The 269,506-nt window shown below is 41.8% G+C and overlaps 1 protein-coding gene across 1 annotated transcript; it reads right to left on the bottom strand.

The window, feature by feature from the left end:
* Window positions 1-53,292: 53,292 nt before the first annotated feature.
* LOC124569463 lies at window positions 53,293-237,854 on the bottom strand. Its single transcript, XM_047131073.1, is given in 22 exon segments — window positions 53,293-54,412; window positions 72,022-72,133; window positions 72,228-72,351; window positions 79,118-79,239; window positions 85,613-85,738; window positions 93,492-93,711; window positions 115,164-115,363; window positions 115,618-115,762; window positions 129,788-129,972; window positions 142,932-143,094; window positions 143,204-143,481; window positions 143,483-144,067; window positions 145,190-145,249; window positions 166,206-166,372; window positions 175,289-175,410; window positions 175,510-175,664; window positions 179,928-180,126; window positions 183,323-183,555; window positions 223,375-223,600; window positions 224,765-224,854; window positions 235,541-237,734; window positions 237,850-237,854. Coding segments are annotated over 22 exon segments (5,886 nt in total). The 3' UTR covers window positions 53,293-54,237.
* Between the last annotated feature and the right edge of the window lie 31,652 nt (window positions 237,855-269,506).

The following is a 269,506-nucleotide window of genomic DNA, read 5'->3' as shown; positions in this document are numbered from 1 at the left end:
TGTGTTCAAACAGTGCTTCTAATGACAGTTGTGTGCACAATGTGAACATGCCCACTGCGCAGGCAGCCGCCCCACATGTTGGTAAACATTCCCCTCTCTCACGCGCCAACCACTTGATTCGGCGGCCATCGCCGTTCCCCATGCGACGCCAACGCCTCTCTCGCCCACACCGGTTACTCAAGGCAAAGCTAACAACAGACAGTCGGTGCACGCCCTGATTCGCTCCATGATGCGTGCGCAGCCAACCTCTCCAAAGAAGCGCACACCGCACTCACGTAATAGGCATGTGACTTTCGTGTTGCCATTTCCCACTCGCACTAACGGCTATGCCTCATCACGGCCCTCTCGTTCCAAAACTTCACATCAGGATATTACTCAGCCTCGTGTGCAGTTCTCAGTCTCTTCTGTCACTGCTGAAATGACACACAAGATAATTACCACTGCCGGCCCTCGTATTAGGCACAAGGTTAGACGCCTCAACCCCATTAAGTTGCGAGGACCAGCAGCAAATTAACGAACTTCTGGAGGCAGGTATTCTACAGCCATCGGACAGCAATTGGTCTTCACCGATTCACCTCATCACCTAACATGGCGGTTCTTTTCGAATGTGTGGTGGTTACAGACGCTTAAACGCTCGTACCATCATGGACAATTACCCAGTGCTGAACATAAACGATTTCACCCATATGTTATCGTGTGCCACATTCTTCAGTGTGATTGACTGTAAACGTGCCTATCACCAGATTCCTGTAACGCTAGAAGACATTCCAAAGATTGCTATCATCACACTGCTCGGTTTGTTCCAATACAGTTTCATGCCATTCAGTTTAAAGAATGCAGCACAAACGTGGCAACATTTCATTGACTCACTCTTATGACAGTTCGAGTTCTGCTTTGCATACCTGGATGACATCCTCATTTTCAGCAAGCTGACTGAGTACCACAAAAATCACTTATCCCAGGTCCTCCAGACCTTGAACTCCAGTGGTGTCGAGGTCAACAATGATAAATTCCAATTGTGCCAGACTTCTGGGACATTTTTGGGTTACACCATCTCCGCGGACGGAATACAGCCTCCCAAATCCTGCATGCAGGCTATCACGTCATCACCACCTCCAGCTACGTACAAAGAACTCCCACGTTTCCTGGGCATTATAAATTACTATCGCCGACATCTACCTTCTGCCACCGCCGTGCAGGCTCCTCTGACGGACTTGCTGTCCGGCAAACAGACTTCGGGCCTTAAGCCAGTCCGTTGGACTGAACCTATGCTAGAGGCCTTCAGGGCTCTAAAGACACCGTTAGCTCACGCCATCGTAGTCGCCCACCCCACTCCGTCTGCCGAATTGTTCATCACTAGAGACGCCAGCGACATCGCGGTCAGGGCAATATTATAGCAACGCAAAGGCGACATGGTTTCACCCCTTCATTTCTTTTCTAAAAAACTGTCTACAGCACAGAAGAAATATTCCACTTTTGATAGAGAACTTCTGCCGGTTTATGAAGCCTTCAAACACTTTCGCCCTGACATTGAGAGCCGTTCTTTCTTCATCTTTACCGACCACAAACCACTGGCGGACGCCTTCTGCAACCCTCCCAAGGACCCAACCCCTCGGCGTTTCCGCCACTTCGACCTGGTCTCTCAATTTACTACGGACGTACGCTACAGGAAAGGCACAGAAAACATTCCCGCTGATTTCTTTTCGCAGATCAATACTGTCTCAAGCAACGTCCGTTTATCCGACCTAACCGCCCTCCAGGCCTCTGACAAGGAATCTCAAGCTCTCCTCACGGATCGTCTGACAACGCTTGTTTTTACCAAAGCCAAGTTCCCCGGCGTTTCGGACTAGGTGTGATGCGACTCTTCTACCGGCACTCTGCGGTTGTTGCTCCCTCCCACGTTGCGCCGACAAGCCTTCGACTCCTTGCATAACCTTACCCACTCTGGCGTCCGCGCCACCATATGCCTCATCACTGAGCGTTTTATTTGGAAAAATGCTAAGCAGGACTGTCAAACCTGGGCACGCAGCTGCATTCTCTGCCAACGCAACAAAATCGGATGCCACACCTCTCCCCACCTTCGCAAGTTTGACATTGCTCAAGGACGTTTTCTTCATGTACATATCGACCTTATCGGCCCTCTGCCACCATCACAGGGCCACAGATATATCCTCTCCACCATCGACCGCATGTCTCTTTGGGTGGAAGCTGTTCCTTTACCCAGAATCACAGCAGAAACCATGGCCAAGGGATTCATCCCAGCCAGCTGGGGTGGCCGAGCGGTTCTAGGCGCTTCAGTCCGGAACCGAGCGACCGGTACAGTCGCAGGTTCGAATCCTGCCTCGGGCATGGATGTGTGTGATGTCCTGTAACTGCTCTGACAAGCCACCATGTTAATGTTCCAGTCAGCCTTTGTACCTTGTACAGTGTACACATGTATATTTCTTTGTGCTGAAATAGATGTATGTATAGACATTTATGGGAACAGTTTGTTGCGTATACAGTTATCCGTATTCCCGTTTCCCATAATGGTGTTTCCAATAGAGCACTGAAGATTTTTCCCATGTAATAAGCCCTGTCTTATCTGAAATATGTAATGCATCACTAACTCAATCCCTTTTTACAAAGAGACTGAAATATGCCGTTGTTAAACCACTCTGAGAAAGGTGGTAAGTGAGATGTCAATAACTACCAACCTGTTTCATTGCTGGCATCATTTTCCAAAATTTTTGAGAAGGTGATGTATCTAACGTTAGCAACAATAATATCCTCAAAAAATGACAGTTCGGGTTTCAGAAGGGTTGCTCAACTGAGAAAGCCATTTACATGTTCACTCCCCAGATTTTACTATCATTAAATAATAAAAGAGTGTCAGCTGGTGTTTTCTGCAACCTGTCTGTGTGAATCATACTATTCTCCTAATTAATTGAAGTTTTATGGAACTTATGGCACAGCAGACCAATGGATAATGTCATATCCAATCAAAAGAATGATGAAAGTTCCTCGCCTTCTGTTTCAGTTGCCTGAAAATAGTGAAGAAAGGCTTCTTGTAGCACAAAGATTTGAAAATGCTTGTCGATTCCCACATTGTTTAGGGGGTTTAGATGGCAAACATGTTAAAATAGAGGCTCCTATCAATAGTGGAGCAGAGTTTCTTAATTATAAAAGTTGTTTCAGTATAATACTACTAGGTATAGCTGTTGGAGACCATAACTTTCTACTTGCAGATATTGGTACCTATCGCTAGGTTAGTGATGAAGGAGTTTTCTGAGACAGCTTAAGTTATTGCAAGCTTCAGGACACTCGTATCTGCGAGTTCTTTATGTTTCCTTGCAAAGGCTGCCTTTGCATTATCAGAAGAATTATGAATCCCATCCAGGAATACCATCCACCGATAGTGAACAAGGAATATTCAGTCAAATGGTTCAAATGGCTCTGAGCACTACGGGACTTAACTTCTGAGGTCATCAGTCCCCTAGAGCTTAGAACTACTTAAACCTAACTAACCTAGGGACATCACACACATCCATGCCCGAGGCAGGATTCGAACCTGCGACCGTAGCGATGGCGTGGTTCCAGACTGTAGCGCCTAGAACCGCTCGGCCACTCCGGCCGGCTGAATATTCAGTCAGCCAGAGTTGTAATTGAATGTACATTTAGTATAATGATTCCTGTTTTTAGAGTGTTTCAAAAACCATTGTTGTTTGTACAACAAAAAGCAACACTTGCAACACTCGCTGATGCAATATTGCACAACTTTTTAAAGAAAAGCAGAATTTCACAAACTTTATACATGCCTTAAAGTGCAATACAACATACCTTATAGGAAAATCAAACTTCAATACTACCACTAATACACCTAGGTGGCCAACACAAAATCCTGATGTTAAATATGATAACATATACAAGAACTTTCATGATAATAAAAAGAATATAAAACAGCTTTGTTTCAATTTACCTATCTCTTTATTTATTGTGTATCATCCTTGCTATAATCTTGCCCAAGAAAACCGTCCATGTACTTTTGTACACTTCATCAGGGGTCCCATATCACTCCACACCCCACACCATTACAGAGCCTCCACAAACTTGAAGAGTCCTCTGCTGATACGCAGGGTCCATGGATTCATGAGGTTGTTTTCGTACCCGTACACGTCCATTCACTCAATACAATTTGAAACGAGACTCGTCCGTCCAGGCAACATGTTTCCACTCATCAACAATCCAATATCAGTGTTGACAGGCCCAGGTGAGGAGTAAAGCTTTGTGCCACGCAGTCATCAAGGGTACACGAGTGGATCTTCGGCTCCGAAAGTCCATATGGATGATGTTTCGTTGAATGGTTCGCACAAGACACTTGTTGATGGACCAGCATTGAAATCTGCGGTGATTTGCGGAAGGGTTGCACTTCTGTCAAGATGAACGATTCTTTTCAGTCGTCGTCGGTCCCATTCTTGCAGGATCTTTGTCCGGCCGCAGCGATGTCGGAGATTTGATGTTTTACCGGATTCCTGATATTCGCGGTACACTCGTGAAATGGTCGCACGGAAAAATCCCCACTTCATCGCTACCTTGGCGATGCTTGTCCCATTGCTCGCGCGCGGACTATAGCACCACGTTCAAGCTCGCTTACATCTTGATAACAAGTCATTGTAGCAGCAGCAACCGATCTGACAACTGCTGCAGACACTTGTCTTAATAGGCGTTGCCGACCGCAGCGCCGTATTCTGCCTGTTTGCATGGCTCTGTGTTTGAATACGCTTGCCTACATCTGTTTCTTTGGCCGTTCAGTGTATGTTGTTACGTATGAAATTCTGGTAACATACTGAATTTTTCGTTGCACTTGGGTAGAGAAAACTGATCTGCCATAGCACACACATTTCCGATAGCGCCACACCAGCGATAAAGTCAATGTGAAATATCCATAACATTCTTCATATTTCATAAACGGTTTTGGATATCGAAATGAGATTTTTGTAAATGATAGCACAGAAAGAGGTGAGTATGTTGCCATACCGTTGTTATGTAAAACTTCGTTATCTATCATGTTATTCCACGAAAAACAGACTTTTTCGATGAAAGAATGTAATTTATAAGGGCGATAGATAGCTGGTGAAATGCTATGGGTTTTCAAACATCATAAGTGAAGATATTACTCTTTTTTTTGTACCAAGGATTTTCTTTTTCGCAAGCTGCTGACCTTACTTTTCCTCAGCACCTTACTTAACAAACTTAATAAACCATTGTTTCAGAATTCTCTCGTAATTGTGTCTGCACAAAATGTTAGTGAGGCGAACTGTCTAAACTCTGCTGTGTTTTGGCAAAAGAAGCAAATTTTAACATGAAAGCCAGAGAAATGTGTAAGTTTTACTCAAAATTCACCACTCATGACGCTTCTCTGAAGGTTACAAATGGTTAACAAGCCAGGCGAAAATAAATCGCTGTATTTTTGGCGGAATTCTTTTTAGATACTAACCAAAGCAGATGCGACAGTAGATCTTTTTGAATGGTCACCGTGCAAATGTGCGCATGGAGGGGCCCCACTTAATATTTACAAAAAATGTGAGTGTAGTCTTCAGTTTAGAATAGCACTTCCCCTCCAGCGCTCGGCATTTCCCCTACAATGCATGCCCATAACCCCTGCCACTACCACTCTCCCCACGCATGTCCTGCCGTCTACACATCTACTGCCCACAGCATTCTGTGTGGACTATAACAGACAGGGGGCTGGAATGAGGGCGTACATATGCTCTGATTTATCACCTACTGTGCAACACACATCCAACAATGAGCAAGTAGAATATATGTTCACAGAGTTCAAATCCTTTAACAGAAAGTGACTAATATGTGTCCTCTGCAAACCAATCAAAGCAGGTGGGCTTGCCTGCTTTGGAGCTGGTCTCTCAAGTCTTGAATCAATGTATGAGCATGTAATTATAGCTGGAGAAACTAAAATAAATTTTTTATACAGTAGTCCTACTAATATGAAATTTAAGTGGATGCTTTGTTCTTCAGATGTGATGCTACTTCAACTCGTCCCCACCTATCACACGACCAATAGTCACACTCTCATAGATATATTCGGAACGAAATCCCCAGGCAGAGTAATTCGTACCTCTCAAATATATGCACCTGGAATGCCAGCCCATGACATGATTTTCATAATTTACTCATTGCAATGTCCCAGAAAGAAACCACAACTGACAACACACCAAGACTTGAAATGCATTAATTTATCTGACCTTACAACTGAGGCACAAGAAATAACTGGGGGGACGGCTCCTGTTCTCTTCTCGGACATAAAAAAAATCTCGAAGGATTCACTAACAAATTTACTCAACCTTATGACAAATATGCTCCTCTAAAGACCGCAAAATTGAGGAAAACCTGTACCTAGGTTAACTGAAGAACTGAAACAGCTCATGAAACTCAGATACAGTGCACATCAGGCGTATACCGAGTGAGGTGGCGGAGTTGTTAGCTTGCTGAACTCGCAGTCGGGAGGACGACTGTTCAAACACATGTCCAGCCCTCCTGATTTAGGTTTTCCATGATTTCTGTAAATCGCTTCAGGCAAATGCTGGGATGCTTTCTTTGAAGGCTCACGGCCGACTTCCTTCTCCATCCTTCCCTAATCCAATGGGACTGATGGCCTCACTGTTTGGTCCCCTCCGCCCAAATCAACAACCAACCTACATCGAGCATACAAACTATGACCTAACCTGAAAATCGTATTACTTGCAAGCAGATGCGGAACAGTCAGTGAAGCCATGAGAAATGCTAAACTCAGACATGCTAGTATATTAAATGACAACAAACATAGACGAGATGTCCCATGGAGAAACCTGTGTAATCTTCAGACAGGTAAAGTAAAAGTTGCAGCTGATCCCATGTCTCAGCCGAATAACTGATCAGATACTTTACATTACTTACAACCACAACCAAACCGAAAACGAAAGAGAGATTTATTGATTACCTTATGGGGATAGTTGACTGCAACCACATAAAATTCTAACTACAGCATATTACTTGCATTACTGTCAAATAAGCCATAATGGGTATTAGATCAGCAACTACTGGAAATGATGGCATCACAGCCCAAATGATGAAGTTTATTACTGATTCACTATAACAGATATCTTCAACCAATCCTTAAATGACGTCGAGACACTACCTCCAAAAGCAATCCATGTACATGTGTGTGTTTTAGCGTTGGATTTGGAACTTAGTATTGTCATTTGGAGGAACAAATATATACCCTGTCTGGGTTGGGACTTCGTATCAATGTATGATGGCACAAAAAAAAGCAAGCCCCATCTGGTCGTTTAGGCGGTAAGAGCGTATTTATACTTATATGCTTACATATGGAAAAAATCGATAAATATCGAAAATGTTGGAAATGTCAAAAAATTCGATAAAAATTACGATATAGTCACACAGGATATCTTCATTTATACTTAGAGTGTAATTGGAACATGACATAAACTCTAGGTCAAATCGTCTGGGGAAGAGCTCTTGGATGCTTTCGTAGTAAGCTATGAGGATGAGTGATCTGTTAGTATCATTGAGCAATATGCCACCTAACTGACTGACATCTGTGCTAAAGGTTGAGACCGCAAGCTCGTCGTAGATGTCATGGAGTATGGATTTTGAGTACTTAGAAAAAATCCGATTTTTCGTACATATAACATGTTTTGAACTATTCTCTCCGGTGATATCATTTGTGCGGCGTTACTGCTTTCGACACATATACAATATAGTGTTTTGGAGAAGAAGCGACGATCGCTGGAGAGTTAAGAGAACTCCTGGGATGTTGTCAGTCGCGATTGCACGCCTACGCGCGGGTACGATCTGTACAGTAGGTCATATTAATCACACAGCTGAATTAACACTGTCGACAAGACAGCCTGCAGTCTTCTGTAGCAATTTGCTGTTATGTGTTTAACCGTCATATGGTATTATAATTTAAATGAACAACTACTCTCTTGCTATAAGGTGCCTGGGTGTCTTCAAAGTGAATTTCATCCAATAATATGCCGTTTGGCATATAAAAAATAAAATCGCATCCATCATTCCCGATGGCCCTGGAGTATGCGTATAAAAGAGTAATTACAACCGCACTTACAAGGTATGACTGAAAGGATTTTATGCCTTTACCCAGATGTTTTATACGATTTATCTACTAACTGTGTTTGTCTATCTCTCTATAATTTTTAATTATTTAAAGTGGATGTAGATTACTCAGTATCGTGCTGCTGGTGTGTGCTCTTACAAAAGAAAGCGTATTCTGAGCTGTTTACTAATACTACAGCTGGCGCATAGGATTATGCGTATGATTTTATCAAAACACAAGTCTTAGTTCTACTTAAAATGATATCAAAGCCATCCATATTTTATAACGATAGGTGGGTAGCATTATCATGTTCTTACATATTGTTGTCGGTCTTGGGAACTGTATCCCTCATTTTTATAGACATCTGGGCTGATACTTTAATTAAAATACACCACCAAATATGCGTTTTCGGTGCGCTGAGTAGCAATGTTCATGCAGATCGTAGTTGCTGGCCCCGACCTCATGACTCTAGAGAATCCAAGTCATGGCGCACAAGATATAGTGTTAGTTCTATCACATTTAGAAGATCATGTGAATGGAAGTGTCGTCGATAACGATAGCTACCCAGTAGTTTTTTACTACTACAGAGAATAAACAGCGTCAGTAAAAAGCATTTCCCGTTGGTGGTTATGTTGCCATGCTATGATGCAATCCAGTGTCTGTCCTACATTTTTATGGACACTATTGCAGACCGACAGGGCGATACATACTCTGCAATGTGCTGGCCACAAGTTTGGTAAGAAATTATTGTGGTAAAGCGGAGGAGGAGGAGGGAGATTAGTGTTTAACGCCCTGCCGACAATGAGGTCATTAGAGATGGAGCACAAGCTCGGATAATGGAAGGATGGAGAAGGAAACGGCTGTGCCATTTGCGTAAGTGATTTGGGAAAATCACGGAAAACCTAAATCAGGATGACCAGACATGGGTTTCAACTGTTGTCCTCCCGAATGCGAGTCTATTATACTAACCATTGCGCTATCCCACTCGGTTTGTGGTAAGGCGTTCCATTCCTCTAACGCCACTGTTGACAACTGTTGGATGGTTGCTGGTGCATATGGAAGTGCTGCTGTGTGTCATCCCAACACATAATATATATGCTCGATGGGATTTAAGTTGGGCAAGTGGGCAATCCAGTCATTTCCCCAAATATCTCGTTCCAAGAGCTCCTCCACCTCTGCTGTTCGGCGCAGTTGCGCATTGTAATCCATAAAACTTAAGTTAGGCCTGAAAGCACCTCTGAAAAAGACACACATTGCAAAGGGGTACTATGTCATAACAATGTTCAGCCGCGCGGGGTAGCCACACGGTCTGGGGCGCCTTGTCATGGTCCGTGCGGCTCCCTCCGTCGGAGGTTCGAGTCCTCCCTTGGGCATGGGTGTGTGAGTTGTCCTCAGCGTAAGTTAGTTTAAGTTAGATTAAGTAGCGTGTAAGCTTAGGGACCGATGACCTCAGCAGTGTGGTCCCATAAAACCTTACCACAAATTTCAATTTTTTTCAATGTTAATTGGTGAATGTACCGTGCTCAAAGATTTGGCTGTCAGGACAACTATGCAATGTTAAGGATCACCAGAGCGTAACACATGGACCACCAAAATGATCAACGATCATGTTCGATAATATTGCTGGGTGCATTAAGTGTTCCAACATCTCGCTGTATGATAATACAACCAGAATCACTAATCATGCTGGATCCACTCTCATTTGAGAAGAGCATGGAGCAACCCCTCTCCCCATTGGTGCTGTCCCTATACTCTCGACACCATTTCAAACAATGACTCTAATGTGTGAACGTCAATGGAATACAGCATACTAATGATCAGGCAAAGAGACCAACCCCACTACATAGTCGCCCTACGACTGTGGAACGTAAGACTGGAGCCCTTGGAGGCCAGCCAGCTGTGTCCACTGTTTTACTAAAACTATAAACTAAACTCTGCCTGAACAGGCCACGAAGGCCCAACGATACCAACAAGCCACCATGTCACCCTCAGCTCACAGGCGTATGTCAGTTTACGAGACCGGAGCTGCTACTTCTCAATCAAGTAGCTCCTCAGCTTGCCCCACAAAGGCTGAGTACACCCCACTTGCCAACAGAGCTCGGCAGACTGGATGGTCACCCAGCCTAGTGCTAACCCAGCCCGATAGTGCTTAATTTCTGTGATCTGACAGGGACCGGCGTTACCTCTGTGGCAAGGCTGTTGGCCCACTGTTCGACACACACTGTCTTTTCCCATTCCTTCAACTTCCTGGTGTTGTGGAGCCAGCTCCATTTGGTGCTATAGGCACGCTGACCCACATATGATGTGCCGCTTTCTGTGCACGGTTGTAAGACCTCAGGCAACATGCCTCCCCACTTCCATTCATTTCCAAAGAGTGGTTAACACGTGATCCAGTCACAATAATGTGATACTCCCTATGTTCGATGTCAGTGTGCAGTAAGTACTTCCAGACAGCGTCTTTAGCTGGATGTGTACATGTTGTGGAAGACTGTATTTTTAATGGCTTATTCCATAGTGATAGGATGAAACACCTCGATACTCTACTTAAAACATGACAATCAGGACCTATAATGGTTTATAAAAAAAGTGCTGTATGCCTATAGTTTTAATGTGAAAATCAGTCACACAAAACGGCTATACTGGCAGCTGAACTAACAGCGGGATTCGGAGCTACTCTGCTGGATGACTGGAAGTAATTTAGTCTTGCACATAACATCCTACAGAATCAAGAATGTGAAACGAGCTCTCTTATGCTCTTGCAGCTCTGGGTGATAGAAGCGCCGTCTTTCCACACGTCACGGTTTCACTACACAGTGACAATGTCAGTATGGTGGTAGCTACGACTGGTCTCTGAATCAATAATTTATCACTTAGATAACATGTTTAGGATTATCGTGGTGTGTTACAACAAAATACGAAATTTCAGCAATAGTCTGAGACTCTTACCAGGTTCGACTAATGGCTACAGGCTACAATTATCGCGAGATCTACCTCCATAGAAGTCTATTTTTTACTGACAATCCAGTGCTTACATACGTATAATTCTGAACAAATATTAGAAATAGATGTGATCCGCTTAGTAAGGAGTGCCTTACAGCTACAAGAGTTACTGCTATAACACTGGTCAGAAACCTTATAAAACACATTGGCTCATCAGACCCCTTTTCTTCTTCTTTGTAGGAAACAGTGTGTGAGACTGGCTTGTCATACATCGATCGTAATTTAATACTACATACGTTGTCAGAACGCATCGTCAAAGTTACCCATCATGGCATATTTGTCTCAGAAGATTTTTTCCCAGCTCATTCGATTTAGTAAAATACCACTGTGCAGGTAGACTCTGTAACCATTCCTCTCAGAAGTATTAGGCTCCGATATTACCCAATTTATGCGTCATCATGGACAACAGTGTCTTTTCGGAGCTCTAATGATATGTGAGAGACGTATTCGTGGTAGAATATTAACGTCCAACATCTGCTGATATTATTGTAACCAGTAGAAGTACGGGTTGTTTTTGCTATTAAACGATGCTTTTTTTGTTAATAAGGTTATACACAGCAGCGCACAGACGTGTAATATAATTTAATTTTACAACATTATTATTCTGACAGTCTCTGCTGTCTACTTCGCGTTCGACAAGCGATACGCTGGTAGCTTTACCAAGCAGGTCTCTGGAGATTAGCGACAGCGCGTGGGTGATCCTCGGCTCAACTGCTGCATTGTGACCAAGGTGGCGCTAGTTACAGACAGAAGCTGTTGGAAAATAATTCTGGTCCATTACTCCTAGTCGGGCACAGGTTGGTGATTCCCCTCCATTTATCAGCTTTGTGCGGACTGCTTCCACGTTCTCCATCAACCAATATCTGCATTCGGGAGGAGCGAGAGAGGTGTTGAATGCCGCCGTATTCCCAGGGCTGCCTGCAGGTTCGCACTGGCAATGATGGTGCTCACAATTCCTTGATCTGATTGCACTCTTATCAGGTATCTACATCTACATTTATACTCCGCAAGCCACCCAACGGTGTGTGGCGGAGGGCACTTTACGTGCCACTGTCATTACCTCCCTTTCCTGTTCCAGTCGCGTATGGTTCGCGGGAAGAGCGACTGCCGGAAAGCCTCCGTGCGCGCTCGAATCTCTCTAATTTTACATTCGTGATCTCCTCGTGAGGTATAAGTAGGGGGAAGCAATATATTCGATACCTCATCCAGAAACGCACCCTCTCGAAACCTGGACAGCAAGCTACACCGCGATGCAGAGCGCCTCTCTTGCAGAGTCTGCCACTTGAGTTTGCTAAACATCTCCGTAACGCTATCACGCTTACCAAATAACCCTGTGACGAAACGCGCCGCTCTTCTTTCGATCTTCTCTATCTCCTCTGTCAACCCAACCTGGTACGGATCCCACACTGATGAGCAGTACTCAAGTATAGGTCGAACGAGTGTTTTGTAAGCCATCTCCTTTATTGATGGACTACATTTTCTAAGGACTCTCCCGATGAATCTTAACCTGGCACCCGCCTTACCAACAATTAATTTTATATGATCATTCCACTTCAGATCGAAGTAACTGCTACCAGTGTTTGTTCCGCTATCATATAATCATACAATAAAGGATCCTTCTTCCTATGTATTCGCAATACATTACATTTGTCTATGTTAAGGGTCAGTTGCCACTCCCTGCACCAAGAGCCTATCCGCTGCAGATCTTCCTGCATTTCGTTGCAATTTTCTATTGATGCAACTTCTCTGCATACTACAGCATCATCTGCAAAAAGCCGCATGGAACTTCCGACGTGTAACTCTCCTTTCCAGCAATCATTGTGCTTGTGTTGTTCACGTTTTTTAATCGTCTTGGTAACTGGTCTTTGGAGGATACGCTTATCGGTATATGGTGCCGGATCCCTAAGGCCGCATTTTATAGTATCGTGACCTGTGTGAGTCTATGACTTCGAATGTTGGAAGAGTTAATTTTTTCTGCTGCACTCTGACCATTTCTGTGTCTCGTTTACGTGTGGCAGTGTCGTATATGATTATTTCGGCATCTATTTGTGAATCCTCTAGTGATGCCACGCTGTACTACTACGATAGTCACATGTGTGGCAGATGTAGCCAACCATCGACGTGGTCCTAATCTAGATTACATACCATACTCGGATATTCCCGTGCTTAGTAATGTCGCACATACTTGCAGGGTTTATTTTGTTACGAGTCTTCATTCCACCTGGGAGACCACCTAGCTGAAAATGGAGTCACTCACGTCAGTTTGCCGCGCGGGTTAGCCGTGCGGTCTTAGGTGTCTTGCACGGTTCGCGCGGCTCCTCCCCGTCGGAGGTTCGAGTCCTCCCTCGGGTATGGGTGTGTGCGCGTTGTCCTTAGCGTAAGTTAGTTTAAGTTAGATTAAGTAGTGCGCAAGCCTAGGACTGATGACCTCAGCAGTTTGGTCCCATAGTCCTTACCACAAATTTCCAGTTTTCCACGTCAGTTTCAAAAGCATGACGGCTGGAGGGAGGAGAAGGGGAACATGTTTGTGGTTGGTCCAGAAAGAAAGGGTGGTGGGGAGAGAGGTGCCTGGCGCTTAAACTGTTAGCAGCAGTTATCCGCAAATGAGTCCACGATTTCCTCTGGTGAGTGTTTAGGTGTCTACGAGTTAAGACTCTTTTGCCTGAGTATTCCATATAGACATTATAGAGCAGTAGGAAGAGGGAGTGCGTGGCGCTTAAACTGTAAGTAGTAATTATCTTCAAAGCCGTCGACGAGTTACAACATATTTGGTTGTGGCTGGATGCCCCCTCCCTGGATTCAGCATCAATTGTGCCAGATACTACGTCAGGGTTAAACATCCATTGAGCAAATTTCTGTACCATGCCTAGGGACGTGGTGCTACGTTTGGTTTGATTATACTATGTAATTATTTCTGGGAGGATATGTGTCCATTTGTATGAACTGCGAAGATTAAAATACAACCACATTTGACCTTTTAATGTTCTATTGAGACATTCCACAATACTCGCCTTCCGGTTGGTGAATGTTGAGCAGTGATGTACTCCATACCGCTTCATCACGTCTTGAAATACCCATTGTAAAACTCTCCACCATGATTGGTTTGGAGGTCATCCAGGCATTGATTCATACCTGTCTGCAATAAACGTTCAAACACAACCATGGAATTTCTCCCCATTTTTGTTTAAACAGGTAATGCCCAGGCAGATTTGGTATCAGTAACCATTAAAATATATTTGAATCCATTATTCTCATGCGAATATTCTCCCATATTTACAAGATCAGCCTGCAATAAGTCATCCAAACCTTTAACCATAACATGCCTACAAGGGTATGTTTTGCATGCGTATTTGTGCAATTCTCAAACTACTGTCTTCATACTCATTTGATTATACCTATCTCCGTAAGCTCTGAAATCATTGAGACACCTTCATTGAAATGAACGATGTTGCCCACAGCAGTTGATACCATGAGCAGTTGTAGTCGATCTATCATCTCATTGGGGTCGTTGTAGTATACAGGGTGTTACAAAAAGGTACGGCCAAACTTTCAGGAAACATTCCTCACACACAAAGAAAGAAAATATGCTATGTGAACATGTGTCCAGAAACGCTTACTTTCCATGTTATAGCTCATTTTATTACTTCTCTTCAAATCACATTAATCATGGAATGGAAACACACAGCAACAGAACGTACCAGCGTGACCTCAAACACTTCGTTAAAGGAAATGTTCAAAATGTCCTGCGTTAGCGAGGATACATGCATCCACCCTCCGTCGCACGGAATCCCTGATGCGCTGGTGCAGCCCTGGAGAATGGCGTATTGTATCACAGCCGGCCACAATACGAACACGAAGAGTCTCTACATTTGGTACCGGGGTTGCGTAGACAAGAGCTTTCAAATGCCCCCATAAATGAAAGTCAAGAGGGTTGAGGTCAGGAGAGCGTGGAGGCCATGGAATTGGTCCGCCTCTACCAATCCATCGGTCACCGAATCTGTTGTTGAGAAGCGTACGAACACTTCGACTGAAATGTGCAGGAGCTCCATCGTGCATGAACCACATGTTGTGTCGTAATTGTAAAGGCACATGTTTTAGCAGCACAGGTAGAGTATCCCGTATGAAATCATGGCGGTGAATCGAGGAAGTAGAGTACATACTGACGAAACTAAAATGAGCTCTAACATGGAAATTAAGCGTTTCCGGACACATATCCACATAACATCTTTTCTTTATTTGTGTGTGAGGACTGTTTCCTGAAAGTTTGGCCGTACCTTTTTGTAACACCCTGTATGTACTGAGGAGGCTGATTGCTGACCCTTTCATATGCTGAATGTCAATACCATCACCACTGCTATACCGACCGTCTAAAAATAATGATTTTATAATGTCTCTGTATTTCGTACTGCATTGGTTTCCTGTATTCCTGTATACACCAGTCAATTGTAGTATTTCACCACGCATCTCCAGACCTTTGGGTGACAATGTTACTACTTTTGAGGGTTTTAAGAAAATGAAATTTAGTAGACATTGAGTGCTTTGAAATTCAATATCCCCTAACTGCATTGTTTTTCCATTTTAAGTTATAGGCTGCATGCCCAGCATGTATGGTTTTTCACCACTGACACCGAATGTTTTGTCTGGCCTAGATCACTGTTACAGTTAATGAAACTGGCAATAGCATCATCATCATCGTCGTGTAATTTTTCTGATAGTTAATTGAGAGATTCTGTAACATTTAAACGTTTCTCGCAGTGTCTGCTCTCGATACAAATGTCCTAATATTAGCAACTGTAATTTCTCTCGAATGGCCTTTAATGCAGCGATGACCTTACATTTAGTCGACATCTTGCTACATACTAAGCGAGCTGCTTCGCAGGCTACACCTTATATACATTTTGCTCAACTTTTACAGTCAAGTCATGCACTTTCTTTTCAATTCCATCGACTCTTACAGCTGAGTCATCTCCTTTCTTTCTCAGAATAATGCGGGTGTACATCCGTAATTCCTTAACCCTAGCATCTACTCCGTTGATCAGTCTCAGAAGGATCTGTACATACATCTCTAGCTCCTTAACTTTACGTTTGAGAGACTGAAAATTTCCATCTATGTACAGACTCATTCTCTGTCTAAGCACACCTACCCTCTCGGGCTGATTGCCTAACATACGTGCAAACTTGCCCATGATGTGATTTATACCAACATACTAATCACTTTTTTCTTCTGGAGGTTCCATCTATACCTACTATCATTCAGTTTTCTTGACTTTTCACAAACAAGAAACCCACACTATGTGTGATTCCAGCAATCTGCACACATCTTTACAAAACCACTGAATGACATGTTGGTTTCTACATGTGCCTGGTAAATATGTTTTAGATTCAGATTGTTTTGTCTGAAAGCTGGTAATGAGATTTTCATTATCTCTCACCAACTGTTTTGGGCTTCTGGAATATGCCTGACTCGAATAAACTATTTCAATAGCCATATGATGATCAAAACGGAAATACTATAGAATCTGATCTTGGTTTTCCACAGCAACATTGTCAAATATGAAGACTATGTTTGGCTTTTCTTTTTCTGGTGGAAGAATTTGCCTGCTTTGACTGAATGAATCATCAACACCTTGCAGTATCTTTTGCAGTAGCTGGTATTTGGGCTGAAACAGCGTTTTTGAAAATACACAAACATACTCTAAACAGAGATCCACCCGAGTGCGTTTGTAATGAAATGAGAGCATATGTCTTGGCACAGTTGAATGGATCTACAGTTATCACTTTTATGTTATCGGGTAGGAGTACCCCATTCTTTTGCCTCTTCTTGTTCCGGTCTCCTTCTGCACTGTCACAGGGCCAGCCACTTACAACAAAGTCCTGACACTTCACCCACTTGCCCATGTGTGCAATGGGCTTTTATAGAAAAATAAATGTTTGTAATAATAATAATAATATATGGAGCCACTATAGCGCAATCATCTTACCGACTAAACTAAAATGGCTACACCTTAAATTATGTTATGATATGGTGGTTAAATAAGAAAAACAAAACAGATTTGCTATCTTATACATATAATTTACATGCCATCAATGATATATAGGCTGCAATACGTCAACAACCGAACTGATCCATTTTTTACAGTATTTCCTGAATAACTGTTTCTTGTATGCACTAAATTCCATATGTATTTCTCTCAAACTCATGGGTGTACCTTTAGCTCACAAGGTGGCTTGCGCGTAGGCGTGCAGTGGCCTGGCTGGTGCAGCTCCTGGAAGATTTGTCTTGCAGTCAGTGCAAAGACACGATTGGAAGATTACGTTCAGTGAGTTATGTTGGCATTGATTTCGTGGTGGTATTCCTCTCACGATCGGAAGAAAAGGGATCTATTTCATTCCTTTATCTCTGTATATGGGGGTTGGAACTTTAATAGTGACAACTATTTATTTAGAGCTCGTACAAAATAGATACGTGTTTCAAAGTTTTACTGAGCTTCAAAGTAGTCACCAGCATTGTATATAACACGTTGCCAGCCATGTGGAAGTCGGAGGATACTCTTAGCAGTGCCAGTTGTTTTGACAGTTTGAGCGGCGCGGTCTATTGCCTGACGAATTTGTAGCAGTTCTGAAGTGAATACCGTGGAGTGTTTCCTTCAGTTTAGAAATCGAGTTGAACTTACGAAGGCTTAAGTCAGGGGAGTGCAGTAGGTGGTATAGCACTTAGTAGCCCCACCAGTCAAACAAATCAGTAACAGCTTGCACTGTATGTGTTTGAGCATTGTCCTGCAAAATGATGGTCAGGTGTTGCTGAAAGTGTCATCTCTCCTGCCTTCAGGCTGGTTGTAGGTTGTTCCAAAAATGAACAGCACGTGATCTTGGTGAAATGTAAGCCCAGGGTGGCTTGCCATGAAGGGCAATAAAAGGGGGCATAGAATATTGCTAATGTAAGGCTGTGCTGTAAGAGTGCTGTGGATGACAACCACAGGGATCCAATTATGAAAAGAAATGGTACCCCACACCATCACTCCTGGTTGTTGGGCCTTATGGCGAGTGACAATGAGGTTGGTATGCCACCGCTGTCTGGGATGTCTTGAGACACGTTATCACCATTCATTGGGGCCTGAAATCTCATTGCCTGGAGTAGAATTCCCTTCAGTGATGAGTCTCACTTTTAACTGAGAACGTTTGGAGCATTATGGACTGGGCCCTCCATCCAGCTCGGGATTTAGCCGCTCTAAAGCATCAGTTGGACAGAATTTGGTACAATATCCATCACTAGGACACCCAACAGCAGTATCAATCAGTGCCAACCTGAATAACTGCTAACATAAGAACCAGAGATGGATCATCGTGTTATTGACTTGCTTAATTTGTGAAACTCTTTCTCTTGAACATATCATGCAATTTTTCTGAAATTGCAATCGTTTGTTTGCCTGTATGTTCAGATCACATCTACCGATTCCCTTCCCGAATCCAATTACCCAACAGGTAGCACCAGCCAGCAGCAGCAGTTTTGTGTTTGTACACAGCATTTCGCTCAGTGCTTTTCTCACAGTCGATCATCTGTCAAGAAAGGGAATATTATGTGTGTGCTTATCTGCACTGATTAGTACTTATTTACATTATCTAAGAATCTGGTATTTCATTCGTGCATTAACTTTCGTGTGAGCTGATTTTTCATTGAAAAGTAACTGTTCGTATATCTGCTTTAAGTATTGTTAACTTACTTTTGTTGTAAATGCTTCCAGATATTGCTACCTTAGTGTGTACTAAAAACTTTGCAGAGCAGATTTTAGTGGTTCTTTATTCTTCTTGTTTATATTCTGTGTGCAATCCAACTTTAGTAGCGCCACAGTTGGGGAATTTTAGGTTTTTCTGAGGTCTCTTTGTTCTTTCTCAATTAGTCCTGATTGCTTCGTTTGTATTTGTTTTAGATTTTATTCTGTTTTTTACATAGTACGTTATGGATAGAACTATGCTTTTTGTGTGCAGACAGAAAGAGAATTGGCTGCAATCGGGAAAGAATAGGAAGCTCTGTTGGCTATTGCTCAAAGCTGCATCAAGATCTAAGCACCCGTGACGCAGCCCGCAATTCCTTTGGTGGTTTTGGAAAGCCCTGGTAACCTTGATGCCACTGCATCTTCCAGAACACATCATATGACCAATCTGTCTTCACTTAAGGGCGAGTGGAGAAGATTGGTGGGTTTGCATATTTCTGGGTGGACGGCAAGATTGGAAACTGGGCACATAGCTCGCTCTTCACATCTTACCAGCAGGTACGAGGTGCTACCCAGAAATGCTAAAACATCTAAGCCAGCGTGGGATGCCTCTCTCGTTGGGCTAGTGGCTGATTTTTCTGCCCAGTCTGAACAAGTGTAGAGTTATTGAGAGCTCCGACATTAGAAGGGTAGTGGAGCCCCTCAAGTAAATAGCAAGCAAATCAGGAAAGAATGCTGGTGTGCACTCAGTATGCCTCCTCGGAGGACTCACCCAAGACATAGAGGAGGCTCAGTCAGTGGCCATCAAAAGCACTGGGTGCAGCCAGCTGCAAACTGTGGCTCACGTCAGTACGAATGACAATTGCCACATGGGTTATGAGGCCATTCTTTGTTCCTTGCAGCGGTTGGGTAATCTAACAGCAGCTAGCATTGCATGGAGGCAGCAGGTTAAGCTGACAACATGTAGATAGTTCCCAGAGCTGATTCCAGTCCTCTCATTTGAAGCAGAGTGGAAGGTTTGACCCAATGCACTGAAAATTCCGCAATGATACTGGATGCTAATTTCTCGACCCCCACTACAGTAGGTCAGGTGTGCACTACACAAGGAGGCAGCTACTGTGATGGTAGAGAACATTTGGCATGCACTCCTCTCCTGTCCCCTCCCCACCCCTCTCCTCCCAACCCCTCCCATTCTCTCGGGCTGCACTTGGGATAAGTGATGAATTGCCTGCCAAAATCAATAAAATTCATTCAAATTCATTCATATGAATGCATCACCAACTTCTTCCTCTGAAATTAAGAAAATTATGCATTCTCTAAAAAAATAAAAGCTCATGCGGTTGGGATGGTATTTCCATTAGACTACCAAAGATTTTTTCCAATATAATAAGCCCAGTCCTATGTCAAGTATGTAATGCATCACTGACATAAGGCATTTTTTCAGACAGACTAAAATATGCTAGTTTCAAACCCCTCTTTCGGAAAGGTGAAATGGGAGATGTTAATAACTACCAAAATGTTTCACTGCTGACATCATTTTCCAAACCTTTCGAGGATTTGGTGCATTCCAGAATATCATCTCACCTTATAACAATAATAACCTCAGCATATCACAGAAGGGTTGCTCTAATTAGAATGCCATTTACATTCCCCAGATTTTACAATCTTTAAATAACAAAATAGCACCAGTCGGTATTTCCTGTAAGATATGCTAAAGTATTTGTCTGTGTAAATCACAGTATTCTCCAAGATAAATTCAAGTTTTATAGGATTCAGCCAAACAATGGCTAATGTCATCTTTAACTTAAAGAATGCAGAAAGTTGTACTTAGCAGTTCAACCAAAATAGGCTAGAGGCGTGATAGTGACAGGGAAGCAGTCACATATATGTGGTTCCCCTAGGCTCATTCTTAATTCCAATACTGCTCCTCATATTTATGTAAACGATCTTCCTTTTAATATACAACAAACAGAATAGTTAGTTTGTAGATGACGAAAGTATTATAATCAATCCAAGAATACATACAGAAACAGAAGAAATGGTAAACAAAATTCTTAAAAGTATCATCGAGTGTTTTTATTTTCAAATGACCTCAGTTTTAAAAAGACACTACATATTCAATTCTGCATATCTAGGGGTACTACACCAATAATAAGTGTAATACTTGGCAAGGAAATAATAAATAGGGTGGAAACTTCAAAATTCTTAGGTGTCCGACCATATTGATGAAATTTTAAACTGGAAAAAGCACATTTTGGAACTCCTAAAACAACTTACTGAGCTACATTTCCACTTCAAATCATTACAAATGTTGGAGAGAGACAAATCAGTAAGTATATGTAAACGTAGGCTGTTGTCACAGTCAATAAAATTCTTCTAGTTTGAGGCCGCACTGTCAATTATAAAATTCCGACGTTTCGGCGACTGTTGCAAGTTGCCTTCCTCAGGGTGTATTGCTGATCCTGAGGAAGACCCCTTGCAACAGTCGCCGAAAGGTTGGAATTTTATGGTTGACAATGCGGCCTCAAACCCAGAAAAGTTTTATTAAATCAGTAAGTATTTTCATTTAACAATGTCATACAGTATAATGTTCTAGGGTAACTCATCTTTAAGAAAGAAAGTCTTTATGCTACAAAAATGTGCTGTAAGAATAATATGTGGTGCTCACTCATAATCATTCAGTAGAAATGTATTTAAGGAGCTGGGCATTCTGATTACTACTTCACAGTGTATTTATTCCCTCATGAAGTTTGTTGTAAATAATTCACTGAAGTTAAAAAGGAACAATGATGTACATAATTACAATACCAGAAGGAAAAATGACGTTCACTGCTCCATATTAAGGTTGTCTTTAGCACAAAAAGGGGTCCACAATTCTGCACAGAAATTTTTGATTACTTACCAAGTGATATAAAATGTCTGACAAACAGCAAAGTAAAATTTGAAAAAAAAGCGAAAAAGTTTCTCATTGATTGTTCCTTCTGTTCCATAGAAGAATTTCTGTATGATGAGTAAAAGTGGTGGGTAGGAGCTACTAACTCACATCCGTATATTTAAAAAAAAAACTTTTAAATGTTCAGCATGTAGCCATGTTTGCAGATTAATTTGTGATGTGAATGTAATATGACTCACTCCGCATCATTAGGATTCATCATACAAACTAACTTCATTTTTAAATGTCCTCTCAAGGGATGTCACTGACAGTCCCTGAAGTCTGCAAAGCAATATGTGAGACTTTGAATGACTTTGTTAAGGTAATGTCTCCTTTCAAAATTACATTCAGTAATAAAAAGCACCATTACATTTGAAAAGCCTTGTTTAAATATTAACTCAGGTGATGTCATTGATAGTGTATGAAGTTTGCAAATCCAATATTTCTAATACCATAAAATTCCATCACAGAGTTTAAGGTCATTTTATTACAAAATAAAATTTTAGAATACAAAATAAGACTTAGTCACTATCTTCAGACATTAAAAACGCCCTTTATATTAAGACTGTCAGCACAGGCATAACCTGTTTCTTGTTGTGTCATTTGCTTTGTGGCTGTTGCATGTATTGTAAATACTGGTTGACAGCTGAACTTGGATGGAGTGTTACATAGTGTTTTTCGCCGTTTTTCGCCGTTTTTCGTACAAAAAACTGTCTACAGTGTGCATTATTTGCTCTCTATTTTCCTTCATCAATTTTTTTTTTTTTTTGCCAACAGTTGGCAATACAATTCTACAGAACTGGGCTCTGCTTCCTCCATTTCCGATAATGTTTTTAAAATAGATATTGCCTGATCCATTTGTCTCTTTCTGTTTTCTGGTTCTGGCAGTCTGCAAGTTTGTATTTGATAGGCATGTCTGTAAACTCATGTCCCACAGATTTAGCATGTACGTTTTCACTCTCATTTTTATTGAAAAAGTCTGAATGAAACATACGATGTCAGTTAATGGAAACTGTACCCTATAATTAATGCGTACCACAGTCATTTTATACTGTTTTAATGAAAGTAACAACTTGTTTCTGTTTTTTTTCTGTTTCAGTTGCCTGCAAGTAGTGTAGAATGGCTTCTTGTAGCACAAAGATTTGAAAACACTTGGCAATTCCAACATTGTCTGGAGGCTTTGGATGGAAAATATGTCAAAATACATGCTCCTATCGATAATGGATCAGTTTTTTAATTATAAAAATAGTTTCTGCATAATGCTACTAGCTCTAGCTCTCGTTGACTAAAACCTTCTATTTGCGGATATTGGTACCCATGGCTGGATGAGTGATGGAGTTTACCGTGAAAGCCTGATTCACTGCAAACTTCTGGACAGTGGTATCTGCCAGTTCTTTATGTCTTTCTGGCAGGTGCTGCCTTTGCATTATCGGACAGAATTATGAAGCCCTATCCATAAGTACCATCCACTGATAATCAACAGAGAAAATTCAGTTTGCAGTTATCACTTGCCATCATTGTACTTGAATGTACATCTACTGCAATGACTTCTGTCTCTAGAATGTTCCAAACACCATTATTGTTGGCACCACTTGTAACACTCACGTGTGTAGTATTGCACAACTATTCTAAAAGGGAGCAGAACTTCACATAGTATGTACATGCCTGGAAAGTACAATACAAAGTATCTTACAGGAAAATCGAACTTCGCTACTCTTACTAATACACCAAGGTGGCAACACAAAATGCGAGGGACATACTTGAAGAATTGCAGGTAACTTTTATTCAGTCCAATCTTAAATATGAAAGTATGTATAAGAGCTTACATGATAATAAAGAAGAATATAAAGTAGCTTCGTTTCAATTCACTTACCTCTGTATTTAGTGTGTTAGTTCCATTCTAGCTACAAACTTATCCAAGGAAACTGTTCATTAATTCGTAAGTAAACAATGTGCTTTTATACACTTCATCTGCCAATGTCACTGAACTGTCAGAATGTTTAGTGGAGGGAGGGAGGGAGGGAGGGAGATTATAGTTTACCGTCCCATCCATAGTGAGGTCATTAGAGATGGAGCAGAAGCTCAGATTATGGAAGAATGGGGAAGGAAATCAGACCTGCCCTTTTCAAAGGAACTGTCCTGGCATTTACTTGAAATAATTTAGGGAAGTCATCGAATACCTAACCCTGGATGGCTGGATGTGTAACCGAACCGTCGTCCTCACGAATGTGAGTCCAGTGTGTTAACCACTGTGCTATGTCACTCTGTGATTGTTTCGTCTCGTTTTGGTAGCGACCATAAACCAAACATTACCCATTCTTTTTTCCTTTCCAAATCGTAATGGAGCAATTCATGCTGATTTTTTTTTTTAATGTGTTGCCATGCATCAGTATTGGTATTTCGATTTGAATGGTTTCTTGAAGCTGCATTCCACAAATGAATCTGTTGATTCAGTTTCAGTAACTCAAGTACCTGAGCATTGTTCCTCTGTTCAATTTGAGCCATTTCGAAAAAAAAATGGATGAAATATGACAAAGACAAGCGAGCAAATAAACTCAGTTACCAACGAAGAACGAGCGAACACCCAAACTCAGACGACAAAGACAGAAAACAAGCAGCGCTGGTGCCAGTGTGTGGCAGCGTATCGATACTGGCCCAATGTCCTTTGATGTTTGGTTGAAATACCGACAAGCAACTGAGTCGAATCAACATCGGCACCACTGCTGGTTCCAATGCTATTTCATCGATCCACACGTTTGACGAACATTATTGGCACCCACGTTGGCCCCAATGTGTGGAACTGGCCTTTATACACTCCTGGAAATGGAAAAAAGAACACATTGACACCGGTGTGTCAGACCCACCATACTTGCTCCGGACACTGCGAGAGGGCTGTACAAGCAATGATCACACGCACGGCACAGCGGACACACCAGGAACCGCGGTGTTGGCCGTCGAATGGCGCTAGCTGCGCAGCATTTGTGCACCGCCGCCGTCAGTGTCAGCCAGTTTGCCGTGGCATACGGAGCTCCATCGCAGTCTTTAACACTGGTAGCATGCCGCGACAGCGTGGACGTGAACCGTATGTGCAGTTGACGGACTTTGAGCGAGTGTGTATAGTGGGCATGCGGGAAGCCGGGTGGACGTACCGCCGAATTGCTCAACACGTGGGGCGTGAGGTCTCCACAGTACATCGATGTTGTCGCCAGTGGTCGGCGGAAGGTGCACGTGCCCGTCGACCTGGGACCGGACTGCAGCGACGCACGGATGCACGCCAAGACCGTAGGATCCTGCACAGTGCCGTAGGGGACCGCACCGCCACTTCCCAGCAAATTAGGGACACTGTTGCTCCTGGGGTATCGGCGAGGACCATTCGCAACCGTCTCCATGAAGCTGGGCTACGGTCCCGCACACCGTTAGGCCGTCTTCCGCTCACGCCCCAACATCGTGCAGCCCGCCTCCAGTGGTGTCGCGACAGGCGTGAATGGAGGGACGAATGGAGACGTGTCGTCTTCAGCGATGAGAGTCGCTTCTGCCTTGGTGCCAATGGTGGTCGTATGCGTGTTTGGCGCCGTGCAGGTGAGCGCCACAATCAGGACTGCATACGACCAAGGCACACAGGGCCAACACCCGGCATCATGGTGTGGGGAGCGATCTCCTACACTGGCCGTACACCACTGGTGATCGTCGAGGGGACACTGAATAGTGCACGGTACATCCAAACCATCATCGAACCCATCGTTCTACCATTCCTAGACCGGCAAGGGAACTTGCTGTTCCAACAGGACAATGCACGTCCGCATGTATCCCGTGCCACCCAACGTGCTCTAGAAGGTGTAAGTCAACTAACCTGGCCAGCAAGATCTCCGGATCTGTCCCCCATTGAGCATGTTTGGGACTGGATGAAGCGTCGTCTCACGCGGTCTGCACGTCCAGCACGAACGCTGGTCCAACTGAGGCGCCAGGTGGAAATGGCATGGCAAGCCGTTCCACAGGACTACATCCAGCATCTCTACGATCGTCTCCATGGGAGAATAGCAGCCTGCATTGCTGCGAAAGGTGGATATACACTGTACTAGTGCCGACATTGTGCATGCTCTGTTGCCTGTGTCTATGTGCCTGTGGTTCTGTCAGTGTGATCATGTGGTGTATCTGACCCCAGGAATGTGTCAATAAAGTTTCCCCTTCCTGGGACAATGAATTCACGGTGTTCTTATTTCAATTTCCAGGAGTGTATATTGTTCCCTCACCAGCATTGGCCCACAGTCGGAAGTATCCTTGAACATTCTACACCCGAACACACCACGCTCCACACTGCACACGCAAATGTCCAACCTCTGTCTGCTCATGTAGACAAGTTCTGTAATATACAGGGTGTTACAAAAAGGTACGGCCAAACTTTCAGGAAACATTCCTCACACACTAAGAAAGAAAATATGTTATGTGGACATGTGTCCGGAAACACTTACTTTCCATGTTAGAGCTCATTTTATTACTTCTCTTAAAATCACATTAATCATGGAATGGAAACATACAGCAACAAAACGTACCAGCGTGACTTCAAACACTTTGTTACAGGAAATGTTCAAGATGTCCTCCGTTAGCGAGGATACATGCATCCACCCTCCGTCGCATGGAATCCCTGATGCGCTGATGCAGCCCTGGAGAATGGCGTATTGTATCACAGCCGGCCACAATACGAGCACGAAGAGTCTCTACATTTGGTACCGGGGTTGCGTAAACAAGAGCTTTCAAATGCCCCCATAAATGAAAGTCAAGAGGGTTGAGGTCAGGGGAGCGTGGAGGCCATGGAATTGGTCCGTCTCTACCAATCCATCGGGCACCGAATCTGTTGTTGAGAAGCGTATGAACACTTCGACTGAAATGTGCAGGAGCTCCATCGTGCATGAACCACATGTTGTGTCGCACTTGTAAAGGCACATGTTCTAGCAGCACAGGTAGAGTATCCCGTATGAAATCATGATAACGTGCTCCATTGAGCGTAGGTGGAAGAACATGGGGCCCAATCAAGACATCACCAACAATGCCTGCCCAAACGTTCACAGAAAATCTGTGTTGATGACGTGACTGCACAATTGCGTGCGGATTCTCGTCAGCCCACACATGTTGATTGTGAAAATTTGCGATTTGATCACGTTGAATGAAGCCTTATCCGTAAAGAGGACATTTGCACTGAAATGAGGATTGACACATCGTTGGATGAACCATTCGCAGAAGTGTACCCGTGGAGGCCAATCAGCTGCTGATAGTGCCTGCACACGCTGTACATGCTACGGAAACAACCGGTTCTCCCGTAGCACTCTCCATACAGTGACGTGGTCAACGTTACCTCGTTACTTTGTACAGCAGCAACTTCTCTGACGCTGACATTAGGGTTATCGTCAACTGCACGAAGAATTGCCTCGTCCATTGCAGGTGTCCTCGTCGTTCTAGGTCTTCCCCAGTCGCAAGTCATAGGCTGGAATGTTCCGTGCTCCCTAAGACGCCGATCAATTGCTTCGAACGTCTTCCTGTCGGGACACCTTCGTTCTGAAAATCTGTCTCGATACAAACGTACCGCGCCACGGCTATTGCCCCGTGCTAATCCATACATCAAATGGGCATCTGCCAACTCCGCATTTGTTAACATTGCACTGACTGCAAAACCACGTTCGTGATGAACTCTAACCTGGTGATGCTACTTACTGATGCGCTTGATGCTAGTACTGTAGAGCAATGAGTCGCATGTCAACACAAGCACCGAAGTCAACATTACTTTCCTTCAATTGGGCCAACTGGCGGTGAATCGAGGAAGTACAGTACATACTGACGAAACTAAAATGAGCTCTAACATGGAAATTAAGTGTATCCGGACACATGTCCACATAACATCTTTTCTTTATTTGTGTGTGAGGAATGTTTTCTGAAAGTTTGGCCGTACCTTTTTGTAACACCCTGTATTTCAGGACATGTACGTCCACGTAATAGGCCTACTTCAGTTGGAGACCTGGCTCAAACCAAGTATTTCCACAAGGTCGGTAAATCTAGATGCTACGTATTTCTAAGACAAGACGGGTGTAACAGACGAGGAGATGGAGTAGGGGCACATATATGCGCTGATTTATCACCCACTGTGCTACACACATCCAACAATAATGAAGATAATCAAGTGTAATATATGTTCACAGAGTTCAAATCCCTTAACAGAAAGCGACTAATATGCATCCTCTACAATCCTCCTGAAGTGGGCGGTTTTGTCTGCTTTAAAACTGCTCTCTCAAGTCTTGAATCAACATAGAAGCATGTACTTATAGCTGGAGATCCTAACATAAATTTTCTACCCAGTAATCCTTATAGTGTGAAATTTAATTGCGTGCTTTCTTCTTCAAATGGTACGCTACTTCAACTCGTGCCTACCCATCACATGACCAGTTGTCACAGTCTCATAGATATATTCAGAGCGAAATTCCCTCACATTGTAATTCGTGCCTCTAAAACATCTACGGCTGGCATGTCGGACATGACATAATTTTCATGATTTATTCACTAGAATGTCCCAGAAAAGAAACCACAACTGACAACATACTGGGACTTCAAATGCATTAATTTATGTGATCTTGCAACTGAGGTGCGGACACTGGGCATGCAAACTACACCCTACACCTGAAAATCGTATCGCACACAAGCAGACACAGAACAGAATTAGTGAAGTCATGAGAAATGCTAAACTCACGCATGACGATACATTAACTGACAACAGACATAGACCAAATGTCCTATGCATAACCCAGTATCGGTAAAGTATAAACTGGTATAGGTAAAGTATAAACTGCAGCAGATACCAATATCCCAATCTAAGAACCAAACTGGTAGTTTGCATTACGGGCACTACCGCAATTGAACTGCAAATGAAACAGAGACTCATTGAATACTTCATGGAGATAGATGACTGTAGCCACGAAAAAATCTGTCTAAAGCATATTACTTGCAATAATGTCCAAAAAAAGCCGGTTGCACAATCGAGGGATAAATCCAGAGATAGCCACTTGCGGAATAGACTAACTTAGAGTGCAGATTAAGATGGAATGCGCGTTGTACGACGCCATTGTATTCTGTGGTTAGTGGTTAGTTATTCCTGGAATAGCATTCATGTTCAGTTTTGTAGGAAATGACTGAAAAGCACTTTGGGTATTTGCTCGTACGTCATTTCGTACATACGTAGTCGTTGTCTGCAGAAATAGCATGTGAAAAATGAGTGATTAGCATTCCATACCGCAAAACTGTTTGCTTGAGGATACTTCGAGGCTACTAGATATTGTAAATGAGGTCAAGAATGTTAATATTGATTATCCAGCTTGAGCTGACTGTAAATAATTACGTCAGACGTATTTCGCTTTTATTTATAAAACATCTTCCGTGGTTTTAGTGTTTCTGTTACTGTGCGGAATGAGAAACAGTTTACAAAACTGAACTGTAAATAATGCAGCGCGAGCAATACTGCAGAATGGCAAAAACTGCCAAGTGCAAATGTGAATCGAAGTCTTTCAACGTAAACTGCTGCTAGCAAGGAGGGGTGGAGCAGAATATGCAAAGAAACACCAACAGCATGGAAGAGGCTTTATAACTAAAAGCGAAACGCGACTGGTGTAATTCTTTTTAATTAAACTGTAGTCAGCTCAAGTCGGATAACCAATATTAACATATTTTAACAGTTGCTGAGGAAGACGTCCACGCAAACAAACGTATTACGCGTTCAAGAGCCTTGGATCTAGCCCACCCGTCGCTTATAGGGTGCCTAAAGGATGCTGTGTTCTTCTGAATGCTATACAACAATTCAGACAAATAACATTAGTAGTTTTATTTCTATAAATCAGTTGACAACACTTAACTTTGGAGTTACATCTTTGTCGCAAGTAACATGCAAACAGTAATAGTCCTCGCAATATACGAAGTCCAGACTAGTAACTGATACGGATCACAACTAGTTGTTCTTGTAACATGCTCCACAAATACATTCCTCTACTGTCAGTACACTGAGCCGATCTGAGCGCTGAGGCTGGCAGGAGCGGCGCTTATATTCACTTCTTGCAGGGGGCGACGTTTCCTCACCGCCTTCTCTGGTCAGGCATTCCGCATCTTCGTTCCAGTGCTTGTGGTTACGCCAGAACAAAGAGTGTAGCAGAAAACAAGAAAACTGCTGCAGTCTAACTCAATGAAAATATTAGTGCAAAACATCTAACTAAATTGGTAGGATATTTATATGTATAACAATATAATGATAAGTCATAAAATTAGTTAAAGGAGCAGGTATTTGTTATTTGATCAGTAAGAGGCTTTTCTAGACTTCCAAGTACAGTACGAAGGAAAAAAAAAAAAAAAAAAAAAAGGCGTCAGTTTCCACTCACAAACGACATCACGTGGAGCAACAGAACAGCTACAACACATGTACGATTTTTTTAAAGAAGCAAACACGTAAATATTTTGCCCAGAAAAGGAAGCAGAGGCTACATATTGGTGGCGCCTCATACATGTAATGTAAGTTGGAAATTGTATACAATGAAATACGCGGGTTGATGAAGTTGTCAGCGGAAGGACGCCACAGTCAGTTCGATTCAGATGCAACATTGCTACCCACAATACTATTCCATAAAATGTAGCTACATGGTAAATTGTAAGTAGGAGCATAATATAGAAGGAGCGCTGATGACCACGCAGTTGAGCGCCCGACAAACCAAACAAACATAATATAGAAGGAACTGTGAAATCCGGTCTGCTTTGTGAAATACTGTTACAACACAGACAACATGATGGAGATTGATTTGAATGAAAATTGTGAGAGATGTTACTGACTAGCTTGTAGTGTGTCTTAGAATGAATAATTCATTATAGCAGTGATGGGTGTTCTACAGAAAATATCCTTGCTGAATTATTGAACACTATTTGTGCATCCACTTTTTTATTCTTGGACATACATTAATCCTGTTTCTATGATGTAATTATTAATTATGTTGAGGGTATGGATGAAGAATAAAATGCCAACATGAACAATAAGTGAGCACATATTAAACTGAAGGCTGTTGTTATCGTATTTCACCCTAAATTATTGGGGAACTGCAACTATTTCATAACTAATTTTGTCCTGTGCAATCATCTCTAGCAATTATATGTAATATGGAAGGGAAGGGGAAGTAACTAAAGGCATGACAACTTCACTGTTTATTCCTTCTTTTCTACAGTCATCACAGATTAGAACTTCCAGTTTTGTTTTCAGGATAAAACTACCTGTTATCAAATGTACAGGAATTAACAGAGTTGTAGCTGGTGGTATTTCAAAAGTAGCTTGAAAAGAACCAAAGAATGGAGGAAGAACTGTACTGGTTAAAAAAAATACAAAGCTCAAAATTAGGATCAGAAAATAAAAATTTAAACAAATGATTTCAGAATAAGACTACGTTAATCCATATACATCTGTTTATTTGATTTTCATTTCATTATGTCATAAAATTGAAATAATTTAAAAAAAACTGTCTCTTGTGCATGTTGTCCAGTGTCATATACGTCCTTTTCGTAATCTCGCTAGCTATTTCATTACCAATACCAATGAAATATTGTCAGTAGTAGCTGGTTCATTCGTGGAACAGAGTTATCCCTGAAAGAAAGATAGAAAAGAATGACATGAGACAATTCAAAAGCAATTTAAAAACATAACTTGCCAGCCACTCCTTCCACTGTTATTATGTAAATTCAACAACTAAAGATTCCTATTAGCTGAATAATAAGTACCTATGTTCTTATAATCTAAGAATAACATTTACTTTCTGATAAATATGGACGTGGTTATGTGGATAATACTAATAACTCAGAAATACAACAGCTATCTGCTATAGCTTTCCCAAAAAAATTAAAAAAAGACTTTCCCATTGATTTTAGTGTGTTAAACTTAGCCTGAGTAAGCACAAATAGTTCACAAGCTTCAGTGAATAATGATATCTGGGAGACAATGTTGTTGCTCTGAAGCATTAAGGCCAAATCACTCTGACCATCATGACACTGTCATGTCAAGGTGTATTCACACTGCCCGTCATGGCAAGTCACGACAATTCAACTCACGCTATCCCAACACGCAGTGCTCCCCTCAACTGTTCTTATTGTGGGAATTGCGATCTCCGCAAGGTGATTTTCAGCTGTTGTTATGCGCAAAGTGCACATACACAGCGCTGTAGCTTATGTACATGGATGCTGGAGCCCACATTTGTATAAAAATGACATTTACTGGACTCAAATGGTTTGCAGCTTGCAGAAATAGCTTGTGTATTAGAGAAGGGAGGCAGGAATGCAAAGCAACACAAAGAAAGTTCGTGGGTCCGAAAAAATGTCATTACGTGGTACCGAAGTGGAATTTCACACACTACACAGAGATCGTGAGGAAGTGCAATCTGCATCTTATATTTCAGAGAGTCGAAGTATCAGTTTTTTTTCATTTGTTACATCAAACTACACACAGAATTACTAAAAGGAATGCAGTGTGACGAGCTGCCATCACATCCCGTGAAAATTTGCTTTCTTTTGAAGCTAACTTTAGTTGCTAGTCCAGCCCAAATTTTTGTGCAACAGTCATGTCTGCCTCAATACCCCTCCCTTCAAGATATATACGTTTTCTTTACACGGTGTATTTGGCTTTCAATAGTTAAAGTACCTCATTTGTACTGGGGTTAGCCAGTGAAATCCCATAGATATGACCATTGATGCTTACAAAACTGTTTCACACACAATTCAGAGAGCTACTTAACAATAAATAGGCCTGACACAAACAACTTGCAGTTTCTAAAGGTTTCTTTGTGTAGCATACAAATGCCTGGCAAAATGCAAATAAATTCACCAATGATTCAATCTGACTCTACCCACAGTACTTTATTTCATTTCAGATTGCAGCCATATTGCTATCTGTTTCATTGTAAAATATTAAATGCGGTACCAGTATCTATAAAAACCCACTTTATAAATGTTGTAGACGACAAGTAATTTAGTATGCTTATGTCGTACAGTTCAGATTGCTGTCTCATTGCTTCAATTAATCTGTCATCATTTATTACAAATTTTAACAAAGGAAATAACGAAATGAAACGACTTATAAGGAAACAACTGATATCACCCACGAAAACCACGATGAAATAAAATATAGACATCAGCGCATGGCCATTATGTGGAGGACAGAGCTTGTAAGTCACGTGAGCAGCAACGAACGGATGACGTCAGATGCCAAAACTTTATTCCAGAGAAACCTCGACGATGCCATGACGGAACAGCCAGTCTGGATGTCGCCATTTGAAATACATTTCAGAATGTTTCGACGGACGAGACGTGAGGTGATGTGATATGACGGCCAGTGTCAATTGGCCTTAAGTGGGACTATGATCCTCATATTTTCACCAATGGAATGACATTTTCTGCTATTGATGTAAAGTGGCTGAGCGAAATTGGGAACTACTGTTTTACCAAAACGTTTTGCAACACGAAAAATCGATGTTTCGTCTAACAGTACACGTAACTGGTGTGGTTTTTCGATCTGGTTAAGTCTATTATGGCACTGCCTGCTAAATAAAACGAAACAGCCATTTCCACTACTGCAGTAATTGTAACACACACCAGAGAAACGAGACTCTTTTTGCACGAATCATCATTTTGATGTGTCTCATTTACATAAATAACACGACAGAATTCACGAAGTACTGAAATGAAATGTATATTACTACAAACAAACAAACAGTACTATTTAAGAAAACAGAAGAATAGTCTCACCTGTCCGTCTCATGCTCCACTTTCTCACGTACAAAATTGAAAAGAAAGTAGAACTTCCTTTGATAAGTGAAATGTGGATATAAATTCGGAATCAGCGTCATTTCACTTTCTTCTCTTCCCTCATTGTCATGAACAAGTCAATTAAAATCTCATAATCGCTCTGCCACTGTTCCTGCCATTTTGAAAACTTATTCCCCAGTTAAGCTCGCTAACCAGCTAGAAATCGCCGGTTAAGTTAACCCTAGTTTAATTTCCAATTAGGCGGTATTATGGGTTCGCACAACATGTTTCTCGCGCTATTCTGAGAATAGAGCTTAATCGGCTACTAACCAGAGATTGCACAACTGGCCCGATGCATATTAGATCGGGGTCTACTGGACATGACTACCTCACAACCCAAACGATGAAGTTTATTACAATTTCGTTAAGTTCCTGATCATGCTACTGTAACAGGGGGAAACTGTAATTTGTCAGCTATAGAATGAAAGGGTCATGTGATCAAACCTGGTGCCAGAAAGAGAATTTGTATAACATTACTCTGAATGTCTTGTCCGAAAACTACTTTGAGTAGATAAGAGAACCAACTCGTGACGGTAACATCGTAGACCTCCTAACAACAAACAGATGTCATTTATTTGAATCCGTTAACATGACTACAGGTATTGCAGGGGCTGTTAAGAAAGGAAGGAAAATGTTTTTGCTTAGCTAGAGTGGCAGGAATCCAATTGCAGAGTATATGAGTTTTTTTTGTCATCTATCTTCTGACTGGTTTGATGCAGCCTGCCACGAAAGCCTCTCCTGTGGCAGCCCCTTCGTATATGACTCTTGAACAGCAAATATGCAGTGCTGTGGACGAAAAATGAAACATAAATGGGTAAAATTCAAACGCATCATTCGGTACACCTTAGACAAATATGTTTTAAGCAAAGTTTTAAGGGATGGAAAAGACACACTGTTGTTTAATATCTGTGTTCATAGTCTAATATAGCAGTCGCGACACTCACTGCTGTAAATGTTGTTCCCGCTTGACAGTTGGCTCCAAGTGGCGAGAAAGTGGAACGTCAAATGAGTCTTCCGCATAATGTTTGTTTCGCATCCCTTTCCTACGTAATTTATGAAATATTTGAATTACTGTTTTGCCTCCAAGCTTTGTGTAATATCAGAAGACAGATGTTCCTAAAAATGATTCTAAAATAAGCACAAGTAGGGATAAAAATCATGAATCCAATGGCAAGCTACAACACATTCGTGAAGAAAAACTTGTAACGTTGGAACCAACTGCAGCTTACCACGTTGATATCATGGGAGAAATATGCTGTGCATCTCCTCAAAGCCAATAACAACGTCAGAAGTGCTGTCATATGTTAAATGTGCCATTAGTGTTTTTTTTTATCCAATGACATATTCTTTAGGTTATCAGTATCGGAGAAGTGCTGAACCTTCTGCTTCTGCAATATGTTGTCACTTACCACGCATATTATTTGTATGCCTACCACATGCTTCTGTAATGTACGCACTAACAGAAACATAAAACATTTTGACAAAACCTGTATGTCTGAATGCTGTAATATAATAAATTAGGAGCGAACAGCTTATTTTCGTCTTTCCATCTTGCAGCACGTTTCTCCTTCAGTGGCATGCTGATCTGGCTTAACAACAAGTCAAGAGCATTTAAAAAAAATTGGCTTATAGTCTTCAAAATTTGTTTGTTCTTCTTCACTTGATCCTTCTGATACAGTTTCTGTTGTTGTCGGTACTTAAAATAATAGCCAGTTTCCTTGTCCCGCAATAGTTTTGCACGAAGTCTAGCAATCTGCTCATTCTGACACACGCTTTTGCAAGACGGACAACTGCACTGAGGCTCACCCCTTCATTGTCAAAGCAGGTCTCTGTTGACGATTCAGATGAACCTGGGACTGACATATGGAGAGTTGAACCGGCTGCTTCTGTGCCACAGAAGTGTTTTAGCTTTAGATGGATTGCCGAACCTTTGTGGTAGTTTCCTCTTCATCGTCAGTTGAGGTAGCTTATTAAAGATGTCAAACTGTCTGAGTACTATATTCCACACGAGTTTATTACTGTCTGCATTAGTGAACTGGTTTTGTTCGAAGTGTAGCGAACAAAACATAACATTATAATAAAGGTAAACAGGATCCTTTTTCATAAGACCTTCTTGTCTGCTATTCACTAGTCATTTTCTGCTCCTAAAAGGAATCATTAATCATTAATACACATGTAATTTGCAAGCGAATCCTGACGATACACTTAAGTAACATGACGGTGTATACCTCTCATGGTCCTTAGGTAACCTAACAAAAAGGCAGATGTGGTATCTTAGTGTTGTTGTTGTTGTTTGCGTTTCAGACGGTGATATTTGTCAAAAACCATTGTACAAACCAAAATAAATAACTACTATTCACTTTCTCTTTCACGATCGCACCGAACCCAACAGATTTACTTACTGACCACAACAAATTCGAGGCGAACTGTCGCGACTGTTGAACTGTGGCTGTGTTAGTAAGGTGCTACACAAGCAAAGATATTTAAGAGATGTTACAACATAGATGACATACAAATGCTGAACGACGTGAAAATGAACGTACGGAGAGCAATGAAAGAATCTTGAACTTGGAAAGTAAAATTCAAAGGTTAACTAGGGACTGAAAAAAATGCAGGTCATTCCCGTTTTCAAGATGGTTCGTAGGAAATATGCATATTAAATATAGGCCTCCTTTGTAAATCATCTATTCAATCTCTCAGTGATTATACTGGCATAGAAACGGAAGACGACAGATAAGGGCGAAATACTAAATGTGATCTTCTGAAACTGTTTCACCGAAGATCATATATGGTCCCTCCTTTCAATCATTGCACGAATGCTGAAATTGCAGATATCGAGACACGTGACTGCGGAATAGAAAAGCAATTATAATCGCCTAGTAGTGGAAAGTCATCTGGATCAGATACTATATCTGTAAGATTGTACAGAGATTACAGAAAAAGACTTGTTGCCCTTCGAACAGCAGTTCATTGTAGGTCACTGGAGCAACAAAGGGTAACTATGGGATGGAAAAAAAAATTGCAGGTTATTCCCAATTTCAAGATGGGTTGTAGGAAATATGCATATAAATATAAACCTCTTTGTATAAATCAACATGGGTTCCGGAAAGAGACATCCTGTGACACTCGGTCCACTCTATTTGTCCACGATATCCAGAGTGCTATAGAAATTGGCTCTTATGTTGACGACATGTTCCCTGTCTTCAGGATGCCATCTGATGTGATTGCGCACAGTTATTTTGTGGAAGAAGTACGAACTTACCGAGTATCGGGCCAGATTTGTAACTGGATTCAAAACGTCACTCTCAACATAAGAAAATCGACTGATGTAAAGGTAATTTCAGGGGTACCCCAAGTGTGACAGCACTGTTACTGTTTGCATCATACAGGGAAGCAGATGCCAGACTAAGATCCATAGGAAGAAACTTAAGGAAATGTAATTCATCCACGAAAGAAATGGTTTTTGGAACTCTTATTCAACCGATGCTTGAGTATTGCTCATCAACTTGGGACCCTTGCAAGGCTGAAATGGTAGAAGATGTAAACAATATTCAACAAAGAGCAGTGAGTTCGGTCACAGGATTGTTTAGTCAGCATGAGAGTGTAAGGATAAATTTCGTCATAGGATAGTTTAGTTGGCACAACAGAATTACGGATATGCTCAACAAACTCTAGTGACAGACGCTACAAGAGAGGCGTTGTACACCATCGAGAGGTTTTCAACTGAAATTCCGATGGTGTACGTTTCACGAAGAGTCTGACAACATATTACTTCCCCCTACATACATCTCGAAAAATGATCACTATGAGAAAATCGAGAAGTTAGAGCTAATACAGAGATATACTGACAATAATTCTTCCCTCACATCATTCAAGAATGAAACAAGGAAAGGGGGGATCACATAGTGGTACCAGACTGGCACATACCATTAGGTAGGTTGTGAAGAATAGATGTAGATGTGGTTCCACAGCATTATTTTGGACTCTTGAGGATAAACAAAGTGACCCGAAGAATAGTTTTTTCTAACGAACCAAAGAATGAAGCAGTGAATAACAGATGAAAGTAGGCTGCTTTCAAAATTGTGAAGGACCATTGCACCAACAAATAATCTAACAATGAGCAAATGTTGGTACATGAGGTAAATGGACAATGGTAGTCATGAAGAAGTGACACAGGTTTGTGTACATTGCCTTAAGTTCATAAAATTGTATCCCTTGCCAGATAGTGCAATCTAAAGCACACAAATAAATGAGCTACCAGGAAAATGCAAAAATTGTAGCAAGTGATTCACATAATGGAAACATTTTGAGATAACTCTCATTGAGAATAAAGGGCTGATTGACTTATAATGTCACAAAGAGATCGAGGGCACAAGGGACAATTGGCACTACACCTTAAAAACTGTCATTTGCTGCATAAAATGCCTGTCATGAAAAGTCTGGCTTTGTGGAGACACAGAGACCAGTTCCAGGAAGACAATATTACCTCCAATACAGGTGTGATTTAGACTTTGTCACGAAAGACAAATCTCATCCACATGGAAAATCAACCAGTATAACATCTCAATTGTTCTCGCATGTTAAAATTGAGCTTATTCACCTGATGGCATCCACCATTCACCATTATCTACTCAGCAGCATATGTAAACCAAATATTATGGGCTTTTTTCCTACTTGACATTTATACAGAACTTGTTGGAGTATAATTTTCTTTAAACTACTCAATTTTGTCTTTTCTTTTGGTTAACATAAATACATCTTTAATGTATTAATATTAATTTATTATTATAAATTTTATTTAGTTGCCGGCCGAAGTAGCCGTGCGGTTAAAGGCGCTGCAGTCTGGAACCGCAAGACCGCTACGGTTGCAGGTTCGAATCCTGCCTCGGGCATGGATGTTTGTGATGTCCTTAGGTTAGTTAGGTTTAACTAGTTCTAAGTTCTAGGGGACTGATGACCACAGCAGTTAAGTCCCATAGTGCTCAGAGCCATTTGAACCATTTTTTTTTATTTAGTTAATATTAGTGGATTATTTTAATCCATACATTTATCAAATGAATTACAGGGTCCTATCATTGATAGAGAATAATACTGTCACTTAATTAACATAATTATTTAAAAAATAATCAACTAGATTAATTATGACAATGTAATTATGTATATTGATTTAATTTATTAACTTAATTAAACTTATTGTAGAGTATAAATATTTACTCGTAAATTATTATGTATTACATCAATTGTTTTAACTTAACCCTTTGACTACCATTGGGACGTGTATGTCACACAGTATGTTATCGTAGAACTGCTGCATCTTTTAGCTGTGTATCAATGTCCCACAGATAAATGGAGGCCTCCTAATGATTAGCAGAAGCCTTATCATTATAGATTACATCTGTAGGTTGTGCTGCTGTCAAATTTCATTGTCAACCCTCATGTCTATATAGTCACATCAAATTAGTTTGGATCTGCAGATAAGCAACTCAATTACCATATTTGCTAAGTGGGCTGCCTACATGCTTTTCCTCCAACCCCGTTTGAAAACAAAATGGTGGAAAACATTCTTTTAATATCGGAACTTCTGACTAAAATAGTAATTAAACAAACCATATATAAATGTTTTTGATAGGTAGTCAAAGGTTTAAGTACCTTATATATTACGTAATATCATCAGTTTTCTGATTGGTTTACTGCAGCCCATCATGAATTCCTCTCCAATGCCAACCATGTCATCTCCGAGTAGCACTTGCAACCTACGTCCTCAATTATTTGCTGAATGTATTCCAATTTCTATCTTCCTCTACAGTCTCTACCCTCCACAGTTCCCTCTGGTACCACGGAAGATATTCCCTGATGTCTTACCAGATGTCCTGCCACCCTATCCCTTCTTCTTGTCAGTGTTTCTCATACATTCCTTTCCTCACCGATTCTGCAGAGAACATCCTCATTCTTTACCATACCAGTTCCCTTTATTTTCAACAGTCTCTTTAACTATCTTCTCTGTTGATAGTGAGCGAACTGAATTCACAATTTTTTGTGACAGTACTCATAATATGTGCAATTTTCAAAATATGTCCACAGAGTGCTTCCTGATGCACGATACAATTGATCATAAACAAAGGCGCAGAAGTGTCATCATTTGACACAAGGCAACAAATTGTTTGTGTTTGCCTAGCATGCAAGGTGCACCATCTGTGGAAATGGATGCAAGTTTCTGAAATGGCAGATCATATTCATGTAGTGTCTCTCAATGTCAAAATTGTAAGCAAGTCATCTTTTACACTGAAATCCAAAAATATCAATCTTGCAAAAATCATAAATTAATGTGAATCGATTTAATCTACTGATTCATCTAACACCAAAGAGAAACACAAGCAGGATTGAAAAACTGTTGACTTTTTGTATTTGCCACCATTAATTCCACGTTTCTGTTTTCAGTCAGTCTTCACAGAGTCATGTCTCTGATGGCTGATATTATCTCTGACATGTTTTTAAATGTGGAAAATAAAGACTCTTTAGGTGCCGGAAAGCACTAGTTAGCACAATACACTTTCCAAAATGCAGAGGAAGTTATGGAATAAATTAGCAGGTATTTGGTGATACAGTGACCAGCCTAAACTTCCACTACAACTATCAGCTACCATTCCATTTGTTGTGAATATTTCAAAAACACAATGAAACTTTGGCCACCCAGAAATAAATACAATGATCTAAAGTTTTCTTAAGTGCTTTATTAAAACCCATAAACAAATAAATTTAGTATGGTACATAAATCAAACAGTATGACTCAATAACAAAATTATGAAAATAATGAAAGGTATTGGGATGAAATACAACACATACAGCTCCTAATTTAGCTGAGCATAATACCTCCAATTTCGTCCATCTCAGACCCAAATCGGTGGTCTGTTTTGAGAGAATCATGTAACAAACACGATATAGATGAAAATACACATCAATTTGCAGTAAAATGACATTGATGGATTTTGTGCAACCAGATTCTAACACACTTTTTTTGTATACAATTATAAGTCACAACAGGTTGACCAACTGTTGCACAAGAAAACTTGACACTACATGGTGCCATTTAGCACATATAGACGGAACTTTACTACCAAGCAGTATATACTAAACCCCCACCTGAGAGCTGGCAGTGAGCTGTAAAACTTTTGGAACATGATAGGCCAAAGTAACCACAGCAGTCAAAGTATGCACGGTTCACAGTATGGCTAAAGTAGCATTACATATTGAACATCTTTATGCACTTTAATAACAAACTGTTCTTTCCACTCACCATGGAAATTGTATGTTTTGCTGTGTCTAGCTGCACTCATTTTTTACAAACACGTAACTAATTGATAACTATAACATGGTGCATGTACTCCAGTACTCAGTAGCAGTCAGGAGGCTTCACACCGCAGTGGTTTGGAGATGTTCGTTGCCACTTGTACAGCATACTATTCACTGGTATTGACTGCATTGTTGCTGAGCTGTGCTGTCACTGTTGTGAATACTGTTGTGCTATTTTAACTAAGACTGTTTTGAAAATGAGTGGTGAGACAGTTATTTGACATGTCAATCAATACAAACAGCAATCTCAGTTTCAATAATACAAAGTATTTAACTGATCAATACTTCTGTTGTGCACATAGTTGTTTCCTGGAAGTTTGAAAACAGATATTTGTGACAAATTCGCCACATTTGCTTTTAAAAGACTGTTTCTTGTATTAATCTCAATGCTGACATATGATTATTGAAAATGTTGTTCCATGAAAGGGAGGACACCAGTGTGTTATGCAAAATGTACTGTACATTTACCACACCATAACAAGTTGGCACTTGGTAAGTGGAAGCTTAACAGTGTAAAGACAGAGACTGAGGAGTCCTAAACACTCGCATCACTAGAATAATTTCCTCTTGAGGTACTGCATTTAATATTTCATGTATGGTGGGCAGGGAATTTCTAAACAACACATCAACAACAAAGGTGCCAAAGACAAGGTCTGTAAAAATGGCCTAAACTTAATTGCCCAGTTCCTTATGACCAGTCGGTAAAAATTTAATTTTTTTTCTGGATGTTTGAAAGAACAGACACTGTTTACAATCCACAGCTGTACACAATACTTCAAAATTAATTCACTGACTGTGAATTTGTTGATCTCAGCTGTATTAGGTATACAGGGTTTGTATAAAATGTATCCAGAAAACGTTTGGAAAAATAGATTTCTTTGACATATTGCTACAATGGCTCAAAATTCTTTTAAGTGCAGCCCTTGAGTGTCAATACACTTTCGCCAGCAGCTTTTCCACTACTCAAAGCCTGGCTGGCATGTGGAGTCCGGAATGACCTTAAGTGTAGACGAGCAAGCTTCTTTCACAGCACTTAGGGTTCCATGATGGTGTCCTTTGTGGAAGGAATTCACTTTCGGGAATAGGAAAAAGTCTGCTGGTGCCATGCGGGTACAGTAAGGGGGTTGGGGAATTGTCGCAATGCCATTTGTCATCAGGTAGTCAGTGACCTTAAGCAGGTATGGCTGGGTCATTGTTGTGGAGCTATTTCCAATTTCCAGTGATGGCTGGTCTCACCCGGTTGACCCTTCTCTTCAGTCTTTTTAGCACTTCTACGTGAAAAGCACCATTCACTGTCAGCACAAATTTGTAGTGGACCGTCCCCTTGGCGCCGAAGAAAACAATGAGCATGGCTTTTACCCTGGTTTTGCTCATTCAAGCCTTTTCCAAATGAGGTTATGCTGCAGTGTGCCACTCGGAACTTTGCTGCTTTGTTTCTGGGTCATATTTGAATATCCAAGCTTTGTCTTATGTGTTTACATTGTCCAAAAAGTTTGTGTCTTCTTCAATGTGTTCCAGAAGATCTTTGCAAGCAGACACTCACCTCTGATTTTGCTAATCCACCAAGACCTTCGATATGAGTTTAGTGCAGATCTTCCACATCACCAAATCTTCAGTGACAATGGTGTGCACTGTCATCTTAGTATTAATGCCAATTGCATCTGTGACCATACATACACGTCTCACCTGAACAAATGCTCAATGGCAACTGGCACTTGATTCCTGTTAAGGTCACATCCCCTATCATCGAGTAAGCACAGTGCAAGTGCACTGTGACGTACAATCCTGTCAGTAAAAAGAAAAGAAAGTTTCCGACACTTCACACGGACTCTGTACATTTACTACCCAATAGCGACATATGAAAATCTGTGCCAGACTGGGACTCGAACTTGGGTTTCTCACTTATCCTGAATGGTCACTTCAACCTTTTCAGCTAGCCATGCATGCTCTCCACACCGACTCAAACTTCCACATGTCACACTGTCTGCATCCTTGTATCATAGTCCACTAAATCCATCACGTAATGCTCGCAATATTGCACGATAAGCAGGAAACCCGAGTTGGAGTTCTGGTCTGGCATAAATTTTCATGTCACTTTTGGGTGGTCGATCTGTATCAAATACAACTGACATCAAAAAATTCACAGTCAGCTAATTAAGTTTGAAACATTTAAAAATGTTGAGAGAATTGCCATCAACTGCCACCAGAGTTGGTAGCAGAACTCTGGTGGAAAATGAGGACCAGAAATTTCACCATTCTGCTCCTTGAAAAATTATCAATTAGAAAAAAAAATGGTTGAAAATTACAAACAAATATATTAGCCGAGAGCTTAAAACCTGGGGAAACTGAATTTTGTGTTCCTCTTCAACTCTGTAGGTTTGGAACCTGGTTGGTAGTGAAGGTATACCCTGATAGTGACATTATGGCTGATGTTTCAATGAGTATATAGGGGCCAGCACACAGCCAACTGTAGTTCTTTCTCAGTTGCCATATACTCATTGTGTTGCCTGGTTTGTAGATACATGTGACTGGCTGCAAGGGACAGATAGGGGTGAGCCACATACTGAGGCCTTTGTGTATACTGCATCCACCTAAAAGAAATATTCAAAGAAATACTGGTAATATACATTACTGACTAATTTTTTTGTGGAAATTTCCTTTCTGAATCTAAAAAAAAAAATCAGAAACCACTGTTAATTTGGAGACTTTGCAGGAAGAAAGGAAAAGATTGCGGGGAACTCTGTTGAGCTTTATGTTGCGTGTTTCTTACATATCAAAATTGTTTTTAAAGCGGAAATAAGAGACATACCTCACTCTAATGTGGAGTAAAAATATTGTATATAATGGCAGAAATGCAACACTGAAACTGACCATTCTGTGCCATACAAAATTCATGTATGTGTTTTGTGTTGTGTGACTTGATAAACTGTTTACAATGATGAAAGTCATAATACATGTATACAATGAATTAACAATTGCTTTTTCAGTTTCTTTTGGAGTCAATTACAGACAGGTTATTACAGATCCAGTGGTCTATTTATGTACAGCACAAGTCACTTAATTTATAATACCCATAATATTTTGTAATTTGTTGGAGATACCAAAACAAGATTGTTGGAAAACAATAGTATGCCATAGGTTAATATGTACAAATTTTAACTAACTATGACTTAGATACAGAAACACCTACACTACTTTCTTTTCTATAGAACAAAACTCATGTGAAGAAATCAATATATAAAATAAAACTTCATACCGACTGGACAGAAGGATGAGGGAGATGGAGAAGAGTGTGGTTTGGAGAGAGGCTTGTAGCTGACATCATCTCACTGCCTACTGGATTGACTGGTCATTGGTTGGTCGGTTTGAGTTAAGGAACTAAACAGTGAGATCAACAGTCCTTTGCCCACGAGATAGTTCATCTGGAGTTAATGATGTGTGCCAGAAATTTGACCAAATTGTTAAAGTATGTAAGTGTGGTAAAATTGAGGCACTGAAAGTGATATTGATGCCAGAGCTGAGAATTGATTCAAGGAGAAGTAAAAATATATGGGTTCAGCTGGCACATAGATCAGAGCAGATGAAGGGTTGCCAGGGCTCATTTGTGGTGGGATAAGACCCATCTGCATCTGACATCCCACTACCCTAATTAATGATGAAGACAGTTAAGAAGTAAAGAATGCCTTTTAGTTGGGAGATTTATAATGATAAAAGTGATCAGGCTAAAAACAACAGACAACAGTTGGACCAATAATAATTAATTAAGGTGAGAGGAACTATCATGTCAGTATGTGAATAGGACCAGGTGAGTGTTCCCCAGGGCCCTGCATGTGAACGGGGAAGGGGTCTGGTGCCCTCCAACAGTCTACCCATCCACAATCCGTTATAGTCAAGATGCGAACACCACACACTATCTCAGGGGAAGCACAAAAACCTGTTCAACTGTTCATATGACATCAGCCAGCATCGAGGGTACGGTATCCTTAACGTCTTACCTTCAAGTGCTACCCTTAAAAAAGGTGTGACAGAAAAAGGACTAATGACATTTAAAAGCATTTAGAACAGAGAAAATGAGAAGTGACTGAGGCAGGTGACATAGGACAGGACGCAGACAGTCTCCTTGTCGAAGTGGGATCTTCCCTCTTCAATTCTGATGGCACAAATTCGTGCTCACTTATGCAGTCACCATCTGACAATTTCCTAATCATCCAACTTATTGAATTCTTTTTCCATATGAGGGTATTGATCCTCTGAAACCTACCCTTGGGTGGGCTTAACAGTTGGAATGCACCTTGAGGCTCTCTGCCATGATATCCTTGCCTAGGCTCCTTAGAATGTGCTCCATGCGTTTTCCCTCACAATCCTCATTGGTTACGACTCTGACCACAAAATAGGACCAATCTGTTTCATAGATCTACAGTTTGTCACTGCCATGAGCTTTCAGCATAATTTCCTCTTAGTTGTTCTGTAGTATAAGGGTACTATTGTCATCTGCACTGATGACCATGGATAGGTTGGGATTTGCTGTTACATCTCCAACCTTACACATATGAAAAGAAACAAATGTGGATAAAATAGCTAAAAAGGTTATAACATTGTGAGGAGTAAACCTACGAAATGACACTCGCTCACTTCCACCTCATTCGTGTTAACCCATACAATCACTATGTCACGTACTGCAAAAGATCTATAGAGAAATGTGACTAGCTGACCACTTACAAAAAAACATTGGTAAACCAGTCACCATATTAACACATTAAGAACATCCCACTAAAATTTTAGCAAACAAGTTCGATGTGTCACAAAACCTTAAAACTTTCACCACATTTATTTGACCATCACTTAAAATAGATGGCAGATCTGTCAGCAAATCTGCCACTGCCCTCTGGTCTCCCTTGATTGAGTTTTAATTTGTAGTGACTTGATGAGCAGTCTCCAGGCTACTGACAGACATTACTGTTGTCACTCTGTGGTTCCTGCTGTCCATGACTTTCCCTTTGACCTTAGTCATACTGCCCATTCAACTGTCTTTCTCTTGGTCCCAAGTCATGTCAGTAACCGAAGGAATGAAATGGCCATCTGTTAGGCTAGAGAAACTATCACTCACTTAACATTGCTTTGATGGTCACAGGTGTTGATTTGTGGTGCATATAAGACCTCTGGTCACTCAGAAATGGAACATTCGGTGGGCTACTGTCCCTCTAATAAACTCCACACGATCAAGGGGACTACTGTGCAGGCTACTACATCCATTCATCATTGAAGATACTCCCACATGGTGGTTTTGGAGCTTCACAGACTGTAGCTCACATCCTCATGGAATGCCCCCTCCTCCTAGCTCCACATACTAAGCATTGTCTTCCAGATTCTATGCCTCTAATATTGGTGGAAGACTCAATGGAAGTTGAACTAGTTCTCTGCTTTCTCCATGAAAGTGGTTTTCATTCTCAAATATAACATTTAAAACTACTTTCGGGGTGGGCATGGGGTGACTGGCGTTGGGGCAGTTGGGGTTGGAGCATCTCCCACTGCTTACAACATTTCACATTCAAGAGATCATTCATTCAGGAGAATCATACAAATACTGTCATCTGACCATGAGACAGGCTCCTGTATGGAAGACATAGTAATACGCATCTCTGGTGTAGAGAAACAACTGAAAGATTTGAAAAAAAAAATTAGTCACCATGTCCGGAAGGAGTCCCAATTCGGTTTTATAAAGAGTACTCTATGGCATTGGCCCCTTATTTAGCTTGCATTTATCATGAATCTTTTGCCTAATGCAAAGTCCAAGTGACTGAAAAAAAGTGCAAGTGGCCCCTCTATATAACCAGGGTAAAAGAACAGACTCGCAAAATTGCAGACCAACACCCTTAACATTGCTCTGCTGATGAATTCTTGAAGATATTCTAAAATGGAATACAATAAACTTCCTTGAGACAAAGAAGCTTATGTCCATGAATCAAAACGGTTCTAGAAAGCATCAATCTTGTGAAACTCAGCTTTCCCTTTTCTCGCGTGATATATTGCGAACTATGAATCAATGACAACAGGCACATTCCATATTTCTAGATTTCCGGAAAGCATTTGACATGGTGACCCACTGCAGGCTGTCCGAATGTATGAGCATATGGAATAAGTTCACAAATATACGAGTGGCTCGAAGACTTCTTAAGCAATAGAACACAGAATGTTGTCCTTGACGGCGAGCGTTCATCAGAGACAGGGGTATCGTCAGGAGTGCCCCAGGGAAATGTGATGGGACTGCTGTTGTTCTCTATTTACATAAATGATTTCGTGCACAGGGTGTGCAGCAATCTGTGGTTGTTTTCTAATGATGCTGTGGTGTATGATAAGGTGTTGAGGTTGAGTGACTGTAGGAAGATACAAGACGATTTTGACAAAACTTCTAGTTGGTGTGATGAAGGGTAGCTAGCTCTAAATATGGGAAAAATTAAGTTAATGTGGATGAATAGGAAAAACAAACCTGTAATGTTCAGATACAGTATTAGTAGTGTAGTGTTTGACACAGTCATTTCGTTTAAATATCTGGATGTAACATTGCAAAGCAATATGACATGGAATGAGCATGTGAGGACTGTGATAGGAAGGTGAATGGTTGACTTCAGTTTATTGGGAGAATTTTGAGAAAATGTGGTTCATCTGTATAGGAGGTTGCATATGGGCACTAATGTGACCTAGTCCTAAATACTGCTTGAGTTTTGGGGTCAGATTGAAGGAGGATATTGAAGCAATTCAAAGGCATGCTGCTAGGTTTGTTACCAGTAGGTTCAAACAACATGTAAATGTTATTGAGATTCTTTGATAACTCAACTGAGAATCCCTGGAAGGAGGGCAACATTTTTCGAAGAATAGTATTGAGAAAGTTTAGAGAACTGGCATTTGAAGCTGAGTGCCGAATGATTCTACTGCCACCAACATACATTGCGTGTAAGGACCACAAAGATAGGATATAGACAGTTGTTTTTTCCTCACTCTGTTTGTGAGTGGAACAGGAAAGAAAATGACTAGTAGTGGCGTAGCGTACCCTCCATCACGCACTGTATGGTAGCTTGCAGAGTATCTATGTAGATGTAGATGTAGGTGGAACTGACTTTAGAACAGGGCAGACTTAAAGCACTCTGAGGTAACGCCATCTAATTTCAACGCCTAAGCCTCGTTACAAAACTAAACAGGCTCAGTGACCCAGAGTCATTACTGAAATTACCACAGCAATGCAAGGACTGCTGATAGATCCGATAAATGGGGACAAACATGCCCCTACAACCAGAGCCACTATGTTATAAGATGCAGGCTCGACCCATTAAATACACAGACTTTTTGAACCTGAAAACACATTCTGTTGAGCTACCATTCTGTACGTGCCACTAGAACCAAAGAGTATGACGGTTTATTAAGTTTCAGCGAAACCACAAAACACTGATCGATGATGGTCAGCCTACTACTTGCTTGCTGACTTCAACACTGAGAGGAAGCCATCCTGATGCATACCACAGCCATGGTCTGCCACTGCTGCCTACTGAGTCAGCACATATGCGGTGACTGGTGAGCAGCCAGCCCTCCTTAACTACTTGGTCATTGCAGATGTTGTGCAAGGTGCCATCTTTGAGCTAACCAGGCGAGGACATCCACACTGTCCCCTGGCCGACTCACGAGCATCTGCTGCAGTCTTGAGTGATCCCTGGTGGGTGACTGGGCTCTAGTCTTCACGACAACTGGCATCCTGGACCACAGTCGGCAGTCTCCACCTGAGCATATGATGGGGTGTCTTCGAGCTTGCCCTGCTACCATCACCAGCACAGCACTGACCTCTGAAGACAGTTATACCCTTGTAAACTCTGTTCCACCAGTAAATGTTTCTACAGGTAATGCTATATCACTGACTGGTAACACATGATTTTGACCTTTTCTGGAAGTGAATCTTCCTTTAAAATGAGAGTGAATGTGTCAGTGTCTACATTGATGTCAGGCAGACCTTGACATACACAATGAAAATGCACATTAGGGATCAGTGAAAAATTAATCCCTATACTATGTTGAGGTTTGTACAGGGTGTGATGGTGACAGATAAATCATGAAGTTGTTCACAAGAAAGTAATGTCTGGGACTGTGTACAATTTTCCTTCTTAGTTAAAATAGAACCAATCTGTAATTTGCTGAGACGAGAGGGTTCACCAAATACATTTTCACTCTTTTCCTCAAAAAAACATTGCCTACTGGAATAGGTTGTTCTTTATGCAGGTATGTCAGTGACACTGATAGGTACGTTGATGAGCTGACGCATTATGGCCTCCAGCTTAATAGCATGTTAGTCTAATTTCGGAATGCAGTACATCAGTGACTCTGGGAGGCATGGGGTACCAGATGTCTATGCACAAGTCGCACAATTCCTGGAAATTATGGGCTATTTGTTTTGTGCGCGAAGCTGGCACACAAACCACAGGTGAATTTGGTGTCCAGCACATCAACATCAGTTCACTACCCTACTCCTTACACCACTGTAGCAAAATTATGGCCTCACGACATCGACATTTATCCAGCTACAAGACTCCATCATCATCGTTGTTGGGGAAGACATCGAGAATGAAGGGATGCGGGTGATATGCAAAATGTTCACATATTTCACAGCTATCATGGTGCCTTCGATTACAACCAGAAGTACCTTGGAAGTCCAGGTAAATTTCCTGCACAGCATAATAACGACTCCCCCCCCCCCCCCCTCTCCTGCATCTGTGGCACAGTGTGTGTTTCTTCCAGTTGTTTGGATGTATGATGACGTATCTGGACACAACAGTTGGCCTGGTGCAACAAGTAATGTGATTCATCTGACCAGGTAACATGTTTCTACTTATCCATAGTTCAATCTGAATGATACCATTCATACTGCAATTGTAGCCAATGATGTTGCTGAGTCAATATAGAACCATTAGGGGTCATCTGTTACAGAGTCTTATGTTCAACAATGTGAGCTGAATGCTTTTCTCTCAAACATGTCTGCTGCTAGCATTGTTCCCTGTCATCAAATCTACCACTGGTTGCGCCTGTCCTGCTGTAATGACTGGACAAGTCTCGAATTTTCATGTTCTGTGACAAGGCATCAATGTTCAATGCCTTACCACCTACTAGTGGTTTTGCTATCCTTCAATCACTTTCCACAGATATGACAGTAGAATGCAAACAACTGACCAGCTTCACCATTTCCGAGATGCTCATTCCCAGGTACTGGATCATTTACAATCTGCCCCTCTTCAAACTTGTGAATTTCCCCATTTATCTCTGCTCTGCTTTCTTTCTTAGCCTGTCATGTGCCCATAAAGCCACCTTGATGGCATTAAGTCTCAGATTGGGCAATGGCAATAGTGTTTTAGATTATAGTCTAATTGTGTGAATACATCAGATAATATGACTTTGTGATTGACTTTTCAGCAAGTCAACTGGAAGGAGCCAGCCAATCATTGTTCTCTCTCAACTGACACATTGCACATTGTTGCCCATTTGGTGAGTAAACGCAGTTCTTATCAAGTGTTGCTGGCTGCCAACAGGCAACACTTCCTCTGCCACTGCTATCTGTCAGCCACGAAGTTATTTTATTTTAGTTATAGTTCATATGAAGGAAACCACCAACTACCAAGACGAAGTGAATAGAAACATGTTTAAGTGGGGGTCTGAAGACAAGCAGTTGAAAACTTAAACTAACCAACCTTTCATAACTGTAAAGGACAACGATCTCATATGATTCAATAATTGTTGATGAATTATATAGAATTACCTCCAAAATAGACTTCATTATTGATCAGTTGAAATGAAAAACATTCCTCTACAAGCGAACTGCGTAAACAGCAAATTATTGGATTTTGTGGCATGGACTAAACTACACAGAATATTTATGCTGTAGATCAGGCATGGGAAACCTTTGGGGACCAGTGGGCCTGATTCACATACTTCTTTAAGCTCATGGGCTGGCTTATCACATGACACAACAGCAGTGCTCCTAGCGCACAAATTCAGAACCATAGTGCCTATGATGTTAATGTTTATGGGGTAATACACTGATATGAATGGCACTCCTTTTCTGATATACCACACCAGCCCGTGGGCCACCGGTTGTTCCCCTGTGTTGTAGATCAACAGGTTAAAAGAAACATAAGAATAGTGGTTTGAGAGTGACACTTCATCATTGTCATTATAATTGAATAAAGCTTATACGAGCTCAAATTAGGAGCTGTGCAGCAAAGAATAAAAATAATTTAAAAAAATGTTTCTAGAAGAAGTAGAACAGTTGGAAAGAGACTTATTAAACCAAGCTTCTTTTCCAAGGCAGGTACAATGTTGTGAACACAAAAACAAAGTAGTAATGGAAATGCGGAAATATAAACAAGTAGCACAAAGAGCACTGAGTGACATATTATGTTGTTAAATTCTGACAGCAGCTCTACTGAACAGGAAAACAACAATGAAGGGTGATTCACAACACAACTAGCATGCATTTGTTAGGGGTTATAGCCTGTTGTGCTAAAAATTCTGTTGTATTCACAGTGAACAAAAAATATATAAGGGGATTTGTTGCTTTGTAACATTTGCTGTGAGAGACAGCAACTCTTCTTATAACAGTTATTTGCTTTTAAATGTGTAATTACAATACTGATGTCTGCATTGCTGCTGTTTTGACTGCAACCCCTACTGCCACCTCCACTACTAGCCTCTTCACTACCAACTACCAAGGGGGAGGGGAGAGGACGAAGGCAGAAGAAACAGTTTTATTCAATTTTTAATCCATATGCACCTGTGTGTCGCATTAGCTTGTGGTGTACTTCACAGAACTGGCAACACAGCCCCCAATCATTGTCGTCTGTTAAGCACAAAGTTATTTCATTCAAATTTTAATTCTATCAAAATGCTTCAGCATGACTCCTGGGATAGTTTGCATATAACTACTGCACATTACTGCAGTTGAACAGCACCTTTCATCTCCCCCTTATATCAGTCTCATTTTCTCCCATACAACTCAAGAAATGGTGAAACTATTTGTGGTGCTCAATATCAATGGCTACTATCTCATCAACTGTCATTCTCTTGAATAATTCACCAACATCACCACCTAATGACAGAGTCTTACCTCAGTTATGCCTTTTGGTATTGCATGCCACGCCCTGATCACAGACCACCCCTCTTTGTTCCAATGTTTTTTTAAAAATATTTATCTTAAAAGACTGTGGCATGGTACATCCTGTTCAAGATACAATACTACAGTTTATCAACAGCTGTATCATTGTGACTTCACATGCAAACATCAAATTCTGCTGCTTAGATTATGAAGCTAGTACAAAATAACATTTTCTCTACTTACACATGGTGGAGGAATCATAATCATTCAAGAGATAATATATTTATCATATTATAGGTATTCACACATATCAGAATACTAATAATATTGTGAAGTTATTACTTTATACAATCCAGAATACATGACAAATTTAGAAAGGGGTAATACTGATGTTTTGTCGCCTTTTTGCTTACTATATTATATTCACTTGCGTAAACAATTTCAGTTTTTCATTACAAATAATAAAGATTTTGCAAAAGTAAAAGAAGCAGCTCCACTCCCATTCTTTTCACTCTTCCAGTACATGAAGTGGTATATTAAATGGACATTAGAGCTGTGATCTACAGGGTAGTCAGAAAGAGTCTGAAAAACTTTTAAGGGCATTGCAGGAGAGATTTTGCTGACAAAGAATTGTTAAGAGAAAAATTTGATACATTGTGCCATTTCTCAATTTTTTAGCAATGAAGTTAGCCAATCAGGTTGCTGCGCAAGCAAGTTCGAGCACTTGCTTGTGCTATGATGATGTAGTGCACACAGGTCTGTGGGTCTCCATTACAAGCTTTTCAGACTTTTTCTCACCACTCTGTATCAGTAAATGAAAGAACAACATTTGCTATACTAAGTTCTAACAGTAAAACACACATGAACATACTTTTAAATTACACTCTCTCTCTCTCTCTCTCTCTCTCTCTCTCTCTCTCTCTCTCTCTCTCTAAAGGACTATGTTCATGAGCTGAGATAATTTTTGCAGTTGTCCCTTCTACATGGCTATCTGGCACTTAACACTTCCTTTTTTGATTACTGATCCATCCCTATACATAAGTGACATTATAATTTTGTGCAATTTGTTTTGCTGAGATGTGTGAATGTTCAACTCCTGATATTGTTTTCCTTTAATGATGAGCTTCAAACACATCTAGCAGCTACCTGCAAATATACTGAGTACAAGGCAGACCTAAAATGTTAACATTAGAACAAAATATTACTTTTGCGGAAATTTATTAAATTTTTTGATAGACAAAGTCGACAACAGAGAAAAATGCTACACTAAATTGCAATCCTTACACAATACGATTCTGTGTGGAGCAATTCTGACTATTTATAGTTTGAAATAGAGGTACCAAATTAATAAAAAACCAAGAATCAGTTTTAAAAATTACTAAACTGCTTTTCTGTGTAATTTACAATTATTATACACAATATACACAAACCAGCACAGTTTAAACTAGGGAATGCTGGCACACACAAACACTGAGCAGTGCCATTTGCACACAGATTTTCATATTCATTTTCTCTCTTTCTCCTCATACACAATGTAAAAATGTCTGTTACATTAGTAAAAATAAATTATTTCAAAATCTTAATATCATTTTGTTGCTCAAGAAAGAAATTTCTGAAAAGGTAAGTTACTGTCAAAATAGGGGAGGGGTGGAAGAAACAGAAACAGGATTGGCAGTTTTGATCACAGTTTCATTTCAGCAAATGTTCATTGCTGAGTACCCACTGTTCATTTACAAAAACAAAAATGTACAATTATCACATTTTTAAATATTCATCGCTCCACAAAAAATATAAAACGAATTCTTGCACTGCAGCATTAGCTTTACATTTTATTGCGCTAAGATCAACCTCTGAATAGATAGGTCTTTCACTTTATTACTACTACTCCATTCATTTCATTTCATTAAGTCTGTAAGATAGCAGTTTTATATCATTTTACAATGAAGTTCTGAGCTTGTACACAGGTCACTGACACAAAGTAATGGAATATGACAACAGATGTGCATGTGCACTCTCTCTCTCTCTCTCTCTCTCTCTCTCTCTCTCACACACACACACACACACACACACACACACACACACACACACACGTGTGCGCATGCGCCCACACACACATGTACAAATGTGTGTGCATTATGATTGGTCCCTAAGAGCAATATATTGCTTCATTGATTTCTTTCACTATTTTCAACCTGTTGAGCATTTTTGCAAGGAGATCTTTTCCCAAAGGTGATGCTGTATACCACACAGGACTGTCTGGTACACAGGACCTCTCAGGCTGTAGGTAGAACACATCACTGCGTGTCTTCACACTGTCAGGGCTAAAAGGGCAATTCCATTTCAGTGAATTGAAACAATTATTTACACAAACCTATTTAAAATGTAAACACAAAAAAGATACAAGTAAACAAATAAAATGTGTAAAACTTATGATAGGATTCATATATGTGAAAGAAATATACATCACCTGTCTGTTTTAATTTTAAACTATGCTAAATGAATGAACTGCATACCACAAATGGAAAGTAACTCAATTTTCAGGTCAGAAAAACTGATGTTGGAGAATGATGTAAGTGACACACATCCTCATCCATGGTGACAAACCATGATACAACATGCATTCAATCTCACATATATCTCAGTTTTAAGGAGCAACTGTTTAATTTCTGTACTATATTATCTCCTAATCTGTTGAACACATTCTATTCCTTACCTCAAGTTCATCTACTAATTAGTGTTTTCTGCTTTTTCTTTTGGAATACTAATACTTGAATACTCAAGTTTAATTTGAAAGTAAATATATGAAGATCCGAAGGATTGCTTAAACATGTAATGTTAAATATTTTAAAAATAAAGACAAATAAAGGAACATTACTTTTGTAACAACCCAGCAACCAACCTGCTATGAAATAAACAAAATTAATCATTTATTCTAAAAATATTTTAGACTGCACTTGACATGTGCGATGCAACGTGTATACTACCAGAAGTGGGTTACATGTCTATAAAATGTCTTGGAATTCTGCAGGCCTCGGTCAACCATGATACATTATGAATTCAAAAATTTCTGACAGATCAGTTTATGATACCTAAAGTTATTCTATATACTGGTTTACAGGTCTTCCTGGTATGTGTGTTGTGATTTTTGTGTGTTTCCATTGTCCTATAATTGTTCATAGTTTAGGTGTAGTGTTGAAGATATTCAGGAGCTATAAACACATTACAACACATGGTACCTTGCTTATTTCCATTAATTTCTGTCAATTTCTTTAGACTGATAATGTTGCACTCTTCCCTGTATCATTTTTAAAATGTGTGTATAAGTTTATGATTATTATTATTATTCTATTATTACAAAGCATACTGCAAAACATTCAAGATAACCTAGTAAAGACCACATGGGATATAGTGAAAGAGGAGACTGGTAGAACCAGAGATGAGGAGAGACAGATAGCTTTCATGTTGCAACACTTAAGCAAGCATTTAATAACTATTACTGAAAAGGCAGGGTTACCAGGTTCAGTAGATGTTATGGAACATTTCATGCAAGACCATTACAAGTTGCACACCACCCACATCCTCACCAGTTACTGGAGCATGCAGCATTGTCTGATATCAGTGATGCCAGAGTGTGTGTGCTCACTGTTCCCAAGTATTCTTTTGACGTTTGGTATGCTGCTTCCATTATATTTAACATTACACTATGCATTTCATAAATGTGCCTAGGAGAGCAGGCATTTTGAAATTATAGCTACTGTATTAGCACAAGTGTACTTGTATTGTAACAGTTCTGTTTTTATTATTTTCTTTTGCTGATGGTGACCATGCACTACTGGTAATTTGTGTTTGTTTACATGGAGTTTTGTTATGATTTATGATATTTTATATATTATTTTAGCATGATTATTATGTTGTTCTATGATGACTGTTACCTGTTTTACCACATCTCTTACGTAAGTACTACTTCTATCCAATATTGTTATGCATTAATGTATTGCTCCCAATGATAATTATACAAATTCTTTTTGTCTTTTCTAAACATATCTGATGATGATCACGTAGACTGAAACTGATTATAAAATAAAATAACCTGTGTTATCAAAGGCTATGTTAAATTACACACAACTAACTTCAGTAATATGAATATGACCCTCACGACAGCAAGTAGTAAAATCTACCATAAGATCTTTAAAATACAAGAAAAAATGCTAAAAGTCGAGATAAATTATCAACAAAATTGGTTGAAGAGTGTTCTCCTCAGTTTAGTAATATATCGAGTTATTTGTGTACCCAGCCGTTTATCACTGGAACATTTCCCAAACAAAGGAGTCAAACAAATACCATCTAATTCCAACCAATTTCCGTTTTGTCAGCATTCTCAAAAATTTTAGAAAAGGTAACACACAAGTGGCTTCTCAATCAACTACAAATAATACATCGTCAAAATCTCCATTTGGATTCCTAGGGGGTTTCGATATTGATTTGCTATTAACACGCAGTGAGACTGTACTCACATGCAACTTTGTAATGTGGGCAGACACAGCTGTTGAACTTCATAATAAATAAATCGGGAGTTCAGGGTGAATAGTGCAATGGTGCACTTGTGGTGGTTGTAAGGGTACCCCTGTAACCACTACAGATGCGCCACTGCACTATTAGCCCTGAAAGTCTGTTTTTTTTTCTCTCTCTTCATCGGTTTGATTTTTGACTATGAACTTTAGGGGCATCTTGGTGCACTAATGTGACACAGGATGTTGTTTAATGCAGCAGCAAAATCACCAATTACAGATGCCTTGTGGTTAATATTACTTCCATTCATTATATAGAATGTACATAATTCATTAGACAGTAACTTTCATGCTACTGTTATGTTCTGTAATATATCAAAGGCATTTGACTGTGTAAACCTTTAAGTAAATCAGAATGTTATAGTGTAACAAGCAATGTTGCGAAATGGTTCACATTGTATCTCTGTGACAAGGAACTAAGGATGTCAATAGGAAAAAGCCCTGTGTTACGCCATCGATCATCCATCTGGGAACATATTGCATGTGATGGTCCACAAGATTCCACCTTAGGGCCCTTACTCTTTCTTGCACATATTATATCCTTTAAGTACTATGGACAGTCTCTCAGACCACTACGTTTTTTGTTCTATGATATTTCACAACAATCATAAAGTGTACCTTCCTTTTGGGTTGCTAGGTACACATGCCAGAACTCTTGTTGCATGTTTTTGCACTTCTGTTTCCTATTTTTGGATCTTGAGAGGTCTCTCAGATGTATCAGAGTGTTTGTGCATTGTGCTTTTGTTGAATGTGAGTGTTTCTCCGTGGCATGGAAAGTTGGGCCCTCTATGCAACATGTTGTATATGAGATTGATTTGGGTGTCCAATAATGACTAAGTGAATTTGAGATTTTTAGTGATAACAAAACTAATTCAGAACAGGAAACACAGTGATTAACAATGTTACATCTGACGACAATGGAGAAGCTTTTTCTTTGGTATGAATAGATGTTATCAATGCACACAACTGAACTACTGTAAGATCAAGCTAACACAACAGTGTTTTGCAGCTGCCTGGACAGAGAGAGAACGAGAACTCTATGGGAAAATCCTTCTGTTTTGAAGGTATGGAATCTGCTATTTATGCAAGATATTCTACACAAAATCATTCTATGGACAACAATGACAATATTAACACTGAATGATCATTTTTTTATCTTCAAGATGTTGATGTCATTGAACTGAAGACACGATTAGTGCTATCAGCCATTTTAAAATAAGGCTAAAAAAATCGGTTCCCAACCTATTTGCAACTAACAGAACAAGCAAGAGATGTTTTCAGATACACTGATAGCAAATGAACATTTTTGTTTTCACTATCTGCAACACTATTTGATAACCCAGGTGTTCATGAAAGAGAGTTCATGAGGAAAGAAAGAAAGAAGTAGACTAGTCAGCAGCAATTTCACAGATGTTTCTGCATTTCACTGAAAATAATCAGCTTAGCTACTCTGTAGGTGCAATATAATGTATCAATGCAATGTTTGTACCATTATGTGGAAAGTGTAGTCTAGAATGTTCATACTAAAGAAACTGGCAAAATATGGCTTGAAAATTCAGAGCTTAATTGACTAATGTACAAATTACTTGTATGATGCATACAGTTATCCTGAGAAAGGCATAAATGGCCACATCCTTTTAAAGCATGAGAAAGGTCATATTTTGTCCACAAAGACTGTTCTTCTGTTGGTGGAACCCACTGAAAACAAGCGGAGAAACATTACAGACAACAATTGTTACGCATTGGTAGAGCTAATCAATGAACTTTCAAAGATGGTCTCTCATACATAAGTACACTGAAAAGGAACAATAAGGAGATTCCATGGCAATTTCCACTGAATAAGAATCAAAATATGACAAAAACTGTTTACAGTTTTATGGAAGACATGACACTGGTTTCCTTTGTGCTCAAAAAGTCCACAGCTGAAATTCTAAGCATAAATCAGTAAACAATGATCCTGGCTAAGGAAAACCCACAATTTTTAATCATCTTTTATAGCATGAAAAAAAGATGGTGTGAAATTGTCTCAAATAAATGTGTGCAACTTACACACAAATTTGTTGAACACGAATATGGCCTGTGGCCATTTTCTACACAGTAGTGGATGTTGCTTACACTGAGAATTCTTGTAAGCTTTCTCACGACAGAAGTAATGATGAGACTGGTCTTCATGAAGACTGTGACAAAAGACCTCATTGGAACCTCAGATGAAACCCAGACTTTTTATTGGATGTTGGTCACAGCAGTTTAGTGACACTGTCAGAACAATACTACAAATACAAGATAAGCCTTAAACACACAAAAAATGATGTAAAAATGGAAAACAAATGTATTTTTCCATTCTTGTTTCAAGAGTAAAACAAGAGACCCACGTCACATTTTGGGGTGTTCTAGGAACATCTGCATGAAATGCATGCAGGCTGAAAGTGATGGAAATATAAATTAGGGCTTCAAAAGAATAGGGAGACTTACTTTCTACTTCATATTGTAAAATTAAAATGTGGCAAAGTTTCTTCGTTCATAACATTATGGAGTGCAATATTTACACTATGTTGATTTCACATGCAATTTATCGAAACTGAAAGGTGTAATGAGAAATTGATGATAATCTACGACTCCTACAGAGAGAACTATCTACAGTTATTTTAGTAACACATAATATAAAGATATACTGAAAATTTTGCTGTGTTTTAGTTTCCAAGTATTTTAAATCTTGCACTGTTAAAAATATTCAAATTTCCATAACGTCTGCTTTCAAGAAGTATAATTAATAACAGGACGTCACAAAAATATACATTCGCCAAACAATTGTTTTATTTATAAACAAGAACAAGGAGGTCTGACAGACTTCTTTATAGTAATCATGTTAATGACCTTTCATCAGTAAAATTACTCAGTGCCCAGTTTCTTTTATTTGTAGATGGTACAAACATTGCCATAAATAGCAAATCAAGCATAGTTTTAGAAAAACTGGTTAAGAAAATTTTCGTGTACCTTAATAAATGTTTCCTAGCCACCTCTTTGTTTTTGAACTTTGAGAAGACACTATGTGCAGTTCAGAACTTTTTAAGAGGTATATGTCTAAAATATATGACAAAGAGTTAGAAGAGGATGACAGTGATAAATTCATAGATTATGATTTGATAACAAATTCAGTTCTAAGGAGCATACCACAGAACTGCCATTTATTTGCAAAGGGTATGTTGTCAGACATAGGTGACATAAAAAAAAAAAAAAAAGAAATTAGCATAATTCACTTACTTCCATTCAATAATGCATTATGAGACCTTTTTTGGGTATTTCATGAAGCCAAGCTAAAGTTTTCAGAGTCCAAAGTGGGCAATACAAATTATATGTGGTGTTAACTTAAGAATGTACTGCAGGAGCCAGTTAAAAGAACTCAGGATAATAACTACTGCTTCCCAATACACACTGACAAGCCGAAAGATTATGACCATCTGCTTAACCACTTGTTGGGTCATCTTTGTGATGCAATATATCGCTGTTCTGCTTATCATCAATTCTACTCTTCGTTGGTAGATTTGTGGAGCTATGTTACAAAAGGTGTCTACACACAAGTCATTTTTTTCTCAGAAACAACCGACTGCTGATTTGTGTGTGTGGTGATGGTGCTCGATAGCGACACAGATGGGAACCACCGGATTCACATCATGCGAATTTGGAGGCCAAAACATTAACGTGATTTTAATATCGTGCTCCTCAAACCACTGTAGCACAATTCTGGCATGGAGACATGGACAATAATACTGCTGAAAGATGACATCATCATCATGGCCTCTTCGATTACTCCCACAAGTTCCTTACAAGTGTAGGAGAATGCATAGCACAATACTGCTCACACCAGCTTGCATCCATGGCACAGTGCACGTTACGAGGAGCCATTCACCTGGATAATAGTGTTTGTGGAGATGACCATCAACCCGATATAGCAAAGACATTATTCATCTGACAAGCTGACACGTTTCCAGCGATACATGGTCCAATCTCGATGATCCAGAGCCCACTACACCACTGACAATGTTGTTGGACCAACATGTGCACACACCGGAGCCATCTGCTGCAGGGCTCCTTGTTCAACAATGTGCACTGAATTGTGTGGTATGAAATACATGTGCATCCACTGACATTGTGCTCTTTCACAAGAGATGTCTTAAGTCACTATGTATCGAACTTTATAGAGCAGACAAGCCTCCAAACCCCACATTCAGTGAAGAGTCATGGATGTCCAGCCACTTAGCGCCTGGTGGTACTTTCACTGCCATTCTACCACTTTCCGTAGTTGCTCACAACAGTAGCACATGAACATTTGACCAACTTTGTCGTTTTCAAGATATTCATTCACGGGCTCTGCACAATACGAGGTGCATTCAAGTTCTAAGGCCTCCGATTTTTTTTCTCCGGACTGGAAATAGATAGAAACATGCGCATTGTTTTAAAATGAGGCCGCGTTCATTGTCAATACGTCCCAGAGATGGCAGCACCGTTCAGCAGATGAAATTTTACCGCCAGCAGCGAGAATGAGAACTGTTTTAAATACTTAAAATGGCGACGTTTTCCTTACTTGAACAGCGTGCAATCATTCGTTTTCTGAATTTGCGTGGTGTGAAACCAATTGAAATTCATCGACAGTTGAAGGAGACATGTGGTGACGGAGTTATGGATGTGTCTAAAGTGTGTTCGTGGGTGCGACAGTTTAATGAAGGCAGAACATCGTGTGACAACAAACCGAAACAACCTCGGGCTCGCATAAGCCGGTCTGACGACATGGTTGAGAAAGTGGAGAGAATTATTTTGGGGGATCGCCGAATGACTGTCGAACAGATCGCCTCCAAAGTTGGCATTTCTGTGGGTTCTGTGCACACAATCCTGTATGACGACCTGAAAATGCGAAAAGCGTCATCCAATTGGGTGCCACGAATGCTGACGGACAACCACATGGCTGCCCGTGTGGTATGTTGCCAAGCAATGTTGACGCGCAATGACAGCATGAATGGGACTTTCTTTTCATCGGTTGTGTCAATGGATGAGACGTGGATGCCATTTTTCAATCCAGAAACAAAGCGCCAGTCAGCTCAATGGAAGCACACAGATTCACCGCCACCAAAAAAATTTCGCGTAACCGCCAGTGCTGAAAAAATGATGGTGTTCATGTTCTGGGACAGCGAGGGTGTAATCCTTACCCATTGCATTCCAAAGGGCACTATGGTAACAGGTGCATCCTACGAAAATGTTTTGAAGAACAAATTCCTTCCTGCACTGCAACAAAAACGTCTGGGAAGGGCTGTGCGTGTGCTGTTTCACCAAGACAACGCACCCGCACATCGAGCTAATGTTACGCAACAGTTTCTTCGCGATAACAACTTTGAAGTGATTCCTCATGCTCCCTACTCACCTGACCTGGCTCCTAGTGACTTTTGGCTTCTTCCAACAATGAAAGACACTCTCCGTGGCCGCACATTCACCAGCTGTGCTGCTATTGCCTCAGCGATTTTCCAGTGGTCAAAACAGACTCCTAAAGAAGCCTTCGCCGCTGCCATGGAATCATGGTGTCAGCATTGTGAAAAATGTGTACGTCTGCAGGGCGATTACGTCGAGAAGTAACGCCAGTTTCATCAATTTCGGGTGAGTAGTTAATTAGAAAAAAAATCGGAGGCCTTAGAACTTGAATGCACCTTGTAATACTCTGCCCTTTGCAAAGTCACTAATATCAGTGCATTTCTCCATTTGCAGTGCATATCTTCGCTAGAGTAGTCCCCCATCTTTCTTTGCTTGGCTTACATACTTTTCTTACTGCATCAAGTGCCTGCAACGCTACCAGGAGGCATCCAACCCTGCAGTGGGCAGTGGTCATAATTTTTTGGGTGATCTGTGTATTTATTGCTTAATTAAAGTTGTCTTGAATAACATATCTTTTTCAGATAGCTACATCAGTTCACTGAATCACTACTGCAAATAATTTTCAGTAACTTGCCAGCAGCCGTAAAAAGCTTAGCTGCTTATGAAGTTCAGTTTAAGAGGAGCCCAAAAAATTTATTGCAGGTCAACTCTTTTTCCACTAAAAAAATTATTAGTAGAGATACGCATGATTGCTAATAATTTCAAATACTCTGAGTGTAATACAAAATCTGGATGAGAATTATCACATGCATCTCAGTGCATTGCACACTGATATATTTTCTGGCAAATAATTTTAATGACACTTAAATGAAAATACAAGGTCTGTGCAAAAAATCCTAGAACTTTATCCACAAATTATTTTTAGACTTGCCTTTTATTTATTGTGCATGGTCTCCTTCAAAATACTCTCCTCCACAATTGATACACCGTTCACTGTCTGCGAATTTTCTTTTCTCTTGTCTCTTGTCTATCATTGCAAATCTTCATCCTTTCAACAGGGTTTTCAAATTTGGAGATAAAAATGTCCACAGCGGCCAGGTCTGGAGAGTACAGAGAAAGAGGCAGCACAGTGATTGCATTTTTTGTGCAATAGATTCACACCAACAGGGATGAATGTGCGGGTGCATTATCATGATGCATGAGCCATGAATTGTCTCGTCACATTTCAGGCTGTAACCTTCTCACATTTTCTCGCAGGTGCTGCAACATGTCCCGATACTACCACTGATGAACAGTTTGTCCCAGTGGCACAAATTCACAATGAACTAATCCTTCAAAGTTGACAAAAACTATCACCATGGCTTTGACATTTGACCTGACATGAGGAGACATTTCTGGTCTTGGAGAACCTTTTCTGATCCACTGTGAAGACTAAACCTTGGTCTCAACACCTTAACTGTAGACTCACATATCATCACAAGTTATGGTTCTCTTAAGGAACATCTCTTTCTCATTTGCAAGATCCAAAAGCTCTTCACAGATTGCGAGGCAAAGGCCTTTCTGGTCTTGACTCTTAAGCTGTGGGACGAACTTGGTGGCAACATGATGCATTCCAAGATGCTGTGTCAGGATTTCATGACATGATCCAGCTCAAATGTTACATTCTTCTACAATCTCTTGGACTGTCAGTCTTCTACTGGCATGCACAATTTTATTGGCGTTCCTGACACATGCACTGTCGTTAGACGTTGAGAGGCGTCAAGAATGAGGGTCATCTTTATCTTCTGTCTGGCCATTTTTAAACCATGTGAACCATTCATAACACCGAGTAAGGCTTCATCACCATAGGCTTCCTGCATCATTTGGTGTGTCTTCTTGAGCTTCACACAGAATTTAATGCAAACACATTGCTCCTCTAACTCGGCCAAAATTCGTAAACTATGTGACAATGTCCTACTCGGTACACCACTGAACAATAACTAACAGACATACAATGAAACTTCTGGCAGTTATAAATTAAACACAGGCATGTGCAGGGATGCCAACTGCATTTTGCTCCAATACACCACTGGTGCAAAGTTATGAATGTTCAGAATTTTTTGAACAGACCTTATATGTTTAAGATTTCTGGACTTATTCCAGATCCATGAGTACAATTTAACTTACAATGTGTGGAAAAGACATTAGGATTTTCTCTCTCTAAGTATGTATTGTGCAACCTTATTCCACGACATGCCCTATGCTCTACATCATTGAGGATCTCCTCCCACTGGATCTATGGAACATGAAGTATATCTAATGTAAGCTAATCTGGTAACACTGCTTGTCATGAATAAATGAACCTTTCAATGAGAGTAAATAAAACTAATGATGATATTAAATTTTAATGAATTTGATTTTCTAAATAACTGAATGCACATTAACAATACATAATTTTGTAATGAAAAACAGAAATCAAATAACATTCTTAAGAGAAATGAATATTTTATGAAACTTATCTTCACAGAGTCGAATATTTCGGTTTAACACACAATTATTGACAGTGTACTTTTACGAGATCGAGCACAAATGTACGAGAATGGAGAAGAAAACCAGAAATTGCCTATTTCAAGGAACTAGCATGGACTTCACCTAATTTGATTTAGTGAAACCACAGAAAACCTAAATGGCTTGCCATGTCAGTGCAATCAGGGCGCAAAATCTGCAGCAAAAAAAGGTGTGTCTGCTTAGTAAGTGGAATCTTATGAAGATATTCAGGCTGGTGTGAATTTTGACCTACAATCAAGTGCTCTTCCTTCATCTCGATGCCAGTTTACTTGTAAACCACATTTTTTCTCGGTTTGTTTCAGATTTGTGTTTGACAGTAAAGTGTATTTATAATGGCTATACAGAAACTTATCACAGCAGTGGACTGTTTTCTTTTTTCTTATTATATAAATTAACTTCCTACTGACTTTTTATCCTAGCTCTATTTTGATAATGTGATGACCTTTAGAACTGGAACAGGTGTAGACCTTTAGAACTAGAAGAGGTGTATTTCTCCTAAGTTGTCCATGTTTGTGATATCTTTGCAGAAATAGATTGGGATGGGAAATATAGCATTGTCACAATTGTCAAAACCTGTTTCATTTGTAATTTTCTGATGACATTATCTTCTTTTTCCGATAGCTTAACGGAGTTTCAAACAAGTTTTGATACCATGTCTGAATGGACTAACCAAACAGAACTTTTTTTATTAATCATACCAAGATAGATATTGTGTCCAATTGCCTTACGGAAGGCATAAGAATTAATGGAAAAACTATAGATATACCCAAGGTGAACCCCATCTAGAACAGACAAATCCTGTCTAGATAAGACAAAGACTTTCCAAAACAGACAGAACAAATTAATCAACAGAAGAACAGCGAACATACTAAAAACCAAATTTATCTTTCAGTTTTCTTTTAAAAAACTGCAACACTCTTATCAAGAGGGGGAGGGGGAGAGAGAGAGAGAGAGAGAGAGAGAGAGAGAGAGAGTCTATCAGTTCTCATCTGTGCTATGTAGAAATGACCACTAACCAAAATGAAAACAAAACTGTGTCATCATTCCAGCGCTCAAATCCGGTCAAAACCCTCTTGATGTGGATAGCTACCTGACCATCAGCCTCACCAACATTCTTTGTAAGCTGCTGGAACAAATAGTGTGTCGGCGGTTGAAGATGACGAGGAGATGGCACTTGTAGTCAGACGAGAGATGTTTAATCATCTGACAGTGGATCAGGTACGGCCCACGAGCTGTGTCGGGGCAATGTGCAGGGGTGCTGAGGAGCTCCCACTCTGTAAATGGGACATTATAGGGCATCTGCCGTTTCAGGGTCTGAAAGGCTGGGGGGTAGTTCTCTGACACAGAGGCTCGAGCATAGTACTCAGCAAAGTGCTCGGCAATTGCGTATGCGTTGGAAGATAACACGCCATTGATGTTAATGCCAGGGACACCCGTTGGGGTCTCGTACCCAAAAAGACGTCTGCTCTTCATCAAGACTTGGGAAGGTGATGTCTGACACCCAATGGTCGACACATACCTCTCCCAACACTCCTGTTTCCATCATTTTGTAAGCTGGTGAACACAGACTCTGAGCCACTTAAAGGCTATTAGGTGCTCTAGGGGAGGGTGCTGCTTACGTTGGTGTAGAGTTTGCCGATGGTCTTTAATTGCCTCAGCAACTTCTGGAAACCACCAAGGGACTGTCTTTCGCTGGGGGCACCCTAAGAACGAGGGATCGCGTTTTCTGCCACAGAAACAATCGTTGTAGTGACCTGCTCAATGACAACATCGATGGCACCATTTGGGGGAGACTCAACGGTGACAACAAAGGTGAAGGCTTCCCAGTCTGCTTTGTTTAAAGCCCATCTGGGTAGGCATCCATGGGCATGATGCTGGGGGAGTGACAGGAAGATGGAGAAGAGGTCACTATCACACAGGTCATCATGTGCTCTCCAGTGGATAGGTGGGAGAGGGCCAGGACTGCAAACCGAGAGATCAATGGCTGAATATGTGCCATGTGTCACATTGATGTATGTGGGGACACCTGTATTTAACTGGTAGAGGTCGAGTTGTGAAAGTAAATTTTTGACCTCCCTACCTTGGCCAGTAAGCATGGCGCCACCTCACAAGGGGTTATGCGCGTTAAAATCTCCCAGAAATAGGAAAGGTTTAGGGAGCTGATCAACCAGTGCAGCCAATACGTTCAGGGATACTGCACCATTTGGAGAAAGATATAAATTGTAGACAGTTATTTCCTGCGTTGTCATTCTGACAGCCACAGCTTCAAGAGGGGTTTGAAGGGGCACAGGTTCACTACGTACTGAGTTCAGGACATAAACGCAAACTCCACCTGACACACTATTATAGTCTCTATGGTCCTGTAATATCCCTTATAGCCATGGAGGGCAGGGGATTGCCAGGAACCAGGTTTCCTGGAGGGCCATGCAGAAAGCAGGTGTAAAGTTCAACGGTTGCCATAGCTCAGCCAGGTGGTGGAAGAAACCGCCGCAATTCCACTGGAGGATTACGTGATCGTGAGACTGGGAAGGCATGAAATTCTCAATGAGGCAGTCTACGCCTCAGGGTCACCTGCTGCCGCCAGATGAGTACCTATGCAATTGACATCCATTGTGTCTGAGGGCCCAGTGCGATCTAGGTCCTCAGGGGACGCCAGAATCTCCACCTTATCCTCGGACACAGAGCTTGCAGGTAGTGGTGGTGTGGGTGCCACCACAGTGCCTTGGTTCTTGGGGGTCTTTTTCTTTTTAGGTTTCTCTCACTGATCCTTAGGTTTGTCTGGCTGGGAGGTCTTCACTGATTCAGTCTCAGGGACTAAGGAAGACCGTGAAGTCCTACGACTAGTTACCTGTGGTTGCTTCAGCCACTGGCAGGTGTCAGCTTTGCCACTGGTAGGAACCTGGGAAGGGAGTGACCCAAGGGATCCTTTCCTGGCGAGAGGAGCCAAAGAAGACTTATGCTTCTCTGACTGAGAAGCGGGGACTAATGTCCCCGATGGTTGGGGGGGGGGGGGGGGGTTGCTCCTGAAGTAGGTTGTGCAGGAGCAACAGGGAGGTAAGTGCCCCCCACCATCAAGAGGCAGGTGGAGTCTGAAGGGCCTGAGAGCCAACTGTAGGCAGCAGAACAGAAGATGGTGGAACTGTTGTCATAGTAGCAGTGTAGGTTGACATCATATCAGCGTAGGTCAATCGGTCCAGGGTCTTGTATTCCATTATTTTTCTTTCTTTCTGGAGAATCCTGCAGTGTGGCGAGCAAGGTGAATGGTGCTCTCTGCAGTTGCACAGATGAGAGGCGGAGAACATGGAGTATTGGCATGTGATGGACGTCCACAATCTCAACACGTGATGCTGGAAGTACGGCAGGAAGACATATGGCCGAACTTCCAACACTTAAAGCACCGCATCGGGGGAGGGATATATGGCTTTATGTCACAGTGGTAGACCATCACCTTGTCTTTCTTGGATAATGCGTCACCCTCAAAGGCCAGGATGAAGGCACCAGTGGCAACCTGATCATCCCTCGTAACCTGGTGGACACGCTGGACGAAATGGACACCTCACTGCTCTAAATTGGTGCGCAGCTCATTGTCACACTGCAAAAGAAGGTCCCTGTGATATATGATAGCCCGAAACATATTAAAGCTCTTATGGGGCGTGAAGAACACAGAAACATCCCCAAGCTTGACACAGGCGAGTAGTGCCTGTGACTGGGCAGAGGATGCTGTTTTGATGAAGACCGACCCTGATCGCATTTTGGACAAGCCCTGTACCTCCCCAAACTTGTCCTCTAAATGCTCCACAAAAAACTGAGGTTTCAAGAAAGATTCCCCATCAACTCTTGTACATATGAGGTACCAGGGTGACTGAGCTTCACTGCCATCCTTAGCCTGGCATTCCTCCCATGGTGTGGCCATGAGTGTGGGGGGGGGGGGGGGGGGGGGGGAGAATGATTTGGGGTCCTATTTCTTAGCATTGAAGTTAGACCTTGATCGCTTAGAGACTGCTGGTGTTTGACCGCCAGCAAGAGATGATGTACTATGTTTCGTGGCGTGTCATCCGCCCTGATGCCACCCATTCCGACCAGGATCCCTCCCCGTGGGTACCACCCAGCCGCAGCAAAGGCCACCTGGCAGCATGGCCATTGCCAGGAGTCCCGATGCCCCAGGGTGACAGGCATCTACTCCTTAGCATGTGTGGGGAGTTAACAGCACAGGCAGCAGCAGAGCGATCCCTGTGGGGTCAGGGGGCTACAGCCAACAGGGTACATGGCGGCCCCACCACAACGGACAGGCTACTATGCTCGATATCAGGGGCAAACGAGCTAAGAAGTCCATTATCATAAACAGCTGGAGAATGAGGGGAAATGTAGATCCGTGCCGACAAAGGATGCCAGAGGTCTCGGCGCACGATGGACACTATACACCATGTAAGGCACCCTTCCCCAATTGGCTCGCTCTTCGGGTAAATTTTGAAAAATGGTGGTCAAACTCTACAGGGGACCATCACATAAAGGCCTAAATGTACGAAACTCCTTTCAGTCGCCTCTTACGACAGGCAGGAATACCTTGGGCCTATTCCAGCCCCCGGACCTGCAGGGGATAGGAGTATTTTGGCTCTACATTTATAAAACTGAGAAGGTGAAATGAGTTCCACTTGAAAAGTATTTGGGGGTAAATGGCAAATTATGAAAAAATGGAACATTTCCTGTTTTATTGTTAGTTTTTGAAATTTGTATCACAAAACAGTCATAGATAAGCAGTAGCAAGTTGAAAAATGTATTTATTCACAGTGCTTTTGCTGCCTCCATAATGAGCAGTTATCATTTCAAAGCACTCCTAATAAAGCTTCATCTTTGCAACAGGGATAATTAACAATCAGAAACTGACCCTCTCCTCAAAATATGCACATTTGTTGACCACTTAACTTCTGTTGTTCCTACTTCCTATGCTGTAATACTGATTAAGATAATTGGGGATTTAGAGAAATCATAAAATTTCATGTCTAATTCAAGAAAAAACCTCAGAAATACAGCATACAGTTGCTTCTTATTTTTGGAGTGTGTCTTATGTGCAACACATGGTACTGCATGCTGGGAAGAGGAAACAGACATTATTGCACTTCTCAAGAGACTTCAGCAGAAGTCCTTTGACAAAAACTCACTGTGTGTATCACTATTGTAGTTCACTTACTTTTGATTGAATGTGGGATCAGATCATGAAATAACTGGGCATGTGTATGTTGAACAGAATGGAACTTCCAAAAAATACTGTTTTCAAATGTCAAATTGAGAAAGGAGAAATACTTTTTGCTAAGAGGGAACATTTGTTGTGCCTGTGCTGAAGAAATAAAGTGGGGAGACACTAGTGACATTTTGATGTTGTTGACATGCCATACAGCATATACACTATGTGATCAAAAGTATCCAGACACACGGCTGAAAATTACTTACAAGATCGTGGTGCCCTCCATCGGTAATGCGGGAACTTAATAGCCTTGAACTTAATAGCCTTGATGAAAGCTTCCGCTCTCACAGGCATATGTTCAATTAGGTGCTGGAAGGTTTTTGGGGAATGGCAGCCCATTGTTCACAGAGTGCTGCACTGAGGAGAGGTATCGATGTTGGTCGGTGAGGCCTGGCATGAACTTGGCATTCCGAAACATCCCAAAGGTGCTCTATAGGATTCAGGTCAGCACTCCGTGCAGGCCAGTTCTTTACAAGCATGTTATTGTCTTTTAACCACCCCACCACAGACCGTGCATTATGAACAGGTGCTCAAATGTGTTGAAAGATGCAATCGCCATTCTCGAATTGCTCTTCAGCAGTGGGAAGCAACAAGGTGCCTAAAACATCAATGTAGGCCATGCAAAACAACAAGGAGTGCAAGCCCCCTCCATGAAAAACACAACCACACCATAACACCACTGCCTATGAATTTTACTGTTGGCACTACACACACTATGACATTCACTATACCCACACCCTGCTGTCAGATTGCAACATTGTGTATTGCAATTCGTCACTCCACACAACATTTTTCCATTGTTCAATCATCCAATGTTTACACTCCTTACACCAAGCAAGGCATCGTTTGGCATTTACTGGTGTGATGAGTGGCTTGTGAGCAGCTGCGCGACCATGAAATCCAAGTTTTCTCACCTCCCACCTAACTGTCATAGTACTTGCAGTGGATCCTGATGCAGTTTGGAATTCCTGTGTGATGGTCTGGATAGATGTCTGCCTATTACACATTACGAACCTCTTCAACTGTTGGCGGTCTCTGTCAGTGAACAGACAAGGTTGGCCTGTACACCTTAGTGCTGTACGTGTCCCTTCACATTTCCACTTCACTATCACATCAGAAACAGTGGATCTAGGGATGTTTAGGAGTGTGGAAATCTCACGTACAGATGTGTGACACAAGTGACACCCAATCAACTAACCACGTTCGAAGTCCATGAGTTCTGTGGAGTGCTGCATTCTGCTCTTGCACAATGTCTAATGACTACTGAGGTTGCTGATATGGAGTACCTGGCAGTAGGTGGCAGCACAATGCATGTAACATGAAAAACGTATGTTTTTGGAGGTGTCTGGATGCTTTTGATCACAGTGTAAATCTGACATCACTGTGCACTTATCAGCAGGTCCTGTCACCAACACAAACCCATTCAAAAGAAAACAACATGCTTAGTGGAAGAAGTTATTTTTCCATCTTTTAATTTGTGTGTCTCAAATGCTTACATTTTATACCAGGAAACAAGAAGGTCAAATGAAAGAAAAAATGCAGGCTAATAGATGGCAAACAACTTTGTTCTACACGGAGGCAAACATACAGAAACAAATAACTCCCTAGGACTAAAACAAGCAAACAGTGTAAAAGGCGTTTTCCACACAAATTACAATGAACAGAAAAAATCAAATCCGAGTCAAGTTTGTAAAGCCCATGCACACACCATCAAGAAAGAAACTGGCAAAATTTCAAGAAAGATAACTTGTTGGGGCACCCTGATTGAGGTGTTGCTCCATATATACCTGACTGTTTCAAAATCTATCATAATGGGGCAAACTGTATGACTAAAGCATGTACAAATTTTTCATCAAATTAAAAAAAAAAAATCATAAAATTAAAAATTTGTCTATGGTGTTCTATTTAGGTAAATGTATCTAACACTACTGTATTTCAATTTATTATTGATCTCACACTAAGCTTGTTATCATTTAATTACTGATTTTTAGAAAACTTTTTTCTTACTGAAAAATTACTAGAACTGACTCAGTGCCACATTGGGAGCGTAATATCAAAAGTGTTAAGTAAGAGCTGTATTCTGTGGTAAGTATGTTATCATATTTATCTCCTGTGGATTATACTAAGTATATACACTACTTTACCACAGACAAAAATTATACATATTATACAGTAGAGTGATGATATTTGGAAAGTAAGTCAATAAACAACATACCATTTTGATAAGTAAAATTCATATAACTTCACTGGACACCTTAGTGGATTTTCTTCATTTTCTTGCTGCTCATACTTTCTCTTTTTCTTCGTCTTTGTTCTTCCATCTTCAGCTGATGAAATTTTGGTTAAATCATGAGATTATTGCTGAACAGTAACAAAAAAAGCAAGAAAGATTGAAAGAAGATGGCATATCATAATTCATACCCCTCATTGATGGTGGAGGATAAAACCGTAGAAGAGCAGACGATGTGCCTCCACTTGCTTGGCCTGGTCTTTTCCAATGTTTCATTATATGAGCAAAGGACAGTTGCATATGGTCACTGACAGTCTATTGGGGAAGAAAAGAAACATTTATACTACAAGTAAATAAATGACTTATACAGGGAACTATGTAAAATATGTTCTTAAACAACTATTTTTCAATCCACAAGCAAAATTTCACGTAGTGTGCTACACAAAAGTAATTCATAGGTTGTGTAGCAACTGTATATTCACTGTCTTAAAAGCTCAATTGCTGCTGGGGATTTGCTGTAGTCAATGCCACAGAACCATTACAAATACAGGGTCAGTGATTCACTGATTGGAACTATATCAAATCCCCCGTCTGATAATCCAGATTATTCTAATTCAACTAAGGTAAATTCCATGATCATTCCTTCAAAAATGCGATGACCGATTATATTTTACATCCTTTTCCAATATAAGCTTGTTCTCTGTCTGCATTTTTTCACTGTTGATGAGCTGCAAAACACAAATCTTTGTTTTCGAGGATTCTGTCATGGGAATGTGGGAACATTACTATAATGAACAATGCACAATAGTGCACAAATATTTTAATAACCAACAATAGACGGGCAGCACGTGTTTAATTGAACAAAATTTGTCAGATAATCATATACTGAAAATTCACTACTGTTGAGCTATGCCATAAAATGATAGACCATCAGCAACGAGCAAACGTAAGTTCTTCTGGTAAGCAGACAAGGTGGAATATACAGAATGCATTCTCACATTGGAATGAAGTGTGCCCTGATATGAACTTAGAGCACCTGCCCACGAAAGGTAAAGGTCCTGGGTTCAAGTCCCGGTCCGGCACACAATTTTAGTCTGCCTGGAAGTGGCTTTGTCATTTTGTCTAACAAGGCTGCTGCTGCATTACACCACATTACACCAATGATGCCACTCTGTATTCACTGAAATCGCGATGAACAATGCAAGTCGATAGTATTTACATTTTTCTTAATTCTCTTCACTTCAATACAATGATGAAATGTCCTGGTTGAATGTAAATCATTTAAGGAGTAAAGCTAACAACTTGGGGGGGGGGGGGGGGGGGGTGATTTCATCTAGTAGGAGCTTCTGAAGCAGGTGCATCATAAAAGTGTCTTGGGCACAATTAAGAATTTTCTAAGTGTCCGGACCGTATAGGACCTGAGCTACGACAGAGACATTACAATCAGCTGTGCTAGATCTCTTATCTTGAGTTCTTAGTCAGATATTTGCATATGTGGCATGAAGTCCACGTGAAATTGTGAAGCCAAAATGAAAGTTATGTAAAAGCACAGAAGTTTCCTATCTAAAGGGCAAATGTTGCTAAATGTCATACTGAAGGTATAAAATGTGCCACAGGAATGTGAGTTCCAGTTTTCCTAGTATTAATAAAAGAATGAAAAGTGACAAACTTTCTAAACTTTATGGGTTACCTACCCATCACCTCACTTCATTACATTACTGATGTGTCAAAACATAAACTTACTGGACTTGTAACATGCAAGCAGATACAATTCTTGGATATCAGAATCAGTCATGCAGCACGGAGTTAAGTTTGAATAAAGAAGACACCTGGGAGCAGCAATGAGGACACTTTAGCGGCACATGGTCAATGAGAATACACCTAATATAATGTCCCAAGCAGAAGCAACATAGTTAGTGCTCACTCCTGTTTTAGGTGCACCACCACTGTATTAGGATACATTTATGCTGCAGACTCACTGCTGGTGCATTGCCTCTCACTGCTCACCAGGAGCCTTGTTACATTTATGCTGCAACATTGCTGGTTGTGCAGGTTTCTCCTTTCTCGCCAGGAATTTTTACCCCACGGCTGTTTACACTGCTAGTTGAAAGGACTACTTGCAGTGCGTGACGCCAAAATAATATTCGTGCATCATCTGACAGCTATAATTGTGATTCATTCACAAGAAAAATTTTGTTATTGACAATATGAAAGAAGAATAGGTGTGAAGGCACACTCTGAATGTAAATGTACTGCAGATATTTGTGCCAACTCTAAAAACAGTTCAAAAATTATCCCGAGCACTTTTTCAGAAAGTTATGACTGTTGTAACAAATTTTCCAATTTTAAGTATTACTGAACCAGTATAGCGTAAGATGTGAAGATTCAACCCAAAATTATACAATAATTTCTGATGAGTAATTCATGGGCCTCCTCACTCTGAAGTAACACTTCATCAATTTTTATCCACATCTACTTCATATACTGCAACTGCCACATGTAGATTTTTATGCAGTTATTCTAATGAAAGAAAAGAAAACAATACATTACCTGAAACATAGGAACTAATTTCCAAAAATTATTACACCTAGTATTATCCCTCATGAGGTGGTCACAATTATCTCTCTGTCCCTTGTCCCTGATAACTTTGCGTCCAAAAATGGCTGAAATAAGTGCATGCTTAAAAATCATCACTTCTAGTCCTCACAACATTACAGTCTGTGTATGGTGGTATCATTGGTAGGATATTGGGAAAATGAAGTCAATCTACACAGGAGATTGCTTACAAAACGCTCATGTGACCCATCCTAGAACATAGCTCAAGTGTGTGGGATCCATGACAAATAAGACTATCTGCAGACATTGAAAGCCTAGAAAGAAGGGCAGCACCAGTGTCCACACATTTAGTTGAGCATGAGAGACTGTCACAGAAATGCAGGAAAAGCCTGAGCTGGAAGATGCTCACAGCTGGATACAAAACTATCTCTCAAAAAAGTACTTACAACATTGCAAGTACCAGTATTAAGTGACGAATCTAGGAATATATTATAGCTCCATAATGATCAGTCTTGCAGTGATCACAAAAATAAAGTTACATGAAGATAAGGGTAACCTAATGACAGGTGGGACAGTGATTTTTCGGAAGCCACTTTTCTCGTGCTATATACCTTAATAAATGGTACACTGGGAAATATCTTCTCCCATGCACTTCACAGTAGTTTTCAGAGTGTGTATGTAGATACTGATGAAGTAGATGTACACTGTGTGAGAAACTATGCAACTAGGAACAGCCAACCACGAGGCTGCTAGAGTGATCCTGAAGCAGCCAATCATGGGTCAAGTTTCAGGACATGCATCGATGGTTGCAGAGGAGCACTAACCAACTTTATACCAATACTTGGCAACGATTGTAGTGAACAGTGATGGTGCAGAATAAGTGAACTGGTATGACAAAGTGGACTTCATCATCACCAGGCCACAGCAGCAAGCAGAAAGGTGGCGGCATGAGTGCATCCTTAGTGTATGGTAACATTAGTACGAAGTGAGCTAGCATTCCAGAGGAACCGAATGTAGACTGTGGGCTATGGATGGTGGATAAAGAAGGTATGTGCTAGGCATTAGAATTTCAAGAGTCAGGATTTGTAGACCTCTATTATCCAGTGTGCTTATTACTTGCAAGTGTAACATACAAATGGTATTTATGAAATGCTTAAGGTTCTTACAGAGAACAATACATCAAGAAGGGAAGGAAACTGAAATGAGAAATAGAGAAAGTCCATATATTTTTTAAGCAATCAATAGCTGGTTACAGAAGAAAACTTACATGGAAAGACAGATGAACAGAATCAGCAGAATGATGTAGGAGAGAGATAGATGTACATTTGATTGACACCAGTTCATTTCTATGAAGAGACTTGTTCATACTTATCAAACATATACCTCTGTTCATGTCTACATTGCTGCTTTATTTAATTCATCATCCACTTTCTGTTTATAATTCCTTCCTTATCTTTTACTATTAACATATCAGTTTATTCAGCTACCCCATCTACATTAGGGATACACTATTTTCACTTTTCTTTAGTCAAATTATTTCTCCAATGTAGCTTTTCTGGGTGGAGGAAATAGTACATTCACAGTTTATCTCTGATCGTGCATTCATATTTTCTTTTAATCAGTAATAAACATCCATCATCATTCTGTTCATGCCTTAAAAAGTAAAGTTCTCATCAATCCAAAGATCGATTTGAACACCACAGTGCTTTACAAGGCATGATCCTGTTGCATTTGGTATGCTGTTGCCTTCCCCTTCCTTTACAATTCTAAAATCAAGGACATTTAATGGACAAAAAAGTACATTATAAATGCTATGTCAACAACATGCTGTTGCTTGTAGATGGAACTCGGGACGACACTGATACAACTCAGTATAACCCCACTTTTACATTCCTGGAATTAATGTTTTCCTGCCGTTTATGACTTTTTTTATCACTCCCGTCAAATTTCCTAGTCCACAATGTTAATTCGCACCCAATTTTCCAACAACATATTTGTAATTTTCCCACAATTTACAATTTATGAAAAAATGTTGGTGGAGAAAAAACTGATGTAAAATGACACTGCCATGGCGTTGGCCATCAAGTAGTGTTTAGCAACATTAAGTGGTTAAGTTTCTTGACACTTTCTCTACTCAGCAGATCTGAACCAGTAAATGGGTAAAAGTTGGAACTATCTGTGCCTTATGTCCTGCTGCAAGGGGGATTCAAATAATGATGATATGACCAACCACCAACTTTAATAAACCATCTCCATAGCACATGTGCAGTTTTGTGATTGTTAAGATCACCGTGACACCTTCATCAAAGCAGATTTAGCATATTTTGTCACTTGGCCACTTGTAGTGCTAGTGGACACTTTCACTCACTCTACATTGTTCAAATGTTTTTGGTTTAAATACAGTGCCCATTACATATTTTTTCATGCTGAGCAAAATATGTTTCAAGAATTTATTCTGGTTGTCAACAGCAGTATTTGTGTATGGATTCTTTTTGACGTTATACAAACAAGCTACGTGAATGATAGTTTGTACACATGTGGTTTTTTACACAACTGAGGAGGCACAGTATCAGATAAACTCAAAAAGATGACAACAGTCCAAGAGATGCAGAACCACACACATGCAAACATCACTCAAAATACTTATCTAAATATTTGCACTTGACAATGAGGAAAAAATCTCGAAATTCATCATGTTCAGCATGAAAAAATACTTAACTGGTGCAGTGTTTCAGTATTTAAATAACAAATGAGAGCTGCAGGCTTTCGAAAAACATCTATAATGATGCATGAAATAGAGTCAAACGTTTCTACTTCCCAGGCAGTCATCACTTCCAGTAACATCAGTGGTTTTTATTAGATAATAAAATTTTACTAGATAATAAACAAGTCCCTGACAAGTAGTTTGATGCTTATTGTGCACATATATCACACAAAGTGCAAAAATGCATACGTAGCTTTTACAGCATAAAACGTTATTTCCTACATTTTACATTTTCCTGTATTTTTCTGAAGTCCCTTGAAAATTGTTAAAGTGGGGTTTCTCTGTGGTTGGAAAAATGTAAAGCATTCAACAACAGAAATTGACTTCACTGTAGAGCTCCAAAGTAGCAATCTTATTCCAATTTTTAGATCTTGTGGTAACGAGGCAAGGCAAATCGCACACCTCCAACATCTTTAGAAAGCCAACACCAACAGGTGTTGTGATTCCTAACCAAACGTCGCATTTAGAAGCTTAGTGCACAGAGTCATTTATATCTGGGTCCAGGAAAAGTGAATTAGCAAAGGCAGTGGTTAATAAAATGCAGTGTCCATCATGGGGCATGAAATATATAGGACAGATGGGGAGAAAATTTTCGACAAGGTATAGAGAGCATGCAGACATTTCTGCACTGGGCAGTTAACACAAATCAGTGGTTGCTGAACATATATGTGAAACTGGTCACCTGCTAAATAGCATAGAAAAGGATTTAGAGGTGATGCATGTAAAAAAGAAAGGAGAGAAGCTTGACCTACATGAAGGACTTGTAATAGCAATGCACCGAGATACAGTCGATAACGTACTTCATGTACAAACAGGTGAGAGTGGTAATGCTTTCTTCAATGGTTCTTTGGAGCCTTTTTTTAAAGGTTAGCATTAACACAGTATATGTAGGTATGTTGTATAAATAACCACTGATATATTCTCTCTTCACGTCCCCTGTAACATCTCTGGAAAGCTATGGAACAGCTGATGGCTCAATGCAAACTGTTGAAGCCGTACATGTGTTTACCGAACTAGCCAGTGCATGAGATGGACTTTCAGCTGATGTGACTGGTGTTACTACTATTAACTGAACTGGCAGTAATTGGGATAAGGAGCACAAAGAATCTAGTGTTACCGTTTGTAAAAGTAACACAAGGACTTATTATGTCTGAATAACTTCGTGTGTTTTCATTTTGTGACTGTGTGTGCTACTATGTAAGAGTTAATGCAGACAGCCAGATGATGGAAGCTCTACTCCCAAAACACATTGTTGAGTGGTTGGTTGATTTGGGGAGGGGGACCAAACAACAAGGTCATAGGTTCCATCGGATTAGGGAAGGAAGTCGGCCGTGCCCTTACAAAGGAACCATTCTGGCATTTGCCTGAAGTGGTTTAGGGAAGTCAAGGAAAACCTAAATCAGGATGGCTGGATGCAGGTTTGAACTGTTGTCTCCTGAATGTGGTACATAGCTGAGGATTACATTCCCGACATTAGTGGCTGTATGATAAATTTATTATAAGAAATAACTACAACATATATGTCATATGAATGCAGGTAACACAGACGATAATAATAATGAAGCTTTGTAAGTTAAAATCCAAAAGGCATTATGGTTCATATGCTCAACGTGCTTGGCACTACACATAAGAGATAATGTCAGAAGTATTTAGTTATAATTTTTTTCAAGATGAGAAATCCAAATTTTTATTTGAAACTCTCCACTTTCCATATGGTAAAGGACAACAATCATATTCTGACACAGATTTGTTCCAACTTACCACAAGATTGAAATATTTAGTATTGAAAAACATGAGGGTGGTAAGTAGAACATCAGGTGAATGGGCACCTAGTTGCTTGCTTTCCCACAGATGTTCCTCCATCACCCGGGTGGCAATTTCATCTGCAATTAATTACAATGGCATAAATTCACTGTTCATTTAATTAACAAATATAAAAAGTTATTGCTCCCATAAATGAGAATGACATTCATCATTAAATGAACAATGATAGGTTAAAATAGTTTTTGTTGGTTGTGTTCCACAGTTGGACACTCTCCAAACATCTACCTTTGCATACGTGCTACATTTTGACAACTGTTTTATGAGATATACCTGACACCTGTTACTAACAAAAACTGCACTGGAAAATTATCTCTGAGTGAAAATGGTGATACAACTAAAAATAGATTACTTAGCAGCTCCACGTGTTACAATATGTCATTTACACTGATAGGTCAAGTCTACATTTTGCACTAAAAAGAATTGTTAACTACTACTTTGTGGTCATGTTATATCATATGTAAAGTATTCCATGACTATTCATTTCAATATATTTCTACATCAGCTTTAACACATCAGTAATACAGATGTATTTCACATTTACAAAGTGTCTCAGATCTTAAGTGTCATATTTAAACCAACAGTTGAGAATCTTAAAATGAGTATCTGAAGGTAACTGAAGGACAGAAATTAATGTTGCAAGCAGTATAAGGCCTTGAATGAAGAATGTGTGCTTATATATCATAACTTAGTAAGTAATTTCCTTAGTGATATACGTGGTGCATCACTGGCACAGGGAATTTTTCCAGACAGGTTAAAATTAGCAGCAGTTAAACCATTTCATATGAAAGGTGGAAATATGGACTTAAACAATTATCATCTGATTTCCTTACTAGCATTTTTTCCAAAATATTCAAAGTAGGAATGTACTCAACCCCCCATGAACCATGGACCTTGCCTTTGGTGGGGAGGCTTGCATGCCTCAGCGATACAGATGGCCGTACTGTAGGCGCAACCACAACGGAGGGGTATCTGTTGAAAGGCCAGACAAACGTGTGGTTCCTGAAGAGGGGCAGCAGCCTTTTCAGTAGTTGCAGGGGCAACAGTCTGGATGATTGACTGATCTGGCCTTGCAACACTAACCAAAACAGCCTTGCTGTGCTGGTACTGCGATCACGGCTGAAAGCAAGGGGAAACTACAGCCGTAATTTTTCCTGAGGGCATGCAGCTCTACTGTACGGTTAATGATGATGGCATCCTCTTGGGTGAAATATTCCAGAGGTAAAATAGTCCCCCATTTGGATCTCCGGGCAGGGACTACTCAGGAGGACGTCATTATCAGGAGAAAGAAAACTGGTGTTCTACGGATAGGAGCATGGAATGTCAGATCCCTTAATCGGGCAGGTAGGTTAGAAAATTTAAAAAGGGAAATGGATAGGTTAAAGTCAGATATAGTGGGAATTAGTGAAGTTCGGTGGCAGGAGGAACAAGACTTTTGGTCAGGTGAAGACAGGGTTATAAATACAAAATCAAATAGGGGTAATGCAGGAGTAGGTTTAATAATGAATAAAAAAAATAGGAGTGCAGGTAAGCTACAACAACTTCAGGTGAACTAACACAGTTAGACTAATCTTTCATGTCGGAGAAGAGTTCACGAGAACAGTGTCCCGTGCTCTCTGACGACCGCTGATCAGGCACTATCAGACGCAAACTGCGTATAGCCCCCAGCTAACCGCCAGTAAGCGGAAATCTCAGTTCAGAATGTGAGCCTTCTTTGACATCAATCTTCCATTGTATTTTCCAAAGGATCTCTGACTGCTGAAGTCTTATTTAACTGTACGACATGTCCCAGGACACTGTGATATACCCACGTATAGATGGCGTTTTAAGTAACTAGCTGGGCCTTATGAGGCCAGCACCTCGGAGTTGTAGAGACGGAAAGTTTAGTCGCAAATGGTGAGAGGATGAAGATGGCGAATTAGGTCACACAGTAAGGAGTTTTTTAATTAATTAATTTATTTATTTATGTGAGAGATGTCGAGTTTTAAGAAGAAGTATGTAGCACCTATCTTGGAATTGCAGCTTTGTCCTATACACGGTTAAGTAAGCGATACCGTCGTCAACAATGCACTGTGCACTATACCTTCATAAAGGAAAAGTCCTTCAGAAATTATGCTCAATTTAGTCATTTCTAATTCAATTCCTTGCACTTTCTGTTCCCACTGTGGAAGTCTCTAGGCTCTCGTCGAGTTTTGTTTTTCTCCTCTAGTTATCAACAGCATTGAATTCCTCCAGGACCGTGTACCTTACACATAGCGGTTAGCGTCCACAGAGTGCCCAGCTGATCAGTTTATTCTTTCAGTTTTCGGTTTCATAAACCGATCGCCTACCTATCTCTTTCATCTGTGCATCATTGCCTCCCTCCAGGGGCCAATACGACTACTACAGTCGAAGTTCCTCTATTGTCACAGTGTTCAGCCTTCTGACCTCTCTCGCAGCATTCATCCTCATGATACTATTTCAATGCTGATGTGAAGCTTGCTCTTATATCTCTACACAGTTATTATAATCAGAATTTCTCTCTTGTCGTCTTCCCTAGTCGCCAGGGGACCATTCATATTCAGCCTTCCGAGCCTCTCTAGCAGTGTTCATCCTGCATCCGGCCTACCCTTAGGCTATTCCTCTATTGTACACAGAGGTTTAATGAGTATCACTTGACTGTACCATCTAGTTACAAATGGTAATCGTACAACTGCTGTAAAACTGTTCCCCCCCCCCCCCCCGCATTTTTCCCAGGCATCGGAGTTACGCATAGTTGTTTTTCACTCACCAACACAAACACACATTCACACACTAGTAACCCCAGATATCTGACACTGTCCTTCCACAATAACACTTTCTACTGTCGAGGCTATGCGACTTTACATAGTCCTGGGCAACAAGATGCCCCACCTGCACCGAACTGGTGTCATTTTCACATATGACTTTATGGTGTTTAGCAAATATAATGATGCATGAGAAACTTCTTCTCATAATGTGAACATTATCATACTTGGATGGTTAGCCCAAAGAGACATTTAACTTTGTTTACTTATTGATATGGAATATGTAGTAAATTTAATATGATACTTGTGTACCTCATTTCTATATTTTCATTTTTATGTAACAGTTATATTTGGGTTAAAATGGATTCCCAAGGAACTTTGATATTGGACGTAACTAACACAATGTTAAAAATTTCAATTACTTCGTCTTGCAGAATGGTAATTGGTTATCCTTCATTGATCAGCTAATAGGGAGTGTTGGGGTTCATTTTTGGGGACAGGGAAGGTGAAGCTGTGGTGAGTCCGTTCTGCAGGGAATGCCAAACACACTTCTTCCTCCAGCGCCACAGTGAAGTACTGGAACAGTGGGGGATTCAGGGTAGGGGATTGGTGGGGGGTCCCTGTCTTTGGGGTCTGTCATCTTTTCCTTCTTCGACTCCAACGCTCTGAATCTTCTATTTCATTTCTTACTTCTCATCAGAGTACCAAGCTATCGTTCTCTCTGTCCACATGCATACGTTTCTCTTGCTGAGACCCTTCTCATTTACCATGTCATCTTTGTTAAGTGACTAAAGCCTATTGTATAGGAGGCTCCGGGTAACAAGCCACCATTTCTGCACTATTGAGGATATTGAATTTACTTGAATATGTTTTACATTTAAAACCTAACTACATAATTGTTGTGACGTATCTGTCACTTATGAACCAATTTACTAATGCATAATGTAATTTTAAGCAGAACCCGCTGTAACAATGCATCTAGCGTGATGTCACACTTAATCCCACTTTTGACGGGCGCCGCTCTGACGTAGTGTAGCCTTGAAGTCACCTGTCACATGCCACACGCCACTCTGACGTAGCCACCACGCTGACTCCCGCCCACATTACTAGTGCTACCATGATATTAATGCTTCATTGCTATGAACACAACTTCCAGTCACAGACATATGAAATAGAAATCTCAAACAGTGGATTTCTAGCAAATCGTTCTTATTGTGATGCTATCATGCCACTAATAACCTTTATAGCCACTATGACTTACTCACTTAGTATTTGCGCTCATTTACCTACATTTTTTCTGCCTGAAAGTTCATTTGTGGTACCTCTGTTAACTGATTTGCCTGCTTTATCTAATATATCAAATGATCACCTCTTAACGTCAATTGATGACCTTTTAAAACATGAACAAGGACAAATTTTTTACAGTCACCTGTTAGCACACCTAAATGAATGGCAACTAAACTACATACAACCATTATACCCATCGCCACAGTAACCCCAGTCACTGCTATTCTTATTATTGTACTGATATGGATCTTGTACAAAAAGGGATTTTGCAAACGGTTAAGACTGTGCCCTCCAATGGTTCCAGAACCCCAGCCTCAGGGCGAATATCGCCCAGGACTAGAAGAAAGGACCTATCAAGCATGTGCCTTCCCTTAGTTTTAAGAGTGCAATTGTGTTATCTACAAATGTGAAAACTTGTGCTGTATAGTGAAGTGCTCCCCTAGTGTTGACTCCCTTTTTAAATGTGTTTGAAACGTGTGAACCTCCCCTCATACCCCACTGCGCTGAGCTCCAGTGCACAGGTTTGGCCACAGCCATGCCCCCTTCCCACCGGCAGCCTGTACACTGCTCACTGAGAACACCACCACACGCCGCCTCACACCACCCAGTCCTGCGTGCAACTTCAATGGTGATATGTATATTCATTTTTTTAAAAAATGGAGACACTTGGTGTATATGCCTAATCCAAACTATTTTCATATTTTACTTATGCTTGTTAACTAATGTAATTTTGTTCTGATGTTTTGTAATGTTTATTCTTGTATGCACATAATACTGTTGACATGTGTAAATCCCTTTGTGACCCCCAGGAGGTCTTTAAAGTCTCTATTCCCTCCCATAAGTTAAGGCCCCTGCCAACCTCTGTGGGAGCCTAAATTGATCATCAGACAGAGCGAAATCACATTCGTTCTCCACTCCCACGGAAGAGGGAGGAGTGTAAGGATGAGCCAGATAGTAGCTCGATAGTAGGGGATTTTATTTTACTTTTTATTCACTTTCAAAAGTCACTTTCTTCTCAAGCCTTAGCCAGCAGAGTCGGCTGCCTGTAATTTTTCCATCCCATAGTTTGGCAACAGCAAGTTAGCAAGTATCTCGATCATGCGCCTCCCTCGTGTGCTGATGAGGTAACAACACCCCGGCATCAATGCTGATCAGGCCACGCTCTGGAAATTTCCATGCCGCCCCGCGGGATTCTCAGTTTCTGACCAAACAGGGCTGAGGAAGCTGCGTTGCCGTGCTGGATGTATCTGGCTGCCTGCCACCTGGCTCACTCTCTCGATTGCGTGCCCTGTAGGAGTCAACACCTCCTGCCCATCCCGGTGCTGTGGCACCGTGCACTTTGTCTTTCCAGACACCGCTTTCCCTTAACTATGCGAACTACGGTTCATCCCTGACTATGCTCTGGCTCACTCCCGCCTCCCCAGACCTGACTATGTGACCCTTTAGGAGGCAAAAGTGACCAATAAGACTTATTACTTAAAACCTTCCTAATGGTTCTTTCACACCCACCACCTTCCAATCCGGCTGTCCTGAACATCCATATGGTTCTCCAGGTTGGGTTATATGGTACTGAATTGCAAACACCACACATATCAGAAATAAATTTACAATATGTGTGCTGCCCACAATTCAACAACATCCACACTGAACTGGAAAACCATACGTATTAAATTTAAAATATGTATGCTGTTTGCAATTCAACAGCCTATACATCGAGCTGGAAAACCATAAGAAATCACAACAAAACAAATTGCCATCTACTTGAACTTATGTCAGTGAGTACGGCCAATTCACATTGTACCTAAATAAACGCAAGCAATATAGTGTGTTTCGGTTAATGAAGTAACTTATAACATGGCACTTAATATTCAAATAGTCTTGTGCAGTGCAGTAGCAGACAACAGGCTGTTCAGCAAAACGTCCACCTAACTGAAAATAATTTGCCATCTAAGATTGTCACTGCATATCATTTCTATGTGTTTTAGATGGCTAAAGATCAGTAGAGAGACAAATAAAGGGGAAGATCAAAATAGTACTTGTTGGTAAACATTTACTGAACTTGGAACAGAATCTTTTGGATCAAACAAACATTCCATCTGAAAACAAATGGTAGCCTGTCACAATAACTTTTTGTTCAAGTAATGGAAGCATGAACAAAAGAGACACTACAGTATAAACACTTAAATGTCTGTAGTATGCAAAGTCCTTAACAAGGAACACCATAAATCTGAATTTTTGTTGACACATGCAAAATATAGAAGATGAAATTGAATCCTAATTATTCACATGCACTGAAGATATCTTTATGCTTTTGATTTAAATGACTGTATGGATCAAAAAATATGGACTGAAACTTGTATTTACTAAAATACTCAATACTTGCCTGATGCCATCTGTTTAGCCATGAAACTTTGCACAATTTTGTCCAGACAGTCTGTAAATTTTATGTAATATGGATCAGTGAAAATGTTATCCACTCTTCCACATTCATATAGATAATACTGGATGCCTGCAAACAGGAGTAACAAAAGTGAAGTTCAAATAACATGTTTATACTGCACTTGCAATCTCATGATTTCTGAAAGAAGCATGAGAATAACTTCTTGTAATTATTTCTTCAATTAAAACCACAAAATGAAAATGCCAAAAAAAACTGATGGCACAAGTTTTGTTTGTAACTGAGAGAAATGTTGATTTGAGGCACTATTTTTTGGTGATATTGTGAGAAACATTGTCTCCTGCAAAAAATTTGACAATCAAACATAGCTTTACAGAAACTCATTGAAGTTATTTTGTTTACATTTATTTAATTTTCTTTAAAGCACTGCTAATTATACTGCCACATACAAACAACATGAACACTTGTTGTCTGTACAGTAATATACAAACTTGAGTCCTTAGAATATATCATTTATCCCACAAGTTTGTCTATTATAACGAAATACAACCTCATATCTGATGAGTGCAGGCATAATCTGTTGGCAGAACAGTGTCAGTTATAAATTAAAATTATAGAGCAGGCACATGTCACATGTAACTTGCCTTTACGACACACTGCTCTCGACAGACAAGCATATTCAGAGCTATAGACATAAAATGTGGTACACCACCACAAAATGGAACAAAAACACAGATTCAACTTACATAATGATAATTTACATTAAATATCCAGGATCACATGTTAAATACAGGGGTTGAACAAAAATATAACACCACAAGAAATCCCTGCTTGAACATATTTGCAGATGGTAGCAAGCTTGCAGATTGCGCTGTTGTATATGGGAATGAACAGCAAATATGCAATGTCCTCAATATGTTGCAAGTGTCAGTCATGGTCAGAACAGTGTTGTGTGTATCTGTGAGTGTGTTATGTTGGAGCTATGTGAATTTGAATGTGGAAATGTGTTAGGTGCTTCCATAAGCAAGGAAACAGAAGTCTTTGTGTTTCAAGAGGCACCGATGGAAGATTTATATTGCATGCAGGGAAAGTGGAAATACATCATCCACTAAGTCACCATTTGGACAAAGTGTGATCATGACGGATGGTCACTGAAGAGGATTATGACAAAAAACAAGTGAATGACAGCTGCAAAAACTACTGCAGAACTAGATGTTGCACCTGTGAACCCTGTCAGCACGAAAACAACACAAAGGGAGCTCCAAAAGCAGGGAATTGCAGGGCAAGTTGGAATTCCAAAACCACTCCTCAGTGATACACATGCCTGCACCATGTGTATCATTTCTTGTTGAGTGAGTCACAGCTCTATAGATACAAGCTTTGGTGGAACCTACTCCATTTAGTCAATGTCATACAAAAAACAGCAATACCATTAAACTGTGGCAAATATCCACCACTTCCATAGGTGTTAACAGACACAAGTTTAAATGTCATAACTCGTTATTAAAATAAATTTAAAATGACATAGTAGAATTACAACTACTGATTTTACGATCGTTAATATACACATGCAATGGTTATTAATAGCATTAAAATGGCAGTCTGGCTTCAGCTGCCAGAGACTGTGGTCTTGTGTGTGTGTGTGTGTGTGTGTGTGTGTGTGTGTGTGTGTGTGTCAACTGTCCTTTTCATAATATTGATATCTTCCATCCTGCATTTTCCACTGTTTCATTAAAATTAACCTATATTGTAACTAAGCATGGATTAAATGTACCTGGAATCAGTGTATGGGAACAGTTATACAATTCAGACTGAAACTTCTTAGAAACTCACAATGACAACAAAACGTACCACAGAGTCAGCACGTACTAAGGCACCCACCATATACAGTAGGTTGTGGATATATATTCTGACACTCTCAGTACGTAATCTTTACCTTTGTGGATATAGACATATATCAGATTAAGATCATATACATCAAACATGTTTATGGTTAGAACAGCAAGTAGTTAAAAGTTATTCATGGTGGATTGATGGGTAACATTAATTCCTGTGGACATTGTGTAACAATTTCAAGTATGACCCAATAATACATTGGTCAGAAACAGCCTTTCTGCAATACATCATCAAACAACTGGGTGAATTCATTCAAATTAGATTTGTTCATTTAACAAAACATATTGGTTTCTCCTCTTTTCTATGAAGATATCTAATCCTTCCGATGCATTCAACCTTTGGTCTTTATCTGTGGTGTGAATAACTCTCACACTATCCTGAATCTCATGGGAAGTATGGTTATTTGCCTTCAAGCACTCATCCAGTGCTGTATGGTTGGAATGCAGACTACAATGTTTTTTTCCTGTTTTTCTTCTTTTTTTTTTATATATATATATATATATATATATATACACACACACACTCCTGGAAATTGAAATAAGAACACCGTGAATTCATTGTCCCAGGAAGGGGAAACTTTATTGACACATTCCTGGGGTCAGATACATCACATGATCACACTGACAGAACCACAGGCACATAGACACAGGCAACAGAGCATGCACAATGTCGGCACTAGTACAGTGTATATCCACCTTTCGCAGCAATGCAGGCTGCTATTCTCCCATGGAGACGATCGTAGAGATGCTGGATGTAGTCCTGTGGAACGGCTTGCCATGCCATTTCCACCTGGCGCCTCAGTTGGACCAGCGTTCGTGCTGGACGTGCAGACCGCGTGAGACGACGCTTCATCCAGTCCCAAACATGCTCAATGGGGGACAGATCCGGAGATCGTGCTGGCCAGGGTAGTTGACTTACACCTTCTAGAGCATGTTGGGTGGCACGGGATACATGCGGACGTGCATTGTCCTGTTGGAACAGCAAGTTCCCTTGCCGGTCTAGGAATGGTAGAACGATGGGTTCGATGACGGTTTGGATGTACCGTGCACTATTCAGTGTCCCCTCGACGATCACCAGTGGTGTACGGCCAGTGTAGGAGATCGCTCCCCACACCATGATGCCGGGTGTTGGCCCTGTGTGCCTCGGTCGTATGCAGTCCTGATTGTGGCGCTCACCTGCACGGCGCCAAACACGCATACGACCATCATTGGCACCAAGGCAGAAGCGACTCTCATCGCTGAAGACGACACGTCTCCATTCGTCCCTCCATTCACGCCTGTCGCGACACCACTGGAGGCGGGCTGCACGATGTTGGGGCGTGAGCGGAAGACGGCCTAACGGTGTGCGGGACCGTAGCCCAGCTTCATGGAGACGGTTGCGAATGGTCCTCGCCGATACCCCAGGAGCAACAGTGTCCCTAATTTGCTGGGAAGTGGCAGTGCGGTCCCCTACGGCACTGCGTAGGATCCTACGGTCTTGGCGTGCATCCGTGCGTCGCTGCGGTCCGGTCCCAGGTCGACGGGCACGTGCACCTTCCGCCGACCACTGGCGACAACATCGATGTACTGTGGAGACCTCACGCCCCACGTGTTGAGCAATTCGGCGGTACGTCCACCCGGCCTCCCGCATGCCCACTATACGCCCTCGCTCAAAGTCCGTCAACTGCACATACGGTTCACGTCCACGCTGTCGCGGCATGCTACCAGTGTTAAAGACTGCGATGGAGCTCCGTATGCCACGGCAAACAGGCTGACACTGACGGCGGCGGTGCACAAATGCTGCGCAGCTAGCGCCATTCGACGGCCAACACCGCGGTTCCTGGTGTGTCCGCTGTGCCGTGCGTGTGATCATTGCTTGTACAGCCCTCTCGCAGTGTCCGGAGCAAGTATGGTGGGTCTGACACACCGGTGTCAATGTGTTCTTTTTTCCATTTCCAGGAGTGTATATATATATATATATATATATATATATATATATATTTTCTGAAACTGTATTCCAGTCTGGCCAACATACATAACTTGACAATTTTTTATACTCCTGACCTACTGTATTTGTCCTTAGCCACATTCTTCTTGTGTTTCCAAGCACATCCAAGGGTGTTATTTTTCTGAAATATGATATTAACTTTTCACTTAGGGACAAATCTCACAATGTGGTCCACTATAGAACCTTTATCATTTCATGTAGATATCATGTAATGTTTACATTCACCTCAATTGTCTGAATTACTATGTTTCACTCACCTAACATTTTTATTACTGTGTGGTGTGACTTCATCACATCACATGTTTCCTAATGATCTTAATGAGCTGTTTCAAGTCTGTCACATGTAAGTTAACACCTGTAACAACAGCAATCAAAATTTTAATTTGGTTTGGTTTTTTACTATGTAATTTAGCAGTATTTTATAATCAATTGTGAATTTTTGTATGTGTGTATAAATGCAGTGATTCTTTACCACATTTATGATATCAATAGTGCCAACATAATCAGTATTAGTATTTGTTGGCTTGCTTAAAAATGAAGGTTTCAAGGAATTTGAAATTTATTACATCTATGTGTACATGAAAATATGTATATTTAATATTGTACTCTTATGAAACATAGACATAAGAGGAATCATGTCACCATGTCTGTCTGGTTGATTTACTCCACTGCTTATTTACAATAGAGGTTAATTTTAATGTCACTGATAACCTTTTGTGTACATGGCATACATATATTAATGCTTGTAAGAGCAATAGTTATAATTTCAATTTGTAATTTTACTTTGTCAAATTCATAACCAGTTAAGAAATTGAACTTGTGCCTGTTAACACCCATAAGAAAGGTGAATATTTGTCACAGTTTAATGATAATATTATTTTCTTTATTACACTAGGCTTAATCAGGTAGTTTCCACCAAACTGTGAATCTATAGGACTCCGACACACTCAGCAAGAAATGATATGCCTTGCTATTTGATCTCAGAATGTAACTGAGCAGAGAGCTTATGTTAACTGCACACAACCAAATTACTGCATTTTATGTATGACAGTGGCACTATACATAGCCACATATATTTAACACGCGACCCTTGGCTACTTAATGGAAATTAACACATACGGTGGATCTGTGTTTTTTCTTTATTATATGGTGGTGTAATACATATTATTTCCACAGTTCTGAAGACACCTACGTCTGTAGAGTGAAACGTGCCATAAAGGAAAGTCACATGGGACTTGTGGCTACTCTTCAGTTTGGACCTCTTACCTGTTTTGTTGTATTCTTTTGCTGCAAGGAATGAACTTCCATTTTCTTAGAAAGGGAATAATTAAGATAAATAACATATCTCCTATATAAAAGTGTCTCAATATGTAGCCGATTGTACATGAACATTTCTGGAAACTTCAACATCGAAGATATGTGGCTGAATTAACATTTGCATGACAATTGATATATGATAATATGCAAATGGTAAGGAGTACACAACTGCATATGATGTCGATTATGAGAATTTAGTAAGTGTGAAGCCCCCACTTGTTGCAATCATACATTTTGACATGGAATCCAAAAAAAACTTCAGTATGTTCCTGCAGTCTTGTTTAGATGGTTTGTATGCAAGTCCATCAAGCATCAATGCTGGTTGCTGAAAGGTAGTGACAATCAAGATATCAACCAACTATTTTCAAGACACACTAGATAGGACTGACAGAAGACATTGAAAAAGTTCAAAGACAGGCAGCTCATTTTGTATTGTAGCAAAATACAGAATAGTGTGTCATGAATACAATATGTACATTGGGCAACAATCATTAAAACAAAGGTGTTTTTCATTGCGGCACGATCTATTCACGAAATTTCAATCATCAACTTTCCCCTGAATGAAAAATTTTTTCTTGACACGACCCTGCATATGGAGAAATGAGCATTGTAATAAAATAAGACAAATCAGAGCTTGCATGGAAAAATTTAAGTGTTTGTCTTTCCCATGCTCTTTTGACAGTGGAACAATAGAGAAATAGTCCGAGATGGTTTGATGAACCATCTGCCAGGCACTTAAGTATGAACTTCAGAGTAGTCATGTAGATGTAGATGTTAATTAACAACCTTGTAATTTGGTACTATCAGTTTTTTTTTAAATCTTTTTATGGATATTATCTTGCATGTATCCATTTTTGAAGAGGGCTGACACTCATTACATCAAACAGAAATTCTGCTCAAGTCTTTCTGTAATTCCTCATGGCTATCCAACAACATTACTCTCCTACAGCATTGTCGCTGAACAAGCTCACAGTGCTGCTGAACTTGTACATGTGTACTGAGGACATTAGAGGTCCTAATAATGTTCCTTGGGGTGCACCTAATGTTACATTTCTGCTGCACATTCCATACTCAGTGTAACATACTGGTTTCTATTAGTAAAAAAATTGTCAATCCTGTTCCATACCTGTGAATAGACACTATCACTATCAAACTCATTTCATTTTACTACTTACTCTCCCCACACCTAGCCCCCTCAATTTCCCCACCAGCTACCCTATAACCCACTCAAAAACATTATATGCCCAATAAGGTAAGAGAATTTATAGATTACAGTGCATGCTCATGTGAGACCAAGAGAGCAAGAGCACTATGAAGGATGACATTAAAAGCTATGGATTCCCCCCCCCCCCCCCCCCCCCCCGATGCCAACCAGTTGCTTAGGGCCTTGTGTAGTGGTGGGCAGTGGTCTATTCCCATAATAAATATTATCTTCCATCCTGGATTTTCCACAAGTGTACATTTCTATCTATAAAACTAAGTAGTACATCACTGAACACTGACACAGACCTTCCACTTTGTTGAGAAGTATTTACTACGTACTTTTTACAAAAAGAAAATGCTTTTACTGCTGTTATTTTTGTGTCTTCTCCAGTACAAGTGGGAATACACGACTAAAAGAAATAAGCAGAGACTCCTGAGGAAAGCTAGCCCACGTGTGTAGTAATGAGGACTCCACAATAAATGCACCAAGGAAGGCAATAATGTGCTGCTGAAACTAGTTGTGCAAGACAATAAAGAAATTCTGAGATCAGCTGTGGAGGTACCTTTTCTCTCTCATATATCGTCAGCTGTAGTCCCTCATCCATGCAATAGGATGGACATCCATAAAAAGAAATGAGCATGCCTAAGTACAAACTGGTGAAGTTGCAAAGGAAGGAGAGAGAAGTGGACTGAATAGGATGTTGTGCACCTGAACAATTTTACTAATTTCTATAACATCTATGTGATTCAAAACATCAAGTGTGGGATGAACAGTTATGCTGGTAATCCAATGTGACAGTAAAAATTAAAGGCAATCAAAAGAGGAACTTTATATGGCATAACTAAAGTGCAGTTAAGTAACCTGGTATTTAACAATGTTTTGAATATTATTTTGCATGTGCGTGACCTCCTGGAAACAAGATCAATACAACCTGAATCTTTAAATTTTGTTCAGGTAGAAAAGGGGATGAGGGGGGTGGGAGAGGAAAGGAGAGTAGGCGGTGGTGCTACTACTGCAAAGTTTGCCTGTCCCTCCCTCCATACTCCTGTCAATACCACACTACAATTAATTATATAAAATATTCTCAATTGCAGGTACATAGTTTTAAATATTCCTGTATGTTTTAGTGAATTCAGACAAAATACTACTACAGAGAGAGAGAGAGAGAGAGAGAGAGAGAGAGAGAGAGAGAGGAGGAGGAGGAGGAGGAGAAGATGATTCTGACTGATAACCTACTTTTTTAAACAACAAAAGACTGAAGCATGGTGCCTGAAAGTCATTGTTATACGTGAAATGGATGCTAATGATGTTACTGTTTATTGCATGCTACAGTTACAGTTTCACATACCAATGTAGAGTAAAATGCAGGCAGATTATTACTTAAACAACTAAGTTCATCATTAAAAATTGAAACAAATAACAGAAGTTATACATCAACAGAATGTAACTTCATGTACTCACCCAAACAGAAATAGAACACAACATCTGGGGGATAATCAATTCCATTAGGCTTCTTCGCTTCTGTGACAAAGAGGCAAAGAGCATAATTCAGCTCTTCTGCTGTAAGTTCTAGAATATCAGGCTTGATAAATCGTGGTTTGTAATTGGCTCCAGCAGCAATCTCCAAGTCTTTATTCTTATCCTTCACCCAAAAATGCCAAGCCTTTAAGCACAAAGTGTACTGTTGGGGAAAATATACTTTAATTGATTATATTTTCACATATAAGAACATTATTAAGTTAATGCACTTTTTAATTCTTGTTCAGAACACTTACTGCAATACACAATAAGAATTTTGTTCATTTTACCTTCAGTGAATAGACCAAAAAATCAAATTAACATCATTTTAAATACATAATAGTTTTTCTAACAGTTTCATTGTAACAATACCTACAAGAAGCTATCCATTTTTAGTAAAACCATTTATTTCACCAGAACTCAGTTTAGGGGCTCCATCTGCTTTCAGATAGCCATAAATGAACATTTTATTACTAAAAGTTTTTGAGATATGTTGAGAAAGAATTGTTTTCACAGGGAAGAAAGAAAGAAGGATAACCAAAGATTAAGTTGCTGTAAATGAGGTGGTCATCTGAGATGAAGCACATGAGCTGAATGGATAAAATGGCTCTGAGCACTATGGGACTTAACGTCTATGGTCATCAGTCCCCTAGAACTTAGAACTACTTAAACCTAACTAACCTAAGGACATCACACACATCCAAGCCTGAGGCAGGATTCGAACCTGCGACCGTAGCAGTCGCGCGGCTCCGGACTGAGCGCCTAGAACCGCTAGACCACTGCGGCCGGCCTGAATGGATAAAAATGGGGAAAGATATTGGTCATGTCCCTTCAAAAGGGATCGTCATGGCCTTAACCTTAAGTAATTCATGGAATCGTGTAAAACCTACATCTGAATGGCCAGATATGTGTGTGTGTGTGTGTGTGTGTGTGTGTGTGTGTGTGTGTGTGTGTGTTTCATAGTCTTTACACTGTATTCATTTTAACAGTAAAATAACACTTTCTCTGAATGATAAATCCTGAGAAATTAGGTTAGCATAATTTATACCAAGTTACCATATAAAAGATATTTTTTTTCCTCCTGATTAAGACTGTTTAAAGATGCTTGTGAACAGTTGTGCAGCGTGCAGCAACTGAATGAATTGCTGAACTTTTGATTTGATACAAGTTTGTCTGTAACAAATAGTAGCAATGAAATATCCAATTTGATTTTTGCATTTACAAACTGGTTTTGTACCACCCTCATGAGTTGTGTGCTTTTTTGACAGGAAATCTCTTTCTCAGTACTGTTCTGGTAACAGAAAATTACTATATCCACTCATCTATCCACCTACGTAATTCTGCATTCTCAGTGCAATTCAATAGTGTGTACTGTTTCTTCCACCATGAACATGGGGCTTACATTCATTTTTCAGTCTGTCCACATTCCTCAAGAGGTCATATCAAGTTTAAGACCATGAGCGTGTTATTATTTTAATATAAGAAGAGTTGTTATTAAATGAAGTTGTCTGTCTAAGTGGCATAAACAACAATGACCTACAAATTTTCATCCAGAATCATGTGTTTTCATGTGTCATAGACCACAGAAGATATTCCTTGTAGTGGTCACCTATAGTCAACAATTGTAGCTGATGAATATACAGTTTCAAATAGGGTGTCTTATTGTAGTTATTATTTAGTTTTTATTTCACAGGAAAGTTATTTCTTTAGTTCCACAAGTTTTATTATTTCTTTCCCCATTCCCTCGAGTCCAAGACAACACACAGTCACAGATAGGCAGGTGATGCAAAATTCTTTCTTAGCAGATTGTTTTAATTTATCTTACACTAATGCCTATTAAATGGAATTCTGCAGTGTGATTTACTTATTAATCACTAAAAGGAGTATGACAATGTATGATAAAAATATGAGGGGTCACCTAGGATCCTGTGAATAAAACTGATTCATTAATGACATAGTGCAAACTAAATCCTATGTGGAGGGCACTTGAGCAGATTATATTGAAGCTAATGTTGTGGAACTCTTTCTAGTGTACTTTATAAGCATTCCTTAAGCCACTGAACACACATCATACACAACAAAGTAATGGCTGCAGCACTTGCATCTCTCCTTGCAGTGGCACAGAAATGAGAATTTCTGTTCTGATAGAAGCAGGACGTAATCTGAACATTTGACACTTAACTTTTACTATGGAAGATGAACCCACAAACTGCACACTTAGCTCCATTAACAATTTTTTAAAGAATTGTTAAATATTATCAAGATCATTAGACATGGAAGACTAGGACAAATTGGGGGGGGGGGGGGGGGGGGGGTTAAAGAATGGCTATGGCCTGTTTAAAGACTTATCTCAGCATTAGTCTCAAGTGATTTAATGAACCCAGGATTGCCAGATGGGGATTTAAGCTTAGTACTCCTGAATCTGAGTCACTGCATCACCTTATTTGGTTCCCATAAGAAAGGAATATATAGAAGAAGTAACAGTATCTGTTCAAAAGCATTTAGATACACATTCATGGATATTAATATTGGATGTGTCCACCCTTCACCTTGATTATGGCCTAAACTCTGCTGGGGGCCCTTTCAATTATGCATGTGAATATCTGTGGACGAACAGCAGCCTGTTGTTCTTCTAGATCTGAAACCAAAGGAGTCAATGATGTTTGGATGCTGGGGTCTGGAGCAAAGTCAACATTCAAACTCATCCTGAAGGTGTGTCACTGGGTTCAGGTCAGGACTCTAGGCAGGCCAGTCCTTATGCTGATTTCAAGTGATCAAGTGATTCTTTACAACCCCTAGCCCCCTCCCTCCCACTCCTCCTCCTCGCAAACGCAAACACACACACACACACACACACACACACACACACACACACACACACACACACGCAGACAAGTGCATACAATGCCCAGCAGTACATGAGGTCTTGTCTTTATTTTAGCTGTGCTTCTTCCTTCCCACTTCCATTTCTCAGCCACATGACCAACAATCAGCTTGGGCAGCTTTAGAAGGGTTGATGGATATGTTAGTGAGGTGACATCCAGTAACTGCTCTGCATTCAAATTCACTGAGCTCTCCTGAGCAACGCAGCCTGCTCTAACTGCTTCTCTACTGCCAACACAATACTCTCCACCTCCCCTAATACTGGTGAGTCCACATCTCTTGACATCTAGCAGTTAATACCATATTATGTAGGGGCTTTATGATATTTTTGATCAGATGGTGTACACAGAAGAACCAGACTCAAATTTTAGATTCTGAACTGAAAGTATTCTCTTATGATCCACTATTCCTATACTTTCCTACATTATTCTGAAACAAGTTATGTTCATTACTTTGTTTCTAAGGTACCAGTAATTACAGTTCTAATTGCATATATAAAAATGTGAACTTCTACATTTCATTTGGCAAGCAAATTTTCATTACTTCTTTATTCTGAACTAGTAATGTCATTACACTCTACAGATGAACAGTGCACGATCTGATGGCCCTGCCATTTTTCTTGGTTTCTGATGTTTACCTCTGCATCCATCATCCTAAGGTGATAGTGGAAGTCTACAACTTGGGCTGCAATGATACTTTCAGCTCAATTTCAGAAGTAAGTTTTGTACTACAAACAGTTGTATTCATTGTAGGCTACCAAGTTAAACCTATACGATTTTAAGAGAGCAGACTACTTCAGTTAGTCTTCCAAGTAGATACAGATTACCATCAACATTAATACTCCACGAACTGCTGTGTGCAGTTGAAGGTAATTCATGCCATTATCCGCTTTTCCCTTTGCCATTTTTTTTTTTTTTTTTTTTTTTTTTTTTTGTGGTTTTCGGGCGCACAACTTCAATGGTCATTAGCGCCCTGACTACTCTAAGAATGCACCGCGAGGCACAAGTTGACAACAACAACTAAAAGGGAAAACACAATAAAAGACAGACTGACAGGCATAGGATTAAAAAACATCATCAAATGTCCTTAGCGAGGTGTGTCAAATTGATAAAACAAAGAACACGAGCAGCTGCTCGTGGGTCATCCGCTAAAATGGCATCGAAAGTATTAGGCAGGTTAAGATCGAGGCGCAGTGTGTTAAGATCAGGACAGGACATTAAAATGTGTCTAACCGTCAGCAAGTGCCCACATGGGCAGAACGGCGCCGGCGCAGCCGTCAGCAGATGGCGATGGCTGAACCGGCAGTGTCCAATTCTTAACCTTGCTAAAACGACCTCCTCCCGCCGAGAAGGGCGTGAGGAGGACGTCCAAGCCACGGGAAGAGGTTTTAAGGCCCGAAGCTTGTTGTCGGTAAGTGCAGCCCAATCGGCATGCCACAGCGACACAACGCGCCGACAAATGACCCTGCTAAAATCGGACGAAGGGACACAACAAGAAGCTGTCCGAGGCTGGAGGACCGCAGCCTTGGCCGCGGCATCTGCAGCTTCGTTCCCAGGGATACCGACATGGCCAGGAACCCACATAAAGCTAACCGGCGTACCGACGTCCACCAGCTGCTGAAGAGAGCGTTGGATCCGGTGTACGAAAGGGTGAACCGGGTACGGATCACTGAGGCTCTGGATGGCACTCAGGGAATCTGAGCAGATGACATAAGCAGAATGTCGGTGGCGGCAGATGTAAAGAACAGCCTGGTAGAGGGCAAAGAGCTCAGCTGTGAAGACCGAACAATGGCCATGGAGCCGGTATTGGAAACTTTGTGCCCCGACAATAAAGGAACACCCGACCCCGTCATTGGTCTTAGAGCCATCTGTATAAATGAAAGTCATGTTGTTGAACTTCGAACGAAGTTCCAAAAAATGGGAGTGGTAGACCGAACCGGGGGTGACCTCTTTTGGGAGCGAGCTGAGGTCGAGGTGAACGCGGACCTGAGCCTGGAGCCAAGGTGGCGTGCGGCTCTCGCCCACTCGAAAGGTTGCAGGGAGTGAAAAATGAAGGTGTTGAAGGAGGCGACGAAAGCGAACTCCAGGGGGTAGCAAGGCAGAGACATACAACCCGTATTGAAGGTCAAGAGAGTCGTCAAAAAAGGAACGATAAGACGGATGGTCGGGCATTGACAGTAGCCGACAGGCATACCGACAAAGCAGTATATCGCGCCGGTAGGTGAGTGGCAATTCGCCAGCATCAGCATGAAGACTCTCTACGGGACTGGTATAAAATGCTCCGATCGCAAGTCGTAAACCCCGATGTTGTATGGAGTTGAGGCGGCGTAAGATGGATGGCCGTGCAGAGGAGTATACGAAGCTCCCATAATCCAGCTTGGAGCGGACGATCGACCGATATAGACGAAGTAGGACGGTTCGATCCGCTCCCCACGACATACCACTGAGAACACGGAGGACATTTAAAGAACGGGTACAACGGGCGGCCAAATATGACACATGTGGAGACCAGCTAAGTTTCCTGTCAAAGGTAAGGCCTAAAAATTTGATTGTCTCCACGAGTGGGAGAGCAACGGGACCGAGTCGTAAGGACGGTGGGAGAAACTCTTTGTAGCGCCAGAAGTTAATACAGACCGTCTTCTCGGCAGAAAAACGGAAGCCATTGGCGACACTCCAGGAGTAAAGACGGTCAAGAGAACGCTGAAGACAGCGCTCCAGGACACGTGCACACTGCGCGCTGCAATAGATGGTAAAATCGTCCACGAAAAGGGAGCCTGATACATCAGCTGGGAGGCAATCCATTATTGGATTGATCGCGATGGCGAAGAGAGCGACGCTCAAAACTGAGCCCTGTGGCACCCCATTCTCCTGGCGAAAGGTGTCGGACAGGACAGAACCCACACGTACCCGAAACTGTCGATCCATTAAAAAGGAATGAATAAAAAGAGGGAGGCGACCGCGAAAGCCCCATGTATGCATGGTGCGGAGAATGCCCGCCCTCCAACAGGTGTCGTAAGCCTTCTCCAAATCAAAGAACACAGCCGCGGTCGGGCGCTTCCGCAAGAAGTTATTCATAATGAAGGTCGACAAGGTAACCAGATGGTCAACAGCAGAGCGGAGCCTTCGAAATCCACATTGTACATTGGTAAGTAGGCGTCGAGACTCGAGCAGCCAAACCAATCGAGAGTTAACCATTCGCTCCATCACTTTACAGACACAGCTGGTAAGCGAGATAGGTCGATAACTGGAAGGCAAGTGCTTGTCCTTCCCCGGCTTAGGAATCGGGACAACAATAGACTCGCGCCAGCATGCGGGAACATGTCCCTCAATCCAGATGCGATTGTATGTACGAAGAAGAAAACCTTTACCCGCAGGAGAAAGGTTCTTCAGCATCTGAATATGAATAGAATCAGGCCCTGGAGCGGAGGACCGTGATCGGCCAAGTGCGGTTTCGAGTTCCCGCATGGTGAATGGGGCATTATAACTTTCACAATTCGAGGAGCGGAAGTCAGGTGGCCTAGCCTCCTCTGCCTGTTTGCGGGGGAGGAAGGCAGGGTGGTAATGAGCGGAGCTCGAAACCTCGGCGAAAAAGCGGCCGAAGGCATTGGAGACAGCCCCAGGGGCCACAAGGACTTCATTCGCGACCTTCAAGCCAGAAACTGGGGAGTGGACCTTAGTGCCAGATAGCCGGCGCAGGCTACCCCAGACAACAGAAGAAGGGGTAGAACTGTTGAAGGTGCTTGTGAAAGCAGCCCAGCTGGCTTTCTTGCTTTCTTTAATAATACGACGACACTGAGCACGTAATCGTTTATAATTAATACAATTCGCCACTGTAGGGTGGCGCTTAAAGGTGCGTAAAGCACGTCGACGAGCACGTAAAGCATCTCTACATGCTGCGGTCCACCAGGGGACCGGTACGCGACGTGGAGAAGAAGTAGGGTGAGGGATGGAATATTCAGCAGCAGCGAGAATGACTTCCGTGAGGTGTGCGACCTGACGATCGCAGCTTGTGAAGGTTTGATCCTGAAAGGTAGCCCTGGAAGAGAAGAGCTCCCAGTCTGCCTTGGAGATGGTCCAACGAGAGGAGCACGGAGAGGGAGTATGCTGCAGGAGATGGATAACACACGGGAAATGGTCGCTCGAATATGTATCAGAAAGTGCATACCACTCAAACCGGCGTGCAAGTTGGGGAGTACATATAGAGAGGTCTAAATGGGAATAGGTGTGAGATGTGTCCGAAAGAAAAGTAGGGGCGCCAGTATTGAGGCAGACAAGATCGAGCTGGTTGAAAAGGTCTGCTAACAAGGAGCCCCTCGGGCAGGATGCTGGAGAGCCCCAAAGGGGATGGTGGGCATTGAAGTCTCCAGTTAACAAAAATGGTGCAGGTAGCTGAGCAATAAGTTGCATCACGTCTGCCCTGGTAACGGCAGATGACGATGGAGTGTAAACGGTACAAAAGGAAAACGTAAAAGTGGGGAGAGTAATGCGGATGGCAACTGCCTGCAGGCCGGTGTGCAACGTGATGGGACGTAGTAAATATCATCCCGGACCAGCAACATAACCCCTCCATGAGCTGGGATACCTACCACAGGGGGTAGGTCAAAACGCACAGAGGTGTAGTGTGCCAAGGCAATTTGATCGCATGGGCGTAGCTTCGTTTCCTGGAGGGCTACGACAAGCGGACGGTGCAAGCGGAGCAGCAACTTCAAGTCCTCTCGGTTGGAGCGAATGCTGCGAATATTCCAGTGAATAAGTGCCATCGTAAGAAAAGAAAGATGAGAGAAGTGGTCACCTCGAAGGCCGCTTAGGGCCTGGCTTCGAGCGAGCACTGCCGCCGCTATCAGTAGGCGGACAGTCATCGTCCATTGGGTCTATAGGGTCATCGGCCATCTCGGGAGGATGGCCGGGAGGGGGAGCTTCCTCCGCCAGTGAACGGCCAGATGTACGGCGACCAGCGGTGCGGCCAGGCGAAACGGATGACGGCCTGGGGCGGCAGCCGCTGGGTGGCGCAAGAGAAGAAATGCGCCGTGGCGGGGAAGGAGAACTGTGCTTCCTATGCGCCTTTTTGGAAGGACGTGTAGTGGAAGTACCGGTCGAAGGCTGTGAGGTCGAGGTACGGAGGAAGTCTGCACGGGATGGTTCCTTCTTGAAGGCCCGTGCATCTGACTTCGGTGTCTTCGTTTTAGCAGAAGCTGAAGAAGGTGCTCGTGTCTGTGGGGTGATGGGAGGAAGAGGAGACGTCGACCGCGCGATCTTAGCACTGGCCGAACGGACGACCGTGGTGCTGAAGGTCAGATCGCATGTCTGGGTTGCTACCTCCCGGGTAGTCCGAGGAGAGGCGAGGACAGTACTGTATTTCCCCGCTGGGAGCAGCGTGGGCTTCCTACTAGCCAATAGCTTGCGAGCAGCCGAGGTGGACACTTTCTCTTTGACCCGAATTTCCTGGATACAGCGTTCTTCCTTATAGACAGGACAGTCGCGGGAGGATGCTGCATGGTCACCCTGACAGTTCACACAACGAGGAGACGGAGGTGGACAGTCACCCTCATGGGCATCCCTGCCACAGGTGACACATTTAGCCGCATTGGAACAAGACTGTCGAGTGTGATTGAAACGCTGACACTGGTAGCAGCGCGTAGGTGTCGGGATATAGGGGCGAACAGAAATAACCTCGTAGCCCGCCTTGATGCGCGATGGCAGCTTAACACTATCGAAGGTCAAGAAAATTGTCCGGGTCGGTACAAGGTCATTGTTGACCTTTTTCATGACCCTATGGACAGCCGTCACGCCCTGCTCAGCGAGGAATGATTGAAGCTCCTCGTCAGTCAATCCGTCGAGGGAGTCAGTATAGACCACACCACGAGACGAATTCAAAGTTCGGTGGGCCTCCACCCGGACAGGGAACGTGTACAGGAGGGTGGCCCGAAGCAGTTTTTGTGGCTGAAAGGCATTCTCAGTTTCCAGTAATAAGGTGCCGTTACGCAACCTGGTACAGGATTTGACAGATCCGGCTATGGCATCTACGCCCTTCTGAATAACGAAAGGGTTGACAGAGGAAAAATCCTTTCCGTCCTCAGTTCGAGAAACTACGAGGAACTGTGGGGCAGGCGGTAGTACTTTTGTCACTGTTGGCTGGTCACGTTTCCGTTTTTGGGTCGAAGTCGAAAGAGATGGAGTAGAATCCATTGCGGAGGAATCCCCCATGATTGCCAGCGTCTCCGATGGCGCGCTCCTTCCTTGTGGGGACCCTCTCAGAGGGCACTCCCGCCTTAGGTGAATGTTTACACCTCAGGTCACACCTCCCGAGAAACAGACGGAGGGACCAATCGGCATGGTCAGAAGGTATCAGCTCAGGCAATCACCCCTCCCCGGGCCTGGCCTTTACCAGGGGGTACGCGCGTGCCTTACATGTCTACCCAGGGCGGGGACTTACGCGTTACCCCGTCACCGGCTACGCGTGCGAACGCGTGGGTCGGCCTTCAGACACGCACAGGGAGGAAGGAAGAAGAGGAAAAAGAAGAGAGAGAGGGAGAAAGAGGACAGACTGTCTCAAACGCCGAGGCGGAGACCAGAGAAGGCAAGGAGAAGAAGGCAATGAGAAAGCAAGGGGAAGAAGGCAATAAGAAGGCAAGGAGAAGAAGGCAATGAGAAGGCAAGGAGAAAAAGGCAATGAGAAGGCAAGGAGAAAAAGGCAATGAGAAGGCAAGGAGAAAAAGGCAATGAGAAGGCAAGGAGAAGGCAAGGAGAAGGCAAGGAGAAGGCAAGGGAAAGAGTAAGGAAGACAGTGAGGTGGAGAAGAGCAAAGAAAGGAACCAACAAAAGGAAGGAAGAAACGAGAAGTGAAAAAACCAAAAGGACCACAATGATAGGTCGTGGAACCGTCCGTCTCCGGACGCAGGCGCGAACTACCCCCGTGAGGGGGATGGACTCCTTTTAGTCGCCTCTTACGACAGGCAGGAATACCGCGGGCCTATTCTAATCCCCGGACCCGCAGGGGGGGCCCTTTGCCATTCTGGCTATCAATAAAATGTGGGAAAAATTACTCTTAGAATAAGCACTAAGACCCTGCAACACGAGAACAATAAGTATATTAGCCTTTAAGTTTACTGTATCTGTATTTTCCTTTTATCATTAATGAAAACCTACATTATGCACATAACACAGAAGTTACCCATAGTTTAGTTAAGTTGCTTGTTCCATGGATCATAACTAACAGGCCCTTCTCTCTCTCTCTCTCTCTCTCTCTCTCTCTCTCTCTCTCTCTCTCTCTCTCTCTTTTAGTCTTATGATTGGTTTGATGCGGACTGCCACAGATTCCTCTCCTGTGCCATAATTTCCATCTCAAGAGTTGCAATTGCAACCCACATCCTCAATTATTTGCTGGATATATTTGAATCTCTGTTTTCCTCTACAGTTTTTATCCTCTACAACACCCTCTAGTACCATGGAAGTTATTCCCTAAGGTCTTAACAGATATCCTATCATCCTGTACCTTCTTCTTGTCAGTGTTTTCCATATATTGTTTCCTTAGCAATTCTGCGGAGAACTGCTTCATCCCTCACCTTATAAGCACCCCTAATTTTTAACGATCAACTGTAGCACCATATCTCAAATGCTTTGCTTCTCTTCTGTTCTGGTTTTCACACAGTCCATATTCTACTACCAAACAATGCTGTGCTTGAAAACATACATTCTCAAAAATTTCCTCCACAAATTAAGATCTGCTTTTGATACTAGTAGACTTCTGGCCAGGGAAAGCACTGCTTGCCAGTGCTAGTCTGCTTTTTGTGTCCTGCTTGCTGTGTCCACCACGGGTTACTTTACTGCCAAGGCAGCAGAATTCCTGAACTTTGTTTGCTTCATGATCCTCAATTCTGATGTTATGTTTCTCACTGTTCTCATTTTTTGCTGCTTCTTATTACGTTCATCTTTCTTCAGGGTACTCTCAGTCCATAGAGACAGACATGCATTAGACCATTCATTCCATTCACAGATCATAAGTTTTCTTCATTTTCACTGAGGATAGGAATGTTATCAGTGAATCTTGTCAGTGATATCCATTCACCTTGAATTTTAATCCCACTCTTGAACCTTTCTTTTTATTTCTATCATTGCTTCTTTGATGTATAAGAAGAACAGTAGCGGTGAAATGAGAAACTATATCCCTGTCTTATACTCTTTTTAATCCAAGTACTTCTTTCTTGGTCTTCCAGTCTTATTGTTCCCTCATGATTCTTGTACATATTGTATATTAACCATCTTTTCTTTTCACTTATCCCTATTTTTCTCAGAATTTTGAACAGGTTGCACCATTTGAAACTGTTGAATTTTTTTTCCACATTGACAAATTTTATGAAATGTCTTGATCTTTCTTGTGTTTCTTCCATTAATTGCAATGTCAGAACTGCCTCTCTGGTGTCTCTTACCTTTCCTAAAGCCAAACTGATCATCTTCTAACATATCCTCTATGTTGTTTTACATTCTTCTGTATATTATTCCAGTCAGCAACTTGGATGCATGAACTGTTAAGCTGATTGTGCGACAATCCCACAACTGTCAGATCTTGCTATCTTCAAAACTGTGTGGATCAAGTGAAGAACAAGATGGCCGCGAGTGTAGAAGTGTGTGATTCTAACTTGAGAAATAGTTATAGTTATGCTGTTAAAAAGGGAGTTTGTAAGAATTGTAACACTGAAATAACAACGCTAATAGAACGAATTGCTAGCTTACAAATCATAGTCAGTTCCTTAAAAAGCGATATTGACTCACTCAAGAAAGAAAAATCGGTATCTACGATTGAAGCCAACACTAAGTGAAGTGATGCAAGACAAAAGTAATATATCGTCCGAGTGGGTAAAAGTGTCACACAAAAATAGTGTTCCAACTACAAAAAGAACAACAAAGTCTGCTAAAGCTGTCACATTTTCGGAAAAAAACAAATATCATGTTTTGCAAACAAGTGACTGTGATAGCAATTCTCCAAATGATCGTGAACTTGAAAAAGTCAGTGAACTGAAAATGAATAGTGTTTTTTCAAATAATGTCAACAACAAACACAGATCATCAGGGAAAAAGAGTAATGTACTATTACTAACAGACAGTCATGGCAGAAATCTATCCAGCATGCTCTGTGAGAAAAATCGCGACATAGCAGTGACTAGTGTAGTGAAACCGGGAGCGGGATGTAAAAATGTTGTAGACATTAACTCTCAGACGAAATTAATGCAAGAAAATGACTTTATCGTCTGTATAATGGGTTCAAACGATGTGGCAAAAAATGAAGCAGAGGACTGCGAGAAAACGCTGCAGAATTTTTTACAAGCTAATAAATGCAGAAACACAGTAGTTGCCACACTTCCTCATAGGCATGATCTGATTTACAGTTCGTGTGTAAACAAAGAAATTCGGAAAACAAACATTAAAATAAGGAAACTGTGTTCTCAATACACTAAGTGCGATGTACTAGATATAAGCAAGCTGCATCGAAATCTGCACACGAAGCATGGGATGCATTTGAACTATTAAGGGAAAAGGTTTGTTTGTGATTGTGTTAGTGAAATAATTAAAGAAAGACTTGCAAGGGATAGAACAATCTATCAGCTTTCGGAACATCCTTCCAACAACAGCGAGGACAACAAAATAAACAAGAAAGAAAAACGAAAATATAACACTGCTGACGTTCCTAATTTAAACTAGAGGTATGTGATGCTGTAAATATGATTCCCAATTACCAAATCGTGAATACGCCCGAACCAAAAATTTATCACCATAATGTGCAATCCTTGCATAATAAGATCGATGAAATTAACGTACTATTAACACATGAACTTAATGATATCTCAGTGTTCTGCATTTCTGAGCACTGGATTAACCCAGAATTAATCCAGAATACGAAAATAAACAAATTTGTCTTGGCTGCTTACTACTGCAGGAAAAACATCAAGCAGGGTGGGGTAGCAATTTGCACAAAGGATAATGTAGATTTTATTACACTACCTGACTTAACTAGGGCAAATGTCAAAAAGGATCATGAAATTGCAGCTATAAAAATTACTCAGTTCAACTTGGTTATTGCTACAGTTTACCGATCACCATCCGGTAATTTTGAACTTTTCTTAAACAAAATGGAGTCATTGCTAAATAAAGTAAATAAAATGGATTGTGAATTGATAATCTGTGGTGACTTCAATATTGACTTCCTCACTAATAGTGGGAATAGGGAGAGCATTTTGAACCTTGCAACGTCCTACAATTTAAAGGCTGAAGTAAAAGCAGCTACTCGAGTATCAGAAACTTGCCAAACAGCTCTTGATCAGTTTCTAGTCAAGAAGAGTTTACACAACACCTCACTAAAAATCTTCAATGCAGGTTTTAGTGATCATCTTGCTCAAATATTAAGCATAAAAGTACAAGGCAGTATTGTTAACAACATGTCTTTCAGAACAGCACATCGAAGTTATAATCAGCATAATGTAAACTACTTCAACAACTTATTACAGAAAGAAAAATGGCTAGGAGTGTACAAAATGAACGATATAAATGAAAAATTCAACACTTTCATTGATACATTAACCCATTTCTTTGAACTTGCATTCCCACTGAAAACATTAACCATACAGGGGAACTCTAGAACAAACAGCTGGATCACAAAGGGAATAAGGGTTTCATGCCAGAAGAAAAGACTACTTCATGAAATATGTAACTCAAAAAACTCCTCGCCTGTAGTACGCGCATACTATAAAAAATACTCCAAAATATTAAGAAAAGTAATAAAAGCAGCAAAAATAATGCATAATGATGAAATCATTTATAATTCAGCTAATAAATGAAATGCTATGTGGAGTGTTATAAAAAAAGAATGTGGACAATACAGACAACCTTGCAAAAATATAACACTATCACATAAAAATAAAAAGGTAACAAACCCCTTAGAAGTAGCCAACACATTTAACAACTTTTTCACAGGTGTTGCTGATAATATGTTACAATCAAACGTAAAGAGCACCCAGGCAAATGAATATAAAATAAGTGCATGTAGAGGATCAATGTACATCAGTTCTGTTTCACAAGAGGAAGTAGCTAAAGCAATAAAAGGACTAAAAAATTCCAAATCGGCAGTTATTGATGGTATACCTGCAAAAATGTTAAAGAAGAGTGCATCAAACCTAATTCAAGTACTCACACACTTATGCGACTGCTCACTTCAGACAGGCACTTTCCCTGATGTGTTGAAAACATCAAAAGTTATTCCTGTATATAAAAAAGGGGATAAAGACAATGTAAATAACTACAGACCCGTCACAATTTCCTCCTGCATCTCTAAAGTACTGGAAAAAGTTATGTATGAGAAACTTATGAAATTTATAAATAAAAACAGCATCGTATGTAATGAACAACATGGATTCAGAAATAAGAGGTCAACGACAACTGCTGTCTATGAGTGCATAAATTCCATCCTAAACCTGATGGACAAAAAACAGGAAACAATAGGAGTCTTTATTGACTTGTCAAAAGCTTTTGACATGGTGGACCATAAAATTCTGCTATCAAAGCTAGAAAGATATGGTATTCGAGGTCTGTCCAACAAGTGGATCAGTTCCTTCCTGACTAATCGTATGCAGGCAGCGTGCATCAAGCACACAAATATTGAACTAAAAACTGTATCAAATCACTTATCTGACTATAAACAAATTAAATGTGGTGTACCCCAAGGATCAGTATTGGGACCCCTTCTGTTTCTTCTGTACATAAATGATTTAAGCTTAAATGTTGATGCACAGAGACGACGATGAACAGTTACAGCAGACAGTAATCATGGTCACAAAACAACTTAGCAGCTGGGCACAGAGTAATCAGCTTGTAATAAACAGTAAGAAAACCATTGCTCTAAAATTCCAAAATGTTCTTAACAAGGACATGTTTATCCCATCAGTCTCTATCAATGACGAACCAGTTGGTAACAATACTGAAACCAAATTCTTAGGACTTTGGCTGCAGAGAAACATCAGATGGAATACGCATATTGAATATCTCAATGCAGAAATGAGCAAAACATGTTTTCTTCTTTGTTCATTAAAATCATGCTGTAGTGAGAAACAGTTTTGAATGCGTATCATGCGTACTTTCATTCTCGTTTTAGATATGGTGTCACCTTCTGGGGAAACTCTAAAACAGCTAAATGCACTTTTAAACTACAAAAAAGGGCCATTAGAATCTTGTTTGGGTGCAAGCCTAGAGACTCTTGTAAACCCCTGTTTAAGAAATCTGCTATTCCTCCATTACCATGTGTATACATTATGGTAACTCTTTTGTTCTTTAAATTAAATGTAATAGGCAAGGACCGGAGATTGCAAAAAAAACTGTGATATACATGAGCAGTTTACCAGGCAAAACAGAAACTTACATGTGACTCAAATCAGCACAGCACTGTGCCAAAAAGGTACTTTTCACATGGGAGTTAAGCTTTATAACAAACTTCCTGAAAACATAAAAGCTATCACTGAGGTCAATACATTTGGAAAATCTCTAAAGTCATATTTACAGCATCACTGTTTTTACTCCATTGAAGAATATTTAAATTTATGAAATGTGTTATATAAATACTTACGTGTAAAGTGTATTATTGTAACCTTAAATATGTATGCCTTGAAATGACTTCCAGCCTGTATATTTATATCTTGACTTGTCCAATGTCTTATGCATAAGCTGCTATGTAGACAACAGGACCAATAAAAAATACAATACAATATAATACGATGATGTTTTCCCAAAAGTCTGACTGTATGTCACCAGTCTCTCAGATTCTAAACAGCAATGTGAATAGTCATTTGGTTGCCACTTCCCCCAATGATTTTAGAAATTGTAATGGAATGTTATCTATACCTTCTGCCTTATTTGATCTTAAATCGTCCAAAGCACTTATAAATTCTGCTTCCGATACTGGATCCCATCTCTCTTCCCTGTCAAGTCCCATTTCCTTTCCCATCACACCATCAGTCAAGTCCTCTTCCTCCCAGAGGCCTTCAATACACACTGTCCATCTACCTGATCTCTCTCCTCTGCATTTAACAGTGGAATTTCCATTGTACTCTTAACGTTACAGCCATTGCTTCTAATTTCACCAAAGGTTGTTTTGACTTCTCTGCAAGCTGAATCAGTCCTCCTGACAATCATTTCTTTTTCAAGTTCTTCACATTTTTCATGTAGCCATTTTGCCTTAGCTTCCCTGCACTTCCCATTGATTTCATTCCTAAGTGACTTGCATTTCTGTATTCCTGATTTTCCCTTGCCTGTGGTTTTCTCTCCAACTTCTGCAACTGCCCTTTTTAGAAACATCCATTTCTCTTCAGCTGAACTATTGATTGACCTATTAATTATTGCAGTATCTGTAGCCTCAGAGAACTTCAAGTGTATCTTTTCATTCCTTAGAACTTCTGTGTCTCACACTTCTTTGCACACTGATCCTTCCTGCCAAGTCTCTTTAACATCAGCCTACTCTTCATCATTACTAAATTGTGATCTGAGTCTGTATCTGCTCTTGGGTATGCCTTACAATCAAATATCTGATTTTGGAATATATGCCCGACCACGATGTAATCTTACTAGAATTTTCCCATATTTTTGGCCTTTCTAAGTATACACCTTCCTCTATTCGTTCTTCAGAGTATTCGCTATAACTATCTGAAATTTATTGCAAAACTCAATTATTCTTGCTCCTCTCTCATTCCTACTACCAAGTCCATATTCTCCCATAACTCTTTCTTCTACTCCTCCCCTACAACCACATTCCAATCCCACATGACTATTAGATTTTTATATCCCTTTATGTGCTGAATTATCCATTCACTGTCCTCATACTTCCCCTCTCTCTCCATCTTTTGCTTGTGCTGTTAGCAAGTGTACCTGAACTATTGTTGCCAGTACTGGTTTGCTGTCAATTCTGATAAGAACAACCCAATCATTGAACTATTCACAGTAACTCACTCTCTGCCCATTCTTCCTACTCCTAATGAATCTCGCTGCTGTATCTATCATCCTACACTTGTCTGCCCAGAAATCCTTGTGTTTTTTCCCTTTCACTTCACTGACCCCAATTATATCTAGACTGAGCCTTAGCATTTCCCTCTTCAAATTTTCTTGCTTCCGTATCATATTCATATTTCTGAGATTCCATACCTAGATTTGTAGAACATTACCCTTTTGTTGATTATTTAATGTTTTTCTCATGGTCACCTCCTCATTGGCAGTTCCCTCCTGGAGATCTGAACGGGTCTAGCACAAAATCTTTTGCTACATGTCCGATGGATGCATTACCTTCTGCATCCTCATGCCGTTGATCATTGCTGATTCTTCTACCTTTCAGTGCCAGTTTCCCACCTCAAGGGCTAGGGAGTGTTGTGAACCTCTGTCCACTCCTCCACTCTCTTTGACAAAGCCATTGGCTGAACGAGTGTGACTTCTTATACTGGAAGTCTTTGGCTGTCATTGCTGACGATTTTTAATCAAAATTTAAGTAGTGGTGAGGTTCGAACCTCGGACTCAGGACATTTTGATTATTCGTCAAAGATGCTACCCTAAACCACAGGTCTACCTCCCAGTTTCTGCCCACAGTCCAATCAAAGATAGCCCATGGTATGTTTTATGTTAATCATAGTTGCTGTGACACGAAGCTAGTAGTCAAAAATTTCTTATAGGATATCCTAACCGTTGAAGCAAATCTTGTCCCAAGTGTGAAAATTTATAGTTTGGTCATATCAGTGATTTAATTACAGTCTATGAATTGTTTTCCTGAGTCTGGGATAGTTGACAACTTTGAGGATGATTGAGGCAACTGCTGCAGGAAAACAGGAATTGGTTCTAATATTAAGTTTTTCTTAATTTGATGTAATTCTGCCAGTACATGCTAGAGGTCTTAACTTTTGTATTATCTAATTCTACTAGAAAGTACCCTGTACACATTTGAACAGATGTGAAATACTGTACTGTAGCAAGGAAAGCTGAGTAAGCACGCACACGCACACAAGTGTGCTTGCGTGCGCGCGCGCACCCGCACAAAAGTGTGCTTGCGTGCGCGCGCGCACCCCCACAAAAGTGTGCTTGCGTGCGCGCGCGCACCCGCACAAAAGTGTGCTTGCGTGCGCGCGCGCACCCGCACAAAAGTGTGCTTGCGTGCGCGCGCGCACCCGCACAAAAGTGTGCTTGCGTGCGCGCGCGCACCCGCACAAAAGTGTGCTTGCGTGCGCGCGCGCACCCGCACAAAAGTGTGCTTGCGTGCGCGCGCGCACCCGCACAAAAGTGTGCTTGCGTGCGCGCGCGCACCCGCACAAAAGTGTGCTTGCGTGCGCGCGCGCACCCGCACAAAAGTGTGCTTGCGTGCGCGCGCGCACCCGCACAAAAGTGTGCTTGCGTGCGCGCGCGCACCCGCACAAAAGTGTGCTTGCGTGCGCGCGCGCACCCGCACAAAAGTGTGCTTGCGTGCGCGCGCACACGCACAAAAGTGTGCTTGCGTGCGCGCGCACACGCACAAAAGTGTGCGTGCACGCGCACACGCACACATACATTTTTACTGGTACCAGTGTCGAGATTTAGAGAATTTATGGAAATGTTACCACTCTCCTTGGCGACCGGATAATTATTGTTGATTGAGAGTTCAGGTGGTCAAAGAATGTGCTGAGCTGTCTGAAAATGGCTTCTGCATTCACAGTTCCTTTTTTATATCTAAACCAGTATTTAGCATTTGTTCTAAGAGGTTTTCAAATCATACACTACCACATGATGTAACAAATTTAACTATGTTTTATTCCCCAACCATTTACCTCCCTGAAAGGTCCATTATTAATCTTTCCAATATTTTATACTTAAATCTTCTTAAATTTTTTTTATGTTCTTCATACTCAAAACTTAGTAGAAAATGATTATTAAATGGCAATTTCTTTGCCTCTTCATCAACATGCTTTATGAATGAATCCCTCATGTTCATTTGTGAAGGTTGTTTTTTTTTTCCTCACTTCCCTATACTATACAGATGTCAAGTATACTATATCTATGTCAAGAAGGGTACACTATAGTAATAGCTGCAGAGGTTATATGATCTATCACAGCTGTCTCACACTGAATGACAACAATGGTAGCCTTTTTTATTTACATCTTTGCACAATAGTTCATAGTTGGCCTTAATAATAAAATTGCTGCAGGAAAACTTCAGATCATACATATGATTATAGATGGTAAAATAACAGCTATACACACTCTGAACATGATGTCAAGGGGGTGCAACTTAAAAAAAAACCACACGTAAGCTACCCTGATGATGCTTTTCCACACTGTTTTATTCCTAGTTGGCCTTATCCTATGTAAGGGTATGTTTGGTGTAACATACAGAATTGCCTGGCAAGTTTCACAGATGACATTAATGGTCCCATATAGACAACTATCGTATGTAATCGGTGCAGTGCACAAAAACAACTGGTAAGTTTGGCACTTCAGGTTCAAACGTTATCTGTAACCCAAATAAATGTAAAATGAGGCTTTAAGAGGAAAAAGAGTGCTCATCTGGAAAAACAAAGCAAACCGTTTGTAAGAAATGAGACAGTTAAAGAGGATTTACAAAAATAGCCAGAACACTTAAGAGAAAAGTTTGTGACTCACTGTGTGAATTTTGGCTTGTGAATATGCCCACTGCTAGCTTTTTAGTTTTCTGAGGACCTTTTGGTCGAAAGAACATCAAAACCAAGCTTGTTACACAGGTATTATATTGTTTATACACTCCTGGAAATGGAAAAAAGAACACATTGACACCGGTGTGTCAGACCCACCATACTTGCTCCGGACACTGCGAGAGGGCTGTACAAGCAATGATCACACGCACGGCACAGCGGACACACCAGGAACCGCGGTGTTGGCCGTCGAATGGCGCTAGCTGCGCAGCATTTGTGCACCGCCGCCGTCAGTGTCAGCCAGTTTGCCGTGGCATACGGAGCTCCATCGCAGTCTTTAACACTGGTAGCATGCCGCGACAGCGTGGACGTGAACCGTATGTGCAGTTGACGGACTTTGAGCGAGGGCGTATAGTGGGCACGTGGGAGGCCGGGTGGACGTACCGCCGAATTGCTCAACACATGGGGCGTGAGGTCTCCACAGTACATCGATGTTGTCGCCAGTGGTCGGCGGAAGGTGCACGTGCCCATCGACCTGGGACCGGACCGCAGCGATGCACGGATGCACGCCAAGACCGTAGGATCCTACGCAGTGCCATAGCGGACCGCACCGCCACTTCCCAGCAAATTAGGGACACTGTTGCTCCTGGGGTATCGGCGAGGACCATTCGCAACCGTCTCCATGAAGCTGGGCTATGGTCCCGCTCACCGTTAGGCCGTCTTCCGCTCACGCCCCAACATCGTGCAGCCCGCCTCCAGTGGTGTCGCGACAGGCGTGAATGGAGGGACGAATGGAGACGTGTCGTCTTCAGCGATGAGAGTGGCTTCTGCCTTGGTGCCAATGATGGTAGTATGCATGTTTGGCGCCGTGCAGGTGAGCGCCACAATCAGGACTGCATACGACCGAGGCACACAGGGCCAACACCCGGCATCATGGTGTGGGGAGCGATCTCCTACACTGGCCGTACACCACTGGTGATCGTCGAGGGGACACTGAATAGTGCACGGTACATCCAAACCGTCATCGAACCCATCGTTCTACCATTCCTAGACCGGCAAGGGAACTTGCTGTTCCAACAGGACAATGCACGTCCGCATGTATCCCGTGCCGCCCAACGTGCTCTAGAAGGTGTAAGTCAACTACCCTGGCCAGCAAGATCTCCGGATCTGTCCCCCATTGAGCATGTTTGGGACTGGATGAAGCGTCGTCTCACGCGGTCTGCACGTCCAGCACGAACGCTGGTCCAACTGAGGCGCCAGGTGGAAATGGCATGGCAAGCCGTTCCACAGGACTACATCCAGCATCTCTACAATCGTCTCCATGGGAGAATAGCAGCCTGCATTGCTGCGAAAGGTGGATATACACTGTACTAGTGCCGACATTGTGCATGCTCTGTTGCCTGTGTCCATGTACCTGTGGTTCTCTCAGTGTGATCATGTGATGTATCTGACCCCAGGAATGTGTCAATAAAGTTTCCCTTTCCTGGGACAATGAATTCACGGTGTTCTTATTTCAATTTCCAGGAGTGTATTTGACTTTACTTTTCTTTCTTAAGGATGTTTCATCCACTGTGGTTTTTATTTGTCCTGGTGTGGTTGCACTGCTGCTTTTCTTTGTTGTTCTTGTTGTTGTCTCTATCTCGTTCTACTTGTCCTCTTCCTGATAATTATTGTTGCTGTGTTTTTCTTTCTGTTCATAATTTTTCTGGTTGGTCTTCTTTTTTGTTCTTAAACCTTTCCTTTTCCACTTGCACCTTATTCTACAGTGTTCCTTTTTACCCGAGTTCCTGAGTGGTTTTCCTACTCAGTCCCTAGTTAGTCTCACTTTCTCTGAAGAAAAGAATCTCTGGTACCATTTATAGACCTTTGTGCTTGTTTCTACTGTGGTATTACAAATATTTTCTACATGGAGTTAAATATAGTTTATTTATGGAGATAAATTTTCCATTGTTAACTTATTACATTTTCTGCTTCTGCTAATTAGTTACTATGTTATTGTTTATTTCTGTAATTTGGTTCCCAATACTCTTAATTTCAGCAGTGAACAATGAAGAATGAAGCAAAGAGCAGTGAGTTACCTTTAGCATCAGATGGGCATCAGGTTTCCCTCGAACCCCTGATTTCACTGGCAAGGGTGCTAAAAATTCACCAGGCTCAGGTACTGTTACTGATGATTTACGAGTCCGTTTTTGGGTGATTTGTTTTTTTTCTGACCCTTCACCTTCTTTTTCTGCTACTTGATTAGATTCCTCCGTTGGAACAGCAGCTGTCTCATCTCCTAAAATTTCACATTTTTAATCATAATATAACCAAAAAGAACTTATTTTTCAGAATTATGTATCTGACTGCAAGAAAATTTTGTTATTACTGTAAAATGGATCCACAGGCAGAAATAAATGAACAAAAGTTTCTGGAATTTATGCCATGCATGCATGATTTATTGGATTAAGGCTACAGCTTGACATGAAAAACCAAGCATGCTAATAGCAGTACACTCTAGAACAGCACACATAAAGAGAATGTTTTGCCTACCTTTTGCAATTTCAGTAACATCATCATCACTGTGGCCTTTACCACCTGGTTCTGGTTGGCCTTCTGTTTCTTCATTGGCAACCATTTCAGCCATTGTCAGTAATTCAGCTTCAGCAGGATTTTCTGGTAGCTTTTCTCTGATATTCTGAATTAAAAGATAAAAAAACAAACAATCAGTTATTTTTGTGGGTATTCTTGGTCAAATTGTAGACATTAAAGCATGACCTGTGATATAAAAGTATCTACACTTATCATAAAACAAATTCTGACGAATATATTTGTTATCAGTACAACTCCTATGATAGATTCCTAACTTTCTTAACTAACAATAAATAGCTTATCATTTTTTCGAATTAATAACATACTTGACAGTGGGCTTATTACAATCCTCCTTGTAATATGAAAAGAAATGGTGCCAGAAAAGTAATAGGGAACATTGGGGCTTTCCCTCGTGAAAGTTAAGTTTTTACTTCTGACAGAGGACTAAGTCTGAAGCTGAACTTTTCTAGTGTTGTGTTTCATTGTCTTCTGCAACTCAACACCTCCTTTATGAGTTGAGTAGCAATCTATCATCTCATATTGTTGTTATTCCATCCTGGTCTTTCCAAAAAATGTGTGTCAGTTTTGGCAGGTTACAACTAACCTGGCAATGGGTATTTTGGAACCCAGTAGCACTGTTACCTGATTTTCACTGGAGTTCAGTTAATTTCATTATATAATAAAACAGGCCCTCCTGAAACTTGAGATTAATGTGACTACTACAACAGCAAATGTTACAACAGTTTGTGTGTGTGTGTGTGTGTGTGTGTGTGTGTGTCTTTAATTTATACTGCAATGTGAACTGTTGCCCTATTCCCATGTTCAGCTCTTTTTACATTCATGGTATTTAACAATGATCAAGAGGACTAAAATGACTTTGCCACAGGTATATTACCATCTCTCAGCACCTAAAACCATGGGTACAAACTGTTGCAAAGATTACTTTTGACTTGATAAACTTCAGAAGTCCTTCACTTGCCAAAAAAGATTTTTTTCACAGCTGGAGACTGAGATTGTACTATGATCGGCAGATTAAGGTAGTGCATGTGAATTATCTTTATTTAATTGCAAGAAACAACCATGTCATATTACACAGGTTGAGACATTGAGCTCCAACACTTATGTCATTATTCCCATTCAGTTTGCTTCACTTCAGGATGTACTCACCTGCATGTAGACAGCCGTAATTCATATTGTCTTACACAATCATTCTTTAAAATATTTTTCCATAATTAATTTCATAGTGCCTTATTCTGTTTCATTATCTTAAAATAAGTTCTGTTAAGGTTATGACAAATGTGTTACCAACAGATTTCCAACTAAATAAAAATTAACTAAAATAAATAAAAACTGGATGTAACATACACAGAGTGCACAATGGGAGTATCCACAGAAGGTGGCTGTGGCTCAGTCTCACTACTGAGAAACAGTAAGTCATTTATCAACATGACACTGAAGCAACGGGTCACTCATTTCAGCAGTGAGTAACTAGCAGTTACTGCAAAATTTAGTCGACTGAAGACGACATCGCAGCGAGAAACTGTTATTCGACGCCCTGTTATTAATATGACAGGTAGAGATTTGGACGATGCTACGATGATGGTTTTGAGTAAGGGACTGAATTTTGCACCCACGCCACAGGTTCCGCCATTGCCTTCGTTTATCAGCGCCATTGAAGAAGCTGTTCGACCACTTCCCTCTGATTCAGCTGACGAAATAAGACGTGAAACATGCCGTGCAATTATGAAGGCTCGCCCACAAAGGAGCAATATATCTGTGGCAGAGAGGGCTGCTCTACGCAAGCTTTGCCTGGATACTCAGACGGTGGTACTCCCAGCAGGTAAAGGTAATGTTACTGTTTTATTGTCTCAGGACGAATACCATGATAAAATGTACAATTTATTGAGTGATAGCATGTACCGGAAGATCAGCAGGGATCCCACTAATCGAGTGGCGAAGAAAACTGTTTCACTTCTGAATGATTCTCCCTTTCCACCAGAAGTCGTTCGGAGATTGAAACCAAGTGGTCCGGTGCCTCCTAGACTTTATGGTCTACCAAAGGTCCACAACAAAGATGTTCCTCTACGCCCCATAGTGAGTAACATAGGCTCTCCGACCTATGACGTTGCCAAACATCTGGCATCATTGTTGAGGCCTCTTGTGGGAAAATGTACTCACCACATAAGAAACTCTGCTGACTTCATTAGTAAACTGAAATCATTGAAAATGAACCCATCTGATATATTAAGTTAGTTTTGATGTGGTGGCTTTATTTACAAAGGTTCCCCTTAAAGAATCTCCACAACTTATTGAAAGAAGTTTTGACAAAGAGATTTCAGCTTTATTTAAACATGTTCTGACCTCCACATATTTCTTATTTAACAACGAATTTTTTGAACAGACGGATGGAGTCGCCATGGGTAGTCCCTTATCCCCTCTGGTGGCCAATTTATTTATGGAGGACTTCGAGGAGAAGGCGCTTGAATCTGCTGACTTGAAATCCACGGTATTCTGGAGGTATGTTGTTGATACCTTTGTAGTTTGGCCCCATGGTGAAGACAACTTGCAAGACTTCTTAAGACATCTGAACTTCCTCCACGATCAAGTAAAGTTCACAATGGAAATTGAAAAGGAGCGATGCCTTCCATTCTTGGATGTTTTGGTTCGGCGCAGAGAGGATGGCACTTTGGGACATGAAGTGTATAGGAAGCCGACACACACCGATCTGTATTTACGTGCAAATAGCTGCCACCATCCAGCCCAGACAATGAGTGTTCTCCGAACTTTGACTCACAGAGCGCATATTATTTCTGACGAAAGCAGTCTGCAAGATGAACTTTTCCACTTACAAAGAGTTTTTGAAGACAATGGGTACTCTCCACAACAAATACAGAGGGCACTGAAAATGAAACCGAAAGAGGCCACAAAGAAAGCAGAAGAAGATGAAGAAACCTTTAAATCGGTGGCCTTCCTGCCATATGTGGGTAGACTCTCATAAAAAATAGGATGCATTCTTGGCAGACACAAAGTAAAAGTGATTTCTCATCCTCCACCTAAGACAGCTGCACTCGTGGGCTCTGTCAAAGATGATTTGCTGCTCCGAAAATCTGGAGTTTACAAAATTCCATGTGAATGTGGCCTTTCTTACATCAGACAAACAACTCGTACTGTCCAAGAAAGATGTACAGAACACCAGAGGTACACACGACTTTTACAACCTAACAAGTCGGCAGTGGCAGAGCACTGTATTGATAATGGTCACAGTACGTTGTATGACAACATTGAAATTTTGGCAACTACATCATCCTTTTGGGACTCGATAGTAAAGGAGGCAATTGAAATTCGCTTGATGATGAACTTAATTAATAGAGACAGTGGTTTCAATCTTGATTAATCCTGGAATCCGGCACTTGCTGTAATAAACTCACAAAGACGTCGTCACAGTGCAGCTCACAATGATATATCGATATGCCAACAAAGATCAACTGCGAAGTCATAGATATGCACGTCTCTGCCGCCGACCAACATCTCTGGCACATTTGCATCTGTGGCCGCATGCGCAGTCGCGCGGTACAACAGTATAAAGGGACGAAGCGAGCACTGGAGCGGCAGTCTTGCGGCTCACTCTGAAGATGGCTGAACATTATACAGCCGAAATATTAGAAGAAGAAGGAGATTTCTTGCGGTTGCACACCCGAAACTTAATGGAACAACTAGCAGTTAGTTTCATCAAATCCTCCACTGTACTGATCGAATTCTGACCTTAATCATCTGGCACATGGCCGCTACATACTTGTTGCTGCAGCTAATGGTAATCACTATAGGTGACCCACATTTCTTTGGACTGGATTAATTTAAAACTGATGGGCTTTCAGAAGTTGATTTGGTAACGGTCCCAGCAGGCAATGAACCGAGAAACATATATGTGAAATTTCCTCGTCCATTCCAGGCAGGCCTCAAATGTACATTCGTTCGGGATGGAAGGGGTGGGGAAACCAAAGCACATATATCCCTTTTAGCAGACACCTCCCACATTTTTCAGGGGCACACTATGACGTTTACAGGCACACTGGTTATTTCTTATCTGGTTTTTTAATGCTAATACTATTGGTAGAATATGAGTAATGTACGATTCTATCAAATGGTTGAGAATAAGATGGAATAATGCCATAAACACCTGATAGTTCCCACTGCAGCCATAACTTTTTCAGAAACTTTGCAGATACACTTCTCCAAAACATTTAAACATTTTTGGCTAAAGAGCATGGTTGCTAAAAATTATATTCATGTATGTTACGTCTGAAATTAACAGGAACGTATTTACCCTAATATTTAACAGTTTAGTGTAATTTCATACCTTTAAATATAGCATGTTTTATCATAGGCTCTTTGTATGTGAACTGTCACCTTGGATTTGTTGCCATGTGGTGTTCACATAGTGTAGCATCCATAACTGTTGAGATTTTTCTAAGTTACATTAAATCATTTCTGTGTTTGTGGAGGGTGGTGGTGGTGGTGGTGGTGGTGGTGATGATTGGTTTGTGGGGTGCTCAACTGCGTGGTCATCAGTGCCCGTACAAAGTCCCAATCTTTACACAGACCAATCTAGCCACTTTCACGAATCATGATGAAATGATGAGGACAACACAAACACTCAGACCCTAGGCAGAGAAAAATCCTCAATCTGGCCAGGAACCAAACCCGAGACCCCGTGATCCAGAGGCAGCAACGCTATCCACTAGACCATGAGCTGCAGATGTGTGTGTTTTTGGAGGGGTCTTAAATTGCTACAATGATAGAATTTCTTCTACACCTATCAAAAAAATACTTTTATTTATAATATTCTTCATGCACATTCTATGTAACAAAACATAAAAAGATGCATGCAAAGATTGTAGCTGACAAATCACATGAAATACAGGATCCAAAATGTCATAGAGCTATAATTTAAATAATGTTAGTATGTGTGCAAGGGATAATTTACCCATACATTCGTTTGAAAGGAATATTGTTAACTCATCAAATCTTAAAGCTAACACTATTTATGCAAACAATGCATCTTTTTAAAAGTTACAGGGAACACGTTTGGAAAAACGGCACCTGTAAATACACTGTAATACGTAGACAATTTCCACAAAATGAGCATCAGTGACAATAACAGGAAATGCTGTGGAATTTCCTACATGTATGCAAAGAATTACACAGTGGCCTCTATCTAGACCAGTGGTAGTCAACCTGGTCCTTATGTCCCACTAGTGGGCATTCCAGCTTTCATGATGGGCAGTAGGCAGCAAGGGTTTCAAAACCATTTTCATTGGGTTTTCACAAAATTCCCAATAATAATGTAAATTTCACGAAAAGTACTGTGTGTATCACTCATGGCACTTTAGTGTGACCGAGGGTGAGGGGGGAAGCATTATCTCAGAATAGCAGAATAGCTCATGCATCTCTCCCAAAGTACCCAGTTGTAAAAGAAAATCCAGCACTATATAAGGCACAGTATGAAGTTAGATTTGTGAGAGTGAACATGTGCCTGCAGTTTCAAATAAAATACTGTGAAGTATAATGAGCCCATGTCTCAAAAAAAAAAAGGAATACATTTGCAGCTATTGAGGTGGATTTCAGAGAGACTGTTTTAAATAATGAGTTTATTGTACAATGAAACATTATCCAGTGAGGCAATGAAACCCAGCTGCTTGCGAGAACATCTTTCTACAAAGTGTTCAAATGATAAGGACAAGCCCACTGAATATTTTCAGGAAATGTATAAAAAATTTCAACATCATTCAACAATTATTGCATCATTTAAGAAACAACAATGGATTAATTGTGGCTCATTGCATTTCTCAATTAATTTAAAAAAGTAGTAAAAGTTATAATATTAGAAAAACTGTAATAATACTGATGTAACTCTTCAGGCTTTCCCGGCGATCTAATGACATCTTGGGTTGTCGGGTGTTCTGCCGGATATCAGCGTCGTACTTGCATGATATTTCGGTCACGTAGCTCGAGACCTTCATCAGGTGCGACCTGAGACTGCTCCTCGAGTGGACCTGGTCCAGTATTTACGCCTATGGCCTTCCCCCTCCACCAACGGCTGCAGGCGCTTCCTCTGTGGTTCGCGCCCATTCCCTGTGACCTGCTGGAGCGTTGCTGTTCTGTTTTCCGTCCGCTGTGGTTCTAGGTGTTCCCTCTGCGGTCCGCGCCCACCAAACCCGCTCCTGGGGGTTTCATCTACGGTCTGGGGTACCAGGCGTTCCCCCTGCGGTCCGCGCCCGCTCACCCCGACCTGTTGGAGCGTGAGCGTGTAGGTTTTCGGCACACACTGATTTATACCTGCAGGCCAGCAGTTGTCACCACCCTGCACAGAAGAATGGGGTTCTGAAAACTTTGGTCCACAGAGCACATGCCCTATCAGACCAAGAGAATCTACCCATAGAGATAGAACGTCTCAAAACAGTTTTCTCCAAGAATGGATACATGGACAGACAAATTGAGAGGGCACTCCGACCAGCCACTATACCACAGGTTCCTGAAGAAGACCAAGATGAAGCAAGGAAGGTGGCATATCTGCCCTATGCTGGCTGTATTTCTGCCAGAATCAGTAGGATCCTGCGTAAACACAATATCAAGTGTGTTTTCTGTCCATCCAACAAGATCGGGGGACTGCTGGGGAGTGTCAAAGACGACCTGGGGTTACGAAAACCAGGGATTTACAATATACCTTGTCAATGTGGCATGTCCTACATTGGCCAGACGACAAGAACTGTGGAGATCAGGTGCAAAGAACATCAGAGGCACACTAGATTAAGACAGGTGACTAAGTCAGCCATTGCTGAACACTGTCTAGAACTAGATCATGCCATGAAGTATGAGGATACCAAGATTCTACCACAAACACCCAGATTTTGGGACAGTGTTATAAGAGAATCGATTGAGATTAAAATGGCTGACGATCTTATGAATCGTGACACAGGGTACCAGCTAAGCAGAGCCTGGGATCCAGCTCTGGAATTGTTAAAGGAGCAACGGGGCCAGCTGCAACACTACACAAACAGAAGAACCAGAGACATGGAGATGGTAAACGAGCCCCTGACGGACTGCCAGGAGCACCAGACCGAAGATGGAACACCCAGAAGTGGGACTGGTGGGTGCGGACCGCAGAGGGAACATCCAGAGCCGCAGCAGATGAAAAACGGAGCGGCAACGCTCCAACAGGTCGGGGGGAGCGGGCGCGGACCGCAGGGGGAACGCCTGGTACCCCAGACCGTAGATGAAACCCCCAGGAGCGGGTTTGGTGGGCGCGGACCGCAGAGGGAACACCTAGAAGCGCAGCGGACGGAAAATGGAGCAGCAACGCTCCAGCAGGTCACAGGGAATGGGCGCGGACCACAGAGGAAGTGCCTGCAGCCGTTGGTGGAGGGGGAAGGCCATAGGCATAAATACTGGACCAGGTCCACTCGAGGAGCAGTCTCAGGTCACACCTGATGAAGGTCTCGAGCTACGTGACCGAAATATCGTGCAAGTACGACGCTGATATCCGGCAGAACACCCGACAACCCAAGATGTCATGTAATAATACTCTCTCTAAAAGAACTTGTCTTGACAGTGATGCATCAGTATCACTGATGAGCCACATCATCGCCTGATTAATAGCTTGTCTGTCCATCTTTGGAACAAAACATGTCACCGATTTTGCATCCAACAGTTTGTGAGTAGGTTTGTCTCAGAGGCATGTGGCATTAGATGTCTACGCACAGGTCACGTAATTCGTGTAAATAACGGGTCACTGATTTGTGTACACAGTGATGGCAGCCGACAGTGACCAGATAGGTTTCACAGGATTTAAATTAGGCATATTCGCTCACAGAGACATCAATGTGCATTCACTATAATGCTCCTGAAACCACTTTACATGGTTCTGGCTCCGAGACACAGAAAATTATACTACTGAAAGATGACATTTCCATCAGGGAAGACATCAAGCATGAAGGGATGCAGGTGTTTCACAGCTGTGAGTGTGTCTTCAATTACTACCACAGGTGCCATGTCAGTGCAGGAGAATGTCTCCTATAGCATAACACTGCTTCCACCAGCCTGCATCCGTGTTGTGCTGCATGTTTCAAGCCGGTGTTTACATTGATGATGGTGTTTGTGGAGGTGACCATTGACCTACCATAGCAAAAAATGGGATTCACTCAAAGAGGCAACACATTTCCATTGATTGATGGTCAAATCTCAATGGTCTCTGCTCACTGCAATCTTAACTGATGATGATTTTGGGTCAACATGTGAACACAGAGGGGTGGTCTTCTGCGGAGCCTCGTGTTCAACAATGTATGATGAACAATGTGCTCCAAAACACTTGTGTGCGCACCAGCATTGTGTTCTTTCAGCAGAGATGCCACAGATCATCATCTATCCTACTTTACAGACAGAGCAGACACACCTCCAAACCACATGTTTTGTGAAGAGTCCTGGATGTCCAACCATTTATCACGTAGTGGTGGTTTCACTGTACATCTACCTCTTTCTGTACATGCACATGACAGCAGTAAGTGAACATTCAACAAGCTTAACCATTTTTGAGATCTTGTTCACAGGCTCTGAGTAATAACAACATGCTGTCTGACGAAGTTGCATATCTCAATGGATTTCACCACTTGCAGACATGTTCGCTAAGGTGAGCTCCCGTCTGTGCATACTCCATTTACATACTCACTCCCCCCCCCCCCCCCCCCCCAATATCATGTGCCCTCAATGCCACCAGGTGGCAGCTAACATCACAGTGAGCAATGGTCATAATGTTTTGGCTGATCAGTGAACACTTAAAATTTTAAAAATGTTGCCCACAAGAAATAGCAATGGCAGCTAATGTTGGGGAAAAATAACTTTTAAGTATTCTTCAGAACTCTTAATTTTCCATGCAGATGTATGACTCTACCACTGCAGATAATAATGCTTTATTGATGGCATATGTACATTATTTTGATGAAAAGAATGCACTATGAGAAGTAATATTATCCATAATATATCTCATTACAAAAACAAAATGATTGTCGACTTCTAATGCTGTGGAATCATATGATATAAAGAACAATATTCCTTTGAGTAATATAAAGACATGCTACTGGTGGAGCACCATCAATGGTACATCGCTATCATGTATTTATTGTTTATTTGAAGGAAGTAGTATCAAATAATTTATTCACTCGTTGCATAGTGCACAGACCTTGGAGGAAAACATCTAACAGCAAGTTACCATTCATTGTGAAATATAACAACTCAGCTGTAAAAGGATTAAATACAATTCGAAATATGATAGAACGTTTAGACAGCTTTAACAAGACAGCACTGAATATTTTATTAGATTACTTTTGCACACAGAAGTTCGATGGCTGTCAAACGGAACATTTTTGAATCATTTTGTAACATTATATGACAGTGTCAACAATTTTTGAGTGGAATAATGAAACCAATCTGCATCAACATTTGAAAACAATAAAGAATGATGCATTTTATTAGGCAGATATTTTCAAGACATTTAACAGTGTCAATTTGCAGCTTCTTGGAGCCAATAAATCTCTTACAGGAAACCAAAATAGTGCACGTATTGACAAACTTCATTATCATCTATTGAAGAGAGAGTTCTATCAATTTCCTAAATTATCATCTATAGAAAATGATACACCTCCAAAGGATATTGATATATTTAGTAGCCACCTCAATGCAGTTAAACAGGACACAGAAAAAAAATTTGAACATATTTTAAAACTGAAGGTGCAAGACTGGATGGAAAATCCTTTTACCACAAACACTGATGAAGAGGCTGATACAACTTGTTAAGAAGACGACCTAGAAATTAGATACGATGAAGAAAGTAAACATCAATTCTATTGTGGTAAATATGAAAACCTTTGGAAAAATAAAAAAAATGCCTGCCTCATTGTTGTGGAATCTGGCTCTGGTGCTATTAGCCACATTATGACCAAAGAAGGAAACTGCCTGAATATTTCTGAAAGAGGAGATGTTTGTTCAAACCTTTTAAAAAACTGAGCCAATAGCCGGTATTTAGTTTTCCAGCACCAGCCTCAGGTATCTCTTTAATAATTTAATTACCTAAATTCAAATTCATCAGATTTCATGCTTCTATGTAAGCAAAGTACAAATAAAGAGAGAGATTTAACAACAGTAAGTTGTTTTCTGAAGATTTATCCTGCCAGAGTTCTTGAATATAGGACAAAGTATTTGTTAAGTAATTATTATTACAGCATGAAAACCCTGAGTCTTTAAAGAACCAAACTCCCACGTATAAATTTTTTTTTAAACATATGCTTACTTTACAAATGAGTTAATGTGTTAAATATCTGACATTAAGCATGTACAAAAATGATGATGAAGTTTAGGACAGGTTTGAAATTATGCTTAAAGTACGTTGGAAGTCACTAAGTGCTCCATTGTGAAAAACAGGATGAATATGGTCTGGGTAATTCGTACTCCATTTTAAGCATAAACAAGTTTCTTACTCATCTCAAACTTCATGAAGTCATATTTCCTGAAATGTGCATCATACAATGACATAATTTTGCAAATACATTCAGTGTTATATGTGGGTAACGTCTGTAAACAGTGTTGTGAATAGAATCAGCAGTGAAGAAGTAATATATTAGAATGTTGTGTCTGATGCTGAAGTGTTACCACATGTCAGTGAAAAAGTAGTAAGCTATAAACTTTTATCCTTTCATAATTCTGTGGAAGTGTCAGTGAGCAAAAGTTTGATTAAGATTTTAAATTGTGTGTAAATTTTGTTGGCAGTTGCTAAATGTTCTCATTCACAAACATTGGATGAATTAAGTCCAGGTATTTGCACACCGCCAGTTATGTTACCTCAAGACAAACACAGTTTTAACTGTAATATTTCTCTTATTGTATTAAAACAAAATACCACTTAATGAAGAGATTATGAAAGCATTTTAAAGATTTAAATTTGTTCAATAATGAAGGAAAAAATTTGAAAATCAATTTTTTTTGCCCCTAGAAACTGTTAGATAGGCAGCCAGCAACTAGTTTCAGGTTCTGGGATATTTGTTTGGTAATACAAATGCTCTTGCTTCAACTCTGTTTTATAAATTTTATGAAATAATGTTATTTCCCTTGTTTATAAATCACCATTACTGTGGAACTGGTGGGCAGTTAGATAATTTTGCTACTAACGCTAACTAGGTATAAGAAAGATGACTACCACTTATCTAGATTAACTTTATGGCATACAGATACTGGTATGGATAGCTACACACCATCTAGAGAAAGCTCTGGGCATTACACTGCACTGCACACAGACATGAAGCTGAATATGTACTGTACACAGCATGGGTGTTTTATCTTTTCTCACACAATTGCTGCTATTCCAACCAGAATTTTCCACTGAACGTAACTTTATTGTCAAGCCGCAAAAAACTTGCTTTGCTTTGCCATCACTGAAAGAGACTTCTGCATTGGTTTGTAAATATGATGCATAACAATTTATAATGCTCTAGGACATTTATCATCCTTCCACACTTAGCTACCAAACAATTCACAAATTTCCAACTCTACAGATTTATACATACATACATTATTTACAGTGAAATGTTAATTCTCCCTTTTAGATGTTGAATAAATAATATCTCAGTTTTAATGGTGTAGCAATGTCATAAGAAAAGGATATGTGTCTGTATGTGCAGTATCTTGAGGTTTTTTCAGTTACAGCAATTTTGGGAAATCCTACAAAAGATCAATCAGCATAATAGATAAGGATTTGAGTCCTCATCACTGTGAATGGTGCAGTGTATTATCAATGATGTATCTTACACAACAGAGCCAGCTGTTACAATTGTGCAGTCAGACTTTTGTAAGAAGGAATCAGACAACTCTTCTTTCCCCTTCTGTTATTAGGGGTAATATGTACACAGCCTCACAATTCTGTTTATGGAAACAATCCTCCCCAGTAATATTTTAATTTCTTCACGCATCTGATGAACTATCAGTAACAAAAATCACTTGCTTCAACTATTAAACTTTTTGAGAGTATCATGACACCACTGAATGCAAGCAGACAACTTTCCAATAATTATAGTTTTCAGTATCAAAGTATATGGTACCATGGAAATGTTGACTGAGGGCAGTGAATACTTGACACCAAAAATCCTTCACGCCTGCAGCTGTCCAAATGTGTTCCACATTAAAGTCAGTCCTCATACACTCCTGGAAATGGAAAAAAGAACACATTGACACCGGTGTGTCAGACCCACCATACTTGCTCCGGACACTGCGAGAGGGCTGTACAAGCAATGATCACACGCACGGCACAGCGGACACACCAGGAACCGCGGTGTTGGCCGTCGAATGGTGCTAGCTGCGCAGCATTTGTGCACCGCCGCCGTCAGTGTCAGCCAGTTTGCCGTGGCATACGGAGCTCCATCGCAGTCTTTAACACTGGTAGAATGCCGCGACAGCGTGGACGTGAACCGTATGTGCAGTTGACGGACTTTGAGCGAGGACGTATAGTGGGCATGCGGGAGGCCGGGTGGGCGTACCGCCGAATTGCTCAACACGTGGGGCGTGAGGTCTCCACGGTACATCGATGTAGTCGTCAGTGGTCGGCGGAAGGTGCACGTGCCCGTCGACCAGGAACCGGACCGCAGCGACGCACGGATGCACGCCAAGACCGTAGGATCCTACGCAGTGCCATAGGGGACCGCACCGCCACTTCCCAGCAAATTAGGGACACTGTTGCTCCTGGGGTATCGGCGAGGACCATTCGTAACCGTCTCCATGAAGCTGGGCTATGGTCCCGCACACCGTTAGGCCGTCTTCCGCTCACGCCCCAACATCGTGCAGCCCGCCTCCAGTGGTGTCGCGACAGGCGTGAATGGAGGGACGAATGGAGACGTGTCGTCTTCAGCGATGAGAGTGGCTTCTGCCTTGGTGCCAATGATGGTCGTATGCGTGTTTGGCGCCGTGCAGGTGAGCGCCACAATCAGGACTGCATACGACCGAGGCACACAGGGCCAACACCCGGCATCATGGTGTGGGGAGCGATCTCCTACACTGGCCGTACACCACTGGTGATCGTCGAGGGGACACTGAATAGTGCACGGTACATCCAAACCGTCATAGAACCCATCGTTCTACCATTCCTAGACCAGCAAGGGAACTTGCTGTTCCAACAGGACAATGCACGTCCGCATGTATCCTGTACCACCCAACGTGCTCTAGAAGGTGTAAGTCAACTACCCTGGCCAGCAAGATCTCCGGATCTGTCCCCCATTGAGCATGTTTGGGACTGGATGAAGCGTCGTCTCACACGGTCTGCACGTCCAGCACGAACGCTGGTCCAACTGAGGCGCCAGGTGGAAATGGCATGGCAAGCCGTTCCACAGGACTACATCCAGCATCTCTACGATCGTCTCCATGGGAGAATAGCAGCCTGCATTGCTGCGAGAGGTGGATATACACTGTACTAGTGCCGACATTGTGCATGCCCTGTTGCCTGTGTCTATGTGCCTGTGGTTCTGTCAGTGTGATCATGTGATGTATCTGACCCCAGGAATGTGTCAATAAAGTTTCCCCTTCCTGGGACAATGAATTCACGGTGTTCTTATTTCAATTTCCAGGAGTGTATTTTCACAAACTTTTTTTTCCATCTGTTGTCTCAGAAGGTGGGGAGTTATGAAAAATGCTGATCACTGACTGCAATCCCCCCACATGGCTACCATAGTTAGATACAGCTTTCAAGTATTACTATACAAAAACAATAATGTGCAAGTGTCAATTCAGGTATCTGATAGTTTCAAGTAACATTTCCACGAAACCATCATTCATCACACCACTGATGATCCAAAGATTAAACTAATCTACATGAAAATAATGCCAAAGCTGCCGTATTAACAGCTTCATAATCGTCAAAAATTTCCTCAGTGAGCCCATTTCTTATATGACATCTGTAAAATGTTAGTACGGTTTGAGGTATACTAAATGTTGCTCTAAGTAATGTTCTACTGTAAGGGACATACTATGAACAACTTAAATTAACACAGTTAATAATTACCATTACTAATATTCACAACACACAGTACATATTTGAGCTTACCTTTATCTCAGTTATTAATTCCTCCAATGTGTTTTTTGTAGTGGGTATTATGGTTGGAACTGGAATAGGAAGTGGGAATGGCATAGGTACTGGAAAAAGTGAAGTAAACATATGCATTGGGCATGGGACATATATTGGAACTGGTACTGGTATAGGTACAAAAGGCAGTTTCGTCAGCGTCAGATCTGGAAAAAAAAAAAAAAATAATAATAATAATAAATAAATAAATATAGATTAATACGCTTAGAAAATTTAAACCAAATAAAATAAAAATGTATTGCTATAGAAAGGTGGCAGAAGTAACTCTCATAACTGCAGTGGGTAGTGTGGTGGGATATGCATCTGCTTACCTGTGGTATTGTCATTATCATTTTCAATTAACACCATGGGCTGGTCAGGTGAGCCATCTCAGTTTTGTTGTCTATACTTTCAACAAATGAGATAATTGTGTGTTCCTTGTTTAAACTTATTTTATTGCTTTTAAAAATGTAGGAGCTTATTTCTGCCACACCTGCATTAAGTGCTGCCAAGGATGGATTAAAAGAGGGTGGGGGGGGGGGGGGGTAGTGGTGGTGGTGGTGGTGGAGGAGAGGGTGATCGCCTCCTCTGTGAGTTGAAACTACATTAAAATCAAACAACAATTTTTGTAATCCGCGCCAAAGTTAACCACATGAACGCAGAGTCGTGGTCAGTGGATTTAGTTAATTCAGTATTTCTCAAGCCATCTTACTTTGTGTGCCTGAGAGAATGTACTGCCTGTCCCAGTGACTTTGTGCCCCCCTTCTGTTTGAATTGTGAGTGCCAAATATTAACAGGGCTTTCAAATCTGCCACAGCAGCATGCTTTACAATTATAATTTTCAAAAGATAAATATATACATTTTTTAACAAAACTGGTAAAAATATAACTGTCAACAAATTAAGAACTACAGTTTGAAAAGTATTTTATTATAATTTCAGTTTATTTGCTTTTCATTTGCTTATCAACTTTGTGTTAACAAAAGGCTTATGAGCTTGTTGCTGTGTGTTAAAAATTATATGAAAGAGGTTACTCAGAAAAAGGTTGCAAATACTATACATTTGAAGAAAATTAAAACTTTTTGTCTAAAATAAAACACATTTTTGCAATTGTTTGGTATTTTAAAGCATCAAAACAGCTTAAAGCGGTAGTTTTTGAAGTCTACTTTCCTCAACTTTCAAGGAGAGGCCCCTGGGTCTTCTTTCTATTCTAGACCACTGCCCCCTCCCACAAAACTTCATTAATCTGCCCCTGAGTGCTGCTCACTAAAATTCCAACTATTTTCAAAACCATAAATAACTGTTGTGTTCCTGTGACTACATTTATTTTGACAGTTCTACTTTTTCTTACTCTAAATTACAGCATTAAAAATTAAATATCTAACTGTAATTACTAGTTCTCAGGCTTAAAAACTTGTGTATGTCTATAAGAAACACAGTACTGAACACAAATATTGCACATCATTTTATTACTACAAACAATGCAAGTGATCAGAGAGGTCACATGCACAATCCTACCCATTGATACTACCCTTTTTCACTAAAGGCCAACGTTTATTTACTATTCACAACAGAGTATGTATTCCATTCATATGGATTCTAAAATCTGTTCCATAACACCTCATTTAAAGCACCACGGGCAGAGACAGACAGACAGACTAACATTCTTAAATATATACTCATAAGTTTTCTTTCACTGCCACAACAAATTCAACCCATTTTTCTTTAGTCATAAATATCTGCTGGAGCTGACATGAGACCCTCAAGGATGACTGTCCTTAATATGGTTGTAGTCTGGTCTCAGCTAGGTTGGATAGTAAAGAAAACTGAAGCTTTTGCATTACAAGTTTGTTAATCAAAATACCCATACAAACAGAAAAGATAACACACTGCCTTTCTTGGTCTTCTTATTTGTGAAAAACTAGTTTTATTTTCTTACTACAAACAAAATGCTTCTTTTAAAAGTGGAATTCCATGTGTGCTTTTCCTTGGGTAAAAAACAGTGAAAAAACAGACAAATGAGTTGCAATAGTACAGGAGTTATCAAAAACTCCTTGATCTACATATAGACATCCCTAAAAACATCATCTTTAGAAGGATCAATGATTAATGGTGGTTACACAATGTTGAAGAGGTACACAATATAAAGCACAAAAGAAGATAAAATTCACTTCTATAACAACAAAACCACAAAATATCACACTGACTGTCATGAGAAAGTGCTTCACAAATGCAACTTGTGAATGTTTTTTTAAGATACTGAAACCTAGGTGAAGTAGTTTTCATAAACCTTGTACTACTGCAAATGATTTGGCTGGTTTTCTTTTTCACATTTTCCTACACAAAGAGTACATTACAGTTGCTGCCTCCAGCCATATTCAAGATTTTAATGTGTGCATTTGGTAGACTATTCCAAAATTAGACTTTGCAGAAAATCCTAAGAAATTTTGGTCTTATGTCAAAGCGGTAGGTGGGTCAAAACAAAATGTCCAGACACTCTGTCACCAAAATGGTACTGAAAAAGAGGATGACAGACTAAAGGCCAAAATACCAAATGTCTTTTTCCAAAGCTGTTTCATAGAGGAAGACTGCACTGTAGTTCTTTATCTAGATACTCACAAAAGTAAAGTGAAAAATAATGTTAGTATATTTCATCAAAATATTGGGGGATTGAAGAATAAAATTGATGAGCTTCTGCTTTGTTTAGAAGATTGTCACTGATATGCAAAAGGTTAGCATCAATGGGTACAAATTAGCTGCACATGTAAGTAGAGATAATATGATGAGAGGAGGAGTTGCCATATATGTCAAAAGCTTCCACAGTGTAAAAAATTTGTAAACTAAAAAATTTTTGTGTAGAGCAACATATGGAAGCATGTGCCACTGAACTTAAACTAAATGATGGCACTTTCATAATTGTAACAGTGTATAGGTCCCCCTCAGGGAATTTCCAGCTATTTCTAGAAAACGTGGATGTTTGTTGTGCTATCTGTCAGACAGGGGAAGCAAATTGTCATTTGTAGGGGTTTCAATGTTGATTCCCTGAAAGAGTGTAATAGAAAGAATGACCTTGTAGTATTACTCAGTTTTTTCAATTTGAGCTCTGTCATTGATTTTCCTACTCGGATAACAAAGAACAGCAGTACATTGATAGATAACTTTTTTATAGACCAAGATAAGTTTAAGGACGTAAATGCTTATCTTGTTGAGAATGGTCTTTCAGATCATGGTGCACAGCTAGTTACAGTACATGACATAGCTCCATGCAGTATATCAAATCAGACTTTCAAAGCAGTGCATTCAATTAACAATATAAATATTGTAAACTTTAGGGAAAGCCTAAAGCAGCTAGACTGGGATGAAGTGTATAAGGAACCCAATGCAAACTTGAAATATAACTAATTCACGATACATTTTTAAGGGTATTTGAAAATTGTTTTCACAAGAAAATAGTTAAACATAATTCCAAGAAAACATATAAAAAAATCTTGGCTAACTAAAGGAATAAGAATATCTTGCAACCGTAAAAGAGAACTGTATCTAACAGCAAGAGGGAGTACTGACCCCGAAATTGTTCAATATTATAAAAACTATTGTGTGGTACTAAGAAAAGTTATTAAAAAGTCCAGAAGCATGTGTTTCATGTCCGAGATCAGTAACTCTGATAATAAAATTAAAGCAATTTGGAATATTATTGAAAGGGAAACAGGGCAACCAAGAGCACAGGAAGACTTTACTGCCATAAAACTGAATGACAAGTGTACTAACGAACAACCAGAAATTGAAAATATTTTCAATAATCATTTTTTAAATGTTGTGGAGAAAATAGGATCTAGATCTTCACTAGAAGAGGCAAGGCTACTAATAGAAGAGGCCATACCTGTGCAGTTTGAAACAACTGTAATTCCACCAATCTCTCCCTCTGAAATCAGTAAAATAATAAACTCACTGCAAAGTAAAAGCTCTTACGGAATTGATGGCATTTCCAGCAAGGTACTTAATGCTTGTTCCCCACCGGTAAGTGGGATTCTCAGCCACGTATGTAATAGCTCTTTGGAGCAGGGTATTTTCCCCGATAGACTGAAATATGCCATTGTAAAACCATTGCATAAAAAGGGGGATATGTCGGATGTCAACAATTACCGCCCAATCTCTCTTCTGACAACTCTATCAAAAATTTTTGAGAAAGTAATGTATTCAAGAGTAGCCTCCAATATTTGTAAAAATAAAGTACTAACAAAATGTCAGTTTGGTTTTCAGAAAGGCTTTTCAACAAAAATGCTATATACGCTTTCACTGATCAAATATTAAATGCCCTGAATAACAGGACATCGCCCATTGGTATTTTTTGTGATCTCTCAAAGGTGTTTGATTGTGTAAATCATGGAATTCTTTTAGATAACCTAAATCATTATGGTTTGAGGGGGGCAGTGTTCAAATGGTTTAATTCATACTTAACTGGAAGAATGCAGAAAGGTGAAATAAGTGGTTCATGTAATGTTAAAACAACAGCTGATTCCTCAAACTGGGGGGCTATCAAGTACAGGGTCCCACAGGGTTTGGTCTTAGGTCCTTTACTGTTCTTGATATACATTAATGACTTACCATTCCACATTGATGAAGATGCAAAATTAGTTCTTTTTGCTGATGATACAAGTATAGTAATAACATCCAAAAACCAAGAACTAAGTGATGTAATTGTAAATGATGTCTTTCACAAAATTATTAAGTGGTTCTCAGCAAACAGACACTCTTTAAATTTTGATAAAACACAGTATATTCAGTTCCGTACAGTAAATGACACAACTCCAGTAATAAATATAGACTTTGAACATAAGTCTGTAGCTAAGGTAGAATTTTCAAAAATTTTAGGTGTGTCCATAGATGAGAGGTTAAACTGGAATCAACACATTGATGGTCTGCTGAAACGTCTGACCTCAGCTACGTATGCTATTAGGGTTATTACAAATTTTGGTGATAAGAATCTCAGTAAATTAGCTTACTATGCCTACTTTCATCCACTGCTTTCGTGTGGCATCATATTCTGGGGTAATTCATCGTTGAGTAGAAAAGTATTCATTTCTCAAAAACGTGTAATCAGAATAATTGCTGGAGCCCACCCACGGTCATCCTGCAGACATCTATTTAAGGATCTAGGGATCCTCACAGTATATAAATTCACTTATGAAATTTGTTGTTAATAATCCAACCCAGTTCAAAAGTAATAGCAGTGTGCATAGCTATAACACCAGGAGAAAGGATGATCTTCACTATGCAGGGTTAAATCTGACTTTGGCACAGAAACGGGTAAATTATGCTGCCACAAAAGTCTTTGGTCACCTACCAAACAGCATCAAAAGCCTGACAGACAGCCAACTAACATTTAAAAATAAATTAAAAGAATTTCTTCTACTCATCGGCAGAATTTTTAGATATAAATTAAGGGAAAAAAAACTTAAACATTAGTGTCATGCAATATTTTGTGTAATGTAATATCTTGTACAGACATCTTTTATTAACCTGACACGTTCCACATCATTACGAAGTGTCGTATTCATGATCTATGGAACAAGTATTAATCTAATCTAATCTGATTGTTGCACGGATGACAAAATGGTAGATATCGAAATAGATGACATAGGGATAGGAGAACAATTAAAATCTCTCGAAAGAGGAAAGGCCGCAGGAACTGATGGGATACCAGTTCGATTTTACACAGAGTACGAGAAGGAACTTGGCCCCCCTTCTTGCAGCGGTGTACCGTAGGTCTCTAGAAGAGCGTAGCATTCCAAAGGATTGGAAAAGGGCACTCATCACCTCTGTTTTCAAGAAGGGACGTCGAACAGATGTGCAGAACTATAGACCTATATCTCTAACGTTGATCAGTTGTAGAATTTTGGAACACATATTATGTTCGAGTATAATGACTTTTCTGGAGAATAGAAATCTACTCTGTAGGAATCACCACGGGTTTCGAAAAAGACGATTGTATGAAATCCAGCTCGCACTATTGACTTCCGCAAGGCGTTTGATACAGTTCCCCACAGTTGTTTAATGAACAAAGTAAGAGCATATGAACTATCAGACCAATTGTGTGATTGAATTGAAGAGTTCCTGGATAACAGAACGCAGCATGTCATTCTCAATGGAGAGAAGTCTTCTGCAGTAAGAGTGATTTCATGTGTGCCACAAAGGAGTGTTGCATGACTGTTGCTATTCACAATATTCATAAATGACCTTATGGATAACATCGGAAGTCCACTGAGGCTTTTTGTGGATGATGCTGTAGTATATCGGGAGGTTGTAACAATGGAAAATTGTACGGAAATGCAGGAGGATCTGCAACGAATTGACACATGTTGCAGGGAATGGCAATTGAATCTCAATATAGACAAGTGTAATGGGCTGTGAATACATGGAAAGATTCCTTATCATTTATCTACAATATAGCAGGTCAGCAACTGGAAGCAGTTAATTCCATAAATTATCTGGGAGTAGGCCTTAGGAGTGATTTAAAATGGAATGATCATATAAAGTTGATCGTCGGTAAAGCAGATGCTAGACTGAGATTCATTGGAAGAATCCTAAGGAAATGCAATCCGAAAGCAAAGGAAGTAGGTTACAGTACACTTGTTCGCCCACTGCTTGAATATTGCTCACCAGTGTGGGATCCGTACTAGATAGAGTTGATAGAAGAGATAGAGAAGATCCCTCGGAGAGCAGCGCGCTTCGTCACAGGATCATTTAGTAACTGCGAAAGCATTACGGAGATGATAGATGAACTCCAGTGGAAGACTCTGCAGGAGAGATGCTCAGTAGCTCAGTATGGGCTTTTGTTGAAGTTTCGAGAACATACCTTCACCCAGAAGTCAAGCAGTATATTGCTCCCTCCTACGTATATCTCACGAAGAGACCATGAGGATAAAATCAGAGAGATTAGAGCCCATGCAGAGGAATACCGACAATCTTTCTTTCCACGAACAATACAAGACTGGAATAGAAGGGAGGACCGATAGAGGTACTAAAAGTACCATCCGCCACACACTGGCGGGTGGCTGGCGGAGTATGGATGTAGATGTAGATTTTATATAATGGTTTGTATCAACAGGCACAGTGAAAACATAAAAACTAACCAGTACACAAACAGCAACTGGGTATTGCTGTTGTGTGGCACAGTACTTGTCATATTTTCTATTTTGCTGTACCTCTTAATGTGTATCTTTAAGCTGAATCTCACTTTAGACAAACTTCCAAGAACTTTAACTTTATTGGAATTACACGTTAAACACCAAGTGAGGTGTTGCAGTGGCTAACACACTGGACTTGCATATGGGAGGATGACAGTTCAATCCCGTGCCTGGCCACCCTGATTTAGGTTTTCCGTAAATTCCCTAAATCGCTCCAGGCAAATGCCAGGATGGTTCCTTTGAAAGGGCACGGCCAACTTCCCTCCCTGTCCTTCTATAATCCGATGACCTCGCTGTCTGGTCTCCTCCCCCAAACAACCTAACTCACACTCAGATCCCCCTCTCACTCTCTGCCTCACCTCCCCCTCCTCCTCTCCCTCTCCACCTCACATCCCTCTCCCTCTCCGCCACAACCCCTAACCCCTCTCCCTCTCTGCCTCAATCCACTCCCCCTGCACCACAACCTGCACCCACCCTCTGCCGCAACCCCCCAGCCCCTCTCCCTCTCCACCACAACCTCCTCCCCCTCTCCGCCTCAACCCTCCTCCACCACTCGCTCTCCACATCCCCCCCTCCCGGGATAGATGGCGTGGGATTGAACCACCGTATTTCCGAATGCGAGTCTAGTGTTCTAGCCACTAGCAACTGCACCCCTCGCTCGTTGTAGGAGCGGTGGATTGGGGGGGGGGGAGGGGGAGCGAGATAAAGAGGAGAAAAGACTAGAGGAGGTAGAGGGGGGGGTAGAGGGGGGCGGTGGCCGGAGGGGGGAAGGGGGGCAAGTGGGGACCTGAAACAGGGAATGGTGGGTGGAAAGGGTGGGAGAGGGGAGGTGGGAGAGGGGAGGTGGGAGAGGGGAGGGGGAGAGGAGAAGGGAGGGAGAGGAGAAGGGGGGGAGGAGAAGGGAGGGAGAGGAGAAGGGAGGAGAGGAGAAGGGGGGAGAGGAGAAGGGGGGAGAGGAGAAGGGGGGAGAGGAGAAGGGGTGAGAGCGAGAGAGGGAGAGGGGGAGGTGAGGGAAACAGAGGGAGAGGGGGGAGGTGAGGGAAGGAGAGGGTGAGGAGAGGGAGAGGGGGCAGGAGAGGGAAAAAGAGGGAGAGAGGGGGAGGATAGGGAAAGAGAGGGAGAGAGGGGGAGGATAGGGAAAGAGAGGGAGAGAGAGGGAAAGAGAGGGGGAGGAGAGGGAAAGAGAGTGAAGGGGAAAGAAAGGGAGGGGGAAAGGGGGCGAAAGAGAGGGAGGGGGAAAGGGGGCGAAAGAGAGGGAGGGGGAAAGGGGGCGAAAGAGAGGGAGGGGGAAAGGGGGCGAAAGAGAGGGAGGGGGAAAGGGGGCGAAAGAGAGGGAGGGGGAAAGGGGGCGAAAGAGAGGGAGGGGGAAAGGGGGCGAAAGAGAGGGAGGGGGAAAGGGGGCGAAAGAGAGGGAGGGGGGAAAGGGGAAGTGAGGGAAAGAGAAAGGGGGAAAGAGGGGGGGAGAGAAAGGGGGAAAGAGAAAGGGGGGAGAGAAAGGGGAAAGAGAAAGGGGGGAAAGAGAAAGGGGGGAGAGAAAGGGGGAAAGAGAAAGGGGGAAAGAGAAAGGGGGAAAGAGAAAGGGGGAAAGAGAGGGAGCGAGAAAGGGGGAAAGAGGGAGAAAGAGGGGAAGAGAGAAAGGGGAAAAGAGGTGGAAAGAGAGGGGGAAAGAGGGGGAGAAAGAAAGGGGGAAAGAGGGGGAGAAAGAAAGGGGGAAAGAGGGGGAGAAAGAAAGGGGGAAAGAGGGGGAGAAAGAAAGGGGGAAAGAGGGGGAGAAAGAAAGGGGGAAAGAGGGTTAAAGAGAGGGAGAAGGAAAGGGGGAAAGAGAGGGAGAAGGAAAGGGGGAAAGAGAGGGAGAAGGAAAGGGGGAAAGAGAGAGAGAAGGAAAGGGGGAAAGAGAGGGAGAAGGAAAGGGGGAAAGAGAGGGAGAAACCAAGTTGGAAACAGAGGGAGAAAGAAAGTGGGAAAGAGGGGAAAAGAGAGGGAGAAAGAAAGCGGGAAAGAGGGGAAAAGAGAGGGAGAAGGAAAGGGGGAAAGAGGGGAAAAGAGAGAGAGAAAGAATGGGGGAAATAGGGGAAAAGAGAGGGAGAAAGAATGGGGGAAATAGGGGAAAAGAGAGGGAGAAAGAATGGGGGAAATAGGGGAAAAGAGAGGGAGAAAGAATGGGGGAAATAGGGGAAAAGAGAGGGAGACAGAATGGGGGAAATAGGGGAAAAGAGAGGGAGACAGAATGGGGGAAACAGGGGAAAAGAGAGGGAGAAAGAAAGGGGAAAAGATAGTTGTATCATATTGTCATTTTCAGTTTTTTAATAAGAATTTCAACATGTCTCTTGCAAGTGGGTATGTGGATGCATTTCTGTAATTCACAATTTGCACTGACGTTGCAGTTTTCCTTGTCTATGTTTGGTAGGCATTGGAGGGTAAATGCACTGGGCTTTGTCTATACCAGTTTTTTTCCCTTGTCTTCAAGTGTATGTTAAATGTCTTTCTGAGTGTTGCTCAACTTCACTTGAAATGTGTTAGTTAGATCCGATTTTAGTTTTGTGTTTGTTTTTACTGATGGCCTTGCATCTGACTAATGTATTGCTTTTTATCCATGAGATCCACTGCATTTTCTTAATCTGCTCATGTGATGATGGTGTTGTGTTCCTGAAGTTTCTTTTAAAGTTTTCTCAGTGGTATGGAATCTGCATTGTTTTGGTTTACTGTGTTTTCTTTCACTTGTGTTATTGTTATTGATTTCATTATCAACTAGCTCTCTCTTCAGGCCCAACTTCACCTAACTTGTGTGTGTGAGAGCGTGTGTGTGTGTGTGTGTGTGTGTGTGTGTGTGTGTGTGTGTGTGTGTGTGTGTGTGAGTGAGTGAGTGAGAGAGAGAGAGAGAGAGAGAGAGAGAGAGAGAGAGAGAGAGAGAGAGAGAGAGAGAGAGCAAGCCTTCAGACTCAGTTATAAGGTTTCCCATGTATTTGTCATTTATTTGCGTGCTGGTGATGTGTTTCAGATGTTGTTCAATCAGCTTTATTGCTTTTCTATGCAAAACAGTGTCAGTGAGGTTGATTAGCCTCGGACAGAAGTGATTTTATCGTTAGACTGGATGTAATTTATGGCTGTGTTAGGTGTTTGTTTAGTTTTTAAATTTGCAAACTTTCTTCAGTGAGTTCTTTTTTTTAATTTTTTTCTATATATGTACAATTTTCAACTTGCTGTCAGAATAGAAGGAAACAGTAGTATTATTCCAAACTTTCATAGCATTATGATGTGCTTTATGTACTTCCTCATTTATTGCTTGCGTTTTGGCATAAATAGACTTGATTTCATTGTTTAGCCAAATTTCTTTTTCTATTTATTTCATCTTTTGTGCGCTGGCTAAATTGTTTTTAACCTGTACATAAATATATTAAGGTATAACATTAATTGATCTGTAAATGATGTTAACTTTGTAAGCTGGTCAGTTTTATGTAGGTTGAGATGATATATCCTTTTAAACTTTATGTACAGGCCATTTGGAAATGCCTGACAAGGCATCCATAATTTGTTTGTTTGCATGATCGTCTGTCACAGCTGTTAAAATTAGAATCAAGTAGCTCAAAAAATTCGGCTAAACAATATAATCAAGTCTCATGACACAATAAAAGTGCAGTTAAAAAGTTTAAAACGTGGTCCACAGTGAATCCAAATATGTCAGACCAATGTCAAAGGTGATCAGTGTATTTTGTTCACAGGATGCTATTGGCTACAAAAATACCACAAACGGAAGTTGTATTACTGATTGCTTTCATCCCTCACATGCAACAAAAAAGTATGATCAGCAGTGACCAGAAAGTAACTGACAATGTCTGATCCAGAAACATACTCTCAACTAACATCAAATTTGTTTACTTCTTTATTTTTTAGAGCAAAGAATACATGTAGTAGAGTAGGTGTTACCAACTTGTAGTTATAAGTACTGTAAGCAACACGTCACTTTGAGTATGAGTTACTGAAATCACATCAGAAACTATTTAATGAAAAGCCATCTGTAAACCTCTCCAGATTCATAACAACTGTTAATTTTCAGACAACTCTCAAAGGCAAAAATAATTTTTACACCTACAATAATGTTTGTCTAAGGTGACAAATTCTAGAGTGACAGAAGAAATACACAGCACAGGCTGAGACAGGTTGCATTGGTAGCCCCAGCCCAAGTAGGTGTCCAAACACAGGCTACTCAGCAGAGGTACACACATTAGGTGACAGTGATGCAGTGCTCAGCTCAACACATAGCAAACAAGTCTGCAACAGCCAAAGGGTTAATCTGACTTTGTGGAGATCCCAAACCCTCCTAGTACTCAATATTGCGTTGTACAAGTATTCTGCATGTGATCTCCTTTATAGATTATGTACACTTACCTACAAATATGCCAATAAGCTGATATCACCCATTTGCTTCACCACAACTGACCTTACATGCTCACTCCATTTGATGCATTACACCTAGGTACTGAATAGATGTGACTGCGTCAAACAGCACACCACTTATTCTGTACTCTAACACCACAAAACTGTTTTCGTTACATATTTGCATTAACTTATGTATGGCCAGAAGTGGCTCCAATAATTTTTTGCAGAATTTAAATTATCAGGAAGCACCTCAAATATTTTGACATGGATTTGACTAATGACAGTCAAGATTTTAGAGCTGTCAACACAGAGTGACATTTTTGAAACACATGTGAGACACAAGGTTGTGCCTTTAAATGCCAATTAGCTCCATGCAGTACAGATCTGGAGGTGTCACTTCTACAGATTACAGCTCTTATGGGTTTCTGCAAGCCTCAACAAGCTGAGCTAAAGAGAAATCATAGCAGTCTCAATGCGATTTCAATGTCCCACTTCATGTAACGAAAGGGACTCAACAGAGTCACTGAACCCTTACTGTCAAGACTCTGTATCTCCCTTATTATGATCTGATGTATCATTATTCAGTGTTTAACATCTCATAGTATTACAGGTAGTACTGTGTTTCTGGCATTGGTGATTTTTTTCCATTGTAGTAACACAATGCTAAGTTTGTTAATGTCTCACTAGAGTGCACTTGAATGCGTCACCACATAGCACAAGTTTCATGAATGATTAGATGAAATAAGGACACATTTGTGTCATTACTTTCAGCTAGTAACAAGTTCCTTGCTTGCTAAAGGTATTTTTTTTGATAAAGCGTGTTATTTGCAAGTCTCTTTTCGTTTCTTGAGGTCAATTTTGACAATTTTCTCAATGTGTGTGTTAGAACTTCCAAAACCGTGTATTTTGTGATACAATTGACGGGGGACAACAGAATCACTAGGACTCACCAGCACTCAATTATTTGACCACACTGGTAACAGTTATACAGCTTTCCTCGGTGTGAACCCTAGTTTAGGAGCTACACAATCTCCATATTCTTGTTGCAAGACTGTTGTTCAAGTGGAGGGCTTCTGCCTATCTTTTGAAAGCTTGGGGGCAGAGCTTCCACTTGGTAAATTACTCTATGTCATCAGTGGGAATGTGTAGATCCCAAGAATACATAATGAGTCACTGTAAGTCTTCCTCATCTGTTTCCATAATTGCATGGTTTCAATCAAAAGGGAGGAAAATTAATATTTAAATGTACTAACAAGAATATACTTAATTTTTAAAGCACAACAATGATATTTCAATCTGAATATCACACTTACTCAATTTATATACCTGTATGAGAGAATAGTGAGCAATAACTCTATACCTGATCGAACTTGGGGTACTGAGTCTGTGATGAAGTATTATTTGTATTTAAATAAAGATCAATTATAAAATGATTGTGCAATAACACCAAGCATTTTGTAATAAAATCACATACACTCTTGTACACTTTACTAATGCAAGCTGGGCCTCTCTAGTTGAATACTCATATTAAAGATGAGTAGTGTATGAAACTACATAACTTGCCTGTCTGTGTTAACCGAGACTGCAGATGTGGACGACAAGATATTCCTTTACTGTGTAAAATTGGTTTAGTTAAAACACTGGCGTTTTTCATTTCTGGTGGCTCCTCTGGTTCAATACAAACAACCTCCTTCACTAGTACCCTCATTACTGTAGCATCTGATTCCTGCAATGTTTTATTCCATGAAACTTTCATCACATTAACTCTCAAAAATAATTTATTTAAAAAATGGCATTTGACAAACAAAAAGAAAAGGGTTCATTTTAGCTATTACCATATGCGACACTGGTTTCCCACATCCTCCAGGAGTTGTGGTTCCCGTTCCTGAACTAGTCATACCAGCCAATGCTGGTGACGAATTCTCTGGTAATTCTTCCGGTATCACCCTCCATGACTGAGAAGATGATTGTTGTGAGGCAGCTTTTTTACTAGAATCTGTTGGTACACCAGTTGCAAGGGCTAAAGCAGTCTCTACAGAAAAGATTTCACCTACTGTTGAAGGTTTCGCTAAAAACTTTTCTGGAACCATTGAAATGGGCTGATTTTTTTTGTGCATCCACTGAAACATCTGGTCCATCTCCACTATCAGGTAACACAGCATCCACAGTTGAAGTTCCAACGAATGCATTCGATACAAGTGCTACCGAAGGTGCCATCGAATTAGTTGTAGCTGTCCCAACTGCAGCAGTTACAGGCAACACACCAGACGGTAAGTTTTCTGAAAATGTATCTAATACCACAGGTAAACCATGTGGACTCGAGGTAGCTCGTTTTGTTGTTTCAATTTTATTTATTTCTGTGTCTATGAATTCACTCACAGGCACTGGTGCACTAATTGGCACAGGTTGTTTTGTTGCCAGGTCATTCAGAGCAGCTTGAACTCTTGATGAAATGGCAAGAGTTGAAGTCAATGATCCACTGGACATTGGTGTTACCACTTGTGGTTTTGTGACCGACTGTGCACCAAGGTTCATAGATACACCTGCAGATTCCTCTGACGCGACAGGAACTGTATCTGTAGGTACACACCCACCAGCCTCCCCATCACTCCCAATAGGCAGACCAGTGCTAGCATTTTGATGAGAGCGTGATAATGATGTTACTGCTGAAATTACTGGCGCTTTACCCTTCTTTTGTGCTGAAAAAAGAAAATCATTATTTTACAAAATGTGCAAGCAATAAATAAAACATTATAGTGCAAAATAGAGATGAATTTCAGTACTAATAGCAGTACAAATAAATGGTTACTGCCTGACAAGTTGCAAATAATTCCCCCAGTGAACACTTTTCTCTAGAATCAGTGGTTACTTTCCCTTATAATTTTTTGTATCACCATCCAGAATGGGGAATAAATGTGTAGGGTATGTCCTTTTTGAGAATTCCAAATTATGAGGCTGTCAATCTTCTGTTAGTATCTAACTTATTTTACAATTCCATTTATAAAAGAGAACCTAAACTGTGCTACTTAAAACAAGAAGCAAATGCACATGTCATGACGACATAATGAAAATTTGTTGAGATCAGGACTCATATCCAGTTTTCCTGCTTTACATGAGCAGACATCTTAACCATTTGGCTTCTTCATTGTCATAAGTTTCGTTCCTGTTACTTTTGAACAAATAATGATAGTTCTCCATTCTGGACATTATTTCATGTTATTGCACCTTCACCGATTTCCTGCGTATTACCTCCACTCATTTTATACGAGTGAAACGAATGCAGTTGTTATATCCCTTGTTGCATGGGAAGCCACAGTTCATCATATCCATTCCTCTTTAGATCCTATTACAGGTTCTGTGTGCACGCATGCACGAGAGAGAGAGAGAGAGAGAGAGAGAGAGAGAGAGAGAGAGAGAGAGAGAGAGAGAGATATTTTGTTCGTGTGCATATCAACTGCCTCCTACCTGAAACTGTTGATTGGTTGGAGGCTTTCACAGCAGTGTACTGAATGATTTACTATTTCTTTTTCCTAGTTAAGTGGCCCCTTCTTCTCCTTTGTACTGTGTTTATTTTGTGTAACTGTGAAAGAGCATTGTTGTACATCTTCTCAGCTTTCTGAATTGTTCTATAAAGTGTGATTTTGAAGAGTTCATCGGTTATCACTCATCAAATAATTCACACAGGTTCAACATTTGATTTTTAACATCCCTTTCCATATAAAACAATGTTTCACACACACACATATTATGAAACAGTTCACTGCTGTATGTTTACTGTTAATATTTTTACGGCACTGAATTAAATAGATAGATTTACATACCAAGATCATTTGCAGGAGCTGAAGTAGAATTTTTATGGCTACCTGCTTTCTTTGGACCACCTATAAGAAAACAAACATTTTTGTGAGAATGTAATGCACGCTGGAACAGTGTTTTTAAAGTGAAATAGTCTTACTGAAGTCAATCTTAATTGTTAAAGAATATTTCACAACAAATTACATACAGCATCCCTGGACCAAGTCAGTTTCTAAATTTCCATCACAGAGAAGACTGACACCTATGCCATTATAAATTTATAGCACAACATAGTAATACAAGCTACTTGAATGTATAGTCTGTAGATGGATGAGAAAGAGTAGGTAGGTCAGTCAAGAAGAGAGACTGGGTGGGCCAAATGGGACAATTTTGTGAGTATTTTGTTATAAGGAACCTGTGGTCTTTGACGGTTTGTTTGGTGCACTTTCATTTTGTTTCATTAATTACTCCCAGTCATCTCTTTATCTTTATTGCATGGCAGATATTTACACGACAATGAAAATGTCAATGGCATGTGCTTTGAGTTTTGTTGGGAAACAAACCTGTTTCATTCACTCACAGTCCTTGCACTCAGTAGTACTCAGTTCTGTCTTTGGTTTGTTTCTCCTGGCAGTGCTAGTTGTATGCTGAGAGAGCGGTATGATGACTAGGGGGTGCAGGTGCAAGGAGGGGGCAGAGGGCATGAGAGGAAGGGGTGGGGTGGAGGGAGGCCAGAGGAAAAGGTAGGGTGGAGGGAGGCAAGAGAAAGGGCCGGAGTAGGGGGCGAGAGGAAGGGGTCGGTGGAGAGAGGCAAGAGGAAGGGGTCGGTGGAGAGAGGCAAGAGGAAGGGGTCGGTGGAGGGAGGCGAGAGGAAGGGCCAAGATGTGGGTGGCAAGAGGAAAGATCATGGTGGGGAGTGGTGGGGGGAGGGAGGTAGGGGCGTGGTAGGGGGGGGGGCGAGAGGAATGGGTTGCTAGGAGGGGGCGAGAGGAATGGGCGTGGGGGGGTGGGGGTGAGAGGAATGGGTGTGTGTGTGTGTGTGTGTGTGTGTGTGTGTGTGTGTGTGGCGGGGGGGGGGGAGAGGAATGGGTGAGTATGTGTGGTTGGCCGAGAGGAATGGGTGTATGTGTGGAGGGGGGGGGCGAGAGGAATGGGTGTGTGTGTGGGGGGGAGGGGGGGAGAGGAATGGGCGTGGAGGGGGCAAGAGGAATGGGTGCGGGGGGGTGGGAGAGGAATGTGTGTGTGTGTGGAGGGGTGGGGGGCGAGAGGAAATTTTTTTGTTTGTTTGTTTTGGTTTTAGGGCGCAAAACTGCTATGGTCATTAGCACCCGGTCCGTGACTTAGGAAACAGTAAAAAACCGAAATTGAAAACCAGCAGCAATGGGAACAAAAGTCATAAAATTGGAGAAACTAAAAGCAGAAGGAAGGCTTAAAAATCCACAACACAAAGGGGTTGGTTGTCCCCAAAAAAAGCTTCAAATGACTGACGTCATTTCACTGGCACTAATAAACTTGAGAACGCAGTCGGCTGAGCGCGTGCCATCTGCTAAAATCGACGATATATCAGGCGACAGCTGAAGACTGGAGCGTAATGGATTAAAATAGGGGCACTCAATTAACAGGTGTCTTACCGTCCACAGCTGAGAGCAGTGGGGACAGAGTGGGGGAGGATCGCCGCTTAAGAGATGTCGATGGGTAAAAAGACAGTGCCCTATCTGGAGTCTAGTTAAAATTACCTCCTCCCGACGACGCGTTCGGGAGGAAGAGGTCCAAGCACAAGGAAGAGCTTTCACGTCCCGCAATTTATTATGGGGAAGTGTCGACCAATGCGTGTGCCATAAATGAACAACACGTCGACATAAAATGCTCCGTAGATCGGCGAAGGGAATCGATTGAATAGCTGGCCGAGGAAGAGAGACTGCAGCCTTGGCTGCAATATCAGCCGCCTCATTTCCACAGATACCAACGTGTCCCGGGAGCCAGAGGAACGCCACCGAGACGCCCCCCAGGTGGAGCAAGCGCAGACAGTCCTGAATCCGGTGGACCAGAGGGTGCACAGGATAAAGAGCTTGGAGACTGAGGAGAGAGCTGAGAGAATCTGAGCAGATAACATACTGTATCCGCTGATGGCGGCGGATGTAGTGGACAGCCTGGAGAACAGCGTAAAGCTCCGCAGTATAAACCGAACACTGGTCGGGAAGCCGAAAGTGATTTCAGGTGTCGCCAACAATATAGGCACTCCCTACACCTAACGATGTTTTCGAGCCGTCGGTGTAAATAAATGTAGCGTCCGTCATTTGTGCACATAGAGCAGCAAATGCCCGATGATAAACAAGTGAAGGGGTACCATCCTTGGGAAATCGACAAAGGTCACGGAGCAGGCAGATCCGGGGACGGAGCCAAGGCGGTGCTGTACCCCAAGTTGTCAAGAAGGTTTTAGGAAAGCGGAAGGAAAGAGAATGGAGCAGTTGACGGAAGCGGACTCCCGGTGGTAGTAGGGAGGAGGGACGACCTGCATACCCTACATCAAAGGAGGCGTCGCAAGAAAGGTCATGGGCTGGATTAGCAGGCATGGAAGACAGATGGCTAGCATAACGACTCAGAAGGACTGCTCGCCGACTGGACAGCGGAGGTTCAGCAGTCTCAGCATAAAGGCTTTCCACAGGGCTGGTGTAAAAAGCTCCAGACACTAAACGTAATCCACGGTGGTGGATAGAGTCGAGACACCGAAGAATAGATGGCCAAGCAGAGGAGTAGACTATGCTTCCATAGTCCAATTTCAAGTGCACTAAGGCCCGATAGAGGCGGAGAAGGACCACTCGGTCCGCTCCCCAGGAGGTACCATTCAGGACACGGAGGGTGTTGAGGGATCGCAGACAGCGTGGGAGGACCAGCACAGTTTTCTGTCAAACATAAGACCCAAGAATTTAGCGACGTTGGAAAACGGAAGGTTGACAGGACCTAGATGTAAGGAGGGCGGAAGAAACTCCTGACGTCGCCAAAAATTAACACAAACGGTCTTACTGGGAGAAAAACGGAAGCCGGTTTCGATGCTCCAAGAGTGGAGGCGATCGAGACATCCTTGAAGACGTTGCTCAAAAAGGCTGGTCCGTTGAGAGCTGTAGTAGATCGCAAAATCGTCCACAAAGAGGGAGCCCGAGACATCAGGAAGGAGACAATCCATAATTGGATTGATGGCAATGGCAAACAGTACAACACTCAGCACGGAGCCCTGGGGTACCCCGTTTTCTTGGGAGAAAGTACGGGAGAGAGTAGTGTTCACCCGCACCCTAAATGTGAGCTCTGCCATAAATTCGCGAAGAAAAAGGGGCAGCCGACCTCGAAAGCCCCAAGAGGACAGTGTGTGGAGGATGCCCGTCCTCCAACAGGTATCGTATGCTCTCTCCAGATCAAAAAATATTGCTACCGTTTGGCGTTTCCGGAGAAAATTGTTCATGATATAAGTGGAGAGAGCAACAAGATGGTCAACTGCAGAACGATGCTTTCGGAATCCGCATTGGGCAGGTGTTAAAAGACTTCAGGAGTCCAGCCACCAAGCTAAACGGTAATTCACCATACGCTCCAAAACCTTACAGACACTACTCGTGAGAGAAATGGGGCGATAGCTAGAGGGGAGATGTTTGTCCTTTCCAGGTTTCGGAACAGGAACGACTATAGCTTCCCGCCATCGTCTGGGAAAAGTACTGTCAGTCCAAATTCGATTATAAAGGCGAAGGAGGTAACGCAGACTATGGGTTGATAAAGGCAACATTTGGACGTGGATACCATCCGGTCCTGGGGCGGAGGAGCAAGAAGAAGAGAGTGCATGTTGGAGTTCCCGCATGGAGAAAACAGTATTGTAGCTTTCGCGATTTTGAGAGGAGAAAGCAAGAGGGCGCACTTCCGCTGCACGTCTCTTCAGGAGAAACGCTGGCGGGTAATTTGAAGAGCTCGAAATCTCAGCAAAGTGCTGACTCAATGAGTTAGAAATTGCGACGGGGTCCACTAATGTGTCATGTGCGACAGTGAGCCCAGAGACCGGGGAGAAACTAGGCGCGCCTGAGAACCGTCGAAGCCGACTCCAAACTTCCGAGGAGGGAGTGAAGGTGTTAAATGAGCTAATAAAGAATTTCCAGCTTACCTTCTTGCTATCGCGGATGACACGATGGCATCGCGCTCGGAACTGCTTATAGCGGATACAGTTGGCCAAAGTAGGATCGTGGCGGAAAACGCGGAGAGCACGTCGCCGCTCACGTATTGCATCATGGCATGCCTCGTTCCACCAAAGAACTGGGGGGCGCCGGGGCAATTCAGAGGCGCGTGGTATTGAATGTTTCGCAGCTGTAAGAGTAACGTCGGTAATATGTGTGACCTCATCGTCAACGCTGGGAAAGTGACGGTCATCGAATGTCACTAGAGACGAAAAAAGTGTCCAATCAGCTTGGGCAAACTTCCAGCGTCGCGGGCGCATGTAGGGCAGTTGAGGCTGCAGTCTAAGGACACATGGAAAGTGGTCACTCGAGTGTGTATCATCAAGGGCGAACCATTCGATGCGCTGAACTAGCGGAACAGTACCGACCGCAAGGTCCAAATGAGATAAACTTGTCGTGGAGGCAGACAAAAATGTAGGGACCCCAGTGTTGAGGCGAACTAGATCCGCTTGGTGGAAGACGTCTAGCAATAGTGAGCCATGTGGACAAGGATGTGGAGATCTCCAAAGCGGGTGGTGGGCATTGAAGTCCACAACCAGCAAATATGAGGGTGGAAGCTGACCAAGAAGATGAAGGAGATCAGCTCGTGCCATTGGTGCGGACGATGGGATGTATACAGTACAAAGAGAGAACGTGTATCCGGAAAGGGAAAGACGGACGGCGACAGCTTGGAAGGAAGTGTTTAAATGGATTGGGTGATAATGGAGAGTTTCATGGAGAAGAATCATGAGTCCTCCATGTGCTGGAGTGCCTTCAACAGAGGGGAGATCATATCGGATGGACTGAAAATGAGGGAGAACAAAGCGGTCATGGGGATGCAGCTTTGTTTCCTGAAGACAGAAGATGACCGGCGAGTAGGATCATAAGAGGATCGACAATTCATCCCGACTGGCTCGAATACTGCGGATATTCCAGTGGATAATGGACATAGGATGAACGGAAAATGGGGGAATGTGACCAAGGTCGCTGTCAACTCAACGACTGCTCAGAGCTTGCGACCGACAGCATGGAATGGCATTCAGCCGAAGGCAGAAGATCCTGATCAATAGGTTGGTTAGGAGCAGCTCCTGCCACCAGCGATTGGCCGGTTGATCGGCCGCCAGCAGTGCGCCTCGGCGACACAGAAGACGGCAAGGACAGTGCTGTATTTTCCCGTCTGAGGCACGGTGGGCCGTCGACTGGCGAATAATTTTCGAGCAGCAAAGGTCGACACCTTTTCCTTTACTCTAATTTCCTGGATGAGCTTTTCATCTTTAAAAACGGGTCAATCTCGAGAGGAAGCAGCGTGGTCACCCATACAGTTGATGCAGCGAGGGGATGGAGGTGGACAAGCACCCTCATGGGCATCCTTACCACACGTAACACATTTGGCCGGATTGGAACAGGACTGGCTGGTGTGATTGAACCGCTGACACCGATAGCAACGCGTAGGGTTTGGGGCGTAAGGGCGAACGGAAATTATCTCATAGCCTGCTTTGATTTTCGATGGGAGTTGAACTTTGTCAAATGTCAAGAAGACAGTGTGGGTTGGAATGATGTTCGTGTCAACCCTTTTCATAACCATATGAACAGCCGTTACGTCCTGGTCAGACAGGTAGTGCTGAATTTCTTCGTCAGACAATCCATAGAGGGAGCATGTATATACGACTCCACGCGAGGAATTTAAAGTACGGTGCAGTTCCACCCGGACAGGGAAGGTGTGTAGTAGTGAAGTACGCAGCAATTTTTGTGCCTGGAGGGCACTGACTGTTTCTAGCAACAGGGTGCCATTCCGTAATCTGGAACAAGACTTTACAGGACCTGCAATTGCGTCGACACCTTTCTGAATAATGAAAGGGTTGACCGTGGAGAAGTCGTGACCTTTGTCAGACCGAGAAACAACAAGGAACTGTGGCAACGATGGAAGAACTGTCTGTGGCTGAGACTCAGTGAACTTACGCTTGTGAGCAGACATAGTGGAAGGTGAGGAAACCATTGCGGAAGAATCCCCCATGATTACCGGCGTCTCCGATGGCGCGCTCCTCCCTTGTGGGGGCACTCCCGCCTTAGGTGATTGTTCACACCTCAGGTCACACCTCCCGACAAACGGACGGAGGGACCAATTGGCACTTTCGGAAGGTATCAGCTCGGGTTATCACCCCTCCCTGGTCCTGGCCGTTACCAGGGGGTACGTACGTGTCCTACCTGTCTACCCGGAGCGGGGAATTACGCGTTACCCCGTCACCGGCTACGCATGGAAGTGTGTGGGTCGGCCTTCAGACACGTACAGGGAGGAAAAAAAGAGAAAGGGAAAGGAAAGAAGAGGGGTCTCAAACACCGCAGCGGAGAAAAGGGCAAAGAGAAGAGGGAAGGAAAAGAGAAGGACAGAGGAAGGACGAAGACTTGCAAGTGTAGAAAGCAAGGAATTTGTAAAAGTTTCGAGCGTCCGTCTCCGGACGTAGGCACAGGGTGATGGGTGAGGGGGCGAGTGCGGGGTGAGGTAGGGCGAGGTGAGGTGAGGTGAGATAGTATGGGGCTGGGCCGTGTGGGGTGAGGGGGGCGAGTGCGGGGTGGGGTGAGAGAGTATGAGGAAGGGCTTTTTTTTCTTTTTATTTTTATTTTTTTCCCCTTCCTTTGGGGGGGGGGGGGGGCGCAAAACATCATTGGTCCTAAGCGCTCAATATGGAACCATAGAATGCTGGGACCACGAGGGTAAAAAACCATTTCACGGTCCAATACAGAAAGGAAGAAACAACAAATTTAAAACATTGACAAGTAACCGGAGTCATGAGGTAGAAATCAAATCTCTTTTATCATATTACTGGTTTAAAAAAAATTAAAACTCGAGCCACAGCTTGCATGTCATCCGCTAAAATGTCCAGCAAAGCGGGCGGCAGTCCGACCCTGAGATGTAAGTGGGTAAAGCAGGGGCACAAGATCAGGCTGGCTGGCTTCAGAAAGGACAGTTGGGTGCAGGGTCGCCACTCAACAAGTGGCGGTGATCGCAACAGAGCTAACATTACTTTCTCATGGCGAGACAGGCGGACGAAAGTCGACCAGGCTGTTGGGAGAGGATTCACTTGTCCGAGTTTGTTCCCATGAAGGGAGCACCAATGGTCATGCCAAAGTGACCTGATACCCTGATAGAGAAAAGTATGGATATCTTGCAAGGGAACAGAGTAAGAGGTGGGCTGACTGAGATGGACTGCAGCCTTGGCTGCAGCGTCAGCAGCAACATTCCCAGGCACACCAACATGGCCAGGAACCCACATGAACTTCACTTGGGCTCCCCCATCTAGGAACAAATGGAGGCAGTCCTGGATCCGTTGACCAATGTCGTGGACTCGATCTGGATCATCCAGACTCTGAAGGGCAGTGAGGGAGTCAGAGCAGATCACACAGTGAGTGAGCTGGTGCCTCCAGATGTAGTGAACACCCTGATAGGGGGAAAAAAGCTCTACAGTAAAAATTGTGCACTAGTCTAGAAGCCGGTATTGAAACTTATCATCCCTGATGACAAAAGCACAGCCGACACTGTGGGTGGACTTGGAACCATCAGTGTACAAAAATATGCTATTGGCAAGTTGTGAACGAAGTTCGAGAAATTTGCAGTGATAGGGAAACTCAGGAGTCGAATCCTTTGAGAACAAGTTGAGGTCAAAAGGAACACAAACCTGTGCCTGAAGCCAAAGTGGCGAAGGGCTCTCACGCATTCGGAAAGTGGCAGGAAGTGTAAACTGCAGCTGCTGAAGCAGGTGACGAAAGCAGACGCCGGGAGGCTGCAGAGAAGAGACTTACATCTCATATTGGTGGTCAAGAATGTCATCAAAAAAAGGGTCAAAGATTGGGTGGCCTGAAATGGAAGATGGCCGACATGCATACATACTGAGTAGGATGTCGCGCTGGTATGACAGTGGTAGTTCACCGGCTTCTGTGTAGAGACTCTCAACTGGGCTAGTATGGAAGGCACCAATGGCAAGACAGATCCCCAAATGGTGTATTCTATGTAGACGGCATAAGATAGACGGCCCTGCAGAGGAGTAGACAATGCATCCATAATCCAACTTGGAGTGGACAATAGATTGATAGCGGTGGAGAAGGACAGTCCGGTCAGGTCCCCAAGAGGTACCACTCAATACATGAAGGACATTGAGGGACCAGGTGCAGCATGCAACCAGGTAGGACACGTGGGGAGACCAACTAAGTTTCCTACTGAACGTAAGCCCTAAGAACTTCATTGCACCCACGAACGGCAGAGCATTTTGGCCCAATCAGAAGGACGGTGGAAGAAACGCCTTGTACCACCAGAAGTTGACGAAAACAGATTAGGTAGTAGAAAAGCGGAAACCATTTGTGACACTCCAGAAACAGAGATGGTCCAGACAACGCAGAAGACAGTGTTGCAGGAGATATTTCCGCGGGGAGCTGCAATAAATAGCAAAGTCGTCAACGAAAAGAGAGCCGGAAATGCCAGCTGGAAGGTTGATGGCTATAACGAAGAGGACGACACTCAGTACAGAGCTCTGAGGCACCCCATTCTCCTATGATAAGGTGTGGGATAAGGGGGAACCCACACGTACCCAGAAATCTCAGTCTGTTAAAAATTCCCGGATTAAAGTGGGAAGCTGACCGCAAAGGCCCCACGTGTGCATAGTACGTAGAATGCCTGTCCGCCAACAAGTATCATAGGCTTTCTCCAAATCAAAGAATACGGCCACTGTTTGTTGCTTCTGCAGAAAATTATTCATGGTGAACATCGACAGGGTGACTAGATGATCAAACGCTGAGTGGCGCTTTCAGAACCCAAACTGAGCATTAGTGAGAAGATAGCGTGACTCCAGCCACCACACTAATCGACCATTGATCATGCGCTCCATCACCTTACAAGTGCTGCTGGTAAGGGAAATTTGATGATAGCTGGAAGGAAGAGATTTATCTTAACCAGGCTTAGGTAAGGGAACAATAATAGCTTCACGCCAAAGCATGGGAAATACACCGTCAGTCCAAATACAGTTGTAGGGATCGAGGAAAACGCGTTTTCCCATAGGAGGAATATTCTGCAGAATGAGGACATGGATTTTATCAGGCCCAGGAGCAGAAGATCTGGATGAGGAGAGAGCACGCTCGAGCTCCCTCACAGTAAAATGACTATTGTAGCATTCTCAATTCAAAGGGAGAAAAGAGATTGCACAAGCCTCCTCCACCTGTTACCAAGGAAGGAAGGCAAGATGGTAGTTGGTGGAGCTTCAAACCTTCACAAAGTACTGGCCCGAAGTGTTAGAAACATCGACAGGGTTGACTATAACGTTTCCCGCCACAGTCACACCAGGAATCCGGGAGTGGGCGGTAGTCCCAGAAAGCCTGTGCAGGCCACTCCTAACGAGAGTGGATGGAGTAAAACTGTTGAACGAGCTAGTGAAGGAAACCCAGCATGCTTTCTTGCTTTCCTTAATAGCACGGCGGCACTGTGCACGTAGCCACTTGTAGAGGATGTAGTTCATTAATGTAGGATGACGGTGAAAGACACGTAGCGCACGTCGTCGGGCACAAATCGCATTGCCGCACTCCACAGTCCACCAAGGGATCACGACATGATGGGGAGAAGTAGCAGTACAAGGGATAGAGGATTCGGCAGCTGAGAGAGTAACGTCCATGAGGTGCTTGACCTGATCATCACAGCTGGGAAACGGCCGTTCATCAAAGACTGCCAAGGAGGAATATAGCCTCCAGTCAGCAAGAGACAATTTCCAATGAGTGGTGGGCCACTGTAGCGGGGTATTACTGTACAAGTGAGTCACACAAGGGAAGTGGTCACTCGAGTAAGTACGAGGTGCATTCAAGTTCTAAGGCCTCCGATTTTTTTTCTCCGGACTGGAAATAGATAGAAACATGCACATTGTTTTAAAATGAGGCCGTGTTCATTGTCAATACATCCCAGAGATGGCAGCACCGTTCGGCGACGCTTTCCTTACTTGAACAGCGTGCAATCATTCGTTTTCTGAATTTGCGTGGTGTGAAACCAATTGAAATTCATCGACAGTTGAAGGAGACATGTGGTGATGGAGTTATGGATGTGTCTAAAGTGCGTTCGTGGGTGCGACAGTTTAATGAAGGCAGAACATCGTGTGAAAACAAGCCGAAACAACTTCGGGCTCGCACAAGCCGGTCTGACGACATGGTCGAGAAAGTGGAGAGAATTGTTTTGGGGGATCGCCGAATGACTGTTGAACAGATCACCTCCAATTTCTGTGGGTTCTATGCACACAATCCTGTATGACGACCTGAAAATGCGAAAAGTGTCATCCAGGTGGGTGCCACGAATGCTGACGGACGACCACATGGCTGCCCGTGTGGCATGTTGCCAAGCAATGTTGACGCGCAACGACAGCATGAATGGGACTTTCTTTTCGTTGGTTGTGACAATGGATAAGACGTGGATGCCATTTTTCAATCCAGAAACAAAGCGCCAGTCAGCTCAATGGAAGCACACAGATTCACCGCCACCAAAAAAATTTCGGGTAACTGCCAGTGCTGAAAAAATGATGGTGTCCGTGTTCTGGGACAGCGAGGGTGTAATCCTTACCCATTGCGTTCCAAAGGGCACTACGGTAACAGGTGCATCCTACGAAAATGTTTTGAAGAACGAATTCCTTCCTGCACTGCAACAAAAACGTCTGGGAATGGCTGCGCGTGTGCTGTTTCACCAAGACAACGCACCCGCACATCGAGCTGACGTTACGCAACAGTTTCTTCGTGATAACAACTTTGAAGTGATTCCTCATGCTCCCTACTCACCTGACCTGGCTCCTAGTGACTTTTGGCTTTTTCCAACAATGAAATACACTCTCCGTGGCCGCACATTCACCAGCCGTGCTACTATTGCCTCAGCGATGTTCCAGTGGTCAAAACAGACTCCTAAAGAAGCCTTTGCCGCTGCCATGGAATCATGGCGTCAGCGTTAAGAAAAATGTGTATGTCTGCAGGGCGATTACGTCGAGAAGTAATGCCAGTTTCATTGATTTCGGGTGAGTAGTTAATTAGAAAAAAAATTGGAGGCCTTAGAACTTGAATGCACCTCGTACCAGAAAGAGCACACCACACGAGACGTTGAGCGAGCTGGGCAGAGCAGATTGAGAGGCCTAAGTAGCATTAACTGTGCGTGGAATCAGAGAGAAACGTGGCTTCACCAGCGTTAAGGCACACAAGATGATTAAGATGATCCACCAAAAGAAAACCTCTTGGGCAGGTGACAGGCGAGCCCCAAAGAGGATGATGGGCACTGGTGTCACCGAGGAGCAGAAAGGGTGGAGGAAGCCGAGCAACAAGCTGCATCAGGTCCGCCCTAGTGACAGCAGAAGACCAAGGGATATAAATGGTGCAGAGGGAAAAGGTAAGTTCGGGAAGGAAAACAAAGGCAGCAACTGCTTGTAGGTGGGTGTGCAAGGGGATAGGAAGATAAACGTCATCTCGTAGAAGCTGCATGACCCCACCACGATCAGGAATCCCTGCTGTAATGAGAAGGTCCATCCGTAACGAAGTAAAATGGGAAAGAGCAAAATGGTCTTGAGGACGTAGCTTGGTTTCTTGGAGACAGACTACAAGTGGACATTGCGATTGCAGGAGCAGCTGGAGATCCACCCTGTTAGACCAAAGGCCATGAATATTCCATTGTAAAAGGGCCATAAAATTTAGGAACACTGAAGAATGGAGGAAGAAACACTCCACTGCTTAGCGCAAACCGTCGAGGTAGGACGGCCACTGGAATCCACAGGTGGAGGATCATCGTCCATCATCTCAGTGGGATCAACAGAGCTTCCCCGGTGTCGGTCAGTTGAAAAGGACTGACGAGTCGAAGAGGGCTGACGAGTTGGAGATGGGGAAGACTGTTTGCATTTGGATGACATTTGGCGATTGGCAGAAGAGCCAGACGGCTGTGAACTCGAGGTATGCAAGAAATCTTCCTGGGAATAATCCTTCTTGAATTGACGGTTTGCTGGCTGCATTGCAACCACCTTTGCCGGTGAGGGCGAAGAATGGGTAGCAGAATCTTCAGCCCGGGAAGCAGGAGATGGAATGTCAGCTTGAAGGTGAGGCGACTTTGCCACCACCGAACTGAATTGTAAGTCACAAGTTTGCGTAACCATGTTTTTCGTGGGATGGGGAGAGGCTAACACAGAGTTGTAACTTCCTGGTGAAGGGACATTTGGTTTACAGATTGCCAACAGTTTCTAGGCAACAGGACAAGGTACCTTCTCCATCACCCTTAACTCCTGAACAGCCTGCTCGTCTTGATAGATGGACAAGAACCATAAGAAGCAGCATGGTCTCCATGACAAATAACGCAAGGGTGGAAGGAGGTGGACAGGCTCCCTCATGTGCATCCCTGCTACAAGTGACACATTTGGCTGCGTTTTTACATGATGTGATGGTATGACTGAATTGGTGGCATTTATAACACCTCAGCAGATTGGGAATGTAAGGTCGGTCGCACAGAGATGACTTCATAGCCTGTCTTTATCTTGGTAGGAAGCATTAACCGATCGAAAGTCAGGGACAATGTGTGAGTGGGCACCAAATCCTTCTTCATAACTTGATGAACAGCAGTAATGCACTGATCCGATAGATAATTCATCCTCTGTCAAATCATCCAACAGCAGGGTGTAGACAACACCGCGGGACAAGTTACGTGTGCTGTGAGCCTCCACTTTTATAGGGTATTCGTGGAGGAGTTGGGACTTGAGTCGTTTCTGGGCCTGGAGAGCACTATCAAGTTCCAAAAGCAGAGTTCCAGTGGGGAGACGGAAGCATGACTTCACAGGGACGGCGATAACAAAGGGGTTTACAGTAGCACAAGTCTAGTTTCCATCTAAATGTGACACTATCAGATATTGACGCGCAACAGGAAGAGACATTGAGGCAGGAGCCTCATTCCAGTTTATGGGCAGGAGAGGGGGGGTGAGTGAGTGTAGGGCAGGAGAGGGGGGGGCGACTGCAGGGCAGGAGAGGGGGGGGGGCGACTGCAGGGCAGGAGTTGGGGGGGGGGGCGACTGCAGGGCAGGAGTTGGGGGGGGGGGGGGCGACTGCGGGGCAGGAGTTGGGGGGGGGGCGACTGCGGGGCAGGAGTTGGGGGGGGGGCGACTGCGGGGCAGGAGTTGGGGGGGGGCGACTGCGGGGCAGGAGTTGGGGGGGGGGGGGGCGACTGCGGGGCAGGAGTTGGGGGGGGGCGACTGCGGGGCAGGAGAGGGGGGGGAGACTGCAGGGCAGGAGAGGGGGGGGAGACTGCAGGGCAGGAGAGGGGGGGGAGACTGCAGGGCAGGAGAGGGGGGGGGCGACTGCAGGGCAGGAGAGGGGGGGGGCGACTGCAGGGCAGGAGAGGGGGGGGCGACTGCAGGGCAGGAGAGGGGGGGGGCGACTGCAGGGCAGGAGAGGGGGGGGGCGACTGCAGGGCAGGAGAGGGGGGGGCGACTGCAGGGCAGGAGAGGGGGGGGGCGACTGAAGGGCAGGAGAGGGGGGGGCGATGCAGGGCAGGAGAGGGGGGGGCGATGCAGGGCAGGAGAGGGGGGGGGCGACTGCGGGGCAGGAGATGGGGGGGGGCGACTGCGGGGCAGGAGAGGGGGGGGGGCGACTGCGGGGCAGGAGAGGGGGGGGGCGACTGCGGGGCAGGAGAGGGGGGGCGACTGCAGGGCAGGAGAGGGGGGGCGACTGCGGGGCAGGAGAGGGGGGGGCGACTGCAGGGCAGGAGAGGGGGGGGCGACTGCAGGGCAGGAGAGGGGGGGGCGACTGCAGGGCAGGAGAGGGGGGGGCGACTGCAGGGCAGGAGAGGGGGGGGCGACTGCAGGGCAGGAGACGGGGGGGCGACTGCAGGGCAGGAGACGGGGGGGCGACTGCAGGGCAGGAGACGGGGGGGCGACTGCAGGGCAGGAGGGGGGGGGGGCGACTGCAGGGCAGGAGAGGGGGGGGGGCGACTGCAGGGCAGGAGAGGGGGGGGGCGACTGCAGGGCAGGAGAGGGGGGGCGACTGCAGGGCAGGAGAGGGGGGGCGACTGCAGGGCAGGAGAGGGGGGGCGACTGCAGGGCAGGAGAGGGGGGGCGACTGCAGGGCAGGAGAGGGGGGGCGACTGCAGGGCAGGAGAGGGGGGGCGACTGCAGGGCAGGAGAGGGGGGGGCGACTGCAGGGCAGGGGGGGGGGGCGACTGCAGGGCAGGAGGGTGGGGGCGACTGCAGGGCAGGAGGGTGGGGGCGACCGCGGGACAGGAGAGGGGGGCGACCGCGGGGCAGGAGAGGGGGGGCGACCGCGGGGCAGGAGAGGGGGGGCGACCGCGGGGCAGGAGAGGGGTGGCGACCGCGGGGCAGGAGAGGGGTGGCGACCGCGGGGCAGGAGAGGGGGGGGGCGACCGCGGGGCAGGAGAGGGGGGGGGCGACCGCGGGGCAGGAGAGGGGGGGGGCGACCGCGGGGCAGGAGAGGGGGGGGCGACCGCGGGGCAGGAGAGGGGGGGGGGGCGACTGCGGGGCAGGAGAGGGGGGGCGACTGCGGGGCAGGAGAGGGGGTGGCGACTGCCGGGCGGTAGAGGGGGGGGCGACTGCGGGGAGGTGGAGGGAGTGGGACGAGTGCGGGGAGGTGGAGGGAGTGGGACGAGTGCGGGGAGGTGGAGGGAGTGGGACGAGTGCGGGGAGGTGGAGGGAGTGGGACGAGTGCGGGGAGGTGGAGGGAGTGGGACGAGTGCGGGGAGGTGGAGGGAGTGGGACGAGTGCGGGGAGGTGGAGGGAGTGGGACGAGTGCGGGGAGGTGGAGGGAGTGGGACGAGTGCGGGGAGGTGGAGGGAGTGGGACGAGTGCGGGGAGGTGGAGGGAGTGGGACGAGTGCGGGGAGGGGGAGGTGGAGGGAGTGGGACGAGTGCGGGGAGGGGGAGGTGGAGGGAGTGGGACGAGTGCGGGGAGGGGGAGGTGGAGGGAGTGGGACGAGTGCGGGGAGGGGGAGGTGGAGGGAGTGGGACGAGTGCGGGGAGGGGGAGGTGGAGGGAGTGGGACGAGTGCGGGGAGGGGGAGGTGGAGGGAGTGGGACGAGTGCGGGGAGGGGGAGGTGGAGGGAGTGGGACGAGTGCGGGGAGGGGGAGGTGGAGGGAGTGGGACGAGTCCGGGGAGGGGGAGGTGGAGGGAGTGGGACGAGTCCGGGGAGGGGGAGGTGGAGGGAGTGGGACGAGTCCGGGGAGGGGGAGGTGGAGGGAGTGGGACGAGTCCGGGGAGGGGAGGTGGAGGGAGTGGGACGAGTCCGGGGAGGGGGAGGTGGAGGGAGTGGGACGAGTCCGGGGAGGGGGAGGTGGAGGGAGTGGGACGAGTCCGGGGAGGGGGAGGTGGAGGGAGTGGGACGAGTCCGGGGAGGGGAGGGAGTGGGACGAGTCCGGGGAGGGGGAGGGAGTGGGACGAGTCCGGGGAGGGGGAGGGAGTGGGACGAGTCCGGGGAGGGGGAGGGAGCGGGGTGAGTGCGTGGAGGGGGAGGGAGCAGGGCGAGTGCAAGTCGGGGGAGGGGAGGGGGAGGGAGTGGCGCGAGATTGGAGTGGGGGAGGGAGGGGGCCGAGTGCAGGGGAGGGTGCGGGGTGGGGGAGGGAGGGGGCCGAGTGCAGGGGAGGGTGCGGGGTGGGGGATGGAGCGGGCCGAGTGCGGGGCGGGGGATGGAGCGGGCCGAGTGCGGGGCGGGGGAAGGAGCAGAACGAATGGGAGGGGCCAGGAAGTGACTGGGGGATGGGTGGGAGACAGACAGTGCAACCGGCAGCAAGGACCTATGTAACTGATAGAATGTTCTACTTCTCAGTGAAGTATTATTGAGAGGGAGGGGTTATTACTTGAAGAATGACAGATGTGCATAAAAAGAGTATTAAGGAAAGGATAATTGCAACTCACCATATAGTGGGATTGCCGAGTCGCACATAAGCACAACAAAAAGACTGTCAGCAACTAAGTCCTTCATGAGCATTGGAGATACACACACACGCAGGGACAGGCATGCGTACACAATCACACTCTTATGACCACAGTCTCTGGCTGCCAAGGTCAGACTCGAGTATGGCCTTCTCAGCCAGAGCTTGTGTGTGTTTGTGTGTGTGTGTGTGTGTTTTGTCTAATTGTGATGGAGGCCTTTTTGGCAAAAAGTTTACTTGCTGACAGTCTTTTTGTTGTACCTATCTGAAACTCAGCATCTCTGCTATAGGGTGAATGATCCTTTTCATAATATTATCATTATCCCCATAAATGATATTCAGTTCTTTGATACATGTGCATAGTAACTATTTGAAATTATAATTCTTCAAATGTATGTTTCGTATGCACTATAATCACACTTACAGCCAAGTACACAGTATCAAGAAGCACATTTATTGTACTGAAACAATTGTGCCACACTAGGTACACACAAATGTATGTGGTGAAATTAAAACTCTTACTGAAGTGAGTGACACAGTGATTATTACAGTACTGCATGCTACAACTGAATAACTGCTTGAGTAAGTTACGATATAGTATTTAACAAATACTAAAATCCTATTCTAGGAGTATATCAAACACCTGAATATTTTAGTGACAATGCATAAATAGTTAGCCCACCTCGCTTTATGGTTCCACTTTCAAACTACACAGCTATATATGATCAGCCCTGAGTGCCACAAAGAGAAAGTTAACATAAATGAACACTGCAGCCTGAGGTGAACATTACAGAATAAATTAGCATAAAAAACAAACTATTTTTCAAAGGAATAAACGGTTCATTAATCTGATGACTGTGAGAAATTTTACACTAGTTTGTAGTTCCAACTTCCCAATCAAAACAGGAAAATCAGCAATCAACTGTCTCACCAATTTCTGCCACTGTGGGCAGTTGTATCATCACAAACAGAGAAATCTGAGCACTAACAGGCACCTAATAAATGAGTTTAACTTTGTAGGTCAGCTATCAAATCTGCAGGCAAGGGTCATACTACACATCTTCAGAAAAAAAAAAAAAAACCAGAGCACCTTGAACATATTCACAGGACATCTACATTAGTATGTTCTGTAGAAATGATTAGCATTTGAACCACGTCGGCCCATGGGTTCAAGGTCAACATAGATATTGTGGCCCAACACCACCTACTGGTAAAATGTGGATGCAGCTCTCATTTTCACTATAAACTGAAGCTAACAGATCAGTGTGACTTGAGAAGATACTCAAGATGCTTCGGAAATGTACACGCGAATCATGCCATCCAATCAGTTAGTTTGAAAGTGGGCGTATTATTGGCATAGAAAATGAGGTGCATCCATACAGTAAACTGCTGTTCATGTGGGACGAGGTGTTTCAGCAGTGCGACTGGTGTGTGCAGAATGGTTCACAGAAGGCCATAAGCACAAGGAGATGGGTCAGGTCGCACCACCCAGACCACCTCCCGAGAAGATCAACACCTCGTCCAAATGGCATTGCAGGACAGATCTTCATCCTCCTTGGCTCTGGCAGAACAGTGTAACAGTGTAACACACTGTACTATCAGGGGTGACAGTCTGTTGCCATTTATTACTACATGGGTTACGTGCATGGCGTCTACTTCACCAGTTGCCTTTGACCAACAGGTAGAAATATGCTAGATGGTAATGGGGTATGGAAAAATGTTACTTGGGACAGAAATGGCATCAGATAGTATTTTTGGATGAATCCAGATTCTGTTTGTTTGAAAGTAACTGCCACAGTTTTGTTCGCTGCATACTGGGAGCAGCATCACAGTGACACTATTCACACAAGGCACACAGTGCCAACTCAAGGCCTTATGGTGTGGGATTCTATTGTGTACAACCACAAATCACAGTAGTTGTGTGTCCAGGGTGTTGTGACAAGTGTGACTTATGTGAATGACATCCTGGGGCCTGTAGCCATACCCTTTCTGCACAACACCCAGACAACATTTTTCAGCAAGACAATGCACAACCATATGTTGCTGCATGAACACGTGCCTTCTTGGTGTCACAGGATGTCAGCCTTTCACCCTGGCTCGCCAGATCACTAGACTTGTCAGCAATCAAATTTGTGGAGTATGGTGAAACATCAGGTGCAGTGCTGTGACCCAATGCCAACCACCACAGATGAACTTTGGAACCAAGTGAATGCAGCATGGATGGCTACACCACAGTACGGCATACACGCCTTTCACACATTGATGCCATCATGTATGAAACATGTTATCGGGGACCATTTGGACCCTGTGTCTATTAGGCAACAGCACACATGCTGAACCAAGGTGACTGAAATGCTAATCATTTCTGCAGAACATAGTAATTTACATGTCCTGAGACGATGGACATCCTATCTATGGTCGTTCAAGGGTTTTTGTTTTCTTCTGAACATGAGTGTATCTTCCCTATATAGTACTGTCAATGGGGTATTTTGGAGGGTGGGAAAGTTATTCAGAGTATATCTGCTGAGAAAATTGAGTGGAGGAGGCACATTGCCTTACGAGTGTAGGTGAGAGGGCAGTTTAAAGATGGATGGGGAAGGGGGCAGAGAAAGAGATAGGTATAGTACTGGGGGTAGTTAAAGTTATGTAATTAATTTTTTGTTTGCAGATACATGTCTCCAATCATGGTACACAATGAAATCTACATGCCACAGTACTATAGCATGACACTATAAAAACCAAAACGACGTGGCACAACTGCTTAATCAAGTGGAGATGGGCTGAACCACTTTGCTTTGGTTCTACTGGTAATGTGCTATGGTACTGTGGCATTGAGATTTCAATGTTAACCATGACTGCAGACAATTATCTACCAACAAACTAACAAAATAACCATATAACTTAATTTTTTTGGTTATAATTAAAATGTTGTGGCTACCACTTTGACAAAGATTATATGATGTTGTGGCCACCAGAGCCGTGAGGTTAAAAAGATGTGTTTCCCCTTAACATGGTTGAAGAGAAGCTGGTGTTGGCAGCAAAGAAAGAGGTGAGACACTGTGTTATCCATATGACGGGTGTAAAGTAGCATCTGAAGATGACCATGCTGTGCAGGGTAGTGTGCTGTACAGCTAGATGGTCAAATGTGCCCTTGACCATACAATTTAATGATCCTTTGCCCCTTCTTCCAACAGAAACAATATTTTCCCGCCACCTTACTTATGTTACATTTTGCACTCCTCTTCACTGTTTTCTCATATGTGTCTTCTTGCTACAGAGGAGTTTCATTGTTCAATTCTTTTTATGTGTTTGTTTAATTTTTTTCAGACACAAACTCAAAGATGTCAAATAAAGCTGATATAACAGATAACACAGAAAAAGCAAACAGCATTCAGGTCACAAACCATTCACTACATACCTTGTTTAGTCTAATAATTATTACACCCGCAGGTCAAAGGAGGGATATATACGAGCACCAAAGCTACACCAGTTTGCAAAAATCCTGTACCTAGATGCAATGCAGTAAGACATATCAGCACATGGAAAGTGATTTAGAAGGATAACCATTTTCTGAATTTCGGAACAACTATTCAATATTTTGTGGTTAAATTACTAAAAATTTAGTAATTAAATGCACAACTCAGAAAACTCAAACTGATACAGAATACAAGAGAACTTGCAGAAATACAAAACACAGTTACATGAGATGGACAAAAGTTGGGATGAGCACAAAAAAGTTCTTAAAGACTGTTTGATTCAGCTTTAGTCACACTCCACTGATTTCTGTGCTTTGAACTGAAAATGATAAATCCTGCAAACATGGTATATACAGTTGAATACTTACTTTGACCATCACAGATTATTGCAGGTCACAAATGATGTCAGTCAAGAATAGACTTAAGTTTTCGAAGAACTCATTTGCAAATATATGTGTAAGGATAACTATTCAATACATAAGAGAATGCAGTAAGACATATAAATAAGCACTATTTTTAACACAGTAACTCATCTTTTTAAACCCCACCCCCAAACTTCTCTTGTATCAATGCCTTTAGAGACTGGTTAATAGTAAGCCTTTTAGCTCAGTAACAACATGGGCCTGAACAGTGTCACTTTCAAGACATTTATGCAGAATGGTCTGTTGAATTTCCCATGTCCTAACATGATGATATTAGCTTTCTTTTATTACTCTTTGTGATTCAAAGAAACAATCTGCTCCATTGTCCTCTAGCACTTGCCATGCCAACACGTAGTTTCTCACCACTTTTGTCTGGCCTCACTTGCCCTGTTTTGCATGGCAGCTCACACTGTCTGTCTATCTGCTACAGCCACAGTGCTGCAGTATACAGTTACTGATGTAATACTAATTGTTCTGTGTATTATGTTGTCTGTGTTATGACATATCATTAAATTGAATATCGCCCTAGACTATTTTGCAAATGCTCCATCGAATGGCTACATTCAATTCCACAGTTACTTCTTGTTCATGTGCCTTCATACTACTCAACATTTCCCCTACATACTGCACTGGTTATCTTTATTCATGCCAGTGTTTCTGGAGGATAATATTTATCATTTTGTATCTCTTACAACAAACATCAACTGTCCACAAGAAAAAAAAAAAGGAGAATGATTGTTCTATCATTACTTGACCAAGACAAATAAATGTGCTTGAAACACAACTGTATTGACAGATGAAAAGGAGTTCACTGTAGATATGTTACACTAATGGCAGTTGTGAAAAGCAACAGAATAACTATATATTTAATTACTGTGTACACAGACCACTACATAAGAAGTTTATGCATTCTTCAATATAATGGAGCATGGCAATGCTGTGTTGCTAAATTTCGCATGCTGAAAATGCAATGTTTCACTACAATTGCATTTTTATGATCATATTATCCAAATAAATAGTTGATGGTAGTAGCATATTACCTGTTGGGATAGGAGTACTAGCTGTCAATGTCTCACCAGTGGAATTTTTGTACTGCTCTTGAAACTTCATGACACAAGCATAGCTGCAGAAATTACGAACAGATGAATCTGACATGGCCAAGTGATACTGCATTCGCGTGAACACTGAACACATGTCACACAACATCCTGTTGACAAATATATCAACTAATGACACTTCAATCATTACAACAATACCTACTACATATACATTGAGTTGAACAGAACAGTATTAACATATGTAGGTGGAGAATGAGTGGGGAAGGTGAGATCTATAACAACAAACAAGGGATATCAAGCATAGTAGGCTTAGGTGGAAGCAAGGTGAGGTAACAGTAGTATAGGTATTGTTTAGGAGAAGCATTAAGAAGTAACACTGCAAGAATGCAAATCCATATTATATGTTATGTAAATTTATGGTAACAGGTTCTTCCATCGGTTCTTAGTAAAACAACATAATAATAAATTAAAACCACTATATTGCATATGTTCTACAGGATTAATTTATTGAGGGTAACCTGGTTTTGGCTTACAAGGCCATCATCAGAGTTTAACTGCCTATCACCACCAAAGAAGTCACAATATTCGTAAAAAAAAAAAAACCATTGGAAAATATCTTACTCATCTAGAATAAGGCACACACACACACACACACACACACACACACACACACACACACACAGTAAATGTCAACTTTAACAGTGCAGTAGTTATGCAATTTAAAAGGTAAAAAGTTGTACAATAAATAAATATAAAGGAAGCAAACAAGAAAAAAAACATTAACACTAAACTCTAAAACAGTGCCTACATAATTGTTTACATTATAAACAAACCCAATAAAATAAAATAAAATTAGTACTTGACAATGCTGCTTCAAGAGGTATTACACTTGGAAAGTGATACAGAAACAAATTAAAAGAAAGAATTAACAATCCTAAAAACAGCACATATGGAGTACATAGCAATCAGAAGAAAATAAAATGAAATGAATAAATACAGGGAAACAGAGCAATATGAAGGAACAGATAGTGTGGGAAGTGATGAAAAAGTGAAAGGGGAAGTATTAAGCTGTATTTCGTCATTTAAGATTAAATCATGACTGTGAGCTAGAATTTTGTTGATTCCCAGGGCTTCAAACATATTGAGTCTTTGGCCTTTGTTTGCAAAGTGAAGGAAATGGGACTGTGGCTGGTAGTTGTAGCCCTCACTCAGTACATGCTCAGAAAATGTGGAGTCTTAATCCTGCAACCTCGAGCTGTGTTCGTGTTCAGCCAGTCTAGCTGCATGTCTCTGCCTGATTGACCAATATAAAACTTACCACAATCAGGACAAGTAATTTTGTATACCCCCTTGTTGGACAAAGGCCAACAACTATCTGTTGGCAGCCCTGGAAATTAATGAACATCTAGCCCACAGTCCTGATTAGTCTTCTCAACTTCACATAATACTCTCAGTTTTCCATTATTTCCCATACTATCTCTTATTTCATATTGCTCCATTTTTCTATATTTATTCATTTCTTTTTTTGTGAGTAAATGAGTATGTACTCCATACATTCTGTTGTTATGACTTAATTCTTTCTTTTAATTAGTATCTGCATGAATTTTGATGTGTAATACATCTTTAAGTACTATTGTGAAGTACTAATTTTGCTTTACCTTATTTTATTGGGTTTGTTTATAATGTAGTGTTATATAATCACAGTTTTCAAGTTGAGTGTCTATGTTTTTCCCATTTGCTCCCTTTTATTTATTTATTATCTTTTAAACTGCATTACCACTACACTGTCAAAGATGACATTTACTGTATGTTTGTGCTCAATCCAGATGAGTAACATCTTTTCCAATGCCGTTTGCAAATATTATAACTTCTTTGGCGATGACAATCAGTCAAAGGCTGATGATGGACTTTTAAGCTGAAAACAAGTTAACCTGAATAAATTAATCCTGTAGAACATATGCAGTATAGCACTTTTCATTTATTATGCAAGCTAGAGTACAATTTATGATTTGAACTTCAAAACAAAAATGGCAGTCAATAAATAAAACAGAACTGGATGAATGTTAAATGGAATGTGTTATTCAAATTAGCCTACACACCATCTCCTAAAATTGTCTCAAAATGGCATGGGCTTGGTTTTGAAATGGAGAAAGATCTAAAAAAATGTAATGTCATTCATGATCAATGAGCTGAATGAAGTCTGTTGTTATGAATTTACATTATTTATAGCTGCTGAAATCATGGACATGTTTCAAACATTATCTTAATGAACACTTTTCACTTGTTAAAATCATCTGACAGGACATCACTAATTTGAAATTCGGAATAATTGGGATAAACTGGAGCGAAGAAAGATAGGAGGAGGAAAAATCTGGAATACACTCACAGATGTATGAATCTGCCAAAGTATAACTGAATAACTATAACCTAGCAGCTCTTTACTGTAGACATTCTGTAGATAAGGGTGGAGCGGTGATTTTCTTTAAGAACAAAATAGCTTATAGGTCTTTAGACTTGAGTGAATACCGTATTGATCAACTATGTGAGGTTTGTGGAGTTGTAATCTGTACAGATTTCTCTGAAATTACTGTCCTTTCATTTTATAGGGCTCCTGCAGGCAAAACCTGTATTTAGAATCTCTGTTAATTCATCTCTTTGCAAAAACAAAAGCTATTATAATTGTAGGTGATTTTAATGTTGACTTTCTTACAGATAACATGGGAAGAAATGATTTATCACATTTAATGAACTCTTTTAACTTAACAGCACTGGTGGATTTTCCCACTAGTCACAACTAATTCTACAAGTCGAATTGACAACATCTTCTTAAACAGCAGTAGAATTCTAAACATAACTGTAAAACGTATATTGAATGGGCTCTCAGACCATGATGGTCAACTACTTTCAATTGATAGTGTTAGCCCTCTTTGTAAGAACAACTCCTGCAGTAAAACTTTCAGAGTAATTAACACATAGTCTATCAATAGCTTCTGTAATACCCTACAAAAAGTAGACTGGGACCAGATTGAGCTCTTTGACATTGTTAATGACAAGTACAATGCTTTTCTAAATGAATTTATCTGCCTATTCGAAGCGGCCTTTCCTAGAAGGACTGTCAAATCCAAACGCGAAACCTACTCTAATAAAAACTGGCTAACACTGGGCATTAAAACGTCTTGCAGAAGGAAAGGGAATCTGTATGCCTCACTCAAATCCAGTTATAGTGTAGAAAAGGAAAAACATTACAAACTATACTGCTCTATCCTTAAAAAAGTGCTAAGAAGGGCAAAGAGTATTTCTATAAAAGCAGAAATTTATGTCTCTAACAAAAAAATTAAAACCATATGGGGCATAATAAAAAGGGAAACAGGGAAAATCCCTGCTGCAGAAAACACAATAGAAATTAAAACAAATGATACCATTCATGACAATGTTGAAATAATCACTGAAATTTTTAACAACCACTTTCTAGCATCAGCAGTACAAACTGGAAAATCATATTCTGTTAATGAAGCCATGTGATCCCTTCAAAAAGCTATTAATAAAAAACCAAGCAGATTTAAGTGTCTCCTGTCACAATACATGAAATTGAGAATATAATTAGAGAGATGAAGAGCAAGAATTCTGTTGGCATAGATGGTATCTCTTCAAAATTACTGAAGGAGTACTATAAGTCGATAAGCAAAATACTGTGCCACATATTCAATGAATCCATCCAGCACGGGATTGTTCCTGAGAGACTAAAGTTTGCTATTGTCAAACCTCTCTTTAAAAAAGGCAATAAAGCAGACTTTACCAACTATCGGCCTATCTCCCTTTCAACAACTTTTTCTAAAATTCTTGAGAAATTGGTTCAGAAAAGACTTCTTGAACACCTCAAGCATTATAAGGTATTAAACAGTAGTCAGTTCAGATTTCAACAGGGTGTATCAACAGAACAAACTATTTTTTCCTTCACTCATCAAATCTTAGAGTCTTTTAATAATAAATTTTCACCTGTTGGTATCTTCTGTGACCTTTCTAAGGCCTTTGATAGTGTTAATCACGAAATCCTCTTAGCAAAGGCTGAATATTATGGTATAAGTGGCTCAGTTGGCTCATGGATTAAATCCTACCTAGCTGGAAGTAAGCAGAAGGTCATGTTGAACGACTCTGAGGGGTACTCTGTGTCATCTAGCTGGGGCTCTATTGGCTGTGGTGTTCCTCAGGGCTCTGTACTTGGCCCCCTTCTCTTCCTCATCTTTATCAATGACCTTCCCCTGTGTACTAGATTTAAAACTCACTTTACTCTTTTTGCTGATGACACCTCTATCCTTATCAACAAAACTCCCAACCTCAGTCTTGAAGAATCAGCCAATATTGTCTTTAGTGAAGTATGTAATTGGTTTGTAAATAATGGGTTATCACTAAATGTTAACAAGATCCAGTTTGTACATTTCCAAGTAAGGAAAAAAGTTGAGGATCAATTAAGTATTACATTGAATGGTAGTGCGTTACTACAAGTTGAGTCAACCAAGTTTCTGGGTGTACGCATTGACAACAGTCTAAAATGGTCTGAACATATTTTGCACCTCCACATAAAACTCAGCTCAGCAACATTCGCTGTTCATATTATTTCCACTGTATGTGACCGAGACACCACAAAAACTGCTTATTTTAGTTATTTCCATGCTCTATTGCTGTATGGCATAGTTTTCTGGGGTAATCAGCCACTATCCAAAAAAATATTCATTGCCCAAAAGAGAGTTATTAGGATAATGAGCGGAGTCCAGCCCAGACATTCTTGTAGGAACCTTTTCAGAAAATTAGGGACACTGACAACTGTATGCCAATATATCTACTCCCTGTTATGTTTCATTGTAAAAATGGACAATCGTACAAATCCAATGATTCATACCATACCCACAATACCAGGAGGAAGATGGACCTCCACTATGAATCAAAAAACCTTACTATTGTACAAAAAGGAGTCCATTACATGAGCTGCAAGGTGTTCAATGCTCTCCCACCATCACTGAAATTACTTATCCATGAGCTTCCCAAATTTAAACAACAGCTCAAACAGTATTTACTAGATAATTTCTTCTATTCGGTAGAAGAATATTTCAGTAGAGTTAACTGTAATTGATTTTTTCATTTACTAACTTGATGTGCTATTGTGCATTACGATACTCACAATCACTGTTAACATTACTGTGTCTTTCATTTAGCTATTAAGATCTACCATTTTTTTAATGTAATTTTTTCTATACCTATTAACGTGTATTATGTCTTATACCAGATATCCTCTTGCAAGAGGTACATTTATGTATTCCTTTTGTTTTATTTGTAATAATTCTGACACATCCTACAGCCATGCAAATGTCTCGCAGTATTGGATTTATGGGATATAAATAAATAAATCTCCAAATCTTACTGCAGGTTTTCTCAAGGAAGTGATGGATGCAAATAACCCTGATGTATGGTTACCAACAGTGCAGACAGGTTACTGATGGTGGGATATTATCTCCTGAATCCTCCATGGAAATAAAAAAGGAGTCATCTAGATTCTACACTCAACAGGTGGTGATGATTCATTATGTTCCTTGCTAAATATACTGAAAATGATTTCCTTAAGATTCCTAGAGAATTATATTAGACTAAATTAGTACTTGTTCCATAGATCATGAATACGACACGTTCCATAGATTATGAATACGACACTTCGTAATGATGTGGAATGTGTCAGGTTAATGAAAGGTGTCTATACAAGATATTACATTACACAAAATATAACATGACACTTAATTTTTTTGTGGTGGGTGGGGAAATTACCCACTTACTATATCCAAAAATTCATCTAATTAGTAGAAGGAGTTGCCATTCAGAAATTCTTTTAATTTCTTTTTAAATGCTATATGGCTATCTGTCAGACTTTTGATGTTAATAGGTAAGTAACCAAAGACTTTTGTGGCAGCATAATTTACCCCCTTCTGCGCCAAAGTTAGATTTAACCTTGAGTAGTGAAGATCATCATTTCTTCTAGTGTTGTAACCATGTACACTGCTATTACTTTTGAATTCATTTGGATTGTTAATAACACATTTCATAAGTGAATATATATATTGTGAGGCTACAGTGAAGATCCCTAGCTCTTTAAATAAGAGTCTGTAGGATGATCTTGGATGAGCTCCAGCAATTATTCTGATTACACGCTTTTGTGCAATGAACACTCTTTTACTCAATGATGAGTTACCCCAGAATATGATGCCATAAGAAAGCAGAGAATGAAAATAGGAATGGTAAGCTAATTTACTGAGATGAATATCGCCAAAATTTGCGATGACCCTAATAGCATAAGTAGCTGAACTCAAACGTTTCAGCAGATCTTCAGTGTGTGTTTTTTTCCAGTTCAACCCCTCATCAATGCATACACCTAGAAATTTTGAATATTCTACCTTAGCTACCGATTTCTGATCGAAGTCTATATTTATTAATTGTGTCATTCCATTTACTGTGTGACACTGCATATACTATGTTTTGTCAAAGTTTAAAGAGAGCCCATTTGCAGAGAACCACTTAATGATTTTCTGAAAAACATCGTTTACAATTTCATCAGTTAATTCTTGTCTGTTGGGTGTGATAGCTATACTTGTATCATCGGCAGAAAGTACCAGCTTTGCAGCTTCGTGAATATAGAATGGCGAACATCAGAGGACCCAAGACCGAACCTGGCGGCACCCCATTCTTGATTGTTCCCCAGTTTGAGAAATCACCAGTTTTTTGCATATTATGTGAACTACTTATTTCAACTTTCTGCACTCTTCCAATTAGGTATGATTTAAACCATTTAAGTGCTGTCCCATTCATACCATAGTACTTGAGCTTATCTAGACATATTCCATGATTTACACAATCAAAAGCCTTTGAGAGATCACAAAAAATCCCAATGGGTGACTTCCAGTTACTCAGAGCATTTAATATTTCATTAGTGAAAGTATATATAGCATTTTTCATTGAAAAACCTTTCTGGAAACCAAACTGACATTTTGTTAAAACTTTATTTTAAAAAAAGGTGTGAAGCTACTGTACAATACATTACTTTTTCAAGAATTTTGGATAACACAGTCAGAAGAGAGATTGGGCGGTAGTTGTTGACATCAGACGTATCCCCTGTTTTTATGTAGTGGTTTAACAATGGCATACTTCAGTCTATCTGGGAAAATACCCTGCTTCAGAGAGCTATTACATCTGTGGCTAAGAATCCCACTTATCTCTTGGGAACAAGCTTTTATTATCCTGTTGGAAATGCCATCAATTCCATGTGAGCTTTTATTCTTGAGAGAGTTTATTATCTTCCTAATTTCAGAAGGAGAGGTGTGGGTAAGGCCTCTTCCATTAACTGCCTTGCTTCTTCTAATAAACATTTAGATCCTATTTTCCCAACAACATTTAAAAATGATTATTCAAAACGTTTTCTACTTCTGGCTTGTTGTTTGTCAAGTTTCCATTTGCTTTGATGGTAATGCCGTCATCCTGTACTCTTGGTTGTCCTGTCTCCCTCGTAATAATATTCCAAATTATTTTGATTTTGTTATCAGAGGTATTAATAATCTCAACATCCTGTAATTGGCTTTGAAGTCACTTGGTGAAGCATAATTTGCTGTAGACAACAATGAGTCCATGGTATCTTATGAGAAAATATAGTTCTAAGCTTTATTATTAGTGGAACTCCATTACCAAAAGCTTGTCTCCATTATCATTGGCTGGTAGAAGTGGATGGATTGTGGCTGGCCAAGAGCCTCCACTGTTCAAACAAGTATTTATACGGTTTCTCACAAGTATCCCAAAAATTATGCTGATAGTCTTGTGTTTATTTAGTGATATGTTTGAATGAGTTCATGAACTGTTGTTACAATCACTTGCCTATTCCCACATTATAAAATATGGTGTCAACTGCCCTAACTTGTTGAAAAGCTGCAATGCTCTCAGAATATATACAATGTGTAGGTGATGCTATCCATCCACTCCTGGGGATTGCCACTACATTCACACATAACTACTTGGCAGCACAGAATCCAGTCTGTCCTGTTTAGCCTGCATTTTGGCAATTATTGTAACAGGTGTATTCAAGTCAGTAAGTGGTCACTGGTGTGCACATCACTGACCATTTCCACAAAAGTACTGTCACAGGAATTAGTATCATCATGAGCAGTTATGCATGAGCCTGTAGTAGTGTCAAAGTGTATACTCTCCCTTACATTGAATAGAAATAGACTTTTAATTGAATGAGATTTTCCAAGATACAACTCTTGGTCAGGAGTTTTTGAATTCCATAGAACATTAAGTACATTAGAAACGATACACAGAGTTGAGTACAGTGTGATGATGTTAGTGAAAATCATTTAGTGTTCTAGTTTATGGCGAGATGTACAGCAGACAAGAGTTGGTAAGGTTCCACTCTACAGCACTTACACTGATATGGGCCCAGCTTTCAATTTGATCTCAACAAGGGGAGTCATGGAATTGTATACATCTACAAAGATGGCCCTTGTGTATTTGGCCCTTGTCTTTGCTGGGACATCTATTACCTCACAGCACAGACATGTCAGATTCTTTAAATATCTCTTGTAGTCACAGACAGAGTGACCTGGTCTGTGCCAGTGGTGTCAGTCTCTCAACATGTATTCTTGTAACCCAGGTAATGAAACCTACATCCCCTTAGAGACACACAATATTCCACTGTCTTGCTGTAGTGTGCTGAAGCAAGTCCAGAGGTTACAGATGTAGAGGACTGGTGGTTGTTATGAGAGTCCAGGAGTTGCTGAATTCCCTAACTCACCAATTTTGACGAAGTTGTCTGAGGTGCTGGACACTGGTCATGATGTAGAAGGCAACTAGTAGCTTACCAAAAGGTGTGCATGTGAGAGAGAAAGAGAGAGAATATTCATAAGAATTAGAAGATACATTGCATACAATTCATATTTCCAGTACGTTTAGTGTACAATTTAGATCTCCAACACATCGAGTAGAAATTTGGAACTGCAAAAAAATTAATTCAATCCCACTACATATCCAAAACTCACCGTTTTGTAGGTGTGGCACTGACTGAGTACTGGTACAATGCCAGACAATTAAGTGAACACATCAGAAGGTGGACACCCCTAGCAGTTACACGCTTAATCATATCAAAATTGTACTTCTTCACCTGTAACAAGTTCGAGAACAAAATGTATTATTATGTACATTTGTATTTATTTGTGTAAACTAGTATTCAATCTGCAAAAATTAAAAAGAAAATACTTACCTTGCACCAGTTACATGGAACAATTCTGCGATTTGCCAGTATGAACACATTCATACAGGTTCTGCAACAGAACCTGCGAGGTACTTCATCATAATACGCCACGTAATTATCTGCATTTGACAGGTCAAAATATTTCCTACATACATTACACTGATCTGCAAACACACAGATAACGAATAATACAGTAAAATTGAGACTATGAGAATAGTAAGGACACAAAAAATAAAAAGGAACATTTGGAAGAAGACATTACCAATTTTATTTTATTTATAGAATCAATATTCAGATATAACATGCCAATTTTCAAAAATTATCTGCTATACAAATTCAAATAATAATAATAAAACACTTTCACCGCACCAGACTAAGTTTTCATGTTTTGATTTAACTATTATGTTCCAATGTTGAAATGACAAACCTGCTGACATTCTAAGAGGACCAGGTTCCCCCAGTTACAAGATTTTTTAAAACAATGGAGGTGCAGTTGTGCTATTTATATTTTGATCTTCAATGCAATACTGGAAAATCCAAGGCAGAATATAAATAACAGGACACTATATATAAAGTCAAGCAGTTGATACATGAATGGAAATATCTGACTGATTATGTTCTTCTGAGCAGAGTTCACAGTCAAGTAGAACTCTTTGAAGGACAAAGGCAAAAATCTTAAAATGTAACTTTAATTTCAATCATCACAATCGCAAGTTTGGTCTTACGTTCATTTTCAAGTATATTGTAATGACAATACAGTTGAAATTAGAATTATGGTGACTGAAATTTTTTTAAGAAATTCAGAAAGGTGGGCCATGGTAGTTGTCACCAATAGAACCCCTGCCCAAGGCCTTATCACCACTGAATGCAGCTACTCTCAACATCCTGTCAATTCCAAACCCACAATGCCATTCGTACATATGACAAACTACATCCTCACATTCTTTTTTGAGCAAAAAAATATAAAAATACATCTGTGATTGAGTGCACAGACATTCACAGCACTCTCATATGCCAACCTGTCATGGCTCACTTGGAAAAATCCTTCCTGGCCACCCAGGATCCTTCACGGTCACTGATGTTCAGGTTCACAGATAGTAAATTCAAAACTTTGAACCAAGACCAAGGGGAACACACTGTTTTCATCCCTCCACAACCTCAATACATAATTCCCTACTTGTTCTCCTGTTTCTTTTCAGTTCAGCATGCCATATCCTGGATCTCTTCTTGCACCTCTTATGTGGCCCCATAAAAAGCTCTGTTTGTTTGAAACCCACCAACAAGATTTTCTTTCAAATGCTGCCATTCTTTCAAGATGAAGGTATCTCCATTGCAGTCTTGCTACCCATGGATAACCCATCTGCAGTAATGAGAGACTCTTTACTCAGTAAGCTGAAGGCTTGACAAATGTGCACAAAATCCCAATACTAATCCACAAACCAATATCCAATGCCACATCCTTCCTTTGTCTCCACAGCCCCAAACTATCTGTGAAGGAGCACACTACTTATTACTGAACATAATCCTGGCCCAGAACAGATTAACTGTATTGTCACTTAGGACCTTGACCATGTTATATCATCCCCTGAAATAAGAAATAGCCTCCCAAAAATCCTCTTCTACTTCTCTCATAGACATATTTCACAGTCCACCCAACCTATGAAATATCCTGGTTTTTCTTTATACCACTCCTACATCCAACTCCTTGCTACATGGGTCACACCAGTACAAAAAGCTGAAGGGCAATACATGTCCGAAGCATCCAATCAACACATCCTATTCCAGACATCACAGGTCTAACCTACACCATTAGTGGCTTGTCACTTATGAAAGGCACCCACATCATATACCAAGTCTACTGCAGTTTCTGCACAGCCTTTTACATGGTCATGGACACCAACCAGTTATCTGTCTTAGTGAATGGTTATTGGCAAACCATAGTCAGGGTGAAAGTTGGGCACCCAGTGGCACAGCAGGGTACCAAATATGACAAGAGTCCTCTGCGTTGCAGTCAGATAGGCTGACTGCTCAGCTACAGAGATCCCTTCCGTTGCCTTCTCAGCTGTTTCTTTCTTTTCAACTGTTTGTTCTTACAAACATTTCTACCTCCTTTCTGTTTCTCCACATCTGCACTATATAAATACTCCTGACTCAAACCGAGCTTTTATTTGATATGACTTGGCCTGCCTATAGTATTCCCAACATCTCTGATTTAGCTATTATCACAGAAGATACAGCAACTGACTTTCCCTTCTGCCAGCCTTCAGTAATTTATATCATGATGCTCCAGACTGTTACATCAAAACACATTACATAAAAGAACCACAAGAATAGGTTAACTTATAGGTCCACTTTTATTTTCATTTTTTGAATAAGTTTATTTTGGGGTGAAAAGCACACAAACTGTGTTTTGTTTAATTCATATTTATTTAACGGAAACTAATGTTTCTTTTATTCAACCATATTTCGAGCTATTTAATATTACATTCCTAGCCTGTGTTATGACCAAAGACTGTCACTTTTGGTAACTTTTCTTTTCGAGGCATATTTCGTTGCACACTTTATGGATGCTAGTTCATATAAAGCAGTTAATGCTGGGCTGCAGCATACTTTTCTCATGTTGGATTTTTTTCTGTTTTTAATAGGTTTCATGTAGGTTTACGCATTTTACTATTTATATAACTGGTACTGACTTTTAAACAAGAGTACACTGAATTAAGAGAGTATTTTTTGACTATAACAACTTTTTCCTGTAAGCTATCGAAAGTTTCTCAAAGACAGTTCACAGCTGAAGTGTTCATGGACTGTCACTAGCTGATACTCATGTCCAAGTTTTCATTTTTCTCCTGCATTTACATTACTGCATCACAGTTCAAGTATGGAGATGCTTTTGATGGCTTAGCAGACTAATTCTGGCATGAAACATGTGACCACATACGTTACACATAAGAAGGTGGAGGGAATGGCTGGGCTTGACAAATTTTACATCTCTGACATTCTTGCTCAAAATGTATGACAGTAACTGAAGTAATTGTGCGCCAGTGATTATGATCTTCTGCTGTAGCACACCAATTACTCGGGTCAATATTTAGACTTTTTAGATTCTTCTGAAATTGGTTCTTCAGAGGAGCACCATGGGACTTCACTTCACAATAAAAAATTTGTCAATGAAGTCCATTGTTTCTCGTTTACTGGACATGCCCAATCCATCGGAGCTGGTGATCAGCAACTGTGGCTTTTATACTGTATATCTTTGCCTTCTCAAGAATACGAGGTCATCCCATTTTATGTTCATAATGTATCTAAGATGCCGTTGGTTAAAGTGTTGTAATTTCTTAAGATCACAATGATATTGTGTGCAGGTTTTGCAACTGTAGAGCAGGGTAGAAACAACTGTTTGATACACCACCAGTATGGTGCATAGTGTCAGATCTTTATCTGGGTAAAGCCTATGTAGGAAATGTCCAAAAGCAACATGTGGAGCACGAATCCTGTTTTCTCCATGTCCTTTTACAATGAGCAATTAGTCAGTAAGATACTTCCTAGATAGAGGAAGTCATCTACTTGTTACAAAGGTGTACTGGAATAGAGATACTGAAATCTGGAAAGACTGTTCCAGGAGCTGGCTGTGAAGTACCTTTGTTTTTTGGCTTTTGATAGTCAGGCCAAACTGTTCATATGCAGTACTGAAACGATTTACAGACAGTTGCAGCTCTGTGGGTGTGTGAGCTGGAGAAGCACTGTTGTCTACATATTGCAGTTCAGTAACTTAAGTCAAACTTGTGGGACCTTTCAGAATACTGTCTGGATTTTTTCAGATAGATATTTTCAGAAGAGATTATTAATTTCCATGCAGTTTTGTCATGTCAGTGACACGTTTTTATGTGGTGCACTTTTCATGAGATAACATATCTTATTACTAAATCACTGATAAAGATATTTTGAGTCTGTTCTGTATCCAGTTAAATTTGTGGCTGATTCAGTCAGCAGATCTGGTACCAAGAATTTTGCTAGACACAACAACCACTTACACACTGCTAAGAGCACTTTTCACCTTTAAATAAGAACTACTTCTATGGGAAAAAAACCAACAGAATAATCCATTACAAGGACAGTTTACTTCATTAGTTGAAGTAACACATTGTTTAGTGCATTCTGCGAGCTTAATCAAGTGGGTATTTCCTTCCTAGCCTGGATTTTCCAGAAACAGCACACGGAGAACAACTTTTCTCCTGACATTACTGGTGCTAATAAGGACTAACTTCTGCTGAAATCTCATATTTATCATCTCTTACACATGCAAATAAAAAAATTTAACACACAACAGTTTTGTCTCAAAAAAACTTGAAGAGCAAATCTAACAATTACAGAATTCTAAGTAAATATACTATGTTAGTAAATCATTATCATTATGGCCAGTTTCTCACCTGCAATAATTCTGTTAACAAATTTAAATGCAGCAAAACATGGTTCACTGCACAATTTATTATAGACACCATTCAACATCACTTCGATAGTCACCAGCTTCTCATTATTACAGACAGCACACTGATGAATTACTGGTGGAGGTTTTTTATTACCACTCATGTAATCATATTTTTCCATACATTTCTGGCTGCAAAATTCCTGAAATTCATATGCAAATTACTTACCACTGCTTTAACTGAAGAAACATGTCATAAATTGCACATTCCCATAAAGATTTCAGCATTTTAATGACTGATTTATTTTGGCATGAGTTTTGTTGCAAAACCATTGTACATTAATCACATGTTCATAATTCTGATGTTTGTGTTAACTGTTACAACATTTGTTGATGTTGATTTTATGTCCGTAGTAGTGGAAATAAAATGAGGCAGCTGACTTTCTCAGTAGATGATTGCGGTGTTTGCATTTAGGCTTTAACTTGTAATGTCAAATAAATGCAAAAAAAAAAAACTGATTTAAACAATATAATATTCTGCAGGAGATGATCAGTTATCTGAACAGAGGTAATAAATTACTCAAAATTGAAGAGAAATTGTAAAAAACATTACATGAAGTGTCGTTAAGTGTCATTCTTCATAAAACTTCATGGAAAGTAGTAACTTCTCAGTTGTTAACAATGTTTGCCATCAGCATCTACATGGGAAACTACCTCCAGAGGTCCTGGTACAGTGAGAATATACTATGCTTTTCTGTCTATTTGCTCTGCTCTATCCTAAACCAGTGGTGAGGCAACTGTGGTGCACTACAGGCCATAGGTGAAAGGGGACCTGTGGAGATGTGCGTGGATGAACAGATGTGCAGCTGTTGAGCAACTGACAGGCCATATGAACCAAGGGGCTAGCAACAGTGTCTCCTCAATGTCTATTCAGCAAATGTTGCTGCATATGGGCCTCCACAGCGAGCACGTTGTTCATCCACCTGTACTGACTGTACAGCCATGCAACAATCGTTGGTAGGGTCCAGGCCAGAGAAGGGAGCATTATGGCCTGTGGTGTGTTTTTATGGCATTCTCTAGATGATCTCACCATTCTGGAAGGCACAATGTATTGACAAGTATGCATCTATCCTTGGGAACCATGTCCATCCTGACATGCAGTTTGTCTTTTATGCGGCATGAGGGCATTTAGCAGCAGGTCAATGAAATGTGTCACACAGCTTGGAGTGTATTTATATGGTTTGAAGAGCACCACGATGAGTTCACTGTACTCCCTGGAGTTAAACGCAATAAACAGTCTGTGTGATCACATCAATCAGATTGTTCATACCACGAATCCTCAACCGAGGAACCTAGTGCACCTGCCCATGGCACTGGAGTTGGCGTGGCTCCACATTCCCATTGGTACCTTCCAGAACCTCACTGACACTCTTCCTGTATGTCTGTGGAGCAAAAGGTGGTTATTCAGGCTTTTGACAGGCGGTCACAGTAATGTGACTGAACTATGTACATATATGGTTTCTATATCCTTATTTGAAGATGTAACTTTTTTGTTACTTTTACATCAGTTGCTTGTTCAGATATTGTCCAAACATCTTAGTACAAATATCTTAATTCTTTATGTGGCAACTGATGGTACTACTGAACAGTACTATTAAAGATACCACTTTTTCCTTTAAATAATTTCCTTTTTGGGAACAGAGAGGTTTGGGGGGCTCGGCTCCCTTCTGCACCTTTCCAGTCATTTTTATTTACCACCTTTACTGTGCTGTCTAAATATTTTGATTTTTCTATGCATTCCAGTTTTTGTTTGTACTGAAGTAGCATTATAAAACTCTCCACTTGATTTGGCTTATATTTAATTCGCCGCCTCTTCAAGGAATGTGGCAACGTATCAAACCCTAAAGTTCCTTCATTTTTATTTATTTCAAAGCTTAGGCCCAACATTGTTGATTCCAGAGAAAATTTATTCCCTGGTCTGCCAAAGCCCCATTTAAGTGCAAAGAAATTAAATGACAGATGTGTGGGTGCCCAATAATTTTGAAGCCATTTTTTTGTTTTAGGCAATCAAATAATATCGTAAGTCAGCCTCAATGCAGAATAAATGGGGAGAACCATTGACAGAAGGGGGAGAGCGGAGGGAGAAAGTCACGAGAGAGCAAGGCAGATGCCAGACAGAGATTCATTGGAAGAATCCTCAGGAAATGTAGTCCATCACATAGAGGAAATGGAGAAGATGCACCTAGTTTCATCACAGGTTCATTTAGTAAACAAGACAGTGTCAGGGAGATGTTCAGGCAGGTCCAGTCGCAGACGCTGCATGAAAGACGTTCTCATCATCTATTGTTGAAAGTTCCAAGAACGTACACTCCTAGAGTGTCAACCAATATATTGCTTCCTCCTACGTGTATCTCATGAAAAGCCATGAAGATAAAATTAGAGAGATGGAACCCCATAGGGATGTTTACTAGTGATCGCTCTTCCCATGAACCATATGCGACTGGAACAGGTAAAGGGGGAAGTGAAGTGGCACTTGCACACAAAGTACACCTCCCCCCCCCCCCCACTACACACTGTAAGAAGGTTTGCAGAGCATAAATGTAGATCCAGACTGACTGAAGGAAAACATTTATGAACACCCAAGGACTGCTTCACAAGACATAAAAAAAAGATAAGTTTGTAATAATGCTAGTTGGCCAACGGGAGCGTAACTTACATTTTGTGTATAGTAAGGACTTCATTTCCTGTACATCACAGTGAAAGAAGTACAGCAGGTGCACAGCTGTAAAGGTTGTATGAGTCATGTGTAAGATTATATTACTTTTTCCCCAGTAATGAAATGCTTCATTGAAACTAAATAAGCATCCTAATTGTTCACGATTTTCTTCCCTCCTGATCTTCAGTACTGGTACGCCTGCCAGAGGACAAATAACAGGCAACAACTGTTTCACAGATCCTACATTAACTACCTGGGATGCGATAAGCTGCTTCATTCTTCTCATTATCTTAAACTTGTAACAGGGAGGAAGGTATAGGAAAAGCAGGATGGCTAACTAAGTACTTGTAACTCAACAAACTAGATGATAACATGCCCCAGGGACAACCACGATAGCATGTAGTACCAGGAAATTTGTAGTCCATCATGGAAGCTATTCTTAAGGTAGGGCTTTGGATTTAGGGAATTGCAGCAATGGCGTTAAAATAATTTTTTAAGTAAAAAAACATCTTTAAAGTGGAAAATGCTTTATAAGGCATGTAATGGACTAATTAAAAAACAGGAGATAATATATTAAAAGTACAGCTTATGCACTTTTATCATAATTATACTTAGAAAATAATGAACAACAAGCTGCTATAGAGAAAAATCTAAACAAACATCACAAGACAGACAAAAATTACCTTAAATTGACCTCGGTCACCAACAGGAGCCAAGAAACCTTCAGATCCACCTGATATATCCTTCTGACAATAACTACAAACTTTAAGTCCTTTCTTGAATTCTTCAAGACATGTACTGCGACAGAATTGCCTGATGTCAAATCCGAAGCGCACACAGTACTTTCCCAGGCTACCACTAGGCACAGCACTCTTGCAAAAACAACAGAATCCACCAAGGTCTTTCTGAAATTTTGCTGAAACACAATAATGATGAATTTATTATTAAAATCTCAAATAAGACACAAAGACAAATTTAAAACTACATACGAAATAAGTGGCGTAGTTCGCAATAACACTGAAGATTCCAGAAGCTTTAGTTTGATAGTTTAAACAACTTTAACTGAATAATCACTCTACCACACTTTATGCAAATATTCAATGGCTTTATTTCAATGGTACTGAACCATTTCATGATGTCAGTTCTACAGTAATAGCTTGAAACAAAAAATGAACAGCATACAATAATTTGAAATTGAGTAAGTTGTAAGCAGTTGATCCTAATTCTGCTGCATAACTGACAACAAAATTACAATATACACTCTCTGAAGAAAATATTATCATCCCTTAAAAAAAAAGAGCACAGTAGTCCCTGTGGAGTGCTGTTGACAGTGTTTGAACTGGCACCAGGTGACCAAGTGAGCTTTCATCAATAACTTAAGTCATGGCAGTGATGTGTTGTGTATATGCCAGTCGATTGTACGGAATCAGCAATTTAAGATAGGTCAATGTGAAGCTGTACAGAAAGGAGCTACTGTGACTGAACATACCCGTACCCACACTGTGAATGAAAATGTCTTATTTGCTAATATATCAAAGCAAACTGTCCAGCATTTCTAGATGGAATGGTGTATCACTCACAGTCACCCAAGAATAGTGGTTGGAAAAAGGGCCAACTGGCAGTGGCTGGATACCGGTGTCATCCCTTTTCAATGACAATCAGTTTAAAATCTGACATGAATTGCTGCTGTCAGTGAATGCAGGTCAATCTCAACTTGTTTCCAAGCAAACTCTGTGAAGGGAACTGCTAGTAATGAGCATTTGAGGACTGCTTCTGCACAAAAAGCCACTGCTCACAGTGGCACAGAAATCTGCATGTCTTCAGTGTGTCAAATAACACAGAAACAGGACAGAGTTGCCTGGAGGAATGTAATATGTCTGCAGAAGATGCAATTTTGCCTCTGTTCACATAGTGCAAGTCACCGAGTGCGCCAAAAGCTGAATAAAGCATTTAATGGCAATGTGTGGAGGTCTGGCTCTGTGATGTCTAGGGTGTGTGCTGTTTTCATGTCATGACTTTGGCCCACTCATTCAGGTTACCGTGAACACAAACTTGGATGCATATGTTACAATTCTTGATGACCAGATATTGTCCTTTGTTTCACATCTTCAGCATGAGTATGCTGTGGACATTCTGCACTTTTCCAAGTTAACAACATCTGTGTTGACAGGGCTGTATACATAAATGCCCAGTTTAATAAGCATTCAGGTACCTTATCACACATCAAATGGCCTGCTAAACCATCCAGTCTTAATTCCACAGAAAATACCTGGAACTATCGCAAACAGCAGATGAAACATAGCAACTGGCATCTTCACAATCTAGTAGCTCTACAGGATGTAATCATCAATAAATGTCTTTAATTTGTAATCTAACAGACCAAGATTCACCGAATGTAGTGTATGATACATCTGATTACTAAATGTCATGATACACTGTAATTTCATTACGTAAACATATTTTTGCAGCTATGTCTTAATTTTCAACTTGTGCTAATCACTGCATAGTGGCACTATGAATAATAAGTAGCCTACAAATGGAAGTACTTCAATAGAATTCTACAGAATAATGTATCTGACTGGCCATAATGTAAACAATTTTCAGTTTACTAGTCTTCAGTAGGCATTTAAACACTGTTTGTTTTTGTGTAGTATGCTGAAAATTTGTTATGAGAATTAGCATTATTATGTAGAGTTCAAATTCCATTTCATTTTCAATGAAAATTTATGTATAATAACCTTAATTATTCATGTAATTTATTCTACAAAAATGAAATGAAATGATTGTGTGGCATTGTTGGCCGGGAGGCCCCATATGGGGAAGTTCAGCTGCCGGTTGAAAGTCTTATTTCAGTCAATGCCACATTTGGTGACGTGTGTGTCAGTGATGATGATGAAAGGATGATGATGACAACACAACACCCAGTCCACGAAGAGAGAAAATCTCCAACCCAGCCGGGAATTGAACCCGGGCCCGCTCCTTGGTAGGCAAACACGTTACCAGTCAGCTAAGCAGGCGGACATTTATTTTAGAAAATTTAGCATAAGAAATCTTTGCAACTGATAAAATCTTTAATTGAAAAATGCTTTAATATTTTATTGACCTTCATGCCACATATGAAATTATTTGTACTAATCTTTTTTCACTGTAGTTTTCATACAACCGTTACTATTATGATACTGATAATACAATGTGTGTTAGGATCCTCCAAAAGGTCCATTGTTTGGCCAAATCACATAGTAGTTAGAGGTTATAAGAGAGTGACTGTCAATAGTAACAGTTGTAGAATCATGTGATGATGATGATGATGACGATGATGATGAAGTGGAAGAGCTATTAATAAATGAAGAATGCAGTGGGATTCTGGTTGTGGGAAAACTATTTACTATCATGTAAGTGTTGTGTGTCAGCCAAGAGGTACACAACAAATACTACGAGATGGCGCAACCACACAGACACAACCACTCGCCTGGCACGTCTCAGTTCCATGCAGCAGCCTCCAGATAGCACTCACAAACAAAGACATCTTCCTGCTTCAGCGCCACTTCCTCCAATGCGTCGTACTCGACTGCCGATAGAGTGGACAGCAGCTAGTAAGGAACACTGTCAACTAGTCACTAATTTGCTTCTGGAGGAGATGGGAATTCTTCCGCTAACATGTTCAAAACATGACACGCTGCAGACACACTGATAGTTCCACACCAGCAATTAGACAGTTCACTTCAGTGCCTGCAGTCAGCTCAGTGAAGTACTCTGAAGACTACCTCTGACTTGGCACTCGCTATTTATGGAGAACTTTAAACATTCCAGAGTGTCTGTTCAATTACACACAGTTCCCCACAGTCGTTTAATTAACAAAGTAAGAGCATATGGACTATCAGACCAATTGTGTGATTGGATTGAGGAGTTCCTAGATAACAGGATGCAGCATGTCATTCTCAATGGAGAGAAGTCTTCCAAAGCAAGAGTGATTTCAGGTGTGCCGCAGGGGAGTGTCATAGGACCGTTGCTATTCACAATATACATAAATGACCTTGTGGATGACATCGGAAGTTCACTGAGGCTTTTTGCAGATGATGCTGTGGTGTATCTAGAGGTTGTAACAATGGAAAATTGTACTGAAATGCAGGAGGATCTGCAGCGAATTGACGCATGGTGCAGGGAATGGCAATTGAATCTCAATGTAGACAAGTGTAATGTGCTGTGAATACACAGAAAGATAGATCCTTTATCATTTAGCTACAAAATAGCAGGTCAGTAACTGGAAGCAGTTAATACCATAAATTATCTGGGAGTACGCATTAGGAGTGATTTAAAATGGAATGATCATATAATGTTGATTGTCGGTAAAGCAGATGCCAGACTGAGATTCATTGGAAGAATCTTAAGGAAATGCAATCCGAAAACAAAGGAAGTAGGTTAAAGTACGCTTGTTCGCCCACTGCTTGAATACTGCTCAGCAGTGTGGGATCCGTACCAGATAGGGTTGATAGAAGATATAGAGAAGATCCAACGGAGAGCAGCGCGCTTCGTTACAGGATCATTTAGTAACGGAGATGATAGATAAACGGAAGACTCTGCAGGAGAGACGCTCAGTAGCTCGGTACGGGCTTTTGTCAAAGTTTTGAGAACATACCTTCACCGAAGAGTCAAGCAGTATATTGCTCCCTCCTACGTATATCTCGCGAAGAGACCATGAGGATAAAATCAGAGAGATTAGAGCCCACACAGAAGCATACCGACAATCCTTCTTTCCACGAACAATACGAGACTGGAATAGAAGGGAGAACCGATAGAGGTACTCAAGGTACCCTCCGCCACACACCGTCAGGTGGCTTGCGGAGTATGGAAGTAGATGTAGATATAGTGATGAATTATAGACTGCCAAGAGACAACAAAGTTAATTAGATATCATTGCATTATGTATAGAACATCAAGTGCCATGCATCAAACTGTATTGAAGGTAAGTACCATTTTGTAACATACTGTTAATGAATGTTATTTGCTATTTTTTTATCATGTTGCCACATCTTTCCTAGAGTGCCACCCTATTGAAGAAGTGTTTCTTTGCAACTGTGCAAATCAGCCACCATTATGGAACTATAGCTGGTAGACCATTTTCTGTTACCATGGATATTTGGACTGAATTAATAGTAGCATTCAGTTACTATATTCACATACTTTGGTGATGAAGGCAAACTTTAAAAAGTGATGACAATTTTCAGCAGTCAATGTTTTGGCGATATGGACAAACTTTAAAGACGCTGACAATTTTTCACCAATATCAACATTTGGGAATGAGAAAAACTGGAAATTGTTGACGTCAATGCAAACCCACAACATTCTCAACAACATTAGGTGATGAATTAAATGAAACAATACTGGCCAAAAAGAGAAATGTTACTAAGCAGGACATGTTTTATTTTTACTTAAACTTACAGAGCAAGATTCTTTGGTTTGATTTTTGTGGCAACACAGCATGGCTTAAAATATTCTGTTCACAGTACATTCTAGGACTGCTAATCTAGTATTTGGCTCCATGGAAGGTGAATACCTGCCAAAGGAAATGGACCTCAATGGCCATTAGAGGGCACAGTATCGAATTAGTGCCGTACCTGCACAGTGAGCACACCACTCATCTCACATGTAATACACCGGGCAGTAGTGTTCCTTGCAGTCAGTATGAATAATGCTACCCAGCAAACAGTCACTCAGTTCTGTAATTGCATCTGATATTGTCAGTTACTATCATCTCTGTACTATGGCCTATTTGATGAAAATTTCGCTAGGCACTTCCTCCTCCTCTCTGATCATATTTCAGATTGTCTATCTCTTTGTTCTTGGTCTGTTGACATCATGGTGGTGAAGGTTTTTGCTTTGCACCTCATTACTGCAGAGGTTGCTATGGGCTTGTCCCGGCCTGTGTCCTATCTGCTGTTAGCCATATTTAGCACAGCTACTGCTTGATATCATGTTCTTTTCCACATGCAGCCTTCCACCTTGTGGCTTCATCCATTTCTCTACTGAGTACAGACGAGTGTGTTGATTTATGGCTACTTGCGGATATAGCATAGGCGACAAGGAAAAAAATTTGTTTGGTAGCACGGATACTAAATTAGCTTGCCTGCTGGAGCAAAAGCAGCAGCTGATGCAACAGCAGCAGCTACATACAGACCTGTTCGAAAGGCAATTCTACTGCAGGCAGGTAAACTCTGAGCTCACAAGGTCACTATCCTCCATTGCATCAGGCTTCATTCTTCAGGCTTCAGTAACCCCCCTTCCCCTGCAACTGACGCCCAAATATGTCCATCATTTCTGCCTTTCGATAATGCTACAGAGGAATGGGACACACATTTGTATTTACTGAAGCAACATTACTTGGCGTTTCAAGTCAGGGATAATTCATTGCAGCAATCATTATTTCTGTCATGGGCATCACCTGACATGTTTTCTATCCTACAAAAAACAGCTCCACAGTCTGACCCCATCATGCTCTCCTTTCAGGAGACATCCGTTCCCATAGATATCATGTGGTTGCCTCCAGGCTTGAGTCTCACCACTAACAGCCTGGACTATCACTGACTTGCAAGGTCTCAGCTGAAAGTACAATTTCGCTTGCACCTATCAAGGCTGCAAGGCTTTGCAGGCAGTGAAAGACATCTTGCGCATTGCACGCTTGTTTAGAATTGCATAGGCTGCTAATGAACTATTCATGGGGAGGCCAGAAGTTCCAGTGGTTAATGCACCACCACAGTCTCCGCACCCACATCTCAAGTCCAACATCTTATTGCACCTGATCCTCTGGTTGCCCAAGTCGATGCTCATGGGGACTGCTCCACTCATACCTGTAATGTTTCTCCACTCACTCCCAAGCAGACTGCCCAGATCAGTGGGAATCCGGCACATGCTATGGTAAAGAGGGACATTTCCACTCTGTGTGTTGAAGCTGTGCAACCTGCTCCCATCTGCCCCATGAGTGCACCAGGACACCCTACATGTGCTGTAGTCAGCAGTTCCCCTGAGTGACCCCTTCATGTGGAAACTGTTTCTCACACTTCACATTTTTCACCAGGATGTTAATTTTCATGTGGATACAGAACTACAGTTTCTTTGATAAATCAGGTGACATATGTACAACTGGTCTCACTTGAGTTGTCCCCAACCTCATGGCATTTGGTGGCCTATGAGGACAGTTCTATTCCTCTTTGTGGGCAGAACCCAGTCATTGCAGCCTACAAACGTGTTATGCAGCATATTACATGTCACTGACCACCTGCCAGCCTTGACAAATTAATGTTGTTTGTATTTTCTCTCTCTGATGAAGTCCAGGTCACACCAACCCCAGTCCCATTCCAGAAACTGGACACTCTCTGTAGTGAATTTGCAACTATATTTTAGCCAGGTGTGGTGTGTACCTCAATCTTTCAGGTGCACATTGCCCTTTGGCAGGGCACAATGCCTCATTTTTAGGATGCCAGACGAATGCTAGCTGCCTAACATGCTGATATGAATCAGAAGCTTTATCATCTCCTGGCTTGTTTGTTTTGTTTTAGGGTGCAAAAACCACTGGGGTCATACACGCCTATGTCAAAACTGCAGAACACAAAGACAGTGAAGAGTTAAAAAATGACTGCACATCATTCCCCATAGACGTAAGAGAAGACAGCTAGAAGGAGGGGCGTGGAGGATGGTCTATAAAATACACCATAAAGAAACAGAGATCCAGAACTAAAATTTAAATGGTCTTCACCATATTGCTATGACGGATATAAAGTGAAATGCAGTCGACACCCCACACGTCATTTGCTAAAACGGCCGATAACTCAGACAGCAAACCCAAGTGGGGCTGTAAATGGTTAAAAAATGAGCATTCTGTCAGGAAATGGTGCACAGTTAAAACTTGGACACAATGTGTATGAAGTGGTGGGGGAGTGCTACTTTAACAAATGATCATGGCTAAAAAGGCAGTGCCCAATATACAACCTAGTTAAAATGACCTTCTCAAGGCGGGAGGGCCGAGAGGAGGTTGTCCAAGCTGCTGGGACAGGCTTAACAACTTGGAGCTTATTCCCATTTCCACAGAAAACGATTCATGACACGTGTGAACAAAGTGATGAGATGGTCAACTGCAAAACAGCGCGCTCAAAATCCACAGTGTGCAGTGGTTAGTAAATTGCGAGACTCGAGCCACCATGCCAGCTGGGCATGAATCATATGTTTCATCATCTTGCGAACACAGCTGGTGAGAGAGATGGCGTAGTAGCTAGAAGGAAGTCGTCTGTCCTTTCTGGACTCGGGTATGGGTACGACAGTGGCTTCACACCAGCATCTGGGAAATTTGCCCTCTGTCCAGGTGCAGTTGTATGTCTTAAGCAGAAAGTGCTTGCTCGCAAGAGAAAGATGCTGCAACACCTGAATGTGAACAGCGTCTGGCCCTGGGAGGGGGGGATGAAGTGAGAGCATGATCTATCTCCCTCACAGTAAAGACTGATTGTATCACTCACGATTCTGAGAAGAGAAGGATATGACCTGAGCCTCCTCTGCTCATTTCCAATAGAGGGAGACTGGATGATACAGTGAAGAGCTCGAAATTTGTGCAACATGGTGGCCCAAGGTGTTGGAGATAGCAATAGGGTCCATGATGACATTGTCTGCTACCATCAGGCCAGAAATTGGGGAATAGATATTGGTCCCAGACAGCTGTTGGAGGTTGGCCCACATGACAGAGGAAGGAGTTGAACTGCTAAAAGAAATAGTGAATGAAATCCAGCTAGCTTTTTTTGCTGTCCCGAATAATGTGATGGCACTGTGCACCCATCTGTTTATAATTAATGCAGCTCGCCATCATAGGATGATGGTTATAAATGCGGAATTGCATCATGGCATGGCTCAGTCCACCAAGGAACCTGGACACAGCATGGTAAAGAGGGAGTGCGGGGAACGGAACATTCTGCAGTGGTAAGGATAACGTTTGTAAGATAGTCCCTCTGGTAATCACAACTGGAGAAATCATGTTTGTCAAAGGTCACCAAGGAGGGGTAAAGCCACCAGTCAGCCTTGTTATGCTGCCATTTGGGTGTGCATGCAGGTGGGGTAGGAGTCAGCAAACAGATAGCATACGGGAAATGGTTGCTTGAGTAGGTGTCAGAAAGAACGAACCACTCAAGACGATGGGCAAGCTGGGCAGTGCAGAAGGATAGGTCCAAATGCAAATAGGTGTGCGAGGAGTCGGAAAGGAATGTGAATGCTCCTGTGTTAAGGCAGAAGAGGTTGAGTTGATTGTGAAGGTCAGCCAAAAAGGCACCTCTCTGACAGGCTCTGAGAGAGCCTCAAAGGGGATGGTGTGCATTAAGGTCATTGAGCACCAGAACTGGGTGAGGTAGCTGCCCAATAAGCTGGAGGAAGTCTGCCTGGGTGACATCAAATGACGAAGGGATGTAAATGGTGCAAACAGAAAACGTCAGGTGAGAAAGGACAAGGCGAACTGCAACAGCTTGAAGACGGGTAGTCAGGGAGATGGGTTGACTATGAACGTCATCCTGTATGAGCAGCATGACTCCCCCATGAGATGGAATGCCAACCTCAGGGGGAAAGTCAAAACGTACTGGGAAGAAATACGAAAGCTCAAAGCGGTCAAGAGGATGCAATTTTGTTACCTGAATGCAGAGTACATGGGAACACTGCAATTCTAAAAGCAGCTGTAAGTCCTCTTTGGGTGCGAATGTTCCATTGGAGGAGAGTCATGATGAGGAAAAAATGAAGGAGTGTCACCTCAGCGGCTGCTGTGTGCCAGCCTGCGAAGACTCATTACTACAGGGTACAGAGGCAGGAGGATCCTGCTCCATGAGGTCCACAGAAGCATCGGCTTTCTTGTGTTGTCGGTCTGCAGAGTCCAACATAGAAAAACGGTTGGTGGTGTCCACTGGTGACATGAAGGCCGGCCAGGCGAAGGTATCATGTGGCGACACCATTGAAGAGGATCTTCAAGTTGGCTAAGAAGAAGATCATTTGCCTTTGTTGGACTCCTTTGAGCCTTTCTGGTTATGAGAGAAAGACTCAGATGTTCGTTGGCTGGAGGGACAGAAGAAGTCTTCAGGGGAGTACTCCTCCTGTCCTTCCCAGCCTACTGGTTATGTAGCTGGTGACTCTGCCCCTTGAGGTGAAAGTTTGATGGCTTGTTGCACAGCTGAACGAGGGGACAGTGATGCTACTTTGACACTGGGCAATTTCTTCACAACCTCGGAGCTGAACCTGAGGTCGCATGTCTGCGTGGCCGTGTCCTTCATGGAGCGAGACGTAGCAAGAACAGTACTGTAAGTGCCAGACAGTAGAATGCAGGGTTTGCAACTAGCCAGTAACTCGCAAGTGACCGGGTGAGGGACTTTTTCTTTCACCCGGATTTCCCGAACAGCCCGCTCATCAAGATACATGGGACAATCGCGAGAGGAGGCGGCATGGTCGCCATTGCAGTTGATACAGCAGGGAGGAGGAGGCGGACAGTCACCCTCATGCAGATCCTCACCACAGGTTACACATTTTGCCGGGTATCGCGAAGACATTCGAGTGCGGTTGAAACAATGACATTGGTAGTAGCGTATCGTGGTCAGAATGTACGGTCGACAACTCCATAGCCTGCTTTGATCTTTGATGGAAGCATCACACTATCGAAGGTGAGAAAAAGAGTGCGTGTGGGCACTACAAAGGAATCTACCTTTTTTATCACCCGATGGCCGGCAATGACACCCTGACCAGAGAGGTATGTTTGGATTTTGGCCTAGGTCAGACCACCGAGCAGCCTAGTGTAAATAACACCATGGGAGGAATTCAGAGTTACATGGGCCTCGATACGAACAGGATAGCCATGGAGAAGCATAGTGGCAAGCAGGTGTTGTGCTTGAGAATCAGAAGTAGTCTCCAACAGCAAAGTGCCATTCCATAAACGAGAGCAGGATTTCACAGTGCCGAACTGCATCAACACCTTTCTGAATAATGAACGGATTTACCGTTGCAAAAGGACTGACGATCTTCAGTACGCGAAACCATGGTGCAGCTGGAAGGGTCTTTGAATCTTTAGCGTCATTCCGTTAACATTTCGTAGATGTTGATTGTGAAGACGAGTGGCTCATTGCAAGATAATCCCCCACGATTGCCAGCGTCTCCAGTGGTACACTCCTTCCAACTGGGGGCCCCCTTCACAAGCAGGTGCACCCACCTTAGGTGATGGTTTACACACACCTCAGGTCACACCTACTGAACACCTGACAGAGGGACCAATCAGCAACTTGGGAAAGTAGCAGCTCAGGCAGTCATCCCTCCCTGGACCTGGCCTGAACCAGGGGGTACATGCAAACCCTACCTGTCAACCAGGGGGCTGGTAATTATGCATTACCCAGTCACCTGTTATGAGTCAGATGCGTGGCCTGGCCTTCAGGAGTGCACAGGGAGGAAGAAGGAAAAGAGGAACCTCAAACACCAAAGTGGAGGAAGGGTAGGAGAAGGTAAACAAAGAAAGGAAAAGAGAATGATAAACAGTGGTGAGACCATTCTTACGTCAGCGATGGACAACGAAAAACATTCCCAATAATACCCCAGACACATTCCCCAAGGAAGGGGAAAAAATAGCAAGAGGACAGACATGCAGCATGGAAGTGAAAAGATGCTGCAAAGGCTGGGGCCCTGTGGTAGCCAATCATGAACTCACCAAAGAGTGGTGAGCCCAATAGAGGGAGGGGTTCTCCAGGCTGCTGAGGTTATTCAGCCAGTGAAGTCAAGTACATGGACCACCATTAGGCATCATCAGAGTGCCCAATGGTTCTCTCTGACTATTAGGAGATTCAGGAGATTGCAAGGCTACTATCAATGCCCAACTGCAGTTGAAACTTGTCCTATATCCCATATCCTACCCTCCAGCCAGATGACCAGCTCAGCAAACTTACTGGAGGGGAATACTACCCCAAGGTCAAACTTGCCAATGTTTAAGTCCAGTTACACTTAGATCAGGAATCCCAGAACACTGCTGTCATTAAAACACCTTTTGGATTATATACAGGCACCTCCCATTTGGAATTGCCTAAGTGCCCATAGTTTTCCAAAGGCTTCTGGAACAGCTGAAGCAAAATATTCTGGCATGTGTGAATTACTTGGATGACATAACTGTTATGAGAGCCAATCGCATTGTTACAGGACCCTCCTGCCAGGAGCATTTGCAAAACCTCTGCACCCTTTTTATAGTCCTGTGGGATGCAGACCTGCACTGTTGTTTGGAGAAGTGCAGCCTTCTCAGCCAGAAGTGGAGAATTTGGGGCACTGGCTCACCACAGAGGGAACCAGGTCCACTAATCAGAATATTGCTGCATTTTTTTTACCTCATGCATCCCAAATTGCACATAAAATGTGTGTCTCACAACTGGACCCCTGCATGCTCCCGAGGTTTTACCCAATTGAAAACCATGCTGAAATCTACCCCTTGCCTCACGGTGTTCTCTCCCAGTTGCCCTCTGGTTGTGGCAGCTGACGCGTCCGCCTATGGCACTGGGGCAGTCTTGGTGCACAGAAATGGTGATGGCTCTGAACAGCCTACAGAGACACTGATTCCTGCTCAGCAAAAGTATTCCCAGATCAAAATGGAGGCATTTGGCATTATAATATTTCACTTCTACCTTGGAACAAAGTTCTCTCCAATTACCGATAACAAGCCATTGGTGGCATTATTCAGGCCACACTCCAGCCTCACAGAGAACAGTCCAATGCATGGTGGTGGTTTTTGCTTTGCATCTTGTTGCTGCATAGGCTGCTTTGGGCTTGCACTAGTCTGTCTCTTCTCCACCATCATTCAGTAGTGTTTAGTTTAGTATCATATTCTATTGTGCAAGCAGTTCTTCTGCCCTGTGTCTTGACCACTTTCTGGGTGCACGCGCCCCCCCCCCCCCCCCCCCACACACACCCCAATATCTGGCTACTCACAGGTGTATGTAAATTAATGCAGATGAATAGGAAAAAAAATCCTGTAATGTTTGAATACTCCATTAGTAGTGTAGCGCCTGACCCAGTCACATCGATTAAATATTTGGACGTAACATTGCAGAGCGATATGAAGTGGGACAAGCATGTTATGGCAGTTGTGGGGAAGGCGGATAGTCGTCTTCGGTTCATTGGTAGAGTTTTGGGAAGATGTGGTTCATCTGTGAAGGAGACCGCTTATAAAACACTAATACGACCTATTCTTGAGTACTGCTTGAGAGTTTGGGATCCCTCTCAGGTCACTTTGAGGGAGGACATAGAAGCAATTCAGAGGCGGGCTGCTAGATTTGTTACTGGTAGGTTTGATCATCACGCGAGTGTTACGAAAATGCTTCAGGAACTCGGGTGGGAGTCTCTAGAGGAAAGGAGGTGTTCTTTTTGTGAATCGCTACTGAGGAAATTTAGAGAACCAGCATTTAGGGCTGACTGCAGTACAATTTTACTGCCGCCAACTTACATTTCGCGGAAAGACCACAAAGATAAGATAAGAGAGATTAGGGCTCGTACAGAGGCATACACACAGTCCTTTTTCCCTCGTTCTGTTCGGGAGGGAACAGGGAGGGAAGATGCTAGTTGTGGTATGAGGTACCCTCTGCCACACACTGTATGGTGGATTGTGGAGTATGTATGTAGATGTAGCAGCTAATCCGTTTCCTTTCTGGAACATTTTTGTGAATCTGTAGCCTGTTCTGAGCATTTTTTTCAGACATGGCCTAACTGGAATTTGTCCTGCAGCCAATCGTAAACTTATCACAATAACTACCTGCAACTCATGGGTTCTATGTGGTGCACTTGGACCAGTGTGAAGAACACAAGAACAGCCAACAAAAACAACCACTGCAATTCAAGCTGTTGCTGACACCCTTTCCGCCATTTGATCGGAAAGTTGAGTCCTGGAACAACTACCTCCAGTGATTTGAACAGAATTAACTCACACATTGGATATCAAGTGATGGGGAACAAGCATTATTTTGATTAGTATATGCAGGCTCCATTGTATTTCCACTTTTTCAGAAGTTTTCGTCTATTTGTGTACCAGTGACTCCATCCGGTTCTCACATTACAGAAATGCTTGTGATGCATTTTGGTTCACAAGATCACGTCACTGCTGTTAGACAAAGATTTTTTTTTAATTTCTCAAGAGTCCAATTAATTCTATAAAGAAAGGATTAGTCAGTCACAGGTTCCTGAACTGCAAATGTGAATTTCACTGTGAAAATGATCAATGTAAGAAATCTCATTCAGATTCACTCATCTGTGACATGCTTATCGTGCACTCCCATGACAAATTAAAAAAGGACCTGCTTCGTCTAGCAAACCAATCTTCGCTACATTGTTTGCAATAGAATTGGACATATGAACAAACACACTTATCTGCTAAAGGAATACAGCGTATCAATGCTGACATATTCATTACATCTCAACAGCCGGCACGGCCAAGAAAAACAGCAGGGCCAAATCCAAAAATCACTGGGCGCGCACGCTACTCATCTGAAACATTCAGAAGCAAGTACAGAAATACTAAATTACAATCTTGTTCTCACTGTGGCATAAACCACAAAAGGGACGATTGTTCCAGTCACAACGCACATTGTAATTACTGTGAAAAGACCAGACATATTGCTGATGGGTGCAAAATGAAGCACAACTGATAATAACAGCAGACACTCGAGTGTATGGCAAATGTTAACAGCATAACAAACAAGTGCAAATATAAAGACTTTCATGGAGAAAACACCAGGAGAATGTCATTTTTGCTGGCAATAACAAATTGCTACCTGTAACAAATTGCTACCTGTAACTATTTGCTTTATCAAAGTTGCAACCAATTTTCAAACAGACATAGGGTCATCAATTTCAATTGTTAACCTTTAGGCATACCAAAAGTTAGGAAAGCCAAAGTTAACAGACTTTTGAAGTTTGCTGTTCATTTACAGCAAACCTGAGATTGCAGTGAAGGGGTAATTTCCCACAGATATGGCATTTAAAGAATTTACGAAACAAGCTACATTCATAGTTGTAAATTCAAATAAGGAAACAAATTTTTTATGCAATTTTGTCATATGACGACATGATGGAGACCGTGGCTGCTGTTTGAAGACAAATGTTGATGGTGTTAGGACAGCAACCAGCCACAAATTTACTTTCAGTTCCCTTATTCAAAGGGTACCATTTCCGGTTTCGAATCACTGTAATTCATCCTCAGACGGTTTACACACTTTCTTTATGACGTGGTGTGTTTTTTACAGATTAATTGTTCTAAAATATAAATAATACATAATTGTAAACACGCCACACACAGATGGTTACGTTACAGATTTTCATTGCATGTGACTTACGTGAAACGTCGGTTTGGAGTGTTTGTTTTCATGACATTTGTCAACAGATGTGAATACATTCCCACTGCATTCTTATTGTTGCACACGTAAATTGTTCTCACTGAACACTTTAGGTTTGTCACTGAGAAGATTTCTACCATGTACCCCATGTTTTGATACATACAAAGAGCTTACAAACATAGGAGTATCAAAGATGCTATGATATATCGTTACATTTGACGATGGCATCCTATGTTTGGAAAGGATCATATACTCATTTACGCAACTGTAATTCCTTTTACAGAGGTACAGAGACATAATTTTTGAGTTGATATTGTTAAATTAATTATAAAGTTTAAAACTTTATAATATATATAAAATAGTATATTATTTAATTACATTTAGCATCATGAGAATTATAGTAACATATAAATTTGCTACTTGATCTGCAGATAGGCATACTAATATTATTTGCTTTGGCGGTAGGAAAATAATTTTTGGAAATTTTTCAGGACAGGGGTGATAGCTAACTGTTTGTTCATTAAGGATATAGTCTGGGGTGCTGTGTGTGTGTGTGTGTGTGTGTGTGTGTGTGTGTGTGTGTGTGTGTGTGTGTGTATTTCTATTTCTTCTAATATATTCATAGTGGCTCCTTTTTCTGCTAGATGTAAAATTTTTAAGTTGTCCTCAATGTTTCCCACTGAATGGTTTTCTTCAGCAATATGGGCTGCAAATGCTGATTTGTTCAAGTTAAAGCATCAATATGTTCTTTGTATCTAATTTCAAAACTTCTGCCTGTCTGTCCAATGTAGAATTTTGGGCATGTATCACATTTGAGTTTGTATATTCCTGATTTACGGTAGGGACTCTTGGAGGTATTTACATCATGATTACTTTTTGTCGTAATTTATTATTTGTGGAAAAGCTGATTGTGATATTTTTCTTTTTAAAAAAGTTTGCTATTTGGTATGAAAGTGGGCCTATGTATGGGAGAGTAGCATATTTAGGTTTGGATTCAGTGGCACACTGATTTGGCTTGAAATGATTACTGTGAAGTGGATCTGTGGTTTTTGTCTGCATTTTGCTGTGGAGTTTTTCTATTATTGTGGGTTAATATCAATTTTTATGAGCAACTGTTTTAATTATATTGATTTCATTTTGTTAGTATGTGTCACTCATTGGTACTTTTTTAATTCAGAGTAGCATCATTCTGAAATATGCCATTTTTTGTTGGCGGGGGTGGCAAGATGAGTTGTCAATACCGACATCTGTGGTGGTAGGTTTTCTGTAAATACTAAATTGATGTTTATTGTTACTATTGCAAATTTTCAGGTCAAGAAAGTTAATGCTTATTATTTTTTTCATGTTCATTTGTGAATTTAATATTTTCGCACATTTTGTTTGGATCTGCTGCTAATTTATCTATTTCATTGCTTGTACCATCAAAAAACAAGATTGTATCATCAACATATCTTCTGTAGTGACACAGACCAACAAAATGAAATCAATATAATTAAAACAGTTGCTCGTAAAAATGGATATAAACCCACAATAATAGAAAAACTCCACAGCAAAATGCAGACAAAAACCACAGATCCACTTCACAGTAATCACTTCAAGCCAAATCAGTGTGCCACTGAAGCCAAACCTAAATATGCTACTCTCCCATACATAGGCCCACTTTCATACCAAATAGCAAACTTATTTAAAAAGAAAAATATCACTATCAGCTTTTCCACAAATAATAAATTACGACAAAAAGTAATCATGATGTAAATACCTTCAAGAGTCCCTACCATAAATCAGGAATATACAAACTCAAATGTGATACATGCCCAAAATTCTACATTGGACAGACAGGCAGAAGTTTTGAAATTAGATACAAAGAACATATTGATGCTTTAACTTGAACAAATCAGCATTTGCAGCCCATATTGCTGAAGAAAACCATTCAGTGGGAAACATTGAGGACAACTTAAAAATTTCACATCTAGCAGAAAAAGGAGCCACTATGAATATATTAGAGGAAATAGAAATACACACACACACACACACACACACACACACACACACAGCACCCCAGACTATATCCTTAATGAACAAACAGTTAGCTAACACCCCTGTCCTGAAAAATTTCCAAAAATTATTTTCCAACCGCCAAAGCAAATAATATTAGTATGCCTACCTGCAGATCAAGTAGCAAATTTATATGTTACTATAATTCTCATGATGCTAAATGTAATTAAATAATATACTATTTTATATATATTATAAAGTTTTAAACTTTATAATTAATTTAACAATATCAACTCAAAAATTATGTCTCTGTGCCTCTGTAAAAGGCATTACAGTTGCGTAAATGAATATATGATCCTTTCCAAACATAGGATATCATCGTCAAATGTTACAATATATCATAGCATCTTTGATACTCATATGTTTGTAAGTTCTTTGTATGTATCAAAACATGGGGTACGTGGTAGATATCTTCTCAGTGACAAACCTAAAGTGTTCAGTGAGAACAATTTACGTGTGCAACAATAAGAATGCAGTGGGAATGTATTCACATCTGTTGGACGAATGTTATGAAAACAAACACTCCAAACCAACGTTTCACGTAAGTCACATGCAATGGAAATCTGTAACGTAACCATCTGTGTGTGGCGTGTTTGTAATTCTGTATTATTTATATTTTAGGACGATTAATCTGTTATAAAGAAAGCATGTAAACCGTCTGAGGATGAATCACAACAATTCGAAACTGGTAACGGTACCCTTTGAATAACGGAACTGAAAGTAAATTTGTGGCTGGTTGCTGTTCTAACACCATCAAAATTTACAATGACTGGAGCTCTTCAATACTTTGGACTCCACCATTCATGAGGTAATAAATCAAAATCAAATATCCATTCTGTGATGTCCTCTGCATCAACATACTCACTGTCTGGTACACTTTTGCATAACAAACCAATATTATCATTTCCATATTAAACTTTGGTTTCACATGTGGATTCAAAGTTTAAATGTCCACTTCCATGATCTAAAAGAATTTTTTAAGACCTTGCAAGTATTACGTTCAGAATCTCTTCCCACGCTTTGGTCAATCACCTTATGACATCTAGGAAGTCAGTTCTCTGGAGAACAGTTACAGTCTTCATTATTATTATTATTATTATTATTATTATTATTATTATTATTCACTGACATCAACAAACTCAGAATATGATGGCAATACTTCTTTCGCACTTTAAGGATGCCCTGGCCCTTTGCCTGACAAAGAGCAGTCACATTTGGTGGTAAAAATAATGCTTTGATCTGTCCATCTGTGAGGTCATCTCTGTCAGGATGCAAAGGTGCATTACCAAGAAACGGCAGAGACTGATGTAGAGGCAATGATTTCTGTTTTTTAAGGTATTTCAAAGCTATAGGTTTTCACAATACGCCTAATAATGTAAGCCTAAGCTTGTGGTTGCCATTTGCATTACTGTAAGTCAATATGGTAACTCCTTTCTCACATTTCTTGTATCTGGGGACTGGAAGTTTGTTGTCTGAAGCAAGTGTTTTAGTATGGAGCACCTTGTAATTTAAACCATTCTCATCACAACTGTACAGCTGTTCACGAGAAATTGCCCCCCCCCCCCCTCATTAATTAACTTTGAAACATAGTATTCAACCAATGGCACAGCCTTTTTGTCAGCAGATAAAGCCTCTACACTAATGGTAATCTGGCAAATACCGAATAGTTTTTTCGACCAGTCCAATTATCCCTCACTGGTAGTAAATTCTGAATCTTCTCCTTCTGTTTGCCACTGAAATGTTCATGACACAAAAATAACGGCTGGATGGTATGGACACCAGATAGGCATGCGCTAGACACTCAAGAGTCTGCTGTATGCCAATGAATTGTCTTGTGCTCCGAAATGTTTCATACCAACTGCAGAAAAACTCTATGTTGTTAAAGAGTGTGATGCAATGTGTAAGTTGATATTTACAAGTAATTTATGTTATATATGTGAGCAGGAACATTTCTGGTTGGATGTGGCATACCATAAGAAACTTGCGGACTCTCTTCCTGATTGAATTGAAGACATTAACAAGCGTAGAGGCTGTGTTACATGGTATCAGTGTGTTGTCTCCTGAAGAGTGAATAATTTTAGTGGATAGTTAGCAGTAACCATGTTCCTGCCAATATCATAATCATTATGCTACATTTCTAAGCAACTTTTTTCCAAAGTTACTAATATGGTAACAGAAAATTCTTCGTTGAATATAATAACTAGCATACCCGGCAATGCTTTGTAATTGCTAAATAAGTATGGGAACTACATATATATCCTGATCTCTTTCTGCTCCCCTCTCCCTGTCTATCTTAAACCCCTCCCCCCCATATCCATTTATCCCTCCCCCACCCTGCCTATCCCCTCTTCTTGCCTCTCTCTGACCTTAAGATTTCTTTACTGTTCTTGTAAATTCAAATTTGACAGTAGTATTCTAATCGTAAGCCAATAAGCCATAAATAAAATTTCCTGTTTTCTGTGAAAAATGACTGTGATGATGAAAACAGCATATTGTGATTTATACAAGTTTTGTTTAAAACACACACACACACACACACACACACACACACACACACACACACACACACACACAAATGCAATGACAAAGAAAATATGTGGGAGAAACAATTTAACTAATGGTTTAAATGCCCTACTACTGAAGTTAAAACTAACTGTGAGAAAGAAAACAAAACCACACATTTATACAGCACAGCAGACTACAGCATTTTCCTTCTCACAATCAGTTTTGACAGAAAACCTATAAACTGTTGTTTAAAAACATACATAGTGTATGTCTGTCTGAGTTTTTATTATATTTTCATGTAAAGCTTTGAAGTAAATTGATCAAGAACTTTTTGAGATTTTTCTAACAATGTTACCAGGTGTGTCTCCTGAGAATCAACATGCGTGCACTGCATTGTGCAGCTGTAATCAGACCAAACAATTAATGCTCATCACACCTTCCATGTGATGTGCAGTGACATCAGAAAGCATCAGCCTGCTTCCCGTTACTAACATAATGATTTGTAAACCAGAATTGTGTGTGCCCATCCTATAGAGCACTCCCAAGTTAGTCTAACCAACTATTTGTTTTATCAATATGTATTAAAATCCAGCAGCAACTCAGCAGCGCTGCATGCTCGTCAGTAGCAGTCAGCACAGGTCAGGCCAGTGCTGTCGCTGCTGGAGTGCTGGTCATTATTCAAGTTGTATTGTCTCTATTAATAGATATTGATAAAATGAATACTGGACTAATCTGGGACCACTCTATCAAATGGGCACACAAAATTCCGCTTTAAAAATCCTTTTGTTTGAAATGGGAAACAAACTGACATTTTTCATCAAAAATGGAGGTTACATCTCTTAGGAATGACTAGAGCTACACAATACAAAAATGAAATAGCAAATATCTGCTGAAACACCAGAGAAAATGTGCCGGACTACTCTTAGGAGACATGCTCTACGTATATAATACAGGCTGGTTACAAGCACTCTGAAAAGCTTGTAAGGATGTTGCAGAGTAGGTTGTGCTGACAAGTCATTGTTAAGAAAAACATCTGATACTTTGCACCATTTCTGAGATAAACAGCATTGAAGTTAGCCAATCAGGCGACTGCATGCACAAATTCAAGTGGCCCACCAGATAAATTAGTGTCATTTGTTCTCATAGGTAGACAATGGCGCACGACATTGCCCAATCTCTGGCTCAGGTCAAATCCTTACTACTGTCCCATATCCACTTCATTCACCATTCTCTCGTTCAGAGCTAGGAAACCGAAAGAAGAACATATCTGGCAACACCATCTCTGGAGGGGCTATTGAATTTGCATGCACAACTACCTGATTGGCTAACTTCAATGTTAATTAGAATTTTTTTCTTAATGACTATTTGTCAGCACAGTGTATCATGCAACATCGCTGACCACCCTGTGTAGATTTAAAAAATATAGTCTATGTCTGTCTGAACATTTATTAGAGAATCGTGTACAGATTTGAAGTAAATCAGTCAAGAAATTTTTGTATAGCAGTATAGATGAAGGAAGCGAAGGTAATAACTCACTGGCCGATTACACTGTACCAGTGCTCAGAGTGACTGATGGGTTGTGTCAGGTGGAAAGGGGGGATAGTGAATGGGAGGGACAGTTGGGGAAGCTTAGAATGTATTATCTCAGAGTTTTCTTTATTCATTCTGCTATTGATTCTTTAAATATTTTACTGTTTCTGTCACTACTGGTGAATAAATACAGTTTCTTATGAATGTAATATATGGACATTGTTAGTAAACAAAAGGGGGGGGGGGATGGAGGGCCTATAGGTACAGCTATTTAAATTTAATGATACAAAATTTAACTAATGATGAAATTGTCCACACTTTTAAGTGGAGCATAATCGAATGTTGTTGGTATGTACTACCTATGAAGTGCTGTAGACAAAATAAACTGAGGACGTGACTGGAGAGGGTATTACCATGTCTTTCGCAGGTTGAGGTAATGGCAACATCACTACATTTAAACATACCTCTTGTGAGAATGCCCATTTACCTGCCAGAAAAGAGTTGTGTTGCCAAGTGTATTTTGAAATGTTCACACTCTGCCTTTGGCATGTACCGATGTGTACTGGACCTTGTCAGTTAACGTTATTTCTTTCCATGGCTCTGTTGGCCAATGGTTGTGGTCTTCTACCCATAGCAATCTGTATATCATTTGATATGTGCTGAGCAGAGATACACATGCATGTGGTGTTTTCTGTATTACACGGCAACACAGTGGCACTAAATGGTACGGCTGCTCGATGATCACTGTCCAGAACTGAAATAGTGAGAGAGATACTGCACTGTAGTCTCTTTCATTGCAGTTACAATCCGCAATAGATGATGGCAACTCGCCATTAATTTATAGCTGTTGACAGAATTGATTTTGGTAGAGGCAATTTTTGCCTAGATTGAAGATGGAATCAAGAGTACAGTTTACGTGCAATTGACAGTATCATCATTAGAGACTGCCCAAACTCACAGTACATGGTACCATGTGAAAAGCCCAGCGCCTGCATGGCTTTGGAGACAACTGTCCCTGACCTTGAGTACCATGATCTAGCCATGAGCAAGTTACCACACATCTTGCTCATCATAGTCTGAACTGTCACACCATAAACCAGTACAGGGTCTGATGACAGACCCAGTCATGGTGACATGAAAGCTCATTTTCCAACAAACGGCCATATCTACTTCAAATCCTCATGAGTGGATGCCATTGAATGGGAATTCAGGTTAAGTTTCTTTATTTCTGTAAATATTAATCCAGAATCACCTTGTAATTACAAGCTGGTCAGCATTGGGACTTGCCCTATGTAATGCTTGAAATATATTCACCACAGTAAATTGGTGAGTGTTTAAATACTTCTGAGGGTAATGAAAATAGGTACCATGATCCACGAAAGGCAGGTAGCATTTATTGTTGTTACAACTGCCTCTTCGTCACTGGTAACTCGTGGTCACTGATACCAATTTTCTTACAGACACCCTCAAACAATTTATATCTATTTGTTGTTATAAGCTCTAATATATTTCCATCATGAGTGGGCTGCCAAACCAACTAGAGAACACAAGCTGCAAAATCTAGTTGTCCTGTTTTTAAAGTAGTATGTCATATGTCAACGCTGACACTCATATCCTTAATGAAATGCGGTAGTGCCTTTCTCATAGATCAATGATTATGTAAGATGTGTTTCATCATCAGTTACTTTCTAATATGTTACAAGTGAATGGACCACTTACGATCATGCCACAGCCTTATTTTACTTTCTTTACCTTTTTAGAGTTTACTTTGTTTCCAGTCCTCCTCCATGTATTTGCTGGTCCGATTTTGTTGTTATTATATTAAAGTTAATGCACTTATGTTAGGTCTTCTCTCAACTGGAAACCCTTTCAAATTTTTCAGTCCCAGATTTTCTTCTTCCTAACATGTGAAACTCCATGAGGGTCATATTTTCTAAATCATTCCTAAATTCCATGATCCATGTTCTTGCTTTTCTTCCAGAGATAGCTGAATACCTATTCTGTTAATCTACACTGTCTTCTGTGAGACTGCATGAGGTGGTAAGGACAGTATATAAACTGGGCAGAGACAAATGTTGAATCATTGTGGCAACAATACTGACCACAAATTTGAAATTCCATTGACACAAGTGACTTTGATGGAAAGCAGGCAGTTATCATACGATGACGGGGAAGAAGTATCTGGTAAATGGTGAAGGTGATAGGTTATGCACATACATCTATGGGAAGTGTTCTAAGGATGGCGATGCCATGAGTAAGTGACAAGCTGTTGGATATTCATGACTCGCCCCAGAACGTGGACGTCAGAGGATTTCCACCCTTTAAAACAGGATAAGCTGATGTGATGGCAGAATATAATGCCGGTACAGGCACAAGTGTTACAGACCACAGCATTCAGCTTATGTTGTTGAACGTAGGTTTCCACAGCTGAACACCTCTTTGCGTTCCCATGTTCACCCAGTGACATCATCATATAAGATTACAGGGCGCACAAAATCATAAAAATTTGGAAACACCTGGATGCATCCTATAAAACACATTTATTGTTACTCCAGGTCAACAGACATATTTGAATATGCTGCCATCCACAATGATACCTACCCAAAACATGCATTGCACCACCGACACAGGCCAGTAGCGGCAGTATTATGCTGTGGTGGACTTTCACTTGGGCTTCCATGGGCTCTTTGGCAGTAATTTAAGGCAATGTGGAAATATTGACTACATGAAAATTATTGCAGACTTCCTGCAGCCCTTCATGCTTGTTGTCTTCCCTAATGGCAGTGGATTTTTCTATCCATGTCACGAAGCTAATATAACCACAGTGATGAGGAACATGACAGTGAACAAGTTGATGTCTCGGCCCCCAGATTTGTCTCATTTGAGCTCTTGGAACATATATGGGATGCTATTGGGCACCAGCTCCTCTCTCACAAACCACCAGCCCACAATTCACAGTTCTTGTATAACCTCTATGTAGACATCTGGTATCATATGCCTCCATAAGACCGCAAGGACTTGTCAAATCCATGTTACTCAGCATCACTTCTGTGTTGTGTTGCCTAAGTGGACCAACACACTGTTAAGCAGGTGGCCATACTATTTGGGTTTGTCAGTGTATAGGCGACCAAGAAACATCAACCTCCTTTTCCTTTGCAGCCCCTGACATGTTTTCCAAATTCTGGTAGAGGTCTCTCTTAATTTACAGTATCCATTTGCTCTCGGTCCGAACTGCAATTTTGATTCTTCTTATATCTTTTGTTTCCAAGATGATTGCTTCTTCTTGTTATTCTGATAGCACCAAAAAATTATCAGGAAATGTCAGGCTGTTGACTTCAATTCATCATGACTTTCTTCTTAGGCAGATTGGGTTTATTTCGTGCCCCACCAGTTTAATTCCATATTCTCACCATCTTATGTAGGAAACGGTTGATTTACATTACCCTTGTCTTAATGTAGAATGGATGAGAGATTTATTCCACAATTTCACCCTGGAGGTTATATTTGTTAAGTTCTCTTTGACGATATTCAGCATCTTGGTTTTGATTACAAATTTGCTTATGGTTCTGTCTGAGGGATCTCTGCTCCCGAATTGAATACATTTTAGAAGTCTTAATTTTCTTGTTGCTCACCATTCCAGGGTAAATTACTGATTGAAAATAGGAAATGTGTTCAACACAGTAACAGCCTTCTCTAACCCATTTTTGGCAATTGTCTGATTGTTTGCCCTGGTTTCCTCCTGCTATATTTTAAAAATATGCGGGAGCTGTCTTTGTTGTCCCTTTACTTTTGGAGTGATGTTTTCCATTCTTCTGGAATTTTCCCAGTTTCCCAGACTCTGTCAGTATATTTAATGAAAGTTATCAAGAATCGCTAACTCCTCCACCCAATTCAAGTATTTCTGCTGTTATCAAGTCTTCTGTTCATGTAGTCAACATTTCCAAAATGCCTTAAATTACTGCCAAAGAAGCCCAAGTGAAAGTCCATCACGGCATAATACAGCCCCTGCTGGCCTGAGTCAGTAGTGCAATGCATGTTTTGGGTAAGTACCAGCCTGGATGGCAGAATATCCAAACATGTCCATTGACCTGGTGTAATAAGAAATGTGATTTAGAGGATGCATCCAGATGTTTCCAAATTTTTATGATTTTGTGTGCTCTGTAATCTTATATGATGATGTCACTGGGTGAACATTGGAACACAAAGAGGTCTTCTGCTGTGGAAACCTACATTCAACAACATAAGCTGAATGCTGTGGTCTGTAACACTTGTGCCTGTACCAGCATTATACTCTGCCATCACATCAGCCTATCCTGTTTTAAAGGGTGGAAATCCTCTGATGTCCACGTTCTGGGGTGAGTCATGAATATCCAACAGCTTGTTGCCTACTCATGGCATCACCATCCTTTGAACACTTCCCATAGATGTATGTGCATAACCTATCACCTTCACCATTTACCAGATACTTCTTCCCTGTCATCATATGATAACTGCCTGCTTTCCATCTAAGTCCCTTGTGTCAATGGAATTCCAAATTTGTGGTCAGTATTGTTGCCACAATGATTCAACATTTGTCTCTGCCCAGTTTATATACTGTCCTTACCACCTCATGCAGTTTCACAGAAGACAGTGTAGATTAACAGAATAGGTATTCAGCTATCTCTGGAAGAAAAATAAGCAAGAACATGGATCATGGAATTTAGGAATGATTTAGAAAATATGACCCTCATGGAGTTTCACATGCTAGGAAGAAGAAAATCTGGGACTGAAAAATTTGAAAGGGTTTCCAGTTGAAAGAAGACCTAACGTAAGTGCATTAACTTCAATATAATAACAACAAAATCAGGCCAGCAAACACATGGAGGAGGACTGGAAACAAAGTAAACTCTAAAAAACGTAAAGAAAGTAAAATAAGGCTGTGGCACAATCTTAAGTGGTCCATTCACTTTTAATACATAAGAAAGAAACAGATGATGAAACAAATCTTACATAATCATTGATTTATGAGAAAGGCACTACTGCATTTCATTAAGCATGTGAGTGTCAGCGTTGACATATGATATCACTTTAAAAACAAGACAACTTTATTTTGCAGCTTGTGTGCTCTACTTTGTTTGGCAACCCACTCATGATGGAAATATGTTATACCTTATGACAACAAATAGGTCTAAACTATTTGAGGGTGTCCGTAACAAAATTGATATCAGTGACCATAAGTCATCAGTGATGATGAGGCAGTTGTAACAACAAGTGCTAATCCACAAAAGACAGGTAAAACAAGTAGAAAGGCTTAGATGGTTAGAAAATTATAAAGGACAGTCAAACGAAAATGTGATGGATGGAAAAAAGTAGGTGAACAGTTTATTATTTCAAAATTAATTGCTGTAACTGTTAATACATGTATCCCACTTTAAGACAAGACAGTCAGTGCTTTCAAATAAACAGGTTTGTGGTTGCCCACAGAAGCGAGATTGTTCCCAAGCATGAATCTCTTAAACAAAAGCAAATTGACGGCCATGAATGTCTTTCTTCACTGCTCCAAAAATATGGAAAATGCATTGGGAGGGATGGGAAGTGTAAGGAGGATGTGTAAGAACTTTCCAGCATAACTTCTGCAGTATAGTAGAAACAACCTGTAAACTATATGCCCACCTGCATGTTGACAAGGTTGTTTCATTTACACTGCAGAAATTTCACTAGGAATCACTTACACATCTTCTATACAACCCTGATCTCTCCCCTTGCAACTTCCATATTTTTGGAGCCTTGAAGAAAACATTCATGGCCATCGATTTGCTTCAGATGTAATGGTGCATGCCTTGGTACACTCGCACATACATTTTTACATGAAGGCACTGACCATCTTTTCTTACAGTGGCGATTACTTTTGAAATAAGCAGTTCACTTATTTTTCTTCCATCTGTTTCATTTTCCTTTGTCCCTTGCAGATGAAGAGGCAGTCATGTCATACGTCTAAGAGGAACTCACAACTTTTACCTCTGGGCATGAGCATGTAGAAAAGCTGTGGCTCAAATTAAAAAAATAGCTGACTATGCACTAAGTAGGCATTTAGTTACCAGAACAGTTCATGATGGGAGGAACCCTCCATGGTACACAATCCCTGTGAACAATCATCTGAAATTGTTGTTTTACAATTGTGAGCCCATACCTATTCCATCATTATTCCTTTAGCTAACACAGTAGTAAGTTGTGATGTCATACATCCAACTGAGCAGCAGTAATATAAACAAACAGCAAGCTATGTGACAAAAAAATTGATGTAAAAGAGAGCAGAGTGCCATAGGTAGAGAGACGCTGAATAAAACTAGTTTGGTTGTTATGAGGGTAATGCATGAAGCCTTCTGTGATTACTTTAAGACCTGTAAGATATGTTTGATGTCATTGGCAGTGTTTTCGTATGACCAGGTACAGATGAGTTACCACACACTGGATTTTGCCCTTAAACATCTCTGTAAACTGGAGCCCACAGTTGACAAGGGGATTCTCCATCATCTGAGATAAGTGTGATGTCAATGCCTGCCATTTAAGTGCATGGAAATGAGGCAGTCTGCTGAGCAGGTTACAGGCGAGTGTGATGTGCACAATCTTGCACCAAAGCAGCTAATTTACGTGTGTATTTGTATGGAATGAGAAAACAGAATATATTTTATGGCAGCTGTACTTAACCCTCAAGTGGTCATGCCTGTGTGTACAGTGCGCCAATCACAAATAATATTGTTTGGTACCATACTGTTGTTGTTTTGGAATTGTGAGCCCATACCTATTCCATCATTATTCCTTTAGCTAACACAGTAGTAAGTTGTGATGTCACACATCCAACTGAGCAGCAGTAATATAAACAAACAGCAAGTTACGCGACAAAAAAAAATTATGATCTGTGCAAGAAAATGACCCAGTTACCGAGCTAGCAAGAAAATCCTACAATGAGCCAGTTATCTACAAGATAATAAGTAATCAAATAAGTGGTTGGCTGGGATCTGATGCAAGTGTGCTGTGTAATGCTTGAAGTGGGTCATTACTATGGGGTAACACTTGGATGCAACAACAGAGTGATACAATGAAAGGTTTATTCTCCTACTGTTTAATTAAACAGTTATTTAGGTCATATAATGTTAGTTTATTTTATCATTATTTAATTGAACTAAGATTAAATTGTAATTTTGTTCATACATGTTTACTTTGGTAACAAAGACAGCTGTTCTTTACATGTGTACAAAGTGCACCATGTGCATACCAGTGTTATGAAAAACGGCATGCCTGTCCGATGGTTAAACTGAAAGCAATGGGTAACTAGAGTGGAGTTGTGAAACCGTGTAAAAGGCAGTGAGTTGTGAAAGAACATCATAAATACATTTTCACTACATTTGAAGCATGATACAATTCAGTGCTTAATATAAGCAATGGTGATTTCTAGAAATCATTCTCACTACTTTTTGCCTGCATGGACTGCATCAGGTTAAGACGAGCAGTGAGAGTAGAAATTTGATAGGGCATGTGTCATGTAGGCACACATTTTAGAACTTTATTAGTGTGTATGAGTACCTTATTAGTAACACAACCCACAAATGCTATAAAACAAGTAGATCGCCCCACATTGTACAAAAAATAAAGCAAACTACAGAATACAATATTCAGAATCAACATTTACTCCAAACAATAAGTAGAGACCCTCACACAAGACACTCACTTATAACACAGGAACTTAAATTATGGATAGCAAATTAAAAGCAGAAATGCTGAATTCCATTTTCAAATCTTCCTTTACTAAGGTATGTGCAGATATACTGACCCAGTTCACCCCTTGCAGCACTGCAAGATGAGTAACATAGATATTAACATTAATGGCATTGACAAACCATTGAAACTGTAAAAAGCAAATAAGGCTCCAATGCCCGATTTGATTCCTGCGAGATTATATACAGGATTTGCAGCTGAGTTAGTTCCCATTTTAACCACAATATACTATAACGACTTCTAAAATTCAGAACCATGGGTCGGTTAAAAATGTGCACTACATAATTAGAATTAATGATACAGCTTGTCTGTAAATTCATCAGTAAGCAGCAATCTTGGTGGGGGAAGTGGCCTTACCTGGACCTGGCATACAGAAATATCCAAAGTAAGTTGCCTGTTTCCTGTCCAACAGTATAGTGCAGAATGTGGGGATTTAAATTGATTTTGTTCATGTGATTTTGGTTCAGTTTGTATATTTAATGATATAAAGGGAGGCCACATTGTCTGGATCATGTATTTACATCAGACTTCATATAGATTTTGGTTCAGTTTGTATATTTAATGATATACTAATAAAGGGAGGCCACAATGTCTGGATCATGTATTTACACCAGACTTCATATACTTTTAGTAGTCCATTAGGACAACATAATGTGCAAGTAGTAAGGTGTACAACTTAGAAAATTTCAAGAAAGTTGTGAGAGAACTTTTAAATCTCGAGTATGTACCAGAGCGTTACAACTGTAAGCACAAGACTGTGGGTGATCAAGTGGTTAGCGTTCAAACTCCATGATCTCTAGGTCGCTGGATCAAATCTCTCTTGTTTCCTTTTGTTTTCTAAATGCACATGTTTTTCAACACTGGTTATATTATTTCATACATATGACATTTGGTAGGTAACGTAATGAAAAAACACATTTATCTGCATGAAACTTTATTGAATTTCCAATGGTATTTTGCTGTTTACTAATTTTAATTATTAAAGCACTTTTTATTATTATTGACAAATAAATGACCAAACACACAAACTTTCCCTGAAAATTTAAGAATGTTGTGATTTGCAAAATCCCTAATACCTCCAGTGGGTTACGATACCCGGAACTGCTTTGGACCTGGATGTTTCAACCTGTAGATGCAGATTTCAATGATGAGGGACATGCTTGGAAAGCTTAAGTTAAACAATGATAAATGAGGGTGTCAAATAACTTCATTCAATAATACAGTGAGTTACAATATGCCAGAATATAAGGGAGCTGTACAAAAAAATAATAGTATGATGCAGCCGGCCGAAGTGGCCGTGCGGTTCTAGACGCTGCAGTCTGGAACCGCGAGACCGCTACGGTTGCAGGTTCAAATCCTGCCTCGGGCATGGATGTGTGTGATGTCCTTAGGTTAGTTAGGTTTAACTAGTTCTAAGTTCTAGGGGACTAATGACCTGAGAAGTTGAATCCCTTAGTGCTCAGAGCCAATCTTACGACGCACTTTCCAGAACAAATAGTGTATGTGTAATTTACATTTTTACTTCAAAAATCGAGGTGACTCCCAATTCTTCAACTTGTCAGTTGAAAGATGCATTCATGCACTATGATAGTCTTCTTCAGGAAATGGACTTTATTTGAAAATGACGACAGGCATATATTTTCAGGAGATCTTTACATGTTTTGTCATTTACTTGTCGATAGTTAAAATGTAATATTTATTGAAATAATAACAATTAGCACATTCAATAAATATTCATTCACATACAGGTGTTGTTTCATTATATTACCTTTCAAATGTCACATATACGAAACAGTATTACCAGTGTTGAAACAAATATGCATTAAAAAAGTGCTGGATAGGACTCAAACCAGTAAACTAGTGATTAAGGAGCTTGAATGCTAACCACTTGACCATCACCACTCGAGCTGACAGCCACAATGTACAGGTACATATTTGATACGTAAAACTTCCCTTGAAATTTTCTTGAAGTTGCACATTATGGTGTCTTAGTAGACTACTAAATATGCACAAAGTTTGAAGTACATATATGATCCAAGCATCGGGGCTGCCCCTTGTCAGTTATTCCAAAGTGATGGATAAGCATACTACACTGGAAGAAAATCTCCATAGCATGAAGAAGATACGTTTGCAGAGTAAAGAGCATTCAGTCATCTCTAACATCACTTCAGCTTGTATTAAAGATTCAACACCAAGAGAACTCTTAGCTTATGTTGCCACTCCAAATCATAGGGCATGCAGTATACAAAAGTCAGCCTTGCCACAATAGGATGCATTAGAAATAAATTAAAAAATAAGCCACATGGGTTACTGCATCAGTATGAAAGAGTGCTAAAATTTTGGGAGGAAACACTTCATTATAGACAGATTTATAAAATTGTCAATTCAACAAATCATGGCAGAATTTTAGATACATCAAAAAATAGTGGTGGACATCACATAAATTACTTACTGCTGTAAAATAAAACATCCATTTTCTTTAGCAGAAAGGTGTTTTACACGTGGCAATGTGTGACATGGGATTTGTCTGGACGATATCTGTAAGATTCTGTTAAAGAGAAATTGGGTAATTGACTAGTAATGCAAATACTTCACACAAATAAGAAAATTAAGAGACCAAGAAAGTTCTTGTGGAGACTGAACAATTGACTGTAGCAATTGACTTCAACTGGGAAGTGTAACATCTCTTTTATACTTTTTATCTTTGATGTTCTCTGGGAATTTAGTGCCTTTTTCCATTAACATTCTGATTTTTGTGCTTTTTTAACTGTGACTGTAATACAGGTGTGCAATGCTATCCATGGAGTTTACATCAAGCTCGCCATTACGCCCAGCATTCCTGCATTGGTGACCCCAATTACAACAAGAAATGTCAGATGTTACCAGACAACGGGAGGATGACTCCAACGGGCTGCCTCCCCACTTCAACGCTGATACAAGTACTGACCCCCAACAACAACAACAACAACATCATGTGAAATTACCAGCATTCTGGATGTCCAGACAATAACTTTAATTATTACATGCAGAACACATTTTTGATGATGATACCATGCAGTGCCATTGTGTTGTCGTACACATAAACGAATAGCAAATTATTCTCTCCAAAGAGGTTTTGTGTTCTCACAGCAACAGGGAATTAAAAATATTGTCTCACAAGACACTGCCACTCTATGTAGCTCAGGCTGCAGAGGTTAATGATGGATGACTGTTTAGGCAACACATTACCATATCAACCTCTATGTGAACTTTGCTCTCTAGCAGATCAAGATTTAATACCAATTAAAAGCTTTCACTACACATGCTGTGTCTTAAAGGACTCCCCAAAAATGTGAGAATCATTTTGGCCATGGACAAAAACATACCTTTGCAGGTGCTGGCAGAAAGAGCAGAAGCAATGGCAGCATGCATGGATTTCAAACCCAACCATGCTACGGATGGTATTATTTTGGCTGGGGGCCCCAGACTGATCATATCGAAAAATGTGAGTGCAGCAGCCCTGGATCAAGCGTCATGAGCAAGGTACATGATATCGCAATGGAAAAGTTAGCAGAAACAGTTCACAGTGTGGCCATGCAGGTGACAGCGCAGCATAACTTCGAAACATATGGAAGCACATCATTACTGTCTGATCTTGGCTTTCAAGAGCACATGACATGGAATTTATTGACAGCCGAGGTCATCAAACCAATTCTGGTGGACATTACAGAGAGGATTACTGCAGAATGCAAGAGTTGTGGCAGTGGGTGAACACAATGAATGGCACAGCATACTACAAGAATTTCCTGGTACCCTATCACGAGCAAAGGCACAGGCGAAGGCTCAATACAACACGTAACACTTCATTTGCACTATGCCAGGGCAGCCAGTAGTGGCCAAACCACATCATCTCACTCCCAAAAAATTTGTGGTGGCTAGGCAAGACATGGGGAGGCAAATGAACAAGGGTGTGAAAAGGCTGTCACATAGTTAATGGGGTAATTGTCTCTACATATGGTCAAGAAATGAGACAGCACATGGAGGCTGTCCAGAGACGATCAAGTGTTAAATTCCAAAACTATCCCAGATAGATAGTCTATTCCATATATTATGGGTGCGAACAACTCAGTGGGAACTGTGCATTTTTTCCAATGTAATCAATTGCACATGGACATAGCTGCAAATTCCTGTGGCCTCGTCAGACACTGACAAAATGGCAGTCACCATGCCCTTCGGGTTGGAAACTGCTGCTTAAACATGGCAGCAGTTTATTCAACAAGTGTTATGCAGGCCGTAAATTTTATTTTGCCACATGGATAACATACTTATTTTCTCCACCTTAGGACAAACATTAGTCTCATTTACAGCAAGTTTTCTTGTAACTAGACAATGGTGGTCAATTTACACACGTGTGTTTTTGGTCAGAACAAAGTAAAGTTTCTTAGCTCGGAAGTATCAGCAGATGGGCTAACTCCATTGATGGAGCATGTTTTAGCCATACAACAGGTTCCACTCCCTGCAACATTCAACAACTGAAAGTTGTTTCTTAGAATGCTTAATTATTACCATCGACACCTTCCCCAGGCAACGATGCTGATGGAACCATTGACAAAACTACTCAAGGGCAAACACACAGCTGGTGCAAAAAAGGTTCCTTGGAGTGACAAGCTGATGGCGGTGCTCGACAGAGTAAAGGAGTACATTGCGAGGGCAGTACTGCTCCCACACCCTCAGATTAATGGGCCACCAGCCATTATTTTCGACTCCAGCTTGACAGATGTGGGGACGGCACTTCAGCAACTTGCTAACACCTCTTAGCAGCCTCTCTCTTTTTTTCCCTCTGTTGCTCTGTGCTCATATCCGCACAAAACATTAGGTGTGCTACTGACAGGAAACTTCTTGCTACACATGCAGCTGTTGGTCACTTCAGAGATTCAACTGAAGGCAGTACTTTTACTATTTACATGGACCATGCACCAACAACATCGCTCTGCAGCAAGGGAACTCAAAAAGGTTCACCGAGACTCCTCAGATGCTGATTTAATTACACAGTTCACCAAGGATGTCTGCCACATTAGCAGTCACAAGAACACTGTAGCCAATTGCTTATCACTGTGCTGTGTGAGTGTAAAAGCAGTAAACAGGAACCACACAGCCCAAGCACAAACTCATGACCAAGAATTACATGAATAATGAGCGAATGGACTATCTAGTCTGACACTCAAGCACGTAAAAAAGTCAGTAGGAGATTTACATTATGGTGTGACGTTGTATACAACATGTGTTCATTGCCAGAAATTTCTGCCAAGCAATTTTTGAAGCATTCCATAACCTTTCACCCCTGGGAGTGACAGCTACAGTGCCGTTGTTGATGAGGAAGGTAGTGTGGCCTAGGGTGAATAAAGACAGCAATGAGTGGACGCAACAGTGTGACAGATGTCAACAATGGAAGGTGGAAAGACCCATCACCTGTCCCAAAGGAAACATCATCACTCCCTCAGCATGATTATCCATGTGGATATGGTAGAGCCACTACTTCACTCAAACAGTTACTGCTATTTAGTTACTTCAGTCAATTGTTTTATGAGATGGCCTGAAGCATTTCCGGTTCCAGACATCACTGCTGCAACAGTGCCAAAGACAGTAATCACTGGATGGATAGCACGTTTCAGAGTGCTGCTAACTATTTCAACAGACAGGGGCAGGCAGTTTGAGGCAGCATTATTCCAAGAACTCCATCTCTGCAAGTGCAATCACATCAATACAACTCATCATCACCCTTCCAGCAACAGAATGGTGGAAAAATTCCACCACACTCTGAAGGTGGAACTGATGTGTGTTAAGGATATGTGGACAGATGCCCTTACCACTGGTCCTGCTAGAATTGAGGTTAACACACAAGGAGGACTTGGGGTATGTTCCTGTTCAATTTTGTTGATAAAAAAATGTTGCAACTAACAGTGGAATTGCTACGCAACAAATTGACGGACCTCCCTGGGATACTGATGATTTGAGTCAGGTGCCACCTACTTGAAACTATGGCACTTCTCTGTCTGACACTACCCAAGATGTATGTGGATAAACCCCTTTTTATGTATAAGGGCATTTTCAATTCTTCCCGCATGTAGCTTTGTGACAACTCAGTCTGTCCTCCACTCACACCGATTTATACAGGTCCATTTCCAGTTGTGCAACATGGACCCCACATCTTCATGATACAGCAGAAATGATTAATCTTCATGATACAGCAGAAATGATTAGGAGAAAGAGATCTCCAATGAATGTCTTAAACCAGCACACCTGCAAACAGTTGGTTGGTCGGTTTGTGGAATTGAAGGGACCGCACCACTAGGGCCATCGGTCCCTTTTTTAACGAACTAGAAACACCTACAAAGAATAAAAACAAACAATGGAGATGACAAGAGACGACACAGGACCAGAAAGACTCAGAAAGAGACCAGACAAAATGAATTAAAGTCACTGTGTGACAGTGGTTGGCCGACCATAGACACTCCTGCAAACAGTCAAGACAAACGTGACTACCAGCACACATCCTCATTGTGCAATCCTTTCACTAGCCTATGCACGGACAACTGCCAATAAAAACAGCAGCAGCCCAAACAACAGATGCCAGCTGCAGCCGACAGAAGTACCAACATCAAGAACTTGTGCAGGGCGAGCGGTGAAACACCAGTTTCCCCGACATTCCCAGGGCTCAAGGTTTAAAAAAGAAAGGTGAGGGCTGGAGGAGGATACAGGAGGCACCTGAACAAATGACTGCAACAAATGACCTCAGCTGGGGTGTGTGTATCATTTTATATCAATGATCATAGGCGGACGACAGCATTACATTCAGAAAATTTTTTCAGGGTCATGGTGTTGGTGGCATCATGGACAATGTTAGTGGAAAAAATAGAATTATTGTGATGAATACAGATCTAATGTAGGGTTTATTTATTAGTCTACATCAATGTTGTTTGTTGTTGTTGCCTTCAGTCCTGAGACTTGTTTGATGCAGCTCTCCATGCTACTCTATCCTGTGCAAGCTTCCTCATCTCCCAGTACTTACTGCAACCTACATCCTTCTGAATCTGCTTAGTGTATTCATCTCTTGGTCTCCCTCTATGATTTTTACCCTCCACGCTGCCCTCCAATGCTAAATTTGTGATCCCTTGATGCCTCAGAACATGTCCTACCAACCGGTCCTTTCTTCTTGTCAAGTTGTGCCACAAACTCCTCTTCTCCCCAATTCTATTCATTACCTCCTCATTAGTTATGTGATCTACCCATCTAATCTTCAGTATTCTTCTATAGCACCACATTTCGAAAGCTTCTATTCTCTTCTTGTCCAAACTATTTATCATCCATGTTTCACTTCCATACATGGCTACACTCCATACAAATACTTTCAGAAACGACTTCCTCACACTTAAATCTATACCCGATGTTAACAAATTTCTCTTCTTCAGAAACGCTTTCCTTGCCATTGCCAGTCTACATTTTATATCCTCTCTACTTCGACCATCATCAGTTATTTTGCTCCCCAAATTACAAAACTCATTTACTACTATAAGCGTCTCATTTCCTAATCTAATACCCTCAGCATCACTCGATTTAATTCGACTACATTCCATTATCCTCATTTTGCTTTTGTTGATGTTCATCTTATATCCTCCTTTCAAGACACTGTCCATTCCGTTCAACTGCTCTTCGAAGTCCTTTGCTATCTCTGACAGAATTACAATGTCATCAGCGAACCTCAATGTTTTTATTTCTTCTCTGTGGATTTTAACACCTACTCTGAATTTTTCTTTTGTTTCCTTTACTGTTTGCTCAATATACAGATTGAATAACATCGAGGACAGGCTACAATCCTGTCTCACTCCCTTCCCAACCACTGCTTCCCTTTCATGCCTCTCGGCTCTTATAACGGCCATCTGGTTTCTGTACAAATTGCAAATACCTTTTCGCTCTCTGTATTTTACCCCTGCCACCTTTAGAATTTGAAAGAGAATATTCCAGTCAACATTGTCAAAAGCTTTCTCTAAGTCTACAAATGCCAGAAATGTAGGTTTGCCTTTCCTTAATCTATTTTCTAAGATAAGTCGTAGGGTCAGTATTGCCTCACGTGTTCCAACATTTCTACGGAATCCAAACTGATCTTCCCCGAGGTCCGCTTCTACCAGTTTTTCCATTCGTCTGTAAAGAATTCGTGTTAGTATTTTGCAGCTGTGACTTATTAAACTCATAGTTCGGTAATTTTCACATCTGTCAACACCTGCTTTCTTTCGGATTGGAATTATTATATTCTGCTTGAAGTCTCAGGGTATTTCGCCTGTCTCATACATCTTGCTCACCAGATGGTAGAGTTTTGTTGGACTGGCTCTCCCAATGCCGTCAGTAGTTCCAATGGAATGTTGTCTACTCCTGGGGCCTTGTTTTGTCTCAGGTCTTTCAGTGCTCTGTCACACTCTTCACGCAGTATCCTATCTCCCATTTCATCTTCATCTACTTCCTCTTCCATTTCCATAATATTGTCCTCAAGTACATTGCCCTTGTATAGACCCTCTATATACTCCTTCCACCTTTCTGCTTTCCCTTCTTTGCTTAGAACTGGGTTTCCATCTGAGCTCTTTAAATTCGTAGAAGTGGCTCTCTTTTCTCCAAAGGTCTCTTTAATTTTCCTGTAGGCAGTATCTATCTTACCCCTAGTGAGGTAAGCCTCTACATCCTTACATTTGTCCTCTAGCCATCCCTGCTTAGCCATTTTACACTTCCTGTCGATCTCATTTTTGAGACGTTTGTATTCCTTTTTGCTTGCTTTATTTACTGCATTTTTATATTTTCTCCTTTCATCAATTAAGTTCAACATTTCTTCTGTTACCCAAGGATTTCTACTAGCCCTCGTCTTTTTACCTACTTGATCCTCTGCTGCCTTCACTACTTCATCCCTCAGAGCTACCCATTCTTCTTCTACTGTATTTCTTTCCCCCAATCCTGTCAATCGTTCCCTTATGCACTCCCTGAAACTCTGTACAACCTCTGGTTTAGTCAGTTTATCCAGGTCCCATCTCCTTAAATTCCCACCTTTTTGCAGTTTCTTCAGTTTTAATCTACAGTTCATAACCAATAGATTGTGGTCAGAGTCCACATCTGCCCCAGGAAATGTCTTACAATTTAAAACCTGGTTCCTAAAGCTGTCTTACCATTATATATGTTACCACCTTCAAAATATTCCCCATTAAATATTACACACTTGTGTCAGGGCTTGAGCCAATTCTGAAAACACTTCTGGAATTCTGATCTTCAGTGTAGTTTTAGCTCTAATCTACACATGTAAAAGACTGCCCTTTAAAGTTTTCTTTATTTTTGGGAAAATTAAAATTTGACATGGAGCAAATAAGTAGGCTAGGGCACCGATTTTGGCAAAAAAATCATGAGCGCGCAGAGAAGTCTGAGAGGGTGTATTATCGTGGTGCAAAAAACATGAATCAGGACATTATTCTACAGATTGCCTTGTGCAAATGACAATGAACTTGTAAGCAGTACTCCTCATTGTTCACTTCACCTTGTGGCCAGAACTCAATGGTGCACAATACTGTTAAAATCGAAGAACACTGTGAGCACAGCCTTCACATCTGACTGCAGTTGTCGAGATTCTCTCCCCCCCCCCCCCCCTCCCGTCTTGGTTGTCCAGCATGCTTCCACAAACAACTGAGCCTTAGTTCCAATGTCATATGCATCAACTCATGTTTTGTCACCTATTATGACACGTTCCAGTAGTTCTACATCATTGCTGACTTCATCTAGTGACTCACAAACAACTTGCATTTGCCACTGTTTTTGTTAAAAATTCAGCAATTTTGGAACACGTTTACCCAAAGCACCCAAAACAATTTTACGGCATGGGCCAGTTGATATGCCATCATAACCACCGACTTCTCTGACTGTGATTCCGTGATCTTTCATTGTCATTTCTTTCACTTTCTCCAAGATTTCATTGGTTGATGTGTGCTCATCATCTTCAACATCTCCACAATCTTCTTTGATGCTCTTACACTTGTTTTACTCAGAGAAGACTCAACAAAAGCAATATTTAACATTTCTACAACTGTGATGTATTTTATTCCACTCTTGTATAAAAAATTAATAGAAATTTTCTGCTCCATTTTTATATAAAATAAACACTCACCAATAGTACTAAGACACCTGTAGCCTTTTTGGCAGCTGACGATAAACTACACACTGGATATGCCTAACATTGTACAGATACTTTTCAGATGTCTTCCAACATACTGACAAAGGGGCCATGTCAATTGGACTAACGCAATACATGAAATTTCGAATTCCCAGTTACTGTTTTAACACTCCTCGTGTACTCATAGTTAGAACTGCTGCATTTCAATGCAACTCATCAAAGAAAACTCTTATCTTTTAGTTGAATCACAACTTAGGGGCATGCCTTAAAATTTACAGAACAATCACACTAAATTGTGCTCAAAATCCTATTAGAATATATCCATAGTCTTATGAGAAGATTGTAAACAAACATGCATTCAGATGAACAGGCATTCAGTCACACATTTGCAGCAGTTATAGGAATCCTGGTTTAGGTTTTCCCTTCCTATGTTAATACAATTTAATTTATAATATTGCATTTTGGAACAAGGCACTCACCTTCTGTATTCCATAAAATGTTAATGGATGTACCATACCTAAAAACTAATGCTGCTCAGACATACCTGCACACTGCCTCACCGCAGATTTAAAGTGTGCACTGTGGAAGAACCACTAAAAATTTGTGTAACAGCCTGTAGAAGTGTCTTGAGATGTAGGTGGGTAGGCAGAGTGGGGACTTGCTTGAGCACTCACGAATTTACCAATGGACTATATTTTTCAAGTCACTGTATTGTCAACTATAACTAACAGCTTGCATGTGTGATGCTAGGTGACCATCATGAAACTGTCAACTACAGAGTCCCTTTAATTAGAATTTTAATCCTAGTTAACAACTACAGCAAAAAGGGAACAACACTTAAAATGCTACTTTAAGGGACACCTTTCTGCAGAGTCAGTCTCACTGACAGTATATCACTGAGACAAATTGGCACTGAGGCACACAGTGATATGCTCACTTAATACAGATAGTCAACCCAAAAACCATAGTATCTGATAGTCAAAACATTCAACAATTGTGTCACAGGGGTGTGATTAAAGCATGCCCAGAGCCTATGGTGAGTGCGAACTGGCAGTACTCGACAAACCCCTGTCATGAATTCTGAATTCCTCACGCCTCAGGCAGTATTGGTTGAGCTCCTGTAAATGAAGTGCTCACAAATCATCATCATATACAGACAAGCATGTTGAAGAATTCTATACATGTGAAGAACTACACTACACTCTCGTATAAATGCTGTCATTTGCTTGCAATTCATGACTAAACCCACACACTTTCGATACAAATTTTCGATATGAACATATAGTCACAGACAAGGAGGTACATACAGTAATTTGTGACTGCTGATTGAAAGGTAAAACCATGTTAATACTACCTAGGCACTCTTCTTGACAGAAATCCATTGTTTCCCATGCCAAGTTGTTCTCACTACCCGTAACAGCAATCTGACATTGTCTGCATTTTCTCTGGCGATGGGCAATTTCTGGGGTTCTTTCTTTATTCATTTTGTCTCCTTTTGCTTGAAAAACTTTAACACATTCCTCTGAACAAATTTTTTTCACAACTCCATTGACCGTAACCTGATGCTTACATACACGTATCTGCAACATAAAGTAAGATGTACATTTTCAAACAAGACAATATCAAATAATATCAACTCTGCCACATTACTGGGATTGCAGTTACATGGTAATCACATAGCCGTTATCTACATCAGCTGTATCACTGTAATAGTATGCAAATTACTTACAGCAATTACTTTTAGTGAACACTTTGCTTTATACATCCTTACAGCACTAAGAATCATAGTGTTTTTTGTACTAAGTATTCTGCTGCAATTCAATGCTAGTTTTTCAAGTGATAAGTGATGAAATGATGGCAGGATACTGATGATGATGAGGTCCCATATTCTAAGGAGTGCAGGGGACGATGCACGAGACCTGTACCGCCGACAAGGCAAGGTCCTAGAGGAGGTGGTTTGCCATTGCCTTTCTCTGACCGTAAAGGGGATCAAGGATGATAATGATGGTGAAGACAACACAACAACACCTAGTCATCTCAAGGCAGGGAAAATCCCTGACCCTGCCAGGAATCGAATATAGGACCCTGTGCACGGGAAGCGAGAACGCTACTTCAAGACCATGAACTACGGACTGGCAGGATACTACTGTGCGATTAAATGGAGTGTATTTTCCTACTGCTCCTTGAAGGAGACACATACCTTCAACAAGACATTGCACCACCCATCTTTCATGAACTATGCCAGAATGTTCTGAAATCATATTATACAATCTTGAGCCTTCTTGAGTGGCTACCCAGGTCACCTGGTGATGGTCCTACTGAGGAAATCTGAGCAATTATCAACTGCATATGTGCATGCAATGGAACCAACTCCAATTAATCGTATTGAGTTGTTTGGGAGGCATGAGTGCTCACACAAGAAGATGGTTCCATCACACTTTCAATGTCTTGGACAGCCCATGCCATGGCATGACTGGTACCAGTGGGGAGGAATGAGGTGCACTACCTAGAACTAGAGAGGTGTTTCATTTCTACTGTTCATGAACATATGCAATAAAGTTGAGGGCCATTTCAGTCTGTGTGTAACTTAACGGACTTTTTTCCTCACAAATAGGAAAGCATGTGTGTGCACTGTTACATTTTCAATAATGCCATCAACGGTGAAGCAAATAATAACAAAAACAAAATACAAATGACATTGATTGAGCAAGAAATACATTATTTTCAACATGAACACAACTTACTCTGCAACACTGGTAACATATCTGAGTAGCCTCTTCAGAAACCTGTTGCTCTAACTCTTCTGTGAAGTTTGAATCTTGCTCAGCTAAAACCTGCAAATAATAAACATTGCACATTAACCTGCTATATGTATATATACAGTATATCATTGCATATGATAAAGCAACATTAAATGAATGTGTATCACAACTTAAGCAGCTGAGAATTAGAACTTTTAAAACTGTTACAATTTGTTTTAGTTAGTTAATTGCGTTACTAATACCTGTTTTATAGTTATCTCGTATCCATCAATATACTAGCTATTAATGGATGACATAAAATCACTTTTAGAGACACAGAGAACAAAACACAATAATAGTCAAAATACAATTATGGAAATCAACTCAATAATGGATACGAGGCTGACAGGTATAACAGTGGTATGGATGACAATAATGATAAAGAAGGGATGTGGGCAAAAGGGATGGAAGAGGCTAGTGCAATAAGATAGTTAAAAATGAAAACTGAGGCACAAAGAAAGGAGGGAGAATAATGACTGTGGAACATAGAGATAAAAGGCACAGGGGGCTGTGCATGGCAGCACAGTGGAGGGAGGCATGAGAGCTGGCAGACAGGTGATGTTAAATGGAGAGGTGACATTTAGAGGTGAGCAGAGCAAGTGAGGAAGAAGGCAGATGGGAGGGGGCAGGCAAAAGAGTGTAGTGCATGGGGCACAGACAGATGATGGCACAGAACAGATGGTGGCGAAAGATGAGTAGGAACAGGAGGAAGTTTACAGAATTATGCACCAATGACAACATGGTCATTAGAGACAGCAAATACAGAGACAAAAAATGGATCATCTCTTATTACTTAGGGACTTTTTTGAAAGCAATATAGCAAAGACACAGAAAAATATAATATGAATGCACAGAGGGGATTGGCACAACTTTTCCCAAGTGTGACTGTTTGCAGAGGTTGTTTTGTCATTTATTATGGGTTTAATCTAGTGTGTTACACTTGTATAATATCTACGAGACAACAGATACATATGAAATATGGCAGTAGGTCATGTAACATATCCCATCTACAATTCCACGTAAAATGCTTCATATATGGTATATGTTACATGTTAAATGGCAATAGGACCCAAAAACAGCAGTTGCCCAAAATTAGTGAGGAAAACCACATGATTGTCAAATTATAACACCACTTATGTTACCACAATGCACAGATTTAGATATTGTGGAAAAGGCTTGGTATACAAATGGACAATGAACTGAAATTGGGAAATGCTAACGCTCTCTCAAAAATTAGATTTTAAGATTATGATGACAAGATAAATAGCAATTGAGCATATGCTAGAACTGTACAAGGCTGGAGAAGAAAATTATTCATGTTGTGGTGTCATTGATATCTCCCATAGTTAGACTCGAGGTTGGCACCACCATAGGTACTGTTAGAAGCACAGTAAACAGCCGGTGCAGCCAACCACAGCCCGGCTGAATGCACCTACAATGAAGCTTTGGACTGCAGCTGCAGCTGGCCGCTATTTATATCTGGCCTCAGCACTCTATTCTCAGTCTGTGTTTGGTCACAAGTCTTGTACCATGGAAATACTCTTGTGTGTCAACAAGTGTCTGTGGACAAACTACTGTCCGTACATAGTACATGCAGATTGTCTCTGTCTAATTACTGCAGTGTACTTTCCTACAGTGATGCTCTGCTCTGTGATACTGTTACACAAATTGTCTCTGGTGCATGCATCCATGCTGCTATTTTTAAGTTAACTAATACTGATATGGAAGCTATACTCTCCATTATAGATTCACAGAACATTTTAGATGGGACAGAAACTGACTTGCAAGCTTCAACCATTTTGATACTTAGCACTGCACAACATAATCAGTCCACTCATCAGAGGTCACGTGTCATATGAAGTCTACTTGATGAAACAGAACATCACGCCATGCGTGCACCACTTTCCAGTCAAATGTCAGAAAGACTCGCCCACAGCGCTTCACTATGCATGCCTGTCAACAGGGTGGCTAAGTGTTTTTCTTGTTGCAAGTGGGTATACATTCAGTAAAGAGTGTTCCAAACAGTGTTGTGCCCGATGGCAGTCAAGACTCCTTTTGGTAGCTTTCCTCAGTGTTAATTAATGCTGTATCCACCGAATCTGAGCACAGGACACCATCAGTGGTTTAATCTTCACACAAACAGAAGCATTCAATAGTGGTTCATTGACAGTTAAACTAACAATACGTACATTTATGACTGGCTCAGTATACAGTGAAAATGCAATTAAATATAGGTACTTCTATTACATTATTGAACAGAAATACTTACGAGTTTTTAGGGAGCCCATTGGTGCAGCAGCATATAACGGATATCATTATCCTGCCAGCAACATACTGCCATGTAACCAAAACTGTGTCTTTTTATCTACTGTTTCCCTGGAACAGCCCAAACTTTTTTGTCTTGCTTCTTTTGACTTGTTTAATCTTTCTATTCAACACAATGTCTTTCAAGTGAATGCTACAGTGTCTCAAGACGTTGTCAACAAATTATGTAGTAAGTACAGTCAATTATTTCAAGGATGACTTGGGAAAGCTCAGGATTTTGAGGCTTAACAATAATGCCCACCCAAGATTTTATCGTGCTAGGCCTGTCCCACAGGCCATTTGCACAATTTGCAATCGAGCCCCACAGGAACTATGAAGGTGGCAGCAAGACACTGGAATAACTCAACCTGTCCGAGTCAGTGGGTTCAAAAATGGTTCAAATGGCTCTGAGCACTATGGGACTTAACTTCTAAGGTCATCAGTCCCCTAGAACGTAGATCTACTTACACCTAACTAACCTAAGGACATCACACACATCCATGCCCGAGGCAGGATTCGAACCTGCGACCGTAGCGGTCGCGTGGTTCCAGACTGTAGCGCCTTTAACCACTTGGCCACCCCGGCTGGCCGAGTAAGTGGGCATCACCCATAGCCATTCTAAAAAAGCCATCAGGTGGATTACGACTATGTGCTGATTTCATATATACAGTTAATCCTCAGGCAGTGGCAGACTCCTTTCCTCAGCCTCAGTATGAAAAATCTATGGACAAACTGGAACAGGGCTTCTTCTATTCAGAAATAGACTTACATGAAGCATATATGCAGGTGCTATTGGACGAACAATCCAAATGGGTGTTTTTCTTCATCAATATGCACCTAGGGCTATTCCGAATTTAATCTAGACCATTTGTCAGTGCCTCAGCTCATGCCATTTTTCAACGATTTTTCGAACAGCTGATAGCACAGGTTCCTTCATGTTCCAACTATCTGGATGTCTAAAGTGCTTTCAGAAGTGAGCCTGAAGTGCAGCAAGGCAAAGTGTTCATTTTCCCACACGGAAATCAAATATTAGGATCATGTCATTAACGCTCCGGGTATTCATCCAGCAGTCACACATGTCAGCAACCCATGATTTGCCAGCACTTTGTAATGTTAAAAAGAATGGTAGGCAGTAATGGGCAAACTCACATATTATGCTAAATTTATCCCCAACAGTCAGATTGCTCCGACACTGAACTGGCTGCACCAGAAACGTGTTTCATTTGTGTGCTCCAAGGAACATCATCAAGCTTTTCAGCTGCTGAAGGATTCCCTTCCCAGAAATCGATGTCCAATTCATTTTGACAAAAAAAAAAAAAAAAAAAAAAAAAAAAAAAAAAAAAAAAAAAAAAAAAAAAAACCTGTTGTACTCACAGCGGATGTGTGTTCCTATGGTATTGTAGCGGTGCACTGAGGCAAGGTAGGTTATGCTGACAGTCGCACTTCCTCTGCCTTAAAAACTTTGGACAAAACCCAGGGCAATTGCAGCCAGTTCGAAAACGTGTTGAGATTCAAATTTAACCGCCACATAATATCGTTGGCGTCCACAGTTGATGTTATGTACACAGTTGTCCTAGCAGTGTGTGTTTTCTGACTCTGTGTGTTCCTTGTTCAGTGTGCGATCCTTTATGAGTAAAGTTGTTCGTTAAACACATGTCGCTGCCATAATTTCAAGTCCTAATCCTATCAGGTTATGGGCCCAGGTCACTCGATCGGTAAAAGCGATACTCTTCGTTTACACAAAAACGGAAAATCGTAAGCTGAAGTGCGGGAATAAACTGAGTCCGTTAACGCGACAAATATAGCGCACATGGCTGCTGCACCTGGAGTTAAGAGTGGAAACGTTATCACGCGGTAACTACGACACATGGAGAATTCAAGCCGAAGCAGTACTCATCAAGAACGACACATGGGAGTCTGTATCTGGAGACATGCCACAACCTGCAATGACTGGTGAAGGCACCGGACTCGCCGCTGCACAAGCCGCGTACAAAGCGTGGTTAGCTGCAGACAGGAAGGTGAAGGCAGACCTCATTCTATCCATCAGCCCCACGGAACTGAAGCAAGTGAAGAACTGCAGCACATCACGTCAGGTATGGCTCAAACTTGAATCAATTTATGCATCCAAAGGACCTGCCCGCAAAGCAACGCCACTGAATCGTCTTACTCTTCACAAGATGCAACCTGGTGATGACGTAACACAGCATCTTAATGAATTCTTCGATGCAGTGGACAAATTACAAGCAATGGACGTCGATATAAACGGTGATTTATTGTCGGTAATGTTGCTCTACAGTTTGCCAGATAGTTACGATAATTTTAGGTGTACAATCGAATCTCGTGATAACCTACCCGATGTCGAGACACAAAGTGAAAATCTTGGAAGAAAACAACGCGAGAGTTCAGAAAGACAGTGAAAATGCGAGTGCTGCGATGTCTGTCAAACCGGTCAGGCATAAACATTTCGTAAACAAATCAAAAGGTACATTAAGTGACTGTGCTAAATCGGAACAAAAATCAAAACAGAAGCAAAGGATACGGGGAAAATCATCATTCAGGTGCAGTTTTTGCAACAAGAAAGGCCACAAAGAAGAAGAGTGTTTCTTCAAAAGGAAGCTAATTGCGCAAGCTGCAAATAAAGTTGATTAAGCTCATTGTTGTTTTTCCATTAACGAACATGTTCCGAAGTCTCGTGAACCAAATGTTTTGTGGTGTATGGACAGTGGTTGCACATCACACATGTGTAATGACCCTAAAGTGTTCACAAGCGTAACCAAAGTGCAAGAAACTTTAACGCATGAAGACAACAGTTCTACGCAAGTGACAGCTAAAGGTGACGTCCGCATCAAAATCTCAGCCAGTGATACCAACTCCATTACCCTGAAAAACATGTTGTATGTGCCCAAACTCGGAACCAATCTAATCTCAGTCGCAAAGGTTGTGGACAGCAATCACACTGTAACCTTTGAGAAAAATCGTGCAGTTATAAGGGACACTTGCGATAAAGTTAAGGTGATTGCAAACAGAGTTGGTAACATGTTTTACTTGCATGAAAACAGCCCAAAGGCCTGTACAGCTGCCGAGACAAAAATTACGAAAAGTGACACGCAAATCTGGCATGCTCGATTAGGACACTTGAACTCTGGAGATATGATTAGAATGCTCAAGGCTTGAAATTCAGTGATGCAGACTTCACCAAGTGCACTGCATGTCTTGAAGGAAATATCACATCCACCTCCTTCACCAGGCGGGATGAAAACAAAAGTGACCTTCTGGAGTTAGTACATCCAGATGTCTGTGGGCCAATGAGAGAAAAATCTCTAGGTGGTGCAAGATATTTTGTAACCTTCATAGATGACCACAGCAGATGGTGTAAAGTCTAATTTCTTCGACACAAGGGAGAAGTTGTGGACAGATTTGTTGAATTCAAGAACTTTGCTGAAAATCAGACTGGATATAAAATCAAATCTTTCCAGTCAGATAATGCCAAGGAATACTGCAACGAAAGGATGGACTCCATCTTCCGAGCAGCAGGAATACAGCGACATCAAACAGTTCCTTATAAACCACAACAGAATGGTGTTGCTGAACAAAAGAACCGATCCATGGTTTGAAGTGGCTCGCTGCATGATGCTGGAGTCTGGAGAGCCACCATCACTTTGGGTCGAAGCTATTAACACAGCCAACCACATCCGAAATCGCTGCCTAACCAAAGGACTTTCAGGTGGAACTCCATATGAAAAGTGGATGAAGAAGAAACCAGACTTGTCACACCTTCATGTATTCAGTGAAAGTGTCATCATTCTGGAAAAATCGCCAAACAAGGGGAAGTTTGACCCGAGAGGCAAGCAAGGAATCTTCGTAGGCTACTCAGACTGTTCAAGTACCTATCGTGTGTGGGTGCCAAAAGACCACGAGATACACACATCACGAGATACACACATCACGAGATACACACATCATGAGATGTCAGGTTCCTTGATCATAACAGTTTTGAACCCAAGCAAACCTATGTAGACCTCACTGCGGATGAACAACATCATTGCCAAAGAATTATCTGCATGGACCTTTCACCAGGAGACTTGAGTGACAACAGAAGCTGTGAGTCAGAATCATTCTCTGATGAAGAACCACTTTACGATTTTGAAGAAGAAGAAGTCACCTCACTACCACATGATGTCATTTCAGATGATAACCTGTCATGTGACGAGGACAGCAATTCCTCAAGTGTCACACCTGCTCCACAGCTTGCACCAGATGTTTCAAGTCATGACATCAACTTTGCCGCTAATGCAACAGAAATCAGTGTTGAGGATGCATTGAACAGTCCAGATAGTCAAGAATGGTTTAGCGCTACATACGATGAAGTCGCTAGTCAAGAATGAAACCTGGGATATCGTGGACAGACCAGCAAACAGAAAAATAATTGACTGCAGAACTGTCTTAAGAAACAAATACCGCAGTGATGTATCCTTGATACGAAGAAAGTCCAGAATAGTTGCACGAGGATTCAACCAAAGACCCGGAGTTGACTTTGTGGAAACATTCTCTCCAGTTGCAAAAATCGAATCATTCAGACTCCTCATGGCTCTGGCAGTGAAGTTTAACTTGCATGTCTCACAGTTGGATATCACCACTTAATTCTTTAACGGTGAAATTGATACTGAAATCTTCATGGAACAGCTGGACTCATTAGCCAAGTTCTTACAGAAGATGAGAGATGTAGAGGAAGACAGTCACATAGCCAAAAAGGCAGATGATATGCTCCAGAAGTTAAAATCTGGTACCAAAGTGTGCAAGCTTACAAAAGCCATCTACGGATTGCGTCAAGCTGGCAGACAGTGGCATGCCAAATTAAACGCCACATTGATGTCAATTGGATTGCAGCCCACTAGTGTAGATCCTTGTGTATATGTGGGCAGTGCAGGAAATTCTCAAGTCTTCCTGCTCACTTATGTTGACGACATCATAATTGCGTCATCAGACCCGGAAAGAACAAGGGAGATCCAGGACAAGTTATCTGCCAGATTCGACATCAAGGATCTTGGTTCTGTGAAATGCTACCTGGGCACTGGCGTAAATCAGTCTGTTGACAAACTCACGCTGTGTCAAATTGGCTACATCAGAGGAGTTTTACACCGATTTTGAATGGATGACTGCAAGCCCGTAAGAACCCCGTTGGCGACCCGGATCAAACTGGATGTTGCAGCTGCAAGTACAGCAGATGGGACTCAGTATCCGTTCAGGGAACTGCTCGGAGCATTGATGTACATCGCCATTGGCACTCACCCTGATATATGCCATGCAGTCAACAAGCTAAGCCAATACAACAACAGCCATAATCTTGTTCACTGGCAGGCAGCTAAACGAATCCTTAGATACCTCAAGGGAACAATTGACAAGACACTAACCTACGTCAAGGATAAAGAGGGAATATTCAGTTTTGCAGATGCTGACAGGAAGTCTTATACCGGTCACAACTTCATCTTGTGCAAGTCAGCAATCTCATGGTGTTCGCGCAAGCAGAGGACCGTTGCTCTCTCATCAACTGAGGCTGAGTATATGAGTATCTCCGAAGCACCAAAGGAGGTGATTCACCTATCAACCTTCGTGAAGGAACTGGCTTTAGTGAACCTATCAAACATTGTACTGTTCAATGACAACCAGTCAGCTGGAAAACTGGCAAATAATCCAGTTTTCCACTCAAAGACGAAACATATTCACATAAAGTACCACTTCATTCACCAGGCCCTGCAAGATTATCCACTGAAACTGGAATATCGGTCAACAGAAGACATGGTAGCAGACATGCTGACGAAGGCTCTTCCTGCGCTGAAGCATGAGATGTGTGTTGTTGGACTCTGACTGCAAACCTAGAACCACAAACTTAAGCACTCAAGTTCATCGATTTCTACCTGTGTGTAAAAATTGAGTAGGCGTGTTGAGATTCAAATTTTACCACCACATAATATTGTTGGTGTCCACAGACGTCGTTGTGTATACAGTTGTCCTAGCAGTGTGTGTTCTCTGTCTGTGTGTGTTCCTTGTTCAGTGTGTGGTCCTTTATGAATAAAGTTGTTCATTAAACACGTGTCGTTGCCATAATTTTAAGTCCTAATCCTAACAAAAAGAGGTGCTCGCTATCATTTACGGAGTTACCAAATTTCATCAGTGCTTGAATGGGTGATACTTTTATCTTATTACAGACCACAGGCTGCTATCGGCTCTGTTCAGGCTCTCCAAGCCTGTCCCACCATGCAATATGCGAAAGCTGCAATGGTGGGCCCTGCTGTTATCCAATCACCAGTCTAAGCTTCTATACAGGACCTCGGGTCAGCATTGCAACACTGATTTGTCATCTCAGTTACCAGTAGGTACTGATTCTGCATTTGATTCATCCGAACATTCCTGTTTTCACAAAGATTCCCAGGATTTTTGACACACTTCATAGGTTTCCTGTTGACTACTGATGCAGGGGTAAAATACAGGGAGCGAAAGGCTATTTACAAATTGTACAGAAACCAGATGGCAGTTATAAGAGTCGAGGGGCACGAAAGGGAAGCAGTGGTTGGGAAGGGAGTGAGACAGGGTTGTAGCCTATCCCCGATGTTATTCAATCTGTGTATTGAGCAAGCAGTAAAGGAAACAAAAGAAAAATTCAGAGTAGGTATTAAAATCCATGGAGAAGAAATAAAAACTTTGAGGTTTGCCGATGACATTGTAATTTTGTCAGAGACAGTAAAGGATTTGGAAGAGCAGTTGAACGGAATGGACAGTGTCTTGAAAGGAGGATATAGGATGAACATCAACAAAAGTAAAATGATGATAATGGAATGTAGTCAAATTAAGTCGGGTGATGCTGAGGGAATTAGATTAGGTAACGAGACACTTAAAGTAGTAAAGGAGTTTTGCTACTTAGGGAGCAAAATAACTGATGATGGACGAAGTAGAGAGGGTATAAAATGTGGACTGAAGTGTCAGGAAGTTCTTTCTGAAAGTATTTGTATGGAGTGTAGCCATGTATGGAAGTGAAACATGGATGATAAATAGTTTGGACAAGAAGAGAATAGAAACTTTCGAAATGTGGTGCTACAGAAGAATGCTGAAGATTAGATGGGTAGATCACGTAACTAATGAGGAGGTATTGAATAGAATAGGGGAGAAGAGGAGTTTGTGGCACAACTTGACAAGAAGAAGGGACCGGTTGGTAGGGCATGTTCTGAGGCATCAAGGGATCACAAATTTAGCATTGGAGAGCAGCATGGAGGGTAAAAATCGTAGAGGGAGACCAAGAGATGAATACACTAAGCAGATTCAGAAGGATGTAGGTTGCAGTAAGTACTGGGAGATGAAGAAGCTTGCACAGGATAAAGTAGTATGGAGAGCTGCATCAAACTAGTCTCAGGACTGAAGACCACAACAACAACAACTGATGCATTGTGCATGAAACTGCATCTGCCCCAGCTTTTCGGGTAATTCTGCAGAATGCCTGCAATGGGTGGCCTCGGAGTCTAAAGGAGATACACCACTTGCTAGTGTGCCATTAATTTGTGTACTGGAAAGCTACTTCTGCATGAATGAGCATTCTTGTCCTCCACATGGAGAACGATGATGCACGAGTTCTGCAGCTTGAGGTGCTGCAACTGCTCCACAAGGGTTACTGCGGAGTGGTGTGTACAAGCAATTAGCTCTGCTAGAATTGTAGACCATTCCACATACCGTCCACATCTACTACACAAGTTAAGTGTTTACTTTCGTTAATAAATAGTTGTTTAGAATTGTGACACTGTTTTTTTATTGTTTTAGGGCTGAACGTCTCTACCCTCTAGACATGACAGACATGTGCTTTTCAAAAAAACTACCTCAGTATTTGCCTTGTGTGATTTAGCCTAGAAAAAATACAGAAATGTTAATTCACATGATTGGGCAGGGATTTGAAATACAAGTCCAGAGTTGTTTACCCTCTGTACCATCTCCTCAGTTTTCAACCTGTGCAGGAATATACACACCATCTCTATAGTGGTACTGGTGAGGTTTAGTAATGTTAAAACATCCCCACAATATTTTTGGGTGTGTTGCTGCTTCCACAAAACTGTAAATGTGAGGCATGTGGCCATTTTACCAGACACCCTGAAGAACTCAATTCATTAGTGGTTGGAGTCAAAGTCCACAATAAGGGGAGGGAGAGTGTGTGTATATATATATATATATATATATATATATATATATATATATATAGAGAGAGAGAGAGAGAGAGAGAGAGAGAGAGAGAGACACACACACACACACACACACACACACACACACACACACACACACACACACACACACACACTCTCTCAAAAAGAATGCAAAGCTTACTATAGATGAAAAAAGAAACAAGAAATATGTTTTGAATCTATCATTCCAAGTTACCTTAATTTGAGTTTCAGCTTTCCTGGCAGCCTGTCTTTGGGGCCGTGTAGATTTCTGCCCAGATTTCTGCTCGGACTGTTTGATGTCCTTCCCAGTATATGATTTTCTTGCTCTGTTACTTTTCTGTAGCTGTCTCACAGGCACATTGGCGAACTTTGTATCTGCAACATGAGTATCAGATGAGACTGACAAAAAAGCAAGGTCAGGTTTTTGATCCTCAGGTGTTTCTTCAAAAGTAGCAACTCTAGGCTTATCAGGAATTATACATGCGGCATCTCCCAAATTTTTGTCTGTCACAGAGTTTTCTTTCACACTTCCTTCAAAGCTGTTTGCATCTGGAGGCATTTCATCACTACCAAAGCCACCAGCATCCATATTTTCACAAGCAGGGGTACCATTTTGGAAACTTGATTTTGTCCTATTACTAACATTGCCGTTACCCAGTGTCAATTGTAACCCCCCTTCTGTATCTACACCATTTTCATGACTATCAAAATCACTACATTGTTCCCCTTCCTGATTTGTCTCCACATCAGATCTTTCTGTATGGCACACTGCTGTTGCCTGGCTTTCCTGTCCTAACTCCCTATTCAAAATGGAAACATCCTCAGGTAGTGTCGTATGGTTGCTCTGACCCAAACTGATAGAGGCTGGTATTTGAATCTGTCCTATATCCGTATTGTCCTTCCTGCTGCCATCTTCTGAGTTTTCCTGATCTGCCATTTGCTTACTATCCAGAGTAAGTGGATCTTCAGTTGGAGCAACTGGGTAATCTGAGGAATCATCTTGACTAGATGTAATATCAACTGATGAAATGTCTTTAAATTCTTTTACGTTACATAAGCTATCTGTCCCATGTTTTGCTATAGGGTCTGAAGGAGAACTGGCACGATTTACATCACTATCTTCAACTTCTTTACTGTCTTCTTCAACAGTTTTCAATTTCTTTCTTTCTGGTTCTTGTTTGGAACAATTCTCATCTTTCCGTGAGATCTCCAACTTATCACGTGTGGCAGTCTTGTTGTCATCATTACAGATGGTTCTATCGGATTCACTTCCTGTCTGAACTCCACTAGAGCTACTTGATATAGTTCTCCTCCTCTTTCTTTTCTTAGTTCTTGTAGTTCTTGGAGTCCGGGGTGGCAGTTTCACTTTGTTTTCTTTCATAATATATTCACCACTACATTCCAGTTTTGAACTAGCATTCTGGGAGGTAAATCTGTTAGAGTCTGCAGGATCAAAAGAAAGGATTTCATTTTTTACAGCAGATACTACAGCCCTTTTATTAGACTTCTCAATACTTAATTCAAATGAACCTGATGGACTATTGCGAATATTTTTTAATGCATCAATAACATTTGTGTTGAGTCTTTCAAGGATAACACTGCAAGGCTTAAGTGACTTCAAAACATTTGCATCTCCACTAGTCTCAACGTTGTTAGTACAATATCGAGTAACATGTTCGGAATAATAGTGACTATTTAACACATTCTTCTTATGCCACAATGTGTTACTACTGTCATTGTTACCGTTAGTAGAAGTGCTGTCTTCACTGTTGGAATCCCTGGCATTTTCTATAACATTTACAGAATTTAATGTAACTTCCTCATTACTGTCAGAAACTTGACTGAAATTATTTTCACTTCCACGACTCTGAACATTTATTGTATGTTGCTGGGCATCAAAATTTGTAACTTTTGTTTCACTCTTTTCTCTTTCAATGTCTGAATCATTATCTTTAGCTATTTTTTTGACTTCTTCAGCAACACATGGCTCATTTTTCACATCACTCCCACTTTCAGGATTAGTATTCTCTTTAAATTCCTTGTGACTAAATAATTCACTGCCATTATTGATCACCACACCAGGTATTTTGGTATTACTCACGCCCAGTGGTTCGGAGCTGTTGCTAGTTAGTTCAGTGAAATTACTGTCAGTGCTGAAGAATTCTACAGAGTTTACATTTAAATCCGCTGTACTGCCAGATCCCTGAGTATCTGTCCCATTTACATTACCTGTTTCTGTCTCAGCACTGAAAGGATCCGAAAGTCTCCCTGCAGCTCCTTCAGCACCAACAGTAATAATATTTTCAACAGAGTTTTCCACTGCACCACTACCTTCACTCTCTGAACTAACTTTGTTTACACATTCATTTTCTGCTAACACATTTATACTAGGGTCACCTGGTACTTCACTGGGATCACACTCGGGTGGTACTTTTGCACAATTATTACTACTAGCATTTTCACAATCTGTAGCTGTTGGTGGCACTGGCAATACATTTAAATTATCTTCACTTGCAACCTCACTACATACAGGATCACTTTCACGCAGCACAGGTCCTGAAAGGGTAACATTAGTGTTTCCAGATGATTCTTCTTCATTTAATGTCACCTCTGGTTCAAGGAGGAGTTCTGCCATCTCATATTCATTGTCAGCATTCTCTTCACAGATCTCCGATTGCACTGTTGAGCCTGTGGTCTCATTATTTTTAGCATTCTCATCATCCAACTCAGGAGAGACTGCTTCAGCACTGGCCATTGCTTAGATCACTCATCCAGCACTGAAAACGTAAGATAACACCATTAAATCTCCAGAGCAACAGTAAACGTGAGTAATATGCTAAAAATTAGTAACACCACTTATAAGGTTTCCATGATTACCTTAAAATCTATCTTCCACATTAAAACACTTTTCTACCTTTCATTAAACTGTCGTGATGTTATACCTTTCAATATACTACTCTTTACCAAAAACTCACGGTATGGGACTTCATGCACTTCCACTGAGTTACATCAGTTCTTTCAATCATAATTATAATAGTCACTAGCAGTACTTATTCTCCAGACATGAATTTGGTGAAACAACTATCTTCTGCAAGATGTTGAGAATAAGTAACAATTTTTGATCAGAGGCAGGAGCACCTGAAACATCACAATTATGGCTCAGTTACAGATCCAAAATGGTAATAGTACTTAAATTCTATCACAGTCACAAATCAGTGATACTCAATTACATGATGGTACAGTCATCTGTGGTCACATTGCTGCATATGGAATTTTAACATTCAAATGATTTCAAATGTCCACCAGAACCCACATAATGCACCAAAACTATTATAATTCTCTATAAATATTCTCATTTGCTTCTACAGTACAGACAATTAAAAAAAACCTTAAATTATTTGATAATTATGAGTGTACATTCTTTAAGAATTTAAAATATACTATGTTGTGTGTCCAAAAGAACAGCATATCTATACAATATATGCATCTGATGGCACATCGATCTTTCAATGCAGATGCACAATAATGCAGACCTCCCATGGAAATACAGTAGGGCTATGAGGAACAATGGAGAAAGGACACTGCTCTGTAGTGTGCAGCATATGGAGACTTGGGTCAGACAGGAGATGTGCATGGATAGATGGACAGCCCAAGAGGTTAAGGCAACCACCTGTGTAAATCGGGAAATCTAGGTTCGACTTCCGGTCTGGCACAAATTTTCATCAGTCATCTTTGAGTTATTTTTCACACACACACACACACACACACACACACACACACACACACACACACACACACACACACACACACACAGAACTGCAAATGATCACTGTTTCTATATACTTATATGGCACTGTCGGGTGAGAAGATCCCTCCCCCCCACCCCACCCCCTTTTCAATGGGGTGCTGCCTAATTGGAAAGGTCTCCTTTCTTTGTGCACACTGGCACTTTTCCTTTGCTAAGTGAAAGTGAGTTGTGTCTTGTGTACATCTGTTGAGTGAAGATGAACGTGATGGGTGTATTTTGAGTCTGTATTGTTCATAACAGTGACACAGAGGGAGAGGGAGGGGGGGGGAGAGAGGGGGGGAGGAGAGAGAGAGAGAGAGAGAGAGAGAGAGAGAGAGAGAGAGAGAGAGAGAGAGAGAGAGTGCTGCACCCAGTGTTGACATGTGTATTCCTGTTGAAACGCGCTAAGTGAGCCACTAAGCTTAGCGTGCTCATCCAACAGATGGATCACTGTCAACTGTGTCACATGCTGCAACTGTACGGGACACTGCAAAAGATGTCTGGAATTTTACCTAAGACACTGGCACAAAGTCTGCTGATGAAGAAACTCTCCTTCCATTGCTGGCTAAACACTGGTGAGGAAAATTTCCTCCAGCCCCAGGATTTGAACTGGCTATCTCCAAGTCAAAAGTGGTATCCCAAGTGAGTCTTGGTGACACATTCTGGGATGGATTTTCCTGATTTTTACACTGACCATTAGGTTTAGTTGATGGGCAAACCATGAAGTTAGGGGAGTTGTAGGTTGGCAATGATGTGATGAAAGTTTGGCATTTGACTTTTTTCTTTGTCATTGCAGGGTAATTCAGAGAAAAATAGATGAATTAATTAGAATATTCTTCTCAAAGCACTGGTGTAAATGAAACTGAATATTCCTGGAATTAGCTAAAGCAATGGTTTCAAGCCATACCTGTTCACATAAAATCTAGCAACAATTCTTCAGAGTGCTTTAGTGCACTCTGCTTCCTATGAATTAAAACTATTTGGAAAGTCTTCCCTCATGATTAAAAACTCTACACAAGCAGCACATGGAGACCCTATACACTATTAGTTATGTCATGAGTTGCTGAAATGAACAGGAATAAGTGTTTAGTCACTTGCCCACAAAATATAGATATATCAAGACTTTTGCAGCTATCTACCTACACTTGGGTGAACTCCAATAAGGTTTTGATCTGAGGCAACAGATAGCTGATCAGCAGTACCAAAGCAAACTAGACAGAAGGTGGCACTATTTTAGTATTTACAACCATTACTCAATCTATGGGTGGTAAGTGAAAGCCTTGTGTGGTCTTACAATGAAGTTGCCTCCAAGGTTGTTGTGGACTTTTCTGCCAAAGTCTGGATGCATAGTTTTACACTTAAGTGATACTGAACAATAAGTGTGAGGAATATGTACAGCAGAGTGTACTCCTGAGGCTCACCAGTACCTCTCATGTCACCTGTCACGAGTTTACAGAAAATTCTTGGGCTATGTCCACTGAACATCATGCTACATTACTGGGCAGCATTATACTGCTTGAGGCATGAACAATATGATTGAGTTCATGAGTCCACAGGGTCCATATTCCTAATAAAAGATACCTGCAAGCTTGCAGATTAGACAATGGAAGTCTGACTGGGAAACTAGAAGCACAGCAAAATGGGTACATAGCATATTCCCAAGCACTAGTAACAGGCTGAATATGTGCGACATTGACCCTAATCAAGGTATGGTGCATGTATTAACAGGTCAAGGCCCATATCCTAAACATCTACATTGAGTAGGATGTAGTAACACACCAATCTGCAAGTGTGGAAAAGAAGGTTCTGCTGATCATGTCATTTTCAGTTGCCCACTTTCCCAGGTAGAGATGGAATGCAGGTAATTACATTGTGATTTAAAACCACTATAAAAGACCAAAATTTATTTATGACAGTTAATTTACCTGCACACGGTATGTCAAAAGAACAACTCGTCAGCTGTCAGTCTTTAAGAACAATTGGATTCTCTGAGTAATGAACTATTGTCAATTGTACAAAGAGCAAAGAAGAAGAAAAACACCCATTACTATTTCCACAGAGAAAACTGATACTTCAATGATCTGTCATTATTGGTCTGATTCAGTACTGCCCATATACACATCCAGTTAGCACCTGAGAGACATACCTTAATTGGCACTGTAATGATTGGATGACAGGATCAGGAAGTACACAAATACTATTGATACAGATGTTTAATTTTTATTCCTATTGGCAATTAGCAGTGAAACATTCAAATGCTGCTGCCTTAATGTAGAGGGGGCAGTCAAGTGGAAATAATAAATAATAATAATCTTTATTATTATTATCATTATTATCATTATCATTATTATCTGTGGGTGAGGGCACAAACAGCAACATCATCAGTGTTGTTGCATGAATGATATACAGATGAGTATGGTGAAAAACTATTAAAAAGATAAAATCAAGGATAAAATACCAGCACAGACATGGTTAAAAAGATGACAGGTGACTGTGGCCTAATGACTACTTAGAAATAATGGGCAACCGAGCCATTCTATCACACATTAAGATCTCTCAACCAATATTTTGGGAAGAATTCCAGGTATCACACAAAATTTTATAACACGAACCACACTTGCCTCATTATCAGTAAAAATAGAGGGTAGGTCCTGTGGGAGACACAGATAAGCCCTCAGGTCATCGCATCAAACACACTCAAAATATCTCGTATCTACAGTTGTGTCCCATCTGCAATGTACTGGTGGCTCCTCACGATGTAAGAGAAAGCACTGCGTCAATGGCCAATTACTCACTCTAAGAGGTGTAAGAGATACTTTTTCGGCTACTCGTGGAAGGAAGAAAGTAAGCAATGGTCACACCGATAAGGTTTTATGGAACATTGCTTGTTAGTTCTAACTTTCAGCCACTGAGCCTTCCACCAGCACATGGGCTTCTTGGTCACAAATGAAGTAACAGCCTGCAGGGGGACAGAACAGTGAGCAGGTGTGGGAAGGGATCAAGCCTCCTCGGCAGCCGTATCAGAGTGTTCGTTTCTCCTTATCTCTATGTGCCCTGGAACCCAGTAGAAAGTTATTGTCTTGTCCTTCCTTTGCTAGAGAAGAAGAGCATCCTGCACTTCTTGCACCATCTGATCTGATGGGTACTGTGAGAATTTGAGCAGATGAATTCCTTGCCATGACACCATCTCATCTGCTCCAGTGCCCTCAGGATAGCAAACAATTCTGCATAATAACCTGAAAACTGCTCTGGAGGCCAATCCTGAGGACAATGTTGGGGAAAACTTCAGAGCAGCTGATAAAATACCTCTGCTTTGACCTATATGTGTAAACAGTAATAAAATCCACTCATGGTGGGAAGAAAGGAAGCCATAGTCACACTGAGATGGTTTTACAGAACATAGCTTATTATTGCACCCTTTTAACCACTGAGCTCTCCCAAGACCTATGACTTGAGACATCTCAGTTTCAGTTCTTTAAGGTATGGCACCCAAGTTAATTTCTCATCAAAAGTGAGGCCCAGATATTTCACCTTTTTCTTAAAAGTGAGAACAATATCCCCAGTTTTAAAATGCATTACGTAAAATGAGCAGCAGTGATTACAATCAACAAATCAAATTCTCCAAAAAGAACCTGAAACCTGTGGTGTTAGACCATTCCTCCAATTACTTGATAGTCAAATGCAATTGCAGAGTAGTCATTGCAAGGTTGGAGGATGCACAGAAGACTGAAAACTCATCCACAACCAAGGAACACAGTACAGGATGCCTTACTGTGGATGTAATACCGTTGATTGCTATGGTGCATACTGTAATACTTAGAACACTCGAAAGAAGATACAAATCGAAGAAGACGCAGGTAAGATGTTGCTATGGAGGAAAGCTTGTTGAACTGCTGCTTTGAGCAGGGTCGGAGGTTATCGAGTGTGGAGTGATGCCTCCTGAACTCACACTGGGAATGACTTAGAGCCACCCATTCACAGGCCGACAAGTCGGTCAACATCCCCCCCCAACAACTTAGTGGGTCATAGACCCTGTCTGACTGTCTGTGGGCACACTGCGACTGCATGGTGGACCCTACCTACACACGGTTGCATGGCAGTTTTCCACCATGCCAAAATAGAAGGTAAAAAGAGTGTGGGATGGCAGGTAGAGGTCATGGCTAATAAGTAGCAGGTAGCAATGAGCCAGTGGAGCTGATGCACCTGGACCCTCCTGACTGCTATAAACTCATACACCACAAAGGTGAACATGTCGGGGCAGACCCACTCAGCAGGGGCAGTTGGCAGACTTTCTCAGCATGGGTGGATTGGCTGACCAGTTGGCCTGTGATTGGGCAGCTTTTGTAGGGACCTGGCTTCAAGAACCCACATTAGGTGCCGATTGACCACAAGCTTCTCTCTCTTTCCTATGCAGCTTGTCAGACTAATGCTACAATAGCTACAGAGTTTAGTCCAATCCTTCACTGGCTTTAAAATCAGGATTAAAATAGATTCTTTCCAGGAGTTGAGGAAATCCTTCCTTTGAGTGGAGATTCCTCTATTTCAACATGTTGTACCATATCAGGTTGTGACCAGGCACAATATCATGAGATACTGACAATGCAGAAGGCAATTCCCACAGAAAGAAAGGCTGGTTGTATTCTTAAATGTTACTGGAATAGAAATCAAAACAACCCTCTCTTGTGTCTCCCAATAATGACAGAATGCTGGACCCTGGCTAGATTTGGCCATACTTGTCTTATACAATTTTGCCACTGTCTGTGCAATGTCTTTCAACGACATTAGGAGACACTTCTGCTCTTGTACAGCTGCTATTGGGGATCATGAATTCCATGGTGAGATCCTTACTTATTGATGGAGTTCAGGAACTCTTACCATGACCTCTGCTTACTCTCCTGAATTATTCTCCTTGCCTTTGCCCATGTCATTCAAAATGTTGCAAAATTTGCATTTGCAGGGCACTGACTGAATATTTGCATAGCTGTCTGCCTGCCCTGATTGCAGAACAACACTCATCATTCCACCAAGGGACAGGCTGCCTCCTAGGTGTTCCCACTGACTTCAGGATGGATGCACAAGCGGCACATGTTGGATCATGACTGTAATGTGATCCTCCCAGTCCTGGACACTGTCACACTGCTTGAAAATAGCGAACTGCCTGTAACACATCCAGTTAGTCTTTCTGAACAGCCATCTCAGCAGCTTCCTTCTGGGAACTGCTCCATCAAGTAAATGGATGCAGATAGGGTAGTGGTCGTTACCATAAAGGTCATCAACTCCCCACTGAGCAGTGTCTGCAAGGGCAAGTGAGCAGGAAGAGAGATCTACTGCTATAAATGAACCTGAAGCAATGCTTAGATTGACCCACGTTCATCAATACAATGTCTGTAGTTCATGCCATATCCTCAAGTATCAAACCCCTGGAGCAAGCAGTGTTAGAACCAATAGCGCACTATGTGCCTGAAGTCCTCTAAAAGCAGAAGGGGATGGCATAGTTCATCAAGAAGATGTGTAAGGACCTCACTGTCAACAGACTCATGGGGCAGTAGGTACACAGAGCACACTGTGACAGCAACATGGGCCACTATACGAATAGCAACTGCTTGTAGTGTTGTCATTAAGGGCAGAGGTAAGAAGTAGAATGTGTCCATGACTAACACTGCTACCCCACCTTTCACACTGTAACCATTAATGTCGTCCTTTCTGTAGAGGCGATAGCCTCCAAGTACAGGTGCATCCGTTTAGGAGTCTTTTGGAGGCAGAGGCAAGAAAGTCTGTCCCTTACAAAGAGTCTCAATTCCTTCAGATGGGTCCCCTGTATCCATTATTATTATTAGACTAGAGTATGGGAGCCATTTCAGCAATATGGTTTTGATTCATCCCTATCCTTATACCGGGATGGTGAGGCACTTTTAGGGTATGGGGCAGTGGAGGGGCTGCCTGGGTCCAATAACAGGGCATTGAAATCCATGATGTCCTCGGTAGTCAGATGAGCCAGAATGATGTCAGATGGTGCTCAGAACAACTTTTGACCCACATGTTGTGATCTTTCTCTGCTCCCTTTCATTCAAAGATGATGGGGAAACGGGGTGCCGAGAGGCACTCTGCTTTTGGGGGTGCCTTCTCTACATCTACATCGATATTCCGCAAGCCACCGTATGGTGTGTGGCGGACTGTACCCTGTACCACTAGTTGTCATTTACTTTCCTGTTACACTCGCAAATAGAGCAAGGGAAAAACGACTGTCTATATTACATGCCTTCGTATGAGACCTCATTTCTCAAATCTTATCTTTGCGGCCCTTATGGGCAATGTATGTTGGCAGCAGTAGAACTGTGTGGCAGTCAGCTTCAGCTTCAAATGCCATTTCTCTAAATCTACTCAATAGTGTTTCTCGAAAAGAACGTTGCCTTCTCTTGAGGAATTCCCCATTTGAGTTCCCAAAGCATCTCTGTAACATTTGTTGTTTGAACCTACCGGTAACAAACCTAGCAACCCACCCCTGAATTACTTCAATGCTCACTGTGAGAATGTTACTGATCTCTTCTGTCAAAGCTGCCTGGATTGCTACGTCTTTATTTACTTTGCTTCGGCATGTACAGCTGAAAGTACGGGTGCTGGTGCTGGATAATTGTGCACTGGATGTCGTCCGTGTGGAAGCGTTCACCTTGGAAACAGGTTTCTGTGCCATGGGAGCATACGAAGTGGCAATCACAGGGGGTTTGTCGACCTATATTATTTCTTTACTTCTGTATAGGGGATTCGCTTGGTCACTTATTTCCTGAATTTTGTGTTTCTTACCAAACTGTGCAGGTTCATCTCCAGACTGGATGGCTCCTAAGAGCAGTTGATGGAGACTGCTGGAGATGGGAAGTTAGTCCCACTCTATGGGCTGTCTTTCCACACTTCTAACAGGTCGCTTCACCTCCATAACTCAGCATGTATGGCCAAATCACTGACATTTGTACCACCGTATGGGGTTAGGTATGCAAGGCCAAACCCTAAGTCAGACGATCCCAGCCATAATGTGTTCAGGTGGCGTTGGAGAATTGAGGTCACAATGAAGGTGGTGGTCTTATCAGTTTCTGAATTATTTCTTCGTGTCCTTTTCTCCACACCCACTATCCCCTGTGATGCCCATTCTTCTTTAAGTTCAGAGGTGTCTATGTACATAATATAACTGCACATGACCACAACCTTGCTTGAGTTAAAATTGTGCAACTCATAAATTACGTCTACGTCACCCAATTTCTTCTGACTTCCTAGACAGTCCACCTGCTTTGCCATGTTGGTCTCAACCAATAAGGAACCACTCTGTTATCGGTTAAGAGACTTCAAGGTACCAGCAAGTGCTTCGAAGCCTTCATGAGTATGGAAGGGCGAAATATTTTAAAAACGTTCCTTCCTTCCTCTTGATCACTACCAACATATTCTGATTTAAGACACCATGAACCACGTCAACAAATACAATTTGATTAACAGAAAGACTAGCCCCCCTCATTGGTTGCCCCTACGACACACAACGTTCGACCATCGCACCGTATGGTGGTTGCTGAAGCATACCCAGAGGTTAAGTTACAATGACGGAGAACTGGTGGCGTTCACCGTCCACAGCTCAGAAACCCTGGGGTCGTCAAGACTGTACCCAGCGAAAGCTGAGGGCAAATGGAAACGAGACAAAGGGAGGAAAATTAAGTAAACTGTTTATTGTTTCAAAAGTAATCGCTATAACTGATAATACAACTATACCACTGTGAGATACGAAGATCAAACGTCCACATAGGAAGATGTCTGCAGTTGCGTATGGAACCATGCACCTGAAGTAAATTGATGGCCACGGATGACTCTTCAGGGCTCCCAAAATATGTAAATTGCATGGGGAGGGATCACGACTGTATAGAGGATGTGTAAGGGCTTTCCGGCGAAACTTTTGCACAGCGTAGTCTAAACTACCTTGGCGACATATGGGTGGGCATTATCCTGTAACAGAATCATACCGTCCGTCAACATTCCTGGGCATTTAGACTTCATGGCGTGCTTCAATTTTTGCGAAATGTCCACGTGGGCTCGCCCACATGTTGCCAAGTCGTTTCGAATATCCTGCAGGAGTTACGCTGAGAAGCTCTTACACATCTTCCGTACAGTCCCGATCTCTCCCTATGCGATTTATATGTTTTTGGAGTCTTGAAGGAAGACATTCGTGGCCGTCGATTTGCTTCAGACGAAGGGGTGCACACCTGGGTAAAATCACAGCTCTACAGGCAACCAAAAACATTTTTTCACAAAGACATTGACGGTCTTGTCTCACAATGGGATAAAAGTATTAACAGTTAGGGCGATTACGTCTGAAATAATAAACAGTTTACGTCGTTCTTTTCCATTTGCCTCGTTTTCATTTGACTGCCCCTTATAGGATTTCTAAAGCATATCTTATCAGTATGTGGAACTTGTTAGCACTTCCTGTTCCTCATAGAAATTTGTTTACTACACCAACCAGTAAGAAAAATCTGAATGCACCGACTGCTGGTGATTTGTCATCACTGACAACAAGGACAACAGTTCATGCTGACATTCCATTTTCCTCATCTGCATCTTCCTCTTGGTATTAAAGTTGCAGCCTAGCTAAAACGACAGCATTTTTTCAATTGTGTGGGCCTGCCACACTTTTATTCATGTTCTGTCATCGCCAACTTGTTATGTTCTGTTGACTAAGTCACATGTAATAGTCATGATGCACTCTGCTATGTATTTGCTTATGAATTGACTAATCCTACCAATATATATTTGCTTCACTTTATCTACAGCCTTTCCCATGCTGTCAACTGATGTCCAATGTATATGGTACGAGGGGAACTTACTACTGATCTGTTACTGTCGACCTTGTCCTATATTATCACAACCTGAACATCTCCCGCTCTATATCGATTTGACCTGAACATGGTACGCAGTTACTGTAGTTCATCTAAAAGAATGTCAGTATCACTGAATCGTGCACCCTCAGTTCATGTATGTACCAGCAAATTCTTATGGGTATGACGAGGTTGGGCAAGACTTTCTAGTATATGTCCATCAGTTGATTTACTAACAGTCGGTATCCAAGTATGCTGCATTGGGTTCAAGAGATTTCCATGTTAAGGAAACATAGCAGCGAGAGAGCTCTCCTCGACACATGCTACAAACACGTCTCTAATAAATTGAAGGAGTTAGTTGGGTTGGTTGGACATTTTAAAGCATCTTAAAACTTCGAGATAGTTAGCTCATCATCTGCTACAACAAAGGTCAGATCTGCAGTCAAGCTAGCCCGGGGTTTTTTTTTATTTATTTATTTTTTAGGGCGCACAACTTCAACGGTCATTAGCGCCCAGACTACGTTAGGAATGCACCGCGAGGCTCAAGTTTAAAACAGCAACTAAAAGGGAAAACACGATAAAAGATCGACAGGCATAGGATTAAAAAAAACGCATAATTAAATGTCCTTAGACAGGTTGGTCAATTTGATAAAACGAAGAACGCGAGCAGCTGCTCCAGGGTCATCTGCTAAAATGGCACCGAGAGTACATGGCAGGCCAAGATCAAGACGCAGTGTAGTAAAATCCGGACAGGACGTTAAAATGTGGCGGACCGTCAGCAAGTGCCCACATGGGCAGAACGGCGCCGGCGCAGCCGTCAGCAGATGGCGATGGCTGAACCGGCAGTGTCCAATTCGTAACCGGGCCAAAACTACCTCCTCCCGCCGAGAGGGGCGTGAGGAGGACGTCCAAGCCGCGGGAAGAGGTTTCAAGGCCCGAAGCTTGTTGTCCGTAAGTGCAGCCCAATCGGCATGCCACAGCGATAAAATGCGCCGACAAATGACCCTGCTACAATCTGATGAAAGGACACAACAAAAGGCTGTCCGAGGCTGGAGGACCGCAGCCTTGGCCGCGGCATCTGCAGCTTCGTTCCCAGGGATACCGACATGGCCAGGAACCCACAGAAAACTAACCGTAGAACCGTCGTCCACCAGCTGCTGAAGAGAGCGTTGGATCCAGTGCACGAAAGGGTGAACTGGATACGGATCACTAAGGCTCTGGATGGCGCTCAGGGAATCAGAGCAGATGACATAAGCAGAATGTCGGTGGCGGCAGATGTAAAGAACAGCCTGGTAGAGGGCAAAGAGCTCAGCTGTGAAGACCGAACAATGGCCATGGAGCCGGTATTTGAAACTTTGTGCCCCGACAATAAAAGAACAACCGACCCCGTCATTGGTCTTAGAGTCATCTGTATAAATGAAGGTCATATTAATGAACTTCGAACGAAGTTCGACAAAACGGGAGCGGTATACCGAACCGGGGGTAACCTCCTTTGGGAGCGAGCTGAGGTCAAGGTGAACGCGAACCTGAGCCTGGAGCCAAGGTGGCGTGTGGCTCTCGCCCACTCTAAGGGTTGCAGGGAGTGAAAAATCAAGGTGTTGAAGGAGGCGACGAAGGTGAACTCCAGGGGGTAGCAGGGCAGAGACATACAACCCGTATTGACGATCGAGGGAGTCGTCAAAAAAGGAACGATAAGACGGGTGGTCGGGCATTGACAGTAGCCGACAGGCATACCGACAAAGCAGTATATCGCGCCGGTAGGGCAGTGGCAATTTACCGGCTTCAGCATGAAGACTCTCGACGGGACTAGTATAAAATGCTCCGATCGCAAGACGTAAACCCCGATGTTGTGTGGAGTTGAGGCGGCGTAAGATGGACGGCCGTGCAGAGGAGTATACGAAGCTCCCATAATCCAGCTTTGAGCGGACGATCGACCGATATAGGCGAAGTAGGACGGTTCGATCCGCTCCCCACGACATACCACTGAGAACACGGAGGACATTTAGTGAACGGGTACATCGGGCAGCCAAGTAAGACACATGTGGAGACCAGCTAAGTTTCCTGTCAAATGTAAGACCTAAAAATTTTGTTGTCTCCACGAATGGGAGAGCAACAGGACCGAGTCGTAAGGACGGTGGGAGAAACTCTTTGTAGCGCCAGAAGTTAATACAGACCGTCTTCTCAGCAGAAAAACGGAAGCCATTGGCGACACTCCAGGAGTAAAGATGGTCAAGAGAACGCTGAAGACAGCGCTCCAGGAAACATGTACGCTGCGCGCTGCAATAGATGGTAAAATCGTCCACGAAAAGGGAGCCTGATACATCAGCTGGGAGGCAATCCATTATTGGATTGATCGCTATGGCGAAGAGAGCGACGCTCAAAACCGAGCCCTGTGGCACCCCATTCTCCTGGCGAAAGGTGTCCGACAGGACAGAACCCACACGTACCCTGAACTGTCGATCCATTAAAAAGGAACGAATAAAAAGAGGGAGGCGACCGCGAAGGCCCCATGTATGCATGGTGCGGAGAATGCCCGCCCTCCAACAGGTGTCGTAAGCCTTCTCCAAATCAAAGAACACAGCCGCGGTCGGGCGCTTCCGCAAGAAGTTATTCATAATGAAGGTTGACAAGGTAACCAGATGGTCAACAGCAGAGCGGCGCCTACGAAATCCACATTGTACATTGGTAAGTAGGCGCCGAGATTCGAGCAGCCAAACCAAACGAGAGTTAACCATTCGCTCCATCACCTTACAGACACAGCTGGTAAGCGAGATGGGTCGATAACTGGAAGGCAAGTGCTTGTCCTTCCCCGGCTTAGGAATCGGTACAACAATAGACTCGCGCCAGCATGCGGGAACATGTCCCTCAATCCAGATGCGATTATAAGTACGAAGAAGGAAACGTTTACCCGCAGGAGAAAGGTTCTTCAGCATCTGAATATGAATAGAATCAGGCCCTGGAGCGGAGAACCGTGAACGGGCAAGTGCATTTTCGAGTTCCCGCATGGTGAAAGGGGCATTATAACTTTCACGATTCGAGGAGCGGAAGTTAGGTGGCCTAGCCTCCTCTGCCTGTTTTCGGTGGAGGAAGGCAGGGTGGTAATGAGCGGAGCTCGAAACCTCTGCGAAAAAGCGGCCGAAGGCATTGGAGATATCCTCAGGGGCCACAAGGACGTCATTCGCGACCGTCAAGCCAGAAACTGGTGCGTGGCCCTTAGTGCCAGATCGACGGCGCAGGCTACCCCAGATAACAGAAGAAGGAGTAAAACTGTTGAAGGTGCTTGTGAAATCAGCCCAGCTGGCTTTCTTTAATAATACGACGGCACTGCGCACGTAATCGTTTATAAGTGATACAATGCGCCACTGTAGGGTGGCGTTTAAAGGTGCGTAAAGCACGTCGGCGAGCACGTAAAGCGTCTCTACATGCTGCGGTCCACCAGGGGACCGGTACGCGACGTGGAGAAACAGTGGTGTGAGGGATGGAATATTCAGCAGCAGTGAGAATGACTTCCGTGAGGTGTGCGACCTGACTATCGCAGCTTGTGAAGGTTTGATCCTGAAAGGTCGCCCCGAAGAGAAGAGCCCCCAGTCGGCTTTGGAGATGTTCCAACTAGATGAGCACGGGGAGGGGGTACGATGCAGGAGATGGATGACACACGGGAAGTGGTCGCTCGAATATATATCGGAAAGGGCATACCACTCAAACCGGTGTGCAAGTTGGGTAGTACATATAGAGAGGTCTAAATGGGAATAGGTGTGAGATGTGTCCGAAAGAAAAGTAGGGGCGCCAGTATTGAGGCAGACAAGATTGAGCTGGTTGAAAAGGTCTGCTAACAGTGAGCCCCTCGGGCAGGATGCTGGAGAGCCCCAAAGGGGATGGTGGGCATTGAAGTCTCCAGTTAACAAAAATGGTGCAGGTAGCTGAGCAATAAGTTGAATCATGTCTGCCCTGGTAACGGCAGACGACGATGGAGTGTAAACGGTACAAATAGAAAATGTAAAAGTGGGGAGAGTAATTCTGACGGCAACTGCCTGCAGGCCGGTGTGCAATGTGATGGGATTGTAGTAAATATCATCCCGGACCAGCAACATAACCCCTCCATGAGCCGGAATACCTACCACAGGGGGTAGGTCAAAACGCACAGAGGTGTAATGTGCCAAGGCAATGTGATCGCATGGGCGGAGCTTCGTTTCCTGGAGGGCTACGACGAGCGGACGGTGCAAGCGGAGCAGCACTTTAAGTCCTCTCGGTTGGAGCGAATGCTGCGAATATTCCAGTGAATAAGTGCCATCGTGAGAAGAAAAGGAAGATGAAAAAAGGGGTCACCTCGAAGGCCGCTGAGGGCCTGGCTTCGAGCGAGTACTGCCGCCGCTATCAGTAGGCGGACAGCCATCGTCCATTGGTTCTATAGGTTCATCGGCCATCTCGTTAAGATGGCCGGGAGGAGGAGCTTCCTCCGCCGGTGGACGGCCAGATGTTCGGCTACCAGCGGTGCGGCCAGGCGAAATGGATGACGGCCTGGAGCGGCAACCGCTGGGTGGCGTAGGAGAAGAGATGCGCCGTGGAGGAGAAGGAGAACTGTGCTTCCTATGAGCCTTCTTGGAAGGTCTTTAAGTGGAAGTATTGGTCGACGGCTGGGAGTGCGAGGTACGTAGGAAGTCTGCACGGGACGGTTCCTTCTTGAAGGCCCGTGCATCTGATTTCTGGGTCTTCGTCTTGGCAGAAGCTGATGAAGGTGCTTGTGTTGGAGGGGCGACGGGAGGAAGAGGAGACGTCGACCGCGCGATCTTAGCACTGGCCGAACGGACGACCGTGGTGCCGAAGGTCAGATCGCATGTCTGCGTCGCCACCTCCCTGGTAGCCCGAGGAGAGGCGAGGACAGTACTGCAATTTCCCGCTGGGAGCAGCGCGGGCTTCCTACTAGCAAATAGCTTGCGAGCAGCCGAGGTGGACACTTTCTCTTTGACCCGAATTTCTTGGATACAGCGTTCTTCCTTGTAGATGGGACAGTCGTGGGAGGACGCTGCATGGTCAACCCGACAGTTCACACAACGAGGAGACGGAGGTGGACAGTCACCCTCATGGGCATCCCTGCCACAAGTGACACATTTAGCAGCATTGGAACAAGACTGGCGAGTGTGATTAAAACGCTGACACTGGTAGCAGCGCGTAGGTGTCGGGAAATAGCACTGTCAAAGGTCAAGAGAAGTGTCCGGGTCGGTACAAGGTCATTGTTGACCTTTTTCATGACCCTATGGACAGCCGTCACGCCCTGCTCAGCGAGGAAAGACTGAATCTCCTCGTCAGTCAATCCGTCAAGTGATCGAGTATAGACCACACCACGAGACGAATTCAAAGTGCGGTGAGCCTCCACCCGGACAGGGAACGTGTACAGGAGTGTGGCCCGAAGCAGTTTTTGTGCCTGAAAGGCGCTCTCAGTTTCTAGTAACAAGGTACCATTACGCAACCTGGTACACGACTTGACAGATCCGGCTATGGCATCTACGCCCTTCTGGATAACGAAAGGGTTGACAGAGGAAAAATCCTTTCCGTCCTCAGATCGAGAAACGACGAGGAACTGTGGGGCAGGCGGTAGTACTTTTGTCACTGGTGGCTGGTCAAGTTTCCGTTTTTGGGCAGAATTCGAGAGAGATGGAGAGAAATCCATTGCGGAGGAATCCCCCATGATTGCCAGCGTCTCCGATGGCGCGCTCCTTCCTTGTGGGGACCATCTCAGAGGGCACTCCCACCTTGGGTGAATGTTTACACCTCAGGTCACACCTCCCGAGAAACAGACGGAGGGACCAATCGGCATGTTCAGAAGGTATCAGCTCAGGCAATCACCCCTCCCTGTGCCTGGCCTTTACCAGGGGGTACGCGCGTGCCTTACTTGTCTACCCAGGGCGGGGAATTACGCGTTACCCCGTCACCGGCTACGCGTGCGAACGCGTGGGTCGGCCTTCAGGCGCGCACAGGGAGGAAGGAAGAAGAGGAAAAAGAAGAGAGAGAGGGAGAGAGAGAGAGGATAGACTGTCTCAAACGCCGAGGCGGAGACCAGAGAAGGCAAGGAGAAGAAGGCAATGAGAAGGCAAGGAGAAGAAGACAAGGGAAAGAGTAAGGAAGACAGTGAGATGGAGAAGAGCAAAGAAAGGAACCAACCAAAGGAAGGAAGAAACGAGAAGTGAAAAAGCTAAATGACCGCAAATAGAGGTCGTGGAACCGTCCGTCTCCGGACGCAGGCGCTAACTACCCCCCTTGAGGGGGATGGACTCCTTTTAGTCGCCTCTTACGACAGGCAGGAATACCTCGGGCCTATTCTAATCCCCAGACCCGCAGGGGGGGAAGCTAGCCTGGTCTGAATATTATCAATAAAATCAGTCCAATTGTTGTGTACTGTACTCTGAATGCCACAAGCATCGCACATGTAGGATAGTCTCGCAGGTACAGGAATAAGGCGATTTAGAAAGGTTTCATCTCACCTAACTGGGTAAAAGAGTGAACACAGTCGAGTAGTCGACAATAAGAGCTGCAACTTGGCCGGCCGCTGTGGCCGAGCGGTTCTAGGCGCTTCAGTCCGGAACCGCGCTGCTGCTACGGTCGTAGGTTCGAATCCTGCCTCGGGCATGGATGTGTGTGATGTCCTTAGGTTAGTTAGGTTTAAGTAGTTCTAAGTTCTAGGGGATTGATGACCTCACATGTTAAAAGTCCCATAGTGCTCAGAGCCATTTGAACCTTTTTTTTTTTTTTTTTTTTTGCAATATACCTCTATAGTAATTGTAACAATCTACAGATCGCATCAAGGTAACTTTCAGCTATTCATGAAAAATCTAGATGCATTATTGAGCTACCTGTCAGACAAAAAGAAGCATTTAGTGGTTTGTGGTGATTTTAATGTAATTTCTTGAAAGATACGAATAGGAAAAATGAGCTAGAATCTTTGTTTGGTTGTTCCAACCTAGTATCTGTTGTAAATTTACCAACTCGTGTGCAGCCGGATAGTAGGTCACTTATCGATAACATTGTCATAGACAGTGCTCAGGCAAAAACAATTAATGTGTACCCAGTTGTTAATGGGCTATCTGATCATGATGCACAGTTAATGGAAATAATACATATAGCACCTTACAGGCTTCAGGCAGGTTCATACAAGGCAGGTAAGCTTATTAATGCGAACAGGGTACAGAGTTTTAAGAGCAGCCTAGAAGACGTAGGATGGGATGAAGTATACACAGAAAATGATGCTGATCCCAAATTCAATTTATTGCACCGTAAATTAGTCTCAGTATCTGAGAGTTGCTTTCCTGAAACGTTATCCAAAAAAGCCATTACAAAGTCAAGTAAGCCATAGATTACTAAGGGAAGCAAGATATCGCGTAAGAGGAAGTGGGAAATATATCAACAGGCCAGAATAAGTCAGGATCCGACGTTACTTGGTTACTACAAAAGATACTGTAATATTTTAAGGAAAGTCATTAAGAAGTAGAGAAGCTTGTGTGTTCTGACAGAAATTAATAATCCGGATAATAAGATTAAAACTATATGGAATATTGTCACACGAGAGACAGGGCAGCCTGACAGTGCACAGCATACCATAGCAATAAAAGTAAATGATGATGATGTGAGTAATAATTCACAAGATGCAAGTTCAAAAATGGTTAAAATGGCTCTGACTACTATGGGACTTAACTTCTGAGGTCATCAGTCCCCTAGAACTTAGAACTAATTAAACCTAACTAACCTAAGGACAACACACACATCCGTGCCCGAGGCAGGATTCGAACCTGCAACCGTAGCGGTCGCGCGGTTCCAGACTGTAGCGCCTAGAACCGCTCGGTCACTCCGGCCGGCACAAGTTGCAAGTATTTTTAACAATCACTTTCTGAATGTAGCAGCAGAAATAGGGTTAAAGGGTTCAGTTGAAGCAAACAAAAAATGTTAAAAATGTCATTCCCAGGACCTTAGGCCTTTAGAAATAGCACCAACATCCCCCACTGAAATTAAGGGAATTATAAATATACTGAAAAACAGGAGCTCATGCCATGTTGATGGAATCTCTAACAGAATTTTGAAGTGTTGTTCTAATTTAATAAGTGGAGTCCTTAGTGATATGTGTAATGCTTCGCTGGCACAGGGAATTTTCCCAGACAGATTGAAGTACGCAATTGTCAAACCTATTAGAAAGGGGACAAGTGTGACTTAAATAATTATAGACCAATCTCACTGCTGACTTCATTTTCTAAATTGTTCGAAAAAGTTATGTATTCAAGAGTATTCTCACATGTAAGTGAAAATAATGTACTCAGCATGTCACAGTTCGGATTCTGGGAGGGTTACTCGACTGAGAATGCTATCTACACATTTACTCATCAAATAGTACAAGCCCTAAATAACAAATTATCGCCAGTTGGTATTTTCTGTAATCTTTCGAAGGCATTTGACTGTGTGGATCACGCCATACTCTTAGAAAAACTCGGGTTTTATGGAATTGAAGGCTATACACACAGCTGGTTTGAATCATACTTAACAGAAGGCAAAAAGTTGTGCTGAATAACACAAATTGGGAGGGTGGTAAATTCTAGTGAATGGGAAGTTATCACAAAGGGAGTCCCGCAGGATTCAATTTTGGGTCCTCTGCCGTTCCTTATTCATGTGAATGACCTCTCACTTAACGTTCAGTAAGCAGAACTAGTACTTTTTACAGATGACACGAGCGTTATAATAAATCCAATTCCAGAAAAAGCATCTGAAGATATTGTTAAGGATGACTTTCAAAGAATTATTAAGTGTCTAGAATGAAATTTTCACTCTACAGCGGAGTGTGCGCTGATACGAAACTTCCTGGCAGATTAAAACTGTGTGCCGGACCGAGACTCGAACTAGGGACCTTGCCTTTCGCGGGCAAGTGCTCTACCGACTGAGCTACCCAAGTACGACTCACGCCCCGTCCTCACAGCTTTACTTCTCGAGTTCGAGTCTCGGTCCGGCACACAGTTTTAATCTGCCAGGAAGTTTAATTATTAAGTGGTTCTCAGAAAATGTAGTCTCCCCTAATTTTGAAAACAACTTACTATATCCAGTTCTGTACACCGAATATAGTCATGCCGACAGTTGATGTAGCATATGAACAGGGCTCAGTTAAAAGGGTAGATTTCTCCAAATTTTTGGGTGTTCACATTAATGACAACTTGAACTGGAAGAAGCATATTACTGAGCTTCTCAAACAATTATGTTCTGGTTCTTTCGCTCTTCTTATAATCTCCAGTCTTGGTAATAAACAGACCACCTCGTAATGCACTTTGCATATTTCCACTCAATAATGAATGTCTTATGCAATGTTTTCTGGGGTAACTCACCACTTAGACATAAAGTATTGATTGCCCAAAACAGAGCAGAGAGAATAATTAGTGGTGTTCACCAAAGGACGTCATGGAGGCACCTGTTCAAGGAGTTAGGTATTTTAACTGCACCATCAGAGGACATATATTCGCTAATGAAATTCGTTATAAATAATCCATCTCAATTCGCGAAGAACAGTGATGTTCATACGTACAATACTAGATGAAAAAATGACCTTCCCTATCCGTAGTTAAAGCCAACAGTTGCTCAAAAAAGGGGTACATTATTCAGCAACAAAAATCTTTGATCATTTGCCCAACAACAAAGTGTCTGGCAGCTATCAGATCAAGTTTTAAATCTAGCTTAAAAATCATTTATTTTGGACAACTCCTTCTATTCCATGGACGAGTTACTGTTTAGAACTGGCAAAAAAAAAAAAAAAAAAAAAAAAAAAACACACCCTCTAAATGTAGTTGCATGTGTAGAACTAAAAATTTCAGTAATAGTAATATTAATATTAACACTATTTATGTGTGTGTAAATATATCTTGTAATCTGACTTGTTCCTCATCACAGCAATAAAATAATCGTGAAAATGATCTACGGAACATAACTAAAATATCTCACTGCGATCAAATCAGCTGATATAGTCCGTTATTTGCTATCCTACGCTCGACCGTCACGCTGAAATATTCAATTCGCCGTGGCACCAAAAGTGCTATTTTCCAACACATCAGCAAGCTATTAATCCAACTGCTCTGAGAGTGAAGATATTGAACATTGTAACTCGACGTGGATCTGCGTTTCATTGGCCAGAGGTAGGTGACTACGTGGTTCGTGAGCTCTGAATGACAGCTAAGATTTATTGGTACGGTCGATACCTGGTGAATCTGTACGCAAAGAAAAATGAAATACATCGCGATACTCATCTAACCAATATAGCATGGAAATAACCTTGTGACATCTGCAGCTGCAGCTAGAAAGCACAATGTATACATAAGGTGGGGAAAAATATTTTCAAGAGCAGCAATAATACTGATGTTAACAGCTTCCTTACTAGCTCCCATTAGTCACAGGTCCTCTGTGCCCCAGTGAATTTTCCTTACAGTCTAAGAGACTTCCACAAACTATTTTCACGTTTGGCAGTAATTTGTGTATGAGAAAAACGTCATGTTGCACTGTGGTTATAGAGTTCACATTTATATGTATCACTACGTATATCAGAGCCCATGCGGTGTTCAACGGCTTCAGTTACAGGGTTACATTAAGAACAATAGGTTCCTGTGAGTCCTTCATACGATCGAATTTCGTTCTTACAATATTTCTCTTGTTATTGAGAGAGATGAAGTCAAAAAATAAGTATCTGTTACAAGCAAATTGCATGTTAAATGTTTGACAATCGTGATCAATGTGACGGAAAAAAAAACCGAAACAAAAAAAAAAAAAATAAAGTAACGTGAAACATTTACTACAGAAGCTGAAAGAAACATTCCTTGACTTTATACACTACCTGACAAAGAGTGAAGCGTTCAGAAGAGATGGGAGGATATCACCCTAACTTAGTATAGGCATATACCATCAGCGGATTTGTGTAAATAATTAATAATTGCAATGCACTGTGACAAGTGACATAGCCACCAGCGTTGTTCGCGTCTGGTTTTGTTACCAGGTCTGGCAGGGTGTATGAGGGGGACAGGACAGCGTCAGCTGTCGGGTGATCACTGTGAAGGATACAGAGATGCTGCGTACTCGCATGAGGCAGTGTTATCGGTACCTGACAGAAATTGAAAGGGGCCTCATTGCGGGTCTCCATTTGGCCGGCTGTATAGATTTGTGGTGCACTCGGACGTGACGTTGACCCGATGTTGCCGTCAGAACCTAAGGACAGACATAATCCAGTGGATCACGTCTGAACACCGCAAGGTAAGATCGTCAAACAGTGCACCGAGCACATCCTAACCCCTTCACATCTGCGGCTACCACCCGAGAACAAGTAATCGACTCCCTGAAACAGTGTATCATCCCGCACCATTCGTCGGACACTACTAGAGGTCGGACTAGGGAATAACTCGTGCCATGTGTAGGCTACCGTTAACACAAACGGTTGCGTTTGGAATGGTGCCGTAACCGGGAAGTATGGACTGCTGATGAATGTCGTCGCATTCTGTTCAGTGATGAATCGCGATTCTACACTGCCCATGGTGAGCATCGTCGGAGAGTATGGCGGCGACCTGGGAGAGGTACCATTCTTCCAGCGTCACAGTGTGGGGAGCTACAGCGGGGCCAACGAGATATACGGGCCCTGCAACGAACTAGTCAGCTTGTCCGCCACAGTTCGCGGAACCTCGGCTCTATGCAGGGTCCACGCGAAATCAATATTTAACTAAAATGTACCCACTTAAGGTCTTAATTTAGTCGTTTGCCATCGAAAACTTGCATGCATTTAAACACGCAGTAAAGAATTATTAAACTTGTCTGAAACAGTTACTCGCTTCCCGCTGCAGACGGCTGCTAGCACTCGGAAGACCTGCACTGTTACGCGCTGTGATCTACGCGCCATGCCATGTCTTTCTCGGGGGACAGGTGGCGATGACAGAGAACTCTGACGGCACAACATTGCGTCAAGGACATCCTGCGTCCTCTTGTGTACCTCTCATGCGACAATACATTGGTGACATTTTTCAACAGGTCAATGGTCGCCCACACAGGACACGTGTCTCTACTAACTGTTTGTGTGATGATGTGGTACTTCGGTGGCCACCAAAATCCCCAGATTTATCCCCGACGGAACACGTATTACAACCGTTTTGGGCCAGCTTGCCTCAGGAGAGGATACATCGGCTTTATGACATCCTTCCCTACCGAACCAGTCCATATACATCAGCCCAGTAGGGGCGCAACGTCATACAGGCAACTCGACTCATACTGCCAAGTTCTTCGTAAATTTGACTAGATTTTGCTATCACTTAAATAACATCACATAGCCTCTCATTTTCCGTGATGTTTCGTTTCGTTACTTCTTCCACATTTTTGGTCAGGCGGTGTAAACTGATCAAAATGGTTCAAATGGCTCTGAGCACTATGGGACTCAACTGCTGAGGTCGCAAGTCCCCTATAACTTAGAACTACTTAAACCTAACCAACCTAAGGACATCACACACATCCATGCCCGAGGCAGGATTCGAACCTGCGACCGTAGCGGTCGCGCGGTTCCAGACTGTAGCGCCTAGAACCGCTCATCCACTACGGCCAGTTAAACTGATCAGCCAGAGCATTATGACCACATACCTAATAGCCGGTATGTCCACCTTTGGCACGGATAACAGTAGCGACTGACGCCATGTTCAATGACATCCCAGATGTATTCGCACGCGTAGCGAGTGGGGGGCCAGAACACCAATTGGAACTCGCCACTGTGTTTCTCGAACCACTCCATCACGTTCCTGGTCTTGTGACATGGTGCATTATCTCGTTGAAAAATGTCACTGCCGTCGGGGAACATGGTCATGAAGGAGTGTGCGTGGTCTGCAAGTCGTGTACGATACTCATTGGCCGTCATGGTGCCTTGCACGAGCTCCACTGTACTCATGGATGGTCACGTGAATGTTCCCCAGGGTATAATGGAGCCGCCGCCAGCTCGTCTCAGTCACGCAGTACAGCAGCTTCTTCCCTTGAAGACGACGGATTCGCGCCCTCCCATAGGCATGATGAAGAAGGTATCGGGATTCATCAGACCATGCAAGGCTCTGCCACTGCAACAACGTCCAGTGCCGATGGTCAACTGCCCATTTCAATCGTAGTTACCGATGTCGTGGTATTAACATTGGCACATGCATGGGTCGTTGGCTGTGGAGTCCCATCTTTTAGGAGTGCTCGGTGCGCTTGTGTTCAGACACACTTGTACTCCGACCAGCATTAAAGTCTGATGAATGAGATTTTCACTCTGCAGCGGAGTGTGCGCTGATATGAAACTTCCTGGCAGATTAAAACTGTGTGCCAGACCGAGACTCGAACTCGGACCTTTGCCTTTCGCGGGCAATACCATCTGAGCTACCCAAGCACGACTCACGCCCCGTCCTCACAGCTTTACTTCGGCCAGTACCTCGTCTCCTACTTTCCAAACTTCACAGAAGCTCTCCTGCGAACCTTGCAGAACTAGCACTCCTGGAAGAAAGAATATTGCGGACACATGGCTTAGCCACAGCCTGGGGGATGTTTCCAGAATGCTAGTTCTGCAAGGTTCGCAGGAGAGCATCTGTGAAGTTTGCAAAGAAGGAGACCAGGTACTGGCGGAAGTAAAGCTGTGAGGACGGGGCGTGAGTCGTGCTTGGGTAGTTCAGATGGTAGAGCACTTGCCCGCGAAAGACAAAGGTCCCGAGTTCGAGTCTCGGTCCGGCACACAGTTTTAATTTGCCAGGAAGTTCCATCAAAGTCTGATGTCAGTTCCACCACAGTTTGCCGCCTGTCCTGTTTTATCAGTCTGCCCAGACTATGACGTCCGATATCTGTAATGAGGCGACGTCTGGACGTGATTTCACCTTGGTTCCGCCACGTTTTGAAGGCACTCGCCACAGCACTCCTCGAACACCCGACAAGTCGTTCAGTTTCCTAGATGCTTGTGTCCAATCTCTGGGCCACCACGATCTGTCTTCGGTCAAACACTGATAGATCGCGCCTTCCTCATTCTACACACGGACAGCACGCTCACTGATATTACATGCATCGTGCGTGTGTCTGACTAGCAGTTATTCGGGCCAGGTGACGCTGCTGTCGCCCGGACGGGTTTATATCGATAGGTCAGTGGTCATAATTCTCTGGCTGATCAGTTCATATAATACAGAGTGGGAAAAAGAATTTGAAAACCAAAACAAATGGTAACCCACACACTTGGAAAACCAAACAATGACATCCTAATTTCTCGTCTAGCTTTCGCAGATGATCTGGAAAGACTAGCAAAATAAAAGACGACAGCAATTCAACGGATCGAAACTGTCAAGGAATCCGCTGAAACAGTTGGGCTCCAAATATCCTTCCAAAAAACTAATTACATCTGCTCAAAAACACCCTAGCCAGAAACTGATCACAAATATGGACAAATCGAGGAAGTTCCATACCTCAGATGTATGTGGTATCCCTGAACCTACGGGGGGAGGGAAAATGGCACAGATAATACGGATACAAAAACTTAGGTGAGCTTATGGTACAATCTATAAATTCTACAGCAAAAATTGTACGTCCATTGCGCACGAAAATCAGGCACTACAACACAATTATCAAGCCTGAACTCCTGTACGCAAGCGAAACTCTTACACTCCGCAGAAAATGTGATCTGAAATATATCCTAAAAGAACGCAAAATTCTAAGAAAGACACTAGACCCTAAAAGAACAGAGGATGAACACAGACTGCAGTCCTCCAACACAACCGAAAACTCATTTGGCGGCAGACATCACTAAAAGACTCTGAAATGTTATGGGGGTATTCACAGACTCCCAACAACAAGACTACCTCACAAAACTGCGACTTACATAGAACAATTCAAACTTATAACCTAGATCCAAAAGTTCAAAAATCCATCAGACATTTTCAACAGAAAATCAGTCTTATAAAAACTTCGCAAATGGTAGTTACTGTCACAGAATGAAGCGATCGCCAGATCAAGTGCAAAAAGGATTGTAGAAAGAGGCAAATAAAGCACGGAGAAAAAATGAAAGTTGCTTGGAAATTCCGAAGACTGAAACATAATAGCTATGCGTGATCCATAGGGTCCATTCGCACGGTATGTGGTAAAAATAAATCATTCAAATCAGAAGTGATGAAAGATAATTTACAAAGTTATAGAAACTACCGATCAAAGGAAATAACACTGGTAAAACGAAGATCAAGTTAACGATAATGTGTTGCATAAATGTAATAATTATGTTCTCTCGGGTGGAAGCTGATGATGGATTGCTCATCCACGAATGCCAGCGAACGGAAGTAATGTGTGCACGGCATTCACGAGCAGTTGAAAGAGGCATAAAAGGACCGACACGGTGCTTTAAGGAGGTGAGCAACCAACATCGGCACTCCGCAAGCAGTTGGCGCTCTGCCAAGCATTTGCCTGATGCTCGTCGAATGCCGCCTTCAGCTGGCGCCGAGGCTACAGCCTGAACGGTCAACAATGGCCCATTTACGACGCTAGCAACGAAACAGTTGATGTTACACATGCGCAAGGGTACTTGCTTAGGGTGACCAGACGTCCCGTATTTTACAGGATCGTCCTTTATTTAGCTTTACATTAGATTAGATTCAGGTTTCGTTCCATACACCTAAAAATGATTCACGTGGGTGTGGAACAGGTCAGAAAGTATGACACAAAACATGTGAATATAATACTTACGACCCTGATCATTTGTCAGGAGATTGTCAAAATAGGTGAATACATTACAGTAAACTGGAACTGCTAATATTTACAGGATTAATACACTGTCAGAATGAAACACTGTTATGCACTTTTAATAAATTTATCATACAAAAAATACCTGATCTTGACTGTTGTGACCAAGTGCTGTCAAAACTGAAATCTAACAGGCATTTCTACTTAAGCTGTTCTAAAAGTCCCTGTTAAGATATTCTTCTATAGTGTAGGAGGAATTGCCTATCAAAAGGTCTTTCAAACTCTGTTTAAACCGACTTTATTTGGAATCAAGTTTTTAATGGTGGCTGGAAATTTATTGTGTGTTCCTGATTACTGGACCCCTTTTTGGCCCAAGGTAAGTGATTTTTAGATCTTTGAGTACATTGTTCTTCTTACCAGTATTGATACTGTGTATTGAGGTATTGGCTGGAAATAAAGATATATTACTCGCAACAAATTTCATTAAGGCATAAATGTATTGCGAAGTAGTAGTTAGAATATAAAGTCTCTTAAACAGGTTTCTACATGATATTCTTGAATTTACACTACAAATGAATCTTATTGCACGCTTTTGCACGCTAAAAACTTATGTTCGGTTTGATGAGTTACCCTAGAATAAGATCCCATATGACAGAATGAAAGTAAGCAAAGTATCCAAGTTTTTTTAGTATTTCTCTCTCCTACATCTGACATCATTCTCACTACAAATACACACTTGTTTATTTGCTTCAGCAACTCTGTGGCATGTCTTCGCAACTGAATTTATTATCGAGTTGTAATCCCAGAAATTTAACACTGTCAACCTCTTCGATCTGCATGTCTTCATATGTTATACACATGCTGGAAGAAAATCTCTTACAGCTTCTAACCTGCATATAGTGGGTATTTTCAAGGTTTCTTGGCAGTGAATTAGCTTTAAACCATTTATTAATGTCAGTGAAAATTTGATTAGTAGCTATTTCTAAATCTGTACTTGACTTTCTACTTAATGCAATGCTCGTATTATCTGCCAAAAAACAACTTTGCATCTGGCAATGTAACAGACGAGAGGTCATTAATTTACACAAGAAAATGCAACGGACCAAAGATGGAACCTTGAAGAACACCACAATCATTAATTCCCAGTCACATGAAGGCTGACTGCTTACTGTACAGGAATTTCGCAACGACACCCCTTGTTTCCCGTTAGTGAGATAAGACTCATACCATTTCGCAGTACTGCCAGTGACAACATAATATTCTAATTTACTTAAGAGAATGCTGTGGTTAATACAATCAAAGGCTTTTAACAAGTCACAGAAATTACCAGTAGCCTCTAATGTATTACCTAATGAATTAACTACATTCTCACTGTAAGTGTAAATCTAAGAATTTTTAACATGTCGCAACCCTGTCAGCAACTGTGATAAATTAATAGGTCAAAAATCCGCCTCAGTTGCGTAATGTTACTGGCCTTTACCCAGGTTTCAGCTAAAGTAATCTAGCCTTCTCCAGAAGCATCAAATAAACTAATACATGCCAGAATAAGGCACGGTCAAACATAAAAAGCTAAAGTACGGTGGTACCACGTTAAGCTACGTAACTTATTAGATGAGGAACAGCCCCAATTCATGGAAAGCGGTCGGTTAGGCGCGGATGCTACGTTGGAGCTATGCAGATGGACTGCACTGCTGCGACCATCAGGAAGCTGTTTGAGAAGTTTACTTGTCCGAGAACAATGTGTGTGTCCACAATAGTGAATGTGTTGGCTCCATACGCACTGTATCAAATACGTGCGGAGCTGAAACATGCGACGTGTTTTTTGAGCCCAATCACGAAAGTGTAAAATTGATACCAGTGCTTGTTGGATATTTTGTGACGAGTATGGGTATTCAGGTAAATGTGATTGACTTCCTGTATATAACAGTTGAAACGCCTGATGTTATAACAAATCTTATCAAGGAAGGTCTCGATACATACCATCTCAGGGATAAAATTGTTGCCTTTTGTGGTGACAGCTGCGCTATAAAATTTGAAGGTGCAAGAAGAAAGGCACAAAACAACGTTTTTGCAAGATTTAAAACTTTGCTGAAGAGCAAAATTCATGGTGTAGGTCGTGCAGCGTGTCGTAGTGCACAATGCAGTACGAACCAGTGATGATATTCTCCCAGTGGTCATCGAAACAATTAGAAACAAAATTTTTCAGTGCTTCCACATTTACACAATTCGTGTGGAAGAACTAAAAGAATTTTGCGAGTTTTCTGACGTGGAATACAAACAGGTGCTCGGTAGTGTTAAAAGCAGATGGCTCTCCTTGGAACCGGCTGTTAACAGAATTATCGATACTTACGACGCACGAAAATCTTATTTTTTGTCTAAGAAAAATGTTCTACTATCTTGAAATCATTCTTCAGTGATTCTCAATCACTGCTTTGACTGTTTTATTAAGAACCAGTTGAAAACGCTTTAATCAACAATAAAAGCTATTGATGCAGCAGATATATCAACAAATGAAGTTTAGGAGGAGTTAGAAATTTTGATAAGGAAAGTTAAATTGAGGAAGGAGGAAAACTTTCAAACTATAAAAACTCAGTACGTTGCAAGACGGTGGCTTGCTGAAAGAGTGATTTCTTGGACATTTCAAGTTTATTTTTTGAGACATTAATTGATTATATTGAGAAGAGGGGGCTTACCCATTTCATGTACTGAAACCATTTAACTGGGCTCTTCTTTTGAAGTCTGTGCACCAAAGTCTTAAAACTTTAGCGGAGTTTGATGAAAATATTCTGAAAGAAATAGGTGAAGATAAGCTTTTTGAGGAAGTGAACCACGTGAAAAATACATGCGAAGTGAAAATTGATGAACTGAAAACTGTGAAGTGCATTTGTGAAAATGGTGTGCTATTTTCAGCTTGCTTGTAGCTGAAGATATCTGCTGCAAAAATATGTAGCTCATTATTTCGTTTGTGGTAGCTTTGCCTGGCACCAATACTGCTGCAGAAGGAGTGTTTTCTGTTACAAATAGTTTATGGACTGATGAAAAGAACAGATTTAGTATGCAGACTGTGAGGCAGATAATTATAGCAAAAACTCATTTCCAGAATTCTTCGTGTGTTGATTTTTATGAAATTCTATCTGCAAATACCAAACTCCTGAATAACATACATTCTTCTGCAAAATATAATTGAGAGAGACATTAGTAACCTCCGTAAGTAATAATCATTGTCTATCCTAATTGTTTGAATGTGACAACTATAAAACAATAAGATATTTATCGATTAGTAATGCAAGTTATTTCAACTTTTTCAGTTCAAGTACGTCTGTTTAATTTTTGCATCAGCGATTGATTTGGTATGTCTTCGTTATTGGGATTGCCATATATTTAGTTTGCCCCAACCCAAAATCTCTTACTTCCTGCGCTTGTCCCGTTGGTTTCATGTTCTTTCTGCAATTAAATATTTTTGTGTTGTGATCATTTTATATTCAAAAGCCCCATTTTCCACCCACAACTAACGGTACTAAAAATGGGAAGTGTTTTCGAAAGAAGCAAGTGTAAGCACAAGAACCACTAAATACAACAAGTTAGTTTTGGAAAGCAAAAAAGAAATAGCTTTGTGTCTTCTCATACTATGTATGTATTAATACCTATGTTTGTGTCTGACTGCATTAATGAGTGACGTCAAGGTTGGTCACATTGTATAAGGTTTAAGGGTTGACCGCCATGTTGATGAAGTCACGGGTCAAAATAAAGGTTTGGGTTCGCAATCTTCGGTACCCATATGTGTCCCGTATTTTGATTTTGGAAATCTGGTCAGCCTATATTTGCGTCTACCGTGCATTTCCACCCTCTGACAGCTGACAACTTTTATGAAAAGCCTCGCCATGAACGCCGGTGAATCGCCGACATCGTATGTACTATCATTCGACATCACAACTTACACCGCATAAAATACGCTGGAGCACAGGCATTGGAATTACGAAGGACAAAGACAATGCGTGAGCGTTTTTTTTTTCTGTAGACGTCTTATCTGTCCAAATGCGATCTACTCCATAGTGATAACACAAGGATTTCTGAATGAGTGGGAACAAATGAGCCAGAACAGAATTCGAATTCAGATCTCATGAACTGTCACATTAACTAAGTACACCTTTTGTGCACGCCTACGTTCTTGTTGTTTTCCTATTTTCCAAAGCGAAAGATGGTAGTTTATACCTTCGCAATTAGCACCTTCGGAGAGCCATAGTTTACTCTGTAATAGCGTTGTTAAGCCAGCTGAATGAAATTCACTGAAATGAAATAATGAGAGATGGGTTCAACGAAATGCAGTGGCAGTAAGTTATGTCAGAGAAAGTTCTGAAAATCTTGAACTCCAAAGTTAGACATACATGGTGACTAATGATAATTCTTGCCACACGGCTTAACGTGAGCCTCGATCAGCCTAGTTAACTTGTCATCGGCAGTCTTTATAAAGAAAATAGTTTCCTGTTCTGGATGTCATCCTGTGTGCCAAGACGTACCTTCTATTTCTCCGATCCCGTTCATGTTCCGTTTTTCAGTTATTCATGGTTGCGTAAAAGTGAACTCCCTGTCTACATCTATATCTACATTTATACTCCGCAAGCCACCCAACGGTGTGTGGCTGAGGGCACTTTACGTGCCACTGTCATTACCTCCCTTTCCTGTTCCCGTCGCGTATGGTTCGCGGGAAGAACGACTGTCTGAAAGCCTCCGTGCGCGCTCTAATCTCTCTAATTTTACATTCGTGATCTCCTCGGGGGGTATAAGTAGGGGGAAGCAATATATTCGATACCTCATCCAGAAACGCACCCCCTCGAAACCTGGCGAGCAAGCTACACCGCGATGCAGTGCGCCTCTCTTGCAGAGTCTGCCACTTGAGTTTATTAAACATCTCCGTAACGCTATCACGGTTACCAAATAACCCTGTGACGAAACGCGCCGCTCTTCTTTGGATCTTCTCTATCTCCTCCGTCAAACCGATCTGGTACGGATCCCACACTGATGAGCAATACTCAAGTATAGGTCGAACGAGTGTTTTGTAAGCCACCTCCTTTGTTGATGGACTACATTTTCTAAGGACTCTCCCAATTAATCTCAACCTGGTACCCGCCTTACCAACAATTAATTTTATATGATCATTCCGCTTCAAATCGTTCCGCACGCATACTACCAGATATTTTACAGAAGTAACTGCTACCAGTGTTTGTTCCGCTATCATATAATCATACAATAAAGGATCCTTCTTTCTATGTATTCGCAATACATTACATTTGTCTATGTTAAGGGTCAGTTGCCACTCCCTGCACCAAGTGCCTATCCGCTGCAGATCTTCCTGCATTTCGCTACAATTTTCTAATGCTGCAACTTCTCTGTATACTACAGCATCATCCGCGAAAAGCCGCATGGAACTTCCGACACTATCTACTAGGTGAGTATCTGTTTCCAATCTTATCAAATAATCTTAAAATTCTGAACTGCGTTTTCTAATTTCACTGTGAATGTGTGCGTACTGTTTGATTTAGGTGAAACGATCACCTACGCATTTTGGTCCGAGGATTTTTTCTTGTACCTATTCTTCAGTATTTTCGATATCTCTCTCTCTCTCTCTCTCTCTCTCTCTCTCTCTCTCTGTCTGTCTGTCTGTGTGTGTGTGTGTGTGTGTGTGTGTGTGTGTGTGTGTGTGTGTGTGTGTGTGTGTGTGCATTCAGCACTTCCTAACTAATTTCGCTGATTTCACTGCACAGAATTCATCCTCACAAATACCACTTTCTTTATTTCAGTGATTTCATTGGACCGATACGAATTTTTGTCA

Source organism: Schistocerca americana, unplaced genomic scaffold (genome assembly GCF_021461395.2).
Source record: "Schistocerca americana isolate TAMUIC-IGC-003095 unplaced genomic scaffold, iqSchAmer2.1 HiC_scaffold_15, whole genome shotgun sequence".
Classification (NCBI taxonomy): domain Eukaryota; kingdom Metazoa; phylum Arthropoda; class Insecta; order Orthoptera; family Acrididae; genus Schistocerca; species Schistocerca americana.
Note: the sequence above shows the minus strand (reverse complement) of the source record. Positions and strands in the feature narration are given on the sequence as shown.